The following is a 288,358-nucleotide window of genomic DNA, read 5'->3' on the forward strand; positions in this document are numbered from 1 at the left end:
AAGCAGCAGCAGGAAGGGGGTAGGTACATGTGTGTTTGTTGTGTGTCACCAGCATTTGTAAGTGCACAGTTGCATGGATACACTGCCAGGGTTTACATGTGCAGTGCAGTTCCTGGTCCCCAAAGTGTAGCGGTGCTGTCCTTCCTCCCTTCCCCTCCTTGGCATGTGTACCCTGGTCTGTGTGTAGTCACACTTGCAAAAGGTTATCTAGGCTGCCAGTTTATCGATGTGCCCAATGCTTGCAGCTTCATGTGTGGCGGTGGTGTGTAACAGGTTTTGGGACCTTGCCTGTGCCCTGTCCAGTTCAGTACTTGTGGGGTCCATGTCAGTTGTCACTGATGCTGAGTCCAGACATAGCAGTGTGCCTCTCACGTGTATTGCTATACAGCATGCATGTCCTATTTTGTGGCCTGTGACATGATGTGCATGAGTGTGAGATATGCAGAGTGCAGGGATGGTGGCTTGTGTTGCAGTCATTACCATTCAGGACCATGGAGTAGTGTGGCCACCACTGTCCCCTGGGGCATCTTTTCCTAGGTATCATGTGTGTAATCCAAAAATGTTGACAATCTCTGTGTCTACAGCATAGGTTGTGCTCTGTGCCATTGTACCCTGGCACCATTTGTGTTTACGTAAACTCTGCTACATGTGTCCACTGTACAGGCTGACCAAATGTCCCTTGTTCATACTCACGGGGGCCAGTGCCTGTGTGTCTTGGTACAATGATCTGATAATGGCCATTTTTAGATGATGTATTTGTACCGGCGCACCAGGGGTATTTTGTTTCCAATCATGCTTTCTTGCAGGCCATGTGTTTTTATTCCAGACTAAGAGATGTAAGTGCTTCCTGTGTCTCAAAAAATGGTCTCATGTAGGGGGTGGTTGGTGCGGGCAAGGCCTACATGTCTAGACCTGAAGTCTCCTTGCTAGGTCTGGCCAGTGGGTGATGTTTGTCTGGACATACACTCAAGGTGCAGTGACCCATTAATGTTGGGCATGTTTTTAAGTATTGCCTTTGCAGCATGTGTCTACAGTTAATAGACATGGTTCCTGCTCATCCCTTTTTACGCCAACGCTGTGTGCTGCAGATGCTGTGCTGGATTGTCCCCAGTGCCTGGCTCCTCTGTCCAAATCCATATCATGTTATTTGCTTTTGTGTCATGCTCTCCATAGTTGGTCAGTGGCATGGTGGGTCAACCAACTGTGTGTTGCAGGGCCTACATATGTACCTTGTATTGTAGATGTTACTCATGTTGCTTTTCAGGCTATGCACTGTGACCTATGTGGATTTGACTCATGTGACATATGTATACAGGTGTCTGATTATTTCCTGTCTCTTCACCTTGCCCACAGCATCGTCGGGGGACTCCGAGGGAGACACTGGCACGGACCGTGAGGAGGGAGCGGGCACCAGTGCCAGCAGTGCAGAGTTGTCTGGCACATCAAGTGGCACGGAGGCCAACGGGAGTGCAGCGGAGGACCTGTCCAGTCAATCCACCACCGACTATGACGCAGACGGGTCCGAGGCTGAGCACCCCGAGGGGGCGGTGGCTGGTCCCACAGCTGACACCAGCACTCCATCACTACCCGCCCCCTCCATTCCGATCACCGGCCTCCCACTTGCTCGTGTCCCTTCCCGCCGTGCTCGGTCAGCACGTGTCTCCTTCTTGCCAGGCACCGCACCCCCTGCCCCTGTCTCCACTGCTGCCACCAATGCCTGCGGCAGTTGCGGGTTGGTCAGACAGCGACGCTTAATGTCCTCCATGGCCACAGCCAAGTGCTGAACCAGATGGAGGCATACTTGGAGGGCATTTCAGCCGCGCAGTCTGACCAACGCAACTTGCTGAGGTCCATCGACTCGACACTGACTGCAGCAGTGGGTCTCCTGCAGTGCTACGTCCCACCCCCTACCCCTGCCCCATCCACACTTCCCACTCCCATGCCTGTCCCACGTACACCCAGACGTCAGCATGCACGCACCCCACCAGACACAGGCACCACACCAGCAGGGCAGGGCAAGCGCACACCTCCTGGCACGCACACACAGGGTGAGGTAGGCACACCCACTGGGTCGGGGGGCAAACATAAGTCACACAGCCAGAGTGGGAGTCCGCTTTCCGCAAAATCCACTCCCTCCAAATCCACTCCCCTCAGCTCTCCTGGTCACGAATCCAGCAAAGATTCCTTCATGGCCACTCTGTCCCTGAGCCCAACAGTGACACCACCCCGCAAGCGGGCAAAGGAGTCCCCGGTCAGGGGAGTTGAGTGCCCCCCCCCCTGTCCACACCCTCCCCCAGTGGCGTTGCGATGTTGCAGGGATTCTGGTTTTGCACAGAACTATGCGCAGGAGACCAGGACCTCAGAGAATTGTGGTGTACCAGAAAACTCCCCTCAGAACCCAGAACCCCTTATCCGACTAGCTTAGTATCTCATTCGTTAACCTAGATCTAGCTAGGTGGTCCCAATGTATAGACAAACCAGAACAAGCGACTTAGATATTTCTCAGGAGTGGTGGGAATCCGAAATACCTGTTCGTACTTATTTATTAGTCCACAACATAATAATACAGACACGGTAAAGTTTAAAGAGTTTATTTTATAAACCTCGCGTCCTAAAATACAGTACTTTGGCTAACACTAGCAGACTAACAGTACAGATCAGAATCATGAGCATTATTACAATACCATATAGAATGAAAGGAGCAATCATACTATTAATGACAGTGGTATACGGCCACACTCCTTTCACTATAATCTAATACATTATTATTATTAGACTATTAGAAGGTCTCTTAGGCTAACAGGGGGGACCCCATACCGTATAGATCAGCTTAGTAGAATCACATCAAAGGATCAGCTCTCACAGCATGCATCAACTCTTCTTGTTCGAATGAATGTAAAACCAAACTGTTCTGCAATATTAAAGACGCTTGTCCTTCAAATATTGGCAGCTGTATGCATGATATGTCTAACAAGTGGTACGATCAATCCAAATACAACACTCTGTACCTTCTAGTGACCCAGACGCGTCCTTTGCATGATGTACAGACCAAGGGCACATTAATAACTTCGGTGGGACCATGAATTTGTGGTTCCTTCGGGTGCAGGGGATATGCTGGGGGACCTTGCTGACGTGTGCAGCGCCATCCTCACCACCTCCTTTGGCGCTGCCCCACCCCCTGTGGTGGAGTCCTTCGTCCCTGCACCCACAACGCCTGCCCTTGCCCCTCCTGTCCCTGCGGTGCCTGGTCCTTCCCCCCCACATGATGCCCCCCCCCTGTGGAAGACAGGGTGGTCTGAACTGTGCAGGCAAGCTAGGGGACACACGTCCCACTGTGTCCCCCATCCAGCTGTGACTTATGGACTGCCCTATGGGCTTTGTAAATATTGAACTTTATCCACACAAACATTTTTTGATAATGCTGAATAAAGCCTTTTTTTTTTCCTTAAAACACTACTGCTTTTGTGGTATTGCTGTTGGTGGGGCTGCTACATGATTTTGGGTGGTGATCATGTGTTGGGTGTGTGGGAAATGTAGTAGTGTGCTGGTCATAGGGGGGACCCTGGCATCTGTGTGCCATCACAAGGTGTTAGCAAAGTTTCTTTGTTCATGTAAGCAGTTACTGCATGGTGAAATTGTCCCAAGGTGTGTTCCTTCCTCAGTGTACCCTGACATCTTCCCTGCAGGGTGTTTCCAATATGTTGTGCTGAGCTGTGTCTACATTAGCTGGGTGTGTGACGGACCCCTTCAACTTTGGCCATGCATGCAGAGCGATGTCTCCACCTGCATCATTCATGGCATCCTTGGTGATCACTGTACTTGTGTATGTAGTCTGTTGACATGACTTCATGTGGACATGTTCCCTTTTCGGCAGTATGCATGTGTGTACTCCCAGCCTCGCACACATGTGTTACATGTACTGCAGGGTCTTTGTGCACCTGACTGACAATTGGGGCCATTGGATCTGTGGGTACTCCACCCTTTTTCTTTCCATGGGCACTGCTGGGGGCCTCTGCACCCACCCCTCCTATGTCTGGGCACTGCTGGGAGGACTCTGCACCCACCCCTCCTGCGTCTGGGCACTGCTGGGAGGACTCTGCACACACCCCTCCTATGTCTGGGCACTGCTGGGAGGACTCTACACCCACCCCTCCTGTGTCTGGGCACTGCTGGGAGGACTCTGCAGACACCCCTCCTGCGTCTGGGCACTGCTGGGAGGACTCTGCACACACCCCTCCTGTGTCTGGGCACTGCTGGGAGGACTCTGCACCCACCCCTCCTGCGTCTGGGCACTGCTGGGAGGACTCTGCACACACCCCTCCTGTGTCTGGGCACTGCTGGGAGTGATAGGCACCCACCCCTCCTGTGTCTGGGCACTGCTGGGAGTGATAGGCACCCACCCCTCCTATATCTGGGCACTGCTGAGAGGACTGTGCACCCACCCCTCCTGCATCTGGGCACTGCTGGGAGGACTCTGCACCCACCCCTCCTGTGTCTGTGCAGTGCTGGGAGTGATAGGCACCCACCCCTCCTGTGTCTGGGCACTGCTGGGAGTGATAGGCACCCACCCCTCCTGTGTCTGGGGGGCACTGCTGGGAGGACTCTGCACACACCCCTCCTGTGTCTGGGCACTGCTGGGAGGACTCTGCACCCACCCCTCCTGCGTCTGGGCACTGCTGGGAGGACTCTGCACACACCCCTCCTGTGTCTGGGCACTACTGGGAGGACTCTGCACACACCCCTCCTGTGTCTGGGCACTGCTGGGAGGACTCTGCACACACCCCTCCTGCGTCTGGGCACTGCTGGGAGGACTCTGCACACACCCCTCCTGCGTCTGGGCACTGCTGGGAAGACTCTGCACCCACCCCTCCTGTGTCTGGGCACGGCTGGGGGGACTCTACACCCACCCCTCCTGCGTCTTGGCACTGCTGGGAGTGATAGGCACCCACCCCTCCTATGTCTGGGCACTGCTGGGAGGACTCTGCACACACCCCTCCTGTGTCTGTGCAGTGCTGGGAGTGATAGACACCCACCCCTCCTGTGTCTGGGCACTGCTGGGAGTGATAGGCACCCACCCCTCCTATGTCTGGGCACTGCTGGGAGGACTCTGCACCCACCCCTCCTGCGTCTGGGCACTGCTGGGAGGACTCTGCACCCACCCCTCCTGTGTCTGTGCAGTGCTGGGAGTGATAGGCACCCACCCCTCCTGTGTCTGGGCACTGCTGGGAGTGATAGGCACCCACCCCTCCTGTGCCTGGGCACTGCTGGGGGGACTCTACACCCACCCCTCCTGTGTCTGGGCACTGCTGGGAGGACTCTGCACCCACCCCTCCTGTGTCTGGGCACTGCTGGGAGTGATAGGCACCCACCCCTCCTGTGTCTGGGCACTGCTGGGAGTGATAGGCACCCACCCCTCCTGTGTCTGGGCACTGCTGGGGGGACTCTACACCCACCCCTCCTGTGTCTGGGCACTACTGGGAGGACTCTGCACCCACCCCTCCTGTGTCTGGGCACTGCTGGGAGGACTCTGCACCCACCTCTACTGTGTCTGGGCACTGCTGGGAGGACTCTGCACCCACCCCTCCTGTGTCTGGGCACTGTTGGGAGGACTCTGCACACACCCCTCCTGTGTCTGAGCACTGCTGGGAGGACTCTGCACACACCCCTCCTGCGTCTGGGCACTGCTGGGAGGACTCTGCACCCACCCCTCCTGCATCTGGGCACTGCTGGGAGGACTCTGCACACACCCCTCCTGTGTCTGTGCAGTGCTGGGAGTGATAGGCACCCACCCCTCCTGTGTCTGGGCACTGCTGGGGGGCTCTACACCCACCCCTCCTGCGTCTGGGCACTGCTGGGAGGACTGGGCACTGCTGGGAGGACTCTGCACACACCCCTCCTGTGTCTGGGCACTGGTGGGAGGACTCTGCACACACCCCTCCTGTGTCTGGGCACTGCTGGGAGGACTCTGCACACACCCCTCCTGTGTCTGGGCACTGCTGGGGGGACTCTACACCCACCCCTCCTGCGTCTGGGCACTGCTGGGAGTGATAGGCACCCACCCCTCCTATGTCTGGGCACTGCTGGGAGGACTCTGCACACACCCCTCATTTGTCTGTGCAGTGCTGGGAGTGATAGGCACCCACCCCTCCTGTGTCTGGGCACTGCTGGGAGTGATAGGCACCCACCCCTCCTATGTCTGGGCACTGCTGGGAATGATAGGCACCCACCCCTCCTGTGTCTGGGCACTGCTGGGAGTGATAGGCACCCACCTCTCCTGTGTCTGGGCACTGCTGGGGGGACTCTACACCCACCCCTCCTGTGTCTGGGTACTGCTGGGAGGACTCTGCACACACCCCTCCTGTGTCTGGGCACTGCTGGGAGTGATAGGCACCCACCCCTCCTGTGTCTGGGCACTGCTGGGAGGACTCTGCACACACCCCTCCTGTGTCTGGACACTGCTGGGATTGATAGGCACCCACCCCTCCTATGTCTAGGCACTGCTGGGAGGACTCTGCACACACGCCTCCTGTGTCTGGGCACTGCTGGGAGGACTCTGCACCCACCCCTCCTGCGTCTGGGCACTGCTGGGAGGACTCTGCACACACCCCTCCTGCGTCTGGGCACTGCTGGGAGGACTCTGCACACACCCCTCCTGCGTCTGGGCACTGCTGGGAGGACTCTGCACACACCCCTGCTGCGTCTGGGCACTGCTGGGAAGACTCTGCACCCACCCCTCCTGTGTCTGGGCACGGCTGGGGGGACTCTACACCCACCCCTCCTGCGTCTTGGCACTGCTGGGAGTGATAGGCACCCACCCCTCCTATGTCTGGGCACTGCTGGGAGGACTCTGCACACACCCCTCCTGTGTCTGTGCAGTGCTGGACGTGATAGGCACCCACCCCTCCTGTGTCTGGGCACTGCTGGGAGTGATAGGCACCCACCCCTCCTATGTCTGGGCACTGCTTGGAGGACTCTGCACCCACCCCTCCTGCGTCTGGGCACTGCTGGGAGGACTCTGCACCCACCCCTCCTGTGTCTGTGCAGTGCTGGGAGTGATAGGCACCCACCCCTCCTGTGTCTGGGCACTGCTGGGAGTGATAGGCACCCACCCCTCCTGTGTCTGGGCACTGCTGGGAGTGATAGACACCCACCCCTCCTGTGCCTGGGCACTGCTGGGGGGACTCTACACCCACCCCTCCTGTGTCTGGGCACTGCTGGGAGGACTCTGCACCCACCCCTCCTGTGTCTGGGCACTGCTGGGAGTGATAGGCACCCACCCCTCCTGTGTCTGGGCACTGCTGGGAGTGATAGGCACCCACCCCTCCTGTGTCTGGGCACTGCTGGGGGGACTCTACACCCACCCCTCCTGTGTCTGGGCACTGCTGGGAGGACTCTGCACCCACCCCTCCTGTGTCTGGGCACTGCTGGGAGGACTCTGCACCCACCCCTCCTGTGTCTGGGCACTGCTGGGAGGACTCTGCACCCACCCCTCCTGTGTCTGGGCACTGTTGGGAGGACTCTGCACACACCCCTCCTGTGTCTGAGCCCTGCTGGGAGGACTCTGCACACACCCCTCCTGCGGCTGGGCACTGCTGGGAGGACTCTGCACCCACCCCTCCTGCATCTGGGCACTGCTGGGAGGACTCTGCACACACCCCTCCTGTGTCTGTGCAGTGCTGGGAGTGATAGGCACCCACCCCTCCTGTGTCTGGGCACTGCTGGGGGGACTCTACACCCACCCCTCCTGCGTCTGGGCACTGCTGGGAGGACTGGGCACTGCTGGGAGGACTCTGCACACACCCCTCCTGTGTCTGGGCACTGGTGGGAGGACTCTGCACACACCCTTCCTGTGTCTGGGCACTGCTGGGAGGACTCTGCACACACCCCTCCTGTGTCTGGGCACTGCTGGGGGGACTCTACACCCACCCCTCCTGCGTCTGGGCACTGCTGGGAGTGATAGGCACCCACCCCTCCTATGTCTGGGCACTGCTGGGAGGACTCTGCACACACCCCTCATTTGTCTGTGCAGTGCTGGGAGTGATAGGCACCCACCCCTCCTGTGTCTGGGCACTGCTGGGAGTGATAGGCACCCACCCATCCTTCCTATGTCTGGGCACTGCTGGGAATGATAGGCACCCACCCCTCCTGTGTCTGGGCACTGCTGGGAGTGATAGGCACCCACCTCTCCTGTGTCTGGGCACTGCTGGGGGGACTCTACACCCACCCCTCCTGTGTCTGGGCACTGCTGGGAGGACTCTGCACACACCCCTCCTGTGTCTGGGCACTGCTGGGAGTGATAGGCACCCACTCCTCCTGTGTCTGGGCACTGCTCGGAGGACTCTGCACACACCCCTCCTGTGTCTAGACACTGCTGGGATTGATAGGCACCCACCCCTCCTATGTCTAGGCACTGCTGGGAGGACTCTGCACACACCCCTCCTATGTCTGGGCACTGCTGGGAGGACTCTGCACACACCCCTCCTGCGTCTGGGCACTACTGGGAGGACTCTGCACCCAGCCCTCCTGTGTCTGGCCATGTACGCTCCATACATACACGGGTGGCGGTACGGTCCGTACATACACTGTTGGGGTGGGGGTACGCTCCATACATACACTGTTGGGGTGGGGGTACGCTCCATACGTACGCGGGTGTGGGTACGGTCCGTACATACACTGTTGGGGTGGGGGTACGCTCCATACATACACTGTTGGGGTGGGGGTACGCTCCATACATACACTGTTGGGGTGGGGGTACGCTCCATACGTACGCGGGTGTGGGTACGGTCCGTACATACACGGGTGGGGGTACGCTCCGGACATACGCGGGCCTGGGTACGCTCCATGCATACACGGGTGGGGGTACGGTTCGTACATACATTGTTGGGGTGGGGGTATGGCTCGTACATACACTGGTGGGGTGGGGGTATGCTCCATTCATACACGGGTGGGGGTACGGTCCGTACATACACGGGTGGGGTGGGGGTACGCTCCATTCATACACGGGTGGGGGTACGGTCCGTACATACACGGGTGGGGTGGGGGTACGGTCCGTACATACACTGGTGGGGTGGGGGTACGCTCCATTCATGCACGGGTGGGGGTACGGTCCGTACATACACGGGTGGGGTGGGGGTACGCTCCATTCATACACGGGTGGGGGTACGGTCCGTACATACACGGGTGGGGTGGGGGTACGCTCCATTCATACACGGGTGGGGGTACGGTCCGTACATACACGGGTGGGGTGTTGGTACGCTCCATTCATACACGGGTGGGGGTACGGTCCGTACATACACGGGTGGGGTGGGGGTATGCTCCATTCATACACGGGTGGGGGTACGGTCCGTACATACACGGGTGGGGTGGGGGTATGCTCCATTCATACACGGGTGGGGGTACGGCCCGTACATACACTGTTGGGGTGGGGGTACTCTCCATACATACACTGTTGGGGTGGGGGTACGCTCCATACGTACGTGGGTGTGGGTACGGTTCGTACATCCACAGGTGGGGTGTTGGTATGCGTCGTACATACACGGGTGGGGGTACGGCCCGTACCCAGGCCTTTGGAACGTGGGTACGGGCCGTACCGCCATTATTGGGGTGACGTAGGGGTGGGCGTAGTACGACTCGTACCCACGCTCTTAAGGCATGGGTACGGTACGTACCGGACTTGTTGTGTTGCCGGTTCGCGTGTACATCCACTTCCGTTGCTGGACACGCCCCCACCCCCTCGAAGTGACCAGGCCCTGAAGGTCAGGTATGTCCAGGTGGGGGTTTTGTGTCCTGCCCCTGCCCCCCCCCCTTTGCCCCTGGGTGTTGTTCTGACCTTCTGCGGCATCTGCGTCGGTGCCTGTAGAGCAGGTGGACTGCTATGAGGGCTGGGATGACATGTAGGTTCGGGTCCATGGCTGTCCGTCGCGTACAGGTGCTCCTTGTGCGCGTCGTCCTGATTTCCCGGCAGTTTTTGGCAGGCGGAGAATTTTATCCGTGCGGGGTGACGTCGGTGAAGATCGTACTTCCTGGTTCGTGAAACGCAGCCTGCATGCGTCCCGACGTCACGTCGGCGCTTTACCGGATCACATTTGTATGTATATTTTCGTCGGTCGGTGTTTTTACCGATTCGTACGGAAATGGTGTTTCCGTGCAAATCGTACTTCCATGTTTGTAATGTTTTTTTCCCGGGTACGAGTCAGGCGGAGAAAACGCTCCGACCGACGGTTCGTACCCGGTTTTTACAGGATCGGAATCGGCACCTAAGTCGGTTAAAGAGATGAGTATGGATAATATTAGCTTTGCCCATGTCTTCCTTCTGAGCAATACAGTTCTGTAAATCATTTGTGGCCTTAATGATTAGGTCCCTAATGGTTAAAATCTGCCTCTCATTCATTGGACAATTTTCCCATTTGATACGCCTTAGATCATTAGATGGAACCATATTCACCTTCCTAGTAGGAGCCTCCTGACGGTTAGTGTTAAATAATTTAAATGATAGTAGTAGGGGATCATGATCCCTCTCCACCCTTTCCACCACTATCATGTCCTTAATACTAAACCAGTGTTCTTTATTAGTGAGGATATAATCAATACGACTTTTACGAAGTCCATTATTATAAGTGGAGGCCCCATGTAAATCAGAGGATGATCTACCATTTATTGCACGTAATCCATGGCCAATACAAAGTGCCTTAAGCTGGAGTACAGCCTCGGTCCATTTTTTAATTGGCAGGAGTGTCAAGTGGGGAATATTCCAAATACGATCCTCTTCTAAGGTAAGATCGATATCATTAGTGTCCAGAGGTTCAAAGCAGCAATTAAAATCACCTGCTACTATAACATCACCCTCTTGGCTATATACATCAAGTAACTGGTCCAACTCTTCCTCTGTGTTCGAAGATTTACCCCCCGGTAGCCCTCTAGCATATATATTAAAAACAAAAAGATCCTTTAGCCCAGGACGCTGGACTTGAATAAGTAGGATATCCTTACTTTTCGAGTCCAATTGAGTCAAAGAATACCCACTGTCCTGTTTGATCCATGTTAATAGTCCCCCTTAGCTCTTCCATGGGGGCTAGGGACGACTGGAACATAAAAGCTAAGATAACCGGGTCTATAGTCTAAAACGGTAGACCATGTTTCCTGCAATAATATAATATCCCTATTTTCCAAACACTTTGACCAATCGGTTGACACGACTTTATTTCTAAGCCCTGCCACATTCCAGGAGACTAAGGACGAATAAACGTTGACATCATCCCTGTCTTTGTCTTGGGAACCACATATTAGGACATCCTGCAAGTCTCCTTCGACTTGGTCCCCTTGGTGCAAAGCCTCTTGCACATAACAATTAGTATTTACAGGTACACTAGTCTGAACCACTTCACTTTGATCTGGGGATATTACACCTGGTAGCCCTCCACCAGATAGTGTGTTTCCTACAGGGAAATTTATCAAGAGAGGTCCACTCAAACCCTGATCTTGACCATGAGCCAGTCAGTCATTACAATCTAAAGAGCTCAATACCTCAAATCTATTGCTTACTTCGATAGGTCTGGCATAAGTATTATAACATGGAGCAGAATTGCTCCCTCTAATAACTGTAGTGGGGCGCAGGGGGTAAAAATACCCTAGGGGCAGAATGTTGATACGATCTTGGTGTATCCTCAATGAACCTGCCTATCGTAGGATATGATCAACCAATTGGGGAGATGCAAAGTTGACAACAACACAATCTCCACCCATGTTCTTCTTGGTGTCACCCACCCAATCCACCCTTCGAACCATCTTAAAATTATTAAACAGGTTATTGCCCAACACAGTTTTTAAATTCAAATGGTGTAATGCTTTGTTTTTAAGTGATGTCCAATGTTCCTCTAAACCATCTAATGTTTTAGGGACGTTGGCCAAAATAATCGTGTATGGGCACGCCTCGGGTGGAAGTTGAAATTTTGTGTGTTTGTGAGAGGAAAGGTGGGTAACATTAGTATTGCCCGTAGAACCTCCATGACCAGAAATAATATTTCTTGTAATGACTGAATTAAGTGGTACGATCTTTTGCTGCACTGCTACCTGTTCCCTAAGAGTTTGTACATCATCATTCAAACTTGTGACTAGTGATGTGACTAGCGGAGGATGTGTAGGAGCACAATCAGAGCGAGTGGCTGCCAGTCCAGTATTCGTCAGAAAGCCCTGATGATTTAGTACCTGTTTTTCCAAATCTATCAGCCTGTGATCAATTAACTCAAGTTTTTCCATAACAGGACTAATCAGGGCTTTCAAACTCTCCTCTAAGGCCCCCAAAAATCTAAGCAGTTGATCGCCCTCAATGGGATGTAGAGGCTATTTGGGCTCCCTCTACATAGGGTTTAGGTTTGTTGATCTGGGATAGTTGACTTATAACTGGAACACTCTCGCAGACAATAAGTTTACTTTTCCTTGCTTGTTTTGCATGTGGTTTACTACCCTTAATAGCACTATCAGCCTTCCGCTTCCTAGGAGGCTCTTTAGCTCTAGTAACAGGCTCAGCCCGGGCCTGCCTAGTGCATATATTGGGGGATAAAGGCATTAGGCTAGGAGCAAGAGAACATGAGGCATTTAATGTATTAGAAGAATCTTGGTTTTGTAATGTTGCCATGGGTGCCGGGAGATTCCCCAAACAAATAATAGGTAATGGAATGGTCGATTTGTTAATATTAACATCAACATTAGATGGCTCAAGAGATAACCTCCTTTCCACCAGCTCTATCTCTTTAGCCACCGCAGTTTCGGCCCTTTTTAAAAACGCGTCCAATGTTCCAGCCCCCCCTTTGAAATTACCAGTAGATGTAGCCATATTACGAGGAACCCCCAGCAAAATATAAATCAATAACAATCACACAATCATATAGGGCCCCGCAGATAGTCACGAGGCCCTGCAATAATTTGTCAATAAGTGGCACCCAAATGTCTTATCTGATCTCCGTGGTCAGCGCGTGTAGTCCAGGAACCACCGGACACGATGTAAGTGAGTAGGCCCGACCCGACCTCCTCTGTCCTCGGACGGCCACAGACGGCCCGCCCTTTGCCCGGGCTTAGCCCGGCGTCGCCCGCGCGCGTCCCGCGGGGCGGGAGGCGTTCCGCTGTTAAGTAGCGCCTCCGGGCGCAGGTGGCGTCGTCAGCGGTGCGCCGGTGGTTGCTGGGGCACCTGGGGAATGCAGTTCGTGGTTGCTGCGGCGTTCTGAGCCTTGCGCTACTGCCCCAACCTCCGTTCGTCCTCGTACTGGAAACACCGGGAAAGCAAAGACAGCGCCAGGGAGGTGAGTCTTTTCAGGGACACAGGAATATATTCACTTCGTTGCTGATCAAGCAAAACCACCAGCTATTCCTCTTGAAGCCATTCCTAACACCACCACAAAAGACGACACCCTGCAGGACGTAATACATTGCCTTCGAGCAAATAATGAGCCTAGTCGCCACAACCTCACTGGAATTCAAGAACTAACCTCATTTCGTCACGTAAAAGACAAATTATCCATCACTAAAGATGGACTTCTACTAAGGGACCAGACGATTATCATTCCGAAACAACTGCGCCAAGTGATCATCAATTTGGCACACGAAGGACACAGGTGAATCGTGGCTACGAAAAGGAACTTGCGCGAACAGGTCTGGTTCCCCTCCCTTGACCAGATGGTTGAAGTCATGCTGAAAGACTGTCCACAATGTTTTTTGGACAGTCGAGAAGAGCCACCATCACCTCTACGAATGTCAGAAATGCCGGAGGGCGTCTGTCTAAATGCTGAAGTGGTCCATAACATTCAAGCAATTAGATTCTTGTCATAATGGAAGAGTATTCTTGATCCTAATTACACATCCACTACCATACCAGTACTAGATGAAGTATTTGCAACATGGGAATACCTAAAGTTGTTAAAATAGACAATGGTCATCCATTTAACGGACACGAGTTTGCAGCATTTGCCAAGCACCTAAACTTCAAGCATTGGAAAATCACTCCCAGGTGGCCACAGGCCAAAGGGATGGTGGAGAGGTTTATGGCTACGCTGAGGAAGCCCATACAGCAAGCCAAAATGCCACGGAGCAATGTCCAGACAGCTTTGAATGAGGCACTATGAGCATACAGAAAGATGCCACATAGCACAACGCACAAATGTCCAGCCACCTTGATGCTGTGCCGTATTGTGCACACAAGAATACCGGTTTGGGAAAACTCAGCTAGTTGTGCTCACCAAAGTACCGATCATGAACAGCTAGTAGAGGTAGACAAATCCAGAGAGGCAAAGATGAAGGAATATGCAGATCGACATCGGAGAGCCAAGCCTTTATCTATCCAGGAAGGTGATTGGGTACTTGTAAGGCAAGAACACTTGTAAGGCAAGAACACAAGAAAAAGACTGATAGCCGATATCATGGCTGCCTCTGATGAGAAGAGAATAACCATGAATATCACCCATTTTTGTAAGTGGACACCCATGAACAGAGAACTGCCAGCTGTAGCCAGCCGTATGCTGGGTGTTCAAGGTCCTCCTCTACCCGCAGGCTCCTGTCTGCGCCTCATTCCTGGTAGTCCAGTGGGAGAGCACTCTGCTCTTCTGACTCTCTTGGCTTTTTTGCCAGACGACCAACTGCTTCCTCGAAACCGCCACATTCCCGGACGACTGGAAAAACGCCAAAGTAAACCTGTTAGAACTGGGGGTCTCTAAATACAGAGGTAGGTACATTTGACCAAATAGGGACCCTTGCTTCAAGTCAGGGTAGTGGGGATACACACTTTAGATAACCCCTGCTCACCCCCTTGGTAGCTTGGTACGAGCAGACAGGCGTATCCCAAAGGCAATGTGTAAAGTATTTGTACCAACACTCACAGTATCACAGTAAAAACACCACATATGGACACCACACCAGTTTAGAAACTTAAAATATCTTTATCTAAACTACACAAAACCAAAATGAGAAAAATCCAACATAGTTACTTAGTAGAATGTCTTTAAAAAGGTTCTTGCAAAAATAAACTTGTAGATGATAAATGCGACACTTTAGTCTCAAAGTACCTGGGATGCGTAACGCAAGACGGGCGCAGAGAAGGCGATGCATCGATTCTTCCTGCGCTCCGATTCCGATGCGACAAGATGGCACCTCGATGCGTTGCAACGATCCGGTGCGATGCAACAAAATGGCGTCTCTGAGGCAATGCGTGCACGCCCGACGGCCGTGCGGTGAACTCAGTGGTTTTCTGAGCCACGACTGGCCCTGCGACACGCTTCTCCGGTGATGCGACGACACCCTCGGTGATGGCGACACACTTCTCCGGTGTTGCGGCGGTGCGCTTCCTCACTGATGCAATAGCCCTGCGACACACTTCTCCAGTGATGCGACGGCACCCTCTGTGGCAGCAGCACGCTTCTCTGGTGATGCGACGACGAACAGCGGCAGCAGAGACACACTTCCTCGATGATGCAACAGCGGCTGCTGTGGCGGCGTCATGCTTCTCTCTCGTTGCGTCGCAATTCCAGCTCAACACAGCAAAAAGGCCTCACACACAGTTACAGGCCCTCCTGGCAGACTGGAACTCCCAACAAGGAAGTTCAGAGAAGCTGGAGGTGAAGTCCTTTTGTGCCTGGGGCTTCAGAAACAGGAGGCCAGCTCTTCTCAGGCCCTTGGAGACTTTTCTTCAGATGTACACAGCACACAGCAAAGTCCTTCTTCAAGCAGGGGACACAGCACACAGCAAAGTCCCTTGGTCCTCTCCTCAGTAGAAACAGCAAACAGCAGGCCAACCCCACACACAGAGCAAGGGCAGTACTTCTCCTCAGTCTCTTCAGCTGATCTTCTTTGGCAGGGATTCCTCTTGATCATAAAGTAGTCTAACTTTCAGGGGTTTCAGCTCTCATATTTATACCCCAAAAGTCTTTGTTCTCTATGTGTGAGTGGTCCTGGACCCAGTCCAAACCAGTTCTGGGTGCACTCTGCCAGTGCACAACTTCTTCCTTTGTGAGTGTGGGCCAGGGCCATCAGACACACCGTAGGAGGTGGAGCCAGCATTGTGGAAGGCAGGCACAGCCCTATTCAGGCCCAGGTGCTACTCCTCCCACCACCCCAAATGCAGTTAGGATTATTCAGCCTAGTGCTGACTCAACCAGACTCCTGGAGCCACCCCAGCCTCTGTCACTCTCAAACCAGCCCATCAATCCACAAACAGGCAGAGGCACACAGAAAGGTTGAACAAGAAAGTAGCCACTTTCTAAAAGTGCTATTTTCAAACACAGAATTTAAAAAACATCCTTCCTAAAAGATGTGTTATTAAATTCTGAGTTTCACGGATACCAGATTCCAACTTTCTATCTTGCTCCTATGGGAAGATATGCAGGTAAACATGTTACACAGCATTCCCCATTCTGTCATATGGGTAAGATAGCCTTGCAATAGTGAAAAACGAAATTGGCAGTATTTCACTATCAGTACGTTACCCACACTAGTACATGTCCTACCTTTCACATACACTGCACCCTGCATAGGGGTGTCCAATGTGTAAGAAAAGGGAAGGGTCAGGCCTGGCAAGTGGGTACACTGGCCAGGTCAACAGGTCAGTTAACAAACTGCGCACAGGCACTGCGGTGGCAGGCCTGAGACCTCTTTTCAGCACTACTCATGTGGGTGGCACAATCAGTGCCTCAAGTCCACTAGTAGCATTTGAATTACCAGCCCTGGCACACTCAGTGCACTTTACTAGGGACCTACTGGTAAAACAAATAAGCCAATCATGGATAACCAATCACAAAAACAGTTTACACAGGGAGCACTTGCACTTTGGCACTGATCAGCAGTGGCAAAGTGCCCAAAGCATCTAAACCAGCAAAAACGAAATCCAGTACAGTGTCAAAAATACAGGAGGTAGAGGCAAAAATCAGGGGAAACCACACCAAGGATGCTAGGTCTAACACAACACCTCCTGAAGAAACCCTCCACATACCCGACAGACCTCAAGAACTTCAGGCCAATCTCCTTGCTTCCATTCACAGCCAAGGTCATCGAAAAGGTCGTCCTGGACATCTCCAGATCTGGATTCTGCAGCAACCACAGCACCGAGACTGCCATACTCCCCGCCACCGACCACATACGCTCCCTCCTCGACCAGGGCGAAACGGCAGCCTTCATCCTCCTGGACCTCTCAGCTGCCTTCGACAATGTCTCCCACCCCACACTAGCCACCAGAGTCCATGACACCGGCATCCACAGAATGGCCCTTGACAAGATATACTCATTTCTCACGGGCAGAACTCAGCTAGTCAGACTCCCGCCCTACTCTTGGAACTAACAGAGACTAGACATGGAGTGTCCCAGGGTTCCTCCCTCAGCCCCACCCTCTTCAACATCTACATGGCCCACCTCGCAGCCATTGTCAGAAACCACGGGCTAAACATCATCTCCTATGCCGACCAAACCCAGCTCATCCTCTCCCTCAAAGAACCCAAAATCATCAGGCACAACTTCGAAGAAGGGATGAAAGCCATCGGCACCTGGATGAAGAAGAGCTGCCTGAAACTCAACTCTGAGAAAACAGAAGTCCTCATCCTTGGCTCCACACCCTCTGCATGGAGCAGCACCTGGTGGCCCCCCGCCCTCGAAAATCCCCCCACCCCGACGGACCACGCACAAAACCTCGGCATTATACTTGACTCATCGCTCACGATGACCTACCCGATCAACACTGTGTCCTCGACCTGCTTTAACACCCTCCACATACTCCAAAAAATGTTCACGTGGATCCCATACGAAGAACGGTCATGCAAGCCCTCCTAAGCACCAGACTGGATTACGGCAATGCTCTCTATACCAGAATCACCAAGAAACTACTTCATAAACTCCAGACCGTCCAGATGACACAGCCAGACTGATCCTAGAAATAACCCGTCACAGCCACATCACCCAACACGTCCGCAATCTCCACTGGCTCCCCATCGAAAGAAGAATAACCTTCAGGTGCCTCACTCACACATACAAGGCCCTCCACAACATCGGACAACCATACCTTAACAACCGCCTCTCCTTCAAAGCACCCAAGAGACACCTCTGATCAGCTCACCTCTCTCTGGCCACCATCCCACGCATCTACAAGGCCAGAATGGGAGGAAAGTCCTTCACCTACCTCACAGCTAAGTCCTGGAACGACCTCCACCTCCGGCAAGACCCTACACTGCTCCAGTTCAGGAAGGACCTCAAGACCAGGCTCTTTGGATGACTGCAGCAATTAACTGAGCCGTCCCTCTCCCCTAGCGCCTTGAGACCCTTGCGGGTGAGTAGCTGCGCTTTACCAACCCCGATTGATTGATTGTAGTAGAAAGTGAAGCTGGTGAGGACAACCAAGTGCCAACCAGTGCGTCTGCACCTTCCTCCCCCTCGGCCAAAGGGAGCGATCTAATCAGGACTCAGCTAGCAGAACACAGCATGCGCCCAGAAGATCTGCACATCTTATTGAAGAACTACAGATGGTTTGGTATTAAACGAGACAAAGCTAAGTAAGCAAGGGGGAGATGTAATGTAGCGGTAATTGTTACATGTGGGGCAGAGAGAGAAGGCTGGGCAGGAAGGGAAAGTGAGGAACCAGAAAGGGAGGGAGCGAGCAGATATAAGGGGAGTACAAAAAAAAGCAAGAGCACGAGATGGGGTCTCAGTGCTGCCAAAAATATAAAATCTTTTAATTACTTACCTTTGTGTGTCTGAGTCTTTTGTGGACACTCAGAACACAACAGAGGCCGACTAGTTTTTTCAGAAAACGCAGACGCTGCTGCAGAAGAAAACACTTCAGACTTGCTTATTTATTCTTCCTGCTGTAAGCTTCATCAAGATCTTTATCTTAAATGTATCATTACAAACTCTTGCATTATTGTAATTTCATTAAATATCTTTTCACATGAGTAATCACTTTAATCTACCCAAGGTCTTGGATTTTCAGATAGCCCTTCCCCATTTGCTTCAGTTACTATGACCCTTTCATATTGAACATGTGCTGACAGCAACTGCTACAGGCTCTGGCAGTTTGTTGTCTTCCTGCCATTTCCCCACAGCAGGCTTTGGCGGCCCCCACTTGTGTCTCAGCCCAGGCTGATGCAGTTTCCAGGACAGGCCCTCCCCTCCAATTTGCTTCAGTCAATATGACCTGTGCCATAAGGCTGATAATTAAGATACAGGAAGTACCCCCTACCAACTAGTAGCACTTTGTGAATAAAAAAGTATTCACTATCAGAAAGTTTTTAAACTCTTACAAGCATGAGAAAATCTAAAGATTGGTCGTCTTTTGATTGCTGATTTTGATTTTATATTTGTTGGCTGTCATCCAACACTTGTAGGCTAATAATATTAGAGTTAATAGAAAGACCAGATTTGCTAGTGTTACTTAAAAAAACTTCATATATGCCTGTGATTGTGATCCAGTGATCAAGGATCGATAATTTTTCATAGACAAAGTCCCATGTACACTATCCAACTAATCCCTTCACGCTGGGGTTCAGTGTGATACCCAACTTATCAAATACATAATAGAACCTGCATTTCTCCTTACAACATGTATAGATTTGTGGCGATTAATTTTATAAAGTTGAGGAGTTGATAGCAATAATTATGTACTTATCTATATTACTAAATAATAACAGACTCAGTATGTAATTTAAGATGTTTATCGTAAAATAATGCGAAATGATTGCTAATCAAGATCAGTCACACAATTAATAAATAAACAATGCATTGAAGGTGTGGATAGGCGAAGAGGGAAAAGTTTCAGAGACAAAATACATTTGCAAATGAATATGCAATTTCAAAATATTATCTATACTAACTCAAGATTCAGGGAAATCTACCCTCTGGCCAAAAAGGGCAGTAAGGCCGCTCAAGAGTCAAGTGGCAAAGAGGAAACAGGAAAGCAGGTAGGCCTCTATCTGGAAACAGCAAACTGACGACAGCGACGATCTCCTGCTACCTAAACACTAGCCGAACCTACAAACCACACCCACTGGGGACTTTCAATTATACCCTAAAACCTAAATGTCCAACCCACATATATTTCAATATGAGAACAAACTCTGTCTCACATTGGCTAAGGATGGGGGTGTCCTGTCACACCACTCTCATCATGAGCAGTTCATTCAATGTCTCTTTGTCTTAAACATTCAGCATTACGAGAGATTCTTCCCAGGTAACAACTTTAAACACAATCATAGTAAATATTTCCTGTAGTTCACTAAATGTTGCAAATCTCTGCACTTCCATTGTTTGCTTCTGCCATCTCCTGAAGGAAGTTGCTCGCTTCCACTGATATTGCAAATTTCTTTTCCAACGCTGAGCAGTCAGTCAACACACTACGGAGGTCATTTTCATGCTTTTGCGTTCTCTCTTCTCATTCATTTTATTTTCTCTACCTAATTTTAACTCCAGACTGACATGCAGGAAAGTAGGCCCATGCTCATTTTTCTACAGAGAACAAACACAAACATTTATTATTTTCATGAAATGTAATTTCGTTGCACACCATCCCAGCACTGCACTAACCCATGCACAACCCGTATTATTCCTAGCAAAATATTATTAACATGTACTAAACCAGCATTAGTCTTTTTATCAAAGCACTTGAGGCCTAGTTTTCATGCATTCGTTCACACAAGCGCAAAAGCATTTCCCCTTACGTTAGCGTTTTTCTAATAATATTTTTCACAGCACACTGTTAATAAATGTTACTGAGGGTTCAATCCGAGCAGGTTTTATTTTCTCAAAACCCTGCTCCATCAATTGTACGGCAGCACTAATATTGTGAATTGAACACGTGCCAAGAGCCACTGCTCCGGTCTCTGGCAGATTGTTCTCTTGCTGCCATCTGGGGAGTACGATATGTCCTCACAGCAGCCTTTAGCAGCCCCAACGTATGTCTCAGCCCAGGCTGATGCAGTTCCCAGAACACCCCCTTCACCCTCCTCCTCTCCTTGCATTGCTGTGGGCTCCGTGACCATTTACATCCCATAGGAAATGGTTAATAAAACTTTGTACTATATTAAGTGAAAACCTGCAGCAGTGGTTTATGTTTTGCAGAGACCAAAATCTTTTAAAATGATGCTTCTTTAAAGAGGCATGTTCCGGTTATTTACCTTTTACATGTCTCTGCAGTCCCTAATTCACCCCTGCCGTTGCTGCCACGGTGCTTATGTTGTTTTCCTCCAGTCTCCTCCCAATTGTTCTGCTTGCTTTCATACCACCATCTCTGCTAGGCTTCAATTTCCAACAACATCCCTCCCTCCTCCCTTGTGTTGCTGGTTACAGCTGGCACAGTAGTAATCACTGTACCGACATCAGGAGGATAAAATGCATTTTCAGGCATTATTTGAATAAAATATGTGCAAACACCACAACCTGTTAATTATTTCTACTTTTAATTAAAGCACATGTTTAACATGAAAGCATCAACCAGAAGATAATACAAGGTATCTTTTTGTGAGAAAATGAGGCGTGGTGACTAAACTGGAGAGCGCTTGGGCCAAATCTCTCAACACAAACATCTTCCTCCAGCTCAGGCAGCCACTTTCTGTTGTGCTAGAAGGCATTTCTTCTGTGTACAACTATGTCCAGCTCCATTTGCATAATTGCACAATTACTATCCACATACTTCCACTACACACACACCACATAATTCCACTTCAAAAACCCACTCCACCCCACCCAATTCCACAACTAACAATTCCAATACATTCTACTGTGTTGGGTGCTTGAGTCCCAGGCGCTGTACATGGAATACACTACTTAGTACCAATTCATTAAATTAGAGCGGTGCTCTTGAAAGAAGAAAGCACCCTGCTTCCCCAGATGAATCAATCCAAAGATTGAACAAAGAATTTTACCAAATTCAAGGCACGCGACAACAATGATCAAAATTAGAGTTTAGCAAAATTAATAGAAGATGCTGAGATGCTCGTTCCTCTTTATGTTCCTGTTTTAAATAAACGCTTAAATATATACTTTGTCTCCGCCCCTCACTACAGTTCCTTTATTTTCTTTTAGCCAATTGCCAACGGGTATCGTCGCAGCGGGAATGTTCCCCTCACAACTTCCTCAGGGCTGTTAAATGTCAATTCAGTGCACGACAGTGCCTCCCAAAACCCTGTACGATTTTTGGAGGCAATCACTCCTTTGATTCTAATACGAAAAAATGCTTATAATTGTAAACTCTGGGCTTCCAAGCATGGTACCTATTGGCACAATTATCCAAGGTATCCCCTCAGCGACAACTCTTGACATGTATGTAAGTATACTGCAGTCAATTACAACTGTCCTCAGTTTCCGACCGCTATCTTCGTAAGAGGGTCTCCTCGTGTAAGCCTCCTCCGGCCCGAATACAGGTCTGTAGGGCTGGTGGAGGCAAAGTAGCTTCTTGTCTTGGACCGTGTTTGCGGTCCAGGACAAGAAGCTGCTTGGCGTAGTCGCTTAGTTGTCGATGGCGGATGGCGCTGCATTACTGTTTGCTTGCCTAAAGGAGGCATTTAAGCGTGTTACTTTGAGGATAATAAGTGTGATACACAAAGCCTGAATCAATCGACAAAATCAGAATATTTTACCTTCACTAATAAGATTGGTTGAAATACTGAAAGAAGAAAACGTACATACCGAAGTGACTATTAGGACCCACTGGGTCGGAAATATCACCAGTGTTGAAGGTCCAAAGAATTACCACGTGCAATTTGAGCCCTGAAGAAGTCTAGGGTTACACACCCAAAGACGAAACACGTGTTGGCTGGCCTGTGAAGCAACACAACATTAAAACTACACTGGAAGAAAGAGTACTTTGTCATTTACCAACAACGATTACTTTTTGTGTTATAACTACTTTTATGCATGTGCACAGGATTTGGTGTGTGTCTGTTTAATTAGGTCCACCGCATCGGATAGCAATTATTTACAAATGAAAAGTCCAGTACCAGAAATAGAATCTGTCAAGCCACGGTGCGAGTTATGAGAAGTCACATCGCAGTGAAAACGTATAACGATAGCGACCCCCTTCTACGTCGGAGTGAAACAGGGCACAGACACGAACTGCCAAACCCTCCTGACAGTGCTTCAAACAGGCACGCACTGTTGGGCACCGAGGACCCGCTCTTCTTTTAAAGAGCTTTCTACTATCCATAAACGAGCACCGGCGTTAGTATTCTATTCGCACGTTAATAGTCCCATTTAAAACAGTGCACCAGGATGCGCAACCCAGGCAAGTAACAGAATTATGTATTATTGAAACTGAGTAATTTTTGCACAAGAATACAATAGAATAAGTAACTACGGTAATTCTTAGATTTATAAACGAGTTGTTCTAGCTGTTAAAGGTATAGAAAACTTTTCGGCAGGTGTTGAATTTCGCTAGATGAGTGGTGAGCCAGGGAGCCCGAATCGTCAAGTATGGAGTGGCTTCTGTTGATGTACCGGCTCACGAGTTGCTGGGAGACGAAGAATATTCACTTCCGGAACAGTAGGCGTGCTTTTCCGGAGTTACAGAAGTAGTGGGCGGTTTCTTCCGGGCTGGGTTGGTCATCTTTACAGGGGCGGGTCATTCTTCAACCAATTGCACGATTTTTAGGAAAGTACAGTCACCATGAACCTCCCACTACCGTCTCGTAGTCTGTCAATTGGTATAAAACTACTTTTTCTATCACTCCTTCTCGCCTGCACATATTAAAGGTGGTTGGAATCGAAAGAGAAGTGAAGGCAACAGGATTTGTAATAACCTTTCTCTGGAGGTGGAAGGTAAGGTTCTGAAATGGACTTGCCTCATTCTGAAGTATTATGCATGGATATCTCGGTCTTTCTTTTGTAGCTGGAGTATGTATGGAGAGCTCTGTCTCTCGTGTGTAGCACACCCTTCGTTGGGACTCTCATTCACCAATGTGTAGTACTTCCTTAACAGTGCCCGTCCTTAGTACGTCCTTTCCAGCACCTTTCCTTGTGAGTACCACTACCGTCTCCCTCAATCCATCCCCACCTTCAGCTCTCCAGCGCCCACTTTCAACACCTGTGATTCTGGGTGCTGAATCACTTAATCTCCCCGTGCCTACTAAAAAAAAAAATGAATGTGTGTTTGTGTAACCTAACTGGTGCTCATGTAAAGCGCTCCAATACCTTCTGGTTGAGTTAGCGCTATATAAATATGCTAAAACAAAAAAATCACCTACCTTTCATCAGCACCTACTAATAAGAGCGCGCTCTTCGGATCCTCCTCCTCCGTGTCAACCTAGATTACCACCGCTACGCGTTGGCATTGGCACCCTTCCACCATTCACGGACCTCCGGCTCCTGATGTTCATGCTGCATTTGTATGCACTATTCACACTGGCAGGGTATGGCTCTCTGGTTCACTTCCTTGCTGCTGTTCCTTGAAAGTTTCCGTTGGAATTTATTGGTCGCTCCCTAGAGCATGCTTGTGTAAGAGTGGCGAGTTGTTTTAAGTCCTACGCTTCCTACTCCGCATTTAGCTACTAGATGTACACATTGCAATTTGTGGTGAGCAGACGTTGAAAAATGACTTCCTGTTTACCCTCGATATATTTAAAAAAATATATATATATATTGTGATATTTCAGTGTGTTTGGGTAACTTTTGGCAATCTCAGGTGTATTTCGAGAAATGTCACAGATTTTTCTTTACTGGTATTTGAAGCTTAAAATGAAAACTTCTCTTAGAACCGCACACCCCGGTGTAGTATTTACCAATGTAGGTAAGCTCTCCAGCGCTAATTATAGGAAGGAAGCGTTATACAGATGTTTAAGTACAATACATTTTGCCTCTACGGGAACGGGATAGTTCTACTGTACACGCACTTATGGCGTGTACAGTAGAACGTAATCTGCATGTAAGGCAAATTTCCCTGATCAGCCAGTCACAAAATATGGAATTTCGCTTTCATTCCTTTGGATGCCCACTACTAAAGTTTCTATGGATAGGTCAAATAATGCATGTGACAGAGGGCATCGTTTCTTTAACCTTATTATTGTTTAGTGGTGGACAGCTTATGGTAAAGAGTTTCTATTGTACCAACATCTTTTGTCTTGGACCACAGTGTTGTAACACTAGCCATGACAATAACCATTTGATCCTATAAGAGGATCAAATGGTTATAAGAGGCCTTAGTGACAATTAAAGTCATTAAAGCCAGTACTTTTTTCAGTGGTATAAACATTGGCTGCTCCAATTATACCCTGATTCATATCCGTTATTTGTATACCTGGGATCGAGGCCATGTCCTCCCCACATTCAGGCTTAATGGCAATATCATGAGTAAAGCCCCAAGCGAAGGGTAGCTGTGTAGTCTATCCCTCTGGATAAATTACTCGAAACATCTGAGTACTTGGCAGCAGGTCTTGATATAATTTCGCTTTAGGAGGTTCTTGTTGCTGAAAAATGACAGGTAAGAAGCCTATTGTAACCAACATCACTCAGAGGCTTGAAGTAAGCTAACTGCCAACTTTTAAGTTCCTCCAAAAGGGCATGCATGCCTTTTGAAGTCAATCAATCAATCGGGATTTATAGAGCACGCTAATCACCTGCTCGGGTAGCCAGGCACTGGGTCCGGGCTGCTCGGGTGCTTCAGTCGAAGAGCCAGATCTTGAGCCCCTCTCTGAATTCCTGGAGGAAGGTCCTCAGGTGGATGGGGATGCCGTTCCAGGATTTTGCAGTGGGGTAGAAAAAGGAACGACCTCCACTGTTGCTGCGGCGGACGCAGGGGGTGTGAGCGAGGGAGAGAGAGGCGCTCCACAGGAGTCTGGTGGGTCTGTGGAATCTCAGAGATTGAGGATGAGTCTGGCTGTTGAGTTCTGGATGGAGCGTGTAGGAGATGATGTTTGGTAAAGTGCTTCTCACGCATTCTGTAGGTGATTCTACATCTTCTGTGCAAAAGGGTGGAGGGTACATTCACTTTAGTTTTTACTGACTGTATTCTCGGTGGCGCAGCGAGAGAGAACGGTTAGAGTTGCTCCCGTGTCCTTGCAAAAATTCAATGTTTTTATCGCGCTGATCTGCACTTTTTAAAAGTTATTGCTGACATTTCATACCTTTTTAAAAAAAAAAAAATTACTGCTGATTTTGCACATCTGTCCTTTTTACTGTTTGTGGTGGCACGAAGAAACCAACCCCCGGTACGAGCTGTGTTCAATGCTTGGCGGGCAGGAAGGTCTTGTGCACCACTTCCGGCTGTAGCGCTTCAGACGCACGGGGCAGCGGTCTAGTTGCTGCACCCGGCGTCGGAAGAAGGTGCATAAATTGAGTCCCTGATGTGACCACCGAGGCTGATTGTATTCTCGGTGGCGCAGCGAGGGAGAACGGTTAGAGTTGCTCCCGTGTCCTTGCAAAAATTCAATGTTTTTATCGCGCTGATCTGCACATTTTAAAAGTTATTGCTGACATTGCATACTTTAAAAAAAAAAAAATTACTGCTGATTTTGCACATCTGTCCTTTTTACTGTTTGTGGTGGCACGAAGGAACCAACCCCCGGTACGAGCTGTGTTCAATGCTCGGCGGGCAGGAAGGTCTCGTGCACCACTTCCGGCTGTAGCGCTTCAGACGCACGGGGCAGCAGTCTAGTTGCTGCACCTGGCGTCGGAAGAAGGCGCATAAATTGAGTCCATGACGCGCCCGCGCACCGGACACGCGCAACGGGTGTGCCGAAGGCAAGCCGTCTGCGCCCGACTGGGGCCTGGGGCCAGAGCCCCTGCACCATCTCCCCTGCACCATCTCCCCCAGGACGCCTTCGGTATTCTAGTGCACAACTGCTGCAGCTAAATTACCACCCTAGGGCTAACTGCCTTCATCTTTTACGAGCAGACAACCCCAGTTCAAAATGCCCTCACTGCCCTTCACATTTCTCTCCCATATCCGCTCACCCCCCTCCTCAAGCCCTGCTTATAGTATTTTTCTTTTAAACTGTAGATCCCTTCCCAAGCACTCCACGGAAATCTCGTTCCTTTTACAAGATTCCTCCCCTGAGGTGCTTTTTTTAACCGAAACCTGGCTCATCGCTAGCTCTGATCCGGATATAGTACAAACATTGCCCCAGGGGTATGTGATTCAAAGAATGGATAGAACCTTAGGCAAAGGTGGGGGAATTGCGATTATTTATAAGGACCATCTTACCTGTCGCCTACTCGGCAGTCCTCACCCGGACTACGAGAATGTTCGCTTCTCCTTAGAATTCTCTCCTCTCCTCTCACTCTCAGGCATATTGATTTACCGCCCCCTGGGTGCAGTAGGTTCCTTTTGTAACTCCCTGGTAGTAACTGCCATCAATTTAGCTAGCACTTCCGCGAATTTTACGCTTCTGGGCGATCTCAATCTTCATGTTGATGATCCTAGATCCACAGTAGCAGAGCAAAGGACCTTGCGTCTATCCAGTTGGTGCAAAAAGTTCTTCTTCCTACACACTCGCAGAGACACTGCCTTGACCCAGTGTTCTCTAATCTTGAGACTGTTCAGGGAAATGATCCTATCTCAATCCCCTGGTCCGACCAACATTTGGTGCCCCTTTCCTGGCGCCCTCAAACTCCTACATCTCCCCCCCCCCCCCCTCCCCCAGTCCATCCTCTTCAGACCCTCACGCGTCCCTGGTCCAAGCTCCCCCAGGAGAATTGGATCCATGAACTGGAAAATAATAGATCTGAGTTGGTTCCCTGCCCAGTCACAATGTATAACAATTTCTGCAGCTGCATAGATGACTCATTGAATCAGGTCCTCCCTAAAGTCCGGATCACTATAAAGAATGGCTCACTTAAATCGCCTTGGTACTCAGCGGAATTGCACATCTTGAAGCAGAACTGTAAAATTTTAGAAAGGAATTGGAGGAAAAACTTTGCAGCTGATAGCAAGCTCACCTATAGGAAAGCTATATGCAAATACAGAGAGGAAATGAGGAAAGCTCAGGCAGCCTATTACGAGGAAAAAAATTTGCTAGCCGCCAATTCCCCCAGAGAGACCTTTGTCATCATTAAAAGGCTCCTTAAAAGCCCAGTCCCTCCCGTCCCTACGGACCCCCATGGAACTCGCTGCGAAAGCCAGGCCGAGTTCTTTGATTACAAAATTCAGAACATCATAAAAACTCTCCCTCAAATCGACCCTGTATCGATGAGCTTCCCAGCAGACTGCCCCTTCATCACTCACTGCCTAGAACGCTTTCCCCCTCTCCCCTTGGAAACGTTCCTGACACTTATGCCTACAGTAAAAAGCGGATCACCAAGAGACCCAGCGCCCATGAACATCCTAACTAAAGTTGCATCCATTATCGGCCCCACAATCACCCACACTATCAATGCCTCATTCTGCACAGGAGTAGTCCCCCCAATTTGGAAGGAAGCAATGGTTAAGACCCTTCTTAAGAAGCCACATCTTGATTCTTCAGATCTGGGCAACTACCGCCCTATCTCTCTTCTACCTGGGATCTCAAAAATCACCGAAAAATATGTCAATCAGACCCTCTCCAATTTCCTGGAACCCTCCAACTTGCTACATCCATCCCAAACAGGCTTCCGGCCTAGGCAGAGTACGGAGACTGCTCTGCTGACGGTTGTGGAGGAAACCAGGAAGTTTTAGATGCAGGAGGCGTGGCAGCCATCATCCTATTGGACTTGAGCGCAGCCTTCGATACAGTGAACCACCAGGTCTTGATACACCGTCTCGACAATTTGGGAGTAGTCGGAACCGCCCAGAGTTGGCTGCACTCCTTCCTGAAAGGACGTTCATTTCAGGTTTTTGAAGAGGCATGCGCTCCAAACCTCGGCCTCTCCAGTGTGGCTTACCACAGGGCTCATCTCTGAGCCCTATGCTTTTCAACGCATATATGGTCCTTTTGGCATCAATCGTGGCACCATTTGGGATCCATATGGTCACCTATGCCGACGACACCCAACTGGTCGTAGCCTTAAACCAATCGACTCCATACTCCGCGACCCGGAAAGCTTGTCTTTTGGAAGTCGTAAAATGGATGGGGTTCTCCCACCTGAAATTAAATGGAGAAAAGACCGAGGTCATGACCCTGGGCAATTTTGACGACACGTCACTCAGAACCATCTATCCAGCATGCATGCGTCCAGTTCAAACCCCAAAGCCTGAAATAAAGAGTCTGGGCATCTAGCTAGACCATAACCTGACATTCCACGCGCAAGCCAGCAAGACAGTAGCAATTTGCTTAGGCCTGATCAGAATGGCAAGGAAGGTCCTTCCTCTGCTCCCTCCCCAAGCCAAGAAAATCATGGTCCAGTCTATTGTGCTCTCTAGACTGGATTATGGCAATGCGCTCTATCTGGGAGCCCCTACCTCAGTAATCAATCATCCAGAACTATGCAGCCAGACTGTTGACGGGAACATCCAAATTTCTTTCCACAAAACCCGCCCTTCGTCTCCTACACTGGCTGCCCGTAAAAGAGCGAATTAGCTTTAAATCCCTCTGCATTGTCCATAAATCCCTACAGGGGATAGGCCCTCCCTTGATCTCAGCCGTAGTTCACCCATACAAAGCAAGGAGCAAGCTTCGCTCGGATGACCTCCACCTTATCGAGACCCCCAGAATCAGATGAGCCAGAAGTGGCGGTAGACTCATCTCTTTGAATGCCGGCAGACTTTGGAACGCCCTTCCGCTCCACCTCCAGAAAGAGTCTAGTCATGGCGTCTTCAGGAAACAACTCAAAACCTTTCTATTTCCTTAAATGAATTCATTCTCTCTCATCCACCCATTCACTAGTCATGCCTAGCGCTGGGAGGCCTCCGGGTAGCCATGCGCTCTACAAATGTCCCTTTCATTTCATTTCACTCCCTGATTTAGGTACATAACGTGTATACAAGGAAGCAGACCAAATCATCATCCCTGGTTGATGTGACTGAGATCTGGCCTAACAAAACTTTGATACGTGGCCATTTTTGGCTTTAAATGCAAAGTAGTTGCTCTAAAGCAAATTGTTTATTTTGAAATTATAACTTGTATGCAGCTATACTGGATGGGATGTAAAGAAAGGAGTGTACATCTTGGTGCTGGGTTGTTGTGGCCACGGTCACAATTTGCTGTAAATGACCATGAATTTAGTGGGTTTAAGTCCATTTCAAAATTAAGAGAAGAATGTAGTTTTATCTTTTCACAGATTGTTTTTTTTTTTACTATCCTAAATATGTATGAGTGACCCAGTCCTTGCTATAGGGGGTGGCCTTTTGGAAGCTCTCATTGCTCTGATGCTTACAGGGTGTTATTTACACTAATGATGGATGGTCTTCAGCAGGTTTGCGTTAGAAGGGAATTGGGTATCAGTTTAGTACTCGATGATTTTGAAAGGCTACAGAATAATAGAAATACTCACCCCTTCCTGTAAACTCATAAGTCGGGAGGATCCAATTCCTATGGATCGGAAATTCGGTCGACCTCAGGGGGGATTTTCCATATACACTTCATGTATCCTAAAAGGTATCATTGAACCACCACATTTTCAGGAGAACTGGCTGCTCTGAATTAAAATCAACCTGTGGAGACAGCAGCATCTTCTATTGATTCTGAATACCTACATTAATTTGAATGCTCAAACAAATAGGTCTCAGTTGAACCGATTACTCACAATCCTTTCCGACTTACTTTATGCAGACTGTCTCCTCACCGGGGACTTCAACACCAATCTCTTTCAAGGGATTCGAGAGGATTCAGAAAGTCTCCTCTTAACCCTTCCATCTGAACTGAAGAAACCGGCAAAACCAAAGTGTCAATCGTGCTGTAGCCTAGGAGAACACTGGGTCTTACAGCTTTACAGTGTGAGCTTCATCTTTATTAATGGCAGATTTCCACTAGACATCCCTCCGAGCTGGTCGTGCACAAACGGTCGAAAGTGTTCTTACCTAGACTATACCATCTGTAATACAGAGTTGCTCTCATACATAGTAAACTACAGCATCATAGCGTGACCTGACAGCGATCACAGCCCGCAAGTCACTACCATCAACCTAAATTTAAGCTCACCACTAGCTAGCTAAAATTACACACCTAGGTGTATATTCTGAAAACCTACAACTTTTAAGATGGAAATGACTCCATCAGTACAAAGATTATGAAAGAGTGCGAGCAACTTATCGCACGTTTCAACCTGATGATCACATCTTCAATAATGGACTGGACAATTTTTTGCTTCCGACTTTTAAGTCAATTCCAACTACCGCCGTGACATAATGCTGGTCCCAGTAATAAACAGAGCCCCACTTCAACTCAAACGAGGGCGCTAATGAAAATTAGAAAAGTCGCCAATGGAGCAGCCAGGAGGCTTCAGGAATCTGAAGAGCTTTTGTCACACTACAAAACAGCAAATCAAACAGGCTTTGTAGCAAACTCAGCGGTACAAAAGGGGGTGGTGATGGACGGAGCATCAGAACCAATCAAACACTCACACCCAGTCAACAGATCTGGGTTTGATCCATCACCCCAGTTCAGACATGGCCATATGCAAATCAGTCTGACCCTGTGCCTCATGGGAACAGTCCAGCCCGAACTGCCAAGCCATGCCTCCCCTGGACCGGAAACAAGCTTCCTAGGACCGGTTTCTGGCAAGCAAGCCTGGCTGAAGACGGCTGAAATGCCAGAAACCGGTCCTAGGAAGCTTGTATCCGGTCCAGGGAAGGCATGGCTTGGCAGTTCGGGCTGGACTGTTCCCATGAGGCACAGGGTCAGACTGATTTGCATATGGCCATGTCTGAACTGGGGTGGCAGAGTGGGCTAAAGAACGGTGATGGATCAAACCCAGATCTGTTGACTGGGTGTGAGTGTTTGATTGGTTCTGACGCTCCGTCCATCACCACCCCCTTTTGTACCGCTTTGTAGCAAACTCAGGCACATTGACCAATCTTTTAGCCTTATCAATTCTCTTCAACAGAGCAAATACATCATCCATGGCGCTTTTCTGCTGCTTTGTGGATTTCAAAGCAGCCTTCGACAGCACGCCAAGGGAAGCTCTTTGGGCCAAGCTAGCAAAATGGGGAATACCGGCCAAATTACTGTAATCAATCATTCAGCTGCATACGGACACCTGGATTCAGCTCAAGCTTGGTGCCGTCTCTCACTTATCCAGAAAAATACAGACGTTGAGGGGAGTTAAGCAAGAATGTGTGCTAGCTCCCCTATTCTTTAACCCGTTTTTAGCCGACCTCTCAGTAGAATTAGATGCAATAAATATTCACCCCCTAGGATTGGTGGAGCACAGATCAGGAATCTCCTCTATGCTGTAGACCTTGCTCTTTTTAGCCTCACAAGAGTTGGGTTGCAACGACTGCAAAAAAAACTATACAGCGATACAACCACAAATAACCTGGAGGTTAATCTTAAGAACACTCAAGTGGTTATATTTGGCAGGAAAAGTTATAGAGGAGGCAGTTGGTCATACAACAGCCGCCAAATTTCAGTAGAAAAAACGTACAAATATTTGGGAGTCCACATTAATGCAAAGAGCATTCTAGTCCAGTATCACAGTGAAATCACGATAAAAGCAATGGCCCTTCAAATCAGTCTTTCCAAACTTTCAAAAAAACTGACAGGTCCAAGTCTAACCCCAATGCTGGAAGTTATGAGAGCCAAGATAGGACCCATCTTGTCGTATGGCTTCAAAATCTCCTTGGGCAAGCTCAGCACTTCACTAAATCAACACGTGACCAAGATCTACAGACAGGTGCTGCGGTTGCCAAAAACCTCATCTGCAGAGCAGATCCAATTAGAGCGTGGCCTCCTGAATTACCAAATGCTAAGTGCGGGTGCTTTTCTCCACTTATGTCACAAGCTGAAACTGGCCAGAGCTGGCTCCATGGAGACCTTGTTATGGATCGGATGACGCAACAAAGATAAACAATTTGAAGCAGCTTTCGTCGTAACTCCATTCTTCTGATCTGTTGATTCTGCAAGTTTCACTTTAGCTTCATAACAACAAAATCATTCACTTGGAGTCTACCCAGAGTGTTTTGTAAGGCTTATTTCCCTCAAGCGCCATTCTGTGTGTAACGAAGTGCACTAGCTTTAATTGAAAGACTGAGCAACTTTTAAAAAGTGTGGAATTCTGCTCAAGGAGTATGGAACACTAAGTTGTGGGGTTGAGTGAAAACAAGTAACATCAGCTGCCCGCCATAGATTCCTGTAACTCTGAATCCCACACTAAACTGCGGCAGCATAGTGTGGAACAAGCAAATTCGACCTAGAGCTTTTTATCCAACCATTGACTGCCTCATAGAAGGACTGTTTAAATACAATATTAATTACTGCAACAAGTCAACTTTTTGATTCTGCACTGGTTTACGAATACCTATGCACTTTAGCACTACTTTGCGCCTGCTTTTATATGACAGTTATCACTTTTTTAGAAGGAAATTTTTATCTAGTTGGAAATACTAACACAGCGCAAAGATTTCAATTGATGTTTTAGATATATATTGTAATGATTTTTAATTAATTAAACCATAAAAGGATATAAGATACTATGGATCCCGGGGTTGTACAGCTTGAGCATTTATGGAATCCTTCCTCTTCAAGCCCCTCAAAAATCAAATTGTTTTTTGGGTCGCTGCTCAGGTAATATTGACAAAAAAATGGCACTCCAAAGAAGAACCCACTATTCTAGGATGGTGGCCTAAACTGAAAAAAATTGCAGATCGGGAAATGATTTTTTACAAACAACAAAAATAAAGAAGTATATGGCACTATGGGGGCTTATGTTGGATGAAATCATGTAAGCCTGTGGGCTACTATATTAAGCTGTATTATATTTAGTGTTATCATCAATAAATCAATTTTCTATGACCCACCAGAAAATTATTTGCTGCCTTTCTAATACGATAGAAAATCTTGATACTGTTTATGAAAAAATCAACTGGTATTCCAGTGGGTCCTCAATTATTTGTTGCTAAGATGGCAGAAATAGGCTGTTAATAAGGCAAATGCTAAATCGGTCTCACAGCCATATTCCCGACCACATTTAGATGATGGATTAAGTATTTGAAGAGTACCAAATAAAGAGAATTTCCATAATTGGCTAGTGATAAAACTGTGACCTGTGCCCCAACTTCCTGCGTGCTGATTGGCAGCATCAACATAATATTTCTTTTTGATGTTAACTTTGGTGTATATATGGACAAGTAGTAATTGAATCTGAAATCCAGGTTGCACTCTGTGGGCACTGCCTTAAATTTTCAAAGGTTGGTGGCGAAAACCTGGGTGTCCATATATCAGAATTACCACACATAATCATAACCTTTGTTTTATTTAAGCTAAATTTGAGGAAGTTGTGTGAACTCCAAGAAGCAGTGGGTGATAAGCTTGCATCCTCACCCATCTTGCTAAAAGCGTACATCACTATCTTTGTATCATAGGTTTAAAGAATGGTGGTCTACAGTGTCACAGCAGAAAGAGGATTGCTGTCAGTGTCACATCAGAAAGGGCATGGTTGGCAGTTAAAGACTGGCCAAATAATTTCGAGGCATCTGTACCACAGGTACTCAATGTTGTCTCCAAATCATCAGACACGGCATCTGGGGCCGATTCCATGCATGACATGATTCTGAAACCTGCATGAGTTGCTCTCAAGGATGGCACTTTATTTCCTCTAGTTTAACTGGAGAAGTTGTTTGAAAAATGCTTCAGAATTTGAGGGAGTTTTTAGTATTTTATTAGTAAGGGGGTGTATTTTTTTCCCATCCAAAGAAGATTGATACTAGGCCATGGGTGGAAACATAGGCATTAGGCAGACAACAGCATTTACCACATTTCTTTAGCTGTCTATCTAGACGCATAAAGAAGTGTTTTGAGGGAGTTCAAATAAGTTATAAGAGCACTCCTAGCAGTACAGTCAGAGGTTGGAAATGGAGGTGGCTTGTTTTTTCTTCCAAAGAATCCTACTGATTTCTCAAGGGTAGCACATCTGATCATTAAAGATGGAATGCTTTTCCTGATATTTTAAATGTTTTTAATAAATAAGCTGTTTATGAAACGAGGAAGCAGATGCTGTACTTCACAAGGCATTAGTTTGGGTACACTTCTGTATACTGGCAAAGGCCTCTGCCAATGTTTGGTGGGATGAAATGCGATTGCAGTAGTATTCACAGCCAAAGCTTTTATGGGGCTTTTTTTTTTATTACTTAATAGCATTTTTATAGGGTTTTTTTTTTTTTTACTTCTAGGAAACGGTGTCTCCACGCACTGTTAAGCTACTTATCAGTTGGCTTTTGCAGTGGCTAATTCTTCATTAAGCCAAGGAGTGGTTTGCTTAATTAACTCCGGTTTCGGTTTGATAAGTGCTGTTAGATCTAAGGCCGTAGAGATACAAGCCGAAAACCCACCCCAGCATTTAGGGATATAGTTGTATCACGCAGAAAGGGACTTGGGAACGGTAAGGGGGAATCTAAAGCAACGTGTGACCTCTACAAGAAGAGGAGACCACCTTTCCGACCTGGACAGGAGCAGGGAACGGCTTTAACATACATTCTATCTGGGTTTGTGAGTAGTGGCACTACGACCGGCCGTTGATTTTGATGTACATTATAAGGTTAAATATTTGATTGTAGAATCCAATTAAGATATTGTCAATAAAAGAAGTGACGGGCTCCATACCTATCGAAGGTAAAAGCTTTGGCTTTTTTAAAGAAACTAAACATTCTAAAGTGAGTTATATTGGGTCCGTGGCCAGCGTCATGAGTGCAGTGTGTAACACTTAGTTCAAGCTAAATGAAGTTATAACTGCCTATGTAAGATTAGCCCCATTTGTTGTGCTAGGACAAACTACCCATTCATTAAAGTCATAAAATATGTCGTTTTTTACGGTCTCTTAGCACAACAGGAAAAATTAGGTCTGTAAAATAACGCCACAAAAAAAGGTGTGTAGGCACACTAGGTCAATCGATCTGTATACACTGGATAGAACAGCATGTGGTAAGTACAAACAAACATTAAGATGAATGCTTGAAAAGCTGGGAGTGTCTTGAAAAGCTGGGAGTGTACAGACGGTGGGTGAATAACTCTCACGGGCAATTAATGATAAACTAACACCCTACGCACACCAACTACTTTATAACCGGCTGGCACTCTGCAAGCAAATGGAATAGAGGGTTGTGGTCATCAGTGGTTGAGTAACAAGGTTATGCGTCATCAGCTAGGGGTACAGATGTGCTAAGCACAGCAGGTGCTGCGCTGAGCGGAGCTCTCCTCCTGGCTGCCCCACTGCATGCGTGTCCAGGCCTTGTGACACTAAGCACGTCTTCTTGCTGCTGGATCCCAACGAAACCCGTTGACCTATCCACTTTCTCCATCCACATGTCGAGGCCTCTTCGGTTTTGAGCCGAGCTGTCTCAGGCTAGGGCCTCAGTTAGAAGGGCTGTCTGGTCAGAGAGCTACTTAATAGGCATCCGGGTTTATTCCTCCTTTACAAGCTAACAACAACGTCCATGCATGGGCGGAAGTCAAGAAGCATCATTCACGTTTTCCTTTGTGCTCACTACACCAATTAGGATATTGGTAGCGCATGGGGCTTCCCAGGGTCTGCTCCTTTATACCCCATTCGGACCTATTGGAATCGCCCAACTGCTGCCGCCTGAATGTGGAAAGGTGAAAGTAGAATGAAGAGTTCTTTGTGCAGGGACTCCCTTGTGGATCTTAGAACCATCGTGTAGAGCAGCTCATCCTTGCACTTATACAAGTCAACCGGCGCCAGAGTGAAAGAAAACAAGACGGCGCTTAATTTAGCTTGCCCGGCGTCAGAGTATTATGCTACTGAAAACTTTGCCAAGGAGTTTAAACGTGTGCGCAGCATCGGAGGGAGTATGTGTGACTGCAGAGTCTGAGTACAGGCACTCTGTTGTTGAATTAAACAGCCATGCAGCTGCAGGGCTGCTCGCAGTGCTTTCCCAAGTCTGTGGCCCGCGTGTGAGGGAAAAAAGACGCCTTTGAGTAGGTTCCCTGATCGTTCTGTTCTGAAAGGCTCGAGTATTCACTGGTTTCTTGAATTCTTCGTTAAAACTGAACGTAAGTGTAGGTGTGAATTTCCGCCTTGGAAAATCCCCGCCAAGGCCCGAAACTTAAAAAATAAATTTTAAAAAAAAGCTTTGTTTAACTTTCTTCATCCCTTTATCGGTCTCATCTCCTCTATCGCTCTCTTTCTTTGTTTCTCGTCCCATCCCCCACACGAAATGTATTGACAGTTCTACTTCTCACAGACTGTGTTTTTAATTCAGGACTCCTTATGACTAAACCCTAAGCTTTGGCTCGATTAATGTATTCAGAATATGGATTTGAGGGTACGCAGGGAGATGGGTGGACTGGGTGGGGAGAGAGATGGGTGGACTGGGTGGGCAGGGAGGTGGGTGGGTAAGGAGATAATGGACTGGTTGGGCAGGGAGGTGAGAAGACGGTGGGTCTGGCAGATTATATTCTGCTGATCAATATACATTTGACTATACTAACTATGCTCTTCCACATTTATGTAACACCCCCCCCCCCTAGTTTTTCAAAAAGCTGCTGCACAAGTCTAGAAGAGTTAATTAAATAGAGAGATCTCAAACGACATGCCTCTGTCAAGTATACAGAGCTCTCACGTTTCTACAGTCTAGGTTTTTTCTTTGCATTCTGGGGTTTGTAGTCCATCCGGTCCATTTATAATTCAAGACTATGTCCCAAAATGTAAAGAAAAAAACAGAACTGGCTGAGTTACAAACGCATGGAACTAAGGTAACTTGAGGGCTCTGAGTCTACTCATGAAGAATTCAGATCGCATTTGCCTCCATATCTAATCAAACAAGAATAGTATTCCTGTGGCTTTTGTAGTTCTGCTTTTGAAGCAATCTATCTCTGCTGAACAGTGCACTTGATCTTAGTCACGAGGCATGGCGTTGCCACCCCAAGCTTTAAGCAAGTCTATTTGTTTCATTTCACTAATCCGGTACATTACTGAGGACCTGCTGCTGTGACCAGAAGGTCTTTGGTTGTCATTAGAGAAGTAATTTCTCATTGACTGAGTATTATATGATGTGATAGGGCTAGTCCATAGATATCCGTAGACAAAGCCATGTTATGAATACTGAGCATTCATTGGGAGACACTGGTCTTCATTTGCAGGACGGTAGTAATTGTTATTATTCAGATTTACAGAATGTATGTAAAGTCGTCAGATGAGAAAGAGTAATTCCTGCAATAAAAGAGATTCCTCCTGTGTCTGAGACCAGTGAATTGAGCCCGCATTATTAAAGGAGTCGTAGGACGGTTGGAAGGATGTTGTGTAAGAAATCCTACATTAACCTCGTTTCAGATCTGTCTTGCAGAAATGCAGCAAGGCAGTGTCAGGAACATAAGGAATATGCCTTTGTAGTCCTCACTCTAAAGGTAATTCACTGCAGACATGAATGTGCATGATCAGCTAATGACATGGTTCTAATTTAAGCATATATTTCACATACAAACTTTGAGTTTTTCTTATTCATAAACCTAATATGTAAAGCATGCTTCGCATTGAATTGGTCTTATGACACACATTTCAATTTGTTTGCAGAACCTAATGTGTCGACAGCGAATTTGTAGGTACCAACATTGTCATGTGTACATTCGTGCTGACCAAAAATAGTGTTTGGGAAAAACAAATAATTACATCAATTTAGAAGCTATAATGGATGATATGGAATTTCATAAACCAACTTGGAAACCAATGCCTTTTTGAATGGCCTAGTAAAAAATGTCACTTTGGTTGATATAGTCCATCAGGGCAATAGATGTGTGAAAAGTAAATATAGATCAAGTCCTTGAATTTTCTTTTGCCATACAAAATGGATATGTCTCTTTTGTAAGTCTGTGTTCCCCTGGTTTGACAGTTGTCAATTTTTCCCTTGGTTGCTTAATAGCCGGATCAGAGACAGAAACTATAGTGAAAATGTGAAAGAAAAAATGGAAATAAATTATGGTGAGGTTACGTCTTCGCATACAGGGATTGATAAAGAGTGTGTCAGCCCTATAGTAAATTGAAGAGTGTACATTTAAGGAGCATAGTGGTGTGAGTTCTGAGGCAGGAATTGGTGCAGCATTTGGGATCACCTCTAGTCATTGCCACGAGCCTTATTCGAGTGTGTTATTTGTGTAATGGATGTAGGCTATAGTGTAAGAATTTTCAATGGCTAAAAACAAAATCACAACCTGTTGAATATAAACTAAGTTATTTACTAATACGGTACCCTTGAATAATGCACTCCACTCTGAAAGGTTCTCTGGCGTTGATGAATGTTTGTTTTACTGCTGTCAGAGAAGGTGCTCCGTGGGGAGGTGTTCGAAACTCATCCCTTCATAGGTAGAAAGAATGTTATCAGACAGACCATTTAAAATGAAAAGGCTGGTCTGCAAAACACAACATATCCTTAGATCAAACCCTGTATGTACACTCCCATAGCTCCTGAAAGAGTATCTTGAACTAGTCAGTTCAATTTTTGGAGGTCAAATCGGCCAGAGGAAAGCTGCTTAGACACGTGAAGATTAAACATCATGTCTTAAAGGTGATATTTTCACTTGCTGGGAGCCAGTGCAGTGATCAACTAGTGTTACACATGGGCACTTTTCTAAAACTACATACCATCTGGACCATGGCATCGTGACTATCTGCAGCCAGTGACTTTGTGTTAAGTTATGTTTTTTTGAGAGCTTAATTAAGAGCATTGGTGTAGTTCAATTGCGCTTTTACAGCCACAGCCAGAGTTATACCTTTGTGATGGAAAGAAAGCAAGGGTGAAATCTGTGTTTGGGTGTGACCTGTGCTTGAAAAGAAAGATCTACGTCCAAAAGTATTCCGTGTTTTTTTTTTATTTTTCGTTTTTTTTTTCTTTCAGATAAGGTGATTTAAGTGAACGTAAGAGTGATGGACTCAAACAGATCCTTTTTTTCAAGCCACATATTGTTGTCTTGCTTCCCTGACGTTTCTCTTAATAAATGGACATGAATGGCTCCTGGTTCGGATTTAGCTTTGGCACCTTGTAAAGCTGATTTACAGTGCACCAAATATATTGATGCTAAGTAAGGAGGTTAAATAGATAGGTTATAGCAATATATTTATATATAGCAAGGTTATACAAGAATGGTGACTGGTATGGAAAGAGGACTGCATGTGTGGCGCTTTGCGAGAAATGCCCACACCGACAATGCATGTCCCTGTCATAGGGAGATTTAATAAAGGTTTAGGTAATGGGGTCTTTCACAGGCTTTGGATTCGGTTTCAGTCACCCAGATACTGTGAATGAAGAGGCCAGGTGTGCTGAGGGTATCTCGGAGTAAGGCATTAATCAGTGCTTGAAGCACATACCCGAATATCTGGTTAATTCAGCTAGGAGGCAGCAACGTCTAATCACTTTGAAATAGCTACGGGTTAGCAAAAGACGGACACTTTTAGGCAACAAAAGTGCATGAACCGGTAACCAGCTTTCCAGGAGGAGGTTGAACAACATAAAATAGGCTCCCCCTCCTGAGAATAGTAATCGGTTGTGCTAGGCTCACCTTAATCAAACTGTGTTGCCCTTCAAGTTATTACTGCTTGTTACTGCATATAATTATATCTGCATTTTCTGCTGTCGCCAACAACCAAATGGGGAAAACCTAATTTAAAAAATACCGCAATCTTGACATACCATCCAATATAAACACAAAATTTAAATTCAACAATGGCAAAAAAAGTTTATAAAACATGCAATGAAGCTAACGTAACATGAACACAAACTGTCAAATTTCCTATGCTTCTGTGGCAAAATGAAACCATACAAAGACGTACAATGTACCAAAAAATCAAAGGCTTTCCGACAGACACGGAAGTACCTTAGCAACAAGAGGAGGAGGGTAGGTTTCAATAACAAGAAAAACATGCTCTCTCGGAAGACAGTGCCTCACATTTGATTTCGGTCTTTGAATGTTCAGCAAATGTGACAAGATAAGAATAAGATTTACAGGTATGTTTATTACAAATAACAAGGTCACGGAAGACTTCAATATACATGCTATAGAAAGGGGCATCCTTAAGTGTTACATATCGGCGGGGTGACAATTACGTTCAGAATACAAAGCGCTATTCCAGTTAAATAAATAAAGGAACATATTTGGGGGTATGGATGGACAAAACATCCATGAAAACACAGGCAGACAAACTCTCAGCCAGCTGTTACGTGACCCTCAGAATGTTACACAAAATACTCCACCTGCTCCACCCTCTATCCGGGAGGCTAGCAGTCCAGGCAGTGATCCTATCTCGCATGGGCTACTGAAATTCTCTCTACCTGGGAGCGCCAAAGGCCTTCATCAGCAAACTTGAAGTCGTGCAGAATGCGTTGGCATGGACCATGCAAAACATCCCCATCCACAGCTCAGCCCGGCAGGCCCTGGCAGATGTTCATTGGCCCCCGGTCGTCCAAAGGAACAAATTCAAGGCCCTATGCATAGTACACAGAGCCCTTCACCTCATGGCCCTGCCAGCTCCCAACAGCTGATTTTCCCCTACATCTCTAAGAGAGCTCTCAGATCCTCCGACCCACAATGGGAGCTGGTTCCTCACATTAGGAGGGCAAGAAGTGGAGGACGATCCTTTGCCTACAATGTGGCCAAACTTTGGAATGATCTTCCCCTCACCATGCGGACAATAGATAATGAATTAGCTTTCCGAAAACTCTTAAAATCATGGTTGTTCGGGATTTAACCCCCTATAGAGAAAACTGACATAGCCTGTATCATACAACTAGCGCTGGGAGGACTTGTTAAAACTTTCACCTGCTCCTTCCTGCGGTGGGGTTTTGTAGACCCTGCTACAGGGCTGTTTTGCACATACAAGTCTACACTGCAACTTTCCTTACCCAGTCCAAGGCCGCTGTGTGGTACGAATTGCTGCGAACTGTTCGATCACGTGACTGTTCTACTAGTTTAATCCTATTGGCTACACAAAATGTGTGCCATTAGCAAGGAAACCGGAGAGCAACTATGAAACAAAGTAAATAGTGTCAACAGACCACTGATTTGTATGTGTTTAAAAAGAAAGAAGAAATGATACAGGAACACCCTGTAGAAAAAAGCGATCTGGCATGTGTTGGTATGGCTTTCTTCTGCACTTGTCAGCTCGCAGTGTGTGTGGAATCCTGGCCTACCGGTGTGCTAACCAAGCAGACATTTCCTTCCAACTGAGTCGAGTTTGAATTTCCAGTTTTACAGCATTGAGTTGTCATATTTTGAATATCAGTGAAGTGAGTGCAGTTTTTGCAGGTGCTAGTTTTCTTAGATACAAAAGCTGTTCTTTTTTTAGGTTTCGCCTGAAAATCCATTGTTTTTAGTATATACATCTTAAAAGGGACTTGCATGCCCCTCACTTTCCTGGCTTTTCATTGGTTCCTGTGCTTTCACTTTCTTGTACTCCATTTCTATTGGCTGTTGCATATTTACATGCATTTACCATTGCTTGTTCCTAGTCTGCGTCTTTATCCGTTTCCCGCACCGAAATACTGTTAACATCCGCCTTTGTGGAACTATTTTTTCATAGATGCATGCAATTTAGCACCCGGAGAGATTGGGAGATTTTGGATGTTGCAGCTCCGAGACACGAACTGGTATCCGCCGCTCTTGAATCGGCAGCTCTGGCCTCTGGGTCACACCTTCTCCACTCCCGTGTTGTATGTCAGGGAGTTCTTTCCTCATTAATCCACTTTTCTTTTGGAATTCAGTAAGTCATAAATTCGAGTTGCAACTTTTGCGGTATGATTTTTGTGAAACATGTTGGTTAGGTGATGTGTTGTGTTCTCTGTCCGTCTATGCGCCAAGACAACTTTTTGTTTCCGCTGAGTGTCATACATGTCCCTTTGGTGTGTAAGCCACAATAGGTATACAGTGGTTGCATTTTTAGTGGTTCGACCTATATGTTTGTCACATTTTAAAGGACAGAAACATTTCCGTACGGTTGAGAGATTTTTCAATCCCTGGCACAGTCAATTTTTCGACCAGGAACCGTTTGCGTTCGCTGTCAGTGCCTCAGCGGACGCCCTCAAGCTGCTTTTTGTTTGAAGCAGCAGCCCTGTCTCCGCGGGAACCCCTGCAGGTGCGAATGATTGCTGGCACCCTCTCCGCTGCCCTTTGTTATGGCACGCTTGAGAAGGAACTAGCTGAAAACACTGTAGCGTTCCTTATATTATTTCAAAAGGATGGCTAGCGCCACCGAATGTTCTTTTCTTCATTTAAGGAAGTCGCTCACGCCTGGGCTCGATCCATTTAGTGCATCGATAGAGCCACGGTCTTTAAACTCCTATAGGATGATCGTCTTTGTTTTGATGTTTTTAAAAGAAATATCTATTGGGTCCCCATCCGTTTCATTAGTATGACGTCACTTAAATATGCAGATACCTCAACCCGGCTACAAGCTGTAGTTAACTTACCGGTTACATCATCAAAGAAATGTAGATCACAAATGGTTTTCATTGATGATTTTCAATTTATCACAAAATATATATGCCAATTGAAGCACCGTGCACGGCCAGAAAACGTTTTAGTTTCTACCACAAAGTCAAACACCAGCTAGTACACTTGCCACACATCCAGTAGCAGGACTAGGCTTACAGCAGAAGCATTTGCTTTAGTGGCATTTACACTACAATGCTTACAGCACATAAAACACACTTACAATGCTTTTATTCACATACACTAACGTGTGTGTGTGTGTGTATACACAAAATAGAGCATATATGTAATAAATATATATCCCTGTACCCCTATATATGAGTGTGCATAAGATTTGTTTTTAAACCCATATGTGTATATATAGATATAGATATATTCATGTATATACACTATACCCCTCTCATTCCCAAAACCCCCTTACTACCAATAAACCCCACCCACCCCTGAAACCTAAAATCCTTTTTCTATTGGTACACCCCACCCATCCCTAAAATCTAAAAAGTCCTTACTAGCCCTTTATGACACCCATCACTAAAACCTAAAAAACCCTTACTTGGCCCATTCCTGAACCCTGGAAAATCTTTCTACCTCTTTTACTCACCCATCTTTGAAACCTAAAAATCCCTTACTGCCATATACGCATCCTCTACACTCCTGTGTTACATGTCAGGGAGCTATTTTCTTCGTCCCAGACGATGATTGATAGAAACAGCTTTTTATTCATCAAATACGCAAAAATGATGCATTACCAATGCTTGTTTTTTTTTATAGGCACAAATATGGAAGTGATAACTTTAAATGTTGGTTTTGCCTAGCTAGATGCCTATGTAATGCTTTGGTATTTTCTGACCTTTGTCTCTTCATGTCTCAGACTTGTCGGTAACCGCATTATTGTTTTGAGGTAAGAAAGTTATTTTGTTGTCGATATGTGGGTTTGGAAATAGTTAAAGAGTATGGATCATCCCCCATTAACGGGCGGATCCCAACATGCACACAATATATGGCCTCCTGCTTTAACTTCTCTTACCTGGCACTATTGGTTCCCTGTTTATGTCTCATAAGAACATAACTGGATTCGTTGACCTTTTTTCTTTCCCCCCCAAAAAAGGTCAACAAGTTTGTTCCTTGCATTCTACCCTTGCAGTTCGAGAATGATTTTCAGATTTAACCCTGAGCTTCTTTTCTAATGGTGCCACACGTATGGTTATTATTATGACCTCTAGTAGTAAGTGTAGGACTTGCCTTAAAAAAAGGCATCTTCTGCCTTTTCCCACCGTTAGGGGTTGAATATTTCTTACACAATTCTATTTTCTTTCAGTGTGCATTTTAATGACATTCTTGAGCTGCTTTTCATGGGTCTAGAAGTATGAACCCTGCACCATTAGTGATTCCTTCTCTGAGCCATACATGATCTTTCTTAATTTTGTGCAGATGTGTCCTTCAGAATGTTAACATTTGAGACGGTTTATCAAAGCAGCGCTGCAAATTCCATCAAGAACAACGGTTCCACCAACATTTTTTTTTTATTTAATGCATTTGCTTATGCCACCACCCTAACCTATCCCACAGAAACATCCCGAAGGACTGTAGTGCTCCACCCGAACTGAAGGAACCATTGTTCTTGTCCTCGGCCCTTAAGGTGAGGCGCAGTTTGTGATGAGGAAATTATATGAAGTGAGAATAGCTTTGTACTCTCTAATTGTCCTACTCTGTTTGCCAATGAAATAATACCTACTGCTGCGTTGCTAGCTAAGCCACTTTACCTGTACCATTGAAAGCAATAGTCCTTGCTGATGAACAACTCAAAAATGCTCACCTAACAAAATGTACTAGCTTCCTAACCCGCTAGTAAACTCAAGGTTTATTTCTGGGCTTCTCATTCATAGTCAACTCATGGATACTGGGTAGTCAATTCTACATGTTCATGCTTTCCTCTTGAAAGGTTATGTGCAGGCATCATGGGCTTAGCCCATAATTAGTAAGTGTCCTTGTCTTTTTGTATATTTTCTCTGGCATTGTTTGTGAAAAATGTTTCAATAGTTCATTTGCATAATTGCCAGGTGGCTTGTGTGACTGGTCACGCTTTTGACGAGGTCTGATCTTTCGGCCAGATTCCCTGTGTATGCTTTTCTCATTCTTTCTTTGGGCCTATAAATCCGAGACTATTGAGCGCCTTTGAGTAGAAGTCAAGACTCCCTATGTTTACTACACAAGAGCTCAGCCACTTCATCTCATGCCTCTGCTGTTGCGGCATACTGTCATTGGAAAGGTTTTTTTAAATTTCCTCTCTGCTCGCCTACTAATCTCTCTAACCTCATTTCGGGGTTTGGTGCCACTTTTGAAGCAAGTTTGTAATACCTTGCCAACTTTCATAGTAAGCACCTGTGAAGTCCATGATATCTTTGTCCTCTGTGACTGTTGATCAGTTTATTATGTTTTGGCATCTAGTGGCGTGGCCACTAGACTTCAGAGACATTACAGCCATGAGAATCCTTAGGCGTTCTTGGAGCACCTGTGACTCTAAGCGTTTAACACTTCTCCTTTGCTTTGTGGTCCCCTGTTAAACATAGAAAAAATGGTGCTTTGTGTTGGCCACAAGCACAGCAGACAGTTGGTGTTCTATGAAATCCCAATAAGGGATGTTTGCGTGGTCTACATTGACTGTCTGAGACAGTTAGTTGAAAGACCCCAGTGGCCTCTGCACTGGGCCCATGTTACACTGGTGAGTGAGTCCATACTTTTGTCCCTCAAACTGGCTCTGTGTGACTTAATTCCATCCAAGAGTGGCATCAGTGGAACATCACCCGTCAATAGACATCGGACTTGTACCTGCTGCATGTGTCTGCCTGTGCCCCTCTTCCCCCCCCCCCCTTTGCTTCCAAGCAGTATGGTGCCCCACCCAGACTGGATTCTCAGTGTGTTGCAGTGGGTTTGCAGGGCTCGGGTGATGTACGAGTTTCATGTCTGGGGCTCTTTCGCAAAACAAACAGTTGATGGACAGAATGCTGAACATTGCAAACACTCACCCCCAGTCACAAAAATCTGGGTTTAATCCATGGTTCTTTTGCTCCCCACACCACCCCAGTTTGGACCAAGCCATATGGAAACCAGTCTTGACAGTGTTCCATTCCTCATGGGAATAGTCCAGTCTAAACTGCCAAGCCAGGCCCTCCTTGGAGCGGAAACAAGCATCCTGGGACCGGTTTCGGGGCGTCACCCCACATCAGCCAGGCTATCTTGAAACCAGTGGCGCAGTGAGCACGGTACCCACATCTGGGCATACCCTTCCCACTTAGGGCAATAAAAGCAAAAGTAACAATAAAAGGATGGATTTAGGCCCAGATCTCTGTAGTGGGTGAATGTTTTACATTATTCAACATTCCGTCCATCAGTTGTTGTTTTTGCATTTTCCGCAGCAGGCATTGCCCTCATTTCGACTGCCATGTGTCGGGTCGGGTGCAGTCATTGCACTCTGTAACTTTCAGGTGCCGCGAGGGACTTTCCTTCGCTCTTGTGATTGCCCATTGCTGTACCTGTTCTGTGTAAGGGTGGCTTTCACGTACGCATTAGGATGGACTATATAAAACTGCAAACATACATATATATATATAGACGGGGTAAATAAAGTTTGCACAGCTGTTGCCTGTACTGTACGTGCTCTGTCCGTGGCGAGAAAGCTTGCTGAGGGCCCGGGTCTGATAGATAGATATCTTGATGACACGAGCTACTGAGGTTTAGACTGGAAGTGGCGATTAAAATGTACTCTTTTTTTTTTTTTCTCACGTGTCCTTGTTTGAAAGCCATAGGCAACCTTCTAGTCTGCGTGCCAATCCCGGGGTGTGATGTCGTGTAATATCATTAGGCAGAAGGTGAAGTGGTGTCATTTCGATGGTCATCATTTTGTTAACTCTCGGTTTTAAAAACTTAAAAAGCTTACGTTTTTGTGTCGCAGAATGAGGGCAAGTATGCCTTGTGGACTTCGCGAAGGCCGCCCTGTTGACGTTTGTGCTGCACTGTTTTAAGTGTGGGCGAGTAGCTTGATTTACAGTTGCCGTTCGTGTAACTGTTTAAGTCTGTTTAAGTATCGCTTAATAAAAAGGTTCACTAAAATAAGCACATTTGATGAAAAAGAACCTGTTGCCTGAAATATAGAGCCTTTTTTCTAGTACAAGTTCCGCAGATCGAATGAGTTTCCGCCTCACTCTATTTACCCCGAGCTCTGCTCCGCTTGGAGCCTCGAGTTGGCAGGCTTTAAGGTTGCCTGAACGGGTTTGCGTTGTAAGGCGTGCACACTGGAACGTTGGGCAGGTCGACAGGAATACGGCCTTTAATTGGGAAACACTGTAACACACCAGCTGATCCGGCTCCCCAGGTCGAAGGAAGCTACATATCCTGGTACACGTCTTAAGGCCTCACCCTGTCCACACAATGCCGAGGCAGGTAAGCAGAGCCAGGCGGGTGTTGTGTGGCATTGCCGAGCAGCCATTTATTTAGCTTTATTTCACAACTGCTATGACGCATACGGTACGACGTCGGCAGACGAAGGTGGTCACCCTGGTCTAAGAGGTTTTCTTATTCTCTGTTTCAAATTTGATCTCCTTTCCTCGTTTAACCCCCTACCCCCCCCGTCCAAAAGGAGTACAAAAGAAACTACGAATTCAGTGACACCAGGAGACTGCTTCATCAAGGTTTTCCCTTATGGCCTCCTCCTCCTCTTCGTAGGACGGGCCATACCACACCACTCCCATGTTCGTTCGAAATCTATAACCTAGGCTTCTTTAAAACAGCTTTGCAATTTATTTTTTGGGGAGGGGGTTGCCACATTTTGTAGTTCGAAGGGTTCCTTCTTTTGACCTGCTTCGCCCAAGTATGTTTACTCCTTCCATCTATAGCGAGTAATCTTTTGGTGAAAAATTATCGAGTCTTGCATCGTATTTTATATTTGAAATTTTAAATCTTTCATAGCAATCTTTTCATTTTTGAGGTGTGGTTAGAGATAACTTTAGCGGTTGTCTATGCTACTGCTGTATAAAACATTTTCAATGCAATCGGTCTCGCATTTGCGAGAGTTTGAGCTATTGGCGTTGTAAATGACAAAGACTTTTACTTAAGTGTTTTGATGAGGGTTAGATGAATTAATGTAAAGATGGACAAAAGGTTGAAAGCGTGATTGTATGGAAGACTGAAAGGATGGATCGACCTTAGTGTGAAGGGAATGGTTATTGAATGGAAACATGGAAAGGTGCAGCGGAGGATGGATGGATGGATGATTGAACAGATGGATCAATGGAATTTCAATGGATATTGTGAATAATGTAAGGATGGAAAGGTGGAACAATGGATAAGAGGGTGGGAGGATGAATAGATTGCTGAATGGATGTAATGGTGAAGGGAACTCTTCATGGAAGGCTCGGGTTTACTTGGTTTGCTCAGGCAGGGTCAGTAGTCATTTCAAAGTGAGGGGTGTTTTTAGTTATTTGACTGCATCCCTGAAAATACCTGAAAACTATTTCTGAGTTCATCTATATTTGCATCGGACAGTGGGTAACAAAAGGTGCAAAGCTTTTTATTTTCCCTAAAAATTAAACACTCTTATCAACTAAAATCGCATTTGGAAATGTATTGACTTGCGCTTCCTTCTGGCCTCAAATCTATCATAGTAAAATTTGAAAAATTATTAAAAAAAGAACACTGAACGAAGAGCTGTGTTCTTACCGTGTTTGGCATTATATATACAATTAGCACAAAAAGGAGCAGAAGAAAACATTTACCACTGCGTTTTAAATCTACACGGACAGAGGCGTAGTCCCATGATGACCTCTTGGTGAACCTCAGTTAGGCTCTGAATTGGAGCAGAGGCCCTGTGACCATGTCTTTAAAGCTTTCTTCATGGCTGCCACAGTACTGCTGGTTAATAAAATACCACACCCAATTGCCGTTATTAAAGTAGACAATAATGCATTGTTTCCCGTGCACGTAGAGCTACAAAACCTTGTTACTTCTTTCCCAGTTCCTTAAACACAGGCAAGGGGACTGTAATTTGGTTATTTTTCTTTTCTTTGAAGGGGCCCTAGCCGATCTAAAACTCTTCCCCCTGAGCAATAAAAAAACGTCCCACATATTTCCCCATGCACATACAAGAGTAGAAGCTAACTATCACAGGAAGTGGAGGACAGCGCATATCTAATATCTACTCATAGAACCGTAGTTGGCAAACTCCTGAAGCCGCATTTCACATTGTGGCAATAAAGTGCTAGATCGTTTGATTAATTCGGTGTTAAATCAACATCGTTTTACAAGATTATTATCTGATTTAGAAGTCACTGAGCCCGCTCTTTTTACAAATCATATATTAATGTAGTTAGCAAACGATAGATATGACGCGACGACCCACGTCACTGTCACCTTTGGCGTGCTTTCCCCAGACACAAACCTACAAAGCATAAAAAATCTTTATCAATGTTGGTGGGGGCTTGATTAATGAAAGCATAAAAATTACAAGGAAGAGTACCGCAATGAGAGGACACAGCTGCAATTTCTTTTCTTTTAAGAAAATGCCCGAACAGAGACTAAAGTAGGTTACTATGTTTTCATTTTTACAAGTGCCTCATTCTGCGCTTTACCTTTAATGGTGGCCGTAACCACTTTCTTTCGACGCGGCTCGTCTAAAGAAAGGTGCGCGGCCGCTATTAAAGTGAAAGCACGGAATGGGGCGCTTTTACAAAAAACCAGTTGTTTTTCAAGTTGACAGACAAAGGCTTTTTTTGTAAAAGCGCTCCATGCCGCGCTTTTACTTTAATAGCGGCCGCACACATTTCTTTAGACGACCCTTGTCTAAAGAAAGTAGTACGGCCGCCATTAAAGGTATCTGCAACAAATGATGGACGGAATGCTGAATGATTCAAACATTCTCCCCCAGTCAAGAGATCTGGGTTAAATCTATCGTTCTTTTGCCCACTACGCCACCCCAGTTTGGACCCAGCCATATGAAAATCAGTCTTGACCCTGTGCCTCATGGGAACAGTTCAGACTGAAGTGCCAAACCAGGACCTTCCTGGACAAGAAACGAGCATCCTGGGACCGGTTTCAGGGTATGTCACCCTTCATCAGCCAGGCTAGCTTGAATCCAGAGGCACAATCAATCGATCAATCAGGGAATTGTAAGCACGCTACTCACCTGTGAGGGTCTCAAGGCACTGAGGGGGGTCCGCAGATCTGTTTAGCCGAAGATCCAGGTCTTGAGGGTCTTCCTGAAAGTGTTCAGGGAGGGGGCGCGTCTGATGTTTGCCGGTAGCTCGTTCCAGGTCTTGGCTGCAATGTGAGAGAAGGATCTTCCGCCTGCTCTGGCTCTGTGGATATGTAGGGTTTCAACCAGTGCGAGGTTGGAAGATCGGAGGTTTCTTTTGGGTACGTGGAAGTTGATTCTGTCGTTGAGGTATTTGGGTCAGTTGTTGCGTAGACATTTGTAGGCCTAGTGAGGATTTTGAAAGTGACTCTTTTCTCCACGGGGAGCCAGTGGAGACTTCGTAGGTGTTGACTGATGTGTTCGTGTTGGGGTATGCCGAGGACGAGTCTGGCGGCGGTGCTCCGTATTGTCTGGAGTTTGCGGAGTAGGGACTTGTTGATGCTGGCGTAGAGTGCGTTTCCATAGTCCAGTCTGTGATGAGTGCGTGGGTGAGTGTCTTCCTTGACTCAGGGGGGATCCACTTGAAGGTCTTGCGGAGGATGTTGAAGCATATCGAGGTGACGGCGTTGACCTGTCTGGTCATGGTGAGTGATGAGTCGAGTACGATGACAATGTTCTTTGCATGGTTTGAGGGGGTAGGTGGGCTTCCGAGGGCTGTCGTCCACCAGGTGCTGTCCCATGCAGAAGGGGTGGTACCGAGGATGAGGGCTTCTATCTTCTCAGCGTTGAGCTTCAGGCTGCTGTTGGTCATCCAGACTGCGACGTCTTGCATTTCTATCTGGAAGTTGAGTTTGGCAGTGGTTGGGTCTTTGGTGAGGGAGAGGATGAGCTGGGTGTTGTCGGCGTAGGATACGATGTTGAGGCCGTGTTGTCAGACGATGGCTGCGAGGGGGGCCATGTATATGTTGAAGAGGGTGGGGCTCGGGGATGAACCCTGTGGGACTCAGCAGGTGATTATCGTGGGGTTGGAGAGGAAGGGTGGGAGTCTGATCCTTTGGCTTCTTCCGGTGAGGAATGATCGGATCCAATCCAGGGCTGTTCCTTGTATGCCTGCGTCGTGTAGTCTTGCGATTAGTGTGCGTTGGGAGACGGTGTCGAAGGCAGCTGATAAGTCGAGTAGGATGAAGGCTGGGGAGTGGCCTTGGTCCAGGAGGGTGCGAATGTCATCTGTGGCGGCGAGTAGGGCGGTCTCTGTGCTGTGGTTGCTTCGGAATCCGGATTGGGACGGGTAGAGGACGGCGTTCTCTTCAATGAATCGTGTCAGTTTCCTGTTGACTGTTTTCTCTGCAACTTTGGCTGTGAAGGGGAGGAGCGAGATGGGCCGATAGTTCTTGAGGTCGGTGTGGTCAGCTGTGGGCTTCTTGAGCAGAGGTCTGACTCCTGCACGCTTCCAGTCGTCTGGGAAGGGGCCTGTTTTGAAGTTGGTGTTGATGGTGCCTTGTAGTTCGGGTGAGATGGCAACCGCTGCTCTGTGGTAGATGTGAAGGGGTCGGTAGGGGGCCCCGGAGTGGATGCTTTTCATGGTCGTGGCGGTGTCTTCGGCCAGGATCGGTGTTCAGTTGGAGATGGTGGGCTGGGGGACGTCTGTGGCGCCTGGTGGATGGTCAATTAAGTTGTTTTAGAGGTTTTTGATCTTGAGGTGGAAATAAGTTCCAAGCTTGACACAGAGGTCTTTGGATGGGGTAATGTCTGTGGCTTCGCTGCATGGGTTGGTGAATTCTTGAATGACACTGAAAAGTTCCTTGGAGTTGGCCAGGATTTTGTTGTGGATGAAGTTCCTCTTGGTGGCTCTGATCTGCTTGTGGTAGTCCGTCATGGCGTCGTTGTAGGTGGTGTGGTTTTCGGTTGTCTTGGTGTTTCTCCAGTTCTTCTCCAGGCGTCTGCAGGTGCGTCTGGCTTCTTGGAGAGCGGTGGTGAACCAGGCGGCTTTCCTGGGGCGTTGTCTGTCGGGGTTGCGTAGCGGAGCGAGCTCGTTTGCGCAGTCGGAGATTCAGGTGTGGAGTTCTCTGGCTGCGTCGTTTGCGTCGGGTGCCCAGTTGTAGTTGTCTCGGGTGAGGGTGGAGTTAAGTTGCTTGTCGGTAACCTTGCTCCAGTTCCTTGGTGGTGGGGCTGGTTTGGGTGCCTTGGGTTTGTTGATGGCGAAGTGTACGCAGTAGTGGTCGGTCCATGGCGGCTGCGTTGTGTGGCTGAATTGGATGCTGTTTCCTGGGGCGAAGATGGGGGCGAGGGTATGTCCTGCTCTGTGGGTCGGTGTTTTAACAAGTTGTTTAAGTCCGATGCTGGTGAGGTTGTCACGAAGGATAGTGGAGTTTGGGTCGCTGGGGTTGTCGAGGTGGAAGTTCAGGTCTCCAATGAGGATGTAGTTTGTTGAGGCGATGGCGTGGGGTGCGATGAAGTCGATGATGGTGGTGGCGAAGGGTGTTCTGGGACACGGGGGTCTATAGACGAGGGTTCCTCGGAGTGTCGCTTTAGGGGTGGTCTGGATCTGGAAGTGCAGGTGTTCGGCGGAGGGGAAGGTTTTGCTGGAAGTGGTGAGGCGGAGGGTGCTCTTGTGGGTGATGGCGAGGCACCCTCCTGGGTGGTTGGAGCGGTCTTTCCTCTGGATCTTGTATCCGTCTGGGATGGCGGTGCTGATGTCGAGGGCAGAGGATGCGTTGGTCCAGGCGATGTCGAGCGATAGAGAGTCGAGTAGGTTCCAGATTTCCATTGCGTGTTTGTGTATGGAGCGTACGTTTAGGAGGCTGCATTTTAGGGTGTCACCGGTGCTGGCGTCGGCGGTGTTGGAGGCCGGGGTGGCGGTGAGGGTTTGGCTGCAGTGGAAGCAGGAGAACTGGTCGTGTTCGGCGAGGCCTGTTGGCACTCTCCAAGTCTTCCAGGGTTGAGTGCGAGGAGGGTGGTTGTGTCGTAGCAATGGGTTGTGGGAGGGCCAGTGTTCCTGGCGCTGGCCGCGGTCGGGTCGCGGATGGGCACAGACGGGCTTGCCTTTGGTGAGCCGCGGCGCGCCTGCTGAGCTAGTCTGCTGTATGGCCGCCATACAGTAGGGGAGGTGGGAGGGAGGAAAGGCTGGGAGGCGGAAGCGGGGGAATTCGGGGGGGGGGGGGAATTTCCAAGGGGAATTCCGGGGAGGAGGGGCCGCAGGGGCAGCGGCGGCGAAAGGAACAGGCAGGCACAAGAAAATGAAAACAGTGGTGGAATTAGAGCAAGAAACAGAAGGGCACAATAACAGTGGCACAACAGGGAAAAATTAAGAAAGAAAATGGCTGAGAAAGGTTACAGTGGTTGCAGGCAGTCTGGTCCCAGTTGGAGCGGGCAGCAGGCACAGGAGTGGAGAGCAGCCTTGAACCTCCCAAGGAGGAGGTTGGGTCTGGAGGCAAGAGACGGTACAGCAGAGCTGTGGGGAGAGAGTGGACCTAGACCGAGGGTCGGAGGTCTTACTCCGAGCAAGGGATCCACGTCTGGGCGTACCCGTCTCACTTAGGCCAAAAAGTGTAACTGCAGCAAATGATGGACGGAATGCTGAATGATTCAAACATTCTCCACCAGTCAAGAGATCTGGGTTAAATCCATTGTTCTTTGCCCACTACGCTACCCTAGTTTGGACCCAGCCATGTGCAGATCAGTCTTGACCCTGTGCCTCATGGGAACAGTCCAGACCGAACTGCCAAGCCAGGTCCTCTCTGGACCAGAAACAAGCATCCTGGGACCGGTTTCAGAGTATGTCACCCTTTATCAGCCAGGCTAACTTTAATCCAGTGACACCATGAGCAAGGGACCCACGTCTGGGCACACCCGTCCCACTTAGGCCAAAAAGTGTAACCGCAACAAATGATAGATCGGAATGCTGAATGATTCAAACATTCTCCCCCAGTCAAGAGATCCGGGTAAATCCATTGTTCTTTTGCCCACTACGCCACCCCAGTTTATACCCAGCCATCTGCAAATCAGTCTTAACCCTCTGCCTCATGGGAACAGTCCAGACCGAACTGCCAAGCCAGGTCCTCCCTGGACCAGAAACAAGCATCCTGGGACCGGTTTCAGGGTATGTCACCCTTCATCAGCCAGGCTAGCTTGAATCCAGTGGCACAGTGAGCAAGGGACCCTCGTCTGGGCATACCAGTCCCACTTAAAGCAAAAAGTGCAACTGTAACAAATGATGGCCGGAATGCTAAATGATTCAAACATTATCCACCGGTCAAGAGATCCGGGTTAAATCCATCTTTCTTTTGCCCACTTTTGCAAATGGCTAGGTTCAGACTGGAATGGCATGGTGAGCAAAAAAACTATGGATTTAGGCCCAGATCTCTGTACTGGATTGAATGTATGACATTGTTCTGCATTCTGTCCATCAATTGTTAATTTTGTATTTGTCACCCCGAGTGGGACGGGTATGCCCAGACGTAGGTCCTGTGCTCTCCATGCCACTGGAGTTGAGCTATCCTGGCTGATGAGGGGTGAAACCCCGAAACCGGTCCTAGGATGCTTGTTTCCAGTCCAGGGAGGACCTGGGCTGGCAGTTCGGGCTGGACTGTTACCATGAGGCACAGGGTCAAGACTGATTTGCAAATGGCTAGGTTCAGACTGGAATGGCATGGTGAGCAAAAGAACTATGGATTTAGGCCCAGATCTCTGTACTGGATTGAATGTATGACATTGTTCTGCATTCTGTCTATCAATTGTTCTTTTTGCCATTAAAGGTAAAGCGTGTGATAAGGTACTTGTTTAACAAAAAAAACGTAGTCCATATAGCAACAGATAAAGACCTACAGTGAAAGAAAACTGTAGTTGGCCGGTGCTCCTGGCTTAAAAACGTAAGTGATGGATCGGGAGCACTGGCCAATAAGGATCCAGGAAATTAAAGCCATGGAGTTGTGAGCCAATGGCAAGCTGCAGCTGTAATTACACTCCGTAGAGTGATTACAGCAGGTCTTGCAGACAGCGCATGCACGCTGATGCTCGACCAAAAACCGGGTGAACCAATAGGCTTCGGGTGTTTATAATGCCTCTTTATGGCTTCTCAGCATCTAGGTGACCAACAGTGTGTTAGCCCTCCAAAAGAGTGCTTCCACTACAGTGCATGAACGTTCAGTGTTCATACACCGCAATGGAAGGTCAATGTTGTTAAACCACCGCTGCTTGCTCGTTTTCTTTGGGTTTCACTGGGAGTAGCCCAGAGATCTTCACAAGCTGAGAGTGACCCCTGCCATAACCGTCATGCAAACCCTGCTTATAGCATTGTGTGATCTGTAGGGTTGCTTGGAACTGTAATTCTATGAGACTTGTCAAGGGCAGCAATGGGAATCACCCCTTCTGTGACAAAATAGCCCTGTCTCGGATCCCTAAATGGTTCCAGTGACTGGCTTTCAAAGTGGAGTTAACGTCTTTCTCTGAGGGTCTGTTAGTTTCATTTAAGCGAGGTGAACCTTACTTGCTACCACAGTCTGCATTTGTCTATCCCATCAATGTAGTGTACCCTCACATCACTGCTTGCACTTTACCCTGTCCCTGCCTGCCCATTGCTCTCGTCACTTTTACTCCTCATTTTTGGCTGTATTCTACCATTCTTATCTGATTACACTCTGTCCCATCACTGCCTAGAGTCATACTCCATCACTTGCATTTTATCCGAAAATATATACATTTTACAGCCACACTGGCTGCATCTTCTATTAATGCCTGCACTCTACCCATCACTGCCTACATTTTACCAACCATTGCCGGCATCCCATCTCCCACCAGTGCCACACATTGCCCACTCCATTGAATGAGCTCTTCACCATCAATGCCTAAAGTCTAACCTATCAATGTCTGGATTTTACCACAGACCCTGTTGGTCGGTGGTAAAATAACTACAAACATCTTCACACACCTGTGCATCCATCCATCCATTCATCCACCCACGCTGCCATTATCCCCTTGCACTTGCCTCCATTCAGACCACCACTCATGAGAGCACAGTCGTCCATCCATCTGTGCATGCATGTGTGCAGACGGGCACCAACATATCCATCCAAGCCTCCACCAGTGTTTGCAAGAGCCTGTAAATATTGTCTGACTGCATGTGTCTATGTGCGTAATCAGTGTGTATCTCTTTCTTGATATTATCTTCTGCATAGTTATGTGTGTTTTCTGTTTGTGTATCCCAAGATATCACAAAACAACACTATAGGAATTGAACAAAGAATACATTCATCTAAAATAAATCGGGCTTCCTGGCTTTGTCAATGCTTGTAACGGCTCCCCTTCCTCACTCCTCTGCCTTACAGTCCCTCTCTCCTCTCTTCTCTCTCTCTCTCTCTCTCTTGTTACAAATACCATACATGGAATTACGGGGTGAGGTGTGGCTTGTGTCTGTATAGCACTCCTGCTATGTGTGCTTCCCTATTGTTTTGTGTTGATTGTGTGCTGCTCCTGCCCAGCGCTTCACCTAAGTTTCATTGGTAACATTTAGTTAACAACCTCTTCACAACGTAAAAGTCAAAACAATTCACTTATTCGCTCTTGTGGTTTTTTAAGCCATGTTTGCTGTAGAGATTTAGCTCTAAGCACTGTGACAAATGGCGGAGTTTTATTATAGAAGACACTTTGCTTAATCCCTCTGTTATGTAAATCTACTTTTTGCTGTCTCCTCTTCGTCCATCTACAAGATTTGTTGACAGTTGAAACATTCATTTCCCTCACTTACAGGGATCAACAAAGTTGACTTTCTTAAGTGCTTTATATCGGCTCTGAAAACAAAGTATTGTAGCTGTTGTAATGGTAATTCCATGATGAAGGTACTGCGAACACCATCATACCAACAGTGTACTCACTTTTATCATTTGAAAACTGGGTGTTATCAAAATATAGACCCATACAGAAGTAGCTCAGCTCAGTAGTGGTTTTCTCATTACAATTTATTTTTCTTTTTTTATGGTGAATTTATCACATCTACAGTAAATAGCAGACAAAAACAGCCAACGTGTGTTTCGTGTTTTAACTGTATTTGATTAAACAGACCACCATTTCCAATCTGTGTTTCACCTCCCTGTGGCTCGCAGGAAAAAGGCTTTTCAAGAACAGATGGATTAGAGGGGCATCTAGTTTCCTGTGTGGTCTTTCTATGTTACCGACCGCAGCAGATCTGCTAGCAGCCCACATCAGGGACTTGACAAAGCAGCACATAGACTGCGCTATTTTCCTTACCGTACAGTACACTGACTTACTTTTAACAAGGACCGCATCCTCTCTGAAGCAACTTACCTATTTTGGACCAACCGTGACCCTCCCATAACAGTATGAAGCAGCAGAGATCAGGCCAATAGAAACCCAGGTGGCCCCTAGTCCATCTAGCATTAACCTCTTCAGTGCCCATGACGAGATGGTCTCGTCATGGAGCACGGTTGCGCTGTGCCCATGAGGAGACTATCTCGTCATGAACCCCGCCCGCTAATGTAACGCCCGGCACAGGGCGGGGAAAGGGCGTGGCACTGAAGGGGTTAAAGTCTCAGGCTGGAACGCCACCAGGGACAAAACACATGCTAGCAGTTGTTGTCTGCGTTTATCAAATAGGGTTAACACTACTGTTGCCACTCCTAAAGACACATTTTAACATTTTAATAGTCACATTGTTTAGACTGATATATGGCACAATGTAGAGCAAGCACATTGTAATAATTGCATATAGGTAGATTGTACGCCTAGAATGTTAATTGTTCTGTTAAGGTTTAGATGCATAGCAGTGGACAGGCTAAATTGTGGCTATTATCTTTTTAATGTGGTTGGTGCCATTGTGCTAATGTTAAATATATGTTCTAAGTTCTATGAAGTGTTCTCAGAAGTGGTGCTGCTTTGCTCTTGGCGTATGGATGCTCCAATAAAGTCTCTTCATAAACCTCACTTGTGGGACATGTATTCTATCACACACTTGTCCTCCATGCCAGCCCCCCACCCCCACTGCCCTGCCAGTGGCTCATTTCCTCCATTGCTGCATTTTCTCCGCTGTCTCCTAATGCCACATTTTCCTCCTCTGTCCCTAAATGGCACATTTACGTATGTGGCTAACCATAAACCCCATAGTTACATTTATGTATAAGCAACTGTAAAGCCAACATCCTGTTAACTTGTCTGTCAGGCTCCTCCTTGGGCCACTAGTCCTCTTTTCTGACCTAAATCTGGCTCGCCTTCTCAAAATCCTTTCAAAAAAGTAGAGAAGCCACTCCTGTTATCTGCTGGTCCTTCACATTTGAAACATCATTGTTACTACATTTGCTTAATCAAGGACTTTTTGGATTTGAAAACCCTTACAGCTTATTTATTGTAAAATCTCTTAACTCTAAGGCGCCTACAGGTGCCCATGTTTCAGTCTCCCTAACACTGCCATGTACATCCAACTCTGCAGTTCCCTGGATGCTTTCAGCGCTCAACCCTCAAGTTCCTACTAGAGCATTACCTAAAACATGTAACTGCATGGTCCTCTTCCTTCATCTTTTAACACCCAATTAATTGTAACCGAGCCCTGGCTCCTTTTCTTCCTAAGCTCTTTCTGAATAAGGGCAATTCTAAAGCAAACACATATATATGAAAGTCTTCAAATACAGCTATAAAAGAAAGAACAGTGTAAAGGAAGGTTAAGGCCTGACTCTCCACATCTTTCCCGGTATGCCTTGTATTTTGTTAGAAGCCATGTGACTCTCCTTAAAGGTTGTGCCTACTCCACCTCATATGTAATAAAAGCAATGGTGCTGAGCGTCTATTTTCCTGTTATCCAAGCTGAATAAACTCCAAATCACTTTTTAGAACTGTTTTGATGCTTTTTTTTTTTATTTCACATGGTTCTCCACAAATAAAATCTTTGCAGAATTTGATTTCCAATGATATAGTTCTTAGACCCTTGTAACTTATTAGCCAACATGTGTTTCACCCCATACAAAGCCTGTGAGGCAGGACTTTTTAAAGGCCTAAAAATTAAAATAAACATTATTAAGTTTAAGCATTTAAAATGCAGTTTTTTTCTCTCACCCTATTGTGCAAAAAAAGTCGTGCTCTTTTTCTAAAAAACAAGGAAAAACAAAGTGCTCATGGGCTCTTATCTTAAGAGTTGTGCTCACAGCAAAATTGGAAGGGAGAGGAAGAGACACTCATTGTGATTTTGGCAAACTCTTAAACCCCAGAAAGGAAAAATAGTCATTTTTATGTTTATTAAACATGTGCTCAAGTTCAAGGTGAGGGGAAGGTAGTGTTCATAGTTTTGAGTACCAATTTTTCATCCTCAAAACAGGTCAAGGATCGACACTTTGATTTTTAGATTAAAGCACTAACAATGGCCCATTGTTTTTAAAATTAGAATTTTAGGTTTGTTACCTTCTTGTAAATGTTATGTTTGTTACCTTTTTGCAAGGTTAAGGGTGCAAAAATATGATCCTACGTAGCGTCTTTTTGTCATTACAATCTGTAAAAAGAATTTGAGGGTACGTGAACGGCTGGAAGAAACTTATGGTGTTGCCTGTGGGGACAATAAAATAATGTATTGCATCTTGTGAACATGGCATATTAAAGGAATGCTCATGTAGCATTGCCGACATCCAAGAAGCACGGTATTTAGACTGTTACATGTTAGTAGTATAAATTGTCCACTAAATGACATTAAGAAGGTTCGAATGACACCAAATACAGCTATGATGTGGACGTAATTGCATGTCTCAAAGGACATAATCCAAATAAACATTTACATGATGACGCATCGTAGAATGTTTGTGCATCAGATGCTTCATCGTTTTTTCGGTGAACCAGATATCCTGGGACTAGGGCCCGGGGTACCTACAGAGCCTGGCCCACTCCATTTTGTACTGACCAGGAACATGCATTCTGGGAATACAAACAAGTTCATCTGTAGGCAAAAGTGCAAGAAAGAAAAATATGGGGATAGGCTACTAAGAGAACTGTGTCAGAGTTCTGGAATAGTCTCGGCCTATATGCGATAGCATAACCAAACTACATATTCTTCAGCCACTCCTCAAGATTAATTCAAACAAGTTTTCATTCAAGTACATGGGCTTGAGTCAATGGGGAACAAGTCTTACAGTGGACCAACTTCATCTGCTGAGCCACTCCGCAATCTTTTCTCCCATTCTACCCACTAACCCTTCCTTTAGTATCCTCCCTAGTAATGACTTCTCAAGAACATTGGCACCCTCACCTCTGCAAACCAGAAGCCATCCTTGATGGATGTATTTCATGGTTTGGATGTCAAACTATTTCCATTACAATACTATTCTGTAGTCAAAACATAAAAATATAATTGAATGGTGAAGTGGGAGACGGAGGGATCCCCACTTCTCTTAGCACCAGTGAAGTACTGTTAAAAATGGGGTCTCGAGTTGGCAGTGGTTTGCACCCTGTCCAAGATGGGACCCTCACTCTAGTCCGGGCAAGTAAGTTGCACACCAAAGGTAGCTTGGCAAGAGCAGTCAGGCTTATCCCAGAGGCGATGTGTCTAGCGTTTGCGCAACACATTCACACCGAAACACAATACACCACAAAAGAAGAAGCCACACAATGTTTTATAAGAATATAGAGTATATTATACATAAACCATAGAACATAACGACTTAAATTAGTAATTTCTTTGTCAACTAGGCAATTTTCAAAACATCACGATGAGTGCAATAAGGGAAAGGTTTCGATGTTTCACATGTCATCAAACACCATTGCTGTGCATATTATGCAGACCCTGAAATAGTACTTGTTATCCTCTCACTGCAGGAATCACACAACATACAATATAATATCAGGGCATGAAATGTGGCAGTAACACCCATTAATCATCACAGTTGGCAATACCAACATGGATCACATCTCCCCAAAAGAACATGGGGTGCAGCCCATCTGCACTCGTATTACGTGCTATAAGATAATTATTGGTCCCATGTAGGTTCCAGAGGCACCAGTGTGCTTATTATACCAGTTACGGTAATCTCAGGTAATCCCCTGAATCAACAAAGCAGGGGCCTATGTCGCAGTTTCACCCTATCCTGGAAACCAGATACAGTGCCCCAAGTATGTGCAGACACAAGGCAGAGGCACACACACTGCTGAATTAGGCAGGGAAACCTTGCTGGGTCCCCCGCTTACCATACAGTGAAAGGCAGCTGCCCAAGAATTCGTGGGGCAGTTACCGAAACCAAGGCGGCGAGTACCTGGTGACTCCGCTCAAGATCTGGGGTGGGCCTCGCACAAGGGAGCCAGCATTGATGGGAAGAGAGAGTTAGGCTGGTGCTGGACCCTTGTAGAGGCAGGCAGGGCTGGGGCCCAGTGGTATCCTACCCTGTGAGGCAGTCCCTCGACCTCAGGGACTCGCGCCAGACGCAACTCCTAGGGCCGGATACCACCCCAAGACTGTGCTTCCTGGGTGCCGTGGTGACCGTCTGGGCAGAGCCTGCCCTGCTTGCGCAGCCAGCCCACGCTGAATTTTTGTGGGCACAAAGTCTCACACGCACTGGTGACCTCAGTGCTCACCACGCACTGGTCTGTCGAAAAGCAGGTCAGAGGCAGCGCTCGCCACGCGCTTTGTTTGGCATAAAGCAACAGAGAAAATACAGCACTTACCCTGCTCTAGTTTCAGGTGACTGGTGAGGCCAGACTCCGAGTCCCACGGCCACTTCTGGGCATTCACTGGACCCAGAAGAACAGCTGGGGGCACGAAGCAGAGAACAAGCAGTAGGCCAGCACATCACGGTCCTTGCAGCAAAGTGGTAATCCTTCTTGAAGCCCAGCAGGCCACGGGTCAGCACAACCAGAAAGTCAGTCCGATGGTGGTTCCTACTGGCAGCACAGCAGTTCCTTCTGGCAGTGTGCAGTCTGTAGAGCCAGCAGCATCTGCTTTCAAGTCCACGCATTGTCTAAATGCATGGGGTCAGAGCCTCTGCACTTACACCTAGAATGTCTTTGATCTAGCGGGAACTTCTAAAGGTTTCAACTTAAACTGATTCCTGGTTCCAGACATAAAGCAGGGGGTAAATCAGTCATTTGTGTGATGTCAGGACACAGCCTATACAATTGCAAGTGTGCCCCACCTCACTCTCTCCCAGTCCAAGAAGACCATTCAGTATGCAGATGCAACCCTGTTACACCCAACCCTCCCTGTGTGATGGCTGTCTGGAAAGTATGCACAAAATTTAGCGGTCAGCGAGAACTAGATGTGGATTGGAGTCCGGCTGCTAAGAACATAGTCAGAACTTCAGAAAAATGCCCACTTTCTAAAAGTGGGCAGTTCTACAATAGTAATGAAAATTCCACCTATACCAATAAGCCAGACTTATCACCATAATTCCAAACACGACAGTACTATTCCTTTCAGATCAGGAATGACCACTTAAGTACCTTTTGGGGAATTCCAAATACTAGCCTATGAAAGGAGTAGGCCTCACAGCAGTGAGAAACCTAATAGGCTGTTTGTCACTACCAGGACATGCCACACAATAAAGGCGCATGTCCTACCGTTTACCTACATAGCACCCTGCCCATAGGGCCACCTAGGGCCTACCTTAGGGGTGACCTATATTGTAATAAAAGGGGAGTTTCTTGCTTGGCAGGTAAATGACATGACAATGTGGCTGTAAACTGCGCACGCAGGTCCTACAGTGGCAGGCCTGAGACAGGTTTGAAAGGCTACTTCTGTGGGTGGCACAAGCAGCGCTGCAGGCCCACTAGTAGCATTTAATTACAGGCCCGGGGTTTATGTAGAAAGTGCTTACTAGTACATTAAATATGCCAAACGGGTGTAAATCAATCGTACCATGTTTAAAGGAGAGAACACATGCACTTTAGCACTGAATAGCAGTGGTAAAGTGCCCAGAGTCCTAAGGCCAACAAAAAGACGGTCAGAACAACACAGGGAAAAGGCAAAAAGTTTGGGGATAACCAAGCGAAAAAGGCCAGGTCCAACAAGTACAATAGTTATTTTGCACACAAAAATGCACGCGCCTTCGTGCACAATCGTAACACCTGGAGGAATTTTAGCAACATCAGCTCAAAAGACTAGTAAACCGTTTTCTTTATCGCTGCTTAATCTGAAAATATCCCAAGTTCAATTACGCTCTTTGTCATTGAAATCATAAAGCAGCAAAAAACCACCAAATTGTATTTTGATAAGACTTATTTTTTTAACTTTTTGCTTCGGTTCTTGAGAGTATGTAGAGAAGCCGGTGGGAGGCAAAGGGGAGCAATCCATTCTCCCCCTGTGCCGTAGAAGGAGGTTGGTTGTGGATGGATTGCATTTGGAGCCACAGGTCCTTTCCAGTCCTACTACAATTATATTGGCTGGATTTTGTGGTTGGTAATTCACGGCCCTTTTATTATGCAAAACACTTATTGGAACACAGTACTTGGCTCCCTTCAAAATCTGAGGAATAACAGCTCGTTGTATCTAATTAGCCTGTAACTCATGTCTTCTTAACTTTTATTGTATGTCTCTTGTTGCTGTTGTGGGGCTTCAAAATGACCTAGGTGGTGTGCAGAACTTAAAGTACTTAATAAAGGGATATGAAATCATGCTAGATTATCTGTGGTGCTAGTTGAAAAGTCCTGAAGTGACAGAGAAATAGTTTAAACAGCAGGCCCAGCCCAATAAGCTATGGTGAAGCAGGTGCTGGGACAAGCTGATTGCTGTGGAGGCAAAATCCATTGGCTAAAACAGCTTTGGTGCTAAACGGATAGCACAGGGTCATCTGATGCTGAAGACCTTTAGCAGGATCCCAATAGAGTGGATTGCTAGACCACATGGAAGGGCCCTCCCTCTCCGCTCCTAATGTCTTCAAGGATCCTGGCTCTCGAAAGTAGAGCTGGAAGCGGAGTTGATTGGCTTTAGATTTTCTGGGCAGCAGGTGATTGACAGATCCTTGGGCATTCAGACACTAGTAAAGCAGATTGAAAAGAACCCAGGCTTTAAAAGAAAAGAAAAATACTTTCTTCTCCAAAGGTTCAATCGGAAAGCAAACTGTGAACAGAGCCCATACCATCTTCGGATTGAGTGCCTAGTAAATCTAAGAGGTAAGGAAGGAAAGTTTCATCAAGTGGGCTTTGTAGGTGCCTTCCAGAATGGCCAAGCATGAACTCAGCGGAGTGTAATGTCAGCCATACCACCTAAGCGAGGGAATCACTTGATGCCTACTGTCTTTCCTGTCCCCACATTCTTTCAAACAAGACTCTTCATATCTGTAGAGATGGCATGAAAACAAATACTCTAGTTTGCCCTCCCGTTATGCAGTGTAGGCACCTAGCCCAAAAGAAGATATGATGTAAAACATGTCTTCTATGAAAGGTGCACCTCTGATGCTTTTTTTCTAGTCTTGCGGCCGTGCCCCCTTTATTCATCTAAAATAAAGATATCTGATCCAAAACTACTGCCCAACTCTGCATCTTAAGGTTAGTAGATAGCAAGCTCCTTCAGATGGTAGCCATGCAACATGCGTCTTGAGGGTAATACTGTTGGAACATCCTGTCAAAAAAGATTTAGGAGGTCGACTAGTTTTCCTTTCGTAACTACAGATAATTTCACTAGTAGGCGCTCTTAGCTGCATGAGGCTATTTATCATATTCATGTAAAGCCTCTCGGATCATTCTGGAACAGTGTCGGAGGATTTATAGTACCAATTTGTTTGTTGTTGTTCTTTCCTTCTCTTCCTGTGGCCTGAAGAGCACATGCTCACCCACCTGTCTTGGTGTTGTGTGGTCTTAAATGTATAATCATTTGGTTTTCTGGATGCTAGATTACATCTTTTAAAATGTTGTTATGTGCAGTCACCGCTATGCAGATAGATGATCTACAAACCAGGCTTCTTTTGGTACAAAAGAGTCCTCTCGACACTCCCTTTTCTTAAGAAAGGTACACATTAGCATGCAGCAGAGTAGGTTTCAGCAAGCCCTTATACAACTTAGAGTAACAATTTGGGCCTGAGCTTTGGCAGCAGATGTTGTAAAGCACATCAGATAATAAAGAACGTGTCAAAACCATTGTTCGTGTCCAACAAAAGCAGTCTCTTGGTATTCATTAATAGCCCCAGAGAGGAGGTGCAGAACGTGGTAATTCACCCTGCATGTCCGTCCATCAGTGTGTCAAATTTGTTTATTCACTTGTTTCAGAAATGGAGTCTTTAGTTCAGGTTTGTGTTTCTTTATATTTGAATTGTACTACACTCCACATCCTTTAGCTTTTGAGGTATTTCTCAGAGGTGAGCATTTCAGGCGTATCTTGTTTTTTTTTTTTTTTTTTTTTTTTTTTTGAAAAACCTTTATTGACATTTCAATCAATAACAAGTATGGGCCTACAACCCCCCCGGGGCCGGCCGCTAAGCAATCAGAGCAACAAAGATCAAATGTGAACACAGGCAGCACCTCGGGGAGCAGAATCGTCATGCTAAGATAGTCTGGCCGGTGAACAGCGCAGGTAGGACACCAGGATAAAAAGGGTTTTCATTTTATAATGGAAAAAGACAGAAGGATCAGGTGCCGAACAATTTCCCAACAGCGATAAGAGGCAGGCAGAATAATGACGTAAGCAATAATCAGCAATCTATTGGATCAATGGCGCAGACACAGGAAATTCAGGATGGGGAAGAATATCATGAGCAGTTGCGCCTGCAGTCCCCTGCCCTAAAGCCCAGGGAACACCCCGGAAATTGTGGCACACATGAAAAGGCGACGATTCACAACAAAGGAGGTGTACCACGCTGATCCCAGAAAAGAAAAAACAAGAAGAATCAGAGAAGAAAAAGGAGGCCATGGAAAAAGGAGATGAAAGACTAAAGAATCCCCTCCCCCAACCCCCCACCCTGCACCTCTGCAGATGAGTACGGCCCCCCCCCTCCCAGCAGTGTGCCTGTCGCCCCGGAACCAGACCCGAAATATAGAAGAAACAGGGAAAAAAGGAGTAAGAAAAGAACCCCACCAGACGGGGGGGTAGAGAAAGTGTTAATAAGCTGGAGGAGGGCCTTCAAAACATACCCCCGGCTTCCCCCTCCCGCACGGTAAGTTTTCCCCAAAGCAAACAGTAAGCAGCACAAAATCGACCATATCAAAGAAAGATGGGGAGCATTATGCACCTATTATGTTAATAGCTATGCCATGAGAGCACGCAACCCCTGAGCCCGCCCATCTACTAGATGACCACCCCTGAAGGATCAGCCTTATCCTTGACCACTCTTTGCAATTCTGCCCATGCCTACCCCTCGACCCAGCGCCATGTCCGATGTTCCAAGGTAAAGGAGTGTCCAAAAACGACCGGGAAGCGACGCACACAGGTGGGGTGGAAGTCTCTGAATACCAACACAGTCCACCTCATGGAGGGACGGCCTTCCCAGTGCTGCCCCAGAGTCTGCACTGCACACAAGGTCCAGGAAGGCGGAAGCAGCCAAAGTAGACAACTGTTGCTTGAATTGTCCCTGGGTCGCCGGAGGCCGTGCACGGAACGAGGCCACCACCTCCCACTCAGGTCCAATACCTCCGGAACAGATCAGACCCACAGCCAGCCGATCACACTGTAGCATACTGTCCGGAGTGTCCAGCTGTGCACTAGTCTCAGGGGTGGCCGCGACTTTGTCCTCCGGTGTGCAGTGTGGGAAGTCCCTGTGTACCTGAGGACAGGAAGGCCGCCACTGTCCCAACGCTGATGCCACACCATCGAGCTTACTCCCCAAGACCCCGACGCCATGAACCAAGGAGGAATGAAGGGCACCGAGGGCCTCGAGGAGGTCGCCGTACCCCAGCACAGCTCTCTGCGATCGCTCCGCCACACTCCCAAAAGTCACACACTCCCAATCCTGCTGCGACCCAGTGGACAGAATGGTAGGCTTCATCGCCACAAAATGGCCGCCGGGTAGGCCCGACCCGTATGGGGGCCGGGACCCCGGGACAAGCGCCTCGAGGCCCACGGCGCTGGAGACAGGGTCCGGGGGCAGGCAAAAATGTATCCGTTGCGTGGTCACGGGCAACAGTCGTCCCCACCACGGACCAGCTCTCGCGAAAATCCGGGAGCTGCCCGCAAGAATCAGGGCGAGTTACGGGCGGCGTCCGGGCAGCTCACCGTCAAAGGCAGGGGCAATCACCGGGGAATCTGAGAATTGCACCCCCGGGCAGGCACCCGGTCCGCCTCGCCTAGCGGCAGGAACAACCACGGCGAAATGTAGGCCGAGGTTGGCACCGCTCCGGTGGACCGACTCACCACAGGCCGCTGCTGCTGAACTGCCACCCGGCCACGGCGTCCACTCGAGGTCCTGGCTCCAGGGCTGCACGGGCCGCAAATTTCAAATGCACATTTCTCCGGCGGTACCGCAGCCAGAAACCTCGGAGTCACACGATCGGTTGCCACTCTCATTCACAAACACGATCGCATCGCGCAGGCTGAGGATCTCATGCAGGATATCCGTGCGGGATGCGGAGGTTCACGGAGCCGGGAGTCTACGCTGCCGTCTCGGTCGCCATCTTGGCTCCTCCCTCTTGTGTTTTTTAGGTCTCGCCTGACCCAGCGCATGCGCTGGTCTGGCGAGACTTATTGAGAGGGCTCCAAAAAGTGCTACCAGGCCAGCCTAGAGCTACAGTGCATGTGCGCGGGCGCGCGCGCCGGCGCCGCGCTTTACCGCAATTACTTTCACTTTCACGGCCGCAGGGCCGCTTTGATGTTTGATCGTGATCCCGCACGGCCGCTTTGCATAGCCAATAGGTCTCGCTTTTGGGACCTTATAAGTATTTAGTTATGCAACTGTTGCATGGCTAAACACTTATAAGGTCCCAAAGGCGAGACCTATTGGCTATGCCAATGCTTGTTTTAAATGGATTTGGAACACTGACCCAGAGGTGTGTATAACCCACCTTTTCAGGGGTGTGGAATTTTGTAAAATATCTCCTGCTCCTTGGGACGAGATACTGCATTAATCTATTGGTCATGTGAAAATCCACTTGTTCTGTTTTTTGTGCTGCAGTAGATGACAAACTATGCCAGAACTCTGATTATATCAGAGGTCTCATAGTACCAGACTCTAACGATGTAGGGATTCATATTACACTCTGGTGTGGATTATATGAAGGCTGTGATTATGTAAGGTTCGTAATAGATCAGGGCTATATATGTCAAACATCTAAATGCGCACCAGCTCTATGTATTTAAGGGCTCTGGTAAAGCATGGGTACTGGTTGCGGTAAGGCTAAGAATCGGTCAGTCCTGACGATAGCAGGGTTCTAATTGAACTGTCCCTCTTGGTTACTTGAGTTTCTGAGGCAGCCTCTTCTAACTTGCTCTGGCATATTTCATGTAAAGCAGACCGTGATTTTACAAAATGTTACTGTAAAAGTGATACACAACATTTGACAGTTGAAGCAACAACCAAACGTTATCAGATATTTAAAAAAATGTGTACACATCTCTTTTGGAATCAGTGTTTTAGCAGTGCAAGTTGAGCCTGGAGCTCACATTGTACCTTTTGGTGTGATAATAAAGCCTTTCCATGATTTACTCAGACATATGGATTTTTAAAGAGTTTGTTCATTTCTTCACTTGTCTTGCTTAAGCAGCAAAGGTTTCCTCATGGACACATCTGTTGTTGGGCATTGCAGACTAATAGCCAAGATTTTTGCAGTGCAAAGAGTTGACTGAGGAGAGAAAAAGTCATAGTGCCTTATTATGCAGTGGACAAAAGAGATCAGAAGACTTGTCTTTGCACCCAAGCAATGTTACCTGGGCATTGGGCCATATTAATTATTCACCCCTGTTTGGCCTATCTATGCATGTTACATTTATCTATTTAATTATATTCCTAATAAAGACAATCAAGTTCCTCCCTGATGAAGGTGATGCGGGATTATTAAGTAGAAAAATTTAGCATAGAAAGCAGTCAGTGTGTGCTCGTCGGCGTGATGTCTACTTGTTGCATGCTCACCTTTTTTTGTATGACACTCTTTCAGGGTAGGAGCCATCCAGCAATGTCTGTCAGTCTAAAGTACCTCTCCTTGGGAATCCTGGTCTTCCAAACAACGAGCCTGGTTCTAACAATGCGTTACTCACGGACACTAAAAGAAGAGGGACCTCGTTACTTGTCCTCCACTGCGGTTGTTGCCGCCGAGTTCTTGAAAATTGCAGCTTGTGTTTTGCTGGTTTACAAAGACAACAGTACGTAGCACATTTGAAATATTACAATTATATTCCTGAGAGTTACTTGTGGAAAGAGCTTTTTACATACTGCTTGATTCTAATTGCTATACCATTTGTTCTGCTTCAGGTCACCACCACCATCAAGGGACTCTTTTTCTGGTTTGTAGCATGACCAGAAACTGATATTGGCATTTTAATCAAAGCTTTGTTTCTTGTCCTTGATCATCATTCGCTCTCACAATGAAAGATTGATATTTAGCCTAATTTTGCTTTTATTTTACCAACTTTTATTATTTATGACAGTGCCACTTTAGCATGTCCTAGCATGTAGGGCCCTGAATAATGAATTGAAACATTACGCAGAATGCTCCAGCAGGAGATAATTGTCATTTGTGAGAACAAGGGTTGGGGTAGTAAGAGGCAGGTGACTGCCCAGGCTTGTTGGCCCCTAGTTGAGTCCAATGAGCATAAATCTGCATATGTAGTTTCACCCAATCGTCTTGGTAGCGGTGACCATAAACATTTCAGCTAGACTGAATGTGTTCATATCACAGCACAAGAAAAACTGCAAGAACTGGAGTCTCCTTGATGAAACTGCTCTTCCAACAATCAGAGTTATTAATAGGTAGCTTTCATGCCTGTCACGAATTCAAGGAGATCTTCCGTAGTAACAGGTTGAAATTTGAATGGACTAGTCGTTTTCTGGATTTAAGGAACTTGCAGACTGGAAGAGAACACACAAGGACACCCTTCCTATTGACTTTGTCATAACTCCGTGGCTATAATCACGGTAAAACTCTTTAGTATAAAATCAAATAGCTCCTCAGCTCATTTCTGGGTCACAAGAGCAACTGGTAAAGCATAGGGTTGCTCCAGTTCCTGAAGATGCTTGAACACTTTACTAGAACCAGAAGCATACAGAATTGGCTTTCAAAATAAGCTCCTCGAGGTTTACATCGACAATACAGGCTTTAGCTCTGGTGCCTGTAGTTTGACACGACCTGCCGTCAGATTATTGACTTTTAAGATTCTTAACTCCTCTGGGTATCTTTTGAAAATGAACCATCTGACTTTTTATCTTTCCCCAATGTTGGGGGCGCTAGACCGCCAGGTGCACTAAATGTAACTGGGAAAATGTCAGTCCACAAGTTTTCTAATAGTAATGGCTGCGGTTGTTAATTTGTGTATAAAAAAAAAATAGTGGCCCAAAGATTGTCATGGCATCCCACCTCTGGGTTTACCGTTTACCAAGGCTTCCTAGTCTTGATTCCACCTAATGCCTCTTCTTGTTCATTACCGTTTTCTTACATCTCAAATTGTTATTTTTCATCCCTATTTTCTCCCTTTTTCACAGATTTACTTTTTTCTCTTGTTCATTCTATCTCCGTCTTCCGCCTTTTACTCTTGCACTGGGTAGAAGTCTGTTGATGAATAATCAGCCCCAGCTCATAACAAGCATTTACAATGCAATGGTCTCGGCATTGTTAAAGTTAAAGCTATTGGCATTGCTCAGGACATTATTTTTGTTTGTTTTTGTTTTTAAAACATTTAAAGAAACGGCATTGTTATTTACAATGTCAATAGCTTAATCACTCTCAAATGCGAGACCTATTGCATTTGCACCCACACACAGAGCCACACACCCAAAGCCACCCACACACACAGAGCCACCCACACAGAGCCACTCACATAGAGCAACCCACACACAAATAGAGCCACCCACAGAGCCACCTACACACACACAGCTACCCACACACAGACCGACCCACCACGCATAGAGCCACCTACACAAAAAGCCACCCACACACACAGAGCCACACACACAGAGCCACCCCCACCCCCACACAGAGCCACCCCCACACAGAGCCAACCCCACCCAGAGCCACACACACAGAGCCACCCCCCCACACACAGAGCCACCCCCCCACACACAGAGCCACCCCCCACACACAGAGCCACACACACACACAGAGCCACAGTCACTGAGATCTACCGTCAGTAAATCATTTCGTTCACCAGGCTACCTCAGTATTCCGCGACGTCGACCTCAAAATAATCGCACTTTCACGGTCCCAGAGAGATACTCACCTCAATCACTTTAGCGCTTCATTTATACTGCTTCGACAAGAAACGCTACGACGCGCCACATTCTAAATCGCAGGATGTGATAACTTTTAGGGCCAATCATTGCCAAAGCCGGGTACCCTGATGGTAATCAGTAACTAGGAGTGGGAGTGACACGTTGGCTACGTTTCCGCTGCCTCGAAACTAGCCAATACATTTAAGGCACTGTAATACCGGTTGTAAACCAACCAGAAATTAGAAGAGAAAGCAGTCATCCCATTCGAAGGCAATAGAAAAGTTCTGGTTGGGTACCATTTTTTGGGACGCCCTTAAAATACAGTGGGAGTCATACGGACGTAGCGAGATCACCCTGCCTCCTGTTTTCCAAACTTGCCTGTGTACAAAGTCCTCGGCGGACAAACTTTGAGCTCATGGCAGCCAACCAGAGCACGATGCCAGTAAAATGGAAGGGAGGGGGAAAGGAAATACCTGTGCCTAGCCCATCCCCCAAATTCAGTCTAGCTGTCTGGGTACAGGCTAATTTAGAGCCTACCTGGGTAGAGGCAGACGCAGTGGAATAGTGGGTAAGAGTACCATGTCTTAATGGGTTCCAAGGTTTGGTAGTGGAGCATTCTTGCGAGGCTTAGTGATATTTAAAAAAAAAAAACTATATCTCACTGCACGTTAAGGCCCGGATTACAACGAACAAGGAGAAAGCGAACATAAACTAATAGTTGTGCAGTGAGAGCGCATGTCTTTGTAGAGGTCTCACTTTTTATAGTTCTATGATAGAGTAGTTCCTCTACTCCATTACTTTTCTTTTAATTCTAGGACTTGTCCTGGTTTTATAGCTGGTTAGCGAGAACTAAAAATCCCAGCATGCAACGGAAAAAACCTGGACCGGGTGAGTTGCTTGCGCACGGAACTGTTTAACAGGACACCCCTGCCTGTCTGCTCGTTATAAAGGCCATATATGAGGATAGTATAGGATTGCCGCGTATGCCGTTTTAGAGGCAAAGTTAAAGTGGAGACGTGCGCCGCAGAGAGATCGCACTGAGCTCGCTATAAAGTAAGTGTGGCTGCGGGTGGTGTGTGGACCCGGTGCAGTGTCACTCCCCCCTCCTATATTCAACAGGCGCCACTGGGTCACGGTCCGTGGGACGCGATTAAGCAGCAGTAAAAAAGTGTGGCAGTGTCTGGTGACAATATACAGGAGAATATGCGGCCTACTCCACACTGCAACTTCACCAAAATCCAGAGCGGAGACGGAGCACAGGGTGAGCGTGGGTTCCAGCTCATGCACTAGAAAGTGCCGTGTGTGCTGCTGCTGCTGCTCACACTACAGGAAGGAATTGGCAAATCAAGAACCGGGCTTACCGCTCATGCTGCGGAGTGTATCCTGCGGGAGAGTGCGATATTGTGAACGCTAGACTGCTATTGGGCCCATGATAGGAGTTACCGACACGCAACGCCCAGAACTATTATATGCTAATACCTTTGCAAGCTGCGACGTGACGCATTGAGAGCCGACAGCAGGGGGAGAGGACGCCATTAACACCACCGCCGTTCTCCGAGGTGAAGCCGAAATGCCTCGGAGAAACGCAGTGGCGTTTTTGGATTCGGGGGCGTGTTTTTCTTTCTCTCCTCTTTCCATTGGCTTACATTGCAGAGGAGGGAAAATCGAAAAAACACGCCCCCGAATCCGAAAAAGACGGGGCTTGTTTGGAGAGACAATGCTCTTCCCCAATGGCTGACCAGTATTTTAGAGGCCAGCCAATGGAGAAGAGGTAAAAAAATGGGGCAGGTTAAAGCCCCACTCCAAAACATTAAATCTCGGAGCGAGACTGTGCAAGCGCAGCCTTCGAGCCGAGACCTAAAAATGAATCCTGGAGCTCACAATCGGCAATCAGCGTCACAAATTAAGCACCGAGGACTGCTAGTTAATCATCTAAAAGAAGCAAGAGGGCTTCCAAAGTAAGCATCTGGTAATGTCCGCTGCAGGTCATCTTAAACACATATTTTCTGCAAATCAGCCGTCCTTAGCTGGCTTCTAACCAGTATCACTGAATAAACCTCATACTATAAAACTAATCTCCGTATGTTGCAAAAATGTGTTCAGAGTGCCTATTGGTCTGTCGGGTAGGTTTAAAAAGTAGGAAAGCTTCCTGTCCTCTGCCGTCCCCGCAGTTATTTGTCTTGTTTGAGTTCTGACCCTAGCTGACAGTTTGGGCCCTGTGTAATGTTCCAAAGCTCTTCTGTGGTGTAAAATGACAATCTTCCAGGTAAAGTTGTCTGCCTATAGTAAACAGCATTGCAAATTTATATTTCTTTATTTAATTGTTCATGTAAGCCATGGTTTGTTCGAAAGAAACATTGTACAAGTTGTCTGTGTGCTCTTTGAAAGACATAATGTACGGTAATTTAGTCCTTCTATGTGATTGTACACAAAAGCCACAGTGTTCATGCTCTTGTTCAAATCCTAGAACCTGCACATTTTGAGATCTTTTCATTCGATGACAAAAGTGGAAAAAGGCCGGAGGGCACGCTCCAGATCCATAGAAATGAATCATTTTCTTTTGTGTGTGCAATGCTTTGAAAATATTTGAAAAGAAATGAAGTTCACAATTCGAAAATGATATCCACGTTATCATTTGATTTCTTAGGAGCCTTTCACTCTTCGAACAAGGCCTATTTTTCTCTCTATTGAGCACCTCTGCTTTCACACACTTAATGATTACACATCTTTGAGCAACTTCTCCACATGCAAAACAATACTGTAATATGTCTGCCGTGCTTTAGCACTCTAATCGCTGGCTCCAGGTACCCATGACTACACTTTCCCTCTCCCCTCCTATGATCCACTTCTGTAGTTGCATCATGATCCACTTCTGTAATTGCGTCATGACCCTCATGCCGTCACGTTAACAAACCTGATTGGTCTCACCCAGCACCAATTACATCTTAAATATTTGCTCCTTGATGTGTACCAAATACCACACTTTTTTTTGCTAAACAGACCGTGTTTGGGAAACCACAATCTTGAGACTGGACAGTAAGCATGAACCGACCTGTATATGCTTGATTTCCTTTTGATACCAGAGGGACTCTGTTTCCTTATATTTCAGAAGTCTCCCTCTTTTCCCATATATTTCTTTAAGACCTCAACAACACTTTTAAAAACTAATTGAGGTCTCTCTTATTGCCTATGGTAGTTATTAGAGTACACATACCTTGCTGCTCCCAGAAACCTAATTCTGGCTACTTTTGAGGATAAGACCACCATATTCCTTCTTACTTATGACTACAGTAGGATCTATTGTGTTATGCCTTTTTCAGGTTATTTCCTTCCCTTGCAATCCTACTATCATCACATACAAATACTCTAATGTCATAGAATTATGTATCCATTAGTATTGCCCAATACAGCCTGGACTTCCTTTTCATTATAGTAAACTGTGGCTCCTATATCTCAAGAAAATAATGCTTTTCCGCTACTTAGTATGGCTCACATATGCATTGCCTCACTTGTGTGATCCACAAGAAGATGATCAATTATATTTAACTAATCTTTATCTGGTTACAACCTTATCTTAGTGTTTCACCTACTTAAAAAATTTCCAGCCTTGAAAAATCCCCAAGCTAGCTAGTTTACGAAGGCAAAACACTTGTTGGCTCAACCAAAATATTCCAAAGGCTGAACAACGTCACAAGATGAACATTCTGTAAATTAGAATCAAGAAATGTAAAACATTGGTATACATATTTACTCCTCCCATTGTTCTAATTGATTTTGGCTACAGCCACTTCTTACATTAAGGAGGCGGTTACTTTTGAGCTCCTTGTATTGAAATATGTGGTTAGGGATTTGGGATGAGATTGGTTGTTTGTGAAAGGTTGATTAATTCAGTGCTGTTAGGAGAAGGGGGCTTGGGTGGAGAGGGGATGGATGTGGAATTGCACTTTTGAAAAGCCCTTGTTAGGACTGGCTGATTTGCTAATCTGTAAATATTTGTCATGGATCTTTATTTGACTGAATAAAATTAACTGGGGGCGCGTGGAGTCCAAATCACTGGGTTGATGTTGGGACAGAAGGCCCCCTGTGTTTCTCTGTAGAGAAGGCTATCCTATCTTGTGATGCTTTTCATAAATGTACACTTAGTAGTCTTTTGATTCCTTCACCTGCACCTCTAGTGAGCCCACTAGTCTCACTTTGAGGTCTACCTGTTTCATTAATTGAGGCGAGAGCAGTGCTCTGATACTGAAGTGGGAAACCAATGTGTCGTTTCTACCTGGGAATTGTGTGACTGGCAGTGATGACCGCATAATTTATAGTGAAGGTACTGGTTTTCAGACCTGTCCTTCATGATGATATGCCTACTAGCCTCCCCCATTTAAGATTGTTCCATCGGTGTGAGTATGAGTAACGTTATATGTACACTTAGTGAGTGTGGATTCTGTGTGCATGTTTGAATGGGTATAGCAGAGAATCGTTTTGTATTCCTTGTGTATGTATTGTAATAGGAAATAAAGCATGGACTTTTACAACACTGCACAGGTATCAGGTGACCTCAGAATCTGTCTTTCCATTCCTTCCCTTTCCCCAGTGTTCTGCTCTAGAGAGTTAGTGTATTCTGTGGGTAGGGGTGTCCGATTTTGCACTTTCTAGTTTCCCTCCAGTTCCCTTAATAGAGCACTCGCAGTTCTGCTGAATCTTCTTGCTTGATCTGCTTCACAAATGATTTGCCATAATGTCTGAACCTTAATACTCATCAGCACCTGAAGTCGTTGGAAATAGCTGATTAAGGGCAACTGGTGTGTATGACCCTGAAGAGGAGCCATTTTTTGAAAGAAGGATGGGATTGCTCCCTTGGAAGTGCACACATTCATCGTGGCATTTGGTCTTAGTGATATATGAAGGCCGAGACTTGTATGCAATATTCAGTAGTATCAGGCTCATGGCTTCTCTTCTAGACTAGATTGTTTCTTCATAGCAGGATTAGTAGACAAATTGTGATTGACTTGGAATACCTAGCAAGGTAAACTTTCATTTGCCATTGGTACTGACTCCTGGGGCTGAGATGAAAGGTATTTAGTAAAATGTAAAATGTGGTGGCTAAATACGAGGAAATTGAAGGATGGCGAAATGGCAGATCGATTTTAAGGATGCTACGGAACATTACATTCTGGAAATGAGGATTCGGTCTAATCTGATGCTACAGTTTTTTAGGCCTAAGAGGCTTTAATTGGGCGTCGGGCTCCTGCGATAATTAAATACAAAAGAAATGAGCCTGTTGAAGAGATAGATGATATTGAAGGAGAACTTTTAGCATTAGAAAAAAAATAAGGTGTCTCACCTCCAAACTACCCCACCACATCCCCACTACCCCCCAGTGCTCTAGAATTTATTTCAGCTCTCTTGTTTGAGTGAGGCTTGTAAATGAATCTCTGCTACTAAAGCTAAGTCCCATTATATTGGTTGTACAATCTTGACTATATGAGAGGGTAAACAGGCCTGTGAAATTGATAGCCTGGCTCAGTTGAAGGGAGCAGAAATCTAGATGGGTAGAATCCTTCAAAGATTCCACAGGCTGTGGGGACCCTGAAGATATAGCGTTACCAAGGCCCTTCTAACATTTTGTTTAAAGGCATGCATGCCTCCACTCAGGTTGATGGTGGTATTCCTGGGTATGGAAGGGAAAGGAAGACATTGGAGCAGAAATGTCAATACTGATGTGGATAATGAATTGCAGTCCGATAAATCCCTTTTGAAAAAAATCAAACTGTCTTGTCTCGTTGGGGCTTAACCTTTTAAGTTATTCACAAGGCAAAGAAGTATGGACAGCTAATCAATGAAAATATTAATCTTCCTGCCCATCTCAGTCAGGAAATCGGTTATTTCCACCCTGGTATTGTCCAAAATCGACTACTGCAATGGCCTCTACATTGGCCTACAAGCTCAATACCTGAACAAATTGCAAATTCTTCAAAATTCGGCAGCCAGACTCCTATTGGATTTGCCTAGGCACCACTCTGTTTCTTCTGCTCTGAAGGATCTTTATTGGCCGATAGTTTCAAGTTTAAGGCCCTCTGTCTGACATTTAAAGCCCTCCATGATTCAGGACCTTCCTTTCTGAAGAAAGTCTTATCATGGTACTTTCCAACAAGAAACCTAAGAGTTGCAGGCTCCTTCAGAATAAATCCTATCAGATAAAAAAAAAAAATCTAAATGGAGTGGGAGCAGCTTTGCGGTTAGAGCAGCTACATCCTGGGATCTCCTTCCACTCAATCTTGGGTCAGCTCCTTCTCTGCCCCAGTTCAGGAAACCTTTGAAAACGTGGCTCTTCAATCAGTAGGTCCTCTCTTCCGCCCATCGTTGCTTATAAAATCAGTGCCAAGACACCTCCGGGTATACGCTGCGCTTTACAAATAGCTTAACATAACATAACTTAACATTGACGCATACAGTGATTCACTATGAGGACAAACCGTGTGTTAGTGTAATTCATAGCATAGGTTCTCTCGCATAAACTGTAAGACAAACGTTTTAGCAATGATTCAAGCCAGTAGGGTGTGACCTCTCAAGTGCTCCCTGGCCAGTACATCGTTATGCTCTGGGGAACAATCAAATTTAAACTCCGATTTCTGTTTAGGTGGCTTGGAACTCGAGGAGAGAATTGCCCTATATTATGATTATTGGTATTGTTGTTGTTGTTGTTGTTGTTATTATTATTCTATAATCTTGTAAAATGTTCAGCTAACCCGAAAGTGTTTCCAGGCACTGAGCAACGGAGAAGATGACAGATTGACAGCTCAAAACAGCCAGGTCTTTAAGTCTTTACGGAATGAAAGTAAGAAGTGCAAGTTCTCTGGGGCTCTGGGAATGAGTTCCAGTTTGGGGCCTGTTAGAAATGGGGGTCTCTAATTGGCAGAGGTAGGTACCTTTGACCAAGTAGGGGCCCTTGCTTCTAGTGAGGGAAAGGGGGGACACACTCCTAAATAACACCTGCTCACCCCCTAGGTAGCTTGGCACGCACAGACAGGCTTATCTCAGAGGCACTGTGTAAAGCATTTGTGAACACAGACAGTAATACAGTGAAAACACTACAAATGGACACCACATCAGTTCAGAAAAATAAGTAATCTTTACTAGACTTAACACAAGACCAAACAACAAAAATCCACAATACACTATCAAGAATATGACTTTGGTTCCTTGCTTCGGGGGAGGTGATAAATCGGTTCCTTACTGCAGCGCAGGGCAGGTGATACGTCGGTTCCTTACCGGAGAGGAGGTGATGCGTCGGTTTCTTACTGCGTTCCGGTTATGATGCGACAAGATGGAGCCTCGATGCGATGCGACGATCCGGTATGATGCGATAAAATTGAGTCTTTGATGCGATGCGACAACTGGATGCGATGCGTGCACGCCCGATGGCCGTGCGGTGAAATCGATGAACTTTGGAGCCGTGACAGGCCCTGCGACACGCTTCTCTAGGGATGCGACGGCTACCTGTGCGGCGGCAGCACACTTCTCCGGTGATGCGACACGCTTCTTTGGCGATGCGACTTCAACTGCTGCGGCGGCAACACGCTTCTTCCTCGTTGCGTCGCGCTTCCAGCTCTAAGCGACACGCAGTCTCCCGAGGGCCCTAAAACAACAGCAGGCACCTCACTGCAGGTAGAATTCCCAGCAAGAAAATTCATAGGGAGCTGGGGGTGAAGTCTGTGTCCCTGAGACTTCAGAACAGGAGACAAGCTCAACTTCAAGCCCTTGTAGATCTTCCTCAATATAGTAAAAGTACACACAAAGTTCCTTTTCTCCTTTCCATGGCAATAAGTAAACCACTGCAGGCCAACAGCAAAAAAGCACAGGGGCAGTCTCCTCCTTCAGCTTTCTTGGTTTCTCTCCTCGGCAAAGGTTTGTCTTGATTCCCAGAAGTGATCTTAAGTTCTGGGGTCTGGGCCCCAATATTTATACTGCAAAATCCTTTGTCCTCTGAAGGCAGAGGGTGTCTGTCCCCAGCCAAAACTAGTTCTGTCCTCCCTGATGCAGCTTCCTGGCAGGAGGTGGAGACAGCATTGTTGAAAGCAGACCTGGCCCAGGTAGCTTGAAAGGAAAACTCCATCCCCTACACTCTATTCTATGAAGGCTCAGGTCAGTGAAAGGAAATCTCCTCCCCCTACTCTGTATTCAATGCAGATCCTATTCAGCCCAGCCCTGACCCATCAGACTGCTGGAGCCAAGGCCCTCTCCAGCCCCCTGTCACTCACAAACCAGACATGGAATACACAAACCTAGCAGAGGCATGCTGGATGTTATGCAAGAAAATACCTACTTTCTAAAAGTGGTATTTTCAAACACAGAATGTAAAAATCACCCACACTAAAAGATGTATTTTAACATTCAGAGTTCAGGCATACTAAACTTCATTTTCCTATCTTGTTCCTAGGGTCAGTTAGGATTATAAAATGTTATAATCCAACTGCCCGTTCTGGCCTCTGGGAACAGATAGCCTTGCATTAGTGAAAAACGAAACTGGCTGTAATTAACTATCAGGACATGCCACACACATCAGGGCATGTCCTACCTTTTACATACAATGCACCCTGCCCGTGGGCCTACCTTAGGGGTGATTCATGTGTAGAAAAGGGAAGGTTTAGGGACTGGCTAGTGTGTGCACTTGCCAAGTTGACATGGCAGTCCCAGACTGCACACAGGCTCTGCAATAGCAGGCCTGAGCCACATTTTACAAGCTGCTCCTGTGGGTGGCACAATCAGTGCTGCAAGCCCACCAGCAGCATTTGATTTACAGGCCCTGGGCACACATGATGCACTGTACTAGGGTCTGACAAGTAAATCAAATAAGCCAATCCTGGAGTCACTAATCCATTACAACGATTTACAATAGGGAGCACTTGCACTTTGGCACTAGGTAGAGGTGGCAAAGTGCCCAAAGCTTCTAGACCAGCAAAAACCTAGCAAAAATGCAGGAGGCAACAGCAAAAAAATGGAAGGGAGACCCACGCCTATGGTGCCAGGTCTAACACATGTCCTCTCCAGCTGAAATGTGGGGAGAACTACCCACCCTATTGGGAGTTCTCTTCACTAAGGCAGAAAAATCTGGACAGACCATCCGCATTGGCGTGTTCTGTACCAGGGCGGTGTTCCACAGTGAAGTCCATCCCCTGTAGGGAAATGGACCACCTCAACAACTTTGGATTCTCACCCCTTATCTGGATCAACCATCTGAGGGGCCTGTGGTCTGTCTGAACCTGGAAGTGAGTCCCAAACAAGTATGGTCTCAACTTCTTCAGTGCCCAGACCACAGCAAATGTTCACGCTCAATTGCACTTCACCTCTGTTCCCGTGGAAGTAACCTCCTACTGATGAAGGCTACAGGTTGGTCTAGGCCCTCCTCATTCATCTGTGAAAGTACAGCCCCTACACCATGCTCTGAAGCGTCTCTCTGCACAATGAATTCTTTAGAGAAGTTGGGTGTCTTAAGCACGGGTGCCATGCACATTGCTGTCTTCAGGGCATCAAAAGCTTTTTGACAGGTTTCAGTCCAGTTCATTTTCTTGGGCTGCTTCCTGGAAGTCAGCTCTGTCAAGGGTGCAACAATGCTGCCATACCCCTTAACAAACCTCCTGTTGTGGCAACTGAGTCCTAAAAAGGCTCTCACCTCTGTCTGGGTCTTGGGGGGGCTGGAGGGGGGGGGGTGGGGGTTCCCAAGACAGGATGGTATCAATCTTTAGCTGTAGGGGCACCACCTGGCCGCTCCCAATCTGGTACCCCAAGTACACCATGGAACCCTTCCCGATCTTTCACTTGCCTTGATTGTGAGGCCTGCCCTCCGCAGCGCCATCAACACTTCCCAGAGGTGGCGTAGATTTTCTTCCCAACTGGCACTGAACACTGCGATGTCATCCAGGTAGGCGGCACTGAAATCTTCCAGTCCAGCCAACACCTGGTTGATCAACCTCTGAAAGGTGGCAGGGGCATTCTTCATCCCAAAGGGCATAACCCGGAATTGGTAGTGCCCATCTGGTGTGGAGAATACTGACTTCTCTCTTGCCCCATCAGTTAAGGCGATCTGCCAGTACCCAGATGTTAAATCAAACGTACTGAGGTACCGGGCAGCCCCAAACCGATCAATGAACTCATCAGCTCTGGGGATGGGGTGCGCATCGGTCCTGGTGACTAAATTGAGCCCTTGGTAATCCACACAGAACCGGAGTTGTGGCGTGGCACCTGATGCGGCAGCCTTTGGGACCAAGACCACTGGGCTGGCCCAAGGACTGTTAGAGGACTCCATTTATTATGCAACTTATAACGCGCAGACTAAACCCGAAGGTATCAAGGCGCCTATCAAAATCAATAAACAATAAACAGAATATACAAAGCACCACTACGGGAATGCACGTGTAAAAAGGTGAGTCTTAAGCGCAGATCTAAAAGTTTGCAGAGAGGGACTGGATCTTACTTCCAAAGGGAGGGCATTCCACCACTTAGGTGCCAGGAAGGAAAAGGCCTTACCTCCCCATCTTGCTTTTCTGACACGGGGTACAGAGAGGAGAAGTTTGTGACTGGAGCGAAGATTTCTACTGGGGTTATGCCGAGAAAGAATGGATCCCATGCTTGTAGGGCTGGGTTTAGCTAAGGCTTTATACACCAGGCACATGGATTTGAAAAGGATCCGGTATTCAACGGGGAGCCAGTGCAGTTGTTTTCGGGCTTCGGTGGCAGAGGCACGTTTTGGTAGGTCAAGAGCAAATCTCGCTGCCGCGTTCTGGACCACCTGCAAGCGCTGTAGAAGACTCTTGTTCAGCCCTGCATACAGCGCATTGCAGTAATCCAGTCGCGAACCCAAAAGAGCGACAGCAAGTTGCTTTCTTGCCTGGGGTGACAAAAAGTGCCTGATTTTCCTCAGAATGTGGATAATCCCCCAGTAGGTCGAAACAGTCCTGTTGACCTGTTGGCACATACTAAGGTTGGGGTCGATCATAACTCCCAGGTTTTTTGCTGACAAGGTGGGCTCGGGACATACGCCCAGCGAGTTCGGCCACCACTCCGCCGACCAGATCGGTTCCTTTCCTCCAAAGACCATCACCTCCGTCTTCTCCCCATTCAGTTTTAGTGAATTGTGGATCATCCACTGGCCAACTGCCTCCATGCAAGATCTAAAATTGGCGGCAGTTGATGTAGCTGGCTGGGAGAGAGAGACTAAGATCTGGGTGTCGTCCGCGTAGGAAACTACCTCCATCCCAAAAGATCTAATGAGTCTGGCAAGGGGGGTCACATAGATATTAAAAAGGGTAGGACTGAGCGCTGACCCTTGAGGGACCCCACATTGCACAGACAGGGATGGAGATAGAAACGATCCCAGCATTATCCTTTGTTCTCTATGGTCGAGAAAAGAGGAAAGGAGTCCCAGAGCAGGCCCGCGGACCCCAATCTCCCTCAGGCGAGATGTTAACACCACAGGAGACAGGGTATCGAAGGCCGCTGTGAGGTCTGGAAGGATCAGGAGGGAGGTCTGACCCTCATCAACTCTAGTGCGGATGATATCCAGCACTATGGTGAGGGCAGACTCAGTGCTGTGTTCCCTCCTGAAACCATGCTGGGATAGATCCAAACAGCCCGAGCTCTCCACAAATGCAGCCAGATGTTTATTTAGATGGGCTTCGAGCATCTTTGCGGGAGCCGGGAGCAGTGAGATGGTGCGAAAGTTCTTTAACACCCCGGGGTCCAGAGAAGGCTTTTTAAGCAAAGGTTTTACAACAGCATTCTTCCACTGCTGGGGAAAAATGCCTTCCTTCATCGCTCTGTTCATGATGTCAACCAGAGGAGGAAGGAGAGATTCTCTGCACTGCTTGAGGATCTTTAGCGGGCAGACATCCAACGGAGAGCCAGATTTGGTAATATCAAGCAGGATTTCAAGATCCTGACAGGAAAGGGGAGGAAAGGAAATCAAATCCTGATGTTGAGAGGATTCAGCAACACTGGGCTCAGGGAGAGCAGGCAGCAAAGGAACGGCGGTCAGGGATTTTTGGACCTCCAGAGCAGCATAGATGTCGGCGATTTTTGACTGGAAAAAGGCGGCTATCTTGTTGCACAGGTCCTGAGAGGCAACCACAGGATCCGGTGTCTGAAGGGTCGTAAGGGAATCGACAATCCTAAAGAGTTCTCTAGGAGATGACAATGAGGAGGTGAGTGCCGTGAAGTATTCCTGCTTGGTCTTAATAACTTCCAGTTTGTAATTTTTAAGCAGGACCCTATGGGCTTCTCTATCCTTAGGGGCCCAACTAGAGTGCCATAAGCGTTCCTGCCTTCTTACTTCCTGTCTCCGAAGCCGGAGCTGTTCGGAGAACCAGGGAGCTGAAGGTCTTTTCCTAGCAGAATAGCAAGACCTTGCAGGAGCAAGTTCCTCTAAGGCCTCAAAAATGGTATTTTCAAATATAGAGACCGCAGTGGAGGTATCTGCCTCCTGAGGAATGGACAGACTGGTTGTCCATGGATGGAGGGAATCTTCCCTGATCTTTTTGAGGTTCCTTCGCACTTCCATGGTGCTCGAGGCCCTTCTAATATAGCCCCGTGAGGGATACATCATATTAAAGGGAACGGCCAGATGGTCCGACCAGGAGAGATGGAAGGGGCTGGCAGCTGTCAGCCTAGGGTCGTTAGAGAAGATGCCATCGAGCGTGTGCCCCGCTCGGTGGGTGGGACCGTTCACCAGCTGGGTGAGTCCGCAGGCTGACATTATTTCTACCAGGGAGATAGTGTCGTGAGCCTCCAATAGCTCAAGGTGGAAATTGAAATCACCTAGAATGGTCAGATTTTGTCGGCCAAAATAGGGTTCCAGAACCTGCATCAATTTCAGCCCAAATCCTGCTCTTGGGCCAGGGGGGCGGTAGACCAAGATTCCATTAAATGCTGGATTAGCAGAATCGGAGAGGGAAAAATATAGGACCTGGAATGTGTCCTTGGGGTCAGAAAGGGGTATAGTGTGGCAGTGAAATTTGTCCTGATATAAAATAGCCAGACCACCGCCAACACGGCCTAATCTGTCAAATCGAGTTAGGCAGTAACCCTCAGGGACCGCTTCAACCAGATCAGGACCCGAGGAGTCTTTGGCCCAGGTCTCCGTAATAAAAACCCAAGAAGGTGTTTTATCTAAGACCAGTTCCTTGAATACAATGTTATTTTTAATGAGCGAGCGAGCATTGAGAAGAAGACAGGACTCGCTGTCCTGTCGCTCCATCACTCCCAACGCAAGCATCTTGGAGACCTCCTCCTTGATGCAAGCTCTCGCCCTGTCATTCACTCTGTACGTTTTGTGCTTTACAGGAGGACTGTCCCCAGTGTCTACATCATGGACACACCAATCAGTGACACTGGGAGTCAGGGAGAACAGATCAGGAAACTGTCCCAACAGTTGGCAACAGTCATCTTGCTGGTCAGGGGTCAGGGTGGGAGAAAGGTTCACACCATCCACTGACCCATTTTGCTCTGTCACAGACAGGAGGTCAGGAAGAGGCTCAGTCTCCTCCTCCATTCCATCATCTGTTGCTAGGGGCATGCCCACTTCGGACCTCTCCAAGTGGGGCTTAAGGCGGTTTACATGCAGGACCCGCAAAGGGTTCCTAGGAGACCGCAAGTCCACCAAGCAGGTGACATCACTCTTGCGCTCCACCACCTCAAATGGTCCGGTCCACTGATCCTGGAGCGCACAAGGCTCCACGGGGGCCAAGACCCACACTTTCTGGTCAGGCTGAAACTCAATGAGAGTGGCATTTTGATCATACCACCGTTTCATCTCCTCCTGGCTGGCTTCCAGATTCACCTGAGCGAGTTTGCTGAAACGCCTAGTTTGGTTTCTGAAGGCAAGCATGTAGCTATATACATCCTGGGGCGGTTTACTAGGAGCTTTCTCCCAGCCTTCTTTCACCAAACTCAGAGGTCCTCTTACAGGGTGACCAAACAGCAGTGAAATGGGCTGAACCCTAAGGACTTCTGTGGTACCTTTCTGTAAGCAAACAGAAGGCATGGCAAGAGGACGTCCCACTTAAGCCTCATAGGTTCCTCAAGACCCATAATCATGCCTTTTAGGGTCTGGTTGAATCTCTCAACCAGCCCATTACCTTTGGGGTGGTAAGGAGCGGTGAACTTGTAGGTTACACCACACTCCTGCCACAGGGACTTCATATACTTGGATATGAAGTTGATACCATGGTCTGACACCATCTCTCTGGGGAACCCCACACGGGAGAAAATCCCCATCAACGCACAACACACCACGGGGGCCGTCACCGACTGTAGAGGGATGGCTTCTGGGTACCAGGTGGTATGGTCCACCAAGACCAGGATGAACCTGTGGCCCATGGCTGTCTTGGGATCCAGAGGCCCCACAGTGTCAATACCCACCCTTTCAAAGGGGTTGCTGACCACAGGGAACGGCTGGAGAGGAGCCTTTTGCTTCCTCCCACTCTTACCACTTGCCTGGCAAGTCTGACAGGTCCTGCAATGAGTATCTGAACTCTTGCGCATTTGGGGACAATAAAAATAGGTGACAAGCTGTTCAAAGGTCTTGTCTTGCCCCAAATGTCCTGCTAAAGGTACATCATGAGTAAGACCCAGTAGGAAGGCTCTGAAGCGCTGGGGTACCACCAGCACACGGGCTGACCCAGGCTCAGCAACCATTCAGACCATTCTCCCAGTAGATCCAATGTGATCCAGACTGATCACCTACTGCCTGGTTTGTGGCCTGTTGCCGCAAACCCACAAGAGAAGGGCACTTCCTCTGCTCCTTGCAGAACTCTTCCCTGGAGGGTCCTCCTTCTTGCTGCCAATCGGTCGGCTCAGGCAGGTCCCCCAGTTCAGCTACCTGCTCCCCTGTAGGTTCCAGGGCATCCCCATCAAGGTCTGCCTCCTCCTGGACCGTGGGAGCTTTGGGGGCTGGTTTCCCACGCCCCCTGCCTTTTCTATTTAAGGCAGGCACCTGGTCCACTCTTTCAGGCTCCAGGTCCTCTTGAACACCCTTACTGGCTGCCATGGACCGAGCCGTCACATACGCCCACTCAGGCAGACCCAACATCTCCAAATGAGCACTTCGCTCCACCTTTGCCCAAGGGCAGCTCTCCCAATCATTGCCCAACAGACACTAATCCATTACAACGATTTACAATAGGGAGCACTTGTACTTTGGCACTGGATAGCAGTGGCAAAGTGCCAAAGCATCTAGACCAGCAAAAACATAGCAAAACTATAGGAGGCAACTGCAAAAAAATGGAAGGGAGACCCACGCCAATGGTGCCAGGTCTAACAGGGCCCAAAACAGAGAAGGAGCATCCTCCTACGTGAGACAAGCGATACCTCAGTGCAGTGCACAAGGTCAGGTTCCGCGATCTCCACATGCATGTGGGCTGATAAGGCATCTCTAGATCCTGTATGTAGCGTGGTCCTGCTCCGGCTCTGGTTTTTAAGATGTAGCCAAAGCTTTGAATTGAAACCATGAGCCAATGGAGCTCTTGGAGAAAGTGAGACCAAGGCGTCCTTCGGGACCCAATACAGAAGTATATCCACTGAGTCCCGAACTATCTGGTGGCGTTGGATGGATGCTTGATCTAGTCCTAGGCATAGGATGTTACCATAGTCCAATCTAGACAATATTAGAGCTTGGACCACAGTCCTTTGGGCTGATTGAGGAATCATCCTAATGATCTTTGTTTTAACCACTTGAGCACAGCAAAACAGGTTGCGGTAACCTTGATCATCTGACGTTTAATATAAGATTCTCATCGAGCACAAAGTTCAGATTCTTAACCTAGGGAGACAGTTTCTTAGTATGTAGCAGATCTCTGGGAGATTGTCTATAGGCCAGTGATTCTTAACCTGTGGTCTGGGGACCTCTAGGGGGCGAAGCCTACTCAAGGCGCTGCGACTGCTCAGAAAAAAAATAATAATAATAATAATAATAACAGAATAATTAAATGTATATAAATAAAAAAGCATTTTTGTAATTATGAAGGAATTTGGAGGATAAAAAATAAGTTAGTACCCGCAGACTGATTTGTGGGTCAAGTGCATCAAACAGACTATAGTATGGAAAAAGAGTGGCCTCAAATTAATTTAGAAAAGTTCCAACCTTTCCATTAAAATATTTATTTTTTATATTTGTGAATTAAATAAAAGATTTGTGTATTTGCTTGATGAATGCTTAATTCTTTATTTTTTGTGCATTATTTTGTGGTTCAGTAATTGAACATACTTAGGCTGGGATCACCGGCTTCACCTAATGACACAGTGGCGTTCCCCAGATTCCAATATTGACTCTGTCGGGGTCCTCGGATTCCAAGAATGATTAGGTGGGGGGGCCTATGGAAGTCAAAAGGATAAAAAAATACTGTTCTAGACAGCTACATATTTTCTGGGAGCATGGATTAGTCTCGATATTGTGTTTAAAGGATAAGGCCATCTTTTTAAATATAGAATCTAGGTCTACGCAGGGGTTTGCCACATAGAATGTGCTTGGCCTTCTTCCCTTATTTAGGGACTCGATTGCTCATGTAAAGGTTGAGTCTAAGGCAGGGATGTGTAATTCCTACAGCCCAACGCCCGGTACATATTGTTTGGGGTCAAGGGCAACAAGTTTTCATGTGTATTTTGTCCTTGGGACAAGTAGGCCCAACCCACTGCAGCACAGACCCTTTGGCTGCCAGTTTACAGTAACACATGATGGATCAGAGAAAGGCATTGCCTGCAGTTAAGATAATATTTGTGTCCATGTGTTTATGTTCTTCAAACTTGTATTTATGGTTCATTAATGCAATGCCTTTATTGTTAGGGTGAGCGCTCTAAGCAAATGTTATAAGCTCAGACTGCACTACTGACAGTGGTTCCAGTATAAAAATGTATACACACTTTTCAGTGTTTAGCAATATAAGGCTATGTAGAATGCCTGAATACTCTGATTAGATGCAAATATTTGCAGAGGCTTGAAAGCAAGATTGCTGACTCTTTGCTTTCAAAATAAAATGTTCACAAAAAAATGCAAAAACATTTCGCTAAACTATTGAAAAATTTTAGGTACCATTTCTTTGTAGCATCATTTAGTAAAATGCTACTATTTCCCAAAAATATTCATATTGGAAATTCAGTGTAACCAGTTTTAATAAGGTTATGGGAAACATAATAAACAAACATTGGTGAAGCCAGTAGGTCTGAAATTGTTGGTCAGCCTTTTGGTTTTGTCAATTTGTGACTTGTTTTGGCATGGTTTTGGGAAAATCTTAGTGGTGCGGGAGCTGCCTGGCCCTCACAATTATAACAAACATTGGCAAAAGCAAAAATTGCTTTTAGGTCTCAAAAAGCACACATTGCCACAGTAGTTCCTGGCAATGAACAAAACGACTGTGTCGATATGCTCCTTGTGAAAGAACAGAATGCTGTCACTCACAGTGATGCTAGCCAATAAAAAAAGAGAAACTGAATTTAAATAAACTTAAAAGGTCATGGTTAGCTCCAGATTTAATTAGGGGCCCAATTCTTAAATAAAGTCTCTAAAGTGCACCCATGTCCTTGCATTAAGTGCGGATATACGGCTTCATGAATTCATAAGACTTTACTGAAGTACTCACAGAAAATATTTGTGAACTGCATTTTAGCAGGGACAAATATGCAGGTGTAGATTTGCTCATGCGAAAATCTAAGTGTTTGCAAGTTCACCTTCCCTCCAACCACTTTTTCCCCAAACCTGGAAGAAGTTGTATGTCTGCCATTGTCAGGAGTAAATTTCCAACCTTTCTCAGTATGGGAAAAGATTAGAGAAAATTTGGTGAAAACCCTTAAAACAAGCAAGTTAGTAGGTTTGCACAGACTCAAAAGGGCATTCCAACCCTGTAACTACTGCTTACCATTACTTTCAGCCTCATCTGTAGATCTGCGGAAACGGAGCAACATAAGGGAATTGCTAGTATTCAAACCCTACTATGGAAGGAGCCCTGGCATAATCAGAGGCTATTTCAGAGCTCTTATATAATGAGATTGCTGCCATAATTTGTCATCGCATTACATGGCACAAAAGGGACAAGTGAAATTTGTTACAGGACAAGTAGATTTTTGAAGCAACGTGCCCCATGGACAAGTAGATATTTTATTAAATTCCACACCAATTTTAATCTGTTCAGGGATGCTGCCCGTCTTGCCATTCAGGATGGTGACACTGGATATGTTGCGGTACAGCATGCAAAATACCCAGTATTGCATAATGACAGGAAGACATCTTGAGAATCACTGTGAGGCATGTATATTTCAATTTAAAAGGGGGTAGTTTGTTTTCTAATCTATTGCGAACTGCAGATTGTAATACTTAATAATTTGGAATTTGTCCTGCTTGGAGAGCCATCCGTAGTTGAAAGGTTGGCAGTGTTTTTCAAGATGTATTTGTAGAATACGTTGGTGAGGCCATTCCTTTGCAAGTGCTTGTAGCGGTTATAGTGGCATAGTTGTGAGCTCAGTTGGCTAGAAACACCATGGTGACTTATTTGTGGAGAGGTGGTGCTCTTGGGCAAGAGGAGAACCTGAACGGTCCGATGTGCTGGGAGCTCATTTGTATCATTGCTTTGGGAACTTTTGTGGAAACCAGGGCCAGAGAGACCTTTGATCACCCTCAGTCTGAATTTGACTTTGTGGACAGTGATGGATACTGATTTCTGACAGTTTACCATGATTTGCAGTGCTATGGGATTAAATGGTGTATGTTGTTTGACTTCTCCGCTTTGGAGGCCAGGCTGCTATTTGAAGAGCGACAATGTTTATGACACATAAGCCAATGTATTAACAATACATCCGACTGCTTAAGATGTTTAAAGGAGAGGTGGGAGCTTGACCTGCTAGAAGTAGATTGTGAAGTGGGAATGCACCTGAAAAGGTACATATTCAATGCAGTTTTCAACTGATACAAATAAGATTGTGCCTATTACTCCAGGAGAAGGCTGTATGGAATGGGCCTGTTAATTTAGTTGCCCACTGTCGGCAGGAGACAGGGAAACTTTACCACACCACCTGGGCTTTTGCCAATGTGCTAGTCTTCTGGACGTGAGTGGGAGAAGAACTGTTCTTAGTCACTGAGAAGGCTAGAGTTCTAAGGCTCGGAAAGCAACGTTGGCACTCGGGGAAACCTCGATTTGACACAATTTTGCTTTTTTATTTTTTTACCTTTTTGGTGGCAAAGAGATATGTAGCATGTCGTTGGGTTAGCATCCGGGCCACCACATTGGACATATAGCAGCTTAGAATGGTTTGGTGTATAGCCTCAGACACGGTGGTTCATGAATCATGTGGGTTCTGTTGGAAGTTCTGTATGTTGTTCAAGCCATGGCGGTTTCCATGATGGACTAATGTGAATAGGGGATTGGTCCACCCTCCACTCTTCCACACACCTGCAAGGGAAATTGTGAATCCTCATCTGTCTCCTCGGGGTGTACTCCTCAGTTCTGCCTCCATGTTCGGATGTAGATGTGTTTGTTGCACTTGTTTATTTTTATCGACCTTACGATAAGGCTACTTGTATCATGATGATGCGGCAAATTAGTATGTTTATATTGATCTATGAAAAACAAAAAACTTTATATTTAAAAATCTGTTAGTGAGGCAGGAGACTCGATGAGGACGCGTGCATTTTTCAACTGACGGGATAAAAGCACAGTCCAGGCAAGGCAGACTGATTTGTGGGTCAAGTGCATCAAACAGACTATAGTATGGAAAAAGAGTGGCCTCAACTGAATTTAGAAAAGTTCCAACCTTTGCATTAAAATATTTATTTTTTATATTTGTGAATTAAATAAAAGATTTGTGTATTTGCTTGATGAATGCTTAATTCTTTATTTTTTGTGTATTATTTTGTGGTTCAGTAATTGAACATACTTAGGCTGGGATCACCGGCTTCACGTAATGACACAGTGGCGTTCCCCAGATTCCAATATTGACTCTGTCGGGGTCCTCGGATTCCAAGAATGATTAAGTGGGGGGGCCTATGGAAGTCAAAAGGTTAAAAAATACTATTCTAGACAGCTACATATTTTCTGGGAGCATGGATTATTCTCGATATTGTGTTTAAAGGATAAGGCCATCTTTTTAAATATAGAATCTAGGTCTACGCAGTGGTTTGCCACATAGAATGTGCTTGGCCTTCTTCCGTTATTTAGGGACTCGATTGCTCATGTAAAGGTTTAGTCTAAGGCAGTGATGTGGAATTCCTACAGCCCAACGCCCGGTACATATTGTTTGGGGTCAAGGGCAACAAGTTTTCATGTGTATTTTGTCCTTGGGACAAGAAGGCCCAACCCGCTGCAGCATAGACCCTTTGGCTGCCAGTTTACAGTAACACATGATGGATCAGAGAAAGGCATTGCCTGCAGTTAAGATAATATTTGTGTCCCTGTGTTTATGTTCTTAAAACTTGTATTTATGGTTCATTAATGCAATGCCTTTATTGTTAGGGTGAGCGCTCTAAGCAAATGTTATAAGCTCAGACTGCACTACTGACAGTGGTTCCAGTATAAAAATGTATACACACTTTTCAATGTTTAGCAATATGAGGCTATGTATAATGCCTGAATGCTCTCTGATTAGATGCAAATATTTGCAGAGGCTTGAAAGCAAGATTGCTGATTCTTTGCTTTCAAAATAAAATGTTCACAAAAAAATGCAAAAACATTTCGCTAAACTATTGAAAAATTTTAGGTACCATTTCTTTGTAGCATCATTTAGTAAAATGCTAATATTTCCCAAAAACATTCATATTGTAAATTCAGTGTAACCAGTTTAAATAAGGTTATGGGAAACATAGTAAACAAACATCGGTGAAGCCAGTAGGTCTGAAATTGTTGGTCAGCCTTTTGGTTTTGTCAATTTGTGACTTGTTTTGGCATGGTTTTGGGAAAATCTTAGTGGTGCGGGAGCTGCCGGGCCCTCACAATTATAACAAACATTGGCAAAAGCAAAAATTGCTTTTAGGTCTCAAAAAGCACACATTGCCACAGTAGTTCCTGGCAATGAACAAAACGACTGTGTCGATATGCTCCTTGTGAAAGAACAGAATGCTGTCACTCACAGTGAAGCTAGCCAATAGAAAGAGAGAAACGGAATTTAAATAAACTAAAAAGGTCATGTTTATCTCCAGATTTAATTAGGGGCCCAATTCTTAAATAAAGTCTCTAAAGTGCACCCATGTCCTTGCATTAAGTGCGGATATACGGCTTCATGAATTCATAAGACTTTACTGAAGTACTCCCAGAAAATATTTGTGAACTGCATTTTAGCAGGGACAAATATGCAGGTGTAGATTTGCTCATGCGAAAATCTAAGTGTTTGCAAGTTCACCTTCCCTCCAACCACTTTTTCCCCAAACCTGGAAGAAGTTGTATGTCTGCCATTGTCAGGAGTAAATTTCCAACCTTTCTCAGTATGGGAAAAGATTAGAGAAAATTTGGTGAAAACCCTTAAAACAAGCAAGTTAGTAGGTTTGCACAGACTCAAAAGGGCATTCCAACCCTGTAACTACTGCTTACCATTACTTTCAGCCTCATCTGTAGATCTGCGGAAACGGAGCAACATAAGGGAATTGCTAGTATTCAAACCCTACTATGGAAGGAGCCCTGGCATAATCAGAGGCTATTTCAGAGCTCTTATATAATGAGATTGCTGCCATAATTTGTCATCGCATTACATGGCACAAAAGGGACAAGTGAAATTTGTTACAGGACAAGTAGATTTTTGAAGCAACGTGCCCCATGGACAAGTAGATATTTTATTAAATTCCACACCAATTTTAATCTGTTCAGGGATGCTGCCCGTCTTGCCATTCAGGATGGTGACACTGGATATGTTGCGGTACAGCATGCAAAATACCCAGTATTGCGTAATGACAGGAAGACATCTTGAGAATCACTGTGAGGCATGTTTATTTCAATTTAAAAGTGGGTAGTTCGTTTTCTAATCTATTGCGAACTGCAGATTGTAATACTTAATAATTTGGAATTTGTCCTGCTTGGAGAGCCATCCGTAGTTGAAAGGATGGCAGTGTTTTTCAAGATGTATTTGTAGAATACGTTGGTGAGGCCATTCCTTTGCAAGTGCTTGTAGCGGTTATAGTGGCATAGTTGTGAGCTCAGTTGGCTAGAAACACCATGGTGACTTATTTGTGGAGAGGTGGTGCTCTTGGGCAAGAGGAGAACCTGAACGGTCCGATGTGCTGGGAGCTCATTTGTATCATTGCTTTGGGAACTTTTGTGGAAACCAGGGCCAGAGAGACCTTTGATCACCCTCAGTCTGAATTTGACTTTGTGGACTGTGATGGATACTGATTTCTGACAGTTTACCATGACTTGCAGTGCTATGGGATTAAATGGTGTATGTTGTTTGACTTCTCCGCTTTGGAGGCCAGGCTGCTATTTGAAGAGCGACAATGTTTATGACACATAAGCCAATGTATTAACAATACATCCGACTGCTTAAGATGTTTAAAGGAGAGGTGGGAGCTTGACCTGCTAGAAGTAGATTGTGAAGTGGGAATGCACCTGAAAAGGTACATATTCAATGCAGTTTTCAACTGATACAAATAAGATTGTGCCTATTACTCCAGGAGAAGGCTGTATGGAATGGGCCTGTTAATTTAGTTGCCCACTGTCGGCAGGAGACAGGGAAACTTTACCACACCACCTGGGCTTTTGCCAATGTGCTAGTCTTCTGGACGTGAGTGGGAGAAGAACTGTTCTTAGTCACTGAGAAGGCTAGAGTTCTAAGGCTCGGAAAGCAACGTTGGCACTCGGGGATACCTCGATTTGACACAATTTTGCTTTTTTATTTTTTTACCTTTTTGGTGGCAAAGAGATATGTAGCATGTCGTTGGGTTAGCATCAGGGCCACCACATTGGACATATAGCAGCTTAGAATGGTTTGGTGTATAGCCTCAGACACGGTGGTTCATGAATCATGTGGGTTCTGTTGGAAGTTCTGTATGTTGTTCAAGCCATGGCGGTTTCCATGATGGACTAATGTGAATAGGGGATTGGTCCACCCTCCACTCTTCCACACACCTGCAAGGGAAATTGTGAATCCTCATCTGTCTCCTCGGGGTGTACTCCTCAGTTCTGCCTCCATGTTCGGATGTAGATGTGTTTGTTGCACTGGTTTATTTTTATCGACCTTACGATAAGGCTACTTGTATCATGATGATGCGGCAAATTAGTATGTTTATATTGATCTATGAAAAACAAAAAACGTTATATTGAAAAATCTGTTAGTGAGGCAGGAGACTCGACGTGGACGCGTGCATTTTTCAACTGACGGGATAAAAGCAGAGTCCAGGCAAGGCAGACATTTTAAGAGAAGGCAAGAGACCATGCTGTGTGCTGAGAATTCACATCTGTGAAGATAACATACAAAGTGGCGAAAGCTTGTATGCATGCAGCTTAAATTGTACGACAACGGCCGCAAACCAGCAGAGCCCTGTAACGATGGGGGTAGTTTATATTGGAAACTGCAGAGGGAAGGGAGCAGAGGGTAAGTGGAGAGACCCAACACGAGGAGCAGGGGGTTTACAGAGGAGAGATGAAAGGTACTGTGGTGAGGCTTATAGGCGGGCTCAGAGAAATGAGGGGAGTGGCCAAGCTCCGGCTGATAGAACAGGCGGGACTGGGGTCTCTTCAGACAATGGAGTACTAGTATAAATGGCCTGCTCATATCTCTAATAATTGCTCGAAGGTTCACCAGGTCAACGTGGTAGTTAATCATTGCAGAACGTTGTGCTGCCCTTCTTTGGTGCACAGCCATTTTCGTCTTTGAAAACACTGACGTGTAACGTGTTTTATTTAGCTGACCTGGGTCCTCTGCTTGACATCCTTTCAGGCAGTGTTTGTGAGGCCGTAAAACCATTCTAAAGAGGCAGAAAGTAGACAATAGGCCACAAGGAACTTGTATTTAATCATTTTGTAAATTACACCGTTTGCTAAAACGACAATTGTGTAATCCTTTAAATCCTCCCCACCAGTTTTTAGATCATGCAAAACACATGTAACATTTTATTTTTCCGAGGTAGGTACAGTGTGAGTCAATCTTAATTGGGCAACCCTTACTGAACACAGAATACACAGTGTGGCCCTGGAAAAGCACTGCTAAAAAAACAGCCTGTTCACTATTATTTCCAGCAAATGGTATTCCATTATTAAACTACCTCCCTTGTTTCTGAATCTATTCTTCAATGCACTAACCATTCCCCTAAACCCCTTGTGAACATTAGATTTTCTCATCCCATTCCATACTGCGATTGATATCTTTTATAGGACAAGGTACCTTACTTTAGAGCGTTGAAAGGGATACATGTCGAGGCATTCTGAAAATGTCGAATAATAATATTTAATCGTGACAAGCTCATGATTTCGTTTTCTTCACCACAGATTTCAATTTGCGGTCTCTGAACAGAACTCTACATGATGAAATTATTAACAAGCCAATGGAAACTCTTAAGCTGGCGATTCCATCGGGAATTTATACGTTACAGAATAACCTACTGTACGTTGCGCTCTCCAACCTTGATGCTGCTACATATCAGGTAATGTTTCTTGGTCGCCCCCTTTCACCAAAGACATGCCAGTAGGTTTGGTCTAACGACGGTGTGCAGCTGCTGACTGCTGTTTCTGTTCCTTGACAGGTTACATATCAGTTGAAAATCCTGACCACAGCCCTGTTTTCTGTGTCCATGCTTCATAGAAAGTTAAACTTCTACCAGTGGATCTCTCTGATCATTTTGATGGCAGGGGTTGCATTAGTGCAGGTAAACAAGCTATCCTCAAGTGCTATTTGATTATTCTTTTCTTATGTTTTGAAATATTATGTCAACCATATTGTATGTTTGAGCGCTAACTGTAGCCTTCCATCTGTTACCTTACGATTAATACTGAAAATACACAACAGTACAAGAAACCATGTCCTTTGATGCATATTAGCCATGCACTCAGTCTGGCTAATACTGGAACACCTGGCTGCATAGACAAGACTTTCCAACATGTCCTCTCCTGTTACTGGGCCAGTTCCACTGCGTGCATTCACGTTCCTTCTGTGCACCTCTCTCCCAGGCACTGACCTCTCACGTACGTACGCACAGTTCATGCTCAGTTTTCAGGACGTTGCAAGTGACATCTTGCCAGGCTGCTGGAGGCATCCTAGCCTGCTCACCAGTGTTCCTGTAAAAAAAATACTTGATCAGCGGGGAAGAACTGTACTAAAGTTTAGTGCAACGTGTCTGTTTTAGAAATGGGGGTCTCTAGTTGGCAGAGGTATGCACCTTTGTCCAAGTAGGTACCCTTGCTTCTAGTCAGAGTAAGGGGATTACACACTTTAGATAACCCCTGCTCACCCCCTTGGTAGCTTGGCACGAGCAGACCGGCTTATCACAAAGACAATGTGTAAAGTAGTTGTACCCAAACACACAGTAACACAGTGAAAACACCACGAATGTACAACACAACAGTTTAGAAAAGTAAAGTATCTTTATCTAAACCAAGCAAGACAAAAACGACAAATTAAATTGACATTTATCAAGACTAGGACTTTTACAACGGTTACTTAAAAATAGACCTTGTAGAAACAAATAGCTCCTCCTGGGGCTCTTGCGACGTTGTGACCGATGTAACTCCAAAGTGCGGCGCTGACCGCGAGGTGTGCAGCTCAGGCACGGAGTCACACGGACCCCAAAACAACAGTACCTTGGAATCAAAGTCAGCATACGATGCATGGCGTCGTGGAGGTGAGGTGTCATGCCGAGGTAAGGCCAGTTCCCTTCTGCCACGGGGGTGGGTGCGAGGTGTCGAGTCTGCGAGTAGGCGAGGCGTCTAGTCCAGGACAGGGAAGATAGGCAGCGTCAGCGGTGAAGCTTCGGTTCCAGTGAGGCAATGCGCCGGCGAAGAGTTCATGAAGTCACCCTCGCTGGTTATACAATCTAAAAGAAGAGGAAAGATAGAGAAAATGTTCGGCGCTGGTTCTCAGTTCTCTGTTTTCATCTCAGGGAATAATCCATATGGTAGGTTATGTACTGAGAAAGATACTCATAACACCATCAAATGTCTATACACAGCCAAGCCTTGTCGGTTATCAGCTCCACAATACCGAGAGGCTGGCGCTGGTGGTGATGGCGTCTGTGCGAGCTCTGCCGTCAGGAAGGTCGATAACTGCTGGTGTCGAAGGGCAGGCGCTGCGGTGCAGGCGAGTCGGTGCGTCATGCACTTAACGAGCGGTGTAGTCGGCCTAGGTGCAGGTCACGGTGTCTGTCACTGGCGGCAGCACTGATGGCGTTGGAGTTGCTTTTCTTGCTTTGCAGGACCAACCACACAATTCTTAGGGCCTAGGAACTGGAATTGGCGCACCTTTGAATGCAGGAGTCCACAGTGGAGTCCAGGTGCTGCTCAGTGGGTTGCAGGGGAAGTCTTTGTGGCCCTGAGACGTTGGAACAGAAGGCATGCCACACACAAGCCCTTGGAGATTCTTCTTAAAGTAGTTTCACAGCAAAGTGCCAGTATTTGTCCTCTCCTTGCCAGAAGCAGCAACTGCAGGCCAACCCAGCAAAGCACACACAGCAAAGGAGCAGTACTCCTCCCTACAGCTCTCTAGCTCTTCTCCTTGGCAGAGGTTCCTCTTGAGCACCATCCCTGGAGCCGCATGGGTGGACCACTTTTCTAAGATCTACGCGGCCCCACCCTCAGGGGCGGCAACCCCAATATTTAACAGTCCCCTACGGGTCGATATATTATTATCTGAGGTGGAAGAGGCCATCGCACAGAGTGCGGGGAATAAAGCCCCTGGCCCAGATGGCCTCCCAATCGATATCATTAAGGCTCACCCTGACTTATGGGCCCCACTTCTGCTGAATGTTTTTAAGAATTTAACTTTTACTTCTCCACCACCATCAACTTGGTCATCCAGTATAATAGTGCCTATCTTTAAGAAGGGCGACCGCTCCCAACCGGCATGTTACAGGCCTATCTCCCTTATTGATAACACTTTAAAGATTTTAGGGAGAGTATTGTACAATAAAATTTTATTATGGGCCGAGGATAACCAAATTTTAGAGAGCTGCCAGTTGGGTTTCCGCAACAAAGTCGGTACCGCGGAGCAGTGTCTTAACCTGAACCTCATTTTGGGCAAATACACCGTAGCACGTAATTGCCCAATCTATCTGGCCTTTATGGACCTATCCACTGCCTTTGACCTTGTCAATAGGTCGTTATTATGGAAGGCTTTACTGGATTACGGTCTGGATGAATCCTTGGTACATTTCCTGGCCTATTTGCACAGAGACTTGAAGGCCTGTGTTAGGATTGGTATTGGGGGCGAGGTCTCTGAGCTAGTTACAGTTAATAGAGGGGTTAGACAGGGCTGCGTCCTTGCCCCCCTCTTATTTATAATATATATTAACGGCCTTCACAAACACCTGGTTTCTTTAACTACCGATGTCCCGTCAATAAAAGGGAATTATCTCCCCGCTCTGCTCTACGCAGATGATGCGGTCCTTATGGGGCGCACCCCAAACGCTTTACGCATCTTAGTGAATGGCTTTGTTGCACATATGGATTCCCTAGATTTGAAGACTAATTTCAAGAAGTCTTTTGTAATGTCTTGTGGCCCGAAGAGGCGTCACATTGGCAGTATAGTTGTGGGGGCTGAAAGATTGGGCGCTACTAGCAGTTTCCCGTACTTGGGTGTGGTCTTTGCTGCGAACAACTCCTGGCATGGGCACATAGCCCACGCCAGGAGTAAGTTCTCAAAGTCCATTAACTGTATTTTGAGTCTCCCCCGTCCAAAATTAACCGGGGCATTGCCTGCTATTCTAAAAATATACAAAACCCAATGCGTCCCGGTTGCTACCTACGGTGCTGAAGTTTGGGGAACCGCTAGATGTTCCGATTTAATTATTGAGGAACACAGATTTTGTAGGAAACTTCTATGTGCTCCTATCACTTCCCCACATTTTATATGTCATAGGGAATTGGGGTTGCATTTTATAGGGGATTTTATTCGTGCACGCCCAGCCCTTTTTTGGTTGGCGATTTGGAAAAACCCTGCCGCCATTTTGACTAGGGATATCATCGAGGATTGTCTACGCTGCGACAGGGGCCTGGCTATCCCCTGGTTATCAGGGGTGTCTAGCGTATTCCGCAGCGTGAATCTTGAAAACATCTTCCTAGAACCAACTACCACTGTGCTCCCCACCAAATGCGAACTTAAAAAAGCACTTTATATGTTATTTGACGCCGAAAGGGTAGCTAGGGAGTCTCTGAAACCCAGTGTCCGTGGATACCTAGCCCATAATCTTACAATTTATCCGACACCTAGTTATTTAACTCTTCCGTTGAGCCATTGGGAGCGTGGCCTTATATTTCGCCTTAGGGCAGACACCATTAAATATGCACTTAGCTTTCCTTTATGGAATTTTAATGGCCAATGTGCTGAGCCATGCCCTTGTGACTCTCAGAGTAGGCAAACAATTTTACATTTTTTATTTTTTTGTAAATTTTATATGAAGTATATTAAATGGTTTTTATCCCCGTATTTTAAAAAATTAAAACCCCTTAGCCTGGAACTTGCATTTTCAATGATTTTGTCCCTGGATGACGATGAACTTGTCTTTCGCGTGAGCTCTTTTCTAAAAACTGTGGTTCGTGCCCGGCTAACAATGTCCTAAAGTAATATGGTTTACCCCTTATGTGCAAAACAGCATTTTATTGTCTAATTGTATGATTTTATAAATGTTATGTTTTTTTTTTTTTTTCTGTACTTTTATGGATTGTAATGATCCGAATAAAGTTTTCATTGATTGATTGATTGAGTCCAGAAGTGATCTAATTCTCTGGGGTTGAAGGTCCATTGCTTGTACCCCATTTTCCCTTTCTGGCAAGGGTCTCTAAGCCCAGTCCAACCCAGTTCTGTCCTCTTTGGTGTAGTATGACCGCAGGAGGTGCAGACCGCATTGTGCAGAGGAGACCCAACCTATCCAGGTGCAAGTGAAACTCCTACCACCACTCTAAATGCAGCCAAGGTCTATGCAGCCCAGCTATGAGTTACCCAAGACAGGCAGGACACACCTCAACCCCCCCCCCCCCCCTTGTGGCTGTCTACAGTGAATACACATCCCCAGCGCCTGTCACTCCAAAACCACACAGTCAATACACAAACATCAGAAGCACACAGAATGGTTTAACAAGAAAATTGCTACTTTCGAAAAGTGGCATTTTCAAACACAATTTGAAAACCATCTCCCTAAAAAGTTGGGTTATTAAATTCTGAGCTCAGAGAGCCTAATCTCCATTTCCCTATCTTGCCCCAGTGGAAAGTTATACTTGTAAGATGTTAAAAAGCAACTCGCATGTTAGCCTATGGGACAGATAGCCGTTCATTAGTGACAGGACATGTAAAACACACCAGCATATGTCCTACCTTTTACATACACTACACCCTTCCCATGAAGGGTACCTTGGGCCTACCTGAGGGGTGCCTTACATGTAAGAAAGGGGAAGGTTGGGTCCTGGCTAGTGGGTGCACATGACAGATCGACATGGCAGTTTAAAACTTACATGCGCAGACACTGCAGTGGCAGGTCTGAGATACATTTACAGGGCTACTCACGTCAGTGGCACAATCAGTGCTGCAGGTCCACTAGTAGCATTTCATTTACAGCCCCTGGGCACACGCAGTGCACTGTACTAGGGACTTACCAGTAAATCAAATATGCCAATAAGGGATACCTAATCCTAATTTACACAGGGAGCATATGTACTTTAGCACTGGTCAAGTGCCCAGAGTCCGATAGCCAACAAAAACAGGTCAGGGGAAATCAGAGGAAGAAGCAAACAGTTTGGTGATAACCCTGCAAAAAGGGCCATTTCCAACAGTCAATAACAACAGGAAAGAGAATGTTGACAGTGCTGCAGAGAAATCTCAGGAACCAGCGGAAAGTGGACATTTTATTGTGACTGTACCTGCAGTTATGAGATCACCTGAAGCTAGATCATGTGAACTGGGTACCGGTAAACCTCTTCTGAAAGCGTGTAGAGTTTTAACCATTATTTTAAATGGGCCAGTACTGCCCAGTACTGAGTACCAGCACTTTTTCTTTTGAGAGGGAGAGAACCGACACTTCTCAAGAGAGACCTAATACTTTTAATATGCTTCTCAGAAACAAGCATGTACTCTGGTACAGACTACATGGACTTCTATGTTTCCATTTCAAGCACTGGGTTTAACATAACAAAACGTAGGTTGAAGGAGATGAATAAAGCTATGTTTTAGGCATTCTGGGTAACCGTAACATGATGTCAGCCCCATCTAAAAGAGATACAGCCTTAGCAGTTAATCCTAGAAGTGTTTTTTTGCAAACAGACCTTTTTAGATTGAGTTTGATGCTACGACAGGACTACTCAACCTACCTAGCTGACCTCATGAAGCTCTTCTCAGAAACATCATCCAGTTGAAAATTTAATCTGCCAGGTCAATACTAACCTGACAATTGCTTTACTCTATCTTGAGATTAATCTGTTGCAATTTTATGTCAAACGTCTCACAGCTCCTAGTGTTGTACCGTTGTTGATAACCAGATATTGAAGCTACTCTCTGGCGTTTTTCCAACTGTCTGTATACAAAAGAGTCATTCACTTCCCACACCCATTCCTCTTTCTACTCTCCTCTCAAAGTCCCAAATATTCTTTTTATGTTTAGTGTTTCAGTTGAACCATGTGTTCTGAGAGGCATTCCAGAGTAGTCCTGTGCCAAAAATTAGTGGCTATATTCAGTGAAAATCAAATTGGCGTGATAATTTGTAACATACCCCTAAACACTAATGATTCTTTCACTCTGCTTTCAAACACAATGTTTTGTCAATATAAAGAAATATCAGCCTAATGAACAGCATTATTCTTTCTCTGTGCCAGTTGGGCCCCCTGGATCTGGTGCTGGCTCATGGACTGTAAGAAATAGAATGGTGTTGATTATTAAGTTGCCTCATTATCTCCTCATTATAAGATAATTTCTTTTGACCCCCACGTGTGAAATAGGAGGAACAGTTCCGCACCATCCCGAGGCAGCTTTAGCTCAAAGATAGATGTTCCAAAATAAGTTTTAGTTCATAAATTGAAGAGAAGTAAAGTCCGGTGATATAGATATTACCAAAAATTCATTAAAACTCCAGTAATCCTCCAGGAAGACTGATCATTTCAGCATATGGATCAATTTTAGAACTAGTTTCCCAACACATCAATATAGGAATATTTTTTTTTCCTGAAACCTTTTGTCTTTTAAAACTAAGGCATAGTTAAGAGACTCAATACATCATTGTATTACAAAATTTGGAAATGCGCAGTTTGATCCTGAGAGTGAAATCTATGTGCATTTTGATCCTGAAGCATTATATACAAATATTCCTCAAGATGAGGCATTGAATGTCACACATGACAACTTGAATAATAGGGATATATCAACACGGTACCCACAGAGTTTTTAATAAAATTGGCTAAGAGTTGTCTACCATTTTTTTTTTTAATGTACAAATATGATATATTTATTTTCCTGCAACTAAAAGTGGTAGCTATAGGATGCCGCTTAGCTCCTTAGATTGTGACTGTTTCCATGTCTTACTTTGAGGAAAAGTTCATCTATAACAAAGGCAATCCTTTCAGGAATTACATCAAAAAGTGGCACCATTATATTGATGATGTCCTTGCCATCTGGAAGGGTCATACAGAACTTTTAACCAAATTCCATACATGGCTTCATGAGAAGACAACTGACTTAAAATGCACAATACATTTTGATTGACACAAACAATTTTTTTTAGATCTGTGTATCATTAATAGAGAAAAAAAAGCTAAAGGGAAACTTAATAACGGAAGCTACGGACAAAAACACTGTTAAGAAGGAGAAATTGGACACTGAAGGAAGTTTATTTCGAGAATGCTAAAAGTTGGTTAAAGCAGCAGCCAAACGAGCATGGAATAAACCTATAGAAACCTTATTGAGTCCCAAACATAAAGAAAGTAACACTCCCCTGATTTGTGCTTAGATCTATCCCTTGAGCCAATAGAATCAAAAGACTGCAGGAGCACTGCAAACTGCACAAACTCTACTTTGTCCTCGCAATGTGTGGCAAGGTCAAAGCACTATTTTAATATGGCAGTCATCCCTAAGGAAGGCCTCCTACACCCAAGAGGCAGGGTGCATTATATTAAAGGTGAGGACCTATAAATGTAAGCTTATATGTCCCTATTGTACTCTTTTTCCATTAAGGGCTACTATAAGTGATCAACAAGCATAGGATAACATGGGCTGGCACCTGGGCACCCCAAAGGTTGCCAGCTCCATGTTTAGTATCAAACATTTTCGTGCCAGAGGCAGTGAGGCAAGGACCCAAGTGGCTATCTTCAAGATTGCTCACTTGTGGAAATGTGCCTAAAAGTGGGCACACTTGTGCAGGGTCACCCTCTTGTCCACGGGTCTAAAGACCAACAAAATAGAGATCGGCACTGGAGTTGAAATAAATAACAAGTTTATTAATAACTCATGAGTGGGACCACATCCACACAACACTCTCAAGTGCTGCAGGAGGTAGTACACTGAATTCACAAACCATCGTCCCTTTTATACCATTTTGTTGCAGTGTAAGCATGTGAACAGAAATGGAAAGGACAGTTTTAGAAACAGCTATCAGCAAACAAGGGCAGATGATTAACCACTTGGTCAGCAAAGTGAGAGGGGGAGCAGGAATGCTTATGGCAGCAGTAAATGGCCAACATTTAACATCTAGACCATGTGCACTAGCAGCTAAAAAAAAAACAGCACGTACATTGCTTTAGCTGAGTCAGGAAGTCAACTAAAATAGAAAACACAAGCAGAGTGAAAAAGACGAGCAGCAGAGGACGGAAGAATTACGAAGGAAACAAAATGGACACCACAGCAAAAATGACTGTCGCTTATGCGAACGTCAAATATTACACGTTTCCACACACTGGCTGCCCCTGTTTTTTCTGTGCCCTGGCTGGCAGCCCGCAGCTGCTGCCAAAAGAGGAATCTGACCTACTGCCAGGACGTGTGAACTCTACTTGGAGTCAGAAACAATGGCCTGGAGGGGAAGTAGGCGACACCTCCCTCCCTGACAGGATGGCTAGTGAAGTGGCACATCAAGGGGGTGAGCTTCAAAGTTTTCACCACTTCTGATATGCATCCAGGCTGCCACCCAAAGGAAGAACAGCCATCATCCTGCCCCCAGGCACATTTGCACTCGGGCAGGCAGGAAAACTATGTATTACAGAGGTGTACACCCCCAGAAGGCTAGCCACACCTCTAGGGTGGGCTACCTGGTCTGTACACCTAAGGGAGGTTTCTGACTTTTTCAGAAGTGGCAGAATAGAGGTTTCTGGGTAGAAAAAGGTGACACCTCAGGGACGGATTGGCCACTGGGACTAGTAGCCCATTGGCTATTTGCACTTTCACCCCTAAATCTAGGAATTAAGGGGCACCTGTAATACCAGAAACTAAGTTCTGATGTGACTTTCAACAACGGACACAGAAGAGAACTGAGTCTGCAACAGCAGGACCTACACAACCCAAAGGCGTGATACCCTGCACCTTTGGCAACCTTCCTGGAACTGCATGACTGCGACTTGACCCAGACCAAAGACCAGTTCCCTCAGACAGAAGGACCCCTTTGAGAGCCAAAGGCAACTCAAGACTCCCCTGGACTAGTGGCACTAGTCGTCTGCAGGTAAAACTACGCATTGGAACCAAAGCATCGGTGTCCATCTGGCACTCCACGGGATCACCCAAAAATAGATCGTCCAGTTCATTGTGGGAAATATAGACCTGGCAATCGGCAAGTTTACAGGCAGCTACCTTTTTCCATCAGACCTCCGTATATCGAAAAAACTTCTTGCTGACCATACCTCTGGCAAGGCTTGTTGGTGGCCAGTCCCGCAACCATCACCTTTATGCAACCTTCACCTCGAGGAAACACCGTAACCCCTTAATCTGATGCCAGCAGTACGCCGTTGTCGATGTTTTGCACCCGTTTCCTCACCAGCTCAGCTTGGCTCGTGCTTCAGCACCATGGACAACCAGGACAGCTCTCCACCCAGGCTTCTTGTGCCAGGTAAAACTGAACTGACTGTTGTAGCTTAGTCCTGGGACCCGCATCCCCATAACCCTCCTTGGGTTCCATGCAACTCGACCTGAAAGTGACCGATTGTCACTTGACCACAATGCTAAAGTTTTGCATTATTGATTCGCACTGAATTAATTTTGCTTCTAAAATCCATAACTCCGGTTATACTTATCTGATTGACTATATTTTGGTATAATCAAACAGAAATCTCTCTGCCTGTATGCTTATAGGTATACTGCTGAAAAGTCACTGATGCAGTACAACAGCCCAGGCCTTCCAAAATATGATGCAAAAAACATAATATACTGACAAAATCACATTTATTTATTTTATTTTATGAAAGTAGTAGAAAGCTTGATGAGATAAATATCAAAATTCCAAGCGCATCCTAAGTCACACACACACAACTTCTCGAACAGACCAGGCAGACACATAACCAGACATACTCTTACATCCAATCAGAACATGATTCACTCTGAGACAGAACAACAGATGTAAGGGAGTATATAACGTTCAGAAGTACAATTGAATAAAATCCATAACAAAATCAACATATCCAGAATTCAGTTAACCTCTTCTATGCCCATGACGAGATAGTCTCGTCATGGAGCACGGTTGCGCTGTGCCCATGACGAGACTATCTCGTCATGGACCCCGCCCGCTAATGAAAGGCCCGGCACAGCAGGGGGAAAGGGCGGGGCATTGAAGGGGTTAATCCTGTAGTTCATAGTCCAGTTTCTTCTCAAGATGGAAGATAGAAACAAAGGGAAATAAAATACAACCAGCTCCAGCGCTGACGCGCGTTTCAGTGTCTGACCCCAACTATGGGTCACACCTTCTTCAGGGCGCACGGGTCATATGCGAGACAGAGGGAATAATGCGTGAAAATGGATGACAAACAAGGTACCACAGGATCGTACAAGGACAGAGTACGAAAAAATGAGCTCCACTCAGGGACCCATATATATAATGGAGCAGCTGAGGTCTCAGATAAATGAGGGCGTCTTGAAAGGTGAGTCCAAAGCTCACTGACTGGGGAGTCGAAAAATACAAAGAGGTCCACACACAGGACCGTAAGGTTCTTTCTGAATACGGATCCAAAGGCAGGCACTGCGGTATCATTAAAGTGCATGTAACAATTTTGAAACGCCTGGTAATATTTTGGTGTCTAAATGTATATAAAAATCTGTGTTATTTTTATAAACCAGTGTCTGATTTCTTTCGAGTCCTGGCAATTACTTCCCATCCATCTTGGCACTCTGTAAAGCTTAACAAATGTTCCTCTTGTAAAGCCAGGCTGCTCTTTGCCACTCTACCATGACTGATCTAAGAATTAGCTATTGTAAATCCAAGGACCATTTAGGGGTATTGTGAGAAATTTACATAGTGATGTCTAACTACCCTCACTGCATAATACTCAATTTTCCTACACTATACAACTTGAATCTTCCAGATCCTCTTTTTGCTTGTAAAAGAGGAAAGGGTATTGGACAGTGTGTAGTACACTCAGTGACCCGACCTGATAAATCCAAATCTGACATACGGACCATGTTAGCCTTACCACCGCTCCAGGGACATTTCAAATGTAGTAATTGCAGCATCTGCCTATACACAAACAGCACAAAAGAGATAACAATGAAAGGCAGCATAGTCAAATAAAATTTTTTTTTTAATTTGAAATACTAATAATTTAGTTTGCCATCCGGCACCCATGTAATGTCTGGTATATAGGACGCACAACCCAAGAAGTATACAGGATCATAAAACACAGGTCTAGAATTAGATGTGAGACATTGTGTGCAATAAATAGAAAAACAGCACAGCACGGATGAAATAACTTTGACAGTGCTGGCAGTAATAATTCCCCATTATAAAGGAGGGTCCATCAAAAGGAGTTTGGCTTGGTGTGATTTAAAATGTATTAAGCAATTTGGAATTATAAGAAATGGCCTGAAAGATCATAAAGAATTGGTGGTCTTGATGAATAGGTGATACGCCTACACAGATGTTTATTTGACACGCATAATTACGCTAATAAGTATTCACTGGAATTAGAAAATGTGGCACGATATACCTGATGTCTAAGATAGTCAAAAAATGTTTTGGCAGAAACAGCAATATAATAATGCAATATTCTTGATGTAATGCTCTATGTAAAAAAAATATATATATATATGTGTGTGTGTGTTTTATATCTAGAAAATCTTTGTTATGGTGAACTGCAAAAATAGATAAATTGACTGGTGCTTAATTAATCACATTTACCTATGATAGCATACCATCAACTATGTATTATGTGAAAATGTAGTTCCACGGCAGAAGAGATAATCCGGGAGTTTTATCCATCTTGTTAGAGGATAATAGAATGTGAGCCATATTTTATCGAGTACCTTTGTCACTTAAGCACAACCATAGAGAGCCTACAGTGAGACAGAAAAAAGCATATCTCACCTCAAAACATGGCAACGACAAATAAGTGCCATACTAGACGAGTAAGAGCATCACACAACAGCCCTCTGAAGCACAGACTTTAAATCCAATTAGGAACATCAAACCAACAGCCAATCGCATGGGGTATTACATGAACATCCAATCAGAGCATATGACTTGTTTAACCAATCAGGAGCAAGAAAATAAACCTTTCAACCATTCACGCCATGTTAAATAGTCTGGAAGCTTAGTTGCTGCTAATAATATCGGCACCGTGTATGGCATTTGAGGTACGCCAAGCGGATTTGTTAAAAGCAGCAAGTTAGAGAGATTTGTTGCCCGTAGGTAAGAACAGAGAATAGACATGGTATGAGCTCCAAGACAAGTGGCAAGTATTTTTGGGTCACATCTAATTTTAGAGCATTGGAACAATTGATATACATCTTTTTACAGCCCTAGTATCACCATCATTCCTAGTAGTAGGCAGGCCATAACTAATAATTATGTGGTATTTACACAACAATGTTGTCCTCCCCATATCACTTTCTAGATGCATAAGGATATAGATATCGCTATCTTGGTATATATATCACTTGCATGGCAAAAGAGTGCACCGCAGGTCACCTGTACGGTAAAGGGATTAGGTGTGAAGTCTTTAATAATACTTCTCACTAGGTGATTAAATTATGTAATAGATGTAAGACAATAGCTAGGACATCTTGGGTATATATTACCTGTGTGGCAAGGAGCATGCCCAGCAGGTTACCTACTTGGGAAAGAGACCACATATAGAGGCTTGAATAATACTTTTTTATTAAGTGATTAGAAAATGTAGATGGAAGACAATGGTGAGGACATTAAAATGTATTTAAGCACACACAGTGACATAATCAGATATACACCAGTAGATATAGATTTGTTTGTTTTAGGGTTGATTGGATGAATCAATTTCTTCCCTGTAAATAGGCCCAGAATAAGAGGGCCAAAACGCATCGACCTACTTTATTATATGGAGTTACCAAAATTTGTGAATGCGTGAGAATATTTGACTCCGATGGACTGCTTATGGAACATACAGGACAATATATAAGCCCATAAAGTACCACAAGGGTCAAGATGTTAACCTATAGGGAACTCGCATAAAAGTTGACTATTTAAAAAATAAAAATAAAAAAGTTATTGGAAACACGTATAGAAGAGTAATACACAAAGATTACAAGACAGAAATCAAGATGATGTCAAGTGCTATTTATGTAAATGTTGTCCAAATGTTTGTTCTATATGGAATGTATTATGTGTAATTAATATATGTTTACAGTATGGTAATAAAATATTAAAAATCAGCACATTCAAGTTGCAAAGGCAGTATTTCTAATAGTGTAATAATTCTATATTGTAGAGTTGTAACTAAGTGTATAATCTATCCTCCTGTTCTTAGAAGTATAATGTTTCTCAGGTTCACATAGGGTGATCCGGGCAATGTCCTTGTTAGCCTCATTGCGGATCCAGAGTGGCGCCTCTCAAAAGACCGCAACCATCCCTCCTGGTGCTGCTGAAACCCACGGCAGCATAGGCCTTATCATTAAACCAGACTCCTACACGGAGCCGGATGAGCCAACTCCAATGCCATGCCTGCCGAATCAGAGTCAGTGCCTTTTTCTTTTTAACAGGCTTGGACAGGATTACGATTGGGAGGCGTTAGAGGAACCTTCTGGTTGCCATCTCCCCATGGTGATACAGAGGGCTATTGGTGTGAGGAACTGGTGGATGCCAGCGATTTAGACACCTCACCAAACACTGGCCTGGTCTCTCCCTCTACTGTGGCTACATTAGTGGTGCAGAGGGTAGCTCCTGCACTTACCTCTTGATGGGGCCCCTTCTGAACCTTTACTTCCATTCAGTGGAGCCCTTACTGATGTCTTCCTTGGGGGTCTGCTCCAAACCCTGCACAGGGGCTCCTGTGCACAGGGCAGTTACCCACCACCATTTCCACCGTCCTATAAACCCCAGTTTTCCACCAAGACCGTATATGCCTGCTGTTTGGACAAATTTATAAAAGACACACAATTTGTGGCATGGTGTGAATCCAGAAATATTGCCCCCCCCCCCCTCCCCTTTCTGCGTCTTCATCCCATATTCTGCTATTTGTTCTTTCTTTGGCCCAGCAGGGCTCTGCTCTGGGCACTGGTAAAAGCTCTCTCCCTCTGCCCTTTTGGCATTCTTGCAGTTGGTGGACTAACCTTCTTTGTTCAAGTTACCAGTTGTGACTTAAGTTCCTGAAAGGACTAAAACACGTTTCCCCCCCAGGCCATTCATTATGCCCCAGTGAGATCTTAACCGGGTTCTTACCTTCCTCTTATGCTCCCCCTTCGTTTGACTCTGAAGACTGCTTTTTAGTTGCCATAACATTGGCCAGGAAGGTCAGCAAATTGAAGGCCCTCACTGTACACTCTCCTTATAGATCCTTCTACCTAGACAAGTTTGTTCTTAGGACCCATGCCTCCTTCATCCTGAAGGTTGTCACATCCTTTCTTATAGGCCAAAACCGTGCCTAACTTATATGCTCCACCTCACCCTTCCAAAGAAGAGGAGAGACTCCACGTCTGGACCCAAAAAGACCTTTGCATTTATCGCACAAGAGAGTTCTGGGTGAACAATCAACTCTTTGTAGGATATGTTGTAGCTAAGAAAGGGAAGGCAGTGCAGAAACAAACTATATTACAATGGATAGTGCTCTGCAGAGCGGTCTGCTACGCACTTTTCAAAAAGCAGGCTTCCATGCTCATTCTACTAGAGCTCGGGCTGCAGCCAGTGAGTTAACCTACCGAGTCCCTGTCCTGGACAACTGTCAGGCAGCAACGTGCATGGATGGGCAGGTTTGTCATGACGGACACTTTACACGTTTGGTCCTGCAGGACCTTTTTAGTCTAATATGTTCCCCAACCCACCTCAGGGGAAGTATTGCTTGGGTATCCATTCTAAGGTAAGGAATCTGCGGATAGAAGTCTACCAGGTAAGGCATTACCAAAGGTAAGTAACTTGTTCATCTAGCCATAGATTCCTTACCGACCGTCCAATCCTGCCAATTTTGCGAACTGATTCAGTAGAGTATTCCTTCAGAGGGCCTTAGAAATGCATTCCAGTATGTCAGCATTCTTCATGGCTCCACTCTTTTGGCGTGGAAAGATGGGGAAAAAAAACTGATGTCTGCGCGCTGGGGTGCTGCCTATATAAGCACTGCGCACACCACATTCGGCGAAGCTGTTGCAGAGCCGGGTGATGCCATGTACCAGTGTGCAGGGTACTGCTTGAAAATGTCCACATCTGGTCTGATACTTGTGGTATATTCTATGGTAGAGAATCTGCGGCTAAATAGAGTCTCTACCAGATAAGGCATAACCGAAGGTATGTAACTTGTTTAGTAGGATCCTCTAATAAATGTGTCTGAATTGTGGGTCTAGGGTAAACTTTTCACAACACTAGATATTCTAAGAGTCTAACAAGCTCAGATTATCAGAATGTATAGCCCATTCGTACTTTTTACAGATGCGTGCCTACACAAAATCAACAATCCCTGCATTTCTATGAGGGGGAAGGTACAGAATCTGGGGAAATTCATAAAATTCTACCTCCCAGTGTTACCGCACAAGTCCTGATTACAAACAGAAAAAAATCCCACTTTTGTGGCTGGGCCTACAGACCATGACTGGAACAGGTCAAAATCTGGACAGTGTTAAGTCACATGCCTGCAGTTTTTTTTTTAATTACATTTTTCAAAAACCTTTATTGATAAACTTGCACATCAAGTTACAATGTACGTAGGCGGGGATTCCGCACTCAAAGAAGAAAGCCACATCGGTTAAATGCATAATTGGAACAATTGTACAAAAGCAGCTCATAACAGTACCGGGAGCGAAATGACAGAAAATGGAGAGAGAGAAGGGCATAAAGGATCGCCCTGGGGAAGCCAAGTGCTGGTCAGAGAGGCCGCAGAGAACCAGCAGAGCGCATGGAGGGGGAGTCCGCACTCTACGAGCCATCACCGACGACCGCCGCGGGTAGAGTGCTGGCGGGGGGCGCGGGAGAGGCTGCGGAGGCCAAAGTGCTCTGGCGCAGGAGGTAAGAGACCAGGGGACCCCAGAAGTCAAGCGGGCGGGAAGCTGCGTGCATCAAATCCCTGAATTTGGACAGAAGTGTCTGTCAACGTGCAGCATCCTCAAGCCAAGCGCTGATCTTGGGCGCGGGTCTCCGTCCCCAATGCATGGCGACCCTGCAATATTTCACAAAGCCTAAAAGACAGAGCAGCGGGTCTGGTGTGACCGGTGTAGAGGTGATCTCCGTGATGGCGGTGCACACATCACGCCAATATGCAGAGACCTTTGGGCACAGCCAGGCGAGATGGGAGAAGTCCGCAGCGGGGCAGAGCATCGGAGACATTTATTGCTGGGACTGAGGCCCATTTTGTGCAGCTGGGTAGGGGAACGGTACAGTCTATGCAAATATTTAAAATGTATGAGGCGCAGGTGGTAGTTAGGGGACAGGCGTTTGGTCTGCTTGCAACAGTACAGCCAGACCTCCTGCGAGAGATCGGTACCTAGGTCCTCGCTCCAAGCAGCGCGGGCGTAGTCAGCGGAAATCTGGGATGCCGCCAGCGTGAGGGCATAAAGTCTGGAGACCAGTTTGCATGGGAGGCGGATGTGTATGCGAAGTCGAGGGCAGCCAACGGCAGAGGGTGCTGTGGAAACGGGGGGTGCATCTCCCTGCAGGATGCTCTAAGTTGGTAATACAGCAGAGCGTCCATGGGGCCAGACTCGGGTGGAAGGGAAAAGAAGCCGCCGACTGGGTAGAGGTCCGATAACGTGGACAGCCCGAGGCGTGTCGCGCGTTTGACCATCCCAGCAGTTTGCAAAGGGGGGAATACCGGATTGTGTGTGATGGGCATGGCATTTGCGGAGAGCGCACTAGCGCCAGAGTATCTCCGAAGGACGTCCCAGGCGCAGCGCAGGGTCTCCACAGTGTCGATCTCACCGCGTGGGGGTTTAGCAGGGGCAAAAATAGCGGTCTGGAGCGGCCAGGGGGCTGCAAGATCAGCTTCCACTGCCATGTGAGGCTGAAAAGGCATCGAATGCAGCCAGAAGTGGAGAAAGCTGGCTTGGGCACTAAGGGCGTATAATTTAAAATCTGGGCACTGAGTCCGCAACATGATGAGGGAAGCATGAGGATATTGTAAGCTATTCTAGGCTGAATACCGGTTCAGGTGAGAGAAATAATAAGGGAGCGAAGTTTACGAATAAAATGAGTCGTGAGGGGGATGTTCAAAAACAAATAAAGAAACTTCGGTAGCACCACCATCTTGGCGATGGCTATGCGCCCCGCCAGGGACAAGGGCAGGCGGCGCCAGAGGTGGATCTTAGTTTCCAGCCAGTCGACTGCCTGGCCAAAATTCGCCCTCCAGAGTTCGTCCACGTCCCTGCTGAGCCAAATGCCCAGATATCTAGTGGGCCTGATGGCCATACAAACAGGTAATCCGGAGTAAAGGGAACAGTGGCATCCGTCAGGGGGAAGAGAATAGACTTACCCCAGTTGACCTGGATTCCAGACAAACCCCCGAAGTGCACCACCTCGCGGACCATGGGGCCAAGATTTTCTTGGGGGTTGCGGACATAGAGTGTGACATCATCCGCGTACATAAAGCCGACCAAGGCTCAAGCCGCAAAGCCGAGACCCCTCTGGTTGTGATGCTGCCGGAGCCTACCAGCGAGGGGCTCCATAGCTACAGTGAAGAGCATGGGTGAGAGTGGACACCCCTGCCTCGTGCCCCTAGCGACGGGCAAAGGCTCCGTGATCTAACCGTTGATCCGAAGACGAGCTGTGGGATGAAAATAAAGAAGGTGGACCTTGCGCAGAAACACCGGGCTGAAGCCTAAGCGAGGGAGAATGTAGAAGAGGAAGGGCCACTCGAGAGTATCAAAAGGTTTGGTAGCGTCCAGGAGGGCAGCCACACCTGGGAGTGCGGGGTTGATTTGATGGAGAATGGCAAATATAGTCCGGAGATTATGCGACGTGGCACAGCCAGGGATGAAACCTGACTGGTCTGGGCAAGCTATCAGAGGCATGAGCGGAAGAAGGCGGGAGGCCAACAACTTGGCAAAAATCTTATTATCGGTGTTGATGAGAGACAGAGGACGATAAAAGTCCCGGAGCTCGGGGGACTTGTCCGGCTTCAAGAGAAGCGTTAACAGGGCCTCGCAAAGCAAAGGAGGGACGTAGCCGCACTCAAAGGAGTAGTTGTACATAGCGGCAAGGTGCAGGACTAAGAGGGGCGCAAAGGCTTTGTAAAAGGAGGCAGGTAAACCGTCTGAGCCTGGAGCCTTATTTCCGGGCAGACCATTAATTGCTGCCAGGATCTCCTCCTTGGAGAAGGGTTTGTCGAGATATTCCTGGTGGCTGTTGCCCAGCCAGAGGGGCTCCAGAGTGTCGAAGTATTGGTCAAGGATGTCGCGTGAGGGCGCAGCCCCAGTGATGTAGAGTTGAGAGTACAAGGCGGTGAATCTAGCCACCACCTCCTTGGGAGAGGTCGTTCTGTCCGGGCCATCGTCCTGGAGCGCTGTGATATAAGAGGCAGCATGAGGCTGTCGTAGGAGATTGGCTAGAGTCTTGCCCAGGCGGTCCCCCACACCAAAGCGGCGCGCCCTCGCCTCCCTACACAGGAAGGAAAGTTCCCTATTGGCCTCCTCATTAAATTCATAAAGTTTACCCCTGGCTGCGCAAGGATGTCGGGGTTGGGACTAAGAGAATGCAAAGAGTCAAGAGCCTTGATTTCTCCCTCCAATCATTCAAGAACACCCTGAATGGAGCGCAGTACACCAGCCTGCTTAGAGATGCATTCACCCCGAATCACCACCTTAAAACCTTCCCAAAGTGTGGAAGGGGAGTCGAAGGAGCCGGCGTTAAGGTCGAAATAGTTCACAATTGCGGTTTGGATCTCGTCACAGGACACAGAGTCCCGGAGCGCATTAGGAGGCAGCCGCCAGGCAAACATGCGCCGCGGGGAGTGAGGAGGGAGCAAACTAAGGCGGACTGCAGCATGTTCAGAAAGGGTACGCGCCATATGCTCTACGGAGGTAACCCACACGAAGGCGTCCTGAGTGGTGATCCAGATGTCCAGGCGGGACCAGCAGCCTAATGAGCCCGTAGCACAAGTGCCTTCGCGCGCACCCGGGTGGGTGTGCCTCCACGCATCAAGTAGTGAGTTGTCAGTTAGTATGGAATGAAGGAGAGGGAGTGGCGCGTTGGTGCAGAGCACGGGGCCCAGAGCGATCAAGGGTGGCTGAAGGTGTAATGTTGAAATCGCCCCCCCCCCCCCAAAGCAGCGCGGCAGGGACCAGGGAAGGGATGTGTTGCCAAACCTGCGCAAAGAATTCAGGGTAATCGGAGTTGGGGCCGTATATCACTGCAAGGATCAGGGGTTGGCCCAGGAGATTGCCACGCAGAATGACAAAGCCCCACCCCCAGGGTCCGCAGTGACCTGAGATGTATGCCATGGAAGCCATTTGCGCAATAGAATGGATACCCTGCGAGAGTGGTAAGAGTAGAAAGAGGAATGAGTTTCGCCCCAATGTCTAGAGAGAAGCCTGGAGGATGTAGCGGGCAGCAGGTGGGTCTCCTGGAGGAAACAACAGATGTCAGCCTTGTGTTGGATGAGTTGGGCATGTACTAAGCGGGCCTTTTGGTGGTCATTGAGACCTCGTCCAGATTGTGGTGTCCGTCATATTGCTGTGCCAGGAAAGTGAATGGCGGATGAGGTCAGATGCAAAAAGGGAGCTAGATGCGATTGGGAAGGGATGTGCAGTGCTGAAAGCAATGTAGCAGATGACATGTTACAAAAACAATTGCAAAACTATAGATCCAACAAGCCTTGAAAGGGAGGCAACAACCCCAATGAGCCTACCACCCACACCAACCCCCAAATCAGGTTGAGAACCATCCCCGCCCACCCAGGTGAAACCCAACTAGGAAGGAAGAATCACAAGAACAACAGTGAGTCATCCCATGGAGGCATGACTCTGCCAGGCGTACGCCCCCGCCACAAGTACAGGGTAGCCAAGCCACAGAGAAGGGAGGACATTATTATTGTAGCAAAAACATACGGTGCAATCCCCCCTGCATCAAGGGAACATCACAACAGAGCATAGCAGGAAGCGAACATCAATGAACAGTCGGGGGCAATCAGCAATTGTATAAAGTAAACTCAAGGAGGGACAGCGTCCAGCGGGGCCGCAGGCGCCCCACAGTTGTAAAATGGACCCAGGAACACGGACAACTGTAACCAGTAAACATGAGGCACACCAGGTGCAGCTACAAGGATGCGAAATAGACAAGCTGCAATAAAGAGGACATCAAGGCAGACAGATAGTAAAGCAGTGACCCCAACAGCGATGGCTAGAGTCAGTCATTGTCACTCGTGCCACCCCCATCTGCTGGGCTGGAACTGGGTGGAGGTAGCGCTGTTTCTTCGCGTAGGCCAGGGCAGCTTTCGGCTCAGTGAAGATGTGCATGTGCGTGCTGCTTTTGACATGCAGTTTGGCTGGATAGGCGAGGGAGTAGGAGACTTCATGTTTCTGGAGCAGACGGGAGGAATTCGCGTCGAGCGGCCTGCACCGCCATCGTGTTGTCGGGGTAAAAGGCAAGTGAGTTCCCCTGATGACGGATTTCACCTTTATCCCAGGCAGCACGGAGGATCGCATCACGGTCCCGAAAGTTCAGCAGTTTGGCGATGATTGGATGAGCAGGCAGGCCGGGGGCCGGCCGTGGACCCAAAGAGCGGTGCGCCCGCTCAACAATAAAGACGGAGGATAAAACATCACCAAAGAGATCTCGTAGTAGTTGCTCAACAAAGTCCTCCATTTCACTGATGTTGGAGGATTCGGGCACACCCGTAATTCGAAGGTTACTCCTACGGGAGCGCGCCTCCAAATCCTCATTTTTATTTTTGATAAGTTCCAGCACTTTGTCCATCTGGAGTAGCTTTTGGTGATCACCAGCCATGGCGTCCTCAGCGTTCGAGACTCTCGCCTCCACCTGGGGCAGCTGCGTGTCATGAGACGGGCCGCCAGCTGGTCAAGCTGAGCAGCGATACCAGAAACGGTGGCCTTAACATCCAACATGATCATTTTATGCTCATCTTCATGCGTCGGACCAGGTTCTGATTGGGTAGTAGGTTCACCAGTGTCCAAAGCAGCCCCATCTTGCCGAGTCAATCTGTGCTGGTCAAAGGCCAGCTTGGGCTGCTTAGAGTCTGCCTTTCCCATGCCTGAGCCGCCACAGCCCACCCCGACCCCACAGCAGGACAGGTGCAGGTAGGAAATCCGCAGCGTAGCGAACCCGCCCAAAAGCGTAGTCACTGTGGGGGAGACAATGGGTGAATGCAGCCAGAGCGGGGTCCCAGACAAGGAGCTGTAATGGAGTCAGGAGGCAAACCAGTGGTCCAGTTAGGCACAAGCCAGATCTACGAATGTGGGCCACGCCGAGCAGGGCACCAAAGCAGCCAGCGCGTGCTCAAGATGTGGGGCAATGCAGCACTACTGCCGGGCGCCCTCAGGTGATGGCCGTCCGCAGGAGGAGGAAGGAGGAACAGGCTCGAGTCCCCACTCGAGAATGAGGCAGAGGGAGAGCAGGCCACGGGGCGGCAGATCAGACAGGAGGCGGCCCGGAGGCTGGAAGCGGCTGAAGTGGCACCACAGAGAAGAGCAAGCAGGCCCAGGGCGGGCCACCCACAGCAAGCAAGAAGCCGGTGGGCCTCAAGGCAATAGAGTCAAGACAGTAAGGCTGCAGCCGGGTGGGGGGGGGGGGGCAGAGAGCAGCAGGGGGACGTGGGGAGCGCGCCACTCGCGTCGCGGGCCTGGATCTGAATGGGAGAGGCGATGAGGTAATATGCGCCAAGGCAAGCGCTCACAGGCAAGGAATGTAACCGCAGGCCCCGTGGTATGACATACGCGCGCCTAACCCCGCCACTAACCGCCACACACACACACCGCACTGTCCTACCAGGCCGAAGCATCCGGTGGGCAGCAGGCACCAGCAACGAGGTGCCCCAGCCTCGGCAATGCAGTCCGGGCAGGATCGTATCCCTGCAGCACCACGTTGAAGCGCACAGGCTGTGTGCAGCCGGGCAGGCCCGGCCGTCCACACACCAATTTGAATGAATATGGCGCCTTTGATGATAACTCCTAGGATACACGCATATGGCCAACTTCCGGTCATGTGACTTCCTAGCCTCAGATAAACTTGCCGAGTAACTTGTTACCGGCAACTCGAATTTGGAGCCAGACGCGGTTGGGGGCAGCTACGCATTGCGGTTATATTTTGTTCTACCCGGAGGTAAGGGAAGAGCCCTCAACGGGGCGTACTTATACATGTAGCTGACCTCATGTCTTTTCTTTGTTTTTTTTAAAGCGAGTGCATTTGCAGATAGATTAGCAGTTTCTAATGCGGAGATCATATTCTTTATCTCATTGTTGTAGACGGGGTGTAAAATTTGAAATACGGAGCACAGCCGAATTTTGAAAGCATATTCCTTGCAGAATACTTGCCCCCCACGTCGCCTGATGGTATGACCTGGAATTATCGTCATACCTGATGTATGTATACCTTTCCTGACATATATTCATCAGTAGTTTAACCACTCCACAAACCTTCCTGATACGTAGACACTAATAGTTATGTATTTTTTCTTCCTTATCTTGTTTATTACAGACTTTGTTTATTAGACCGTGTTCAGGTCAGTTTCTTCGAATTTCTCTCCAACTCTTCGGTATCGCACTTGAGCTATTTATACCTATAGCCTTTCTATACATAACTAGCCATCGCCCTTGTACGTCGTCCCGGCTTCTTAGACTCTCCATACCGCATGAGATTTTTGGAAAACTTCACATGGAACGATCTTCCATCACATATAGGAAATTTTCACATATGTCACCCGCACGCTAAAGCTATACATGTTCAGTCATTCTCCAACTGATATGATAAGGCTAGTACTCACCTGATTTCATGGTGCTTGGTAGTACACTATAGCCTTGTGATACCACCGCTTGCTAAGTTAACCCATAATGCTCACACCGACCCTGGGAGCACATTTGTTTACGCTGTTAACAAATGTTTGCAACATTTATATTAACATTTCGACTAATGTGGATTACCATATCAATTTTGTACCTAGCCGTGAACAAGTCGCATGTACAATATTACTAGAGGCGACGAAACACGTGTTGGCTTGGGAACCACTGTGAAGATTGTGAAATCATTATGAAAATGAGAAAATTAAACTGAAGAAACCCACAAGAAAGAGACGAAGATTTACTTACTGTGTTATATGCTCATGTGTACTATAACCTTTGTTTACTTTATTTCTGCGTGTGCTTGGGTATCCTCATTCCGGCCGTCCACACAGGCTGATGTCCCTATCAGTTTCTCAGTGCCGGGGAGAGCGCAGCCACCAGCGAGGGGATAGTCGGAGCCCCGCGATGCAGGGGATCAGGATCAGCAGGGGTGGAGGGTCAGCGCCGCCCCAGTCCGAAGGATGATGGCGGATAGGAAGGCTTGGCTGGCAGAGCCCACTCCAAGTGCGGGCATCTTGCAGCTGGCTCAGCCACGCCCCTCCATGGCAGCAGTTTTGTTCTGTGTTAGAAATGGAATTCCTTAAGCCATGCAATAGATATGTAATGTAATATCTGTGCATCGATGCAATAAAAACAAGTTAAAAAAAGAAATGGAATTCCTAGTTGGCAGGCAGAAACCACCACTCTAGTCCGAGTAAGCTAAGTACACACTAAAAGATAACCTGTGCTCACCCTCTGGTAGCTTGGCACAGAGCAGTCCAGTTTTTCCAAAGAGGCAGTGTGTAAAGTATTTGTGCATATCTTTCTCTCTCTCTCTCCTCTCACTCTCTCCTCTCACTCTCTCCTCTCACTCTCTCTCTCTCCTCTCTCTCCACACTAAAAAATAGTTGTCCATATTAGAAAAACTGGGCCAAAACTATACAAACATTATGCATAGTTCTGAAGAATTGCACAATTCAAGAATACCAAGAATTACGGTGTTCAGCAGTTCTCGAGTGTCAAATGGACACTCATGTTCAAAGCATTTTGTTTAAAGTAGGCACAGAGCATCGCCTGCCCAAAGTGGATTGCTTGTCTTTAGAGAAGTGAAATGCGGGGTCAGAGGAGGTTTCAGCTGCTGGGCCAGAGTCCCACGGCAGCACCAGAATGGTAAAAAGTCTTTGACTCTGAGACTTTTAGGAACAGGGGGCAAGCCAACAAGCCTTTGGAGAACACTTGTAGCACAACAAAAGGTAGCAGGCAGCAGGCCAGCCTAAAGCAGGCCGTGGAGTGGCAGTCCCTTCTGCAGCACAGCACTCCACAAGCAGCAGGCCAACACAGCAAGGCAGTTGACAAAGTGTCAGAGTCTCCTGGCTGCACAGCAGTCTTTCTGGCAATGTGCAGATTTAGAGCCAGCAGCATTTGATTACAAGTCCCACACAATGTCTGATATTAGAGGGGATTAGAGCCCCAGTACAAAAGTGCCTTTGATTGGGGGGAGGGTGGGTGACTTCAAAAGAGTTCTCTGAAGTGCACAAGGATCCCTTTCATCCCAGTCCTGTCTGCCAGACTATCTGTGGATGAGTGTTGTCAGTACCTTTTGTGTGGGCAGGACACTACCTATATAGGTGGAGTGTGAGCCCCTCCCAGCCTAAGAAGACCTATCCGAATGCAGATGCAGTTGAGGGACTTGTGTTGTGGCTGTCTAGATGGAATGCACAAAATCTAGCTGTTGCCCAACCTAACCAGATGTGTTTTGGAGACTGGCTGTCAGGCACATGGAGCAGTAAGTGCAGAGAACTGTCCACTTTCTAAAAGAGGCATTCTTAAAATAGTAAAATTAGATTCCACCTCACCAATAAGTAGGATTTATTAATACCATTGCAAACCTATGAAACCTCAAAAAGCTACTCCTCCCTGATTACCACGTAAAAATGCTTACTGAAGAGAGAGGTAGAGGTAGGCCTCACAGTAGTGAAAACGAAGTAGGCTGTATGTCACTACTAGGACATGCAACCCACCACAGTCCATGTCCTACCTTTTACTTACACAGCACTGTGCCTTTAGGGTTACCTAGGGCCTACCTTAGGGGTGACTTATATGTGTTAAAAGGGCAATTTGAGGCTTGGCAAGTAGTTTTAAATGCCTAATCGAAGTGGCAGTAAACTGCACACACAGGCACTGCAGTGGCAGTCCTTAGACAGGTTTGAAAGGCTACTTTTCTGTGTGGTACAATCAGTGCTGCAGCCCAGTAGTAGCATTTAACTTACAGGCCACAGGTTTATGGTATACCTCTTCACAAGGAACTTAACAATTAAATATAAATATGTCAATCAGGCATACTCCAATTACACACCTGTTTGGGAAGAAGCACATGCCCTTTAGCACCGATTAGCTGTGGTAAAGTGCTTAGAGTCCTTAAGCCAACAAAACAAAAAGCTACAGCAAACCCTAGAGGTAAAAAACGTTTGGGGGAAGGCCATCCTAAGGATGCCAGGTCCAACTGTCTGTTACTATGAAGTGCAAAGGGGAGGCAGCATTTCAGTTGACAGAAGTGTGGAAATGCATTGTGGTAAGGCTTTGGCTGAATGTGCCTCAATTTTTCGTGTTGCATAAATATGGTACAATTAGTTGTTTTCACCCATACTTCGATATTCACGGGACATACTGCTCAGGAAAATGTGCTGAGATCCATGCAAGCCACACAGACCTGGATTTGTCTGGGTCACAGGGTTTTGGAAATGTCATGGGTTTGTCGGGTTCTCTCATTACTGATTGATCCAGAATCCAAATACTGCAGGCATTCACCATGGCAAGTGAGAGGAAATGCGATTTTGTTGGACATAGTTTTGACATACGGACTGACAAAGAATTGATAACCACCCACTTATCCCTCGACAACCACCATTCTTCATCTCTCCCAACTACAACTCTTATGCTGCAGTTGCCAGTAAGTGCTACACTGATATTTCTTCAACTGTAAGCTCCAGTTTGCAGCATTCACCCTTTTTTTCCTAATGAAGATGGAGGATTCCAACATATAACTTTCAAGATGACCTCCAAGATAAATTACTGCTTCAGTCACTTCATTTAGGAGTAGCATGATAAGCAGATCATAGCTTGAACAATGGCTTCAGCAAGTCCACACAAAATACTGTCAAGCAATCTGGGGACCTGTGTAAGTAATCTGGGTAACATAATGGTTGATGCAATTTCCTTCTGTTGGATGGTGCTAGCCAGTTGGGTACTTCCAGGACAGTTTTAGTATGGTTTCTGCTCAGTAAGTTAACACTCGACACCGCTCTACCGTCCGAGGAGATTAAAGGCAGAGTTTACTTGCTACCACTCAACTCTTAAGGTCTTCCAATTGATTGAAACGCAAAAAGGAGTTACAAATGAAAAGCTCGATTACGATTTGTTCTGAATATTTAAAGCATGCATAAAACCATCTCATAGGTTCTTTGAATTAGCAACACAGCCCTCTTGTGTAGCACTTAGTTCATAGCTTTCTTTTAAAATACACACATAAAAGTCACGGTGGAAGATCAATGTGATTAGCCCCATAAATGCCATATGTGAAACAAAAGTCTAGCCCAATGGTAAAACAAAGTCCAACCTTTCCTATTTAGTTTCTGTAGTTTACTAGGGATGGGTAGAACTGAACCATTTCAAATATGCCAGGGTTAAAGACTAAGAACTGTATGAATTTAAGGTAACTTTTCAAACTACCTAGGGAAAATAACTGTAGAGGGCATTGTTCCCCCACCATGTATATATAAAAAAAAAAAGCCTAAGCAACATTGCTAACAACTGGTACAAAACCAAAACAGTAGCACGTTATAACTATTTTTAATGCAGTATTAATGGGGGAGGGGATCCCTGAATTCCCCATCTCTTTGCCATGTTCCTAATCACTTCCAAGAGTCCCCAACTGTGATGTCTGTCTAGTACCAGTTTCAAATAGTTATGAAGAATGGGTATAGATGGCATCAGTCGAGCAGTATTCATTAAGATAGCACTAGCAAGTCGCAGATAAAATGAAACTGAAATCTACTGTTGATGGCCTTAGCAATAAACCGACAACATTGGGGAGTGACCGTTTGAAGCCATGCAACACCCCACAGTTGAGCAAGGTCAGCATGTAGCACTTCCGAATCCCACTGGTTGTAGCCTCAATCTTTAGGAAAAGTACCTGTGCACACTATGTGATCATTAAGTTGAAAATCTTCCCACAGATCTGGAATTAAATGAAGAGGGATTCAGGGGTAATGAAGGTCTAGTCAGTAATCTTACATATTTTAATGAATTATTACAGGAAGACAGTCAATATTACCCCAACTTCCTCTGCCCCCCGCCCCAAACCTTAACCTTGTTTTGTGAAGAAAAGCACTTTCATGTAGGACATTTGGTTGTTTCAGCTGCTAGTGCAATGTAAAGGACAAGCACCCATCTTGTGGGTCAAAACTCATGTCCTTCTCAACAATTGGTATTATAGTGATGAGGAAACAGACCAGTAATAAGAATTATAGGCAAATAATCGCATTTCAATTGATCAAGCATTAAACATAAATGGGATGGTGGCTGATAATTTTAAATATAACTTGGTCTTGGAGGCTTGATATTATTTTTAATAATGGCATTTCATTTGTCTGTACTTTGGTGATTCAAAATATGGTTACATGTAGTTTGACTGTTTCCGTTTAGTGGCCCACGGATGATGCTGCTGAGACTTCACACAAGGATGCTTCAGCAGGATCCCAGTTAGTAGGCGTCTTGGCAGTCCTCATTGCCTGTTTCTCCAGTGGATTTGCAGGTGTCTATTTTGAAAAGATTTTAAAGGAAACTAAGCAGTCTGTTTGGGTGAGGAACATTCAGCTTGGTAAGTTTCATGCTATTCATCCTTCTTTTCACATTTCTTTTCACATTTCTTCTAGGAAACGCTTTTTACATTAAACAGTCTGGTATCTGAAACGCATAGTACATTTTAGTAAGGGTCCAGGTTAGCGTTACGAAGGCAGTGCTGTGCAGGTTCTTCAAATAATCAAATCTTTTAAGCATTAATCACAATTTAATTGTAATCTGTCACACCATTTAGCAATGTACGTCGCCAACAAAAGAGAAATCATTCTAATGTTGTTCATTTGTTAAATTTGTATAATTTACAATTAAGGGTTTCAATACTATAGAAAAGAGTACTTCTTGTAAGATACACACCTAAGAAAATATGGAAAAAATTTAACTAGTAAAAGTTTGTAATACAGCCAGTGAAATGCAGACATTTCAGATGTGTTTCAAGTGGATATGAAGTGTTGATAGTCTTTGGATTGAGTGAAGGTTCTTTGTTAAGGAAGTCATAGTTTCTGGGAAATCAATGCGAGGGAGGAGATGACCTGTTGCCCCAAAATGTTTAAAATCATCCTGTTATTTATCTTCAATTTCTCAGTCTCTTTCTCATATGAATAGGAGTGGTTAAACACCTGTGTGTCTTTAATTTGTAAACTCCATGTCGGGAAGTACCACTGCTTGGTCAAGGGCACAATGTGTGAGATTAGTCTCATACCAACCTTTCAGAATGGCACAAAATATGTTTAGAGCTGTCCCAAGTTAAGTAATTGATGAGATAATGTTCATTTGTGTCCCATAGATAAGGTGGATCCACAAGGATCAGGGCTATGACTCTGCGTTCATCTATGATTAATCAAATGTTATATAGGATGGCCAACAGCATTTGCTCTGCTACTCTATGGAGTTTGATCCTTGCTTACTTAAAATTGAGGAAAGCAGATTATTGAAAATATTTCCTCTGCCACATAGTGACCACATCCCAGCTGTTTTAGCTGAGAGGTAGATCTAAAAACAGATGGCTGTCTAAGATCCAATATAGGTTTCTTCTGCTAAGGACCAACATTTTTAGCCATGTTCTGACAACGATACTGTACCACTTTGAACTTAAAAAGAATATAGATTGTGGCTGAGAAGCAGTTGCATTAGATTTGGACAATAAAGATAGAGTAACCAATTCAAAACAGTCTGAATTTAGGATTCTGCCAGTTATTGAAATTTGGATACGGTAATATTGTTAGAGCTAGCTAGCCTGTTGTGAAATGTCTTATTGACCAAAGTGTTTCCGCAGCAAAATTTTTCTGAAGAGTTTTAACAAAGAGGGTTTTTCCATAAACATTTGTCATTTTGTTTGTTGAAAATGCAATAATATTATTTACCCATGTGTGGGCTTATTCGTGATATATGCAAGCATTCCTTATAAGGCAAAGGCTTCTTATTAAGGAGGAGGCGTTCAAGATGGAGCTTCTCAATCAGTTTTGTCTTGAATAAGCAGTTTCTTTTATATTACAAAGCTACATTTTGTGAATTAAAAGGGTTCCATCAGAATCGGAAGGCTGGCGTCCATGTCCAAGTTGATGAGTTCAAAGTTCTTCAGCTACCATAAGAGGGGAAAACCACCAGTTCTTATAGCTACAAATCTAGTCTGTTTCATAAGTTTGTCTCTCAAATCCTTTTTAGAGTGAGGGAAATTGAGTTTCAGTAGTCATGCAACCCTTTCAAGTCCTTTGTTTATGATGCTAATTTTTCCTCTGACAGCTTTAATATTTATTTATTGATTTCTGGGCTACAGCACACTACTGGTGGAAGCTTCAGACTGCTCTAGGTCAGATACCGCAATAAGGTGCTCAGGAGAAGAAGTATAACATTTGACATCAATAGCTAAATATAACAGTATGCTGAAAACAAGATAAAAAGGCCTTAAATATGAGTCAGTGGAATCTACAAGTACACCTTAGTGGCTGGATCTGGTTTTAGACATCTTACCAGAAGTAGGTCCTGTTGTCAGCATATCTAGCCCTAGCGGTAACTAAATTGGTGGGTTTTAACAATCTTCTGAATCTAAGAAGGTCTTTTTTTCACAAACAGTTCCATAGAGATTATCCTTGTCTCTGAACAGAACCACCTCCAGATTTTTTGTAGCAGAATGGCATCTTGTTCTGGTTAATATTTCTTAGTCTTGCCGGTGGTAGATAAGCGATGGCCAAGTAGTATGGTGATTTACCATGTAGAGCTTCATGAATGAGGCAGAGTGATTTTAAGCTCACTCTTTCTTTTACAGGGTGACAAGGAGATATTTGAATGGGGGTAATATGGCTGAAGTTGTTAAAGAAAAATGGAAGACAAGTGGCAGGATTTTTGATGGAGTTTTAAAATTGGCTTGTTGGGAAGCCGTAGTCCAAACTATCACAGTAGTCAAGGCGACAAACCACAAACGCCATGATTCCAGTAATATTCTGATTGGCTAAGTGAAAGGACTAATTTAAGGAGGAATGATTGGGAGAATCCAGAATTGTAAACTGCATTTATTTGGAGTATTAAGGAAAGCTCCCACCGAGTATCACACCGAGGATTGTTGTCAGTGATGAGGAGAGGAGCAGTGGGAATCCGATGAGGAAAAAAAGGCAGATATAGTAAATTAGCCATCCCCAGAAGAAGAATTTCATCACCATTCAAGCAAACCCAGTTTTTCTGCATCCAGAGGTAAACTTGGAGAGACAATGTATTACACTAGATAAGTTGTCTGTTTTATCACTGAGGTGAAATTGTGCATTAGCTGCTTACATATGATAACCTATGTAATAGGGGCTGCGGATTTTGGTAAGGGGCATCATGCAAATATTGAATAATGTTGTAGTTTGAGTGACCCCATTATGGCATTAACAGTAGGTGGAGGAGTTACTAGATAGTGTAGCTCATTTGTCACGGAGGAAGGAGAGGTGACTTGGAGGACGAGGATGAACTGTGAGGTGAGGTGACATAATGCAAGGCGAAGTGAAGTGAAATGAAATGAAGTGAAGTGGGGTAGGGAAGGGAAGGTAAGGGAAGGGAAGGGATGAGGAAGGATTGGGGTTGGCTCAGTTACAATGTTGGGATGGGGAGGTTGCTGCTGGGGAGGAATGCACAAGGGCGCTTTTTTTGTAACTTGTCGTATTCTAATTGTTGAAGATTCAACTAATTTCTTTGAATATTAATTTTGATGTTGCTGTATATGTTTACAGCGAATGACATATGGAATGTGGAGAAATAATAGGCTTCTTGCTGGTAGGAATCATGAACATTGGTGAGAGAGAGAGAGAGAGAGAGAGAGAGAGAGAGAGAGAGAGAGAGAGAGAGACAGTCCTCCAAACAGTGTTATCTGTGGCGTAGAATAAGAGGTTGATTGTAATTGTGCCAAGATGAGGGTTGAGGTAGTTGACACATACAGCCTCCGAGTCGGTTGAACTTCATTAGTTTCAAGATTCTTCACCTTACTGGGTACTCCTGAACTCCGGACTGGACTTTTAGACTATCCAGAATCCATCAGACCGCTCCCTTTCGGGTCACCTGTAATCTATTCGGTAAGACCAGATAAATGATGAGATACAGCAAATTGAAGTAGGACACCAGAGCAAGAACAACCACTTTACACAGCTCAACTGGAGTATAAGGAAACACCTTTTTAAGGATTTAATAATGTGAAAACAAGAACTGGTGGTCCGGCTGACTTGTTTATCAAAAAGCCAAAGATTTCTGGCCAATCTCACTGGAGATGGAGGGTGACCAAAATCTTACGGCTACCAGGTAGAAGTCCAAACTGAGTGATGGGTGCCCAAGACCAGTACTTCAGTTTAATCAGCATTCAAATTTTGGCAATTATCCTTCATCAATTTGCCTAATTCTAGCAAGCAAGTCCAGAACCTGGCTGCAACTAATGAGACACCATTCATGATGGTGAAAATAATGTGTCTTCAGCATACGATCACACCCGAAAACAAAAGGATAGAATCAGTTTGGCTAGTGACCAAGCATACCGATTTGAAGAGGGTGGGACTTAGTGAGAAATCCTGAGGAACCCCGCAGGGGAGATGAAAAGGTTCTGCAATAAACTGTCCTCACCAAAGTGTCTGACATCTGGCAACCAGAAAGGACTCCAGCAGACTGAGAGCTTTAGCCTTGACACCCAGTTTAAAGCGACAAGATGTCAGGAGAGTTGGGAAGGCAGTATCGGAAGCAGCAAACGGGTCAAGCAGGACCAGAACCACTGCCTTCTATCGGTCTAATGTCATCCACTGCAGCTTCCAAAACAGACTCCATACAATGCTCGCTTCTAAAGCTTACCTCCTCGGGATCCAGAAGCTGCTGTTTATCAGTGAGCTCCTTATGATGATGATTTAGATGTTTCTCGAAGATCTTCACCAGAGTAGGCAACAGAGAGTTGGGCTGATCATTTTGTTTGAATTAGGTATTTCAGTAGAGGGATTTCCATACCTTCTTTCCAGGCACTGGGGATGCACCCCTCCTTGATACCTGCATTACACATCTGAGTAAGTCACCCCACCACTGCATCAGAAGCAGTCTGTAAAATGTGTGGTGGGCAGGGGTCCAATTGGGGCTCCAATTTGATGCCAAAGAGAAGCTTTCCAACCTGTGGCGCCAAAAGGATGAGCAAATGGAGAGATCAGTGCACAGAGTGCCTTCAAAATAGAATGTTCCCACTCAGATGGTATGGAGAATTCTGAATAAATATTGAGAACCTTAGATCGAAAAAAGGAAGCAATGTTGAAAAAAGATTGAGAATCATCAGCGTGCAACATATTCGGTGGACTTGACAAATAGTTGCAATGTTTCAAAGGACCTTAGAAGAATTGTCCATGGACTTCATCTTAGAAGTGAAATATTCTGATTTCACTTTGAAAATAGCACATTTGTAGTCCTGCATTAATAATATGTGCGTAGTCTACTCTTGTGGATCTCATTTTAAGCGCCAATTGTGTTCCTGTCGCCGACACTGCTTTTGCATTAGCCTGAGTTTTTCAGAGAACAAGTGAGCCGTAGGTTTATTTTTACTGAACCTAACATTTTTCAAAGGGTAACACTATCCAAAGTGGACAAGAGGCACTTGGAGTACTCAGATGCAGCAAGGTCAGGTCTGAATAAGAGGCAAAAGGAGCCGCTTCTAGAGCCATCATTAATAAGTCTGCATTCAGTATCTTCCGCCAATCATGTCTCAGAATAGCGGCATTCAAAGTCTCTTGAGGGAGGAGCAGTTTAACCTTAATGCAGAAACCAACACCGAAGTGATCAGATCAGCTAACTGGGTAATATTCCCAGCACAAATTCCTGAGGAGTTGAAAAAAAAATATTGTTTAGTGTGTGATCTGCTACATGGGTAGGGGACTAAACAATTTGAATGAAACCCCAGCTCGCCATAGAGGCGATTAGTATTAAAGTATCCTGGTAGGATAAATCTTCTAAGTGAAAATTAAAATCCCTGAGGACAAAAAAAGTTGGTTTTGAGCATAAAAGGTTCAAACAAATGGCCACATCCTGCCATAAAGTTGGCCATAGCTAGGCGGCCAATAGATCAGCACTCCTCTATGTGGAGGAAGCATGGGTTTTCAACTTACACAGCCAAGCCTCCGAAAGGGGCTTCGCGTCAGTAGTTTTGAATATACAATGGCAGGCGTTTTTTAGGGCTCGCGCAGCGAGAGCCCTTTTGTATGGGGTTCGAAAACGGAGCCTGGAATCGCACACGCTCGTGCGTGTGCTTTTCCTTTTGGCTTCCATGATTGGCCTTTGCGTGCGAGTATTTTTCCAAGACAGCACGCAGTAGGCCAAAGGCGGGCGCATTGCTCCGCCCATGGCCTATTGGTGTCTGTTACCCGCACCGCCGGCCATGTGGTTTCAATTATCGTGCTCAGACATGGGCGCAATAATTGAAACCACATGTCTCCCGCATGCGCACCACTCGTTCCTTTCAGTCACTACGCTTCAAGTTCGTTGCCTGCCATATGCTGTTCCTGTCCTAGCGCACATCTTCACCCACCTCCCACACTGCTTGCCCGCTCTCACCACCCCTTCCAGGTTGCTAACTGCCCCTCCCAAATCCCCCCCGTCGCTCCTTGTTAAACTTCAACTGAAGCGCGGCGAGAGGGAGCTACGGCCACCATTGTTCGCTATGCGCAAGTGTTGTTAATCTAAAAGGGCACCCGTATGTCATCTGTCGGTAAACTGCTGAAGTTTAGTTTACACTCCTCGCACCATTCGCTGCCTTATGTGACCTCCTCCCTCCGCAAATGGGAGTCTCGCGCCTTTCTTTTACTTTTACAGCTCGCTAAACTTTTTTTTTTAATAACCTATTTCTTTAATGCCCATTCTTCAAAAACTCGATGCAGTGGCTCCGCCACTTTCGGGAGGCAAATAATGTGCGGGCTGGCTGGTGTTGTAGGATCGGTTCGCTGGATCTTATGCGTTGGCGAAAGTTGCTGGCCGAGTCATGCGTGCCCCAGCTGACTGTGCCTGCTGCTGGTCGCGCTGCTTGGAGGATCATCGCAGTTATAGGTAAGCGACACCGCGTGCCCGATACTAAGCAGTTTGTGAGCCCCAAACCAGCCCTGTGAACTCCATCGAAGAAGGTGGGGGAGGTGAAGTGCCACCAGAGCTCACCTTCAGCACTGGCGGAGAGGACTTTCCGGGCCACCCAGAGAGTAGTTCGGGATGCTGGGTGCCGTGCTCGCAGTTAGTACAGAAACTGCAGGGTAACTCCTTATCAGCACTCAGTGGGTGTTCCCTTACAGTGTCACTGCATAGTGGAGCAGTGCTACGAAAGCTTGGAATTGGTCTATGTGGACTCACTATAATTTTCCCTAAGTTTGCTACTGCCAGAGCCCTTGGAAGGTGCAATACTGCAGAATTTGGGTGTTCGTGTTGATTGAAGTAGGCCGAGCAAGCATCTTCCGCCATGTTTCGTGCTTTTGTTTTGTTTTCTTCAGTGATTTAAGCTGTTGTGGTCAGGGAGCACCTTCTAGTTTATCATGTTTTCGACAACCGTCTCATGATGCTAGGATTTGTTTTAAACACAAGTTGGTCTTTGTCATTTACTGAAACTCATCGAGATAGAACTGGAGTGCAGAGCGGGAGCCTCGTCCGAGGGATTGTGGTGACGTCACCTAATGGCGTTGTGTTCGAGGACATAGATGCAGTCACGCGGCGGCGGCAGAATCTGCTTTTGACTCGATGAACCAGGCAGAGAGACAGACCAGTGGTATTCATCGAGCTTACAATGGAACACGTTACAGTGGGACAAATGCTACAATGGAACGCGTATTACAATGGGACACACGTTACAATAGGACACTTGTTACAATGAAGCACACGTTGTGAAGGGACACGTATTTCAATGAAGCACACGTTACAATTGAACACGTTACAATGAGCTTTCCTGAAGGCACCAGGAAGAGATTGATTTTGCTTTTGTTTTGGTCTACCATGCATTCCAAATTACACCTCGCGAAGATGGTTCGAGGGAGGATGCTGGGGGAGGCACACCGCAAGAGGAGCGAGGGCTGCTGCTGATGTCGCCCTGTACACATCTGGAATGGGTTGCACTACCAGCGTGGTTCTCTTCAAAGGCATCCGGACCGTGTTCAAGAGGAACGGTGCCCACATCTGCAAGCAGCAGGGCGACAGCAATGCCCTGGAGTACACAGTGCACTATCTGGCAAAAGAGGACTCGGTTCTGATCCATTCTGCACTGGTAAATGCGTCTTATCAGTACACTAGGTGTGACATGACGTGTGTTTGTGTGTGTCTCTCAGTAGAAGTGCATATAGTCAATTGCAGTATCACAATTAAACATTAACATGTTTCTTCCATATCTTATTGGGTGCTTTACAGATTAATATTTAAATTGTTAAATCCTATATTTTTCGTGGTCTCTGAAATTTTAAATTTACTGTAACCTTGAAAATACCTTGACAAGAGAAATTGCTTGATATAAGCTATTCAGTATCAATGCAGATCCTACACAATAGCTCGCTCATTTTCCCCTGATGTGACGCCTGCAAATGTCGATGGAGAGTGCTTTAACCCCAGGAGACCTTGATCCTGGCATATAAACTGGATGTCAAACAGTGGAAAGGAATGAGGCAGAGAGATGCTGCCAATAAACCCTTAAGTGCTCGTCTCTATATTTTCCGATTGCACTACCTTTTTGTTTGCCTCTATGCTTATTTTTTGTCTCTCTCGGTTAAGCTGTTCAGGAACATACCTCTGTGATTGGTGGTGTGCTCCAAGCAGTAAGTAGTTCGAGTGCCCTCCATGAGTCCATGTGGGTGTGTCAGCGTATGTGTAAGCATGAGTCCGTGTGTGTGAAGTTGTGGGTGCATGCATGAATGCGTCGGTGTGTGTGTGTATGTGCGAGCATAAGTTAGCTTGTGTAAGTATGGGTGTGTCCATGAGTGTATCGGCGTGTGATTAAGTGGTGGGTGTGAGTGTCGCCTGTGTGCAATTTGGATGTGTGTCCGTAAGTTGTGTGTGTGTCAGCGTGCGTGTAAGCACGAGTCAGTGTGTGCACAAGTTATGGTGTGTGTGTGTGTCAGCTTGTGTGCAAGGTGTGTGTGTGTGGAAGTATGAATGTGTGCATGAGTGTGCCTGTGTGTGCACAAGTTATGGTGTGTGTGTGTCAGCATGTGTGTGGGAGAGTGTCAGCGTGTGTGTGTGTCAGTGTGTGTGTAAGCACGAGTCATCGTGAGTGCAAGGTATGGTGTGTGTGTGTGTGCCAGCCTGCTGCGTTGTGAGTCTGTCTGCCTCGGCAGGACCCTGTCTCTTCCCCGGTCTAGGCGAGGAATGCGCTCTCCTCCCACATCCTCAGCCAGCCTCCTCCGGCACTCCCTCCCACTCCCTTCTCCTGCAGCCTCTTCCTCCCCAGGGACACCGGCGCTCCCCCAGCACGCCCCAATCCATCCATCACTGCTCCGCAGCGCCTACCCTGGCACCCAAGGCGCAGGAGGTGGGGGTGCTGCACCTACCCTGGCACCCAAGGTGCTGCAAGTGGGAGTGCTGCACCTACCCTGGCCCCCAAGGTGCTGCAGGCGGGGGTGCTGCGCCTACCCTGGCCCCCAAGGCGCTGGAGGTGGGGGTGCTGCGCAAGAGGTGGGGGTGTTGTGCCTACCCTGGCACTCAAGGGGGTGGCGGTGCTGCACCTCCCCTGGCCCCCAAGGTGCTTGGGGTGGTGGTGGTGCTGCGCCTACCCTGGCCCCCAAGGCGCTGGAGGTGCTGCGCCTACCCTGGCCCCCAAGGCGCTGGAGGTGGGGGTCACCATCTATACATTCCATCTTGCATTTTACGATCCATTTTTCAAATTTTTATTCATCCATTGTTTTTTTTACTTTTTACCATTCTCATTTGGCCCATATTCACACATCAGCTTTTATTTTCATAATGCATAATACACTGCACTCTATAGGTCTCCATTACTAAAAATTCGAACTATTAATGTTGTATTATTTGCTGCGCCAAAAACTCAAACTTTTACTAATGCGAGACCTATTGCATTGCAGCTGCTTGTTTTTATTCTCACCAAGCCGCCACCTGGTCTTTTAGAATGGTTCTGCGTGACAGTAAAGTAACCTACCGAGACTGCATCCACAAGATCCAGTCTCGAGTGTTCAAGCGCCCAAGTTTCAGTGATAAACACGCAATCCAAATTTCATGTTTGAATAAAATCCAAGGTTGCAATCCTGTTTTTAATTAGCAAGGGGACATGTATAAGTTACCATAAGTTCCCCAAACCGAGCCTATTCCACTAAGTGCCCAGTGCCCAAGACATTGTTAAAGCCAGCAGCAGCAGGTCTCGCACACTCTGGTACCCTGCTGTGAGACTAAACTTACATCTACAACACATGCCCTTAAGAGAACACACCAAGTCAAATGGAGGGCAACCCAGCACGTCACCAGGGCCATGGAGGCTCGGTAGCTGAGCCTGGATATAGGTGATGTGTAAAGTCGGCGCTATGGGCAAACTGTCAGGGGTTCCGATGCAAGGCGCAGACTGGCTTGCCTTTGGCCTGCCAGCGGACCACCTTCTGCGTGCATCTGTTGTGCAGACGCTCTACCATCTCGTTAAAATAGACCACCCACAAAGGGGGCCTGCCAAGTAGGCGACGCAAGACGTGCCACGTCAGTAAATAAAATCAGTGAGGACAAGAAAAAGATCTGTAGCATGCGTGACAAGAATTGTAAATTCTATTGAGGACACAGAGGCGAGGATTACGCTCCTATTTCTTTACTCTTCAAAAAACAGCAACCAATCAAATTACATTTTTAAAAATATTACAGGAAAAAACAGTTATACAGTCTGAGACCCTGTAACGACAGGAGCATCCACCAACGGATGGAGACCCTGTAACAGCAGGACGTTCAACCAACTAAGAACTTCACCATCAGCCCCAACACAGAGATCCTGGCTTCACGGGACCCGATGTCCTTCGCCTGAAACTTTGGAAACTTTCATTTAAAAATGAACTCTGGAACAACCAGGTAACTTCCACAATGTCAGATTACTGTGAACCGATAAATGGCTAGTACAATGTCATCGGGTAGGGAAAAAACATCTCCTATCCAGCAATCCACTAAAAGAGATAAACTTGCAAATAACTTTATTCAGATAAAGACATATAAATGGGTGGGAAAATCCTTGGCTCCATGTCCTTAATAGAATTGACAATTCTTGTCATGAATGCTACAAATCTTTTTATTCTATGTCCGGACCGGAGGATCCGATTATGCTCATTTAAAGTTGAGCCGCCACTACAGAGGCAAAATAGGTTTATAATAAAAAAGACTTAAATGTAGATTCTGCCGACCAATTGGGCGCCTTAATAATATCATGAAAACCAGAACCCAAAGCAAAATATTTGGAAGCCATTTCCTCTTGAGCGGAGTGGGCGCCAAGCTCTTGAGGTATCAATACTGGTCTTACCCAAAAGCCATCGCATCCATCTGGCAAGAGTGGCCGATGCCACTGGGCGAAAAGGCTTCTTCAAGGCATTGAACAATTGGCCACCCCATAACAGTACTAAACTCAGCGGTACTCACCTCATAATTCTTCAGACACTGCACCACGCAAACCTTAGAATTATCATGACATATAGGCTAAGAAACCAACCTGCAATTACATTTGGCCCAATGAGAAATCGAGAAGGTAACCCCCTCAGGAGAAAGAATTATCCTTGCCACATCAAGGGTTCGGACATCAAACCCACGAAAATAAACATAAGAGCATGGCCAATTTGACCGACAATAGCTTCTGTGATAGATATGTATTGACTGGGCAAGAGTCCAACAATCTCAAGACTATGGTAACATCCCATAAAATGAGTATATTTAGAAAGAGGGGTCTTTACCATACAGATACCCGTTAACAATTTACGCGCTATTGGGTATTCGCCCACCGTTTTCGCATCAACAGGCAATAGACCAGCAGAAATAGCAGACCTAAAATAGTTGACAGACCAATATGCCATGCCTGCAGAGGCAAAGGAGAAAGAGCCATTCATATCAAAACTACAATCCACTCCAACAGGATCTGCACCCCCGATCATGGCACCAGCCACACTAGCATCTCCAAGCTGATGCATACAGCTTGTTATTGCTCAAGGACCAAGCTTGACCGATGAAAGCATTAGCCTCATGCCAAAATCCCGGGAGACTCGCGTCTGTCCCAGAAACTCTTCATGCCACTAGAGAGAGGCATTGTTACGGGATCAACAGATGCAGAAGGTCCCCTGTATCCAAAAAGAGGTTCCAACGGAAAGGAATCCGAATCAGACAGGCACAGGCCATCTCCAGAATTACCAGAAACCACACTTGTGCTCTCCAAAACCGAGTCACCAAGATCAGCTCCGCTCTCTGGCTTCTCAACTGAGTCAAAACCCTGGGGATCATCATGAATGGGGGGAAAGACATAACACAGAAAGGGAGCCCAGTCCTGGAGAAATGCATCTGTGGCTTGCGCTTCCGGGTCCAGACGCCAGCTGAAAAACCTCTGGAGTTGCCAGTTGAGGTGAGACGCAAAAAGGTCCATCAAACAGGGACCCTCAAAAGCGGTGAAGCGCATGGAATACTAGTGGATGGAACCTCGAGTCTCTGAAGTCCCGAAGGTGACAGGACTGGCAGTCTCCAATGGTATTGCTCTGCCCCAGGAGATACTCTGCCACCAGCGATCTCCGATGTTACAGACAAAATTGCCAAATATAATTGGCAATCTCCACCAGAAGGGGGGAATCTCGTCCCGCCCAACTTCTCACGTAATGGACTGCTGAGATATTGTCCATATCAAGACGTATGCAACAATCTAACCTCTCTGGGGAGAGGCTGTGATTTGCAAAAGAACCCACCAGGAGTTCTAAGCAGTTGATGTTGCTATCCAGCTCCTCTTTGGACCAACAAACCATGGTCGAGACAGGACAGCAACTAGCCTCCTCAACCCCACTGGCTAGCATTGGACTCTATTATTTTCACCAGAGTCGGGCCCAAAAACGCCCTGCTGTTCCAGATCTCCATGTCGTCCAACCCCCATGACATTTCCTACCTCGCCTCCTCCGAAAGCAGAATCTGTTCTGAGTAATTAAGGCCCTTCCAGAGATGCTGCATGTTGAGTCTCTGAAGGGCCCGATAGTGGAGGGGACCGAGGAATATGGCCTGGATCGATGAGGCTAACGGGCCTACAATGCGAGCTATCAACCTCAAGAATAAAGTCTGCCTGTTCAGAGTCAACCTCAATTCTTTCTCGATATCCCAGACCTTCTGGGGAGGAAGAATTAGTTGGGAGAGGAGAGAGTCCACATGAAATCCAAGCAACTCTAATCATTCTGAGGGATTCAGGACCGACTTCTGAGTGTTTATGATGAAGCTGAGCTGTGGAGGAGTAGAATCGTCCTTTCCAAGTGTGTGAGTGCCAACTGAGGACATTGGGCTATGATAATGATGTTGTTTAAGTAGATAATTTGACTTTTCCCTCTGGCTCTCGGGGATTCTACCACCGGTCTCAAGAGCTTTGTAAAGCACCAAGGGGCAGAGGAAAGGACCAAGGGGAGGACCCTGTATTGGTAACAACGACATTGCTAGAGAATCTGGGGAAAATGTCTTCGAGGTGGAAAAATGGAACTGGTGAGATAGCTGTTCTTTAAATTTAACTGATCCATCCAATCCCTCTCTTGAAGAATAACCGTTAAGAGATGGATTTCCTCCATCTTGAAATGGAGGTAAACAATCCAACAATTGTAATCCTTATGATTCAACACCAAGTGAAACCCGCCTCCATCCTTCTCCACCAAAAAGGTGCAAATGAGAAACATGTTTGACTATGGAAAAGACACCTCTATGGTGCCTTTCTGCAGGAGAGCATGGACATCTGAGGAAATACAATCTTGCTCTTGTTGGGTAAAATACATTATTGGGGGGGGGGCTGCCTCGGGTATTGTACAACTCCAGATTGTAACCCTGAACGGTCTCTAGAACCCACGAGTCTTGTGTAATACTCTACCAGTTGGCAGGAATGACCTAGTCCTGCCCCCCCAAGCAGCCCTTCTAAAAGTGGAATTAGTCTCACCTGTGGCAACAGACTCTTGGGAAAAGCCCTACGACCATCCATATCGTCCCTTACAGAAACTGTTCTTGTGGCTTGTGGGTGAGGGAAATCGAAGGTGGAACTGTTGGAGAAATCTTGGTATCCACCCCTACTTTGTTGATAGAAACCTGGATGTGGGCCTTGGTAAAAACCACGGCTGACTGCTCGCCCTCGTAAGCACCAAGCTCTGCCAAAAAGGGAGCAGAAGACTTTTTAGAGTGACATCTAAGTCTTATCCAAGTTACTGAAAGTCGCCACAAACTTCAATAGCTCTTTCAGAAAAGGGTTTCCAACAGCACACCCTGAACCACAGGACCTGATTCTGACGATGCGAGCTCGGTGAGCTTTGGGTCGAGCTTAAGGAGGATGGACTGGCGCCATTCGCTTGATATGGCACAGTTTCTGTTTCCCAGTTAGCAAATAGCCCTTTTGGCCCAACAAACGAATTGCAGATCAATGGGGGTCGCAGACTCTTTGGACTGGTAACCTAGCTCTAAAATTTTGGTTAGGGGCCCTGATATGTCCAGAAGTTTATCTTGGCATCTGCGCCAATCACTATCAATACCTTTCCTCAGATTTTTTGATTCTTTTTTCAGGTAGGTAACGAGGGTGGGATCCACCTTAGGGGTTGTCAGTGACTTTGCACGCAAGGTCAGGTCTGGGCATTCGGATTGTAGCCATGCCCTGACATCCTTGACTGATATGCGTTTGGACAGTATCCGCCACCTTGGGTGAAGGGAGCCATATCGTAGACTTCGGGTGGATAATCTTAGCAGGCTCAAAGGTAAGTACCTTAGCCTGAAGTCTGACATCAGCGTGGCATGTCTTACGTTTGTGCTTACTAGGGACAGGTACGTCACCGTGGTTTGAACTCTGGGCCAAAGTAGAACTTGAATCATCTTGCCTCATGTCGGGCACTAGGTGGTAAGTGGAGTGCTATAATTATGATCTTTCGCCAAAGAACTGGCTAAGCTCTTAAAACACGCAGCATGTGGGCCCTTAGGGGTTCTTGTGCCGGTTTTGGCCTGGGAAGTCGACTGACCACCCCCAATGCGCAAATCGTGAGTTGGCAGCCAACCTTGCTTCTCAGCGTACCCACAAAGGGGTCGCTTTAGTGGTTCGATGGCCCCCATCAGGGCCTTGTTCACAGATGCTGGACCCAGCATTAAGCGTGTTGACTGGGTCTTGCTCCAAAAACCCATCAGGGTCATCATAATAACCCTCCGCATAGTACTCAGACATTCTCTTCTGTGCAGCAGAATAATAAGAGCCTCAGGGAGGGGAATAACACCAAAGGGCAGGAGGAGGATATGGCCAAGCCTCCAATCGGGAGCAACCCAGGGAGGGAGTAAGTAAAACGAACCCCAAGTGCAGGTCAAGCAAAACCACATAGGGTGGCTACCAGGAGAAGTTACAATATTGAGGGAGGACCTGCAATAACTCTAGGTAGAGCCTATCAACATTTTCCAACCCTGTAGCATAAACCATGCCACCAGGGCGTAGACCGGGAGTGAGAAAAACGCAGGGCAGAGAGACTTAAATGAATCTCATTGTGTCTGATATTTGCCTAATAGCATGGAAAGGCAAAAAATGTTCTGCATGCATGTGGGCAAGCTGCCCATTAGTTGCAATAGAAAGAGGACCGCGTGACTATCAGTCGTGCGTCCTCGCTTCCCCTCTCCTCTCCACACAAGTGAAATGCGAGGGTGGAACGCCACCCTTGTGGGAGGAAAAACGCTGTCTTGGCCCTCGCCATGCCCACAAGTAAGGCAGCGCGCATGGACTGCAACATGCTTAGTGGTCACAATGAGAGCGAGCTAATTGCTATAAACTAACAATCATTAACGAAGGTGTTTGACAGCAGAGGCATGCTACATGCAACATAAGCCCACAGTATAGAATTTTCATTAACCTATCAGAGATCGAAATACGAGGAATGCACTAAACTGGCTGCGAAGCTGTGTTGCTGCAATAAGGTTATATAGGGCTGAGTCTCTATGGTTGATCAGGTGACTGTGAAGGGGTCATGTGAAATGTAGTATTTTAAAAGTTTTAATTTGATTTAACATAAACCGCCAGCAGAGGTTATCAGTAAAGAGTATTGTTTGGTATGAGGTTCGCCATAAAAAAAATCAATGGGCCACTTATGTTTCATATATTGTCACCACTCAGTAAAAGTATTTAGTTGAATACCGGTAGTATTGCTGATTTTGTTATTTGCTCTAAATTGTTTCTTCTCGCTGAAATAGTGTGTACTTAGCATTTTTTCCTTTCAATCCTATAGGGTGTTTTGGAAGCATATTTGGCTTGATGGGTGTATATATTTATGATGGAGAACGCATTTCGGAGAGTGGATTTTTTCAAGGATATAACAAACTTACATGGACAGTTGTATTGTTGCAGGTACTATTCTTCTACAATTACAGAGCGAGTCATTTTGGATTAAGTACTAGTTGAACCTTTAAAACAGGCTTTATTTTATTCCATTTGCATGGACACAAATCGAATATATGGCATGCCATCAGAAGACTGAAATGTTGGGGTTTGAGCAGTCTGCCAGGACGATGAATCAAGATATGACCTAAGCCAGAGCCAAGAGCTCCTCGGATGGCACAATGTAAAATTTGTTTTTCATGTTACAGCTGTCCTTCTGCCAGTGTTGCGACTGATAACTCATTTGCATCACTGGCGACTTAAACCTAGAACGTCTGTCTGTTTAGGAGGCACTTTTAGTGGGATATTAAGGGGATAAGACTTCTGGCCTGTCTTCTTTGCCATTTGGTACTGTAGCTGTCATTATAGAGACGTGAGCACATTAAAACAAGGCAAGAAGATCCGAGTATTTCGACTGACTGTGCTTGAAGAAAAAAACAAATTTGATCCCTGCTGTGCATTTCACACTCTGATATACACATTTTGCTGTATGTTTACTACAGAATGAATTCCTCATTAGTGTGTAATGTGAAAGGTATTACAATTGCCTTTGTCTTAGACTCCAATGAGAACGTATTAAGTGGTTGTTGTGTATCATCAAATTTACGTCATGGTTCCTATATTAATGATGATCCATTTGTTGTATAGTCAATTATTCCATGCCTAAACTGTATCTGATGATTTGAATCTAGTGCAAACTTTCTCCAACATTTGGGTAGCAAATTTCAATAAATAATCACAAGAATACTGAAGTAATGGCACAAAGACTTATTATATTTCATCCTCCTTCATGTCAATCACTATAGCAGCATAAGTCTTAGAAACAAGTACACTACACAACAAAAACTTCTAACAACAAATCCTGACTCCCTACCACTTTTACTTCCTTCTGTGCTTGACCTCATCTATCTTTCAGTGTATGGCCATGACCCTCAGTCTTCGATACGTTCCTAATCAATACCAGCCCAAAAATAATCTCTTACTCTCTGAATATTCCTTCACTCCCTTTTTAAGCAGCAAGACAAGATATCATAGATCCATGAAAAACATTTGCTGTCAGACAGATGGATTGTTCCAGAATGTCTTGCAGGTTGCTTCCAAACAAAAACATTGGCAAAGTCAGCGGATCTTGCCTTAAAAATGCAAGGGCTACGCAATTAGCTTTGCCAATGCTTGTTTGTAAAGCATGGTTAAAAAAAAGTGTATATGTGTATGTAAGTCTGTGTATGTTTGTGTATATATATATGTGTGTGTGTGTGTGTATATGTGTATATATATGTGTGTATGTGTGTATATATATATATATATATATATATATATATGTGTGTGTGTGTGTGTGTATATATATATATATGTATATGTGTGTGGGTGTGTATATGTGTGGATGTGTGTGGGTGTGTACATGTGTGGGTGTGTGTGTGTATATATATATATATATGTGTGTGTGTGTATTTGTGTGTATATGTGTGGATGTTTATATATATGTGTGTGGGTGTGTATATATATATGTGTGTGGGTGTGTGTATATGTGTGTGGGTGTGTGTATATATATATATATATATATATATATATGTGTGTGTGTATATATATATATGTGTGTGTGTGTGTGTGTGTGTGTGTGTGTGTGTATGTATTCACTGAAAAATACAAAGGTGAAAGTAACGTTATAGTTATTTGAAATGATCAGTAACAAGGTCTAGTTTTAAACTCTAACAGACACAGAAATTCACTAGTTATAGTTATCATTCATTCATTCATGGAAGCTTTATTGCGGCTATTACAGCCAAAAAAGCACATAAAAAAAAACATACATCATATAAAATTCATAATAAATATAGGATCATAAAATAGATTAAAATATAAACATATTTGGATAAAATACCAATACAATGGATAAAAACCATGAGACCATGAAGATCACTAAAAGTGGAAGATTAATTAAAGTGACAAGTGCAAAGAGGGAGGAGGCTCAAGGTTACTTGTGGTCTGATCTAATTTTAGCAAGTTCCTACGTATTGACCACATGGAAAATAAGAATTTTGAAATTGCGACCACATGGACCGGGTCAGTGTCTGATTTTAGAATTCTAAAAAATTCACAAAAGTTCCTGATGCCCAGGTTTCTGCAGAGCTGGATGATCCATTTCAGTCTAATCTGTTTATATGCCACGCAGAAGAGCATAACATGGACTATTGTTTCTTCCTCCACGTGGCATCTAGGGCATAGGCGACGGGACACTCCCGTCCACTTATTTGTTATCGCATGTAGTGGTAGTGTCCCATACCTGAATTGCAGGAACAGTTTCTTAGCTATTAGAGGTTGTATGGAAACCAACACCCGCTCGAATTCATAGTGGCACTTACAATCCAAAAACCTATAAGTTAAACTCATAGAATTGTCTGACTGCAGAATTGTTGTCAAATTATGCTCTTTCAATGCAGATGCCAAGATTGTTTTAGGAATGGCTGGGCAAGATTCTTCTGGAGTGGTCCAAAGGTTCTCCCTTCCAATAGCACGAAAAGATTGCCTTACGAATGATAGCCAGGGTATGCTGCCAGCCCCCAAGGATGTCATTACCGCTTTTAGTTCCTCCCTATAACAGCCAACTCCGGGGTGCTCCATAGCAGCGGACGTGACGAAATAAGATCCGCTATTGGAGGGATATTCAGGTCCATCCTTAGCGGTACAAGTGGAGTGTTATTTGGTAAAGTCAGGAGTTGTCTGATACAATTATTTTCAGTTAATGAGAGGGCTTTGGATGGGCGGTGCCCCCAAAGTTCCGCCCCATAAAGGGAGGCTGACCTGGCTTGCACTTTATAAATTTCAAACGGTGGACTTATGGTCTTTAAAGTGCAACTCTTCTGGACTTTTAAGATTCCCCCAGTAGCCTGAGTTGGCTTTAGATTAGCCCTATTGATTTGGGAACCCCATCCCATTTTATCGTTCAGGGTAAGACCCAAATAGTCAAATATGGAGACCCTCTCAAGGGGTCTGTCATCCATCATCGGATGTGGACAGATGATGGAAGTGGCATTAAAGACCATGTATTTAGTTTTATTGATGTTAACCATAAGGTTCCTCTTTTTACAGAACTGGCTAAACCCCTTTAACACGCGCTGCAGTCCCATAGCTGACTTCGAGAGTAGCAGGGTGTCATCCGCAAACATTAATGCCGGAAGTTTGCGAAGCGCCAATTTCGGAGAGTCAATATCCTTAATGGCAAGTAGGTCTTCAATTAGCCCGTTGAAGAAGAGGGAAAAAAGGGTCGGTGCACGTACACAGCCATGCCTCACCCCCTTGCCAACGGGGAACGGTACCGTCAACTGGCCGTTTTTACCATACCTAACTCTGGCATATGTACCTTCGTGGAGACGTTTAAACTGTCAGCATAGGTAGGGTGGAACGCCCATGTCCAGCAAAATACTCCACAGCTGGTTAAAGTCCACCATATCAAATGCTGATCTCAGATCCACGAAGGTTAGGTACAGGCTCCCATCTTCCAAAACTACATGCTTCCAGTGGATTAACTGCAGCCTGAACAGCTGATCTATTGTGGAAGTTTTGGCTCTGAAGCCTGCTTGCAATGGGGTCAAGATGTCATGATCTTGAATCCATTCCTGCAATCTTTCCAATAGTACCCTTGAATTTTTTGGGGGGGATACGTCAATAAGGCTAATTGGCCTATAATTGGCCGGTTCGGTGGGGGACCCTTTTTTATAGATAGGAATAATCTCTGCCCCAGCCCACGTAGAAGGAGCTGGGAGGCCTTGAAGAATTGCATTAAAAAGTACTTGGAGGTAGGGAGCCCACACTACCTGTTTGTTTTTGTTCAAGTCCCCCGGAATTCTATCTAATCCTGGCGCTTTATTCAGTTGTAGCTTGCCCAAGGCTGATAATACTTCCGCCAGAGTGCATGGTGGTATGTTCCAAAGGGGATCAGGGATGGAACAGCAGGCCGAGGGCTCACTCAGTTCAATTGACAAGGTTGAATATAGCTCCTTAAAATGTAGGCGCCATGCTTCCTCGCCAATATTCGGTTCAATGTTGGTCTTGCCCTCTATTTTCCTGGTGTGGACCAAATAACTATAACTCATGCTCTAAGGAGACTATGACTCATGGACCAAAATGCACAGGTTTCTTATCAATGATGTCATAGAAAATGTCATGAGTGATGTAATATGTACGGTAATAAGCAGTGCATGGCGAGGGCGTAAGTTATAGTTACCTTAGGGCATGGGTGAATGTCTGTGGTTTTTAGAGTTTAAAACGTTACCTTGTTACTGAACATTTCACCGAACTATAACGTTACTTAAACCTTTGTTTTTTTTCAGTGGATTTTAATTTTTTTATGTAGAGTAATATTTTGTTACCATACCTAAATACAACCACCCCCCCCCCCCCCCACCCCCACTCTGCTGTGGCCAGGCCCTCCGGCCAAACACCCGCATGCATCCAACCCTCCAAAAGCACCTAACCTTAAACTGTACAGGGCCTTCAGTCTTGCCACATGGGCAGGTTGGACACAGACTCTATGGCCAAATCCTCGCGTTCAGCCAACTCCACACTGCACACTACCTACGGCTGTGTATGGTGGGGGTGGGTTTGCCACAAGGCCCCCCTGGCAGCCACTCCCACGCTGTGCAAGTCCACCGAGCCTGGCCGCGCAGCCCCCTCCCGAGCCTTATTAGGCCCAAGGGACCCCCTACCATGGGGCTGAGTGTTACATAAAAGGAGGGGGCATACGGCCCCCTCTCTGAGCCTAATTAGGCCCTTAGGAACTATCCCCTGGGGCCAAAATATAAATTAAAGGGGAGGGGCGCCATGTGGCCTTCCTCCCCAAGCCTTTTTTGACCCTGGAAACCCCTCCCCCAGGGCTGAATTTTTTTTAAACAGAAGGGGTGGGCTGCGTGGACTCACTCTGTGCTTTATTAGGCCCTGTGGACGCATATCCCAGTGCTGTTTCATTTTTTAAATTAAACGGGAGGCAGGCCTTGTGGCCCCCTTCCCAAGCAGTTATCGGGACATGCACCCATTCGGGGCCATGGGGCTCTAAGCTGCCCGCAACCCTAGTCGGTTCCCTGCGTGCGGTGGTAGCCGGCATTGCCCCCGCCTGCAGGAAGCAGCTACTTCTGCTACTACCTCTGGGCAGGAGCAATGTTTTGATCTTTTTCCCTGCCTTAAATATGGGAGGTGGGCCATGCAGACCCCCCCTCCATTGGGCTCATTGAGCCCCAGCAACCACCACCTCCCCGGAGCTTTTTAATAATAGTGGAGGGGGGCAGTGCAGACCTCACTCCCTAGGCTTTAATATGCCCCGGTGAGCACCACCTCCCCAATGCTAAATACACAATGATGCTGGGGGGCCACGGATATTTGAAACTGGGAGGGGAGCCGCACGGTCTCCAGCCCAGGCTATATACGGCCATGGGGACCACCACCACCCCTTGGCTGGCCCATGCTAATTAAAGGAGGGGGCCCTGGTGGCCCCCCTCCTGGATCCATTAATGGCCATATGTCTATGTCTATGTGGGGATACTTGTAGAGCGCACTGCTACTCCAAGGAGTATCCTGGAGCTAAAGCTGAATGGTAGCAGCATGGAAAAAGATTTAAGGGCAAGCGAAATGCCAGTTTTTCAGTTTTTTGGGGGGGGGAACAAGGGTGTGGATTCTATGCTTCTCAGATGGAGGGGCATTTTGTTCCTGTGGAAGGGTTCAAGGAAGGAGAGAGCCTTCTTTTTAAAATGGGGGACATTGGCCAGCAGCAAATTGGGGAAGCGAAGATTTCTACGTGGGGGATAGAAAGATATCCTACGTTTGAGATAACCTGGTCCTGCCCCGTATAGGGCTTTCTGTGTGGCAAGTAGAGTTTTGAAAATTATTCTTTTTCTTACAGGCAGCCAATGAAGCCTCCTCAGAAGGTGGGATACATGCACATTTTGGGGGAGCTCAAAGATGGTACGGGCTGCTGCTTTCTGGACAAGTTGAAGCCTATCCAGCAAAAAGCTAAGCATGCCGAGATAGACTGTTCCCATAGTCCAGCCTCGATATGATCAGAGCTTGAATCACCTGTTGTCTGGCAGCTCTTGACCGAAAAAACAAAACTTTCCGCAGAAGACGCAACGGAGAAAAACAGGTGCCTACTACTGCATTGACTTGGGTGCAGAGTAGCAGCTGGTTATCCAATTTAAACCCCATATTTTTCACTACCAGGTTATTCACCGAAGGGGCGGGAGCGTCCACTGGCCTGAAGACCTGCAGAGGAGTCTCAGCATCCTTGCCGAAAAAGAGTACTCTGTCTTACCAGCATTGCATTTCAACTGGTTCGTGGCCAGCCAACCGAAGACAGCTGAGAGGCAAGAGCTGCTTAACGTACCCGGACAGGGCTCGTTTTCCTTCCATGTAAACAGCTGTGTGTCGGCTGCATAGGATACAATTTTGGCACCCAATGATTCGACCATCGCGGCGAATGGTGTGAGGCAAATGTTAAACAGGGTCAGACTCAAAGCCGAACCCTGTGGGACCCCAACCTTCAGTGAGCTAGTAGAAGCTGAGTAGGGATGACACCAGACCTCCTGCCCCCTCCCCTCTAAAAAAGATGCCAGCCATTTCCATGCCAGACCCCTGATGCCAGTCGCGTGGAGCCGGGTCAGAAGCATCTGGTGCTACACTGTATCGAAGGCGGCAGATAGATCTAACAAGATCAGCCACGCCCTCTCGCCTGTCTCCTGACTCAGCCGGATGGAATCCACCACTTCTAACAGAGCGGTTTCCTTGCTATGATTAGGGTGAAAGCCCGCTGGCTGGGGTGAAGCAAGTCGTTCTTTTCCAGAAAAGATGATAGCTGCTGGTTCACATGTTTCTCCAGGAGCTTCGAGAAGGCCCGGTAGCAGGTAGATCGGCCTATAATTGGCTGGATCAGAGGGATTAGCCTGGGCCTTTTTTAACAGTGGAATTACATTACCCTGTTTCTATTTAGTGGGGACCGTGGCATATGAAAGGGAGGCATTTAATAGCTGATTCATGTATGGATTAATGGCCTCCGCTCCTAGTACCTTAAATAGAAGCGGGGGCTGGGTCCAATGGAGAGACAGATTTTAGGCATTTTAAAACCCTTAAAGAGTCCTAAAGAGATGGGGTCAAAAGAGTTCAAGGAACATACTTTCATAGTGAAGGGTAGAATGTCATTGAAAATTTCTTGAGTATTGGCCCCCTCTAAGGCCGGCCCTGATATACCATAGTCCACCACGGGTGGAGGGAGGCTGGCCTGGATAGACACATTTTTTTTCTTGGAAGAATGAGGCCAGCGTCTCACACCATTCCTCAGAGGGTGGTTTCACAGTGGAACCGACTTCTGGTGCGGAAAAGGTTCTCTCTAGAGTGGTTGCCTGCCTTTAGAATTCTGGCCTCAAAATATTTTTTTTTTTGCTATTTTAATTTCTTTATAGTAGTTACCTAGCTCTGCTTTATAGCCAGCTTTGGCTGATGGACAGTAGTTTGTCCTCCATAGCCTCTCTTTACATTTACAGGCCAGTTTCAATTTTTTTAAGGATAGGTTGAACCAAGGACTAAGCACTTTAGACTGAGACTGTTTGCTGCTGCTTTCCGGAGCCAGTCCGGAGCCAGTATGTTGAGTGGACTCAATCCAGTCCTCAACCAGACCTACATCAATGCTAATCTTGCCAGTCAAGGAAGGACTAGTGGCTTCAAGCTTATTGATCAGTAGGTCCGATTTAGTTTTGCTGAGAGCACTGACCGTATGGCCATGGGGATTGGCCTTATGAGATAGCTGTTTGTTTTCACTTGGCGGGAGCTTTGACAGCTCCTGCCAAGCAAGTGCAGACACTAACTCCACTCCCAGCAAGCGTGAGCTGTCAAACTGCTCCTGCTTGCTGGGACCGGAGCTGTCCCCCGTTTTCCTGCCCGTTGTCATGCGGGCAGGAAAACAGTTGAAAGATTGCTCGCACACGTAGGGCACTGCATATTTAGAAGCACCCTGCATGCAGTCCCCATAAAAGCAACTGGGTGTCCTGGGTGGGGCTAGGGCACCCAGGTAGACCTGCCCGAGCCTTAGGGGATAGGGTGCCTAGTGGCGAAATCAGCCTAGGGAGGAGGCCACATGGCCCCCTCCCCCGTTGAATTTTGGCTGCGACTGGGGAATGGGGTCCTTGGGCCAAAATAGGGCAGAGGAGAAGGCAACATGGCTCCCTCCCCATTGAATTCTGGCCGGGCCCTAGGGGAAGGGGTCCCCTGGTCCCGAAATGGGCCCGGGAAGGGAAGCCACGCGCCTCTCCCTCACCCCATTAAGTTTTAGCAAGCCGTTCTAGCCCTAATGCCTATTTTACAGAAATAAATCTTCAACTGGAAGCACTTACATTTGTAAACCTAACAGGTGCTCCAAATGAAGATCCACTTCTGTACAGGAAAAATAATCCTGACCTCCCTGGCTTGACAAAGGCAAAGCAAGTGTATTTTCTTGGCACTTCCACATTGAAAGACGATCTGAAATGCTTCATGGACGTGAATGCATCGTTGATGTATGAGAGCGCAATGTGTAGTGACTGTGATGAGTGGGTTCTTTCTTGTCCTTATCTGGGGAGAGCAAAGTCCATAGTTTTTCCTTGGCTGAGTATACAAATGTGTAAAATCACCTGAAGCTTAGCCCACTTGGCCCCGCCCTGTTCACCTTAGTAGTATGCAGTGGTCTTTCTGCCTTTTGCCAGGATTTTTTTTTTTTGTAAACAATCTTTATTCAGTATTTACGTTATACATACCAACACAATAGGATCTTTGAAATGAGCATGTGAAACAACTCTAACCCTCTGTTAGTGAATATACAGCTTATCACTATTGCAGAAACCCTCACAGTCGACCAATAGTTTTCCAGGAGATTCATTTACAACCAAGTTCACAGGTCACAGTGATACGTAGCACTATTAACAGTAACTAGCCCCCCACCCACAACTTATTAGCAACTCCCCGTTCTGCCCTCCCTCTAGGCGTGCCGTGGAGTCCTATGTTCGGGGAACCTTCCCATAGCTACTCTCTGAGAATTACCATTCTGTTTTTGTAGTATCCAGGGCATCCAATCCATCACCGATAGAGGAGCACACCCCTGCCCACCCGTCTGCTGCCGTGCAGTCCCCCAGTAGAGCCTAAAAATCGTCCGCCTATAGGGCATCCCTGTTACTCTCATCTGTGATGTCATATAGCTGTGTAAGGTGGAGCGTCAAAGCTTCCGAAGCTCTCGGTGCATCCAGCGTCTTCTCACTCACATTGCGCCTAGCATCTCTCAGCCGTGCCGTACCCTCGCTACCCGCCCTTGGCTCAAACCCCTTTCTCCACCTGCCTATGTTAGGACCCCCCTAGCCTTCCAATGACTCGTGATATCCCACTTCGCTAGTATCAGTCCCAAGTCCTGAAACTTACTAGCGACTTTATTCAGGGCAATGTGTGGAAATATGTGAAGTAAGCAGTATCCTAGAATCTAGTGCACCTCTTTTTCAGTGATTTCTGCTAACAACTCTGTCACCTCCCTGCAGAAATGTCCTATCTCTGGTCAATTCCAGAACATGTGGAGGAACTCTGCACCCATTTCTCCACATCTGGGCCAAGCCGCCGTTACCATATGAAAGTACTTTTTGAGGCGCCCAGGGGTGTGGTACGCTCTATGGAAAATGTACAAATTTACCAGCTGAAACCTAGCATTTCTGGAAACCTTACTAATCCTCTCCGTAAGTTCAGCCCACCCTTTGTCCTCTATGGGCTCTCCAAAATCCTCCTCCCACTTCTGTTGCAGTTCCCGAAGCGGTAGGAGTGTCGCCCTGTTCAGCCTTCTATATAGACAGGTGTCGCTTTAAATTTTCCTGCTGCCGACACCACATATTGACAACCTTCTTTTGAAGGAGGTTCAGTCAGGCCGCTCCCCCAGTGTTTGCGAATTGCGGCTGTCAGAGCCGCATGGAGCAAAAAGTCTCCCCCAGGTATCTCGTTTTTCTTGCTAAATATATCAAATAGCAACATCCCGACATCCTCGTATAGCTGCCCCATAGTGAGTATTCCAGCCTCCTCCCACAGCTCTAGCCTCCTCCAATCTGCCCCATGCCGTAGTTCCATACAATATTTTAAAGGTATCACTTCATTTTAGTCCTCTGTAAAATGCGAACCCAATACTTATGGGCTACCCACAGTTCCGCTGACCTATCCCTTTCTGGTACAGGTAGATGCAGTACCACTTTAGCCAGGAGGACTTGGGCAGGGCACCCATCACCCTGCTGCACTGTACCCCGAAGCTGGCCAGCTACCCATTTCGTCAACCACTGCAGTTGATCCGCAATATATTAACACTCAAAATCCGGCACCGCTATCCCCCCTTCTGCCCTGGGACGCATCAGAGTTTTTAAGGCCACTCGCCTCCGCCCTGTCCCCCATAAGAACTCAGTCACCATTGTCCGAAGCTGCCGAAACTTCTCCACAGGGATACACACTGGTAACACCCCAAACACATAAGAGCCACGGGAGAGTCACCATCTTTAGCAGGAAAGCCCTACCCATTAACGACAAGGGGCGTGTGCCCCAAAAGTCAAAGCTGGCCTTTGTCCCCCCGTATGACCTTCCCCACATTCCCCTCTAATAGATCTGCTCTGTCATGGTATATTCGCACCCCAAGATATGGGATACATCTCTCCTCCCATTCAATTCCCTCCACTGTTTGCGGTTTTCCCCGGCCCTGCATGATGGGAAATAGACAGGACTTATTCCACTTCACCTTGAGACCTACTACTCTCTCCAAGGCCAACAGCAGGTCCTTGGCCCCCTCAAGATCTGTTCCTGTATTGCTAAGGAACAAGATCAGATCATCTGCATATAGGATTATGTGGTGAACACTCCCTTCTACATTTAGCCCGCTGTACCTATTTCCAGTCCTAGCTTTGGGTGCTAGCGGCTCCATAGCCATCGCAAACAATAAGGGTGACAGCGGGCACCCCTGTCTTGTTCCCCTTTCCACCACATATCTGATATAAGTTTTCCTGTCCAGACTCGAGCTGTGGAGTACCCATATAACAGAGCAGTCCATGCTACAAACTCCTGCTCTAACCCAAAGATTCACATCACACTAAATAAGTGTTGCCATTCAAGACTATCGAAAGCCTTCTCGATGTTGATTGTTAGTATAGTAGCCTCCTCTCTACAATACAAATTTGTTCCCATTGCTCAAATTAATCTTTGTACATTCATTGCCGTATTGCATGTCGGTATGAAGCTGGGCTGGTCCTTATGTATGAGACCCGTCATATGCGGTAAAAGGCGAGTGGCCAATACTCTACTTAGGATTTTATAATCAAGGTTGAGCATCGACAAAGGTCGATAAGCCGAGTTGTCCCATGCCTACTTCCCTGGCTTCAATAAGGGGACAATCAGCGCCTCCCTAGTGGTTACCGGAAGTTCCCCTCCTGTTTTGCCTGGTTGTATAAGGGTACCAATCGGGGTCCCATCAGGTCTATATATGTCGCATAGAATTCAATAGGGAACCCATCCATGCCCGGCACCTTGTTCCTGGCCTTAGTCTCAATAGCACTCCTAACCTCGCTAACTTCTATCTCCTTTCCCAAGGCCTCCGCTGCCTCCGCATCGAGCGAAGGTAATTCAATATCCTCAAGAAACGCGGCAAGATCTGCAGCTGTGTGAAATGTTTTACTCCTATAAAGATCAGAATAATAGTCGCAGAAATGCTTGTTAATATCCTGCTGGTGGTACCATACTTCCCCTTGGTTCCCCACACATTTCCAGGACAACAGACCCCTCTTAGCTGGATTGGCCAGCCAAGCCAGTAGGGCACCAGACTTGTCTCTCTCGGAATGCGCCCTCGCCAAATAATTCTTATAATCAAAACAGCGCAGCCTTTCTACATGTCCCGCCACCTCCTCCCTGGCCTCTAGAAGTTCCCTCTGCACTGCTACATTCTCAGGTCTGTCGCGTTCAATGCGACGTAGCTTTTGTTCTGCCTGTAGCGTGTCTTGCAAAAGAGTTCTCCTTACCCCTACCACTGCCGCAATACATCTACCCCGGAGCACCACTTTAAACGCATCCCACTCCGTTGTGAGTGTCGAGGCCGACCCTGCTTTCTCTGCTAAATATTGTTCGATAGCTGTGCGAGTCTCAGCCTGGTAAACCTGATCTTCCAAGCTCTCCGGTCTAAGTCGCCAAGTAGGAATCCCCGTTTTAATCCTAGACCATCCAAGACAGACTAGCAAGGGGTTATGGTCTGAAACCGTATGTGTCAAATACTTGCTGTTCCTTACGCACCCATGCACATCCAGCGTGCATAAAACAGTGTCTAAGCGGTCATGAAGGTCATGCATGGGAGAGAAGAAAGAATAGTCCGGTTCTCCTGGGCGCTGCACCCTCCAAGAATCTACCAATCCCCATTGTTGTTGCCAGTCCCTACGCGCCCTCGCCGTTCTATGAGCAGGGGAATAATGGAGCGGGGGATGTGATCGGCCAAGCCCCACATTTTTGACACTGTTGAAATCCCCCCCAAGAGCACCGATCCAGTCAGCACCTGTGCCAGTGATCTGGAAAGGTCTGCTAAAAATGTAGCCTGATCCACATTCGAAGCATATATACTCCCAAGTGTGACATCCCTCACGTCCAATTTACCCAGTTCCACTGTATATCTCCCTTCCAGATCTATAGATTCCCTGGTACACTGGAAGGGGACTCCAGCTCGTACCCACACCAACACCCCTCTGGCAAAAGCCGAATATCGTGTGTTAAACAATTGCCCCCGCCAGCGACGTTTCAAAGCAGTTCCCTCACTTGCACTAATATGGGTCTCTTGGAATAACGCAATTTGTGCCCCTCTATGTACCAAAGGTTCATGCACCTTTTGCCTCTTCGTCATGGAGTGCATCTCCCGGATATTCCAGGAGATACATTTATAGTCTAAATTGGATCCCATGGAAATGGTATTGCATCAAATCTATCCAAACAGTTTATCCGGTCACGCCTGGTCCCAAATGAACATTCCCACAACAAGAAAACTACCCAACTCCCCTACCCCCGGACAGGTAGAAGTGACCCCCCTCCCATCCAAACTTTGCAACAAAATTGTGTATAGGGGTGCAGTGGCAGTCGTCAAACCCCAGAGCCCCTTCCACCCAGGCTCCCTCTAACTTAAAGCATTTGGCTGTCCCCAGCCCCTCAACTCTTGAATGCCCAATATTCTTCACTGAAACCTCCCCACCTTCAGGATATTCAATATGTTTGTGTCTGCAATGACCTATAAAAGGATATACTTCGCCAACAATTGTATCCTCTGAGCCCTAGATCAGCAAAGTCATCCCAACTCATCTGCAATATGAGGTGTTACAACAGGCAGCTCCGTGTCTGACTCCTCCGCCGCACTCCATATTGGAGAGCTCTCAGGATCTTCCGTCCTCCCGATCACTCCTTGCCGATCCGGGACTAGATCTCGCTTGACTAAGCTCCACCACTGCTCAGATGACTTTGTTCCGCTCGGTTTTGGTTTTGTAGAGAATCCATCTTTTACAGAGTCCATTGGATCCGCCTCTTCATCGGTGTGGGTGCCTCTGCATCCTGTAGTCTCAGTGCTCTGGCCCCTACATTTGGTGACTGTCCCCGATGTCTTCGTATGCCTGTGGCGTCTCCTCTAGGGCCTTCCAACCTATTTACAGGTCATCTCTGTTGTAGGCTTCCCCTTACGCCGAATCCGTAGAGGCCTCGGGCGAAGGGAGCAATGATGCTCCTGCACGTGTCCAAGATGAGGTCCCACTCAGTTGAGCCCTCGTCAGTCGTCCGGTCACAGCAGGCAATACACCCCATGAGTGGCCTTTCGCAATGCTCTGCCCCACCCCGCGCTCCCTCCTGCACTCCTCTGGGGCCTTGCCACTTCCCCCGGTGTGCTGGTGTCCCAGGCTTTGTATGCGCCAGACAGAGTCCCACCGGTGTCAATCCCTACTCCTGTACGCTGTAGACGGGGGTCCCGCCCCCCTGCATCCACTTGGCACAATTGCCGCGCAAGGTTCCACCATAGGGCCCCACCAGATACCACCACTCCTCCAATCCTGACCCCAGTGATCTAAGGACCTTTGTCTCTCTCCGGCCCACCGCACGCACTCCGCCTGGGCTGCTTATTGGGGGTCCCTCTGCTATTTAAGTCAATCCAGTCCACTGCAGGTGCGGGCCCTGAATCCCCTCATCAAGATCGGTGCACTTGCTCTTCGGGGGTCTAATGTCCGGTCCCGGTGAGCACCATTAGGTATTAATCTGTCTGTTGGCGTATATTCCTCCCAGAGCCCACTCCACATAATCAGTGGGCTGCCGGGCAGTGAGATTGTTTTCCTGGAGCTCGCTCCTATGCGGAGGTCGCTGATGGCCACGCCCCTCTCGAGCCAGCCGGTTCCCCCAGGCCGCTCCCCTACATTCGCAGGGCCCAGCTCACCTCTGAGTCTCCAACGACTGAGCGGTTCCTCTGTATTCCACGGACGCTCCGATAGCAGCAGCGCTCACCGCTGGGCCCCCGCCTGCCTTTTGCCAGGATGATGTTCAGCTCACCAAAAGGTCCCCCAGCATGTTTCCCACCAATTTTAGTAACGTGTTCTTGATGCTGTGGAATATGAGGACATCTCCACCTAACAAATAATCACTTGCCTCATATAGTTAAGAGAAAGGGCTCATTTTGGTGGAGATTTACTTCTTTTTACTCTTGATGTCTTCTCGGTTGGGAGATTCATGTTAGCACAGATTTCTCGATAAAGACTGATTGGAGGGAGCGGCCTCACTCGGTGCTCCACAGCACTCTGAAGACCTGCACTTGCTCTTGCTCTAGCTAAGCTGTCTTAAGACAGATGGGTTAGAGCTGTTTAAAGTGTGCATCTGTGGCTGGCCTTCGCAAAACGGCTGGCCATAAAATACGTGCATACTCTAAACAGTGATTTGCCAGCCCACACTCCTCCCTACTGAGTGACTTGCTGCTGTCACTCAGCAACGGCCCGTCCCTGTCCTGATGCTCTGTTTGAGACTGGGAAGAAAAATAAAATGGTAATAAATTACCATTTTATTTTTCACTGATTTGGGGGGATTTTGAGTGGGGCGACGCTCCTCCCCTCAACAGAGGAGCCGCCCCTGCTCTTACATCCACTCTCAGACATACTCAGAGACTCAAGCACCGACTCACAGACCCACTCAAAGATTCATGCACTCATTCAGACTGACGCCCACACTTATGGAGGCACTCTCAAACCCACTCATACACTCTCGCACCCACACACAGACCGACTCAGACAGTCATGCACCTGCTCACACACCCAGTGACACACTTTTGTACTCGATCACACAACCCTCTCAAAGGTTACAGTTAGGAAATACAATTTTTTTTAAACTTGAAATTCACTACAGGGACGTTATAGTTAGGCTCAGATTTCACTCATACAAAACCGGCAAAATTCAGCAGTTGTAGTTACCTGAGCTAACTATAATTTATGCCCTGCAGTGCACTTCTTATGACCTCACAGATTACATTACTCATGAAATGGTCAGTGACATCACTGATGACATCTCCAATGGCATCACTGATGACATCAGCAACAGAACCACTCATGCACCCACTCACCCCTTTACTTCCTCTTATACACCCACTCAGTCACTCACACAACCACTCACATACCCATTCACAGACACATACAAGTACTCTCACAACCTCTCACTCATCCATAGAACTCTTCACATAACTACCCACTCACTCACACAGCCACTCGCACAAATACTCACTTACCTGTACATCTACTCCTCCAACCACTCACCGAGCCACACACTCGCCCATACAGCTACTCACACACACACACACACACACACACACACACACACACACACACTCATACTTATTCACCTATAGGACCACTTACACACCCACCCACCCACTTACTCATACAGCCATTCACACACCCATACAGCCACTCACCCATACAGCCACTCAACCATACAGCCACTCACTCAACCCACTCAGCTACTCAGACACCCACTCACACACGGATACATACAGTAACACAGCCACACACATAATATATGTTAGAAGCAGTATCACTCAGTAGTACACCTATTATACTAATTTAACTTTTGTAGTAGCTTAGTATATATGTTTAATAATAATTAAACTCTTAAAAAATACCTACACCCAGAAAACCCCTTGCACACCCTTCCACAGACCCATTTAGCCACCCACATACCACTGAGAAAGCAACATAGCCACTGAGACATCCACTCACACCCTTATACAGACATTCACACATCCACTCAGATAACATTAGAAATAGTAGCACTCATTAGTACTACATAAAGTATAATGATTTAGCTTATGTAATAGCTTAGTATATATCTTTAAATTGAACACACTCACTGAATGATATCATCAGTGATGTCATTTGAGATGTCATGAGTGATGTCACTGACCATGTCATGAGTGGTAAGTGAGTGGTCGTAAGTAGTGCTTTGTGGAGGTGTAAGTTATTGTTAGCCCAGGTAACTATAACTGCAGAATTTCTATGGTTTTGTGTGAATAAAATCTGAGTCTAACTATATCGTCCCTATAACTTTTTTTTTTTTCAGTGAATATATATATATATTCAATTAAAAAATAAGGTTTAAGATTAGTTATAGTTAGGAAAGCTATATTTATTATTTCTTTGTAAAACTAACTTAAACCACACAAAACTTATAAATTCAAAAGTTTGTTATAACTTTATAGTGATAGCTTGAAGTTATAATTTACGACCACCCAAACTTACTATAACTCACGCACCTCTGCACACATATAGCTGATGAAAATCTCAACATCGATATTGTCAGAATAGGTTATTAGCCTAAACAACTTTATGAACAATCTATTAAAAAATTGAGTGTCTGTGAATCAGGAGCTTGAAGTAACATTTTAACAATGATAGTGAAGGACTGGGTTTTTCTAAGACCCAGCGGTGCCAGGGAACAACACCTGAAACCTTCGTGGGTTACCTGTTCTGGCGTACCAAACACAGAGACACGGGACACTTCCAGCGGCGTCAGAGATCAGCGTTTATTTTACTGCAGGGATACAGAGGTCACAAGAAGTACACAGCGTGTAGGTTCTCGGAGACTGTTTCAATTTGCAAAAAGTGGATCGCTCCTTTTATACACGTTTTTCCCATAGCCCAATATAGTGAACAAAGATTACAACTCAGTTCCCACAATAAACTTCAAAAGGGTCGCGTTCATGTTTCAGGAGGCCGGAACATGATTACCACAGTATTGCCAATTCCCAACTGTAAAAGCATATCTTCTCTGCAATAAAACACATTCCATCCTGATCGTAAACACATTAGGAGAAGGGACAAAAACAGATGCAAAGAAAGAACAAGGATGCACAACAGGTTAAAGAAGAGTGTTAGGAGTAATAAAGGAAACTTGATAACGGGATCATAGACACCGTGTCTAATGTATGCATGGCTGAAACAATAGACCGGCACGGCAAGATGAGCCTCGAGCGGGGCCATCTGCCTTCGTCGTGTCGTTTCCCTCATCATAAAAGTCATACTCAAAGGAACACGTGTCTCTCGTGTAGGCTTGAGAGTCCCAGGGTCACGAAGCGGACAAAAGTCCGTTCGCTGGCTACTTGAGGGCAAGAAACAAAATGGATGCCGTATCTAAAATGGAACCCAAGGGTTCAGATGAATAAACCCAAAAATAAGACGAACCATACGTGGTTGCGTAGCGAAACTGCGTACACCGACTATACTCGTCATTTGCGGTTCGTAGATACCCAACTCATCCATATTCGTCACCACTCAAGTGTCGTTCCGTCCCACACGGAACCTCAGACGCTCCTTTTGCCCTCATGTAGGCAAGCACTAGTCAAGATCAGAATCTACTTCAATATTCATCAGGTCGTTCAGTTGCTGCTGGAACATCATTCTATTCATCAACGTCTCCTTCGTAACAGATGGTCGTCTTATACACGTTGTAGCACATAGGCCACATAAGGCAGGACCACACTGTACACAAAGACAACACGTGAACAGAAACGTTACAACAACCCCTACGATCATCAGAATCTTCCAACCCCAAGTTGACATCAGGCCCCAAAACCATCCTAGGAGCGTCCAATTACCTTCGTCCACGTGTATGGACTCGGAGATCTTGTGCAACTTCGAGATGGCTTGGTAAACAGTTGGAGCATTGTCAGGAATATAAATGCAACAACTCGAATGGATAACTTTACACACACCACCTCTATCTGCGAGAACAACATCTAGAACCATACGGTTCTGTAACGTCATGAGTCTATCCGCCTGAAGTTCAGCCGTGAGATTACCAAGGGCACTTGCAGTAATATTAGCAGTCGACTCTACTACACGTGTCAGTTGTCTTAAGTTCCTACTATTAACCATAGGTCCCCAAAACGGCAAGAAACCCTTAAAGAAGTCTCCTGCTTCTTGACCGGCAGTATCCTCTTTGCTAATAACACCTCTCACAACTCTAGTTTTGTGATAATCTGAGGCAACTGTGAAAGTCGGTGGTAGAAGATTCGCAATATAACAGGTACCCGAAAAATCACGGGGTAACCATGTATATGCGCGTTCATAACCTACAAAATAAGTGCCCTTAGCGGTCAGAAAAACGGGGGAAGAGAGCATCGGCAAAACATACGTCTCAGTGCAAGCACTGTTCCCAAGTTGTGCTCTCGGATTTCGACCCAAACCTTTCAAGCAGAAATTACCGAGGTGTGGTACAATCAATATTGGGGACGAGCTCTTAAGCTGTCTATCACCCACTGACGTACTATACTCAGCCTCGCTCAGATCCTTGTAAGCCTGTACCTCCTCACTTGGGATAAGCGATGCATCAAAAACATCTCTATCTAAATCCGCTATCGCTATCGCCAAAGGTTTGTGATACGGCCCAGGACCAAAAGTAGCAGAACGTGGCTCTCGACTGGGGTAGGAATCTAGTGCACTACGGAACATAGTTTGGAATGCTCGAGCCGAACCCTGGGAGCTGTAGGGAAGAACCAAATACGGAATACCCCTATCCATGGTATGTGGCATTAACCCACACACCCAACAATTGGTAGTGTTCATCACCAACTGATGCTGATGTAGAAGTTGAACAAAGGAGTTGTTCATGAACTCCGCACGTCTAACCTGTTCATGTTGAGGCAGAGGATGAAAAGAATGTGGGGAAACAGTGGTGAGGGAGCTTAGTTTAGGAGAAAGGGTAGGTGAAACAGAAGGTAATAACAACTGTACTCCGAAATATACTCCACCCACCAATAACATAGATACGGTCAGGAACAGTAGTAACACCTGAAACAAAAAACATTTTGTACATACAACTTTTCTTAATTCTGATCTCTGCGCCGACATCCTTTCTACTTCCAACAGCTTAGAGAATGCCATCCTCTACAAACCGTCCGTGACGTACTTGACGCACTTCGTTCTGAGAAGCAGTTATCAATCCCCAGGAGTTCCCAGGAATCGACAAAAGTAACCGACCTAGCGTCAGAAACCTGCTAAACAGAAAGGAGTACCCGCACGGCCCTACGGTGACCCGGATGGAGAGGTTTCCTCGAAAAGCTCAAATCACAAATCTCTTAGCCGCGGGACAGCACATAAAAACTCAAAAAGAAAGGATATAATTGTCCATAATGTTCATAACATCAAAAAAACAAATATACAACTAATTTTTATTAGTCCTTGAACGAAGAAAATATCGGCTTCTTCCAGGTTGAGTTTGCTCTACAAACAATTGTTCAGCTGGCGCAACAGTGTTCGATGAAATGGACAACGAGTCAGACCTTTGGTTCTCTGCTACCGATGACTCTTCAGGTGGGTTTGGCAGTGACAAATCACTCCCCACCGGTTGAGCGTCGCTAAACGGCACAAAGTGCAAAGGAGTCTCAGTTTCTGTTGCCGAAATCCCAGTCCTCACCCAACCATCCGTTGGTAAGGGGATCGGCACCTTCTTCGTGTGACTGGCGTGTACCCAATTTTTCCTGCCCTCCAGTCGAACCGCAGTCCTCGTCGTCAATAAGACTTGGAAGGGTCCTACAAATCTTGGCTCCAAGTTACGCTTTCGACCAAAATTTCGGGTAACGACCCAGTCCCCTGGCCGGAGCTGGTGTCCAGGACCCTCTGTCTGCGCCGGTAGAGCTTCAAAGACCTGTTGATGGATTAACCGTAGTTTAGTGGTCAAATCATGCAAGTAATCAATTAACATTGGATACTCAAGACTATCAAAGGCCCTTGGTCTCGGAACCCCCCAAATATTCGCAGGGCGGCCGAACACAATCTCATATGGGCTAAGCCCTACTCGAGAGTGTACGGTCGCTCTGGTCGATAGGAGAGCCAGAGGCAAGGCATCAGGCCACGATAAACCAGTCGTAGCTTGAATCTTGGCGAGTTTCAGTTTCAGGGTACCATTGTACCCTTCAACCAAACCCGCTGCCTGAGGATGATTAGCACTATGGAATTTCTGACAAATTCCAAGGCCCTTACACACACACTGCATTACACTTCCCACAAACTCACTCCCATTATCCGACCATACAATCCGTGGCATTCCGTACCGAGGAAAGTATTCCTTCAGCAGGATTTTTGCTGTGGACAGGGCAGTGTTATCCTTAAGAGGATAGGCCTCAATCCATCTGGAGAACGCACAAACCACAACCAAAACATACTTTAGGTTATTGCATCTCTCCATATGGATAAAGTCCAGCTGGATAACCTCAAAGGGACAAACAGGAGGAGCAAAATGACCAGGTGGAGTGGGGGTACCCTTGCCAGGATTGTGCATCAAACACACCATACAATTCTTAACCACTCTCTCGGCACATTTAGCAATACCCTCATTTCTCCATACAGGGGACAAGAACCTACATATTCCTTTCGCACTGATATGTGCCAACCCATGAGCCATCGTCACAACAGCTAATACATACGCATCTGGTAACATCCACCTCTGACATTCCGTCAGGTCAACCCAACATCCATACATATCCAACTTTCCCGTACTTTCTTTCCACTTAGTCCTCTCAGCTTTGGTAGCCTCGTTCTGAATTGCTTTCACACTCTCAATAGTATTTTCACACATACCAGTCTCTGTCGGCCACCTTACTGAACTCGTGACATACATTCGGGTCGCAAGATCCTTAGCCGTTTCCTTAGCAATCTCATCCGCAAATGCATTACCACGACCGACATCATCCGTCACTTTCCGATGTGCACTACATTTAACAATTGCCACTTGTTTAGGCAGTGTAAGTGCATCCAAAAGGTCATTCACGAGCTGCCCATGTTGGATCTTCGTACCATGCGATGTCATAAATCCTCTTTCTCTCCACAATCTTCCAAAATTATGCGCAACACCGAATGCATACTGACTGTCGGTAAACACATTCACTCGCTTTCCTTTAGACAAAACGCACGCTCTTGTCAATGCGATCAACTCTGCAGCTTGTGCTGAATTCTGATTCAATCTCGCAGTTTCCACAACCGTGCTCAACGTTACTACAGCATACGCAGTCGTCACATCACCATTCGGCAATTTAAAGCACGACCCATCCACATACAAGGTACCATCGGGATCTGTCAAGGGAGTGTTTTTCAGGTCCACACAACCTTTTGTTTCCTCCTCAGTTCGTAAATAACAATCATGTGGTGGCACATCATCTGATTCCATATTAATCGGCAACAATGTCGCTGGATTCAGTACATTACAACGTTTGATCTGTATATGACTTGCCAAAAGGGTCAGCTCGTACCCAGACAACCTTGCACTCGTCAGATGTTGAGTCTTTGTCCGATTCAAGAGAGTATCAACTGCATGCGGAACCATCACCATGAGCATATTATCCATAACAAGACCTGCGGACTGTCGAATAGACGCCGCTGTCGCCCTCAAGCAACTTGGCAACGCTCTAGCTACCGGGTCTAAGGTCGAGGAAAAATATGCACACGGGCGCTGCTTGTCGCCAAATTGTTGCGTTAAAACACTCAACGCACAACCTTCCCTCTCGTGAACGTATAATGTGAATGGCTTGCTATAATCAGGAGTACCTAACACGGGAGCCGAACACAGCGCATCACGTAGTTCAGAAAAACTTTTCTGACATTCCTCCGTCCACGGCAAAGGAGTCGAAACATCCTTGCACGTGAGAGCTATCAATGGCTTCGCTAACAGTGAAAAATTCGGAATCCACTGTCTGCAGTACGACGTGATACCCAAAAAGGCACGCACATCTCTCTGAGTTGTTGGCACAGTCATTCGAGCAATTGCTGCGATTCTTTCAGGGGTCAACCTTCTAAGTCACAGAGATGCTGTAACAGTGACACAGTAGCAATCTTGCAAATTTGTTCAGTATCTGCAGCTACCAACAGATCGTCAACGTACTGAATCAAAGCCGCACCAGTCGGCAGCACAAATGCATCCAATTGACTTTTAAGAGCTTGGCTGTATATCGATGGGCTCTCACAATAGCCTTGAGGTGCGCGTTTGAACCGGAAACTGCGACCTCCTAACGAAAATCCGAACAAATCACGACTTTCCTCAGCAATCGGAATGCTAAAGAACGCATTCTTCAGATCGATTACCGAGAACCATGATGCAGAGGCTGGAATCAGAGTCAGTAAAGCTGTAATGTCTGGAACCACAGGAAACTGTGGGACAACAATTTTATTGACTTCCCGTAAGTCAATAACTAGACGGTACACGGGAGGCTTGGACGGATCAGTTTGTTTCAGAATAGGCAACACGGGACTATTACACACGTTACCTCGTGTCTCCTCGATAACATCTTTACCGATCAGATCGTAAATGATCGCTAATAGTGCCCGTTCACCATCAAGGGAAATACGATACTGTGGTATGCGTGGTAAGCGCGCATCAACTTTCAATTGAACAACATAAGGTGGGATATCCAACAGGCCCACATCATTGGGACCTGTTGCCCACAAAGAAGCTGGAAGAGAACTCAATTCCGGTGGGAGCTTATCGATCGATAGATACATAGGGGAAATCACATTCTCACCCAACGTAAGCTCCACACCCGTAGGAGAGCAGTACAGAGTCGCATGTAACCTCTTCAACAAATCCAAACCCAAAAGATTCTCACCACAACCAGTAGTCAAAATCAAAGGAGCTTCTAACTCATGAGACCCAATCGTAAGTGGCAAGGAGCTAGAAACTGGATTGCTAACGGGGGCGCCAGAGAATCCAACGGAAACATTCGTTAAGCCAGACAAAGGCGCGCCAGGGAGTTTCGAATGCATAATGGAACTTTTCGCTGCACCAGTGTCCAATAGAAAAGGCTCAACGATACCCAATGTAGCTACTTCAACATAAGGCCCTCTCTGATCAACCGGAACTGATACTTCTCCCTTCCTTCGTCTATGGCTGTCCTAGTAGATACCATCCATATCAACATCACGCTCAACGTAACAGTCATCCACATGATACTGAGCAGATCTACCAGACGAGAGATCGCGTCGATCGAAACAATTCTGCGAGTCTGAGGAAGTGGCAAAACGCTCGGCCTGATTCTGAGTAACTCCACGACCTCTACCACGTGAAGCTTGTTGAGGACCACCACGTCCTCCTCGAGCTGACACACCATTATTCCTATCACGGAGAACCGGACAATTAAACTTCAAATGGCCCTCCCCTCGACAGTACGCACATTGATTGTATCCCAACACAAAACGAGGTGCAGGAGAGTCATTTCGCGTCTGCGATCTAGAGAACTGTGATTGCGATCTATTTGGCTGTTGCGAATCATTAAAATTCGAGCGCGGAGGATACGCTTGCTGCAATAAGACCTTAGTTTTAAGATCCTTTGTTTTCTTATCTGCACGTTCACTTTCCTCCTTTTCCCTATTTTCGTAATATTGGGCCGTAGCCAATATTTGAGCAGTGGTAGAAACAGCCCATGAACTCTCAGAATTTTTCAACTTATTGCTAAGTTCGGGCAACAAGTTCGACACAAACTTATCAACAAACAGCCGCTGACCACCCTCTGAGCCCATATCCTGGCCACTATGATCGACAAATGCTTCCTCAAATCTCGTAAAGAAGTCGGATACGCTTTCATCCCTCTTTTGCTTGCACGCGGACAGCTTGTCCCAATTAACGCGCATCGCCGGCATAAGCGTTTTCATAAGAGTAATAATCCTCTGGGGCAACGCCACAATAAGCTGCTCAGGCTTAGCCCCACCGACTTGCTGAGCGTCTGCCGCTGTAAGGGCAGCCCAGTCACCGCCTAACTCAGCCGCGTGATTCTCGTGACGAATTTTCGCCCAAATCGGCTGAGGCACTACATTGCCAAACAACATATCAATATCAGCTAGATTCATAACAGTAGCATCCACCAATTGGGACAACTCTTTATAATAACCTGCTGGATTTTTACGGGGATCAGGCAAAGTTTGCTTCACCTGTAAGACTTCCGATCGTTTCCAAGGGAGGTGTATCCACACTCTCTGAAAACGGCCTGGGACAGCAGGGTTAGCATTAGGATCGCCTGGCATCCATACTGGGGGAACTTCCCGCATCGGATATTGACCAGGTTGTGCCATCCATGCTGCCGTCTCCTCCTTAAACAATGCTCGGGGTTGCACTGTACATCGAAAGGATAACAAACGTTCTAGAGCTTCTCGAACCTTGTCACCTACAATCACACCAGTTGTGAACCGATGCTGGAGCTCAAACCTCTGATGGTACAGTATCTACCACATCATAATCCCACTCCTCCTTCAATGATTTACACAACTCCTCAAACACGAATCGTTGAGTGGGCGCATTAAACTGAGTGTCAGGATTGCCGAGCGCAGAACGAGGTGCTCAGTCTGTGCCGGTGCGCATGCTCAGAGGTGATCGGAGTCTGTGCCGGTGCGCATGCTCAGTGAACTACGAGACTGTTGAAAAGGCGGAACACGCCAGGACTCGGTGCTTCGCGTTCTAGTGTTTGCCCCGTTGTTGCGTATTCCGTTTCCTGTTTCCTGTAATCAGTTCTTGTATTTGGATTCTAGACGCCGTCCGAGGCGTTCCTTTGCTGGAGACCCTGTTCGGGTATCAAAGACTTCGTCTTGGCCATTCCCGTACCGGAACTTGGTACATCTGAACTCCGTACTCGACTCGCCTGCCTAACTGGCTTTCCCAAGGCTGGGTGAGCTAGCGGCTTCCCCGCTTGTCGTAATTGAGGCATTCCTCTACTTTACTTGTCCTGCCTCCCTCGACAGCCCCGCATACCCAGCGCTCCGCCCGCCTTTCCGGAGCTGTCTCCCGAGGGCCGGCCGGGTGTCTGGGGTGCTTTCCCTGCCCAACTGTTGCTTTAAGCATACCCAGCGCTCCGCCCGCCTTTCCAGAGCTGTCTCCCGAGGGCCGGCCGGGTGTCTGGGGTGCCTTCCCTGCCCCGCTGTGAACTCCGCTTACCCTACATTCCTCCATCCTGTCGTCATCTCCGCTGGTGCTGCTCTCACCTGAAGTGAGGTGGTCCCTGGGCCGCTTTGGAGTTGGACTTCTGAAACTTGCCTTAATTGTCCCAGTGACCCAGGAGAACTCCGAAAGAAACATCACCTATTCACACTGCTTTCTGAGCTGTCTACGAGCAGTGTATCGTCTAATCATCGTCCTGCTTGCATACCTGGTAACGGGGAAAAGCATGTAGTGGGGAAGGGGAGGCATTGAGAGATTAATGGTACTTATATTTATTGTCTCTTATGTTCTAAGTTTAGGAAAACGTATAGAAGGCTTCTTCTCGGACTATCTTCTGCAAGCTTCCTACCCCTAACAGCAGATCTTAGGTATTCATGTATTTCTAGTTCCATCTTACAGTTGAATATCATTCCACTATTCTCTCTCCCTGTTTTCCTAATTCTGGTATTCCCTTTTAGAGACACAGCATCCAGGGCGTCCTACAGAGACCTAACTTCAATTGTGGTGTTACATCCCGAAAGAGCAGTGGACTATAGCTGTGGAGATATTTTCCCCTCTTACCTTGTTTTGTTTCCCTGTTTTCCCCTAGTACCTGTGCGCTCTAGGTTCTGATAGAGGCACTAGGTGCTGGTGGAAGGCAGGGGCCAGCGACGTCTTCTTCTGGAACTCCGTGGCGCTCCTGCAGAATCCTATTGGTAAGATCCTTACACTGAGAAAATGTGTCAAACACTACACGCGAAGGATATTTAACAGGATTACGAATCCATTTACGTGCCATTTTTACCAGTGATTCGCGTTCTCTATCGTCAGGAAGCTGGCTGCGCCTCTGAGCGACATCTGAGAGAGTCGAGCCGAGTATTGGCCCAAAAAGCGGAGAATAAAGAGAAGCAACAGCAGTCAAGAGACGACTACGAACAGAAGGAGAAGAGGAAGAAGATCCAGGCGCGGCGACAGTAGGGGTGGAGACAATAGCAGTAGACGCGGCACCAGGAGTAGCAGGAACAACAGACTGAGGAGGGACTTGAAAAGGCGCAGTAGGAAGAGAAGCCGGTAAAAGAGGAGGAACGATCTGTGGCACAAGGGGATTCGGGAGAGCGGGAGGAACAGCGGGCTGACCAGCAGCCGCCAAAACAGCAGGTGGAGGAAGAGGTAGAATCACAGGACCCAGAGTATCGGGAGCATAGGGGGGTGGTGATTTCAACAGATAAGACAATAGCGAATCCTCTACCGCTTCTTCTCCTGACTTATCATTGTTAGGCGGTAGCACCGGATAACACTTATCCACCGCCATATGATGAAGTCGAGCACTAACTTCCTGCTCTTTCTCATCTTTGTCTCGCTGATACTGTTCAGCATCCCGCATCACCGCAATAACGCCTTCTCTTTTACTTTTCTTACTCTGCTTGATTTCTTTCTGCTTGGCCTCTTTCCGCCACAACCGGAAGGAATCAAACATGGCCGGCCTAGCCTTCTTTTTAAACAGTTTAGATTCTAAATTATCTAAAACGGCAGTTTCAAAACTACCATAAGATGGCCAACTAAGAACGCCATCATTTTTAGTGTAGCGGACCCAATATTCATTATACACGATAGGACCTACGCCATGGCGACTATAGAGCTCATAAATCGGAGTTCCAACCGGAGGTATCGGACATGAATCCTCCAGCCGGGAATCCATTCTGCAACATTTGAGAAACCCAAACAAAGTACTACGGCTAGGCATCGCGCACACTAACCGAGTTTACAAACTTCAAGGGCTATCGAATTTACGATATCCTCGCAAAAAGTTTGCGAGACCCTCGGTTTTTGGCAATTGCAATCGTCAAATAAAACCCAACAACTAAGAACCACAAATGCTATGGTACCATGTAAACAACAAAGGAACACAGGGAGCGACCCACAAATACTTAACTGAAAGAACAATGGCGTCACCAGGAAGGCCCGTCTATCGTCTCGCCGTACAAAGGACTACGCCAGGCGCCAAAAACAGGTCGACAGTCAGGGCAGCAGTCCGTCGCAGCCGTCAGGAGGCTGGGATCTTCGCGGGAAAAGACGTCGGGCCACTTATTTCGACAACTGGATCGATGAAGCGGGGTGCACCTTCCCTTGGAGATTTCACACGAAGTTCCTCACGATCGTCGGGCTTTGGACCGGTACCGCTGATGTCGCCCCACGTTGGGCGCCAACTGAAGGACTGGGTTTTTCTAAGACCCAGCGGTGCCAGGGAACAACACCTGAAACCTTCGTGGGTTACCTGTTCTGGCGTACCAAACACAGAGACACGGGACACTTCCAGCGGCGTCAGAGATCAGCGTTTATTTTACTGCAGGGATACAGAGGTCACAAGAAGTACACAGCGTGTAGGTTCTCGGAGACTGTTTCAATTTGCAAAAAGTGGATCGCTCCTTTTATACACGTTTTTCCCATAGCCCAATATAGTGAACAAAGATTACAACTCAGTTCCCACAATAAACTTCAAAAGGGTCGCGTTCATGTTTCAGGAGGCCGGAACATGATTACCACAGTATTGCCAATTCCCAACTGTAAAAGCATATCTTCTCTGCAATAAAACACATTCCATCCTGATCGTAAACACATTAGGAGAAGGGACAAAAACAGATGCAAAGAAAGAACAAGGATGCACAACAGGTTAAAGAAGAGTGTTAGGAGTAATAAAGGAAACTTGATAACGGGATCAGAGACACCGTGTCTAATGTATGCATGGCTGAAACAATAGACCGGCACGGCAAGATGAGCCTCGAGCGGGTCCATCTGCCTTCGTCGTGTCGTTTCCCTCATCATAAAAGTCATACTCAAAGGAACACGTGTCTCTCGTGTAGGCTTGAGAGTCCCAGGGTCACGAAGCGGACAAAAGTCCGTTCGCTGGCTACTTGAGGGCAAGAAACAAAATGGATGCCGTATCTAAAATGGAACCCAAGGGTTCAGATGAATAAACCCAAAAATAAGACGAACCATACGTGGTTGCGTAGCGAAACTGCGTACACCCACTATACTCGTCATTTGCGGTTCGTAGATACCCAACTCATCCATATTCGTCACCACTCAAAAGTGTCGTTCCGTCCCACACGGAACCTCAATAGGTTAAAGTCCACTATGACGTCAGTGTAATTTAGGAACATTTAATGGGTACACCAGTTGAATCAGTGACACCTGCCCTATGAAGTTTGTTAGCTGTACTTTTTGATAGTTACTGCTTATAAACACACTGTCGATAAGTTAAATTCCTTATCACTTAACCTTCTGTGTCAAGTTTTCTCAACGGGTTGCTCTTCAGCTAATGTTCCTTTCCTTCCCAAGATTGTTTCATAATTGTATTCTGTCCATCAGTATTCGCCTGTACAACTTTCTGTAGCAGGAAGATGGATGCTTTAATTAGGCTTCAAAGGGTTCTCAATCATTTTGAGGATAGAAAACACACATATGGAATGTCAGCTCTTTGTGATTTGTGTAAAGGCACCAAATCTCACTGGGTTTATATATTGTTCGTTGCTCTGTGCAATAAGATGACCACGAAACAACCATCCAAGTTATTGTTTGATAAATGAACAATTAAACTGTGAGTCTTCTTCAGAGCTTGGCAGGGTATTATTTCAAAAACGTGATGGATGTTCCGTCTGCTGTATGACAATTCATTTATAGTCTATGGTGGATGGGTCATCTGCTAAGGTTTTGACAGAATACCTATCCACCAAACTCTTAATACGGCTGTTTACCTTATTCTGCCTGGTTTCAGTCAGTGCACATAATATGGGCACTCCGTCCTGAGAACCTGTCTACGCAGGAACTTAAAAGGAAAGAAAGGCAAAGGCTGCATGAGTTAACATTTCCGAAGAATTTATGGAGCCAAACTGCATTGCCCCTTTGCTTGGAACGCTGATAAAGATATATGTTATCAGCTTAGGAAAGAAAGCAAATGGCAATTGAGTGAGTTAAAATAATTATTCCTGTACATTTACCAAACCTGTGCAGATGTGTCTGGCTCGAAATACTTCATATGCAAAACTTGGTGAGCTTGTTAGTTTCAAAACAATTCTGTCTTTTGCAAATGTATCAATTAATCCGGAAGACTAATGGTGACACCACACCTTTTTATATTTCTTTTAGGCACTTGGAGGTCTTGTGATTGCAGCGGTGATCAAATATGCTGATAACATATTAAAGGGATTCGCAACATCCTTGTCGATAATTTTGTCCACTTTGATCTCGTATTTTTGGCTCCAAGATTTTGTTCCTACCAGGTATTTAAAGCCACCAGTTTCTGCATTTCCTGAACGCTTGAATTCCAGTCTTATTTAGAAAACAGAGAGCAGTGTTATAATTTGGCAGCTCTTGAGGCGCATGACCAGAGAGTTTGAATTACATTTACTTGTTTAGCTTTCCTGGGTCAGATTTTTATTTGCATGTAAATCCTATGAAAGCAGTCCTTTCCGTTTTGAGGTCTGGCAGTAAGGTCCAATTTCTATCTTCAATAATGGTGAGGATACAAGATAATCCTAGGGCACATCCAAAAAGTCACGCTTCTGTTAGGACATGTGGATTTTCCAAATATTTTGCTAACAATTGCAGAATGTTTAACAATGTTGTATATTTGTAACACCCATGGGAAACAAATTATTTAAAAAAAAAAACAAAAAAGGTTTGACAAATTTATCAAAGAACTGTGGCCTTTGACTTCAACCTTCATTTTACACTAGTTTTGAGAAGCTCCTAGTTCAGGAAGATTCCTCTGCTGCAAGCAACACAATATGCAGAATATGTTAAGCTTCCGTATTAGTAAGTAAATGTACCCTAAGTTATAAACTCTTCAAATTTCGATTCGGATTTGGCATAGTTGATCAGGAGTCTTCACGGATATGGGTGATGTTTTGTGTGGGGAAAAAAGCAACATGTAAGCATCTGTGTCAAAATGTTGACCGTACCAAATTTTCATCTCAATACATTTTACAGTATATTTTTGGTCGGTTGGTATCAGGGTAACATTTATCCCGGAAATATAGCCTAAAGTAAAACTGTGGAACACTTGCTTTAAGCAGATTCAGATGTACTAGAACAGTTTGATTTTCCATGCCCTATGTTGGGCCAGCCCCCATAGTATAGCTTTCCTAACATCTAGCATATATCATATTTGTTCTACCCTCCTCAGCCTACTCTGTCTCTCCACTGCCAGCCCAACTTTGCATAATTCTGCAGTTTGTCTAACTCCTGGCTAGTTTGTGCTCTGTTCACAAGCGCACCTGAAAGAGACATTAACCCTACACAATCCCTGTCTGTCTATTTCATGCCCTCACTATTATATGTTTCGGCTACAGACAGCGTAAATTGCTATTTTACTGTTCTTCATAGTGGTGTATGGGGATACACCAGGTATCTTAAAAAATAAGTAACCAGGATTGCAAGGGTGGAAGATTTAGAAGAATGATTAACAAAATAAACCAAAAGGGGCAACGGATTTGGGGTAAGTTCCATGGGGTCTATCTTTATACTGAGAATAAAAAAAAAACAATCACTCTAGATTGGGGCAAAGTGGAAAACAGTGGAATTGATTTGGGTTGATCTAGTTGAAACGAAAATGAAAATTCTTAGTTAAACATACAATGAAATATCTTTATAGACGTTGTAAATAAGTTGGTGAAAACACCTTTGATTATTTCTGTGAAGGATCCCTAAGGGAGGCCTTGTAATCAGAAATATGGTATCGGGAGCATTCATCTTTGCCTTTAACAAGTGCCTTTTTCTTTTGAATATTGTGTAAAACATGTAAAATGAATTGCTTTGTGCAAAAAGTATGATGTTTACCTTATGTTTTGCATGGTGCTTTCGAATGCTTAATTTATGTATTGAACTAGAAGGGGGTAGGTGGGGTAGAAATGTAAACAATTGGGAATTAGTGTTTACGTTAACTGAAAAAGTTACTTAGGGCGACACTAGTTGCATTGATGGTCAGCTTGGCACTTAATTTTAATGCAGGGGGCTGTAGTCGGTCTTTTTAATTAGATCAGCAGTCAGGGAAATATGGGACAGCAAGGTCTCGAAAGTCCTGCTTTGGTGAGACAGTGTGTTTTAAATCGTGGAAGGAAGCAGATCTTAACTCTATATAGCAGTCCTTCTTGAGCCTGTCAAAAGGGACACAAACCACTGTTCACTCTTGTCCCCCAAGGAAAGATGTTCATTCTGAGGAATAAATCTTTCGCAATGATCACAGAGATTCATGAAGTGGCAAGTCTCGGGTACCTATTTTATCCCGGACCATCTCTCGACTTTCGGCAACTGGAGCTATTTCTTGACCCGAAAGTGAACTACACTTTCCTCACATGTCATCTTCCCAAAGGGTACATTTCTACACAGATGTAAAGATTTCAAATTTTGGAACCAAAATGTTCCCCATTAGTAGATGCAGTACCCCTCATTTCTTAAAAAAATAAAATTTTATTGAAATGCCCTCTAACTTTTTTGGTAGCGTTTTTTGTATGCTGTCGTAATTTAGCCTACTTGTACCCCAGTTATCTAAACAATTCTTGATTTGCTCAATGTAGGAAGCAAAAAAACAGTTATAGCGGGTGCAGAAGTCCATTAGTTGTGTGGTGAAATAAGGTGGTACACAACAGTGGCTACTGGGCCCTGTCACTGTAGCATTCGTCTGCTTCTCCTGTCCATGCAAATGAGGTTGGAGCAACATCTTATTTCCAAGCTCATTTGTCTAAGAATCTCTCCAGTTTCTTTCAGTCCCCTGTATGTTACCTCCTTTCCTGTGTGATTTTGCGCTCATCCCACAGAAATCCTGCTGCTTCTCTTGGCGCTCCTCCACGTCCCTAGTATGAGAGCTGTTCAAATAAGCAAACCAGGAACTACTGAAATAACTGCCTAGTTCTGCATGCTTCCCTTGTTTAACCATTTGGCTGCTGGTAGGGTAGAAAATACTTTATTACATAATTAATATGTATTTATTTTTAGTGTATGACATTGCAACTATGCCTTTGGATTTTGACTGTTGTCACCGGAGTATGTTAAGCATCAACCAGCAAGCTGGTTCCTGCACTTCATTGACACAGTACAGAGCTCTGCCTTTCTCACCAACAAATTCCTCTAACAGTTTCTAGGTTAAATGTCGCCTTAAAAGGCCTCAGGCTTTAAACCTTGCAAACAGTGTCACAAAACCATGCCACTATGTGGTGTCTGAGGTTGGGACATGGTGTTGTGGTGTGAGACTCTTGCGCCTCCATGCACTTGAAGGCCATCAGAGGGATAAGGAGGCCTAGATATTTTTGGCTAAGGCCCACAAAGAGGCTCCTAATGCAGACTCCTTTTCCAAAGAAAAGTCACTTTCCAGGGAATGTTCTGTTAAGTGATCTTCACACAAAATCGCCATAGTAAGGAGAAGTATTTTTTCCTTAAGTAAGTGGTCCTATTTCTGGGACCATTTGGAGTCTCTCTGCCTCCCACCGCATTCCGTGCTCGTCCTTGACTTCTGGCAGTTCCCAAACCCCCAGCACTTGCGCATACAAAGATGAGACTGGTGTTTCCTTCTGACCCTGCATCCAACTCTACGCAGGTTGAGATATCTGGCTAGTTATGCTGGATCTTTTCAGAGCAGTTCTACAACTCTCTGTGCTACTCCCCAAGAGTGGGGGTGGAGGGTCTATTCCCATGGCTTTGGAGACTCCAACTCCAATTCCTTCTGCAAAGGGCCCCCACAGCCTTTGGCCCCAGCACAATGGAGAAGTTGAAAACAGCTATGGTGCCATATTCCATTTGCTATGATCCCCAGTGCCAATTTTGAAGCAGAGTTCAATGACGGTCAGCCTGTGGCAAAGTAGTAAATAGGAGAGATAATCCTCTGTGTGGCAGAGGAGGTCCAGGGTAATTTTACAATGAATCCTATTATGAACACCTCCCCAAAGCTCAAAGGTTTACTACCTTAGAGGAGATTTTCAGCACAGATTTGGATGCCATAACTATATAGGGTAAGTACTAGGAGGGCCTTGATGATGATTACTCAGAGGCTGATCTCCTTCTGAATTACAGTGCTGATATCAGCATATACTTCTTCTTACAAAATGCCAGTAAAAACGATCCTACGCTAGAGGGCATTTCCCACCATTCTTGGCAATCACGAAGGAGGCTAAATCTTCTACCATTTTCATTTGGAAAGCAGTGTAGCCCTTGAAATTGGTTTTGCCTTCTGCAGAAGTAAAGTCTCACATTCTGAAGTAACTCTTGTGATCCTTCTAAACTTGTGCAGGGTCCTTACCTCTATCCAGTATGGCTCTTCTAGACCTTATAATGACAGCAAGGAAGAAATATTTTTCTTATGCTCATTGCGGGTGACCCATGCTTACCTTTCACCAGAGCTTTTGGTTGTTCAAACATAGTCCTCAAAGCAAAACTTAATTTCATTTCCTATGGTTTACACTGGAAAGGGAATCCAAGAAGCTTGATCACTTGGGTCGAAAAGTTTTTTGCTTCCGACAACTTGTCTCTCTGCACTCCAGTGTCATTCATAACTAACGTGAATTGGTGAAACATATGTCACCCTCCTAGTATATGTGATGTATCTATTCTAAGTGAGGGATGGCCATGATGCAGCGAAACAGATTATCAAGTGCGGCTTTGAGGCTGTAGACATGGCTCAGTATCCAGTACGACTGCTGAGTCTTCATTCTCGGATGCATAGGACTGACTTCTCATAATATGCCCATGTTAAGTTTATGGCCAAACCCTTTAATGGTAAGCAGCTGTTTGGAAAGAAAACGTACTCTTTCTTGGACTGCTTCAAGAACAGAAGGGTTATGACTTATGCCCTGGGACTGGCTTCCCCTGCGCAACAATTTCACATATGTATTGGAATTTTGTGGGTATTGTAGGGCTGTGCAGTGTTGACAAAAACGGCCTTCTCCCCAATCTTGGTGCCATAAAAACGATATCACTCTTTTTCAAGTCAGGGGTGGTTCGAAGGGGTCTGCAGCAGATTTAGTCCCCAATGTCTACTGCAGGGTCTGCCACCTTTGAAGCCCTTGGACTCTTCTCCCCAGTATGGGTCTTCCATTTTCACACTCGGCGGAGGCGATAATGGACTGCTAGGTGATCCACCTGATCTCAAAAGGCTGTGATTTCCCCTCCTTTCCTCTCCAAGCCTCTCCACCTTCCTTCAGAGTGTGCTTACTGGCTCATGATCTGTGGAGGCAGAAGACCTTGCAGACAAAAAAGCTATTAAAGTGGTACCTCCGGAAAAGAGTGACACAAGATTTCACTCCCATTACTTCTTGATCCCCAGAAGAACAGAGACCTGAGGCCTATCATTGATCTCTGCCTTCTGAACTTGTTCATACAGCAGAAAAGGTTCAAGTTGTCATTAAGCCAGGTCCTGTTGGAGATTTATGGTGTCCCAGGACCTCCAGCTGCCTGTACTAATCTTCCAGTTTTTCCTAACCACATGTGCTACTTAAGGTTCACAGTGGGATACCAGCAATTTCAGTTTGTGGTCTGCCCTTTCTGATTGACAACTGTTCATCGCATCTTTAAGAAAGTGCTGGCAGCCTTGGTAATTTTGCTGAGATCAGTACTGCACATAGTTGTGTACTGTGATGACTGGCTAGTGAAGTCAGAGTCCCCAATGCTGGTCCGCAAACATTTACACATTGCTATGGCTCGTCTCCTGACTGAGGCTTTACAATCAACCTCCAGAAATTTCCCTCATTCCCACATAAAGGCCGACCTTTGTAGGAGCAATACTCCACATAACCCTTGTGAAGTCCTTTCCTCCTTCTCATAGGATCTCACATACTCTGACAATGATTCAGTGTGTCTGACTCAAACTCAGATCCCAGTATTGTAGGTATTACGCCTTCTGGGCCTTATGCATCCTGTTGGTGTTCAGGCCAGATAGCAGATAAGAGCCTTCCAGAGGTGTCTGAAGAGGTAGTAGTTGTAACACCAAAGAAGTCTCAGTTCTGTTCTGGATCTTTTAGTCAGTGCATCAGATTCTACACTGGTGGATAGATGCCTTCTCATGTGGGTTACCCATTCAGCACCCTTCAGCCTTAGGCTACCATGGCCATGGATGCTCCCGGGTTCAACTGGTATGTTCATCTGGGTGGCATAAAGGTGCAGGTCTTTTGTCTGTGTTGGACCTTGCTTCTTCATAGATGGACTGCCTGCAGCTGAAGTACATCTTCCTCTAAAGCCCTTTCTTCCTTCAATCTAAGGGAGCATTGCCCAGATTCTGCTGTACAACAACACTGCTGTCCATTATACCAAAAACAGGGTGGTGTGCGGTCATGGGCCCTATGCTGAGAGCTGATTCACTTTCAGACATGAGCGCAGCAACAGGAAGTCTTCCCAGTGGCAGCCCATCTTGCAGGTTCCCTCTGCCATCTCTCCCTGTGGAACCACAAGCTGGAGCTACACTCCCAAAGTGACAGAGACGATCTTTAGATTGGAGTTTCAATTCCAGGTTCTCTTCGCCACAGCCCTAGACAGGAAGTGTCTCACTTTTGTGCTATATTCTTTCTGCTACGAGTCCCTGTGGGAAGCCTTCGTGTTCAGATTGTCCTAAATGCATTCCAGACCATCTTGGTCCTGTTCTTACTGTGGAAAGTGCAGTAGGTTTTGGCAGAGCAAATTCTGATCATCTCAGACCAGGAGGATATGGTATGCCAGTCTGTTGCCATTCAGCACTTGGACATCTCTTACTCTACCCCACAAAGAACCTGCTCTTGTAGCTGGCTGGCCTGGTCCTCTACTGCAATCCCAACATGCTGTGGCTGAATGTGTGTAGATTAAACAGTGCTAGTTAGACTTATTTTACCTTCCGATGAGGTCACAGACATTATCTTGCTGGCTAAGAAGCCTACTAACAACTCCTTCTATGCAAGCCACTGGACAAAGTTTGTTCAGAGCTGAGAGTCCAAAGGCATTAAGGGTCAGATTCACAAAGGTACACTTACACGTTTGGTCTAAACTTAGACCACACATCTAAGTTTATGACTTTGGGAATTCACAAAGGGAATTCACAAAGGGCATTTACGAGTCCTATCTTTATGTCCGCATCACTCCGTGCCATAGCTTCCATCCCTCTCCTCCTGGCAGGTGGGGCTCACATCCACCTTCAATGTGGGCTCTATAAATGTGGGAATTTTTGCTTCATAAAATTGATGCCTGGTGCCCATATCATTTGCTAGGGTGTTCTCATGAGTATCCATACCATACCGTCAGTGTGCTTGTGCATCATTACTGCTGCTGCCCTTCCCATCCTCTACCCTCTGTCCGGGTGAGACTCGAATTATGGCCTTGGCATCATACCATAAACTTACTTTAAACAATACTCTCATTTCCAGTTGGAAAAAAGTGGCGAGTGTGAAACTGATTTACACTTTGAATGACAACGGACTCATCAGTACATATTTGTTACTCGTATTAATCTGCTAGCATGTTTTCAGTCTTCCCTTGCAGTGTCCCACAAGCAGCTATTACTCCTGTGCCATGAGGGTGCAGAAAACGAAATAGTCTTACCCTACCCCAGATGTTGTCTTCCTCCCTCTTTGGTGTATCATGTCACATGTTCGGCAGTCATCTGAGTCACTACAAGACTCTTCTCCAGCAACTCCGATGTGGATGTTGCCTATGAGTCTTCATTGCTGGTATTTACTTGGTCCGTACCTGATGCCAGCACTTTTTGGTCTCTGTAGGATGCAACCTCAACTACCAGCTTCACTCTTTCTTTTGAAGCATGCTCTTGCCTTGGTCGTCAGTGTGAGTCCCCTTTGCTCTTTGTGTTAGTGCGTCAAAATCTGTGTTTTTGGTTGGCTCTCCCCTAGTCCTTGGGGTTTGATGTCCCATCTGACTCCATCCACGCCCATTCTTCACCCTGCAAGGTAAAAGTATAATTCTCCCTTAAAACTGATCCAAAACCTTTTCGGGTATAATAATGCATATTTAATATCTTGTATGTTTGATGCTTGTTCTACTTCCATGAAGGTGCATCTTTCCCCTGCAGTCTGGAAATATTTGCACGTTATTGGGTATAGTCCATGTAATGGGCCTCCTTGCAACCTGCAGGGTGTGATTGCATTCTCTGAAATTTAGAATACGGGCCTAGGAGGCATCCCTGGTGCCGGCAGGCACCTCAGCACTCCATGCGTGCTCTCCACCACCAATAGTCGCAATTTTGTTCCTACATATATATTATCTATTAATGACTTCTCAAGAAAGAACTCATCTTCACATCCTCCAGGTTAACCAAGAGGTGGATATTGTTGCGCCTGGAGCACCCTTCTGCATCCTCTTCTGTATGGTGAAGAAGCTCTACCGTCCCCTTTAACTCCTTTATTTGCTCCTCCAAATCTTTCACAGTAGGGCACAGCAACTTCAGATTAAATTTGTTTCCATCACACTGTCGGTCAATTTCCTATGATCTTTTCATAGCAAGTTGACCTCTATGGTTTTCAAGTCAATTCTGCTTCCCAGTGTGGGCCTTGTGTTGGGAATGGCTTGCAGGACAGTAGCAAACTTCTCATTGGCCCCTCCAACATTGTTTCAACTGTCTTCAACATGTTTTCTGTATCTGCATCACCAGTGGCTCGCCGAGGGAGTGCTGTAGGGAGGGGCAGAGTGGAGTCCAACATACGACGGACACGAGTAAGTTAAGTAATTAAACAAATAAAACAATTTACCTGGCGTGCGCTGCATCGCCTGGTTGGCGATGCAGCGCACGCAAGGTAAATTGTTTTATTTGTTTAATTACTTAACTTACTCTTGTCTGTCGTATGTCGGACTCCACTACCCCCCACCCTGCCCCTCCCCCGCCCCTCCTAACCGCCCCGCAGCACTCCCTCAGCGAGCCACCACTGTGCACCACCACTATGCGAGTCCCTCACTTTATCCTTCTGGGACCCCATGTCTGCCTTGAGCTTCTTTGTCATACACACCTGAGCTCATGAGTACAAGCAGGATCGAGGATCGGGAGTGGACCCCTAAGACCAAATGTCTGGGAGTCATTACATCGCCAGCTACCTCGTAGTGCTGCGTGTCTCACACCCAGTAAAGGCACTTTTAATCAGGCATGGGCAATTATTCCTTTAGGTGCCATCCACATTGTCATGCCTCTCCCCCTCCCCAGGTCAATATAGGCATGTTCTGGTGACCTTGCCCTTCTCGTTTTATTTTCATTTTGGGCATAGTGACTGCCACCCATTATCATCCGTGTCTCTGTGGCACTGTGCCCGTGGTTAATTTTGTGGACCTGGGACAGAGCCTCCAAACCCTCACTTCTCCATGTCAGGATGGGGGTGCCCTGCCCGGGCGGTTCCTTTTTTCTCTGCGCACAGGACCACCATCTTTCATTCATGCCGGCTCTGTTGTCCACAGGGCTGCACTCAGTGCTGTGGCACCATATTGTATTTGTGTCTCTGCCCCATGCAGCTGCATTTGGCTTCTGTCCAGCCAACAAGTGTCCTTGGTCATCCTCCGTTTTCAGCTGTACGCCACGAGCAGGGAAGTCGCTCAGCACTATGCAACCTTCTCTCACAAGAAACCTCAGGATAATTGCAAGAGCAGCACCAGAGGACGCCTATAGGGTTCCATAGCTGAAGGTATTTATTCATAGGAATATTCTTCGTTTAAGGTCCTGTTTCTTGAGGCTTCTGATTGAACGTTTGACGTTTTGGCAAGTATCTAGAGTGGCACTAATATTTGTTTAAATCTTATGTATTTAAAAACAGTTATCCTTGGTCCTTCATACCTTTGTGTCCTATAAATAGTACTGAGAACTTGTAAACTGTGTTTCACTGGTTAATTAAACGCACTATTTTACCATCTGTGTTTACTAATGTATTACTTATTCAAAAAATGTTTCATAAAATAACATTTCTTTTTCTTCTTCAATATAGTGTCTTTTTCTTGGGAGCCATCTTGGTAATTTCCGCCACATTCCTATATGGCTATGACCCCAAACCAGCAAGCAGTGCCACAAAGGCATAGCAAACTGGGGTGATTTTCACCTGCCTGTTTCTCAGTAAAGTGCATTACTGCTAATTCTGGAGAAGGACTCTGCACAGGAACTCGCGCAGAACGAATACTCTTGTGACAGAACACTGCTTTTAACTTGAACTACGGACATGTGAAAAAGAATACATTTTGCACCGCAGATATTTCGTTTCGCCAAAGGAAGAGTCTGCCACTTTGTGGGACAGAAAGGAAAGACCGTTCCGACCAAACTGAAGTATCTTAATAGTAAGAAATCTGGGAAGACAAAAATAAGACGATTTTCTAGTATGAAGAGGATTTACAACTTGAATTTTGGTTGTTCATCCAAGGATTTTACTGTTGGTTGCAGAACCGTGCACTACATTTTCCGGCAAAAGCGCGATCTGTCAGATCAGATTGGACCTTTTGAACTTTTTTGTTTTCTACAAATTGAACATTAACATTTTAGCTGAATTTGTAATTCTTGCTGTGTCAACACGTATGAACTTCTATCAAATAATATTGATAATTTGCTGCTCATTGAATTTATTTTTCTCGTACCGGAGTTTCATATTTTAAGTCTGATTGTACAGAGATTTGAGGATTGTTTTATATTTTGGGCATTGGAGATCACACAAATCGGATGTGGTGGAATGAAGATAATCATTAAACAGAGACAATTAAATACATTTTTACCAAAGTAATAAGGGATCACATGGTTTCTAAAGCTTTGGTTCCATTAAGCACGTGTGGATATTTTTGCATTTCGATGTTTCAGATTATGAGCACTGTTTTTATCTTAAAAGGTTATTTACATATATACCGATCATATATTTGGGTAGTAAAGCTACTAGATTTTGATTAGCCACAGAATGAGAGAATTCATAGAGCAAAAACAGCTTTTAATGACTTCTTGCTTTAAATAGAGAGGTTCGAGATAGCATGAGTGCACTACAGCTTATGTGTTCACCTTGACAATTAATTGGTGGAGGTATTTCACAAACTGCAAGTGCTCAGTAGGAGGTCAGTTCTCTGTTGTAATTTGCTCTCATTTCTCCATCTTTTTTCCCCTCCTTCTCTAACCTTCTTTGTAAGGTTTGGCCTGCATATCACTTGCGCTGAGCTTGCACAGTCTCTTGTGTTTAAAAAAAAAATGGTAGTTCTTACTTTTCATTTGTTCGTATGCTTGTCACTCTGTTTTCCTTGCTTGCAGTTGGTTGCAGCATGCTATTTCCTGTTGTGTTCATCTGTCTTTTTGTGTATTTTATCAGTGGAGCGTGGACCAAGTACTCCCTTTAAACTTTCCCTCCTCCTTTTATGGCACAACTTTTTTCTTTGTGATTAAACGTGTTTGGCGACTGCACCATCCATAGGTATTGGAGCGCTTTACATTAGCACCAGTTCCTTTACACAGGGACACATTAATTTTGTAGGCACGGGGAGATTAAGTGGTTTGCCCAGAATCAAGGATGTTAAGCCGACGCTGAAACTCAAACCATGGTCGGCAACTCCGGCCCTTACGCCACATTCTGCCTCAAGAGTATGCCACATTGTCTCCCTAGCTTCGGCCTCCATTCCACATTTTGTGATTACGGGCAAATCACATAATCTCCTGTGGCTGCCCACATTTGCTGTTGGTTGCCCTTCCTCCTCCTCCCGCCCATTGTTGCTTTTCCCCCCGCTAAACTCTGGTGCACAGATCCCCTCCTTCACTGAATCTGTTTTTCACATTTTTTGTGCAGTTTTATGTAGCACCAACACAACCTGAAGGTATTGGAGTGCTTTACATAAGCACCAGTTACTTATGTTTTGTCCAATTTTATAATAGCGCCAACACCACCCAAATGTATTGATGCACTTTACATTAGCATCAGGTACTTTTTTGTGCAGTTTTATATAGTGGCAACACCATCCAAAGGTATTGGAGCGCTTTACAGTAGCACCAGTTACTTTACAAAATAATATGTTCATTTTTGTAGGCACATAGCGATTAAGTGATACGCCCAAAATCAAGGATGTTAAGCCGACGCTGAAACTCGAACAACAGTTTACCAGCTCCATAGTCGGCACCTCTGGCCCTTATTCCACATCCTCTCCTAAGGACGCCATGTTGTCTCCCTAGCCTTGGCCTAAGTTCCACGTTTTGTGATTCAGGATAAATCACTTAATCTCCCCGTTTCTAAATACAACAAGCATTGGCAAACCCAGTAGGTTTCACCTGTGTGAAATCTAGTGTTTTTAGTCTCAAAGAGGCGTGTTGTGTTCTGTGTGGACTTACAGGCCGTCCATCTTGAACCATTGGTAAACTTAAGCGTCGCTCTTATTTTCTTTGATACCATTCGTCATGGCATGCGGGTGTCATGCCCCCTTGTGTTTGGCCCTCGCATTACGCGAAGACCAAGTACTTGTCTCCTTACACTGTTCCAGTGTGTGCAGCTATGTTGTCTTTATTTTCAAGCACTCCATAGGAGTGCTTGTGTTTTCAGCCTTTCTCACTTGTACACATACACACATACCACTAAAATGCATGTACATAAACAAATGTATTTCTCAAAAAGTTGTTTAAACACGAACAGCACTTGCTTATTTATTTTTGTTATTTTTTTGCATGGTCTGATGGAATTGGAGCGCTTGTTCCATCCTCCATCTTGTCCTAATGCTAACACCAGCTGATGGTATTAGAGCATTTTAAGTGCTCACCAGTTACATTACGCAATGACACATTCAATGTCAGACGCAGGGGTAAGCATAAGTGATTTGTCCAGAATCACAGATTGTTCAGTCAACCCCAAGATTCGAAACTTGTTTCACAGTTTCCCTGTCAGCAGCTCTGGCTGTTACACAACACATCCTCGTTTCACTCCAAAGTTCCTCAACTGTTTCTCACTATCACTACCAAAGTTCCTCACTATCATTCCCATATTTGTTCAGCAAGGCTCCGTCAATACCAAACGAGCATTTGCAAAGCCAGTAGATCTTGAGAATGCCCCTGCTATTGGTCTTGTCAATGTGAATGTATTTCAGCCATGTTGTCTAGCAGCACATCTGATGTTCAGCATGGCTGAAAGTCACAGAAAAAAGCAGTATGATGCAGCCAGCGCAGGCCACATCCTAGCTCTTTTTTGTGTTGGGAGAGGCAGAACAATAAACTCAACATGGGGGGGGGGGGGGGGGGGGAGGGGGGTGAAGCGGCTCAGCACCCTGTGACTCTGGGCTTTCAGTGACTTTCAACCATGCTGAACAGCACATTTGTTGCTAGACAACATGGCTAAAAGACATTCACATTGACACGGCCCATAGCTCTGGCATTGCAGAGACCTACTGGCTTTGCCAATGCATGTCATTAAAACAGGTCAGTATCCTCGAACAAATTTTCCGGGGTATGTAAATAATTCTGTAGGCAGTGCCACTTTAAATGGGACTTTGTCAACAAAATTATACATCTCTCATTGAAGTTTACGGACTGCTCATTTAGTCCTATTAATTGTTTTTGTCTTTGGGATGTAATTGTTATTTGTCCTCTCTCTCTCTCTCTCTCTCTCTCTCTCTCTCTCTCTCTCTCTCTCTCTCTCTCTCTCTCTCTCTCTCTCTCTCTCTCTCTCTCTCTCTCTCTCTCTCTCTCTCTCTCTCTCTCTCTCTCTCTCTCTCTCTCTCTCTCTCTCTCCCTCTCTCTCTCTCTCTCTCTCTCTCCCCCTCCTTCCCTCTTTTCTCTCTCTCTCTCTCTCTCTCTCTCTCTCTCTCTCTCTCTCTCTCTCCCCTCCTTCCCTCTTTTCTCTCTCTCTCTCTCTCTCCCCCTCCTTCCCTCTTTTCTCTCTCCCTATTCACCCCCCTTTCTGGTCGATACTCCTAACCGTAAATTCCTCTTCTTAGAGTCTCTAGGCTGGATCTGGAAACCTTTCACAGTAGTGCTCTCACACACTGCTAGGTGGCTCCACACTGGCTTTATTTTGCCCCTGAAGAGACAGAGCAGAGCCACATACAAGCACCATCTCTGTGTTTTGATGTCTGTTTCCTTCTTTAAGCACCTTTAAACACTTATCCAAAGCTTTGCTACTGCTTTTTTCCGTATTTCGCGATTTTCCAATCGAAATCCAGTTTGCAAGGGATAGATGTCCCCACCTAAAACTTTTGGTTTCAAACCATGCAGTGACTGTAGAAAAGAGATGTTGGCAACAGACCTACACAAGCCTTGCCTTCAGAGTTTGGGCTCGGGCGCACCACTCCAAGATATGCTCTGTCATAGTCCCAAAGTCGATCCAGGACCGTGAGGTGGAACTGTACATCGCCAAACATGGGAAGAAGTCATGGACATTGTGTAAGTTCCATCTTGCTCTAAGTCAATGGTGTGGACCCACGTCTAAGGCTGATCATGTGACTGGTCTTTGTGGTTGAAGTCATTTGGTAAGTAAAAGTCGAAATCTAAGAGGAAACATGAGACATAATTGGACTCCACCCCATCCCACTGCTTTCCTTTCTAAGAGAAGTTGTGAGGGCCTCATGGTGCCACTTGGTCAGGCTCCCAATCCCCAGTTGAAGAGCCAGTTTTGCAATTGATCACAATGCCCCTGAGTTCCTGGGGCCAACGGCGATGCTGCAGCACATTTAGGCCTTTAGGGAAGCCATGCTGCTTATTTTCACCACTCATCCTTCTCCCTCTCGGATGATTACAGGCCTCAAGGATCTGCAGGAGTCTCGAGTTGAATTTCCTCTGGCAGATCCATCCTCTGTGCTGTCTCAGCCCCCTAGAACCAGTATTGTGACCCACACCAACTCTGGTGTCGACTTCCACTCCTGTTTCAAGACCTGACATTCCTCTTTTTCATCTACTTCAACACTAACTTCACCAGCACAGGATCCCCGTCTGACCCCAAACTGAATCCTTTTCTACCTCGACCAAGGTCATGCTCTGAGTCCACTCCAGCCCAGTTCGTTGCCATATAGCCTGCTTCCGACAATACCAAGGTTGTGTTGTGACTTCACTCCAGCCCAACCAGTTCTCATTCCACCTGATTCCTTCAACATACCTCCACAATAGGGGCTGACTTCAGAGGCTCCATTATCTTTTTAGTTCAGATTCTTACCAGAGTTTACTGCTATCTGGGGATGAATTACCCCCTCATTATGATAATGACAGTTTATCCATAGACCTATAGGAGGCCAGTGGGCCTGGTACTTCTCCTGATACAGGGTTAATTTCCTCACTTGGGCCACCAACAGAAGAGAATGCTTCCTTTTCTGTGGTAATTAGCAATGCTGCTAAAGTCTTGGACCTACAATTGCTTTTTGTTGAGGTTAAGACAAACGTCCTTACAGAAGTTCTGTAACTTGGCCTGCCTCCTCTGAGCTCTTACTCCCATTCAGCAAAGCCCTAACTGCCACTCTCGGGGCACTTGGTTTAAGCCTTGCTTTTGCCCTCAGGTGAACAGGTAGGTGGCCAGACACCACAGACCAGCACCTGGTGGCCCTGATTTTCTTATGCAGAGTTTGGTGGTCCAAGCTTCTAGCAGTAGGGTCAATCCTAAATGATTCCCCAAGGTTTTCAGGAAACAAATATTCTCTTTAGCCAGCCTAGCCTTGGGATTAGTCAACACGTCTTGCTTACTATGCATTTATATGCACGTCCTCTGGAACGTGCTCAGGGAGATCTTGCTATTGGTCCCAGAAGAATTTAGGCTCAGACCATTCAAGATGTGGCTAATAAGTCATTTGTGCTGGCCTGGATACCATAGTTTACTTGGGGTGAGCAGTCTTTACTAGTGCGGTGTTCTGTCACCATGCATTGATAAAATCCTCCTGTTTTTCAAGAGATGTGCATGTATCCATTATGGATATGCCTTTTGATAGATCCCGCCAATTTGGCGAAAAAGCGGATTCCGCATTCAAAATCTTAAATTCAGGCCATGGCATGTTCTTTGGGCCTTTTGACCTCTGCCAGATAGTTTACTCATCAGGTTCGACCTTCCAGAGGCTACTCCACAGTATTGGCATATAAGCAATGCTTGGCCCCTAATTCAGTTTCCCTGGTCCATTTGAGGTTGGGGACGTAGATTTGGCAGGCAACATGCAGGTCACCAGGGGCATCTGTTTCCCCAGCCCCCTCCCTTGTGGCATTAGCCTCCAAGCTGCTTCAGTTTGCCCAACTCTGCACTTGACCACCTTGTGGGAGGTAGGATCCAACACTTCCTCCCAAGGTGACAATCCGTCACATTCAACAGATAGGTCCTCCAGATCATTCAGCAGGGCTATGCCCTTCGGTTTCTTTCGGACCTGTGAAGCTTCCTCCTACATGGCATGCATTTTACTGCAAGAAATGCGAGCTCTTCTTCCCAGATAAACTAGTGAGAGAGTGCCAAACTCCTAAATAGGAATGGGTTGTTACTGTCACTATTTCCTTGTGCTGAAGAAAGATGGAGGCCTTTGGCCTATTTTAGATTTGCGGAAAGACAAATTCAGAATGCTCCCACTTGTCTAGGAACTGTCTGCCCTAGATAAGGGTGACTGGATAATAGCCTTGGACCTGCAGTACACATATTTTCATGTGCAAATTTTGGGGTCCCACCAAGGTTGGCCAAAAGCATTTTTAGATTGCCATGCTCCGCTTTACAATACAAAAGAGGAACACTGGCTGGGTATATAAGGCACACTCTACCTCTTATTCAATAATTATCTATATACAAAAAGTATAGCTCAACAAATAGTTCATATGGTGCTTCAGGAGGAGAGGAAGCCAGTCGTCCCTCTCAATAGGGACTGAGTCCACAACTTATGAAGCAATTTTCTCCAAGCACACAGATAGTAGACTGAGGTCGCGGTTTCAGATTTTCTTTATTCTGATATCTTTGTTGCTGCCCATATGCCAACACGTGTTTCGTCTACAACTGTTTAGGGTCACAGCAGACTTCATCAGGGCACATGTATCTACAATACAAACGTATCAGCTAATCAGGACGAGAAGTCTATCAAAGCACAGTCACTGTCGCCCCAGTTTTGTGAATACATTTCTTCACAAAGTAGTGATTTCAGTTGTGGTAGAGTGATTCATGCTTCTTGATTAAATAAAAATATTCCTTGGTGTACCAAAGTGATTGTGTCCAGTTATAATAGGTACTGTAACATGCAAAAAGTATATGCATGCAAGTGAGTTCTCATATAGTGTCATTATCGACTAGTGCATGATAAGTTGTGGGGGAGTGTGAGGCTCTTACTCACTGGGTCTATCAGAATCAATGAAACAACACCCACGTAACGTTTGGCATCGTTGAGTACAAATTCTGTAAAATAATATATATTGTCAAAGACTACCCAAATGGTCCTATCATGGGGCATTGACCAAAGAAGAAGCCAGCGTTTACCTTGTATCTGTAATCTAATACCTCGTATCCAGGTAAGGTGTATCTATAAGTCAAAAGATATATGGATTGTTTTCATCATCCTTCATGTTATAGTCTCGTTCAGATACTTAACCAATCATATGTCCAAAAATGATGCTGCCAATTTGGTTTCTAAGTCCCACATCTCTAAATATCTATACCCGGAAGGTTGCATAATCCCCGATTATACAACTAGATACAACGAACACATATGCAATCAGCATCCAACACAGTCAGTTCCATCAATATCTTATCCCTCAGATTGTATTCAAATACATCGTCGATCTATGAAGACCTCGACCGCTATCAAATATCGTTGACAGTAGTATCTGGGTGTGATAATGTCAAGTCTAAGTAAAGGCTGTCAAGCTCGAGTACATCCAACTAGTGTGAGACTTCAGATAGTGACAACCAACATTGACCCAGAAAAATGCAATTACCATCAGCATGTGACCATACCAATGATTCTCACCAATTACTAAAAATGGTATTGAGAATCTGTACATTAGATAGGTAAATAAATATTGTGCTTCAGAGTAAAACACGACCATGAACGAGACACCAACAACAGTTTAGCCCACTATTCTATCCCATTATGTTAACCAGTCCAAACATCATAACACACGTTCCTACTTACTGTCAATTTCTTGTATCCGTAGAGCAAAGGGTCGGTCCGCTGAGTATGCGTGTCCCGAATTCGGCGTGGTGAATGGTCACCATCTTGATAGTTTATATACTTTTAAGAAGGAGAAAACGTCCCTTGGATAAAGTTTCTGCTAATGATAGTCTTTTACGGCGGCCATCTTAAGGCTATAAATGTTCCTTTCTGGAAGCCCATTAGCCATGATAGATAATGACACTAAGTCATTGATCTTTGGTAAAGTATACGTGAAAACAGGGCGTCCCTAGGACAACGTATCTATTAATGTTAGTCTACTACGGCGGTAATTTAAAAGCAATAAATTACTCATTTCTAGAAGTGTACTGTCCACTAGTGGATTGTAGAGCAAAATAATAAGCTACATATATTTCTCCTACCAGTTCATATACCTAACTGACCCGCATGGGGCCACCATTACTTCCTGGTCATTGTTCATTCGGAAACTCATAATTAAATCTCAAGCGGGATGAGTGGAAAACATCGCAAACCATGGCGGCCATATTGGTCTTCCCAAGAATATGTAAAAACAAGTGAAACTATTGGGTAGTCCGGAATAATAACTCTCATCATTGGAGTCAAGGCTATATCAAGTCTAGTAAAATCATCAGTGCAAGTATTTTTTTGAGTGTGTTTGTGAAAATATTATTCCCAAATAAAACTACATTTATCAGTGAATACATAGTGGGTAAGAATTGAATAGAGAGAGGGAGGTAGATCTATGTAATAATCATTAAAGTTTTGCATCATAATGCATATTATATTTGCTTGGTGCAACAAACATTATTACAATCAAACTGAATTAGCCAATATTTGTTCATCTTAATCTACCAAACACATGTTTGTATTGCCACAAGATGGCTTTCCTTATTTCTACATACCAATACCGTGTATATTATAAAAACAATTGGCACATTGACATATCTCTGACATAGTGGAACAAAATTAATCTCTCATTTAGATATAAGTTCATGGGAGAGAAAGTGATACAATCAGAGCCGGTTTGAAGTGTTTCCATTACTTAGGCCACCCAAGAAGTGGTGTAGCTCACGATCATTATAGAGTCCCTGGTCTACAGCTCTCAAACGTAAGATCCATATTGCTTCTTGGCGTCCCAACTGTAACTCGCTATTACCACCCCGTTCATTAAGGGGAACCACTTCTAATCCATGAAAGTCAAATGTTATGTATTGTGATTGTTTCTCACATGTGAGTGTGTGGACACCAAAGGGATATTTAGGATCTCCCTGTTTCACTGCCCTTAAATGTTCCATTATCCTGGCCTTCAACATCCTTATTATGCTACCCATGTATATTTTGCCACACTTGCATATCAATATGTAAACTACATATTGTGTGATGCATATAATGTTATTAGTGATGTCAAACATGTGACTTTTGTTGTAACAAAAATTTGTTTGCCCTATTGCTAGCCTGCATATTGAGCAGTGTCCACATTTGAAGGAACCCTTTTCGGAATGTCGTGTTTGCTTTGACATTTATGTGTTGTGCCAAGATGTTGTCTTCTTTAAGCAGATGCCAGTGTGTATTCAGAATCCTGCTTATATTGCCTATGTTGCTACCATAGTGAAGTATTGGTTTAATCACTTCCTTCTTGGGCTTAATCTCTTGTTTCTGTCAGTGTGTTAGACCTGTTCGTGAGTTTGATCTCATGTTACCTATCCGTATCCGTTGTATTTCTTCTAAAAAAAACTATTCATCCCTTGTTCTGATGTTCTTTCACCCGGATCTTGGTTACTTTCATTGTCATTGGAGGGTGACACAACACATAAATGACCAAGCTAACACGACATTCCGAAAAGGTCTTACACTTAAAGGAATGATCACTCCTAGCTACACTGGTACCAGTAAACCACGCAGTTGTTGGTTGACAAAACATAAAAGGGTTCCCTCAAATGTGGACACTGCTCAATATGCAGGCTAGCAATAGAGAAAACAAATTTTTGTTACAACAACAGTCGCATGTTTGACATCACTAATAACATTACGATATGTAGTTTACATATTGATAGTAAGTGTGGCAAAATATACATGGGCAGCACAATAAGGATGTTGAAGGACAGGATAATGGAACAATTAAGGGCAGTGAAACAGGGAGATCCTAAATATCCCTTTGCTTTCCACACACTCCCATGTGAGAAAAAAACACAATACAGAACATTTGACTTTCATGGATTAGAAGTGGTTCCCCTTAATGAACGGGGTGGTAACCGCGAGTTACAGTTGAGACGCCAAGAAGCAATATGGATCTTACGTTTGAGAGCAGTAGACCAGAGACTCATTATTGATCGTGAGCTACACCACTTCTTGGGTGACTGAAGTAATGGAAACACTTTATACCGGCTCTGATTCTATCACTTTCTCTCCCATGAACTTCTATCTAAATGAGAGATGAATTTTGTTCCACTATGTCAGAGATAGGTCAATGTGCTAGTTGTTTTTATAATATACACTGTATTGGTATGTAGAAATAAGGAAAGCCATCCTGTGACAATACAAACATGTGTTTGGTAGATTAAGAAGAAAAGATCTTGGATAATTCAGTTTAAGATTGTAATTATGTTTGTTTCGCCAAGCAAATATAATATGTATTATGATGCAAAACTTTAATGATTATTACATATATCTACCTCCCTCTCTCTATTCAATTCTTACTATGTATTCACTGATAAATTTAGTTTTATTTGGTAACAATATTTTCACTAACACTCACAAATATTTGCACTGAGGATTTTTCCAGACTTGATATAGCCTTGACTCCAATGATGAGAGTTATTATTCCGGACTACCCAATAGTTTTTCACTTGTTTTTACATGTTCTTGAGAAGACCAATATGGCCGCCATGGTTTGCGATGTTTTCCACTCGTCCCGCGTGAGAATTAATTGTGACTTTCCGAACGAACAATCACCAGGAAGTAATGGTGGCACCATGCGGGTCAGTTAGATATATGAACTGATAGGAGAAATATTTGTAGCTTATTATTTTGCTCTACAATCCACTAGTGGACAGTACACTTCTATAAATGAGTAATTTAAATTGCCGCCATAGTAGACTAACATTAATAGATACGTTGTCCTAGGGACGCCCTGTTTTCATGTATACTTTACCAAAGATCAATGACTTAGTGTCATTATCTATCATAGTTAATGCGCTTCCAGAAAGGAACATTTATTGCCTTAAGATGGCCGCCGTAATAGACTATCATTAGCGGACACGTTGTCCAAGGGACGTTTTCTCCGTGTTAACAGTATATAACTACCAAGATGGCGACCATTCACCATGCCGAATTTGGGACACACCTACTCAGCGGACTGACTATTTGCTCTACGGAGACAAGAAATTGACAGCAAGTAGGAGCATGAGTTACGATATATGGACTGGTTAATATAATGGGATAGAATAGTGAGCTAAACTGTTGTTGGTGTCTCGTTCATGGTCATGTTTTACTCTGAAGCACAATATTTATTTACCTATCTAATGTACAGGTTCTCATTACCATTTTTAGTAATTGACGGGAATCACTGGTATGGCCACAGGCTGACGGTAGTTGCATTTTTCTGGGTCAATGTTGGTTGTCACTATCTGAAGTCTCACATCAGTTGGGTGTACTCGAGCTTGACAGCCTTTACTTAGACTTGACATTATCACGCCCAGATACTACTGTCAACGATATTTGATAACGGTCGAGGTCTTCATAGATTGACTATGTATTTGAATACAATCTGAGTGATATGATATTGATATAACTGACTGTGTTGGGTGCTGATTGCATATGTGATCGTTGTATCTAGTTGTATAATACATAGATTATGGAACCTTCCGGCTTTAGATTTTAGTAAAGATATTTAGAGATATGAGACATAGAAACAAAATTGGCAGCATAATTTCTGGACATACGATTGGTTAAGTATCTGAACGAGACTATAACATGAAGGATGATGAATACATTCAATATATCTTTTGATTTATAGATACACCTTACCTGGATACGAGGTATTAGATTACAGATACAAGGTAAAAGCTGGCTTCTTCTTTGGTCAATGCCACATGATAGGACCATTTGGGTAGGCTTTCACAATATATCATATTATTTTACAGATTTTTCACTCCACGCTACCAAACGTTACGTAGGTGTTGTTTCATTGATCCTGATAGACCCAAAGAGTAAGAACCTCACCCTCCCCCACAACTTATCATGCACTAATCAATAATGACACTATATGAGAACTCACTTGCATGCATATACTTTTTGCATGTTACAGTACCTATTATAACTGGACACGATCTCTTTGGTACACCAAGGAATATTTTTTATCTAATCAAGAAGCATGAATCACTCTATCACAACTGAAATCACTACTTTGTGAAGAAATGTATTCACAAAACTTGGGTGACGGTGACTGTGCCTTGATAGGAGACTTCTCCTCCTGATTATCTGATACGTTTGTATTGTAGATACATGTGCCCTGATGAAGTCTGCTGTGACTAATCAGTTGTAGACGAAACACGTGTTGGCATATGGGCAGCAACAAAGATATCAGAATAAAGAACATCTGAAACCACGACCTCAGTCTACTATCTGTGTGCTTGGAGAAAAATGCTCCACTTTAGCTTTCCTATCGCCCCACCCCCCCCCCACGTTTTTAATAAAAGTGGTGGTTGTTACCCATCTTCAGTGGTTGCGGATACCAGTTTTCCACCACATTGATGACTGTCTGGTTAAGGCAGGCTCACAACAGTCAGTTGTAAACCACCTCCTACCTAAAGTGGATTTTCTGAGATTGTTGAGGTTCTCAAGAAGCTGAAGTCATACCTGACTTCTATGCAAAGCTTCCCTTTGATAGGGGCTGACTTGGACACTGTGCAGTTCAGGGCCTTTCCTCCATTGCAACAAATTCATCATGTTGGAGCTATGGTACTGCTGTTTCAGCCACAGTCTGGAAACTCTGAGAGCAGCTGTGAGGTTTCTTGGCTTCGTGGCCTCATGTATCCTACTTGTCAGCTATGCCAAGTGGCATATGCAGTCTCTGCTGTGGAATCTGTAATCTCAGTGGGCCCAACACTAATGAAACCTGTCAAAAGCCATCCTATTTTCAAAGGAGACTGCACAAGAGCTGCTTTGTTGGATGCTCGACTGCAATCTGACAAACAGCGGACCATTCTCCCTTCCCCACTCTGAGGCAACATATGCGTCACTCCTGGGCTGAGGAAGTCACCTGGGACGGGTGGAGGTCCGAGTTTTCTGGTCTTTATCTGGCGCTGAAGACTCTCCTAATATCCATTAATGGGAAGCTGGTGGTGGCTCACATGGGCAACACCACCACTTTTATTACTGCATCTAGCAGGGCAGAGTAGGGTCCTGGGTCTTGTGTTAGGAGGCTGTGCACCTTTGGAGGTGATTGGAACATCTGGGTATCTCCCAGGTCATGAATCACTTGGCAAGAACCATGATTATGAGGACAGACCAGCTCAGCTGGCAGTACCTGGCAGATCATGAATGGCTCCCTCTTACACAGCAAAAGGAGGTGAGAAGTAATAAACTCAGACCTTTGGCATCTGCATCCCAACCATGCTAGATCTCTTCGCCACCGGTGAACGCCAGTGTCTAAACTTGTTCACGTTGGGAGCTCCTGCAAAGGCTCTGACTAGGAGATGCATTTCACAAGAGTGGAATAAGGGCCTACTGGATTTCTTTCCACCGCCTTCCTTTCCTGCCCAGAGTTCTGATGAAGGTCAGGAATAATTGGGTGCATGTCCTTCTTGGGCCTCCGGACTGGGACAAAAGTGTGGTACGCAGAATTTCTGGGTATGAGCATCTTCCTTTCAATCAGGCCAAAGGAGTAGCCAGAAATATAAAATAACCCCACTTTGAGCCACATGGATCAAAACATCCTACCAAAGTGAGCGATTCCTACACTTTCTATAAAAGAGCCCGTGGGATTTGTTTCCTTTAGTAAAATGCTTTAAAATTATGCATTTTCCAGCATAATTTTAAAGGAGTTGGCAAAACTGCACTTTTATAGTATTACCTTCTTTCTTTCTTTCTTTCATTCTTTCGTTTTTTCTCTCTTTCCTACCTTCTATTTCTTTATTTACCCTGTTCCCATTCTCTTCATTCTTTCTCTATAAATTTCCTTTTGTCCATTTATTTTCATTTCATGTGTGCTTAATTCTAGCTTTCTGCCTAGTCAATATTCTTATTCAATTTTATCCACCGCCTGTCCTTCCTTCACTCTTTCTTTCCATCTTTCTTTCTGTGTTCCTTCAATTTGTTAATTCATTCTTTTCCTTCTTTCCTTCTATTGCTGTTCCCTCCGTCACTCATTTCTACTTTCCATTGTTTCATTCTATTTTTAGCTTTGCTTTTTTCTCTTTCCAATTTTTATTGTTCCTTTCTTTTTTTTCTTGCTATCCTTCTTTCCAAGTTTCCTTCTTTTCTTCACTCTCTTCCTTTTTCATCCTTCTTTCTATTTTCTTTTATGAATACGTTCCCTCTTGCTTCTTTTTAAGTTTCCTTCTTTACTTATTTGCATTCTGCTTTCCTTCCAAACGGTCACATTGCCTTTACCACTAACTTAATTTAGCTTTTCCATTTTAATAAATTCTCTTCCTTTTGTCACTTTTTTAAGTGTCTTTGAGACACACTTATATCCTGATACTTTATTCACGTTATTCTTCCAATATTTAGAAGTTCCCCCCCTTTTGACTTCCAGTGACTTTCGGGCCAGAGATGAAAGTTAAGAAGGGTTGTAAAACAATTCATCTGTCCCATGCACCCCTACTTAAGCTGGCATAGCAGATGCTTCCCTTTGCTCTTGAATCAGGCTACCACTTTGGGAGGATCTTCTACTACAGGAGCAGGACAAGGTTCTCCACATGAACCTGCCCAATTTGCACCCCCATGCTTGGACATTGAGCTGTTCCAATTGACTGTGTTTGTTTTGCCACCAGAAGTTGTTGTAATACTGGGTGCCACGGACCATTCCACAAAGTCTATGTATACTGGGTGCTGAGGCCCATTTGTAGCCTGGTTTGGCATCCCTAAGACAGACCTATTACAGGCCAAACCTTTTGATATTTTGTGATTTGTTTTGTCTGTTTTTCTGATCAAGGTCTTGCAGTAGGCTTTATTAAAGATTACTTGTCTGCCTTTTCAGCCTTTCTGTGTTTGTCAGATCAACCATCCTTGTTTAAATCATCTGTTGTAATGCATTTTCTTAAAATGACCCACATATTTCCTCTCAAACCGTTTGTGATGCGACAGTGAGACCTTAATTTGGTCCTGACATTTCTCATGTGTACTCACTTCGAGCTACAGCTCAATCTTCTGACTCTAAAAACTATCTTCCTTGTTGCGATCACTGTCTTGTTAGTGAGCTCCAAGCTCTCTGTACCTGCCATACACCACGTTTTTTATCAGACAAACTGATGCTGCGGGTCCAGACAATCCGCTTGTTGTGGGTTTCTCTGGGGGGGAAAAGGAAAAGATTGTGCAGAAAAGGACGCGGTTGGCATGCGGAGTGCCTGCCGTTGACATCTCTCAGGCTGTAATGTGGGCAACAGTGCCCATTTTCACAAAGCACTACTGCCTTGAAAGCTAGGGCTGATGGGAAGGGCATGCCGCCCTTTCGGTCTTGCAAGATTTTCTGGTCTGAGCCCACTCCATAGACCCGCCACCTTTGGGAGGGACTGCTTTGGTATCTGTTATAAAACTAGTTTGGTATGTGTTCTAAGGTAAGGAACTGCAATTTGTATCCAACAGAAGAAAAAGTTACATACCATTGGCAACACACTTGCTGTTGTATGCTCTCACTACAGATTCCTCACTGCCTTTCCACCTCCCCAATCTGTGGAGTGGTCTCTTTTTACCACCTAAAAGGTCCCATATTGTATATTGACACACTGGTACCTCCAATTGTTCTGTGCTCTATGTCAGAGCGTGAGGTAACTCGGGCAAGAAACACGTCTTTGTGAAGGGATGGCACTTGTATAGGACCCCCTCCATCACTTCCAGTGCAGCATAAAGTAATTGCGGAGCCTCATTACACTACCTAGCGGCATGCAGGAACATAGTTAAGAAAAGTTTCAGGATCTAGTCTGGCGCCTGACGGATATCCTAACTTGAGAAATCTGCAGTTAGAGTAGTCACTAGAAAGTGCAATAACGCAGGTTAGTAACTTATTCTTATTCCCACTCCTCTCCCCTTTCCGTCTGTCTCTTTTTTTCCATTGTCCTCTCCTATTTTTCTCGTACTTTGCTATCCCTTTACTCTTTCTTTATCTCTCTCTCTGTCTATCTTGCACCCCCATTCTCTCTCATTCTGTTTTTATAAATTGAAATGTCACATCAGACATAGTGCGTGACTGCTCACAGAGTCACAGGAGAAATGGGTTATGAAATGTCATTTATAACAAACACTCCAGAGAAGGGAAGTGAAAACTTTGTGGAGCCTTTATCTGAGGCAGCCTAGTTCGGTGTGAATTATGCTCTTTCCTTGCATCATCTTCTGCTCTACAACATCTACTCCTTGGTACAGGTCAGTCCATCACATAGCTCTCTACCTTGTAGATTGCCAGCTTCTCATTTCAACGACATTCTGCAACACTAGTCAGGTCACAGAATTCAGAAGTATAAATATGTCTATTGCTTTTTCTAGGAGGGTGGATACATTCTGAAACCAAGATATGATCCAGTAGTATACCCTGTTCCCGGAAGATTCTGCCCAATCCAGATCCGTGGGCTCTGTATCTATGGAATAGTCACCAAGATCTAAGAAGCATCCAAGGGGAGTTTACTTCCATACCAAAGTGGAAGGCTGGGTATCAGAATAATAGTTTGCGCAATTCATGATGGCTGTTGGGATGTAATCTTCCTGTATAGCAAAATAAAAACTGTGTGGCTACTTTCCCATGTCTCTACAAACTACTTCTGTGGCAGCTCAGAAACTGTTCCTCTACCTTGTCTACCACTCTTGTTCTTCATTTCATTTTGTATTGCACAAGGTGCATAGTACAGCTACTGTAATTTCGACCAGGAAGAAAAATCTTTAATGAACAGGAACCATAAGAGTGAATTGATAGTAAAGCTTTGGTGAAAAGTTAAGATGTTTGCTGGCAACAGAAAACTAGATAACTGGAACTCCTCTGCTAGATAAAACTAGAATATATATATAGTGACCCGAAAGATGGCTGGTGCAAATTCTATTATAATATACCTTGAATATGAAGTTTTGTATGAGGGATGTAAAAAGCAGCACGTGGCTGAATCTAAGTAACTGAAAGGGGATGGTTGTGTTAAAAACATATTAAAATATTTCAGTATTGGCAGGTTGGATTAAATAAGGTGAAGGGAATAAAGACATAGCAGTAATAATTAAAGTTTATATTTTTGCGATAAATCGCCATTCTGAATGCTGTGTTCATTTGTGTTTGTCAAAATGTAAGCAAACATTGGTGTTGTTGTTAGACATGGTTATCTTTCTTTACCCAATCAGAAACTAATATGGGAATGAAGGGCCAGACTAAGACTGGGAATTGCGATTTCCAAATAGCGATTTTCTCCAATTCACTATTAGGAAATCGCTGTTCCTAATGTATGATTTCTTTTTTTAATACTCATTCCTAGTGGGTCTCTTAAAGGTTTTATACTTACTTTTCTCTCCATGAATTAGTATTCCTGTGTACTTGACATCATAACACAGAAGACACGGTGCCACATCTCTCTCGCTGATAGATATATATTTTTACTGAAAAAAAAACAAAGGTTACACTGACGTTATAGTTAGAAAATACATTTTTTTAAACCTTAGAAAAGCACTAAAAAACTAAAGGTTACAAGGGCGTTCTACTTAGGTTCAGATTTCACACTCATAAAACCATAGAAATTCCGCAGTTATAGTTATCTCAAGAAACTATAACTCTTGCCCTAAGGTAACTATAACTTGCACCCCCGCCGTGCAGTTTTCTTATCAATAATTTTATTGCAAATGTTACAGTGATATCAATGATATCATAGAAAATGGCATGACTGATGTACTATGCGGGGTAATTAGAAGTGCATGGCTAGGGCGCAAGTTACAGTTACCTTAGGGCATGACTTATAGTTTCTTGAGATAACTATAGCTGCTGAATATCTATGGTTTTATGTGTGTAAAATCGGAACCTAACTATAACGTCCCTGTAACCTTGTTTTTTTTGCTATTTACGAATTATAAGGTCCCTGTAACCTTTGTTTTTTCAGTGAATTTCCAGGGCTTTTTAACATAAAGCAATATTTAATTACTATATGTTAATCCAACTGCTGCCATGCACAACCTTAGAATGTGAGTGGAAGGGAATTGGCCACAGAGCATGGCCTGCGGCCTGGACTTGTGGCCAACCGCAAACTTGCCGCCAATTCCACACATGCAGCCAACCCCACGCAGCACTTGGCCTTTGGCCATATGCAGTGGTGGTTGACCACAAGGCCCCCATGCAACCAACCCCACACTGCGCACAGGGGTTGGCCACAATGCCTGGCCTGTGGCCAGTCCTTGTGGCAAACACCCCCAGGGGCCTCTGGGTGTGTAAGTGGCTATGTGGGTCTGTAAGTTGGTGTGTCACTAGCTGTATGAGTGTGTACATGGGTGTGTGCGTGTGTGTGCACCTCAGTGGGTGTGTGAGTGCCTATGTTGGTCTGAGAGTGGATGTGAGTGTGTAAATGGGTGTGTGAGTGGTTTTTGGGTCTCTGGGTGTGTAAGTGGCTTTATGGGTGTCTGAGTGAGTGTGCAAGTTGTTTTCCGCGTCTCTGAGTGGATGTATTGGTGATTGTATGGATGTTTAGGTGTGTGAGTGGTTGTATGAGTGTGTAAATGTGTGTGTGTGTTTTTCTGGGTCTCTCAATGATTATGTGAGTGCCTGTATCAGTGTGTGAGAGGGTGTGTGAGTGGCTGTATGGATGTGTGACTGGGTTTGCGAGTGTCTGTGGGTGTGTGAGTGGTTGTGTGGGTGTATAAGTGGGTGTGTGTGTGTGCTAGGTGGGTGTATGAGTGGGTGTGCCAGTAGTTTTGCTATAAGGATGTGTGAGTGAGTGTGTAAGTGGCTGTATAGTTATGTACGTGGCTGTGTGACTGCCTGTGGTTATGTGAATGAGTGTGTGAGTGGTTCTCTGGGTGTTTGAGTGGATGTATCAGTGACTATGGGTGTGAGTGGGTGTATGGATGTATGTGTGGGTGGGTGTATGTGTGTTTTTTAATTGGGGTCTGGATCCGCAGATCCACAGCGAATTCATCCGTGGACCATCGTGCGCAAAACATAAAATGATTTTTGGACATTTTTTGCTCTTGAGTGGTCCTTCACAGACCACTCTTATCAGTTCCATGAGGTCAGGATGCCTCTTTCTTGACACCTTATATCCTATTTATACTTTATACCCCCTCTCCAGGAACCCTGTCCCGATTTCCAAAATGCCAGCCGTTTTTCTCAGGTTGCCACCAGCCAATCACGGCATTACTGTTGGCGGTGGATCCACGTATCCACTGTGATAAATCTGTTTCTAAACACATAATCATTTTTCTTTAATAACTCCAAAACTACTGAACAGATTTACACCAAATTTTAAAAAGCACTCTTTCTGGACCAAGATCTAGGTTTATGCCAAATTTGATGTAATCCGTTCAGCAGTTCTGGATGTAGTCGTGTCTAAAATCCCTATGTGAAACTGCATGAAAACTTGTTTTTAGAGCCCCCCTTTTCTCGTCCCTTGCTTGATGAATCACCCCGACACTTTCCAGACAGCTGAAGTAAGTGGCAAACTAGTTTTGAACATTTCATGAAGATTCGTCAAACTGCGCCTAAGTTATTAGCAAAACAAAAAATGCTTTTTCTATGGAAACTAGGTCCTAACTGTAACTTGATTTTTTTATATGTATATATACATATATAAATATATTTATTCGGGTGGCGGCCGCCACTGGGTAGTTCTAGTTAGCTCATTATTTTCATAGGAAATGTGTTTTTGTGATACTAATAACTTAGCCACCAAAAACTTTCCGAAAAGGTGCTTTTTTTGTGTATGAACGTTTTGTGGTGATCCGTCAAGTGGGGGCCGGAAAAAAAAGGGGGGGTCCCAAAACTCAAAATCCCCATGTATTTTCCATAGACTTCTTTAGGCAGGGCTACAGCAAAAACTGCTGAACAGAATTGCACCAAATGTGGCAGGAAGCTAGATCTTGGTGTGCAGATTGTGCCTTATGTGACTTGGTGTAAACCTTCACAACCCAGTAGTTTTTGAAAAATGAAGGTTGAAAAATATTTGTGTGTATCTGGACGGTTGGGTTTGAGGGACCCTTGCAAAAGTATCTCAAACCCAGTTTTATAAAATGGAATGTTCTGATTGGCAGAGGGAGCTTATTTTCCTTGGGCCATCTCGCTCCCTTGAGAGCCATACTTCAGATGGAGCAAGTGCTCTGATTGGCTGCCAGCAACAGGAGAAAACTGTTGCTGGCAGCCATTACAGAACTCAGACACTTAGGCCCCCATTAGGATTGCGGGCGGATCGCCACCGCCAGGCCGGCGGTGACCACCACCGGCCCAGCGGTGGCGATCTGTCCGCCGGATGGCCCCGTATTACCCCCGCCATATTACTATGGCGAGGTGCTCCGCGGCGAACGGCAAGACCATCTGCCACTTTACCGCCGGGTGGATTTCTGACCGGGCGGAAAAGGCCCTGTATATGGTGGCTGTGTCTTGCAGGCACCGCCATCCATATCAGAATGTGGCATATTTCATGCCTTACCATGGCGGAGACTCCGCCATGGAAAGGCGTGTGGTTTTTGCTATGGGGGCCCGTTGCGGGCCCCCAGGGGGGAAAGATTGTGGGGGGCTGCACTTGGGGGGGTACACATGGTACCCCCCAGCATTGGCATGGAGAAGGTGGCAGGCACCGCGCGGTGCCTGTCACGTTGTGCATGCCATTGCACAACGTCCATTCACAACATTGCCCACCACAATGTTGTGAATGTAGGATGCATTGGATAATTCTTGGCATTTGTTTGGGATACAGAAAAATGTCTTCTATGGATTCAGTGTTCGTTTCAGATTGGCTTTCCAGTTCTGAATTTTCTTGAGTTAGAAAGTTAAACTCTTTGACCTTAACTAAACAGGGTATCCACATTCCATACAATTCATATGAAACCCAGCTGTATTTTAAGACATAATTTAGTAACCGAAGAGTAGTGAGTGGGAATGGTGTCTTTGGGGGCTTTGTATAGGAATTTGATCGGGTTACAGAAATAATTTTTTATTTTGACACATTTTATCTGCCAGACACGTGAGACCTGAATAGTCCAGCATCTTCTCTTTAATACCCATTCAATCTCATGGAATTTTTAAGAGGGCTTCATGTTCAGTGGTATCAAAGGTCACTGATAGGCTACAAGGGACCAGCAGCAGTAATTCCCTTCATTGGCGATATGGCGGGCATCATTAACAATTTGGACCATTTGAGTTTCAATACTGTGGCCTGAGCAGAAACCAGATTGGAAATCGCCCAGGAGATTTTTTTTTTAAGATGTATTCTTATAAATTATTAGCAGAATGTCTTTCTGCCATCTTAGAGCACAAAGGTAGGGGGGGGCAGTATGAGCCCATAGTTGTCTTGCAGTTTCAGGTCGGTATTTGGGTTCTTGAGAAAAGGTTGAACATGGCCCATCTGAAAGGAGTCTAAGAAAAAGCTTTCATTGATTTTTATAGCCAGGGATGAGAGGGATGAGAGTGGGCATTCAAGGGGATTTTTTTGTTTAATTTTTAGCTAGGAGGGGAGATGGGTGTGAGGAGAAAGTAGATGGTTTGGTGGTTGCAAAGGCCCTCTACAATATATCCTTGATAACTGGGGAGAAAACAGGTGGGTGTGAGATAATAAGATATAGGCAGTGGTGGATGCAGTAAGTTGCACGAATGGTTAGAGGACAATGTTCAGAAACAAAATATGGTTGATGGAAAAAGGGGGAGGAAACAACTTGTATGTACGAAGAGGGATCTGAAGAATAGGAGAGAAAATGGGTGTGAAATGTTGTGTCAAAGATAAAAGGGTTTGACAAGAGGCAAAAGGGGGAGTAGAAGTCACAAACATCATATTAAAAACATATTCTGGTAGACATTTTTGTTGATGGCAGGCACTTTGGCAAAGCATGTGAATCAAATGCAGGTTTCTTGCTCAGAGAAATCATTCAGAAGGTGTTTGAAGATAAAGTTGTGCCTGGAACAAATTCAAAACGTTTTTAAAAGATTTCCTCTGACTGACACTTTAATCTGGCAATATCATTGCCAATGTTCTTACATCCTTTAGTACTAGTAGAGGGTTTTGTATATGTTGGAATAGAAGGGAAAGGCAGAACTAAAAAGATTTGCTCTTCTATAGAGCTCTTTTTCTCTTGGTTCTTTCATTTAAATTACACTTTCTAAGGGATTCGTATATGTATGGTGGCATGCATGAAACTGAGTTACCTGAATAGTTTCTGTGGCCCTGCTTGACAATACACCTCTATAAGAGATTAGCAATGCAGCAATATGGAGGACAACATATAACTTCACAAAACACTACATTCCACTCACTGGTGCCAGGGCAGAAGAATAAATAGAATTGACAGATGAGAAATTGCATATTCTCATAGATAATATTGAAAGAGAGCCCAGATTTTACTAAAGAAAAGGAGGCACATATCATGCAGTCTCTCTTCTTGCTTTTTCTTTTTACAGCACTTGAAAGAACACTACAGCTCCGGTATTAATACAAACAAAGGATATCCCCAGCTCTAAAAAACACTAGTTGTTACACCATTTCCTTAGCGGAGACCAGATCCCAACCTTCCTGTGAACAATTTATTGGCAAAGGCCGCCTGGTCTCTGCTAGGGATACATAGAATTCCATTTGAAACCCTCTCACCTTTTGTAATGTCCATGGATCTTTTGATATTAAACCCCACTGTTGAACAAAAAGGATCAACCTACCTCCTGTCATGGTCTGTGCGGGAAACAGTGGTGGGGCGGCGGGGCTGGGTAAGGGGTGATTTCGAGGGACGATGTCAAAGGAAAATTTAATATTTATTTAATTTTCCATCTGCATCTTCCTTCAAAATTCCCCCTTACCTGGCCCCACCACTGTTACCTGCACGGAGCGCTGCTGCCTCCCTCCCACTGTCACAAGGAGAAAGGACACTCCACTTACCTTGAGTTCCCCCCCCTCTTGCTTGGCCTCTGTTGACAGCAAAAGATCCTCCCCTTCTTCTTTGTGGGAATACTGTTGGCTCAAGTATTCATACTGCTGACGGTAGACAGGTCTGTGAAGACCCTCGGCCTATGAAACGACCCCATATCCATCGGTGCTGGCAGAGACCTACCCAAAAACACGAGCCAGTAATGAGTGTGCCTTGTCCAAAGAGGCAACAATCTGAACATACTGCCCAATTTCTTTAATAAATTCATCCCCAAACAGAGACCCATGAAATACTGACCCCTATTTGCCAACCTACTAGCTCCCTAAGTTTGGAATCGTTGTGCAACAACAGTCCCTTATGTTTCTCAAACGAAAGCCCCACGTTTACATTCCCACGAAAGCAAATCGCCCTTTGGACCCAACCAGAAATTGTTTCCTGATCCAATTGACACCATGACTTCTTTGCCTCTTCAGCAGCACACAAAACGGGGAAAGCAGGGCCCAAGGTATCCAATAATGTTTCTTGGCACTAGGACCATGCCCTTTTCTGGGGCCCTTCACACGTTTACGTAAAATGTTTACAGTTTTAGAGTCCAATCCTAGAGTTATGATTGCTTTGTCAGATATTTGCTGACCTTGGTCACTCCACCCTGATTTTTAGATCTAACACTCCTGTCCACTGAACCTTTTTCTTGCACCTAATGTATTGATAAATAAACAGTAGAGGAGCTCTCTCCATTGAATTTAGGTGCTGAATAAGACCAGGCTCAACATCGGGGGAACCCCTTCATCCAAAATAATTTGAGGCTTATTCCTAGTTTTCATCTTTTGAAGGCTATTAGAACTATCATCAACATCATTGTAATAATTGTCAATCTCATAATATCCATCAAAAGCTCGTGAACATAAATCATCCTAAGGCCTCTTAGTTGGACCTCTCATACTACTCAAAATAGGGTTTTGCCACATTTATATCAAGTTATTAAATCCCTCTGAAATTGGACTACCACCAAATTAATCTCCCTCATGACCAGGATGGGAAACATAGTTTATTCTTTTGCCACCACAGCTGCATACATTTCCTAGCTGCAAATGTTACTAGCTGTCCACAGGAATTAAAGAGCTTATAATAGCATTCACCCCAGAATTAATTAAATTAGAAACTGAATTGTACAAAAATTCACAAACGTTTTCCTTACAAACGTCATCCTCGTTGTTTCCATACACTGTGTGATCAACAATATTCATCTACAAAAAATAGGGAATTTAATCCCCACAATATTTTCCTTGAATAAGTAACATCAAATTTATTAAAACAAGCATACGGAAAAAAGATTGTGCCTTTAATGGCATTCACAAAATTCAGGCAACTGCTTGCATAAACATTTCCTCAAGAAGCTCCGCCTTGCAACAAATAATACAATGTATCTGATCACGAAATAATATAGGCAAATCTCCCCAGCAGCCTTGCGCTGTTACAATGTAATTATTCACACATGAACATTGAAAACAGGCGAATTCGACTTTAAATAACAAACTAGCCTTACCATCGTTATTGACAGGGATACGGGGGCCCACATAGTCTCGAGGCTGTACAAGGCGTGTGCGGCTTTGCTCCCTTGTACGGATGACCGGGCGCGGGCGGAATGGGAGACGGACTTGGGTAGGCCTATTACGGATGAACAGTGGACGGCCAGCTGTAAGGTTACTGCTACGGTGTCACTGAACAGTCGTCACAAACTCCTTCACTATAAATTCCTACAACGTTGGTACATGACCCCAGACAGACTCCATTCCATTGACCCTGCACGACCACACCTCTGCTGGAAGTGCTCGGCACCGCATGCAGACTTCGCACACTTGTCCTGGACTTGTCCAGGGCTGCAATCATTCTGGACACAAGTTTACAAGGTCTTAGAAGACATGTTAGAGCTTACACTTGTTCCCGCTCCAGAGGTTGCGTTGTTGGGCTATACAGCAAATTTCCCTAAGAACGTTCGTAGGTTGGCCGCTATGGGTCTACTTCTGGCCAAACGTGAAATCGCCAGGCGCTGGGGGGATAGTCGGGCTCCTACGGTCAAATCGTGGCTCACTGCCATGGCGTTCTGCAGCACGAATAGCGAACTCTACTCCAGTCTCCTTCCCGCGGCGGCGCGTCCTAGGGACATCTGGGGCCCTTACAAAACATACATTGCGGGCCTCCCCGGTTCCCCCTCGTCACCCACACATTCCGGTATAGTTCCAACGGGAGTGGGGTAGGCGACTCGATATGGGCATCGGAGGAGTGGGGACGTCGAGGAATGAATGGGATGATATGTTCCATGGGGCGTTTGTTGTGGGGGGGTAGATGGCATGGACTTCACAGGGGTAGCGGGGTATGCATGGAGGGATGGGGTGGCTATGGGCCCTGGGTGTGGATTGTTGATGTCAATTTCATCTGTTGCAATTTAGACAAGTATTGATGGGGGATTGATCAAGTGGGTTCTGATGTCGGATGCCATCCATAAGTTACATATCTTGTCAGGGAGCTGGAAGTGTTATGATGTACCTCCATACTTTATCATTGGTGAACGCACAGCTATCATTTGTGTATCGTTTGATTTTGCAAATCTAAATAAAGCTTTAAAAAAATAAAAAAAAAAAAAAAAAATAACAAACTAGCCTCAGCACACTAAAACAAAGTAACAATTTATTTTAAAAAAATGCAGCCTCCTGTGTGAAATTGACTCAAAACACAGTAACACTTTCACAGAGAACCTTAAAAGCAATTTGAACTAAAGAAATCAAAACGTCAGTTTTAGTTTTTCAGTTTTTTTAGAATGTGTTTATTGAATTTCATGCATATAAAGAGATAGCTGCTACCATCGGCACAGCAGGCAGGAGTCTGCCGCAACATGCAGCGCATACCAAAGACATATGTCAGACTATAGCATCCACTGCACCTTTGCGTCCGCCACAAAATAGTCAACAATAAGCACTATTATTTCAACCAAGACAACCGAGCAAAGAAAAGGTAACAAGCTCATGACACTGCACTTAGGAGGTAAGAAGTCAAGCCTTAGAAGAGGGCAGAGAGGTATATCAGAGAGGTGCCCATCATTTGCGAAACACACGTAATGTGCATATGCGTGCCTAAGATGGGGTAGGGAGGGGAGGGGTGGGGTTATAGAAGCCCATCTCCGGGTTGATTGGTGGGAGGGGAATCAAAAGTTCAGTTTAACTAATAAATAAATAATTAATACATCTACAGCAAATCACAATACAATGTTGGCAAACAGTGTTTTGTAATGCACGTATCTCCAGCAGCAAGAAAAGTGAAAATATTTATGGCCTACGGCAATGTAGTGATATTGGTACTCCCTAATCTCTCTGTCGCGTTTGACACAGTGTCACATACAGTATTGATTGATCGCCTCTATGACATTTGGGTACATGGCCGTGCCTTAGAGTGGTTGAAGGACTTTCTGGATGGACATGCCCAGGTTTTTTCCATCCCCTCGTTCAATCTAAACCAGTTGTTAACATCTGCAGAGTACCTCTGGGATCTACCCTGAGTACTACGCTTTTTAGCATTTACATGCCCCCCTGGTGAAGGTTGTAGGGCCTTTTCGAACTGAGAGTCTTTCATACGTTGACAATACCAAGCTTGTTCTGTCGGTTGACTAGGAAATAGAGCTCACTAAAGTTAAATCTGGGGATTGCATGCGAGCCATGGCTTTGTGGATGAGACAGTTTTCTCCAACTGATTGGAGCTAAGATCGAGGATATGCTTTTTGGAAAAGTGTTCCAAGCTTGGTTAGAGGATTGGTGGCCTCCAGAATTGGGGGATCGCCTCTGCCCTCTATGGAAACTCATGTTATGGCCACATGCAGTAACTGTTTTGGCCTACTTTGGCTTCTTGAGAAGGTGTTTACATGGCTACTTTTAGATTGTAGGAAGACATTGATAACTGACTCGGGCATTGGTAACTAGCTGTCTGACACATGGCTATGCCTTGAAGATGGGCATGAACTCTTCCTTGATGTCTCAACTTCAGTTGGTACAAAACGTGGTGGCTTGTTTGCTCAACTATTTACCTATAGTTACCAGAATAAGTCTTGTGCTTAATTCTTTGCACTAGCTCCCCGTCTGGAAAAGTTGTCTTTTTAAACTTCTTTGAGTCTCTCATAAGGCCTTGTATGGCACAGGCCTGTTATAGCTCTTGTCCCATATCAGTTTCTATCACCCAGCGAGGGCTCTGAGATCTTCTGATATTGCTTTAGCTGTTTTATGTAGAATTTGAAACACCCGTAATGGGGGCTGTTCCTACTCTTTCCTTGCTCCATACTATTGAAACAAGTTGCCTGTTCTTCACATTCGCTCTTGCAGCGTGTTTCCTCTTTTAAAAAATCTAATTAAAAATGGCTTTTTAACATCACCTCTTTGTGAATGCCAGGATGAGACTTACCTCTGCCTCCTGTTCTAGCTGATACAGCCTGGATACACCGTACAGAGTGAGCTGTTCTGAGCTATACTAAATTCCTATAACATAACATAGCCACTCTATTTATAGGTGGGGATGTTCTTTGTTTATGTTAAGAAATTCCTGCCCAGGATTATGGGAATTGTATTGTTCTTTTAAGTGGTATGCAAAATAAAGCAATGCCATCCAATTATAGCAAGGGTCATAGTAAGAGGAATTGTTAGAAAGAACAAATTCTTGACAAGAGCGTCACAAAGACTCCCTAGTGAAACTCTGATACTAAGATTCCTAGTCCCCTGCTGAGAAGACCATGGGCATGGATCATTTGAAGGAAAAATTGCCAGTCAGTTGTAAGAACATTGCTGATTTGGGAGTGGAGGGTTCCTGCTATGCGGAAGTCTAGAGTCCAAGCCTGTTTAATAAAAGTTGGTGGTAAGTTGGAAAATAGCTTCCGTAGTTCTATGGAACATAGGCTCTCATACACTTATGACACTGGCACAACAGACTCTGATTGCTAGTAATGGAAGTCTGTAGCATTCCATATGGTGATAATCATTCTATTATGCATCATTTATAATCTAGAATCCTGGGCTCTGTGACCCAAATTTATTATGATTTTGTGTCATGTTTATGTCACTTTTGTGGTGCAGCCCAACGCAAAATCATTTGTATGGTTTTGCAAATACACAGTAACTCAACGCAGAGGATAGCACTTGCCGAGTTACTTTGCTTCAGGTAGGCGTTACATGGATGGAGCATGAGGCTTCCAAAACCCAGATTTACAAAGACTAGTAAACCTTGGTTTACATCAAAAAGGTGCACCTACATGACGGGTGTAACGAGGAGATCTATCTTTATTTTCCTTCTTCTTTACATATGTGCTACATTCTGTAACATACATGGAAAGAGGAATATCCATATAAGGATTGTGTTTGTGCAGGAAGGTGTCTTTTTCTACACAAAAATCATTCTGCCTGCAACACAGGAACCCTTGCTGCAAGGGTACCTGTGTTGGCGCTAGGCAGCACACAGTGCACCAGTGCGGAAATGCTCCATATCTTTTTTAAATCTCGAGCTTATGCTCTCTACATTTTATGCAACGCAGCGCAGCAGGTTCCCTTGCTGTGCCACGTTGCGGGAAATATTAGTAAATGTGTCACTACTGTGTTCTATTGGTGTCGGCTTAATCTTTCGTTGCAGCTGCTGTGTAACTTGTTATCTTGAATAAATAATCTTCTACCCTATTCCTACCAACTCCTCGTCATTACAATTTGATAAAAAAGATTAAAAAGAACTATACTTGTGTGAGATGTGAGGCGGCAGCTGGTAGGCAAACCAGTAGAGAAAAGAGTCCGTGTATTATAGTACATCAGCTATGCGCAATAGAAAATAGAAGCCAAATTAAGTTCAGTAACCTAATTTAGTGGATGGCAACAGGAAAAAGAAGCAGATGACAAAGCTTTGTGGAGTTCTCTGAAGACTTTTGCAGCAAGAACTGGTTAAGCACACAACTGCAGATGTCAGAAAACAGAGGAACACACCAGCAAGTGTTGTTTTGGCATTGGTTAGTGAGGTGTCCTATCAACTTCTAAAACAGCAAAAGCAGGTTAAACGGACTCCGTGAAGCGGCCATCTTGACTGGTTGGGGGTTCACAATACACAGATCTAGGGCCGGCTCTAGGGCAGTGCGAACGGTGCCACCACACCGGGCGCTGACTTGGGGTGGGGGCGCCATGTTTATTGATTTAAAAGCTCCAGATGCCATGTTCCTTGTCCGAGCAATTTAAAAGCATCATTAAAAATGTCACGATAGATAACTCCCGTGATTAATGTTGTTCCTGGTGAGAGACCCGAGCTTTGTCTGGGTAAAGTTTTAACTCATCATAGCCAAGAAGGTTAATATGCCTGCTGCAAAGAACTTGTCCCATTCTGCATACGCTATAAATAGGTCAAGGGGCTATCGCTTTTCGTCAGCAAGATCCTTTTGTTGCTTGCAGATTAAAAGTTAAAATCCTAATATAGAGCAGTGAGCTAATAACTGCCATCAATGAGCTCATGCAAACTGCAAGAACTATATTGCAGCTACATGTTTTTTGCCCAGTCTTTTCTTATCCTAGTATTGCAAAAATGCTTCATTTGGGTAGAAATTAACTATTATTATTAAAGAAAACCCCTAACAATGATGTTACATTTAAAATTCTTAATTTGTGCTTTTTCAGACCAAGGACTTTTAAATGATACTGCCTACCGGTATGAATGACATGTGACTCCTACACATTGTAGTCCTCTGTCTTAGGTAACATTTCGTATACACCGATTTACACATGAATGATTGTCTCCGTTCAACGTATGTGTGATGTAAAGTGTTCTGAGACCCTAAACTGGTATGAGGGGTGGTGGAAAACTAAATGAATCTAAGAGACAGTGGTTATGGTGACTTGGGGGGCATTGTCAAATGGTTGTAGTGAGGGAATCCGTGGTGAGGTGGTCATGGGGGGGCGCCAACAAACATTGTTGCACAGGGCGCCACCAGTACTAAAGCTGGCCCTGCACAGATCATTGGGCTACTATTTTGAATTATTCGGATGTAGAGACTGGACAAATGTATTGCACTGATATGCACACCTGACAACCTAATGAAACACACATTGGCAAAGTCAATAGGCAGCGCCTACATAAGGTATTGCCTTTATCAACATTTTTTTGTCATGTTGTATAGCAACATGACTAAAAGTTTTTAAATGAAAGTTCTATGATGCAGCACTGGTTGGGTCATAGCATTTGTTTTTATTTTGGTGGGAGGCAGCCTTCAATTGAGTGTGGTGGTGCTACATAGACAACGGAGGGTGTGGGGGAAAAATGCTATGATGCGGCCAGTCCTATCTACGTTGCAGCTCTTTTTATGTTACGGCAGATAGGAGGGGCAACATGGACAAGGGACGTATGGTGGGTGGCAGGTACAACACAGATAACGGCGGGAGGGCGGGGACAGAAGCAACACAGACAGCCAAAGGAAGGTGGCTGTTAGGGGTAACGGACATTGGGAAGGGAAGGTGGGGTGAGGGGCAACATTGAAAAAGAAGGGAGGTCAGGTGTGAGGGGCAGTGACCAACGCAGCAAGGGTGTGTGGTGGAGGCAACATAGACCACAAGGTGCAACATGGACAATCGAGGATGGGCTGGCCGGAGACAACAATGGAGGGAGGGTGGTTGAGTGCAACACGGACAATGGAGGGAGGGTTGGTGGTAGAAACATGAAAAATGGCAGGAAAGCTTGTGGGGGGGGGCAGCACAGACAACCAAGGCAGGATCGCTAGTGGGGGCAACATAGACAACTGAGGCTTTAACAAAGACAATGGATGGAGGAGGGCTGGGCGAGGCAACACTAACGCATGAGGGCAGCTGATTGCAGGGCAACACAGACAATGAAGGGACAACAGGTGAGGGCATTATGGACAACAAAGGAATGGCAGATGCGGGACACGGATAACAAAGGGATGGCAGATGGGGGACACTCGGACAACGGAGGGGTGAAAGGGTGGTAAGCAACACGGCAGACAGCGGAGGGTCGTCGAGAGGGAAGAACATGGAGTGGATAGAAGTATGAGGGAGACAGCTGAAGGAGACACACTCGTGTAGAGTTCTTAAACACAAAGAAAAATTAGCACTTAAATAAATGAGCAGTGGAAGGACACAAGTAATATGTTCATGTGTCAGGGAGGAAAAAACACATGAAGAGGAAGGCAGCCTACAGCAGCTGACCAATAAAAAGCAAGCAAATGAGTGTGAAAATGAAGCCAACCAATGGGAAGCAATGGGTGGCCTCTAATTCCACTGTTAGAATACAATATGTCTTGCAAGAGACAGCACATGCACTGTGTTAGACGAGGCCTAAAAAGAAAGAAACGTTTTCAGAAGGTGAACACTGGAGTTTGCAATATGCAAGAGTAATACGCACACGTTAATCTGTGAAGTACAGTAACAGGGAACATATCGTTATGATATGCACACCAAAGCTGGATAAAGTGGGTACAAGGAAAGCTGCCTGTGCATAATTAACAGGAGTTAGGTACACAGGGGTAACCCTATAACCCAAGGAACCTGGGCCTCATCAATATATATGAACAATGGTTCCGAAGGGAAAGCAATTACTTACAATTGGAAAAATCAGTTTAAAACAACACACAGCATTAGTTGAACTAGCAAGTAATTAATCATAAACAATAGATAATAATTCAAAAGAACATTAATGATTTATTTTTGATTTTCATATAGATTTCAAATCATTTATCAACTCCTTTGGATATGAGCAAAAAATGAAAAGGCTGTATATACAATAATATTTACAAGGAAACGACGCAGTGACAAAGTGAATAAGGTGACTTGGTGTGATAGTGAAAATGTGAATATTTACAATGTATGTACGTGATTGTCAATAAAATACACAAAAAGTTTTTGCAAGATTTTTGCAAAAAAGTCCTCAGCTGAATTATGGGTAGATAATAAACCTTGTAAGGCACAAGTCCTAATTTTTCTGTATATACAAGGAATTCCAATTGGTACGGGACTGTGGAACCGTCAACGTTTCGACCCTATATCAAACAGTCATATCGGGTCTTCTTCAGGACACAGGAAGTGTATAACAGCCTAATTGTAGGTGATAGGACAAATGACCACCAGTATGACGTAGTTGCCACTCGATTTCAATCAGAAGGGACTACCAGTGTCGCAGTGGATCTAGATTCGTCTTCATCTAGTTATTTAATCTTTTCCTCTCTCTCCAATCTGATTAGCGAGACCTGTTGTGAATCGCTGCCTTCAAGGTAGATACTTTGTGTATAGTACTGCAGGGGGCACAGTCATCAGGATGTAATTTCCACTGATGTGTTCGATTTGTTTGTCTTGGTCAAGGGGAGTCCGTCTGAAGCACGCCAGAAGTACAGTAACAGGGAACATATCGTTATGATATGCACACCAAAGCTGGATAAAGTGGGTACAAGGAAAGCTGCCTGTGCATAATTAACAAGCATTGTGGAAAGCAAAAATGCAATTGCTCTGGTGCTATAGAAGTAATAGTGAAAGCAGTATAATTATGCAGAATGGTACTCCGCACCATAATTTTGCAGGATCTAGGGACGCCAGTGATGGAATGGGAAATATGGCTAAGTGCTTTAAGTGGAGGCAATTGAAGGTTTGAAATTCCAACCAGAGAGGAAAAAGTTGGTGGTATACCACTGTAGTGCTGACTGATACAGTGTTTGATAGTTTGCCAGATTGTATGCAAGATAAGGAAGAAAACTAAACAAAAACATACTGTATGACCTTCATTGTAGAAACAAATGGAATTTTATTTTGAAGGACAGAAGAATGCAGTGGTCTACACACTTTTTTGAGTGCAAGCACCTTTAGACATTGTAGACATATTTTACTACTTTAAATGTTTATCCAATGATTGTCAATTCAAATGAGATTACTTAGTGGCGAGAAAAAGTTAAAAAACAAGTCCAAGTCCAATTGTTGACTTGTAAAAACTGATGCTGGAAAAAGCTATTGAAGTTGCAATATGTGTGGAGAAGTCTGTAGAAGGCAATCAACCAGCAAACAAATACGGCACAGCCAAGATGACATTTATTAGGAACGGCTCTCCAGCTACCTCTGCCCACTCTAGTCCCCCAGTGCAGCCTTCAACTCTCTGCAGTTCAATCCATAACATCCTAGTACAGAATACAGTGAGAAGGAACTCCAGTGAGTTCCACAGTGGGAAATAAATCCTGGATACGACAAGTTACTGCTCAGTCCCACGAGCTCATAAAGGATTTAATGAGTGAAATGGATTCCAGTGTGGTAGCAATTGTGAGAAATAGAGAGAAACATTATAGAGGTATGACAGCGGAGAGTAGTACAATTAGTAGTGACTTCAGCAGGGAAAAATGTCTGTCCAGGAATCACCGGTTATAAGTGTATCATGGTACCGCACATCAGCATCATGCTATTGCTCTTCCATGTGGAAGGAACGCAACAAATCTAAACCAATTTACAATTTCACTAGAGCTGTGATGGTAAGGTATGTCAGCAATGAAGATTGGGGTGAAGAGGACAATAATATGTAAATGACAATGGAAAAAATGGTACAAAGAAAGTTAAATGTGTTAAGGATTGTAGGCAGAGAGCAGTAAAAAGGGTGAAGGACATGTTGAGGGCTTAGTGGCTAGAAAGGAGGTTGAGTTGTTAGTAGAATCAGTTGCCCGGGTGTCACTGATTACTGAGGAGCTGAGGGGCTGATGAGAATATATACAGCTGATTCTGGGAGGAAGCAACATTGAGTTGAGAGGGTACTTTGAGAGTATATTGTGTTTTTAGGAAATAGAGACCAGGGGGATAGGTATGTAGTAGAGAAGGGTTTAAGACATCAAGCTGAATTCGAAATGGTGATCAATCCATGTAGGAAGCTGACTCATGATGTGATATATCAAAACTCTGATATACCATGTAAAAAGTCCAGGGGTTCCCTTATGAGTGGACATGTGCTTGCTATTCAATCCCAAAGTGCTCTGGTAAGTGCTGTCGAGCAGCCTTGGGCTTAACACAGAGGAGTGCAAGACATCTGCCAACACACATAATGACCAATAAATGACACACATGACTCAAGAAGGTGATCCAGACCAATTTATAAAAAGATCAAGTATCAGAGAAAATATACATTATTTTCAGTTCAAAAAGTGGGCGCAGTGCAATTTTTGAGTTCTGCAATGTTATCCTATCGAAGGAAGAACAAACAGGTATAGTACAGCGATTTACCGGGGCCAATCTCCAGAAGTTAAGGTGAGTGGTGGGCAAGTTCCAAGGCAGTACACCAGCAGCAGCACGAGGGCGGCAGGGTGCACGGTGCAAAACAGCGTCAGAAGCCCAATGTTATTCTATAAAGATTGGTCTCAGCCTGCGAAAGAGGCTGCAGGCTCTGGCTGGGAGGCCAGTAGGGCTGAACCACCAGAGGTAGTGGTGCAACAATAGCCCTGCAGTCCCCATGGTGCAGGGGGCCCAGAGCTCCAGGGGGACCCTCGGCACAGTGCACGGGTGGTGGCTGAGAGCTCCTGACTCGGTCCAGAGTGTTAGGGGGCCCCTCTATGTAATTTGCAGGGGAACCCCCTCAAGTTTTGTTACCCCACTGACAAGGGGGGGGGGCTCAGGCCTCATGATTCTCGGGGGATAAAGGGACACCTTCAGTCCTGTATTGCTTTGCACTCCCAAATTATAGAAATACAGCTATCCCACACGGAGGCACACACACACAGCAAAGGAAGAAAACACCTGGAAAGGGGTTTCAATCTCATAAAACGAGGCACATCAAAAGACAGTTTTCAGAATAAAGTGTGGGGTTTTATTTGTGCAACACTCTAGCAGAAAGGCTTTCCTTGATGTCAAATGAAACACTATGCAATTGTATATAGATATATATTTATATATGTGCAAGCAATAATAACACTTACAAGTAAGCCAATGCAAGTGTTAAATGCATGGGATAAAATACAAGCAGATAATAATAATAATACTGTACGTCCACTGCAAGAAATAAGCACTGTTAAATACAAGTAATCAGACACAAGGAATTAAAGGAAAGCATGAAATGATATAAAGATATATACACAGAATATACATCAGTGGATTATGACTACTGGAGACTTGAATGTACACACAGACACACTTACACATCACAATGCCAATAATCAGAGAAAATACATCACCACCTGCAATAACTTCATCTTAGCCCACACCAGACTGGGGGATTCACAGCCGGGGTCAAGAGACTCAGCAAGCCGGGAACTGCTACACTGAATAAGATGCGTCCGTCCCTTCAGGTCAAAACAAAATCCCACTTTCCAAGTCAAGAGATCCCAGTTTTATAATCTGAATGCACTACGTTTCAGAGAAGACCTCCTCTGCACCAAGTCATTTCTTTTGGAGTTGATGCAAGATGTAGGGAACAGCTCCGCTGTCTCACAAGAGGTCTTGGTTCTTTATCGAAGGCAGACAGTCCTCCCAGGTTTCTGAAGTCAACAGCTGCAGGACGAGTCGACTTTGGTGCACTTTCTGATGAGGGACGCAGACAGGCCAGTGGGGCTGGTACTGGGTCAGCTGCTTCTTCTCGCCTCTCTGCTTTTGCAGCTCTTCTGTGTGTGTCCTCTCTCTTCTTAGGTCATCAGAATCAGCTTTTCTGGAGTCAATGACTCTCCTAAATAAAGAATTTAGGGGTGTTAGGGGAGAATAGGGTAGTATCCAATGGGGTACTGACCCTTGGGGGTCACTGCGCTCCCTATATGACCACTTCCCGTTGGAAGTGGGCTTAAGCCTGTCCCAGAATTCCTTAGTGTCCATCACAAGGATAGCTACATCTGAAAAATAGTGTCCACCTCAGTGTAGCCCACCTTAGGGGTGGTACTAGCCTGGAGGTGGCACACCTACTTGACAAGCTAATTTTCCCACTTGTAGAGAAGCCAAGGGGTCCTGGACAAAGGGGGTCAGCTTCCTCCCCTGTGAGAAGGTATCTACGATGTCTATTGCAAATTTTAAGGCTAGTGAATACAGAACGGATTCAGCCCAGTTCATAAGTCCCAGAGATCAGATATGATCGTCGGTCTCAGCCGATGCTGCGAAAGTTGCCGGGCAATCTGCATCTGTGTTATTACAGGCACTATTTAGTGATTCATGTGCCAATGTACGCATCTCTTCAGGTAGGAGTGGTTTATAGTTTGTGTAATGAAGAAGTCGTAGGCCCAAGTGACAACTCTGAAAATGGGTCGTTAATGGATTCATCAGCAGGTCAATGTCCACAGGAGCTGGTGTTTGCAAAGTCAAGCAAATATCCAGTGCCTATTTGAAGGGGTACCAGAGGGAGTGAAACATGGGTTGCACGCAGGTAAACCAGACAGGTTGGAATTACAGTGACCAATCAAGATCCAGTTCCAGGAGCAATAAGATTCCGATGAATGAAGCATGCACTCATAACACAGCTGGAGCGATGGTAATTCCAGGGGGTGAACATCGATTGCAGAAGAGCAAAAATAGAATCAAAATGCCACAAATGAGGAATAACAGCCATGGGAATCTGACGGACACACTGGGAAAAAGATGATGAATAAAAGCTGGTATCACTCCAAAAATTGTTCGGAATGAACTAGCTAAGCCACAGCTCACAATCTTAAAAAAGTGTGCAAGGCCGGCAGTATTAGATACATTAAAAATATGATGAACTAATTTACCAAAATGTAATGGTAGGTTTGTGTTTAACAAAGACTGTATCTCACTGGATGTGCTTGCCATCTGCAATTTGAAAGTTTCTCACGCAGATGTGAGAGCTACTTCTTTTTGAAACAATAGTGCTTCGAGTCTGCTTAGCTTGTTTAAATCTGCTTTTAAAGTTGGAATGAAAGGCCACAATGGGCTAGCCATATCCCTTTGCTTGGGGGGAAGAGGACATTATTGCAGCAGATGATGAGCTGGGCGACCAACAAAATGTAGGGGATTCCAGCTCTCATTCTGCAGCAGTCTTGATCACAAAGCATTAAGTACCATTTGAAAGGACAGTGATATGTGGGAGTGTTGTGGGGGCCTGTATTCCCTTTAGATAGCAGGCAAAATTTACTATTGAAGCATACATGTGCTGTAAATAGTCACATGTTTGCAAACAAGTGAATGCCCGACAGAAGAATCACATTCTTCTCCTGTAAAGAAACCTTCCTTATTGGCACGTTCACAACGATAGGAAAATGGGAGTGACCATAATTCATGAATGAAGCTGCCTCCTAGTGGTTCATATCTACCGACTGGAAAATGTTTCATTCAAGCTGTAAATTAAAAAGTTTAAACTGCTAAAATATTACTCTGTCTATTAACCAGACAGCTGAAGGTGTTTCGACTATTGTAAATTAGACATGTTCTAACTTCTCTAAATGCAGCATTGTTTAGGTGGCATATTTGTTAGCCATGAGTTGTTGTTTACTTGTTAGATTAAACAGCAAGAAGAGGTTACTGGCATTTAGATAAGCCCCACGGTACGCACCAAATCTTAAGGGTTTACAGTGTCCAGCTAAAGTGCATGATAGATCTAACCTGATTTGCCCATGATACAATGTTGACGTCACTTTGCATAATATCAATTACAGATTACATAATGTCATTCAGATTATTAATAGGAGAAGACTGCATATTAATACTATTATCAACAACAGCAAGCACATTATCCAAATTATCTTGATCAATTTGTCTTAAGCATGTGGCAGATTCCATTCGTGACAGTATCCAAATTACATTTTATGTAGCATACATAAATATATTAAAACGTGGAGGTTCAGGGCTTAATAAAAAAATCTGATAAATCCATGTCTTCGAACAGGAGAGAAAGATGGGGTTTCACTGCAGATAGTGTGGAGTGTTCGAATCATTGATGGCACAACTTCCCCAATGAATAGGTGGTAAAAATACATGAATGCTGTGAGTAGGAATATCGAGAGTTGGGTCTGCTTGCCCTGAACCCTGATGTGGAATTAAGAAAACGAGCATTGCAATCATTTGTGATCACTCACTGGCCACAATAACCACCCGTGAGGACCTGAAAGTGTGAAATATACCATTCTACAACAAACTATTGAGTTCTTCATCGGTGTAATTTGTCAAAGTTTGCCAATTTTCAAAGTTGGCAATTTAGGGAATAATTGGGCCATTTATTTCTATACATTTAGCCAGTCCCAGACATGTAGTTTGCTGGATGGTGTCATTCAGGAAGATCATTTGTGTTGGGATTAAACATGCTTGAAACAAAGTTTCTGTCACCTGAACTTGCCATGGTTTGGATCCCCAAATTGATTTGATATCAATAGTGTCCTTCCAATAATCACAACCTTTAATGGCCAATTGGGTAACAAAGCTGTCTATATTAGCTTAGTTTGTGTACGCATGTATTTCTTTGGTGTTGTATGGACTAACTTGAAATAATATGATGCTGGGTCTGATGTATCATATCCTGAAAAATATGTGAATTTTTCTTTATATGTTTTAGAACTCCCTTGTGGGGAAGTCCGGCAATGTTTCCATTGTATATAATTAAAAATGGTGCGTTGGACAGTTGCAGGTCCTCTGACTCCAGCTCTGAGAGCATGGAGTTTACAGTTTCAATATCCCAATCATCTGAATGTAACACAGGTACTAATATATCATCCATAGAAATCCGAAATACATATGGTATCTGCAGAATCTTCTTAGGTCCAAATATATTGAAAGGAACTTTATCCCAAATAATTCCATCAATTACTCGAACAGCAGAAATGTTCCCAAGGGACAAGTCTCTTTTTAACCTATGTGAAGAAGTGTGGGGTGCTAACACCCCGTGGACTAGTTCTGTAGCACACCGTTCTGAAAGACAGTGGCCCTTAATCTGCAAGAAGAAAAGTCACAAATCCAATCCACAGGAATGAAAAACCAAGGAAAGTGCAATCCAAGGAGGGACCAGATAAGTGCATTTCAGCCATGAAATGAAAACCCATATCCTTAATGGAGTAGTGTCAAAAGCAGAAGAAAAATCATCTTGAGCCACATAATACACAGAAGCAGTTAGTTGAAAAACAGGTGGCTCCAGTTCCGCCATAGGACTGGAAAAATCCAAAAGAGGTGGAGCCACTGATGGTGGATCATCATAAACGCCATCAGTCACAGAAGACGCAGTAGGAACAGCAGTACTCACATCAGTCATGTTGCTGGTTGCAGATGCAGGAATTAGTTGTAGTGCAATATCCGCCCCTCCCCCCTGCTAGGGAGAAACACCACGTGGTGTAATTTGACATGAGCAATGGAGACAAAACAATTGCCCTTAGAACCAGGAAGCAGAGGCAAGATGACTGTTCTTGTGCCTTGGATGCCAAGGACTGACAATGCTGGTCAGTATGATGGGTCAAACTCCTTTTTCACCACTATTTTTTCATGAACTAGAGCCCCAATATTTGGAATCCAGCTGGAAGGTCTTGGTTTCTCCTCAATTCTCGCAGAGGGAGATGTCTTCAAATGTTCGTTGGATTTGGTGTCACAGAACTTCTGTAGATCCTGTAAGACAGCACAACGATTCTCTATGCCAAACAATGTGGCAGCCGTCACAATGTCTGTAACATCAAGGTCCGGAACATACATTTTGTTGTCAAAAAGTACTTCCACCCAGAGATCTTTTAGGGAGGTTATTAATAGCCCTCTAAACCCCGTAGAGGTGATGAATCCAACTACGCCCATTACCTAATACTCTTGCTGTTAAGGACTGCTTTAAGTCATGGTTCATTCTTTCCATAACAGAATTGCCCTTGGACTGGTATGGAGAAGAATAATGCACCTGACTCCCAGGGATGCCAAAGTATGAAGCAAAATCCAGTCTCTGGTCTGAGTGGATTGCAGGGGCGGCTGGTGACATTTGAAAGTGGTGGCCGTAAAATGATGGGTATACTGCACCGTTGCGAGCGAGCGTAGCGAGCGAGCCCGAACCACCATAAGGGGGAGTTCGTTGTGATTCTCTTCCCGTGAAAATTTTGAAAAAAGAGAAGAAAAATTGTGCATTTTCAAGCAAATTTGAGAAAGCAGGAAGGTTAATAAAGCAATTATGAAAGTGCCTATGTGAACTGTCACTTTTCTCTTTACCTATCTCTCTCCCAGAATTCACCACCTTCACCTGTAAGTGGCTGCAAGCTGCTCTATCGGCCTCACTCTCTTCCAGTGACACTCTCACTTTCCCATCATCTAAGTATCCCTTCCTACCTTATCTCTCTCGCTATCTTAGCATCTCCCCTCCTCTGTCACTGGCTGGGTGCTGCTGACACTGCCCGGTGACTGTCTCTTGCTGCCCCTTCCATTGTCTCGCAACCCCCCATGCTCTCCTCTCTCCCTATCTTGCTTCCTCTTTCTATCTTGCTATCTCTTCCTATTTTGTTGCTGTCACATCCATCTTGCTTGCTATCCCTCCCTACATCTCAGTATCCCTTCCTTCCTCGTCTCTTTCTCTGTCTCCGCACCTCCATTCCCCCGTCATAGCAAATGACAAGTAGTTACGACAGAGCACATCTCACACAAGAATCGGATGAACTATCTCTAGACTCTACTATAGCGCCTAATATGTACCGGTGATTGCAGGTGGTGGGCGCTTAGCGCTGCCACTCTTTTAAGGTCTGGCGTCCGGTCCGTGGCGTATTTCTCATCATGGGCCTTCACCCCCAGAGCAAGAGAGAAAAGTCAGTTAACCGGGAAAAGAAAGAGAAGGAAACAGTGACATAAGGGAACAAGGGTGCAGAACGGACCGTGTGAGAGTAACGAAGCTGACCTAATGCCCATTGCTTTTATCATTACAAAACGAAAGCAGAATGGTTTAAAAAGACCACGTTTGTGAATACAGAGCCGCAGTATGCATTTTGTTTTCCAATGCACGCACCCAACAAGGAGTTATTTCAGTACCTCCAGGAATAGTGTGCTTTCCCACTCAGGGAAAACATGGTTGTTCAAAGAGCGAGGAGGCAACAAAAGTAGGGCTTCACTGGCAAACACTGTAATGTGGCGCTAATGTGTTTAGGTGTGAATAAATCAATATGGCCACCTTGCTTTAGTTAGTTAGTTATTTTTCATATTTTTAATGTTTTATTTCTCTCTACCTGAGGCTGCACTTAGAAATTGAAAAATGTTAGCAAAAGACTACGTTTCCAGCAAGTGTTTTTCTATTTTGGAACCATTTCACAAGGAAGCAAATAAACGAAAGGAGGAAAGAGAAGGTAATACCTGTTTCTTGAAGTCTCCGACTGGTTTTTACTACATGAGGAGGAGCGAGACAGAGAGGGAAGAGGGGGAACAAAGGAGGGGGGGGGCAGCTGCCAGCAGCGGGAGAACTCGACTCAAGCAGTGACTTACGACAGAGCAAATCTCACAATCGGTTGAACATCATGAACTATCTATCTATAGCGCCTACTGAGACCTAATGCACATTGCTTATATCATCAAAAAAACGAAAGCAGGATGGTTTAAAAAGACCACATTTGTGAATACAGAGCCGCGCGCAATATGCATTTTATTTTCCAATGCACGCAAAAACATTCTTCAAAGAGTGAGGAGGCAGTCGTGAGAGGGAGGGGGTTGTGGGGGGGAGGGTTGCGAGGTGGGGGTCGCGGGGGGGGTCGCACGTGAGAATGCAATTAAAATTAAGTCAAAAACTTACCTGACCGCCTCTGCTCCTGGTCCGCGTTGGCGCCTCTGCCCTCTTCAAACAGGAACAGCACGTCAGCACTGGAGTGGCAACCCCTCAGCCAATCCTGGCGCTGCTGCAGCACCAGGATTGGCTGGGGGCACAGCTTACTTTGCGCCCACCGCCTGCCCATTAGGAGACTGAGGGGCTCCTAATGGGCATGCGCAAGTCCGTGAAAACACAAGTGCGCATGACTGGGCACGGGCTAAAAATGAGCTCACCTTGCCCACTCATGCGCACTTGTGCTGCAGTGCTGCCTGTCCCTGGCTGGTCTGACAATGCATGTCAGTCAACATGATGCCTGCAACCAGGATACATTTAAACGCTGTACCTGAAATAAGAGGACCACAGTGGCCCAAATAAATGCAGCTGAAAGCTCTGTTAGAAATTAACAGGTATGTCTGCGGTAGACAAGCCACAGTGGAAGCTTTGATTTGTTGACAAATGTTCAAACAAAAGACATTTTTTGGTCTGTTGATTTAAGCCTTTCCACCAATAACGTTGCTGTAGCAGCAACATTGTGTCTGCCACACCTGCATGTGCAGAATCGACACCTTTGTGAGCAGCTGTCACTAAAGCTGGTCTGCGGTCTTGGTTGGGGATCAATCGATCACCAACTCTTGGAATAGTTACAAAAGGAATGTTTTATTCACTCAAGTGGTAGGTATATTTAGATGGAAATCCCTTAGGTAAGGAGGTGCCGTCTTTATTAGCATTAACGGCAGCTAAAATATCATAGTATATTCTTGTTTTAGAACGTGTAGTTGCAGCAAAAGTAACAGTCGCGATTGAAGATTTGGCTGCTTCATCAACCAGAAAATTCCCTACTACGCGTGTTCCCACATGTTGATGACTTGAAGTATGAGTAACATGAGTCCATGGCAACTATTCTTTGAGGTCTACCACCTTAACCCATTTATGCTTAATTGCTGTGTCTTTAGAGTCTTTTAATTCATTTTGTCTCCAATAATGTAAATTATCATTAAAGGATTGTACACAGTAATACGAAACACACACTATTAGTGTCAGGAATTCGAGATCCATATGTCCGAGTGAAAGAAAAGCTTTAATTTCAGCCAACTGTACAGTACAGTCCCCCAGGTACTTTGTGCAAGATTTTTGTGGTTGGAACTTTCCGTACAACATCACACCAATACCAGTGGCACATTCGACTGAATAAAGTTGTTTAGAGCCTATGGCAGGTTGGGCTGAATTATCAGTGCAAATAATATATTTATACTGATCTAGAGGTAAAACAGAAGTTGACATGGGTCAAACACGAAGTCTACATCAACAGTTGATAAGGATGTTGCCTATGTAGGGAGGACTTCAGCATTAGGAACGCTGGCCTTTGTGAGAGAATCTAAGCCCGGCACAGAAGTTACGACAATGATACCTTTTACCTTGTGCTAGTGGGCTTTCTTTAAGGATAGCCATCTGTACTGCAGTCAGTATTTTTTCAATGGAAGCACAACCCATTTCTGCATTGGAATTTATAGGCAATGGGCACTATTTCAATTACATTAAAATTGTCATAGGTAAATCCAATTGCACACGGTAAACCCTGGAGGACCAGGTTTGTGGTATTGACAAATCTATGTAAGTGCCGTGTAGCAAGGAAATCAGATTGCAGTGATCTGAGTGCATCTGTATGTTCAGATGTCCAACATGTTGCAGAAATAAAAGGATTAATTAATTCTAAAATGGTTTAATGTGCTGTGCTTAATCTGGTGTATATGTTCTGCCAAAATTAAGAAATCCTATCAGGGATTGTCATTTCTTCAATGTATTTGGAGGCTGCAATAATTTTGCACACTTCTCCAAAAGATGAGATGCAAGACCCCTCATGTGTAAGCTCATATCCTAAGAATGGACATTCAGAAACACTATCTTATATTTCTTATAGCTGAATTTATAGCCAAGTCCAGCAAACCGCAATTTAATGTGATCTACTCTGGCTAAGTGTGGGTTTAGTTCATCATCCATAAGGTAGATGTCATCTACATAGGACAACGCATCTAGTTCAATATTGTGTAGAACTGACATTATGCGTGCAGCAAATAGTCCTGGGCTGTTTTCATTTGAAAACCAAGGGTGAAAAACACAGTTCAATCTCTGTTTTCAACCGCAAGATTGTGGCAAAAAAAAATTGGGAGACATCCAAGGTTGTTTTGTATTTTTTACAGACTATATTGGTTATAATTGCTATGATGTGTGTAATTTGCATTGCAAACATGAATGTATGTGTTGTAATTTCTCCCACTTGGTACAGGCCATGCACCCCCACCCCTATTACGCCATTGGTACAGCCGTGGAATGTTGGTAGGAAGGCCACCTTAGAATGTTGATGAGGTTGCCTTCACTTCATATGGGCAGGAGCATGTGCAAGGCACGTCTGAGAGCGGACTACTGGTTCCCAGGAATGGATCAGTTAATGGAGGACAAGGTGAAAGACTGTTTCGCGTGTAGCATGAGTGACAAGTCAAGAAGCATAAGACATGCTCCACTCCTTCCTGTAGAAATCCCAATGGTACCATGGGACAAATTGGGACTTGACATTACGGGGCCCATTCGGGCCAAAGGACCACAGGAGTGCTACCTTTTGGTAATCATTGACTACTATTCGAACTGGATAACCTGTAAATTCGTGAATTCCATCAACACCAGGTCACTGATAGAGTTCATGAGCGAAATATTCTCTAAAGAAGGGATTCCCTCTTCTCTCGTCACGGACAATGGTGTACAGTTTGTGTCGGAGGAGATGAGAGAGTTCCTGGAGGACATGTCCGTAACACATGTGCGCACTCCCCTTTATTGCCCTAAAGCCAATGGGAAGGTGGAGAGAGCGAACAGGATGCTAAAAGAATGCATACAACTGGCGAACAATTCAGGGTTGGCCATTGAACCTGCCATTAGAGACATGCTCTGGGCTTACCACACTACACCCAGTCTCTCAACGGGTCATACCCCCTTTGAACTGTTGAGGGGAAGGAAGGCAGGATCGAAATTGTCCCCTAATTGGTTGTGTCCTAAAGAGTTGGGGGAAGTCGACAAGGAGGAATTAAGGGACAGAACGGTGGTCCGACAGGGGAAATACAAGGAGTGGTATGACAGAAAGTGGGGGGTCAAGGAGAGATCCTTTCTTCCAGGGCAAATGGTGCACATCAGGAAACCTGAGGTCATGAGAGGAAAGGGGGGAAAGTATTACCCCCAGGGAAGAATTAAGGAAGTCAAGAGAAATGTGGTTGTCATGGAGGATGGGAAGAAATGGAGCATGGACAGGGTGGCTGGAGACGTGAGGGAAAGGCCCCGCAGTGAGTGCACCAGGGGACAAGGTAACGAAGAGAGGGTGGATGTGGCACAACAGAGGAGAGGGGGCCGGCAAAAGAATGCTCCAAGCTGGCACCAGCACTATAGCATGGGGAGGTAGACCTTACTCCTTTGTTTTTCCCCAGGAGTCCTCCAGGGGGCTCAGGTACATCCAGTTAGTTTGTGTTGTTGTTATTCCTCCCCTAGGTTCAAGCAGACCTCGCTGCATCGTTGGTATGGGGGGAAGATGTGTTGTAATTTCTCCCACTTGGTACAGGCCATGCACCCCCACCCCTATTACGCCATTGGTACAGCCGTGGAATGTTGGTAGGAAGGCCACCTTAGAATGTTGATGAGGTTGCCTTCACTTACTCTGACTAGCCTGCATGACCTACAAGCTGGGGATGCTGTTGTGTTATCACTTAATAAAGAGATGGATAATTTCACCTGCGTGATTCTTCACTACAGTATGTCTGTTTAAATGTCTGTAGTCTAAGACTATTCTATATGAATGATCTGGTTTTAAAACAGGAAAAAGTGGATTATTCATTTGTGAGACACAGGGTTCAATTATTCCCTGGAACTCCAATTGAGAGTATTTCTTTAACAGTTGCCCTAACATCCCATTTAGCAGGATATTGTGGTTGCACTTGTGGGCTGGACCTTATGGGATGAAAAGGAGAGTCCTTATCCCAGCTAACATGATTGCCATATAGTGCAGGGGCCAATGTAAGAGCCCATTCTGCCATGTAAGCTTGTTTATCTTGGTCAGGGACAAGAGCAGAAAAGGAAGGAAGTATTACATCCTCACCCTGTGAGGATGTTTGTACTAACTGTAGGAACCAATCGACCTCTGCTTGAAAGATGTCATAAGACAAAGTTACATTCTCCCAGAATACTGCTTCAATGGTGTGCTGTAGTTCACCCTCAATTTGAATGTCTACATAATATAATCAATCAGAAGGGGCTAGGCCCCTGTCTGGGGTTTCAACTGTAATAAAAGTATTGGTTGCTTTTGCTACCAGAAACTCCTGGAGATTCTGGCGCACTATGGTGACTTCTGCCACACTGTCGAGGAGAGTCATCACCCAACCCTTGTTCAGGAGGAGGGTTTTAAGTGGCTGTGGCATATTTAGTGGTTATAGCAACTACTTTCTTTTTCTGAAAAGAGGCTTTATATTGAGGAGGTTTTTCCTCCTTTTTTATCCTCACGTAAGACGAGCATTGTGTTTCCGTTTTGGGATTCATTTACCCTTCTTGTCTGCGTTCAGATTGCCCCCCCCCCCCTCTGTCATACTGCTTGTTAAACAATTTCTGAAAGGAACGAGGAGAAGAATTATCAGGAAACTGATACCTGCCTGGAGTCTTGATTTTAGTGCGATCACAGAAATTGTATTGTCCCTCAGAGGACTCCAGGGGTGGAGAACCTCTGCGAGGTTTCCATTTCTGTGGTTGTTAAGATTTATCCTATGGTTTTTAATAGACTTACAGAAGAGCTTGGTGTCCTTGTCAATGCAACGCTTGCCACAAGATGCTTTAGTAAGCATGGTTCCCAAATTATTGTGTCCTCAGGATGCATAAACATCAGCAATAATTATAGGCAACTCACATTCACGGTCGGCTACTGCAACTGCTGTAAGCCGCTGGGGTATATCCAGAGATTCTGCTTCACATTTAGGGGTCGATTCCGATTCCGGCCACAAAACGAACCGGCCGACATGGACCTGGACAGAATACCGACCGACACGGACCAGCACCGTACGACCCGTGCAGTACGATGCAACGCGAGTGAATTACAACCGACACGTACGGAATACAAGCCGTACGACCGAACCGGAGGGAAAATAGTGATCCGGCCGGAAAACCAACGCGATTTTCACCAACCGACACGAACCCGGAATGAACCCGACCGACCCATACCCGCGATGTACGATTAGCGCAGTACGATGCAATGCGTGTAAAACTAGACCGACTCGCACGGAGACCAAGCCGCACGACCGACACGCACAGACAACCTGGCACACAAGCAATAGAGACCGCCGCGAATGACGCGTACCAAACACAGAAGACAGGCAGCATGAACGAGGCGGAGAAGCCCGCACGAGACAACAGCAGTGTCCGTTTCCGTCACATGAACGTCTCCTTCATGCCTACAAAACACAAAGGAAAAAACACAAAAAAGGACCGAACAAGCAATAACTAAGCCAATAAATACCCTAAATAAATTAATTGTACAAAGACACACCCACAACTCCAACTATATAAAGGACTACAATCACTACCATCATCCCTTGCAAACAGGAGACACAGCCAGCAGCAAACACCAGTACACAGCAACCACAGACACACTCACAACTCACCCATCACACAACTCACACACCATCAGCACCTCATACAAAAGCACACACACATACACACAGCAAAACCAACACCAACCCATCACTTGCACCCTCACACACACATCCCCCACCACCACCACTCATCACCATGCCTCCAAAGAAGAATCCAAAGTTCCCAATCGCGCTGTTATTAGACGAACTCACTCCGGACGTAGTTTTCCTGACGGAAACATGGCTTACCACAGACTCCGATCCTGACCTAGTCAGCGCTCTCCCCCCTGGTCTCCAAATTACTCGCCAGGACCGTCCTGGTGGGAGAGGTGGAGGTCTAGCAATTATTCATAAAGAACAGTATCAATGCCGTGTTATCCCTGAAACCATTACCGATTGTGAGAGTCTCGCTTTTAGCATTAATTTCTCCCCGAACAACTGCCTCTCCGGCTCTCTTATCTACCGCCCTCCAGGTCCCCTTAACAATTTTCACCTTCTTCTTCCCCAGACTGTTGCAGAACGCGTTAGTACCTCGTCCAACTTCACTCTGCTAGGTGACCTCAACCTTCACTTTGACTCTGTATCGGATCAGACAGTCACCACATTGGTAGACCTAGCCGCGATACAACTCACCCAATGTGTCAAAACCCCCACCCATGTGAAAGGTCACTTACTGGACCCGGTTTTTAGCAATTGCTCTAACCTCATAGTCGACTCACCATCCCCGCTCCCTTGGACAGATCACTTTTTGGTGCCCTTCACATGGTCCACATCTAAGTTTCTACCGTGCGGACCAACAACTAAATTCATCCGAGCTTGGTCCCGCCTCTCAATCAACGACTGGTCCTTGAAGCTCGCCTCCAATCAACCTCCTTACAATGAGGACCCAGGCCTAGCCAACCAGGCTTATGCTGACTGGATCTCGCAAACGCTCGAAAACACCCTCCCTAAAAATAAAACCACGCTAAAACGCTCCCACAAAACGGCTCCCTGGTATACGGAGACTCTCAGGGATAAGAAACGCCAGTGTAGAAAAAATGAAAGACGCTGGCATTTAGACTACTCTTCAGAAAGCAAAATTAGCTACCGAGAGTCAATTTGCGAATACAAAGCGTAAGTTAAACTCGCACAGACCACCTATTTTTCTGATAAAATCCTCTTAGCTAAGTCTAAACCCAAAGAAATCTTCCAGATTGTAAAAACACTATCCAAACCCCCTACAAGCCTGCACGACACAAAATCTTCAACTCACTGCAATGATGTAGCTGAGTTCTTCCATCAAAAAGTCAATAACATCTACTCCTCCTTTCTCCCCAGCAATATCCCATCCCTAGCTCAGTCCAACGCATCTTCAACCACCCCCCTCCCGCAGCTTCATTCTATTTTGGACCACTTCCCTCTCCTGGATATCCCCACCCTGGAAGCCATAGCTCGGAAAGTAAAAACTGGTTTTCCAGAAGATCCAGCCCCTCCAGACATCATAATGTCTGCATCTCTAATCACACTGCCAATCATCAGGGATGTACTGAACGCATCGATCATCTCTGGCTTAGTTCCTCTGGAATGGAAACAAGCCATGGTTCGTGCACTACTAAAAAAGCCCAATCTTGACCCGTCAGATCTTAGTAACTACCGGCCCATCTCTCTGCTCCCGTGGGTGACTAAAATCTTAGAAAAATATGTCAACTCTCACCTGGTAAATTTCTTAGAAAATGCCCAATTGTTAGACGCCACCCAGACGGGCTTCAGACCCAAACACGGGACTGAGACCGCCCTCCTCATGGTCACGGAGGAATCGAGAAAAATCCTGGATCAGGGAGGATCAGTGGCAGTGATCCTCCTTGACCTCAGCGCAGCCTTCGATACGGTCAGCCATGACACCCTGCTGCATCGTCTGTCCAGCGTCGGAATCAAGAACAAAGCCTGGCGCTGGTTTAAATCTTTCCTGGAGGACAGATCCTTCCGAGGCTTTCTCCACCAGCAGACCTCTGGGGTGCGGAGTCCCTCATGGCTCCTGCCCTTTTCAACATCTATATGAGGCCACTGGCCGACGTCGTCCGCCCTTTTGGGATTAAGATCATTTCCTACGCGGACGACACGCAGCTAGTGGTCTCACTGGCACAGGGAGCCAACCCTCCCACGTCAAGCGGACTCAGAGACTGCCTAATAGAAGTAAAAAACTGGATGTCCTCATCGTCCCTTAAACTGAATGGGGACAAGACGGAACTGATGCTCCTGGGCCCTTCCGACCCCCTCCTCTTCAATTCCCTCTGGCCATCCGTCCTAGGCCCCCACCCAGAACCTAAAGATAACATCAAAAGCCTTGGGGTCTGGTTGGACAGTTCCCTTTCATTTAAGACTCAAGCCACTAAGCTCTCGGCATCCTGCTTCGGCCTCCTCAAAATGCTGAGGAAAATCCTGCCTCTCCTCCCTATGGAAGCCAAGCAGGTAGTCACACAGGGTCTGATACAGTCCTGCTTGGATTATAACAATGTGTTATACCTCGGCGCACCAGACTACACCCTACGCAGACTTCAGATAGTGCAGAACTGCGCGGCCCAACTACTACTCGAACTCCCTCGCAGTCAATCTGTGAGGGCCGGGTTGGTTAAACTGCACTGGCTGCCAGTTCGTCAAAGAATTCGTTTTAAAGCCATGTGCATTGATCACCATTCCTTTTGGGAAACAGGCCCCTTGATCACCCGCGACCTAGTCACCCATTACATACCTACCAGAAACCTCCGTTCTAGCCAAACTTTCCTGGCGACACCTCCTAGAATAAAAAAGACCAGGTCAGGCGGCAGGACGTTCACATATAACGCCGCTAAGTCCTGGAATGCTCTCCCTCTGCATCTCAGAGCCAACTCCAACCACTCGTCATTCCGTAAGGAGTTAAAAACTTTCCTTTTTAACTTTCCCTACTAGTCCCTCTCAGCCACTGTTAGACCTGTCAGCCCTTTGGGTGGTCCCTCCTCATCATTATTTATTTTGTCCCACTTTTGCCTCAAACCCTGTTTGAATTTTTCCTTTTTGGGAACCACCAGACTTTTTCGTGTTGCTACAGATTCAGGGAACCATTTTAGCTACCCCTGAAACTTCTGTCTGAGGGCCTGAAGCACAAAATGGTGGCCACCTGTGACATCACCAGCATCCACTGGAACCTACCAGCACCTTCCAGAACATTCCAGGAGCTTCCAGAACCCTGTGACCGTTGGAGGCGGTTTAGAATGTTGGGAGGATAAGAGAGGCAGTTGGCAGTTGGAGCTGGCAGTTGGCACCTGACTGGTGAAGAGAGAGGAGCACAACAGTGAAGGAGGAAGGAGTGAAGCAGCAGGGGTGGAAACTTGTGCCTGGAGTGGGGTCCATAAACCCACCCTTGATACTTGTCCCTACTGATGGATCCCAGCCTATAGCCCTGTGTGGGAAGAAGACAGAAGAAAACCATCCTAAGGACCTGGACAGCAGGAACAGGCCTTAGAACCAAGAAAACAGCAAGTTTCTGACCTGAGAACTGGTTTCCCTGGAGTCCGGCGTCGAGTAGCCTGAAGACCTGGAGCCCGAGGTGGAGAAGCGGCGCTGACTGAAGTAGCAGACGTCGTACCCGGAGCCGCCTGAGGTCGTGAGAGGGCGCCGACGGGGGTCGAGAGGAATACCAGAGGTCGAGGAGGAAGTGAACCGAGGTCGAGCGAGCGGCGTCATCGGAGGAGTGAAGTCCGCCCTCCGGAGTCGTCGGAGACCGAGGTAGAGGTGAACCGGAGGTCGGGAGTGAGGATCGCACTCCGGAGTCGCCCGGAACCTGAGAGGAGGAGCACCGGAGGTCGGGGGTGAGGATCGCACCCCGGAGTCGCCGGAAGTCGACATCGAGGCCAGGCCGGCCGACGTCATCGGAGCCGAGAGCGCCATCGGACCGGAGCTGCCCGAAGTCGACATCGTGAAGAGACTGCCGACGCCGTCGAATCGGAGGTAGAGATCGAACCGAGGCCGCCGACATCGGACCGGAACCGCCTACCGGCGTCGTCAAAGAACTGACATTGTGCCGAGGCCGCCGAGACCGAACCGGAACCGCCTCACGGCGTCGACACGACTCCAGCGGCGTCGGAACATCAGAAAAAGGGCAGTAAGTGGAGTAGAGGGCGCCTAAGGCCCTGTGGAGACCTGAGAGACTGCTCTAAGGGGCTAGGGAGGTGCTGAAACCCACCTGACTGTACCTGGGGTGAACTGGGACTAACCTAGAGAGGTTGTGTGGAGAAGGAAAGCCAGGGCATTGGTATTCCCCCCTTTGATCTACCTCAGTTTAGGCCTCAGCCTTGTTCCAGCCAGGGAGTAGCCTCCCCCCTCAAGCCTTCCACAACCCTACAAGCTGTGCCTGGGCCAAATCAGCCCTTAAGAAGTGAAGTGTCATCTGATTATATGAGGGGTGCTGTATACTTTTAATTATTTATTGGGGATACTGTATTTATTGAGTTTTTACCTATTTATTGCTGCACTATATTTATAGGTCCACAGGACTTGTTGGTGTACAATATTTATTGATACAGTATTTATTGCCTCAAAGTATTTAATTGTCTGTATATATTGCCCTTGTATTTATGCCCTGTTATTTAGGATCACCCCTATTTATTTCATCAAACAGCCAATATTTATTTGACCTGCAGTATTTAAAATTTGTATATTGTGATTGACCTATTTATTTTTCCAATCAGCAACTAAGAGAAAAAGATAAAGAAAGAATATTTTCATAATTTTTACGGTGTAGAGTCGTTTTTGGAACGGATGCACGCATGGTTATTGTATGGGTATATTGTATGCTTAGCACTGTGCCTGTTTCCTGACCACTCGAGCCAAGCTACCCCATTGTGTTGGGAAGGTCCACCACCACCCTGCGGAGTGGGAGTGGGGCTGTTTCCAACAGCCACCTTATTAGGTTCCTCTCCAGTATCTATTAGCGCTTGGACGCCTCTGGGCAGCAATTCGCGCTTTATAAATATACTTCCATTTCCATTTCCACAGATAGTGAGTTAGAAGTGCTGGTAGACAAGATCATCAGAGTAGAGCCACATTTGTTTGGTACATTGGTTCAAAGGACACCCATCTCACAGAAAACCAAGATGTGGGCGAGGATTGTGGACAAGGTGAACGCACAAGCACCAACGTTGTGCACTAAGGACGATATCCAGAACCGGTGGTATGATGTGCGCAGGAGGGTCAAGAAACTCATCGAGAAAGATCACGCCTTGAGTCAGCGCACTGGCGGTGGCCCTCCTGCCAAACCAGTCTACTTCAGGACCTGGGAGGAGAAGGTGCGGGACATCCTATCACCAGAGAGCGTCCATGGCCTAACACAGTGGTTCCCAAACTGGGGTCCATGGACCCCCAGGGGTCCGTGACACATTCCTAGGGGGTCCCCAGGCAGCAGTTTTAAAAGCACTGCAAAGTTCCTGAATAATCAGCAGTTTTTGGGTAGCAAAATAAGTGTCAAGATAACTCTGGTGATTAATGTACCTGCTGTAGAGAGATGGAGGTTTTGTCCAGTGGCAGCTTTGACTCATCTTAGGAAGTGCTGGTGGTTAATATGCCTGCTACAAAGAATGTCTACCATGCATTTAAAAAAAAAACAGTATTTTGTTTTGTGCATAGCTCAGTGGGTTCCTGCTTTTGCCACAGAGATTCTTTTGTTATTGTGCAGTTCACAAGTTCCAATCGTAGTCTAGCACAGTGAGCTATGAAGTGCCATCAAAGAGCTGCATGCAAACTGCACAGTACAAGTTAGTAAGTAATGCTTTTTCCCAGTCTTTCATTATCCAGATGCTGCTAAAAAGGTTTGTTTGGGTTGAAATAAATCCTTATTATTAAAGTCAATGCTAATCCCGGTGTTATATTCTGAATCCTGAGTTTGTGCTTCTCCAGACCAAGCAACCTTAAAAAATACCTACCAGTATGGATGACATGTGAATCCTACACCTTGTAGTCCCCTTTGCCTTATGTAACATTTTCTATTCACTGATTAACACACAGATGATTCATTGTCTCTATTTGTGTGTGATGTAAAGTGATATTACACCCTACAGTGGTATGAGAGGTACTATAAAATAAATTAAATACAAGTGACAGTGGGGCTATGGAGAGATGAGAGGCACTGTTGGAGGGTAGTAGTGAGGGAATCATTGAAGATTGTAAATCATTGAAGATTGACAAAAGATTGTTGTATCCTGGTGCATAGTAGGGTCATTGTTTACTATGCTTTAAAAGCTAATACAATTTAATATAGAATGACAAATGTGTTGTAAAATGCACCATTTTCCCCCAAATGTTCTTGGGGGAGAGCTCCCCAAAGCCCCCTTTGTAGTGGTCAGGCTCACTCACTGCACTTGTGCACTGTACGGGGACTGGTCTGACAACATTTGCCAGAGCAGCTTTAGGTTTCCAGTCCAGCCTTGGCAGTAGCAGGAGCCTCGGGCGGCGAAAAAAAAAAAAACAATGAAAAGTTAGTCGCAAGATACAGCACCAACCTTCCCATTAGGATTTTTCAATTTTTGCAAATATTTTTAATATAAAAAAATCTGAAATCTTTAGTAATTCAAGTCAGTCTTTGTTTGATGTGCACACTTGTGTGTTTTATTTCTTCGAATTACAGTTTTAATGTTTGAGATTTAAATCATACAAATTGGTTGGGGGTCCCCGGATTCCAGTAGTGACTCAATGGGGGTCCTCAGGAGTGAAAAGTTTGGGAACCACTGGCCTAACAGACATCCCAGAGACTGGTGAGTACACAAACAACATACCCAAGATTGTGAGGCAAGGGGACAGTGAAACCGTGCACCCCAAGCAAAGCTACACTAACCAATAGATAATCAACCAAAGATGTGTATGCCAGTCACACTAACACAATACCTGCCATCTCATAGTGACTGGGGACTGTGTCATGACATGCACCAACCTACAAACAAATAGAGCAAGCCAGTGGCACTAAGCCAAATACACCCAGCCAGACAGTTTGCCACCACAAACACACCACCTCACAGTTCAGCTGACTGTCAGGAAGGAATAGTGGGGATGCAGGTGAAGTGAGTGTAGACAAAAGCATGATGGGGCCTTTAGTCACAGATAATGCGCCCCCTCCTGATTGGCCCATCAAGACCCCTCTGAAACATGCCCACATCACAGGGAGTGGAAAATTACTGACACGATGGCTGGCACTGGCTCCTGCTGTGGGGAGCATAAGGCCCTGCTAGGGCTTGTGTGCAAATCAGAAGCAGGACACCACTGACTGACATCCTGAAAGACAACTTGCACGCCCTACAATGGAAGCACGTTTCATGATGGGAAGGAGGACTGACAGCCCTGACCATACTAATCAGCATGGGAAGATACCCCCCCCAACACAAACTCCACACAACTCACTGGGTGCAATGCATTGACACACACCTCATTGAAATATCAGCAAAAGATACCCCGTACTGGGTGCTGCTGTGTGAAGCACAGGGGCTCACATGGGACTTGTTGCCAAACAAACACCAGGATTGCACAGTCAGCCATCTTGCCATTGATGTCACACCCCCTCACAGGGAAGCAGAGTCAAGAGGGAGGAAGCATGGGTATGCTGGGAAGGGGGGTGTAGCCAAGAGTATGATGGGACTCGCAGTCACAGACAACCTACACCCACCCACATGGCCCTGCAAGATCAACCTGAACCATACTCGCCTCACAGGGAGTGGGAAGGGACTGACAAGATGTCTGACACTGGGCTCTGTTGTGGGGAGCACAAGGCCATGCTGGGACTGGTAGCCAAACAAACACCAGGATTTCACAGTCAGCCATCTTGCCATTGATGTCACACCCCCTCACAGGGAAGCAGAGTCAAGAGGGAGGAAGCATGGGTATGCTGGGAAGGGGAGTGTAGCCAAGAGTATGATGGGACTCGCAGTCACAGACAACCTACACCCACCCACATGGCCCTGCAAGATCAACCTGAACCATACTCGCCTCACAGGGAGTGGGAAGGGACTGACAAGATGTCTGACACTGGACTCTGTTGTGGGGAGCACAAGGCCATGCTGGGACTGGTAGCCAAACAAACACCAGGATTTCACAGTCAGCCATCTTGCCATTGATGTCACACCCCCTCACAGGGAAGCAGAGTCAAGAGGGAGGAAGCATGGGTATGCTGGGAAGGGGGGTGTAGCCAAGAGTATGATGGGTCTCGCAGTCACAGACAACCTACACCCTCCCACATTGCCCTGCAAGATCAACCTGAACCATACTCCCCTCACAGGGGGTGGGAAGGGACTGACAAGATGTCTGACACTGGGCTCTGTTGTGGGGAGCACAAGGCCATGCTGGCAAATCGCCAACAACAAGAACAAACTCTGTCTGTGACAAGCTGGGAAAAAGCAGTGTACAGGCAGGCATCTGTTTGAAAAGTAGAAAATGTCATGTTTGTGAACCAATGATGCATGTAGAAACATAAATCACATTGTGTGTCTCTTCCAAACACAGGTCGTGCTGGGCACCCAGCGCCAAATGGCGAGGCTACCCAGTCCCAGACTCTGGTGGACACTGAGCTCTCTGGTCTGACTCTCTCACTGTCCTCTTCGGATGACGACGACCAACCTGGCCCCTCCGGTGTGAGCCATCATGCAGCACCAGCAGCAGCAACATCTGCCCCCCTGTACCCACATCTCCAGCATCTGGACACCGACAGGGCACCCCCGCCAACACGGACAGACCAAAGACAATCAACACCCACAGCACCTGGACACAGAACCCCCCGGAAGCTACAGCCAACACCACCAGCAACACCACCCAAGTGGTCCCAGAGTCACCTGTGCGTACCGCCGCTGGTCCTGCCTGTGTGGAGACGGGTGCTGGGAGGGGTGGGAGGCACAGGGCACGCCTTGCAGAGGGGTCTGGATTGCATGATGACCCCCAACTGGCACGCATCTTAGATGCGTACCAGGATAGCACCGGAGGATTTGGCCTGGTAGTGGGGATCCTCAAGGACATGCAACAGGAGCAGGTCGCCCACCATGCCCGCATGGAGGCAAAGTGGGATGCCCTTACTGCGGTGCATCAGGACATACTACAATGCCTCCGCTAGATCATCACCAACCTGTCCCCACCCCCCTGTGTGCCCACAACATCTGTCGCAACACCATCTGCCAGCGCCACTGGGAGGGAGGAGGACTCTGGCGGAGAGTCCCCTGCACCGCAGAGGCCTGCACATGAGGATCCCCCCCGGAAGAAGAGGGGTCGTCCGAAGAAGGACATGTGAGAGGCAGATGTCCCAGCACATCCCCCAGGGCCTACAAACCGGTTCTGGACAATGTTCTTTGTGCGCAACCCGTTCACCTTGTCCAATCGCACACAACTCGCCCACATTATATGGAGGGTTCATGTTGGGCCAATGTAGCAGATGACTGTTGACTTTACTCTGGACATTTCATCTACCAGCACTTCCAACTCCAATGTGAACTTTGGATTCCCAAACCACTGTACAGCACCCACCATCCTGTCCACTTCACTCACACATGTTTGTAAATAAACTCACCAGTACACCATACTTGCCTCTGTTGTGATTCCAACTTGTCATGTTCAGGGCGAAGTCGATCTGCTACACAACACAGTGCATGGCAAACACTGCAACAATGTGACCAACGTAAGGTGAGTCATGGGGATGTGACACATGTGAGGGAGACACACCACTATGGCAACACAAAACATACTCACCATGGCCATGTTACTCATCACACACAATGATGTTGACCTGAAACACATTGGCATGCACAGACACAACCCCAAGCACAGTCAGTGGTAACAAGTCCACAGGTGAGGTAAGCAGATGTCACTCAGCTGGGGGAAGACAGACAACGCACATAACAAAGCGTAGCACAAGTTCATTACACATCAGCAACACGTTTATTCCACACTAGTTGCACGGTAAATCTACGTAAAAGTGGACACACGCTCACAATGTGTTGGAGAATGGAAGTCCAGGGATGTGTGGTACATCAGTTGTTGGGAATTGTCAACTTCCACACTGGTGTTGGCTTCTGGGTGTTGGGGGTCAGTGTTGACCACACAACAGGCAAAGGACCCTGGGAAGGACAGACAAGATACAGTCAAAAGCACAGACGAACAGGAGAGAAATGCAATACACATGCACAAAACATGTTGCAAAACACCTACACAAACACTAGTTAGCAGTACTACCCTATTGTGGAGTACACACCACCTGAATGGACACATCACAGCACGCATCCAGTCAAGTGGCACACAGACACACTCAGACAGCAACAGAGCTGGCTCAACACATTCCAGGCTACCTCCATACATTCACATAACAACACTGGAAACTCACATTCAGGTGAAGAAGTTGTTGATGAGCTGGGAGCGGACGTCACCATCATCTTCATCATCACTGGCATCTTGGCCCAGGCCTGGATCCTCCACAGGTGCCGGACGTTGGTCGTCGTCATCGTCATCCTGGATGAGAGGCAACTCCTTCCGCACCGCCATGTTGTGTAGCATGCAGCAGACCAGTATTATTTTGCACACCTTTGCAGGCTCATATGGGAGGGCCCCTCTGGTCTTGTCCAGGCAGCGAAAGCGGCTTTTCAGGAGGCCGAATGTCCGCTCAATCACCCTCCTGCTCCGACCATGTGCATCATTGTAGCGCAGCTCGGCTGGTGTCACAGGGTTCCTGAGGGGTGTCAGCAACCACGGCATGTTGGGGTATCCAGAGTCACCTACACACACAAAAATTAACAAGTAGTTGAGTTTTGTAGGAGTGCGGAATACAACACTGACAAACACACACAATGAGAAACAGTCAGCACACACCGACAAGCCAGGCACGCTGAGCTGGCATCTGTGACATCAGCGTTGCAATGTGACTACTCCTCATAATGTAGGCACCGTGCGCCGAACCAGGGAACCGTGCACACACATGTGTGGTCAACATGTCAGCAAGACAGACCACCAGAGCATTGATCGAATGGTAGTGCTTCCTGTTCCGGTAGGCCTGCTCATGTGCCTGTGGTGGTATCAGGGCAACATGTGTCCCTTCAATGAATCCAATGACGTTTGGCATGCTCCCCAGTGTATAAAAGGCATCCTTAATTTCAGGGAGTTCATCTTGGCTCGGGAACTTGATATACAGGTCGAGGAATTGCAACATCCCCTCCAAGACATCACGTAGCACCCGACTAAACATCGTTTGTGACATACCACCAGCAGTAGCCGCGGTGTACTGGAAGGTACCGGTAGAAAAGAAGTGCACGGCTGCCATCACCTTCACCTCTGGGGTCAGTGATGTAGGGTATGTCCGGCAAGGTAGCAGATGTGGCGCCAACTGCTCTGCCAACTCTTCAATTAGTGGCCTGGTGAAGCAGTACCGTCTGATGCTGTCACGTTCCTGCATGGTTGCAAGGTCTGGGAACGGCCGATGGACAGCTGGTGACCTGCAGTACAGAGATGCACAAAGGAAGATTGTCAGTACATCCACCCATGTGGCCATGACCACGATCACTATCACATGCTAGTTCATGACATTACACAATGTGCTGAGGTGTGTGCTGTTGGGCATGGACACACATGAAACCTACAAGACCACCACCTCACATCTCAATTCCACATGTCCACATGAGTGCCATGTAGTGCAATGGGCTAATCATCTGGCTGTCACCCAACCTATGTGCTGCTGCACTGTTCAAAAAACCCACCACTGTGACATATGAGGACTCATGTCTCCCAGGCATCACAGATCTTTGCCATGCAGAAACCCAGGGTCCCTGTATTGCCACATCAACACAGCAATGGACATGGCGTAGCACGTACACACCACAAGGCAAGTGTAAGTCCCACAGGTAGTGGCCACTGTTGTTCATGCCGGCCCTACATGTATGTATCTTAGACACACACCCCATCAAGGTTGATGCATATACCACATGGATTTGGAGACTGTCACCCATTGGTAACATGTGATCAGACACATCTGAGACACAACATGCACACAGACTGTGGGTGCTCATCAGTATTGGGGCTACAGGTCTCACTGTGATGTAAATGCCATCACCCCCAGGACTCAGGGTGTATGTGACATGTCTTAAACATATCCAACCGGACACTGTGGCCTTCACTCATGCCCATTACTGTCCAATTGCACATCACAGTGCTAATGTGCACAACACACAAAGGACTCTGCCCCCATGTACAAGATAACAGCCTGGAAGTGGCTGTACAAAGTGCCAGACAAAAAAACAGATGTGGCCACCTCAAACACCCAGGGAATGCAGCCTCACATGCCATGGGACACTGTGTGGCCAGTGCTATAGTGAGGCAGGTGTGTGCAGGTGTCCATGGCCAGTATATGTGTGTTGCATCCGTCTAATAGTCACACTAATGAGGTCCGATGCGGGTGACAATACGTACGCATTGCACGGGTCATGACCGAGCCGTGCGTACGCCTTGTCATTGAATGCAATGAGGTCCGGCGCGGGTGACAATGCATACGCATTGCACAGGTTATGACCGAGCCGCGCGTATGCCTTGTCATTGAATGCAATGAGGCCGACGCGGCTGACAATGCGTACGCATTGGACGGGTCATGACCGAGCCGTGCGTACACCTTGTCATTGAATGCAATGAGGTCCGGCGCGGGTGACAATGCGTACGCATTGCACGGGTCATGCCCGAGCCGTGCGTACGCCTTGTCATTGAATGCAATGAGGTCCGACGCGGGTGACAATGCATACGCATTGCACGGGTCATGACCGAGTCGTGCGTACGCCTTGTCATTGAATCCAATGAGGTCCGACGCGGGTGACTATCATGCATACGCGTCGGACAGGCATGGTCCGAGACAGGCATACGCCTTGGCCATTGAATCGTATGGAGACGGGTGCATGTGCATATTCAAAAAACACGTTGTACAGTCAGTTGAATGAGCCGGGCGCACCCATTGGCTCAGGACTGTCATGGAGACAGATGCGGATTCAAAACTTGTACGAGTTGTGCACTGCAAATTCAGTTGGATGCCTACAACAATGTTGCAATTTCAAGTGTTCCATGAAGGTGAAGATTTGAACGATGCGGAAGGCGTGTACGAGTCGTACAGACATGGCCATATGCAAATCAGTCTGACCCTGTGCCTCATGGGAACAGTCCAGCCCGAACTGCCAAGCCATGTCTTCCAAGGACCGGAAACAAGCTTCCTAGGACCGGTTTCTGGCATTTCAGCCGTCTTCAGCCAGGCTTGCTTGAATCCAGTGGCAAAGTGAGCAAGGGACTCACGTCTGAGCATACCCTGCCAACTTATGGCGAACAAAGCAAAAACCAAAGGAAATGATGGACGGAGTGTTGAACATTGCAAGCACTCACCCCCAGTTAACTGATCTGGGTTTAATCCACACCGTTCTTTAGCCCACTCTGCCACCCCAGTTCAGACATGGCCATATGCAAATCAGTCTGACCCTGTGCCTCATGGGAACAGTCCAGCCCGAACTGCCAAGCCATGTCTTCCAAGGACCGGAAACAAGCTTCCTAGGACCGGTTTCTGGCATTTCAGCCGTCTTCAGCCAGGCTTGCTTGAATCCAGTGGCAAAGTGAGCAAGGGACTCACGTCTGAGCATACCCTGCCAACTTATGGCGAACAAAGCAAAAACCAAAGGAAATGATGGACGGAGTGTTGAACATTGCAAGCACTCACCCCCAATCAACTGATCTGGGTTTAATCCACACCGTTCTTTAGCCCACTCTGCCACCCCAGTTCAGACGTGGCCATATGCAAATCAGTCTGACCCTGTGCCTCATGGGAACAGTCCAGCCCGAACTGCCAAGCCATGTCTTCCAAGGACCGGAAACAAGCTTCCTAGGACCGGTTTCTGGCATTTCAGCCGTCTTCAGCCAGGCTTGCTTGAATCCAGTGGCAAAGTGAGCAAGGGACTCACGTCTGAGCATACCCTGCCAACTTATGGCGAACAAAGCAAAAACCAAAGGAAATGATGGACGGAGTGTTGAACATTGCAAGCACTCACCCCCAGTCAACTGATCTGGGTTTAATCCACACCGTTCTTTAGCCCACTCTGCCACCCCAGTTTAGACATGGCCATATGCAAATCAGTCTGACCCTGTGTCTCATGGGAACAGTCCAGCCCGAACTGCCAAGCCATGTCTTCCCTGGACCGGAAACAAGCTTCCCAGGACCGGTTTCTGGCATTTCAGCCGTCTTCAGCCAGGCTTGCTTGAATCCAGTGGCAAAGTGAGCAAGGGACTCACGTCTGAGCATACCCTGCCAACTTATGGCGAATGAAGCAAAAACCAAAGGAAATGATGGACGGAGTGTTGAACATTGCAAGCACTCACCCCCAGTCAACTGATCTAGGTTTAATCCATCACCGTTCTTTAGCCCACTCTGCCACCCCAGTTCAGACATGGCCATATGCAAATCAGTCTGACCCTGTGCCTCATGGGAACAGACCAGCCTGAACTGCCAAGCCATGTCTTCTCTGGATCGGAAACAAGCTTCCTAGGACCAGTTTCTGGCATTTCAGCCGTCTTCACCCAGGCTTGCTTGAATCCAGTGGCAAAGTGAGCAAGGGACTCACGTCTGAGCATACCCTTCCAACTTATGGCGAACAAAGCAAAAACCAAAGGAAATGATGGACGGAGTGTTGAACATTGCAAGCACTCACCCCCAGTCAACTGATCTGGGTATAATCCACCACCGTTCTTTAGCCCACTCTGCCACCCCAGTTCAGACATGGCCATATGCAAATCAGTCTGACCCTGTGCCTCATGGGAACAGTCCAGCCCAAACTGCCAAGGCTTGCTTGAATCCAGTAGCAAAGTGAGCAAGGGACTCACGTCTGAGCATACCCTTGCTCACTTTGCCACTGGATTCAAGCAAGCCTGGCTGAAGACGGCTGAAATGCCAGAAACCGGTCCTAGGAACTTGTTTCCGGTCCAGGGAAGACATGGCTTGGCAGTTCGGGCTGGACTGTTCCCATGAGGCACAGGGTCAGACTGATTTGCATATGGCCATGTCTGAACTGGGGTGGCAGAGTGGGCTAAAGAACGGTGATGGATTAAACCCAGATCAGTTGACTGGGGTGAGTGCTTGCAATGTTCATCACTCCGTCCATCATTTCCTTTGGTTTTTACTTTGTTCGCCATAAGTTGGCAGGGTATGCTCAGACGTGAGTCCCTTGCTCACTTTGCCACTGGATTCAAACAAGCTTGGCTGAAGACGGCTGAAATGCCAGAAACCGGTCCTAGGAAGCTTGTTTCCGGTCCAGGGAAGACATGGCTTGGCAGTTCGGGCTGGACTGTTCCCATGAGGCACAGGGTCAGACTGATTTGCATATGGCCATGTCTGAACTGGGGTGGCAGAGTGGGCTAAAGAACGGTGATGGATTAAACCCAGATCAGTTGACTGGGGGTGAGTGCTTGCAATGTTCAACACTCCGTCCATCACTTCCTTTGGTTTTTGCTTTGTTCGCCATAAGTTGGCAGGGTATGCTCAGACGTGAGTGCCTTGCTCACTTTGCCACTGGATTCAAGCAAGCCTGGCTGAAGACGGCTGAAATGCCAGAAACCGGTCCTAGGAAGCTTGTTTCCGGTCCAGGGAAGACATGGCTTAGCAGTTCGGGCTGGACTGTTCCCATGAGGCACAGGGTCAGACTGATTTGCATATGGCCATGTCTGAACGGGGGTGGCAGAGTGGGCTAAAGAACGGTGATAGATTAAACCCAGATCAGTTGACTGGGGGTGAGTGCTTGCAATGTTCAACACTCGTTCCATCATTTCCTTTGGTTTTTGCTTTGTTCGCCATAAGTTGGCAGGGTATGCTCAGACGTGAGTCCCTTGCTCACCTTGCCACTGGATTCAAGCAAGCCTGGCTGAAGACGGCTGAAATGCCAGAAACCGGCCCTAGGAAGCTTGTTTCCGGTCCAGGGAAGACATGGCTTGGCAGTTCGGGCTGGACTGTTCCCATGAGGCACAGGGTCAGACTGATTTGCATATGGCCATGTCTGAACTGGGGTGGCAGAGTGGGCTAAAGAACGGTGATGGATTAAACCCAGATCAGTTGACTGGGGGTGAGTGCTTGCAATGTTCAACACTCCGTCCATCATTTCCTTTGGTTTTTACTGTCCGGGCCAAAACACTGTTTCACTTAGTCCTGCCCAGTCATGCCCCCTCAAGGGCATTCAGAAACACTCTGTAATCCCACTCCTGTGTATGAAATTGCAGGTTGTGCTTAGTGACATTTGCCCTCAGGTGTGTGCCTCTGTGTCATTAGGGTGTGGCTAGTTGCTAAGTACAACTGGGTTGTCCATGAATCAGAGGGTCAGCATGACATCGGCAATGTGACTGTGGCAGACAAGACCTGTGTGACATATAGGTGTGTGATCATCTGACAGCGCACAATGGTGTATGCAACTGTGTCCCTCATGCAGCTGGGTTATATGCATGGCAGACTGTGATGTGTTAATGTACATGGATTTGTGTTTGCTGAGACTCATATGAATGATTTTCATGATGTGGGGTCTTCAGGGTCCTGGATATGTTGTTTGCATGGGATGGGCAAGTGTGCTGGTTATCTGCAGAGTCAGATTTACCCCTGAGCTAGGATTGTGAGTCAGTGCATATTATTGTTGTCTGGATGCCCTGCCCCTGTGACAGGAGACAGTGTTGATTGACTTTCAGGGCATCCCAGTGCCATGGCATTGAACTTGCTATGAGTGAGCCTGCGTTGTGTTCAAGTGTGCACCATGCACCCCATTGTGGCCTTGCCCATCAGGACATGAGTACATCATAGTGTGTGTTGCTGGCATGCATCCCAAGCATGTGAAATGAGTCTCTGCCCATCCCTTCATCCGGACACATGTACTGAGTCATTTGCAAGAGATGTGCTGTGGGTCTAGTGACATACTCCTACATGTTCACTTGCATGTACAACTAATGTGTGGGTGGTGCATGTTGGCACATTGGTGTGTTAGCATCCAACATGCAACGGACATATATGTGAAAGTCAAGGAGGGATATGTGTGCCATGGTTGATGTTGAGAATGACATTTGTCTCATCCTAAACAGTGTTGGCACTTTGAGCTGTGTTCAGCTGATGATGCCAGGCTTGCCCTGTGATGTGATGTACTCACTGTGGTGTGTGCAGTTGGTGCAGGTGACTGATGTTGTTCTGTTACTTCCTATTCCTATCCAGATACATCCTCGGCCACAGGAGGGGACAGCTCCACGGACCAGGAGGAGCAACAGAGCCTTACAGGGACAGAATGAGAGGAGTCAGAAGGACCCAGTGGCACGGAGGGCAAGTTGAGCCACACAGAGGAGTCGTCAGCACCATCCCCCCAGCTGAAGGCCACAGCAGCTCTGAGGATGACTCCCCTGTGGAGGCGGGTGTCAGCAGCCACCAAACACCAGCTACTGAGGCTGTCTCCGCCACCACCACCACCACCACCTCCACCAGCACCACCCCCCTCCCATCGGCTCCCATCCCAGAGGTCCCTGTGGGCTCCCGTGTTCGTGAGCATGTCTCCTTGGTGCCAGGCACCGCACCCCCTGCCCCTGTGTCCCCTGCTGCCCTGAGTGAGGAGTCTGTGGACTTACTTAGACAGATCCATGTAGGGCAGACGTCGATGCTGAAGGTCCTCCATGCACACACAGGTCTGTTGACACAACTGGTGTCATTCATGGAGGGCATTTCCTCAGGCATGTCTGCCCTACAGAGGACCAACCAGTCCGTGGCCTCCTCCCTGACGGCAGCAGTGTCCCTCCTCCAACAGTCCCACACTCCTCCTACCCCTGCACCACCCACGATTCCTAGCACCCTACCTGTCCCAAGCACAGAAACCCCCAAACCTAGACGTGCACACAAGCAAGCGCAGGGGACTGATTCCACACTCACAGGGGCTGGTTTGCTGACACACACACAGTCATCTGCAACCACCTCACAGTCCTCCGAGACCTCTCCCTCCCAGCCCCCTTCCCTTGCCTCACCTGCAACCCCATCCCTCAGACGCTCTTCCTCTGTGACCTTGGCCTCTTCCCCACCGACCCAGCAGATCCTGATTGCAAGGGGAGGAGGAAGTCCCCACACACAGAAGGGAGTGCCCCTCACACCCGGACACCCTCCCCCAGGCGCAGTCAGACCGAGACGCCCACCCGCAAGTCCCCCGGCGCAAGAAGAGCAAGACCCCCCCACCAGCACGCAGCTCCAAGGTAAAGTCTCCGTCCTCCATCCCCCAGGCCACCACTCCAGAGGTTCCCCCGCCACTCCCTGCCCCGGGTTCCCCCACACACAGATACACCATCCCCAAAATTCTAAGGCCATCCCCCCTAGCACTTGCTCCTCCACACCTGGTCAGACAGTTGGTGCCACTGATGTGGGGACCGTGTCCCCCCCCTGCCCTGCCGACCTCACCTGTCCCCCATTCCGCTCCCATAGATGTAGGCACTGCTTTGGAGTCCACGACCACCCCGTCTGACTTGGGCACTGCAGTGGTGTGCCAATCCACTCCATCTGACCTGCCGACTGGAGTTAGGCCGGCACCCACCCCATCTGACTTGTGCCCCACAGTTGTGACAGCACCCACCACTACAGTCAGCTCCACTGCAGTTGCAAGTGTCTCGCCTGCATCCCCCACCTCTTCACTGTCTCCTTCTGCTGTGCCCTGATCCTGTCCCTGCGGTGCCTGGCCTGCCCCCATGTATGCCCCTCCGAGGGGATGGCCCCGGTCCTTAGCAGTGCAGGCAAGCAAGGTGTGACAGTTGTCACACTAGTTCTCTCCTTGGCATTTTAACATGGACTGGCCATTGGCCTTTTGGTTGCACAGCCGTTTAGCATTTCATATACTGAATTTGTCACTCTAGTTCACTCCTTGCCATTTGGACATGGACTGGCCATTGGCCTTTTGTTGGAACAGACGTTTCACTTTTCATATGCTGAATAAAGCTTTTTACTTTGTCCCTGTGAACTTGATTTAGCTGTACATCATGTTGATGTTGTTTTACATGCCCTTGCACCTGTAATGCTTGGTTTACAATGTTGCATACTGATGTGTTGATGTGAGGTACTCCCTGTGGTCCATGAGATATGTATCCTATTCTGGTGGGTATCCATGTCATCCTTTGCAGCTACCTGGGTGTGTCTGGATCAACTATTTGTGTACATCTCTCTGTGAGCATTTCATTGGCATGGTCACATCTGTGGCTTGCACCCCTGCACATATGATGTGCTTACCATTGTCCAAATTGTCACTTCCACATACTTCGTGCTCATCACTACAGGCCCTACAGGTGTGGGTATCATTGTAATAGGAGCAACTGGGTCCTCTGTGCAACTTGCTAGACATATGTTTTGGGTATGTGCAGCTGACTTAGGGGAGACGCTCATACCCAGGCTGTTGTGACCAGAGCTTTCATTGTGTGGTAACTGATGGTGACTGACCAAGTGTTCTGCAGACATGAGTGGGACTTGCGGTGAATATGTTTGGCACAGCTGGGCTCCCACAGGAGTTGTGTCCCCTCAAGTTAATGTGTTGTCCAGTGACATGGCCTGGGCCCATGGTGTGTGTCGAATGTGCATGTGTGTGTGTCCACATCCCTGTTCATACACAGACAGGGTTCCCTTGATATATTCCTGTTGTTGATGCTTGCTGAGTGGTACTGGGTTCATCCCACTACTTTTCCAATGGGCTACCAGATGTGTGGGTGCATGACACACTACTGTTAATTGGTGTATCATCATTGTGATTTGTCAGTTCTAAGTGGTGATGATGTTGTCAGACACAGATGGGACACAGTCAGGGTTCCTCAAGGCACTTTTTTGTTCGCAATATCATGTAGTTGTCCCTAGGTGGTAGTTTTCAGTGATTGAGACATTTGTATGTGTGTGTTACTGCTTTTTTGTGTCGGGTTCACGGCAGCGATGCTGGCAGGTGTCAGCATGGGTGCCTTGTGTTCCTCCTTGGCATCTGCATAGTCCTGGGACTGTGGCAGGGATTCTGAAGGTTACATGACCTTTGAGGTCATGGCCATGTACCGCATACTGTGCAGTGTGTCTGTCATTCCCCAGGGTTGTAAACAGTCCTTGTGTGATGTGTGTGTGCACCTTAGTTCCTGGCAACATTCCTGTGTTTGTCATGGGTGCATGTGCAATGTCACCTGTCCATGTGGACTTCACAGATACACATTGTTGCAGTTCAGGTGTGTGGTGTTGATGGTGAACTGATGTGAATGTTTGCATAGATGGTCCCCTAGATCCCGTTTGTCCATGGATGAGGGGCCATGCTGAGTTATTTGTGTATGTGTGATGTACGTTTGTGGCACAGGACACATGTCTGGGTTTCCCAGTTTGTACGACATCTGCCTTTGCCATCACAGTGGAGGTGTCATGCATGCTTGTGTCACCCCACTGTCTGTTTCCTGGGGGTAGTGGTGTTGTGTGTCAGTCTCTTGCTGTGTTAGTTGGTGTTCATTCCAGCTAGTGTCACATGTGTCTATTGTGCTTCCTCTCATCTCCCAACTCCTGATTGCCCACTGAGGGTGTCCCTATGATGGTTTACTTTTGTATGTGACTGTGTCTACATCTGTGTCACTGTGGTTCAGCCCCCCTCATGTGTTGTGTAGTTGCCTGGGGATACTGTGACACACACACACACACACATGTTGTGTCCGATGTGCAGTGTGAGTTTGCCAGTTTGTGCATCTGCACCAGTGCATTGGTATTGCTGTTGTGGGCCTTGGTCTGGATGCTGTTTCTGTGATTTTGCATGCTGTCCCTGTGAGTCATTTCACATCATTGTACACATTCATCATGGTTGTTGGGTGCCATTGCTGGCATGGAATGTGAGTTTGTGAGCTGACACCTACAGTCTACACATGTTGTTTTGATTGGTGTGTCTATTTTCGAGATGTGTGCATGCTTGGTGATGCTCACTTCTGCTGTTGTGTCATTGTACGCTGTGTGCATTGTCAGCCCCCATGTGTGGTGCTTGTCTGCACATGGCCGAGAGTGTTATGTTTTCACAGCACTGTTAGCCTCACCACATCTCTGTGTGTATGGGACACAACCACTACTTTGCCCCAGAAGTGTTTGATGTGCTGGGAGCAGGGATCATACATGCTGTTTGTTATTTGCAGCTTTGACCATGATGACACTTACCTTTTGGTCATTGTGTTGAGGGGGGTTTGGTCCACATCACCACAATGCTCGACATCTGCTGCATTTTGTGAGCCCCCACTTAACTTCTGCTCTACTTAGTGAGGGGGTGTTCTTTTTACATTGCCACAGTGCTATGGTGATGCTTGCCTTGTGTATGTCACACTCATGTGTTGGTCACACATGTGTTGTTACATTGTATGCTCATAGCCATAATCACTGTTGTGGGCATTTGTCACAGGCTACACACTGTTGTCATGATGTCATGGGGGATGTATTTTGCAGACATACCTGATGTTTGCGTATGCTGGATGTGTTGCACATCACCCATCCTATGGCTGGGGGTGGCAGGGGTGATGGGCAACATAAGCACTATGGGTGTGGGTGGCAGGGGTGATGGGCAACATAATCCCTATGGGTGGGGGTGGCAGTAGTGATGGGAAACAGGTACCCTGTGAGTGGGGGTGGCAGGGGTGATGTGCAACAGGTCCCCTGTGAGTGGGGGTGGCAGGGGTGATGGGCACCATAAGCCCTGTGAGTGGGGGTGGCAGGGGTGATGGCCAACATAAGCCCTGTGAGTGGGGGTGGCAGGGGTGATGGGCAACATAGTCCCTATGGGTGGGGGTGGCAGGGGTGATGGGCAACAGGTCCCCTATGAGTGGGGGTGGCAGGGGTGATGAGCAACATAGTCCCTATGGGTGGGGGTGGCAGTAGTGATGAGCAACAGGCCCCCTGTGAGTGGGGGTGGCAGGGGTGATGGGCAACATAGTCCTTATGGGTGGGGGGTGGCAGTAGTGATGAGCAACAGGTCCCCTGTAAGTGGGGGTGGCAGGTGTGATGGGCAACAGGTCCCCTGTGAGTGGGGATGGCAGGGGTGATGGGCAACATAAGCCCTGTGAGTGGGGGTGGCAGGGGTGATGGGCAACATAAGCACTATGGGTGTGGGTGGCAGGGGTGATGGGCAACATAGTCCCTATGGGTGGGGGTGGCAGTAGTGATGAGCAACAGGTCCCCTGTGAGTGGGGGTGGCAGGGGTGATGGACAACAGGTCCCCTGTGAGTGGGGGTGGCAGGGGTGATGGCCAACATAAGCCCTGTGAGTGGGGGTGGCAGGGGTGATGGGCAACATAGTCCCTATGGGTGGGGGTGGCAGGGTTGATGGGCAGCAGGTCCCCTGTGAGTGGGGGTGGCAGGGGTGATGGGCAACACAGTCCCTATGGGTGGGGGTGGCAGTAGTGATGAGCAACAGGTCCCCTGTGAGTGGGGGTGGCAGGGGTGATGGGCAACATAGTCCTTATGGGTGGAGGTGGCAATAGTGATGGGCAACAGGTCCCCTGTGAGTGGGGGTGGCAGGGGTGATGTGCAACAGATCCCCTGTGAGTGGGGGTGGCAGGGGTGATGGGCAACATAAGCCCTGTGAGTGGGGGTGGCAGCGGTGATGGGCAACATAGTCCCTATGGGTGGGGGTGGCAGGGATGATGGGCAACAGGTCCCCTGTGAGTGTGGGTGGCAGGGGTGATGAGCAACATAGTCCCTATGGGTGGGGGTGGCAGTAGTGATGAGCAACAGGTCCCCTGTGAGTGGGGGTGGCAGGGGAGATGGGCAACATAAGCACTAGGGGTGTGGGTGGCAGGGGTGATGGGCAACAGGTCCCCTGTGAGTGGGGGTGGCAGGGGTGATGGGCACCATAAGCCCTGTGAGTGGGGGTGGCAGGGGTGATGGCCAACATAAGCCCTGTGAGTGGGGGTGGCAGGGGTGATGGGCAACATAGTCCCTATGGGTGGGGGTGGCAGGGGTGATGGGCAACAGGTACCCTGTGAGTGGGGGTGACAGGGATGATGGGCAACATAGTCCCTATGGGTGGGGGTGGCAGTAGTGATGAGCAACAGGTCCCCTGTGAGTGTGGGTGGCAGGGGTGATGAGCAACATAGTCCCTATGGGTGGGGGTGGCAGTAGTGATGAGCAACAGGTCCCCTGTGAGTGGGGGTGGCAGGGGAGATGGGCAACATAAGCACTAGGGGTGTGGGTGGCAGGGGTGATGTGCAACAGGTCCCCTGTGAGTGGGGGTGGCAGGGGTGATGGGCACCATAAGCCCTGTGAGTGGGGGTGGCAGGGGTGATGGCCAACATAAGCCCTGTGAGTGGGGGTGGCAGGGGTGATGGGCAACATAGTCCCTATGGGTGGGGGTGGCAGGGGTGATGGGCAACAGGTCCCCTGTGAGTGGGGGTGACAGGGGTGATGGGCAACATAGTCCCTATGGGTGGGGGTGGCAGTAGTGATGAGCAACAGGTCCCCTGTGAGTGGGGGTGGCAGGGGTGATGGGCAACATAGTCCTTATGGGTGGGGGTGGCAGTAGTGATGAGCAACAGGTCCCCTGTGAGTGGGGGTGGCAGGGGTGATGGGCAACAGGTCCCCTGTGAGTGGGGGTGGCAGGGGTGATGGGCAACATAAGCCCTATGGCTGGGGGTGGCAGGGGTGATGGGCAACATAAGCACTATGGGTGTGGGTGGCAGGGTTGATGGGCAACATAGTCCCTATGGGTGGGGGTGGCAGTAGTGCTGAGCAACAGGTCCCCTGTGAGTGGGGGTAGCAGGGGTGATGGGCAACAGGTCCCCTGTGAGTGGGGGTGGCAGGGGTGATGGGCAACATAAGCCCTATGGCTGGGGGTGGCAGGGGTGATGGGCAACATAAGAATTATGGGTGTGGGTGGCAGGGGTGATGGGCAACATAGTCCCTATGGGTGGGGGTGGCAGTAGTGATGGGCAACAGGTCCCCTGTGAGTGGGGGTGGCAGGGGTGATGTGCAACAGGTCCCCTGTGAGTGGGGGTGGCAGGGGTGATGGGCAACATAAGCACTAGGGGTGTGGGTGGCAGGGGTGATGGGCAGTGTAAGCCCTGTGAGTGTGGGTGGCAGGGGTGATAGGCAACATAAGCACTAGGGGTGTGGGTGGCAGGGGTGATGGGCAACAGGTCCCCTGTGAGTGGGGATGGCAGGGGTGATGAGCAACAGATCCCCTGTGAGTGGGGGTGGCAGGGGTGATGGGCAACATAAGCCCTGTGAGTGGGGGTGGCAGGGGTGATGGGCAACATAAGCCCTGTGAGTGGGGGTGGCAGGGGTGATGGGCAACATAGTCCCTATGGGTGGGGTGGCAGTAGTGATGAGCAACAGGTCCCCTGTGAGTGGGGGTGGCAGGGGTGATGGGCAACATAGTCCCTATGGGTGGGGGTGGCAGTAGTGATGGGCAACAGGCCCCCTATGGGTGGGGGTGTTAGTGGTGCTGGCCATGAAACCCCTATGGTGGGCTGTTGTTAGTGGCCAGGATATGGATCTCCTGTGTGTGTGTGCCATTTTGCGGGTACGTGTCGTTTGTTTATGTGGTAGGTGTCTGACTTACCGCCTGCGCCGTCGGCGTCGGTTCCTGAGCCAGTCATAGATGTAGAGTACTGGTATGACCTGCGCGATGGGATTCATGATGTGTTCGTGTCGTACACGCTGCTTGTTGCTCCGTCTCGTACCCGCTGCAAGCTGGTCCGTCTCGTAGCTGTGTATTGATTTGTGGCGCGAATCGTAGCTGAAATGCTTGTTTTCCGGATGCTGTGATGTGCCGTACATGACGACCCGTCCGGCGCGTCGGAAGTACGCATCTTACTTGTCATGCCGGAAACTGCTATGGATACTGCTTTCGGGCGACACGGTTCCTCTTTGGGAGTTACGGCTCGGACGGAGAATGGGGCTTGATTCACAGCCTACGTGTCGGTCGTGTTTTTGGCAGTTATGCGCATCGTACTTACTCTACAGGACGGACCGGCTCCGGGTACGTGTCGGTCGCAGGGTAAGGCTACGGACAGCTGTCCGACCGGCCATCGGAATCGGCCCCTTAATGTTTGACAATATCATTGCAGAGACGACGGGAACATTTACCATTAGTTTTCATCCCCAAATTGAGGGCAGCAGCTGCCCCATTTTCGTTCTGTGCTTGTTTTAATATGTTTCGTAAGAAGGACATCGAGGGAATGCTGTGACTGATCATACAGACAGCAGCGAACACTGTTTCCCAGGAAATACAGTCTTCAATAGTGGGAACCATTCCATGGGGTAAGCACATAATCAACATTCTGTGCTTGTCTTGTAGTCCTGGAAGGGGAAACACAGCTTCAAGTTGATCTACCTTTTGGGCAACCCAAAATTGTATTTTCTCACAATCAGTGGGTATTTTACCCATAACTAAATGAACAATTCACCACCACATGCATGAGCTGGCATATAGTTTGGACCCTTATGTTTTACACCAGGCGGATATTTGTGGGCCCTCTACACCGACCCGAAATGCCTGACCCTCATGGGGTCCTCACTGTTCGACTTTGGCATATGACACTAAAAACACTGGGCTGGGGAGATAAGATTACCCAGGCAACAACGTTGTGGGATTCTGATAAGTGGGGCACTCTGAGTACGCGACCAGGCTTCGACAAATTAGATATCATAAGTCTCGCCAAGGTTGGGGACCTCTGGACCTGGGGAGGGGTGGTCAGGATTATGAACTTGCTGCTGCGGAGACCTTCCGGTACCTCCAAGTATGCCATGCTCTCCAGGCTGTTGAGACATACCGAGTTGGAAATGTCCACTTACACAAATATCGAGTTGGAAATATCGTGATTCAGAAATATCGACAGCAAGAATATCATGGTCAAGAATATCGAATTTGTGGTAAGAAATATCGTTTTTAAAAATATCGAAGTCATCAATATTGTTTGCAAAAATATATATGTTTAAAAATATTGATTTTTTTATTAGTGTTACGTATTTTAGTTTATATTTTAAATGTATGTGATGTATGCTTTTTGTCTAAGTAGTGTTTATGTTTTTGAATATATGTGCCAAATTTTTTGCAGTTGTGAATTTTATTTCAATAACATTTTCCATTTTCTAGTTCCTTAGTGGGTTGTGGGCTTATAGGGGAAAAGTGTGGGAAGTAATTTAATTATAATAAATTAATGATTATTTTTCATTTATTTAATTTAGATTTTATAGCGTTAATTGTGGGAAGTAATTTATCTGTAATTAATTATTAATTGGTTGTTAATTAATATTAATTAATTAATCGATAATTAATTATAGTAATTGTGTAATTTATTTTAGGTGCAGGTTGTGGGATTTATAGGGGTAAATGGTAGTAGGTAATTTTTTTGAATATTTAATAATTGGTTGTTAATTTATATTAACTAATTATTTGATAATTAATTATGGTAATTGTGTGATTGTTTTAAGGTGTGGTTTGTTGAGTTTATGGGGTAAAGGGTGGGAAGTAATTTGTTTTTACTTAATTAATAATTAATTCTTAATTAAAATTAATTAATTGATAGAAAATTAATTATGGAAATTGTGTAATGAATTTTAGATGCAGGATGTGGGGTTTATAGGGGTAAAGGTTGGGAAGTAATGTATGTTTAATTAATTAATAATTAGCTACTAATTTATTGTCAAGAATTCCTGTCATACAAGGGAAACACGCCCTTATGTAAACAGGAGAGCTGTTACATAACTCAAGGGAAACACGCCCTTATGTAAACAGGAGAGCTGTTACATAACTCAAGGGAAACACGCCCTTATGTAAACAGGAGAGCTGTTACATAACTCAAGGAAAACACGCCCTATAAAGGGAGGAACCGGGAGGTACAAGGCTGTCGGATATTGTGTTTACACCGACGTACCTGCTTCGTGAAGAGCAGTGTTCCGGAGTGGTGCTCCAGTAAGGCAAGAACGGAGGTAGGTCGAGTCGTTACTCCCTGGGCCGTGTCTTGCCCCATCGTCACCTGTGAAGGACCCGGAAGCTCTACCGGTCAACCATTGAGCTTCGCTTTTTGACTCAGCTGAGTCCAAGCGCAGTGGCGCTTTTGCTGGTTGGAGTCGTAACTCCCAGCCCGACCAGAGACACAGGGACTGCCAGCTGTAACGCACACCAGGAGGTGTTTGCCGCGTTACAGACTCGGAAGTCCACAGGATCGATCGAGCGGCTGCTCTCGGTTCAGTCTTCTTGCTTGTGATTGGGGTATCGGTGACGCATCACCAGGAGGTGACTCCGCGTGCCGGTGCAGTCTGAGGAAGAGGTTGAGCGGCTGCTCCCTTCAGGTAGAGACCCCGGCTGGGTGTTTCCCTGACTCCTCGATTCTCCCCAACACTCTTCGTGCCCCTCACAGCCTACCGATTGGCATTGTCGGCCATTTCATTTCTGCCCTCTGTTGGCATACGCCGGGATCGGCGTATATGCAGAGGACGGTTAGGACCATCCGTGCTGTGGGCTGGTAACGTACTTAGCCTGGAGGATTCCAGTGACTATAACTTTTGTTTGTTCTTTGTATTTTATTTGCCTTCATTAAAAGAACTAACCCTTCACAAGTGGTTGCGTCCTCATTGTCGTGTCTGTTAAACGATCCTGAGACGTTCAGGGCGTTACATTTATATTAACTAATTAATTGATAATTAACTATGGTAATTGTGTGATTTTATTAGGTGGGGGTTGTGGGGTTTATGGGGTAAAGGGTGGGAAGTGATTTAAGTTTCATTAATTAATAATTAGTTGCTAATTAATATGAATTAATTAATTGAAAATTAAATATGGAATTTTTGTAATTAATTTTTGGTGTGGGTTGTTGGGTTTATAGGGGTAAAGGGTGGGAAGTAATTTATGTTTAATTAATAAAAAATTAGTTGAAGATTGATATTAATTAATTTATATTTAATTACGGTATTTGTTTATATTTTTATGTGTGTGGGTTTTATTGTTATAGGGGTACAGTTAGTTGTTAAATACTAATCGTTTTTTTATTGAAAATAAGTTTTAATAGTGTAATTAATTTTCTAACAGTTTTATTTTAGCTGTGAGTTGTGGGGATTGTAGGGGTAAAGTGTGGGAAGTTAAATAATTTTCATGAGTTTTAATTGTTTTTTTAATTAATAATATTTCTTTATTTGGTAATTAATTATGTTAGTTAAGGAAGTATTTTTTTTGTTAATTAAGATGTGGGTTGTGAATTGTGTGGTGTTATAGGGTAGGAAATAAAAAAAGTACATTCATGTAATAATTAATGTTTTGTTTGTAAATAATTTGTAATTAAAAGTTTTTATTTGTTTGGAAATTATTTTTATTTTATTTAATATAAAATTTGTAGGTATTTGTCATATGTATTTAACATTATAATATGTTTTTTTAGTTATTATTAAATATATTTTTATCTGTATGTTTTACATATTTATAAATGTTTTAATTTATTTTGTTTTTTAAATATTTTTTTTTTTGTTTTTAATTTTGAACTGACTGTAGTGAGAATATTACTCCTCTGCAATCCAGCACTTTCCCTGATGCTGCACTCACTGGAGTGGGAATAGTAATTTTTACCCCTCCGCTATCCAACACTTTCTCTACTTTTATAATTATTGGGGTGGGACTAGTACATTTTATACCGCCACTATTCAACACTCTCCCTACTGTTGCACTCACTGTAGTGGGAATAGTAATTTTTACCCCTCCGCTATCCAACACTTTCCCTACTGTTGCACTCACTGGATTGGGAATAGTAATATTTAGCCCTCCGCTATCCAACACTTTCCCTACTGTTGCACTAACTGGTGTAGGAATAGTAATTCCCCCCCCTCGCTATCCAACACTTTCCCTACTGTTGCACTCACTGGAGTGGGAATAGTAATTTTTACCCCTCCGCTATCCAACACTTTCCCTACTGTTACACTCACTGGAGTGGGAATAGTAATTTTTACTCCTCCGCTATCCAACACTTTCCCTACTGTTGCACTCTCTGGAGTAGGAAATTTATATATATATATTATCTACTGGCGGTCGCCAGTAGATAGTTATAGTTACAACCTAGTTTCCATAGGAAATCTCAAAATTTTATTTTGAATAACTTTGGCGCCGGTTGACGAATCCTCGCGAAATTTTCAAAACTAATGGGGCGCTCCGCTCAGCTCCTACCCTGAAAGTCTCGGGGTGATTCGTCAAGCGGGGGCCGAGAAAAAAGGGGGGTCCCAAAACGCGTTTTCCCCATGCATTTTTCCATAGGACCTTTAGACACAGCTTTAGCCCGAACAGCTGAACAGAATTACTTGAAATTTGGCAGAGAGGTAGCCATAAGGTCAAGGAAGCGCCTTTTGCAGGTCTGGTGTAAATCTGTTCAGTAGTTCCTGAGAAAATAGCATTTAAAAGCATATCAATATCTGTACGCGCGCACCGTGCGCGCACGGTGCGCGCACCCTGCCGTGCGCGAGCGCAATTCTGATTGATTGTTAGATGTCGGTAAACATTCGAATCGGTCGAAACCAGGAAGTGTCGGCCGCCATTTTGTTTCTCACAGTCTGAGGGGGTGAAAAAAAAAGGAGGAGAACGTGAAAAGGGGGCAGAGTTTACAGTTCCTGACCCCCTAGCCTTGGTCAGGGGGTCACAGAAGGACCCCCAAGGGAGAAAAAAACAATTTTTTTTTTAAATCGCGAGGTGCGTGCACGGCACGCACTGCGAACCGTGGATGCTCGGTGCGCAAAGCGCACCGAGCACCCACAGCGCGAGCACGGTGTGCGAAGCGCACCGTGCGCGCAGGGTGCACGCACCTCGCGATTTTAAAAAAATAATAATAATTCACGGTGCGCGCACGGTGAAAAACCTGGAAAAAAAAATGTAATAAATACATAACTTAGCATTTAAAAAAACTTACAAATTCACTGAAAAAACCATAGGTTTCACACACGTTATAGTTACGAATTAGCATTTAAAAAACCTTGCAAATTCATTTAAAAAACCATAGGTTTCACACATGTTATAGTTAGCTGGACATTTCACTCGTAAAAAACCAATGAAATTCCCCCGTTATAGTTACTGCAGGCAACTATAACTCACGCGACCGCAATCCTCTGCTGATGACGTCAGATATTACATCACTGATGACATATGTGTCTTTATGAAAAATAAATATTTGTAATATATGTATAGCTAAAGATTAATGGAAGAAGACATGGGTAAATAAGTGTCTAAATACAGTGATGTAATATCTGACGTCATCAGCAGAGGATTGCGGTCGCGTGAGTTATAGTTGCCTGCAGTAACTATAACGGGGGAATTTCATTGGTTTTTTACGAGTGAAATGTCCAGCTAACTATAACATGTGTGAAACCTATGGTTTTTTAAGTGAATTTATATATATATATATATATATATATATATATATATATATATATATATATTTGTAAATTTGTATATAATTTTAAAATGATAAAATAAATTAAAAGTAATCAGGTATTAATTGTTTTAAAGTAAATATATAGTAATTATTATGTATGTGTGTTAAACTTTTTTTAAAATTTATAATAAATCTACTTTATTTTTTACTTAAATTTTATTATTTAACATATTAAGGTGCCGATTCCGATCCGGGAAAAAAAAATTGCGTACGACTCGTATCCGTATATTTTTACGTACGAATTGTACAAGTACCGTACAAACTGCGAAGTACGATTCGTACGTGAAAAATACATACGAATTGCGTCGGGAAAAAGGTCCGAAAGGGAGCCGTAAATTTTTACGTCCGAATAGCGTCGGGAAAAGCGTCCGACAGGGAGCCGGACATTTTTACGTGCAAATCGTAAAACAGAAGTCCGAGCATGCAAGTACGATCCGTACCGCCCATCCGAATACACAACCGCATGTAAAATGCCCCGTACGGAGCGTACGCTGTAGCCTACATGTACACGGGTAGACTTGTGCCCGGATACGAGTCGTACAGCCCCCCACACCCCGCACATGTCCGCACCGTACCCCCGTATGTCAGCCCCGTACCCCCCCCTCCGCACCGTACCCCAACACCGTAGCACAGCCCCACACCTGTACGCGCCGCACCCCAGGCCCGTCTCCCAGCCCCGCACCTGTACGCCCCGTACCCCAACACCGTAGCCCAGCCCCCTACCTGTACGCACCGTACCCCAACACCGTAGCCCAGCCCCGTACCTGTACGCACCGTACCCCAACACCGTAGCACAGCCCCGCACCTGTACGCAGCGTACCCCAACACCTTAGCACAGCCCCCCACCTGTACGTGATGCACCCCAGGCTCGTACCCCAGCCCGCACCTGTATGCCCCGTACCCCAGGACCGTACCCCAGCCCCCCACCTGTACGCACCGCACCCCAGGCCCGTCCCCCAGCCCCGTACCTGTACGCACCGTACCCCAACACCGTAGCCCAGCCCCGTACCTGTAAGCACCGCACCCCAACACCGTAGCCCAGCCCCGTACCTGTACGCACCGTACCCCAACACCGTAGACCAGCTCCGTACCTGTACGCACCGTACCCCAACACCGTAGCCCAGCCCCGCACCTGTACGCACCATACCCCAACACCCTAGCACATCCCCGCACCTGTACGCACCGTACCCCAACACCGTAGCACAGCCCCGCACCTGTACGCACCGTACCCCAACACCGTTGCACAGCCCCCCACCTGTACGCACCATACCCCAACACCTTAGCACAGCCCCCCACCTGTACGCAACGCACCCCAGGCTCGTACCCCAGCCCCGTACCTGTACGAACCGTACCCCAACACCTTAGCACAGCCCCCCCACCTGTACGCGACGCACCCCAGGCTCATACCCCAGCCCCGTACCTGTACGCACTGTACCCCAACACCGTACCCCAGCACCCTCACCCAGCATCGCGTAAGTACGGCCCTTACCTACGCGAAAATGACTCGTACAGAACCAGGACACTGTAAAACAGCACAAGGAGGGTCAATTCGACTCACACAACACCACAAAACACGTCAACATGACAAAATACATCTCTATGACTGACCTGGCACATCCAAACAGGCAAACAGAGCCCCTAAATCACAGCCACCTCTTATAACACAGCCACCACAAATTCAAACCCAGCCACACCCACAAATGGACCAATAAAAAGGGCCCACACACACAACCCATGAGCATTTGCAACAGACTCACTGCTGCCAGACCCCACAGACAAACAACTGCACCTTACTTACACCTTAACTACACCTTCACTTACACACCTTCACACAACCTCATTCACAAACACCCCCTCTTCACATTCACACACACACCATCACATTCACACCCACACACCCACAACCATCCACACCCACACCGCACACCATGCCCAAAGACAAGAATCCAAAGTTCACAATGGCGGAGCTGGACCTCCTTGTCAACGAAGTCATCAGAGTCGAGCCACAGCTGTTTGGAACATTGGTCAGACAGACCAGCATAGCCCAAAAAACAAGCCTGTGGCAGAGGATCGTCGACAAGGTGAATGCTGTTGCGCCCATCCGAAGGACCAGGCATGAATGCCAAGCCAGGTGGTACGATCTGCGCAGGGCAGTCAAGAGGAAGATGAACGAGGAATACGCCCAGAGTAACATAACTGGAAGCGGGCTGCCCCGCAGACCCGTACATTACCATCCCTGGGAGGAGAAGGTGATGGCCATGCTACCGCCGGTGGGAGTACACAGAGTCGAAGGAGTCGCAGAGCCTGGTGAGTACACAAACAACTCACGTAACATGGGGGGAATGCCATCCACGCCACAAATACACCAAATGCACGCAACTTCCCCCAAGCCCTCACCGCACACAACCACACTCTAAAACCACGCCCATGCAGCTAACGTCTCCATGCCCCATTCACAAATAAAGGCAATGCCATGTCCCAGGCCACACCAACCACAAACCCAAGACTGGATGTCCGAGATGCTGGGAGGGTGGGGCTCACACAACACATTGTGCAACTCCGAAGCAGACACCAATGCCCTCAGCCCATATGCCCTAGGTACATACCCATGCACCATGCCCAATGCACAGGGACTGGCAAAGTACTGACAAGGTAGCTGACACTTGGCCCTGCTGTATGCAGCACAAGGCCCTTCTGTGACCACTGTACACTCAAACACCAACTACACAAGCTCAGATATCTAGCACAGGCACTCAAACTCACTGTCATGCCAGCATGCACCATGAGGGGACAGACACATCACCTGGGAGACCCAATGACAAATCACACTACACCCAACAGCAGGCCCGGTCACACACACCCCCTCACACAAGCACACACCCCCGGGGCAGGCAACGGATTTACCCACTCTCACAATGGACATGTGACACAACAAGACCAATCCATCGCCAAATAAGCATCCGAGCCAAAATTCTACTGGTCAAACACTCAGGAGAACATACCAAACTGTCCCCCGCAACATACCCATCCCCAAGTGGACATTGAGAGGAATGCTAGGCACATCCAACTACCTGGAGGATCTGTGACAACTTGAATATGTATGAAACATGGATGTGGCATGAAACAGCATTAACATTGTCTCTCTCTGACATACAGGGCAACGTCATCGACCTCCCCCCAACAATGGGGGGAACAATCATAGTCCCAGGCTCAGCGTGAAGATGATCCCACCGGAAGCGATGACTCTCACCACTCCGTGGATGACCCCAACTAACCTGGCCCCTCTGGTGCCCAAGCCCCTGCAGCACCTGCGTCAGGTACATCTGTGCCAACCACCACCCCCGTTCCTGCCACATCCCAGGAGACACCCAGGAGCCCTGCTTGCACTGAACAACACAGCCAGTCTGACCAGGAGGGACAAGCTTCTCCGGGCACCCAGGAGGAGGCAGACCACCCCAAAAATGCCATCCCTCAGGGGTCCCGTAGACCCGATGTGCCCACAACAGCAGGCCAGGCTCGTGTGGGCAGGGGTGGTGGGAGTGGAGGCAGGCGGAGGCGCGAACCTGACCAGCCAGCTGAGGGAACCGGTATGTCACACGTACGCCACATCCTGGACACATACCGGTGTGACACCAGGGGCATCAGCCAGGTAGTGTCGAGCCTCACAGAGATGAAGGGGACCCTCGACGAGATGAAGAACCTGCAGGCCGAGCAACATGCCAGTCAACAACAACACCAAGGACGGATGGAGGCAAGACTGACTGAGCTCCTGGCGGTGCAAACGGACATGAGCCGTTCACTCCGTCGGATTGCCGACAACATGGGCAACCCTCCCTGTGACACCAGGCGAAGACCAGCACCAGCCACAGGGAGGGAGGAGGAGGAGGAGGATTCGTCCGACGGAGCATCACAGACATCGTCAAGGCCTGCATCTGAGGGTCCCCGGAGGAAGTTGGGTCGTCCACGGAAAAGACCGTGAGAGTCAGCGGGCCATCCACATCTCCCAGGTCACCTGGCCTGGCACCTGGCCCTCTGGCGCAACAGCACCACCTCACCCAATGACAATCTCTGCCACATGGACTTGCTGGTCACAGTCTGACCAATGATGACCAACACTGTGGTCTGGACTCTGATGACTCCAACTGACAAGGATGCCATCTCCCCCTGTAAACTTTGGATTCTATGCACCCGGTAGAGCACCTTACTTCATCCACCAAAAGACTCACCTCACCAAAAATAAATACTTTATATTGTCATGAGATGTTGCTGTCATTTGGCATTATTCACCAACATATGTGTGTGTAAATGTCAAACTATGCCTGAGTGTTGAACTAACTCCACACATCCATACCCTGGGATCGGAGTCTGGTAAAGGACACACATGGGTCACAATGTATCATACAATGCAGACATGGAGCACAATACTCACCTGTGATGGCCTCAAGCTGCTGAGGGGGTGCATGCAATACTGTGCCGACAGACCTATTTTTGAAGAGTACCATTAAGGCGTAGAGGTCATGCCTCATTCGGAGGTTCCCAGGGAGGGAGTCCCAAGTATGTGTTCCCAGGTGGGAGAACTATGTCCTGCATGCTGGAGTACGGTGGATCGGAAGAATGGTGGCCAGGTCAAGGTTGGATGCACAGAGATGGCACTACGTGGTCTCGGATGACAGTGGTACAAGGTTGGTGTTGGGTCGGGGTTGTGGCCTGCCTCGTGAGTGTGGGTGGGGAGTCTGAAGGTCATCCTGCAGCACACAGTGATCCATTGCAGCTATCTCTGCTGGACGGTGATGTGGCTGGGGCGCAGGATGTTGCAGCTGAGGTGTGCAGATGCAGCCTGGATGTGGACAAGTGTCCTGGGAGTTTGGATGTGGCTGCCCCGTAGAGGGCAGGGCAGTATTTGACACGGATGTTGTCGTGGACCTGGGGGATGGTCCGTCTTTCCTTGGAGTGGATCTATCTGGAGATCATGTGCATAATGCAGAGGGTGTTGCAGTCTGAGGCACAGATGCTGGTGATTACCATGGCAAATGTGAGCAAGCAATCCATGATGCACACCATCTTGTGTGCATGGACACTGGGTGCATGTGCGGGGCTACTGCGGGTGGGACACAAGCAGTTGACCCAGCTGTAAGGGGACAATCCTCAGATGTTGACCTCAGTCCTGTACAAGTCCAGCCTCAGGTGGCTGCTGTTCTGCCATTCATCAATGGATCTCATGCAATCTAGAATATTGGAACTGGCAATGTCTGCGCCCTTGGTGAGGGTGAGGAGCACCTGGCTGTCAATGGCATACGAGTTGATGATGAGGTTGTGTGCGCATGTGATGGTGGAGAGGGGGGTCCTGGACACATTGTAGTTTGACACGCTGACAGATGATACCTGTGCCATGTGCCTCACAACGACAGTATACTACATGCAGAAGCCTTGAGTCCCACTCCCATATCCTTGCCGGGGTACAGAGCCGGTGGGAAGTAGGAGGGACATGACCTGGTGGGTGTGACAGGGCCTGGAAGGCGTGGCAGCGCTGTGTAGGCAGTCGGAGTTGCACACTCATCATGCAAAGGTGTTGTGTGTGCGCTTAGTGTATGCCTGAGAGCTGGCGGCAGATGTGTGGATGGACATTGCTTGGAGGGTGGCTGCAACATCAGACTGTAGTGTGATGTGGGTCATGCAAGGACATGAGGCTCGTGCAATTTGCACGTTGCATGTGCAGATGGTCCAGCCTTTGGGGGGCGTGGCCGCAACTGTGGCACAGACAAGCTGATGACAGCCAAATGAATGGGTTGATGGATGAAGGGAGGAGCATCTTTGATGTGTGTGTGTTGCCAAATCAGGAAACTTCGTGTGCCCTTGCTGCAGTGGCTGCAACAGCAGGCGGCATGTCCTGGGAACTATGCCACAATTTCCACACAAAGACTAGCATGTCAGAAAGGACTACTGCCACAGGTGTATGTCAAGGAAGGAGTTACCGGTTTTCAATGGCACACCCAGAGACAAAGGATGCACAATCACCAAAGATGACTGACACCGGATCATGAAACTGAAGGCCAAGCTGCGCACAGGAAACACACCCCAGAAGGTGTTGATGGCCCGTTGTGGGGACCAACATACCAAAACACATACACAGCCATGGACGTCATGCAGAATAGAGAATCAAATACATGTAGAACAGCATGCAGGTTGCTAATCTACACATAGACTCATATGCACAATCCTTGAAAACCATGCCAGAGATGGCGCATGCACAGTGGCAAGAGACCTGCATTGACAGAGATGAGGCACCTTGGAGGCTGAGAAACACCTTTATTACTCACACCTATGGAAATGCATCAATATTAACAGACTCACATGGTCTTTTGGATTAACATGTGGGACCGACACTGGACACCCCCTTCGCATCATAGATGCTGTCAATCCATGGGAGTGGCACACAAGTGAAGGGGGTGAGCCAAACATCCCCTGCTGCACACGGAGAGGCTGCAATTCCCCATTGAGCCTCTCATGGGGATGTCCCGCAATATGTCCACCCATAGCCTCCCGCATGTTTCCGAGGGAAGTTGTACACACATAGATGCCTTCATCAAAATCCACAATCCCATAACAGATGACTGTCACGAAGTGTGACTATCAATTCATGTGAGTCATGCTACATGTTATGTGCCCCATGGTGAGTCGACATGTATGCATAGTAACAATACCTGCACAGGAGCAGTGCCCACACATTACAAACAACTACCACACCCAAAAAGCCTTGCTGCAATCCTTACCCAAAGGAGACTTCTCACCATGTCCTTGCATGTAACGCTGATTCAGCACACGTTGCATTACTCATGAGGAATAGCAGGAGCACAACGATGCCACAAGCAGACAGCATGCGCAAATACCTGGGGATGAGAGACACACAAGAAGTCAGGAAACACATAGTCATCCGCATGCATGGTCATGTACTCTACATGAATAAGGTTGACACCATGCTAGTTGTCAATTGAGTGTGTCAGCTAAAATGTGTGGAATTACATCAGCACTCGAGTGACACATCAGCACACACCTCAAAGTCACTTCGCATACAGTCAGCTGGACACACACATTGCAACACATGCCACACAAGGCTCCAAGCGTGCACACTCAGACCCAGGGACTCACCATTATGAGAAGAAGTTGCATATGAGCTGACTTCGGATGTCCTCCTCCTCCTCCTCCTCCTCCTCCTCACTTGCCTCGTGACCAAGGCCCTCATCCTCCACGGGTGGATGTTCCTGCTCATCGGGATCCAGGATGAGTGGCACAGCTTTCTCCACTGCCATGTTGTGCAGCATGCAGCACACGAGGAAGATTTTGCAGACCTTCACCGGTGCATATGGGAGGGACCCGCCGGTCTTGTGGAGGCAACGGAATCTGCTCTTCAGGAGGCCAAAAGTTCTCTCAATCACTCGCCTTGTCTGCCCTTGTGCAGCTGATCTTGGGTTGCGGAGAGGTGTCATCAGCCATGGCATGTTTGGATGTCCCCTACATGGAAACATCATGTAAAGAAGTGGGTCAGGAGATGCCGTCACATACTAAGATACCGCTGAATACTGGACAAACAGAGTCTACCCACCAACAAGACATGCTCGTTCGTTGTGCAGCTGCAGCACCATTTCTGGCACCCTGCTACGCCTCATGATGTAGGCATCGTGTGCTGACCCTGGAAAACGTGCAGAGACATGGGAAATCACCATGTTAGCAAGACACACCACAAGGGCATTAATGGAGTGGTAATGTTTACGGTTACGAAACGCTACCTCCTGTGCCTGTGGTGGTACCAAAGCCACATGTGTCCCATCAATGGACCCAATTACATGGGGCATCCCTCCCAGGGCATAGAACTCACCCTTGATACCTGTCAACTGCTCAGGAGTTGGAAAATGGATGAATTCATCCAGGTGCTCCAACATGGCTTCTAAAACATCATGCAGGACACGGCTGAACATGGTCTGGGACATGCCACCCACATCAGCTATGGTCAATTGAAACGTACCGGTGGCAAAGAAATGTAGGGCTGACATCACCTTTATCTTGGGGGTCAGCGCAGTCGGATAACTGTGTCGCGGTTGGAGGTGTGGGGCCAGCCTGTTTGTCAGGTCCACAATTAACTGTTGGTTGAATCTGCAGCGGCGTATGCAGTCACGTTCCCTCATGGCAGCCAAGTCTGGCATTGCTCGGGGGAGAGGCGGTGCCCTGCAGAAATTTGGAAGAAATAATGCCAGGTGATACTCCTACCAAGATCCAGCTACAAACGTGGATTGTCAAGGTCTACATGACAAGCCATGAACGTAGCTGTGGGCCACTGTGAGTGAACAGCCAGACACATTACAGGAGTGACATACATCCACATATGTGCATTTGAAGGATGTTATCTCATACAGACAGCTGCCGGCAAGCTAGACGCACAGGTCACATGTCATGGAAAAAGGACAGACCACACACCTTGCCATGAAGGGGTACATGTCAAAAATGATCTCACAGACATTGAGACTACGCTGATATGTCCTAAGCTCGCAATTCCCTGTTCGATGCATACAGACACACGTTACGTGTTATTCCACATGTGTCCTGGTGTGCGTAATAGTGTGACATGGGCATCTACACACAGACACATGTTGGATGCAGCTACAGCAGATGCCGTTGACGGAACACCAACAGCAAGATCATGGAAACACATGACACACACATGACATAGTCACATCGGGGCACGCTGGTAGTGAGATGTCAGGTGTCATCATCCGTGTACCTGGCATCAGGGGACAGTTGCAGGTGTTGGTGACTGTGGCATGCCAGTGATGCAGTGCTTGACAAGTTTGAACTACATGCACACATGTAAAAGGTGTAAAGGGGAAGTGCGCCACATAGTGCCCCATCACACATGACATGTGTACACAGGTCATCACACAACTATTGGGTTAAAACATGAGGAGACATGTGCCAGCTCACTGCCTGACATACCTAGGCCCTACACATGAAGCACTGCACTGACAATGACTTGATGTCCATCCTTGTGCGAGTCTGACACCTCCATTCCTTTCCTGTGCGCCTCCTATCACCAGTGTGAGCTGTGAAACGCACCGTACACACTCTCTGAGGGCGTGTGTACGGTCGTATCACTATATGGGTTTTGGGTAGGAGTACGAGTGTGTGTACGGACCGTACACACGTACGTGTACACACTGGTCCTATCCCTATGGGAGTGTCGCCGTAGGCGTAAGCCATAGAGATACGGCTCGTACCCGCGTGTGTAGGGCCCGTAGCACTATGGCAGTGTTGCCGTAGGCGTACGCCATAGTGCTACGGGCCCTACACACGCGGGTACGGCCCGTAGCACTATTGCGTACACCTACGGCAACACTACCATAGTGCTACGGGCCCTACACACGCGGGTACTGCCCGTAGCACTATGGCGTACTCCTACGGCAACACTACCATAGTGCTACGGGCTGTACACACGTGTGTACGGCCCGTAGCACTATGGCATACAACTACGGCGACACTGCCATAGTGCTACGGACCCTACACACGCGGGTACGGCCCATAGCACTATGGTGTACGCCTACGGCAACACTGCCATAGTGTAACGGTTCTCAGGGTTTTCTGCAGGAGCGTCAGGAACCTGAAGGTTAGATCTCAGTCCTCCCCTACGGCCTTCCGACTCTATCAAACACTAGAGTAACGGATGACACGCCAGGGGAAAACAGGGAAACAAAACAAGGGAAGGCGGGTGTGACTTCTGTGGTGTGGCTGTGGCTGGATCAAGGATGAGGCTCTACTCCGCTGTAATATAAAGGCCTGGTTAACTTCAGTTGTCACAATGTCATCTCTAGATATCTAGACATCACTAACCCTGGAATCCTACATACCAATGGTCTGTAACCTCCAATCTGAAGCAGTGTGAATCTTGGGAAGTTCAGGCCGGGATTTCCTATACCACACAAAACAGATGATTCAGAGAACAACCCCCTCCACTGAAAACATATGGCTCTCCTCAAACAAATAACTCACCCCACTAATCAACAATAGAATCACAGGTTCTCCAACTAGGGTTCATTTTACATGTTAAAATGAGGTTCAGATCAGGTGTAGGGAGAGAGCTGTGGAAAGAACAAAATAACACTTATTACCCCCCAAACTGTATTTATATACTGAAGGTAAAATAAAAGGCAGCGCACAGCGCTGTTACCGTGCTTCGGTTGTACAGCAGTTACAGGCACAGTGGTCCATGCTAGCGTCCCCTACGGACTTCAAGATTCTTCTCCCACTTCTGCCCCGTGGGAAATCTCACAAGACTGTGTGGTGATTAGATAGGTCTTACAGCAGAGAGGCAGTAAGGAAGATGCTTGATGTGATGGCACAAACAGCGGGCCAAGCGCCAGCGAGGCGTGTCAGACCACAGAGACACGTAACAAGAGACTGAGGCTATTGAGGGATTAACGGGCGGTGTGTGAGAAATACGAAACAAAATAATCGGGACTGAAATGTCCTATTCTATCTTAAGTGAAGGAGCGGTTAGTGGGGTAAAGTAATGGGAGCTAGGAAACCCCCTCAGGAAGTGGAGACTAAAGGAAATCTGCTGCAACTTGAAGGGTATTGGTAACACTCACGCCTCACGCCGCAGCCAAGGGGTGGATGCAACATCGGGAACAACGGGAACAAGGAGGCACGAAGACCGTACCGAATTTGGAGGACCACGACTCTTTTTAGAGAGCGTCTCTACCGAAAACGCCAGAAACGCGGGCATTACCCGCGAATCGCTCAAAACGCCCAACACGAACTCCGGAAGCAGGAAGCAACAAGTCGGAAGTCAGGCAACGCGAAAAAGGGACGGAAACAGGGCTCAAGGCTAGAACGCTAAGCGCGTTCGAGAGCGCTTAGGGACCTTATATACTGGACCGTCTTCCGAGCCGGACCTCAGGGCATGACAGCACACTCCCCCCACAACGGCCCCCCACTCTTTTGGGCTTCTTTGGATGTCTCAGGTGAAAAAGGCGAATAAGTCTAGGGGCATGCACATTGGTAGCCGGCTCCCACGTACGTTCTTCCACCCCATATCCCTTCCAATGCAATAGGTACTGGAGAGTGTTCCGTACTATGCGAGAGTCTACTATTGATTCAACTTCATACTCTTCGGCATCTTGAAGAGTGATTGGAGCCGGTCGTCTCGGGATTTGGGTACCAGGTTCTACAGGTTTCACCAAGGAGACATGGAACACCGGGTGTATCTTGAAAGAGGCAGGCAGTTCAAGTTTCAGGGCCACCGGGTTAATCACACTCTGTACCTTGTAAGGGCCTATGTACGTAGGGTTGAACTTGCGTGAACCACTGAGTGCCAGATATTTGGTGGAAAGCCACACCTTATCCCCTGGTTCGTAGATGGGTTCTAATCTTCGGTGCAGATCCGCCCCCTCCTTGTATTTCACCTTTGCGGCTTCCAGGTTTACTAAGGTACTCCTATGGATTTCTTGCAATTTTAGTACTAACTCATTGGCTGCCGGGGTAGGGCCTCCCTGGGAAACCCCTGTAGGCAATAATTTGGGATGAAACCCATTAGAACAAAAGAAGGGCAAGTGACCTGTGGAGGAATGTGGGTTGTTGTTATAGGCGATCTCCGCTACCCACACCCACTCATCCCACTCCGCGGGCTTATGTAAGACTTGGGTTCTGACGTATTGTTCAAAACATTGATTGACTCTCTCGGTCTGTCCGTCTGACTGCGGATGATGACTCGAGGACAATCTGACATCTATCCCGAGCAAGGAGCATAAACACCTCCAAAAACGAGACACAAACTGGGCCCCCCTATCTGATACCAAAACAGAAGGAAATCCATGGACACGGACTATCTCACGTAAAAACACTGAAGCTAGTTCAACTGCAGTAGGCAAGCCACTCAAAGGGACAAAGTGAGTGGTCTTTGTGAACATATCCACCACCACCAACAAGGTATTATTCTCGTTTCTGGTAACAGGTAAGTGTACAATAAAATCAAGGGACACAGTATGCCAGGGACCAGGCGGTGCAGGAAGAGGCAAGAGCAAGCCCACGGGGTTTTGGCGGGAGACTTTGGTTTGCGCACATACATGACAGGTTTTTACGTATGCAGCTATATCCTTAAGCATGCCCGGCCACCAGAACCGTTCTCTTATCACTCGTGTAGTCTTTTTTATCCCGGGATGTCCCGCCAAGGCGTGGGAATGGTACCAGTCCAATACCTGTTTCCGCAGTTCTCTGGTGGGCAATACCACTCCACCCTGCACACATACACACCCCTCCTGGACGGTAGTCGAATGTGAACCCACTAAGTCCCTCATCTCTGATGACAACTGGCTCTGTCTAACCTGATCTTGGAACTCTTCCTCCGTGAGCACCCCACCTATGATGGCCTCTCTGGGGACAATATTCGGGGATTCCAAGGGTACATCGGGATGATCAAAACCTAAGCGGGATAGGGTATCGGCCTTGCCGTTCCTCCTCCCCGGTCGGTATTGGATACTAAAATCGTACTCACAGAAGAATTGCGACCAACATATTTGTCGCATGGACAAGGCCTTGGCTGACTTCAGGTATTGGAGGTTGCGGTGATCAGTATATACCGTTGTCTGATGTCGAGCGCCTAATAAATACTGCCGCCACTCCTCAAAGGCCTTTTTTATAGCAAGAAGTTCCTTTTCTCCTACGGCGTAATTGTATTCCGCCGGAGTGAACTTGTGTGAGAAATAGGCTACAGGATGACTCAGGCCACTGACAGGATCTGTTTGGCTTAGAACACCTCCCACAGCCACTTGCGAGGCATCCACCTCCACAACAAAGGGCAAAGCGGGATCTGGGTGGTTTAGAACAGGGGCTCGGGTGAAGGCGAGACGCAACTGTTGAAATGCATTCTCCGCTTCTCTAGACCATGTATATAGGACTCCTTTCTTTAAAAGGGCCGTGAGTGGTGTTGCCAAATCTGAAAAATTCTTTATGAACCGCCTATAAAAATTGGCAAAGCCCAAAAAGCTCTGCATTTCTTTGACGGTACTGGGCACCGGCCAGGAAAGGGCCGCCTTTACCTTACCGGGGTCCATCGCCAGACCCCATGGAGACACAACAAAGCCCAAAAAGGGCACCTCTTGGGTGTGGAAAGTGCACTTTTCCAATTTGCAGTATAATCTGTTCTCATGGAGGCGTTCTAATACCTTCCGCACATGGAAAATATGATCAGACATGGAAGCAGAGAAAATCAACAGATCGTCAATATAGGCTATCACATACTCATCGAGCATGTCTCTCAGCACCTCGTTGATGAAAAACTGAAATGCTGCAGGAGCATTGCAAAGCCCAAAGGGCATTACGAGATACTCATATAACCCGTATTTAGTACAAAATGCCGTTTTCCACTCGTCTTCCTCCTTGACCCGCACAAGATGGTATGCGCACCGTAGGTCTAATTTCGTAAAGAATTGTGCGCCACGTACTCTGTCAAGGAGGGAGGCGATGAGGGGTAACGGATACCTGTTCTTAATGGTAACTAGATTTCGTTTTCTGTAATCGATGCAGCATCGTAAACCCCCTTCTCGCTTGGGTATAAAAAACAATGAAGAAGAGGCTGGAGAATGGGAGGGTCTGATGAACCCCTTTTCCAACATGTCATCAAGGTATTCTCTAAGGTATGCATTTTCTTTTTCTGTAAGTGAGTAGACTCGACTACAAGGAATTCTGGCTCCAGCCTCAAGATCTATACGGCAGTCGTATGCCCTATGTGGGGGTAGGGTTTCTGCTTCTCTAGGGTCAAATACTGCCTTCAAATCCTCGTAACAGGAAGGCAACTCAGGTATGATTTCTGTGGTTTCGGAAACACTGCTCCCTTGAGTACTTGCTATCACGACCTCCTGCCTATGAGCAGGTCGAAACTCCAGAGTGGAGTTCTCCCAATCTATTATGGGGTTGTGGAGCTTCAACCACGGAATTCCCAATAGTACTGGAATGTGTGGAGAATGAATTAAATCAAAAGACAGGTCTTCCTGATGCTGGGGTTCTATCATCAAGTGGAGCATCACTGTTTGATGGGTTACGGGCCCTGAGATAAGAGGACTTCCATCGATAGTGGTGACCTTATTGGTGACGTCTTTCTCTTGACATGGTATCAGATTAGCTCTAGCCCACTCGAAATCCATGTAATTCCCAGAAGCCCCAGAATCAATCATTATGTTTACATGAAGACCGTGGTGTGCCAGTGAGAGATATGCAGCAACATAAAGATGTGAAGTGGGGGATATGTCGTGTTCGGCAGAGGAGACCGTACATCCTGAACTGTCCGGGAGTCTGGTCTCGGAAGACCCCGGACTCTCTAGTTTCCCTGTCGATTTACTTGACTTGGTTTGACCGGACAAGACCTCAGGAAATGGCCAGCTTTACCGCAATACATGCAGAGTTTATCGGTTCGTCTCCTTTGTCTTTCTTCGGGCGTCAAAGGACCCCGCACCACTCCTATTTGCAAAGGCTCACTTTCTTCCAGTCCTTCAGGAGGATCAATCTTCTTTTCCTTGGAATACACATAACGGGGTTCTACTCGCCCCTTTTCGTGTTTCCGCTCTCGTAGTCTGTGGTCTATCTGGACTACCAAATCAATGAGATCTGTACAAGAATCAGGCAAGTCCATTATTTGTGATAACGCATCTTTTAATTCGTCCCTTAATCCCCTGTAAAAGAGGGTGCTGCGCTGTTCTTCCGGCCAATTGGATTCTACCACTAGTCTCCGAAATGTGGTAATGTACTGTACCAAGTCGTGACTGCCTTGCTTCAAAGCCAACAGCTCAGTATCAGCTGCATGTGTATACATGTGTCTGTCAAATAATTTACGAAATTCCCTCCTAAAGGCAACATAATTGTACAACAAAGGGTCATCTCTATCCACCAAAGGTATGGCCCAATCAGCTGCGGACCCACTTAAATAGGAGATCGTGAATGCAACCCGGGATTGATCAGAAGGAAAACAGTTCGCCTTACATGAAAAGTGCAACTGGCATTGACTAAGGAATGCTGCGCATCTAGCAGCATCTCCCGCGAACCGCTCCGGCGGAGCCAGGGGAATAGACTGGGGTGTAGTGACCTGTATAACAGGTTGCTGGACTACGCTTCTCTCTCCCGTGGTTGTCTCACCATGATGACCCTGAAAGGCGTCTACTCTGGCAGCCAAGGCCTGAGTCTCGGCCTGTAAATTGCCTATCATGTTGGCTACGTCTGCCAACGTGACTGTTCCTAATTCCATGACGCTCGGGCAGAACACACTACTTGGGCTTAGCGTTCTGTAACGGTTCTCAGGGTTTTCTGCAGGAGCGTCAGGAACCTGAAGGTTAGATCTCAGTCCTCCCCTACGGCCTTCCGACTCTATCAAACACTAGAGTAACGGATGACACGCCAGGGGAAAACAGGGAAACAAAACAAGGGAAGGCGGGTGTGACTTCTGTGGTGTGGCTGTGGCTGGATCAAGGATGAGGCTCTACTCCGCTGTAATATAAAGGCCTGGTTAACTTCAGCTGTCACAATGTCATCTCTAGATATCTAGACATCACTATCCCTGGAATCCTACATACCAATGGTCTGTAACCTCCAATCTGAAGCAGTGTGAATCTTGGGAAGTTCAGGCCGGGATTTCCTATACCACACAAAACAGATGATTCAGAGAACAACCCCCTCCACTGAAAACATATGGCTCTCCTCAAACGAATAACTCACCCCACTAATCAACAATAGAGTCACAGGTTCTCCAACTAGGGTTCATTTTACATGTTAAAATGAGGTTCAGATCAGGTGTAGGGAGAGAGCTGTGGAAAGAACAAAATAACACTTATTACCCCCCAAACTGTATTTATATACTGAAGGTAAAATAAAAGGCAGCGCACAGCGCTGTTACCATGCTTCGGTTGTACAGCAGTTACAGGCACAGTGGTCCACGCTAGCGTCCCCTACAGACTTCAAGATTCTTCTCCCACTTCTGCCCCGTGGGAAATCTCACAAGACTGTGTGGTGATTAGATAGGTCTTACAGCGGAGAAGCAGTAAGGAAGATGCTTGATGTGATGGCACAAACAGCGGGCCAAGCGCCAGCGAGGCGTGTCAGACCACAGAGACACGTAACAAGAGACTGAGGCTATTGAGGGATTAACGGGTGGTGTGTGAGAAATACGAAACAAAATACACGAGACTGAAATGTCCTATTCTATCTTAAGTGAAGGAGCGGGTAGTGGGGTAAAGTAATGGGAGCTAGGAAACCCCCTCAGGAAGTGGAGACGAAAGGAAATCTGCTGCAACTTGAAGGGTATTGGTAACACTCACGCCTCACGCCGCAGCCAAGGGGTGGATGCAACATCGGGAACAACGGGAACAAGGAGGCACGAAGACCGTACCGAATTTGGAGGAACACGACTCTTTTTAGAGAGCGTCTCTACCGAAAACGCCAGAAACGCGGGCATTACCCGCGAAACGCTCAAAACGCCCAACACGAACTCCAGAAGCAGGAAGCAACAAGTCGGAAGTCAGGCAACGCGAACAAGGGACGGAAACAGGGCTCAAGGCTAGAATGCTAAGCGCGTTCGAGAGCGCTTAGGGACCTTATATACTGGACCGTCTTCCGAGCCGGACCTCGGGGCATGACACATAGTGCTACGGGCCCTACACAAGTGGGTACGGCCCGTAGCACTATGGCTTACGCCTACGGCAACACTACCATAGTGCTACGGGCCGTACCCGCGTGTGTAGGGCCCGTAGCACTATGGCAGTGTTGCCATAGGCGTACGCCATAGTGCTACACACCGTACCCGCATTTGTAGGGCCCGTAGCACTACGGCAGTGTTGCCGTAGGCGTACGCCATAGTGCTACGGGCCGTACCCGCGTGTGTAGGGCCCGTAGCACTACGACAGTGTTGCCGTAGGCGTATGGCATAGTGCTACGGGCCCTACACACGTGGGTACGGCCCGTAGCACTATGGCGTACGCCTACGGCAACACTACCATAGTGCTACGGGCCCTACACACGCGGGTACGGCCCGTAGCACTATGGCGTACGCCTACGGCAACACTACCATAGTGCTACGGGCCGTATCCGCGTGTGTAGGGCCCGTAGCACTATGGCAGTGTTGCCGTAGGCGTACGCCATAGTGCTACGGGCCGTACCCGCGTGTGTAGGGCCTGTAGCACGATGGCGTACGCCTACGGCAACACCACCATATTGCTACGGGCCCTACACAGACGTGTACGGCCCGTAGCACTAGAGTAGTGGTGCCCTAGGGGTACGTGTGAAACGCAGCGTACCTGTGTGGGGATTTGAAATTTACAATGGGGACACATAAGGGAAAAGTATTAGGGCCTACATGCATGCTGGTTGTCATGGATACCCAGTTTGAAGTTCAAATTTTTGCATCATGTGGCCTGGAAAAAGCAGTTGGCCATAATATACATTGTTGCAAAGTGGTTGTTGACTTGACATGATGCTGCAAATTCGAAAAAATGCTAATGCTGTCACTGGTGTATGTTTAAAGGGATTGGAGGAAACGTAGGATGCAAAGGAGTCTGACCAATCACTCTGCACTCCTGTTACTGAAATAGGCCAGCAAGGCAGATATAAGTCAGGCAGAACCCATGAGAGGGCACTTGCCTGCACAACCTTTGATTCGTCACCACTGCTGCTGCTTGTGATTCCTCTGGCACCATGTCGCGGTCTGTGGAGAGGGCCCAGCCATTCACCCAGGAGGAGAATGAGGCGTTGCTGGACGTCATCCTCCCACAGTTCCCCAGCCTGTATGGTAGACCAGGGGTGCAGATGAGTGCTGACTCCGCTACCTTTGACTGTGCCCCTTCTTTTTGTGACTGGCACTTCTGGCATTGTGTCCAGGTGTGACAGACATGAAATGTTGTTTAGAGTGGGTCCCGGGGGGAGGAATGGCTCATGTCTGTCATGCAGAGCATGATGTGGTTCATGTGTGCACTCCTCACTTGCATTGTGCTTACTGTGACATTCACTGCATGCTGCATGGCACATTCAGCATAGCTAATCCTCTTGGCCCTTCTTGTTCTATAGTCCTGAGGTGATTCGGTGCTCCCCCCGTGTGACAGGTGACTGTACCCACAGATGTGTGTGAGTTGAGTGGAGCTGTGGTGAGAGTGTCCAAATGATCTGGACATTGATGTGTGTGAATGTTCCTTGTCATGTGGGTGAGTGTCTATGTGGAGTGTTGCACCACAGCTGCATGGAGGAGGCAACAGCTCGACCCATCTGATGTGAGAAGTAAGCTGTGCTGCGTGTCTGACTTGCTTGGCTAGCCCCACGCCTGTGACACCTCCCAGGCAAGTGGCACATGTGCAGAGGGAGGTTTGTATCGGCTGTTGCCACTGGCAGGTGAATGATCTGTGCCTGTGTGTGTCTGTGTAGTCTGCTGTTGTTGGGTCAGTGGCCTGGGGCATGTGACTGCTTGGAGGTGCTGGCCATCAGCTTTGTGTTGAGTGTGATGTCCAGTGTGTGCTATGATCAGGGAGTGTGTTGCACCCCTCATGCCACCTGTGTACTTTCAATGCCATGTAGTGCATTGGGGCTTCCACTGAGCCTAATGTCCCTATGACAAAGGTGCTATTCATTGGCAGCATACTATGCCCTGTTCGACATATCAAAGATGTTCAAATGTGTGTCTCTGTGACATGGAGCAGGTGTAGTGATGTTGTCTCACTTTGTCATCCTCACAGGTAACCGCCTACGAGAAGGGGGAGATATGGAAGCGGGCCGTGAGATCTGTGGAGGGTCGCAGTCGGCGCCTGGCACAGGTGAGGAAACGCTGGCAGGACATCCGGTGCTGGACCAGGAGGATCGCCCGGTTCCTGCTGGGGGACTCACCAGAAGGCAAGAACCGCGGGCGCCTGACCCACCAAATGAAGCGTGTCCTGGCGGTGGTCTTCCCTGACATGGATAGGCGGTTACAGGCGATGCAGCAGCAGCAAGGGGGTAGGTACATGTGTGTTTGTTGTGTGTCACCAGCTTTGGGAAGTGCCCAGTCGCATCGATACACTGGCAGGGTTTATATGTGCAGTGCATATCCTGTACCCCCAAGTCACCCGGTGCTGTTCTTCCTCCCTTCCCCTCCTTGACATGTGTTCCCTGGTCTGTGTGTAGTCACTCTTGCACAAGGTAATCTAGGCTGCCAGTTAATCCAAGTGCCCAAAGCTTGCAGCATCATGTGTGGGGGAGGTCTGTGACATGTGTTGGGACCTTGCCTCTGCCCTGTCCAGTTCAGTTATTTTGGGGTCCATGATTGTTGGCACTGATCCTGAGTCTCAACATAGGAGTGTGAGGCTTGAAATGAACAGACTTGCAGCATGCATGACCGATGTTGTGGCCTCAGACATGATGTGCATGAGGGGGAGATATGCATAGTGCGGGGACGGATGCCCCTGTTGCAGTCAGATCTATCCAGGACCATGGAGCAGTGTGGCCACTACAGTCCCCTGAGACACCTTTTCCTAGGAATCATGTGTGTCATCTAACACTATTGACATTCTCTGTGTCTTCAGCATAGGTTGGGCTCTGTGGCATTTTATCCTGGCCTCATTTGTATTTACGTAAAATGTGCTACATGTGTCCACTGTACAGGGTGACCCAATGTGGCTTGTGCATACTCACTGTGGCCAGTGCCTGTGTGTCTCGGTACAACTATCTGATGATAGTTGTTTGTCAATAATATGTGTGGTCAGCCCCACGAGGGGTAGTTAGAGTGCACTTTGGATTAAATGAAGCCCATTTTTGTGATCCCAGATGAAGAGGTGTAAGTCCTTCCTCTGTCTCAATCACATAGTCTCAGGTAGGGGGGGTTTGTGCGGCCAAGGCCTACATGTCCAAACCTTATGTCTCCTTTCCAGGTCTGGCCTGTGTGTGATGACAGTCTGAACAGACACTCAACAAGTATTGACCCAGTCATGTTGTGCAGGGTTTAATGTTTGTGCTTTGCAGCATGTGTCTAAAGTTTAAAGACATGGTTCCTGCTCATCCTTTTTTGGCAACGGTGTGTGGTCAAGATGCTGTGCTCGACTGTCCACAGACACTTGCTTCTCTGTATAATTCGATATCAAGTTATTTGCTGTTGTGTCATGCTCTCCATTGTTTCCAAGTGGCATGGTGGGTCAACCAACTGTGTAGTGCAGGGCCTACATATGTGCGTAGTATTGTAGATGTTACTCATGAAGCTTTTAATGCTATGCACTGTGACCTATGTAGTTTGGACTCATGTGTCATATGTATACAGGTGTCTGATTATTTCCTGTCTCTTCACCTTGCTGACAGCATCGTCGGGGGACACCGAGGGAGACACCGGCACGGACGTGGAGGAGGGATCCAGCACCGGTGCCACCAGTGCTGGGGAGTCTGGCGCAGCAAGTGGCACGGAGGGCGAGGGGAGTCAGGCGGAGGACCTGTCCAGTCCCAACACCGACTATGACGCTGACGGGTCCGAGGCTGAGCTCCCAGAGGGGGCGGAGGCTGCTCCCACAGCTGAAAGCAGCACTCCATCTCTCGCCGCCCACTCCATTCCCATCACCGCCCTCCCACTTGCTCGGGTCCCTTCTGTCCATGCTAGGCGACAACATGTCTCCTTCGTGCCAGGCACCGCACCCCCTGCCCCTGTCTCCCCTGCTGCCGTCAATGTCGTGTCTGTGGACATCCTGCAGTAGTTGCAGGTTGGTCAGACATCGCTGCTTAATGTCCTCCATGGCCACACCAGACTGCTGACACAGATGGTGTCGTACATGGAGGGCATGTCAGCAGCGATGTCTGACCAACGGATGTTGCTGAGGTCCATGGACTCGTCACTGACGGCATCAGTGGGTCTCCTGCAGCGCTCCGTCCCCCCCTACCCCTGCACCATCCACACTTCCCACTCCCATGCCTGTCCCAAGCACACCCAGACATCCCCATGCACGCACCCCACCAGACACAGGCAGCACACCAACTGGGAAGGCCAAGCGCACACCTCCTGTCACGCACACACAGGGGGAAGTAGGCACACCCACTGGGTCAGGGGGAAACGGCAGACACGCAGCCACAGTGGGAGTCCGCAGTCCTCACGACCCACTTCCTCCAAAACCACTCCCCTTAGCTCTCCTGCCCAACAGTCAGACAAAGAGTCCTTCATGGCCAGTCTGTCCCTCAGCCCCAGTGTGACACCACCCCGCAAGCGGTCGAGGAAGTCCCTGAGAAGGGGAGTTGAGTTCCCCCCCCTGTCCACACCCTCCCCCAGTAGCGCTGCAACCCATCCCCCCGACCCCCCCCCCTCCTCCTTGGGGCCTGTGGTTCCTTCGGGTGCAGGGGAGACGCTGGAAGACCTTGCAACCGTGTGCAGCGCCATCTTAACCACCACCTTTGGCACTGCCCCACCCCCTGTGGTGGAGTCGTCCGTCCCTGCACCCACAACACCTACCCTTGCCCCTCCTGTCCCTGTGGTGCCTGGTCCTTCCCCCCCACATGATGCCCCCCCCGTGGATGAAAAGGAACTCTGAACTGTGCAGGCAAGCTAGGGGAGACGTGTCCCAATGTGTCCCCCCCCCCAGGAGTTCGCATATGGACTGGCCTCTGGGCCTTGTATATAGTGTACATTTCAATTCAAATATTATTTTTATGCTGAATAAAGCATTTTGTTTTTCATTTGCACACTAATGCTTTTCTGGTATTGCTGTTGGTGCTGCTGCTCCATGAGTTGGGGTGGTGATAATGTGTTAGGTGTCTGGGAAATGTTGTAGTCTGCTGCTCATGGGGTGGACCCTGGTATCTGCGTGCCATCACAAGGTCTCTGCAAATAATCTTTGGTCATGTAAGCTCTTACTGTATGGTGACATTGTCCCAAGGAGTGTTCCTTCCTCTGTGGCACCTGACATCTTACCTGCAGGGTGTTTCCCAATTGTTGTGCTGACCTGTGTCTACATTTCCTTGGTGTGTGACGGATCCCTTCAACTTTGGCCATGCCTGCTCAGCAATGTCTCCGCCTGCATCGTCTGTGCCATCCTTGGTAGTCACTGTACTTGTGTATGGAGTTGCCATGGCTTCATGTGGACATGGTCCCTTTTCCGCACTGTGCATGTGTGTACTCCCAGCCTAGCACACATGTGTTACTTGTTCTGCAGGGTATTTGGGCACCTGACTGACAATTGTGGGCATTGTATCTGTGGGTACTCCACCCTTTTCCTTCCATGGGAGGCAACAACTTGTTGGCTGCCCCAGCACTTGTACATTCCTATCAGTCCTGGAATGTGCGTGACAGTGTGTGTTCCCTTCGGCTCTCTTAGTTTTGGAGGGTTTAACATGAGTATACAGTCTTGTTGCATGATCTCAGTGTGTGTATTGTGCTGCCACCGCCAGGGGTGGGTATGCATGTGTAATTTGTCATCACACCCACATGTGGTGTGTCATGCAGTGGGGGAAGGACATCCATCCTCATGGGAGTGGGACACTGCTGTCAGTGATGTGTTGTCATGGCACTCTCAACATAGTCGCACATTGTGGATGCCTTCATGCACCCATGGAGTTTTGGTCATCGGAGGATGATGTACACACCCCCATGTCTCTGTCCACTGCTGGGAGTGATATGCACTCACCCCTCATATGTCTGGGGACTGCTGGGAGTGATAGGCACCCACCCCTCATATGTCTGGGCACTGCCGGGAGTCCTCTGCACCTACCCCTCATATGTCTGGGCACTGCTGGGAGTGATAGGCACCCACCCCTCATATGTCTGGGCACTGCTGGGAGTGATAGGCACCCACCCCTCATATGTCTGGGCACTGCTGGGAGTGATAGGCACCCGCACCTATGTCTCTGTCCACTGATGTGGATCGTAGCACGGCACCCACCCACCCGCCTGCACCCTTGGTGCAGTACAATGCTCACCTGGGCATACACCCCCCCCCCAATATACTGGTCAGATGCTGCACCAGGCCCTATCCCATCATTCGTGGCGTGTGTATGCCTTGTATCAATGATGTGCTGGTGCCCTAGGGGTACGCGTGATGCGCTCCGTACCCAGGCCTTAAGAGCGTGGGTACGGGTCGTACCACGCCTACCCCTACGTCACCCCAACAATGGCGGTACGGCCCGTACCCACGTTCTAAAGGCCCGGGTACGGGCCGTACCACCATTGTTGGGGTGACGTAGGGGTACGCGTGGTACGGGCCATACCCACGCTCTTAAGGCCTGGGTACGAGCTGTACCACAATTGTTGTGGTGATGGGACGCTTCCACGTCCACTTCCGTTGTGGCGGGACGCAGGCCTTGGTGGACACGAACCCACCCCCCCGAAGTGACCAGACCCTGGAGGTGAGGTATGTACAGGGCATGTTTACTTGTTAACTTGGGTGGGGGTTATGTTTCCTGCCCCTGCCCCCCACCTTTGCCCCTGGGTGTTGTTCTGACCTTCTGCGGCGTCTGCGTCGGTTCCTGTGCACCAGGTCATAGGCTATGAGGGCCGGGATGACACGTAGGATGGGGTCCATGGCTGTCGGTCGCGTACAGGTGCTCCTTCTTCGCGTCGTCCTCAATTTCCCGGGAGTTTTTGGCTGCCGTAAAATATTTACCGTGCGGAGTGACGTAGGCACGAATCGTACTTGCTGGTTCGTAAAACGCTGCCTGACTTTGTCCGGACGTCACGTACGCGGTGTCCCAGATCGGAATTGTGGGTATATTTTTGCCGGTCGGTGTTTTTTACGATTCGTACGGAAATGGTATTTCTGTACGAATCGTACTTGCGGGTTTGTAAGGAGGATTTCCCGGGTACGAGTCGTATGGAGAATACGCTCCGTACGACCATTCGTACCTGGGTTTTACAGGATCGGAATCGGCACCTAAATATTTGTTATTTTTATATATATATATATATATAAATTCGATATTTTGTACAACTATATTTTTTACATCAATATTTTTTTTCGATATTTTTATACTTACCTGTTTAAGTATGGGGAGTCAATATTTGTGCATTACATATTTTTGCATCGATATGTTTCACTTCTATATTTTTTACATCAATATTTTGTCAGTGAACCCTCTCCAGGCGGTGATTCCTCGGAGGCAGGACATCCCTGACTCGTCACCACTTGAGAATAGATTGCTACATGACCACATGAGAACCAAAACAATCTCCTTCACCTATCGAAAGCTGATTAATAATTCATAAGATACACTTCTTCGCCTACGAGAGCATTGGGATGACGACCTGGGCGACCTTGCAGATGAGGAATTACCGGAGGCCTTGGCCTCCCACAGAGAGGTCACCATCAGGGCAGGATTCAGGCTGGTGGCAGCTTCAAATACTCCATAGATCATAACTCTTCTGTTTGTAATACGATGGTCAAAATGGGTAGGGTGACTGACGCAAACTGTTGTAGGCGGTGTGGCCTGGCAGGGTCTGATTGGCAAGGCGGGAAATCGGCCGGTGCTGAGGGGCCTGTGGCAGAGGAGAGCTAGAAGGCCATTTTTTCCATCTGTGGATAAAGGAGCTACACATACCTGGGCTGATTTTTCTAACCAATAGACTGCTGCAGCATCAGGTGAGAGGTAGTTCGAGCAAGCCATATGTTAGGCCCATTAATTGTTATTTGCAGAATGGCAATGGGGCGCCTTAGGACGCACCTCATGTGGTGCACCTCCTTCCAACCCTGGCCACAGAAGGTGACAGTGAGCCTTTGTGGGAGGTGCGTCTTTTGAGCAGCACAATTAACAAGCCTTCGTTTGGGTAGGAGGATTTTGTTCTCCACAGAAGGTCACAGGGTTCGGGCAGACAAGCTGCAGGTGCCTGCTTCCAGTTTTCTCAGACGGAGATTTGGAAGTTTCATTCAAATTCTGTGCAATGAGAGAAAAAACACCAAGAACCACAAAAGTTTGAAATAACTTTCTAATTTAAAAGAAATCTGAAATAGAAACGGATAAAAGGAAAATACCTTTTTTGGCAGTGTTACTGTAAAAAAAAAAACATTCACCCGCCATCCTGGGATGGAAGGGGCGAGAGAAATTTAGAGAGAGAGCTAGAGAGAGGAAATGAAACTTGAGACAGAGAAAGGGGTGGAAAGACAAACAGAGGAAGTCAGAGAAAAGATTGAGTGGTGAGAAGGGTTGATTGACAGATTGGCAGAGAGAGTGAAGGATGGGAAAGAAAAGAGGGGAGAAAGGAGATGGCAAATGGAGAAAAAAAAAGTACAATGAATGATGAAACAAAACGTTGATGGAGAAGAGGATGTCATATGTTTCCTGGTCAGTGAGAATGAGGAACAGGTAGATTAGTGCCTTATTCAGTTCTCTGACAGTCTAGTAGTCAATGGCTTGATTTCGAAGTTACTAGAGGATGTGCTGAATCCACATGTAGAACCCACCACTGGAGTTTCCTTCACAAAACGGATAGTATGGTAAAGGAAACACACCACCAGTCGATTATCCTCTAGTTTAAACATTTGCTCCAGCAATAGGCGGCTTTTGCACTACCACCCAACTTCGAAATCAGGCTCTTGGACTGTCTACTACCAGAGCCAGCACAAGGTCTCTCCACTTTCCCGACTCACCTTTGGAAGACTGCAAAACCCAAAGTACCCTCAAAGAGCGAAATCTATTGAATTTCTATGGGAAATGGTGGTCTTATGAAAATGTTAAGGTTTGCTAAAGCAGGTAGCTACTGACTGCAGGAGTAATTGGTGCAATCAGGAACCTTTAAGACCTGTGAGTGAGCATGAACCCCAGGAAGCTGAGGGTGAGTTGCAGGTTCAGGGACCTAAATGAAACCATACCTCTGAAGCAAATATTCACCCCATCCTCACCAATGCCAATTGACAGTAAACTGGAGCTTTAGAGAGCAAAATCTCCTGGTGAACATGGTTTTCACTGAACTAAGGGTATCCTGAAGTTTTTAGGTATGAGTGAGCAAGAGCTACTGGGTAAACAGGGAAATCGGGTGGCTGAAAGATGAGCTGGCCCAAAGGCTCCTGAGAGTGAGCTGGACCATCAGAGATCTGAGCTGGAGCGGGATCCTGAGGGGATCAAACAGTGGAAATAAGCTTAAGAGTCCTATTGGTATGTGAGTAGTTTAGGTACCAACTGATAGGGAGTATGAGCCTCATGTCCTTAGGGTTCACGGAACCCATGGGTCCTTGAGGGGAGCAGAAGCCTACAGACTCAAGTATGAATGTGAACCCCTGAGGCCATGTCCGTTAGAAGTCACTGGGAGTCCCCAAGGATGACAAGGAGTTTTAGATCCTGACAGGTGATCCAGAGATCTGAGGGTGGGCAAGAGCTTGGGGATCTCAAAGAGTGCAATACATTCAGGGACTTGACGGTGAGTGCTTTATTGACCTGATGGTATGTGTCAAAAGATGTGGGTGAGCTGCACTGGATTAACAGTGTTTATAGTTACCCAGAAACCGGTCCCAGGATGCTTGTTTCTGGTCCAGGGTAGACCTGGCTTGGCAGTTCGGGGTGGACTGTTCCCATGAGGAACAGGGTCAAGACTGATTTGTATATGGCTGGGTGTGAATTGGGGTGGCGAAGTGAGCTAAAGAATGATGTTTGATTCAACCCAGATCTAATAGTGACTGGGGGTGAGTGTCTGAAAAGTTTCAGCATTCCGTCCATCTTCTCCTTGTGTTTGCATTAAAATACATATACAGGTCAAGAATGTGATTATCATAATTAGCAGACTGTACACAATGAAAACCCCTGTCATATTGAAAGACAGATTTGCCTAAGCCTACCATCACTATATTTTATAGATCTCTGGGATTAATGCGGGACCCCATACCTGGCATACATAAGTAGTGGTTTTACATCTCAGGCAGCAGAGCTCTCTCTCGGCTTGCCACCTTTGCTCTGCGAGAATGTGTACTCTCTGTTTTCAAAACAACAAGTCGCAGCTCATATGATAAAACTTGCATGCTCAAAACAGCAGCTGGATTTTTCTATTATGTCTAGGTGTTAGTGCCCGACCACAGAGAAAACAGAGCACAGTGTTTTTCGACCTTGTATAAAATGTTCAGCCTGAATCCCAGCAGAAGAACTAAATAACAAAACATGTGAAGCCTATAGGAAATGCAGAACAGACATGCAGCCTGCAATGGCAGCCTTGCATGTGCTTGATGAAGGGTCCTTTAGGGTGGCACAATTCAAGCTGCTGCCCTTAGTGATACTTTTTAGTACCTCAGGCCCTAGATACCAGGGGTACCATTTTCTAGGGATGTGCAGAGGGTGCTAAAGGTTTTGCCAATTGGGGGAAACAATTGTACAGTTTTGGGAAAGAGCTCTGGCACTGGGGACCTGGTTAGCAGGAACCTAGTGCACTTCCAGTCGAAATCACATCAGTTACCAGGCAAAAAGTGGGATGACCATGTCAAAAAGGGCTACTTTCCTGCAATCCAGGAGAGAAAGTTCAGGTATCATCTGTTAAAGAAGGTGGAGGCAGAAGTGTGGGAGAATTATAGGATCTTTTTGAGGACTTATAAGGTCAATAAAACGTACCATATAACATAAGGGAAGAATTGGTTAATATTGAAAAGAAAATTTGTGCTGACAGTATTGATGAGGCAGTAAACTCTATAGGCTGTAGTACAGTTATTTCAAGAAAAACTACTGAAGAGATTTGGATCTTATTGGAGTTGCTGCTGGGGAAAGGTAGTCTTCCAAGACTGATAAGAAATCTGCGACTACTATCAAGCATTGTTAGTCAAGATTTCAAGGTATCTGACAGCCTTCACCACACTGAATGGTACACATTAGTTTAGGTGTATGCCTTTTGGAGCTTCTTCTGTGGGCACTGTTTTCCAACAAACAGGTGACATGTACTTGAGGGAAAGAAGAATGTTATGGCATTCAAAAACAATATACCTGGGGAGGCGTAGCCTGGCTGAGGACCAAGATGGCCACTCGACCGTGAAGCTCTGGAGCCGCCACCACACATTCGCAGCCTGTCTACACTTCCCGGCCCTTGCTGCAGCTGCCGCTACATGGGGCAATGTGCTCCCACCCTCCAGAGCTGCTGGGCCTGTCTGCGCCCTGGCCATGGATGCTGTGTGGCAGCCCTAGTCAATCGCAGCCTGAAGCAGTCCTCGGATGCCCTGCGACGACAAGGGTAGTGGGTGAGCCTGAGGGTGGGCAGCTTTTGCGCCAAGTGGACGCTCTATAAACAAGGCCTGGGGTCCACTACAGCATTGCCGGGTGACGCACAAAATTGATTGAGGCCCCGTGGCCAGCTGGAATAAACACCCTGCCACTTGCTTCCGCTTTGTACTGGACCGCGGTGGTCAGTCATATCCTTTCTCTTGCCTCTCCTTGGCCCTTTGCGCCATTGGCACGCTGCTTGCTGTGAATGACCGCTGCATGCAGGGATGGGCCTTAGGCCTGTTTGCTGGTGCTGCCACGCGGGTTCTGATATGTGCATGCCCCAGCTGCAAATCCTCTTCTTGCATATTAAACTGCAGCATTCTCCTGTATGGCACCGCATGGATGCCTGACTCCGAGGCTAGGGGCTGACTGCTACCCATTGATGCTGCCTGCCACCTGAATGCACCAAGGCTGATTCATCGCTATGGCCCATAGTTCCACCTCATCAACCCTACACTATTTAACGCGGGCCAACTTCCCTGCGGATAGTCTTTATTTGGTGACTGTCCCTTCCCTTCTGCTGCAGTGCTCCTACTCCGGTGGCGGTGGTTTGATTGTCTCTTAATACCTGGCTGATATTTACCTCCATTGAGGATACCGGACTGCTGCATGCCCTGTCTTAGCTCCTCCTCGTTCCACGTCAATCCCGGGGTCCTGCTCACATTTCTTCTTCTTTCCAGATGGGGCGCACCGATCCAAAGCAGCAACCACTTTCCATTGACGCTACTAAAACCCTCTGACGTGGGGAGGATGAGGGTGCCCAGGTGATCCCCCCAGGGTCATCAGGGACAGATGCCCCTCCTCTGGATTGCGCTTTGACCACAATGGCCGAGTTGTGAGCAGGCTTTAAGTCAACCGACGTACACTTTGATACTCTGTTGGCACACTTAGAGGATATGCATGAATCCCTTGGGCAGCATGAGACTTGAATCGGAGCCTTGGAGCAGTGATTGTTCGACCTTGAGGACAATGACCCCACGACAACCAGGCGGCTTGAAAGGGCTGAGAGACTCCTCCAAACAGTGGGCGCTAAAACCAAAGATTTGGAGGCGCGGTCACGCCAGAATAATATCCGTATAGCTGGAGTAGCGGAATCCACCAACACTGGCCCCATGAATATCTATGTGGGGCATCTGCTTGAGGAGCTCTTTGGCAGAGAAGGTTTCTCATCGACGTTTGCATTTGAAAGGGCCCACATGTCACTGGCCCCACAGTCAGTGCCTGGCACACTGCCTAGTGCAATTATCATCAAGCTTCTCAATTATCACGATCGGCATGTTGTTCTTTGCCTTGCCAACGATAAGGGGTTCCTCCAACATCAAGGCATGACTCTGGCTTTCTTTACAGACTTTACCCCAATGGTACAGGAAGCATGCTGTAATTATTGATATTAAGCGCATACTCCAGAAATCCAATGTGCATTATGCCATGCTGTAACCAGCGAGGATGCGCATCCAGGTCAATGGCAAGTATCACATCTTTGACTAACCTACTGCGGCCATGAACTTCTGCAAGTAGCACAGTGCTGATTCTGGATCTCCCGCCGGCAGGAGAGCGACTGCTTCCCCTTCCTTAGATCCAGCAGACTGGGACTTCTCTCTTTTCTGCTGCCCTTCCCATGTGACTGCGGATGCACTGTTCCATCATGCTGTTTGTTCCCATATTGGTCATGCATTTCTTATCAGATCTACGCCAGAACTTTACTTACCGGCATCGTCCATGTTTCTAATAGGGCTGTTTATTCCACCATCATGGTTATGGAAAATTGGCGGTCTCCTCTGAGTGTTGCCTCTCCCCAAGGAGTACTCCAATCGTTTGCTTTTCATGTTTGTTGCTCGAGATATGATGAGATTCACTGGACACTGGTTGTATGCTGTCCAATGTGGGTGGGGGGGAATGGGTTTTTGGTTTGCTCTGGGCTATTGTCTTCAATGTCATTTCCTACAGGGTATTGACTATGCAACTTGATGTGTATCTTTGTATTGTCCACATATCTGCATGTCCACTCATTTTCCTTCGGTTTAGATGACACCACCAGTTAAGGTATCTGAGATGCTAACATTGAAATGCCGGAAAGGGCGGCAGGTCTTGTATTACCTGTCCAGCCATGCTATTCAGGTAACTTTCCTACAAGAAACCCACTGTGCTTCCAGCTCAGTTTGCATCGTACTGGGGGGAAAACCTTTTTTTGTGAATTACAACACATTTTCCAGAGGAGTATGCATCTTGGTTCATAAAGCGTGCCCGTTCAGGGTACACAAGATCGTTGCTGACCCAGAGCGCCTATATTTG

At 46.5% G+C, this 288,358-nt stretch overlaps 1 protein-coding gene across 6 annotated transcripts; it reads left to right on the top strand.

Annotated features, from left to right (window-relative positions):
• The first annotated feature begins 23,594 nt into the window (after positions 1-23,594).
• SLC35A3 (solute carrier family 35 member A3) lies at positions 23,595-180,623 on the top strand. 6 transcript variants are annotated; one of them, XM_085601882.1, is made up of 8 exons: positions 23,606-23,769; positions 69,562-69,766; positions 96,269-96,423; positions 96,523-96,645; positions 124,242-124,416; positions 140,276-140,394; positions 170,026-170,159; positions 179,805-180,623. In XM_085601882.1, exons 2-8 carry the CDS (start codon positions 69,580-69,582, stop codon positions 179,893-179,895), a joined length of 984 nt encoding a protein of 327 aa, XP_085458008.1. In that variant the 5' UTR covers positions 23,606-23,769; positions 69,562-69,579; the 3' UTR covers positions 179,896-180,623. The 6 variants fall into 6 exon arrangements, with proteins under 6 accessions (XP_085458011.1, XP_085458008.1, XP_085458009.1 ...); XM_085601883.1 differs by lacking the exon at positions 23,606-23,769 and adding an exon at positions 23,970-24,359; XM_085601879.1 differs by lacking the exon at positions 23,606-23,769 and adding an exon at positions 42,575-42,717.
• The last annotated feature ends 107,735 nt before the right edge of the window (positions 180,624-288,358 follow it).

This window comes from Triturus cristatus, chromosome 4_2 (genome assembly GCF_964204655.1).
Source record: "Triturus cristatus chromosome 4_2, aTriCri1.1, whole genome shotgun sequence".
Classification (NCBI taxonomy): Eukaryota; Metazoa; Chordata; class Amphibia; order Caudata; family Salamandridae; genus Triturus; species Triturus cristatus.

Coding starts and splice junctions, on each gene's coding strand:
- SLC35A3 (XM_085601879.1), top strand. CDS start 42,670: ATGTCAGGGAGTTCTTTCCTCATTAATCCACTTTTCTTTTGGAATTCA. Junction 96,424..96,522: donor TTGATGCTGCTACATATCAG/GTAATGTTTCTT, acceptor GTTCCTTGACAG/GTTACATATCAGTTGAAAAT. Junction 124,417..140,275: donor GGTGAGGAACATTCAGCTTG/GTAAGTTTCATG, acceptor TCAATCCTATAG/GGTGTTTTGGAAGCATATTT.